At 40.2% G+C, this 267,975-nt stretch overlaps 6 protein-coding genes across 8 annotated transcripts; 3 read left to right on the top strand and 3 right to left on the bottom strand.

The window, feature by feature from the left end:
• Positions 1-16,413: 16,413 nt before the first annotated feature.
• Positions 16,414-27,935, bottom strand: ADCK2 (aarF domain containing kinase 2). Its single transcript, XM_070947243.1, has 8 exons — positions 26,739-27,935; positions 25,204-25,350; positions 23,402-23,530; positions 21,842-21,937; positions 20,921-21,172; positions 20,037-20,165; positions 18,148-18,201; positions 16,414-17,121 (listed from the first exon to the last, which is right to left on the bottom strand). Exons 1-8 carry the CDS (start codon positions 27,687-27,689, stop codon positions 16,990-16,992), a joined length of 1,890 nt encoding a protein of 629 aa, XP_070803344.1. The 5' UTR covers positions 27,690-27,935; the 3' UTR covers positions 16,414-16,989.
• A 12,024-nt stretch (positions 27,936-39,959) lies between these two features.
• Positions 39,960-117,920, top strand: DENND2A (DENN domain containing 2A). The gene is made up of 20 exons (XM_070946651.1): positions 39,960-39,979; positions 75,778-75,876; positions 78,346-79,545; positions 80,094-80,221; positions 83,300-83,418; positions 88,410-88,607; positions 89,601-89,697; positions 90,604-90,654; positions 91,729-91,916; positions 93,756-93,865; positions 96,387-96,456; positions 97,620-97,697; positions 98,793-98,933; positions 99,880-100,028; positions 110,150-110,327; positions 111,705-111,746; positions 114,345-114,462; positions 115,570-115,809; positions 116,544-116,630; positions 117,882-117,920. Exons 2-20 carry the CDS (start codon positions 75,791-75,793, stop codon positions 117,911-117,913), a joined length of 3,312 nt encoding a protein of 1,103 aa, XP_070802752.1. The 5' UTR covers positions 39,960-39,979; positions 75,778-75,790; the 3' UTR covers positions 117,914-117,920.
• A 2,326-nt stretch (positions 117,921-120,246) lies between these two features.
• Positions 120,247-176,458, bottom strand: LOC139319518 (uncharacterized). The gene is made up of 21 exons (XM_070947412.1): positions 176,426-176,458; positions 174,837-174,958; positions 171,857-171,971; positions 169,391-169,565; positions 167,606-167,717; positions 166,350-166,456; positions 159,058-159,184; positions 155,280-155,400; positions 153,414-153,499; positions 152,789-152,919; positions 151,813-151,872; positions 146,612-146,678; positions 143,181-143,275; positions 142,219-142,347; positions 135,580-135,694; positions 134,430-134,567; positions 132,672-132,838; positions 131,123-131,214; positions 128,165-128,297; positions 124,323-124,449; positions 120,247-120,329 (listed from the first exon to the last, which is right to left on the bottom strand). Exons 1-21 carry the CDS (start codon positions 176,449-176,451, stop codon positions 120,298-120,300), a joined length of 2,277 nt encoding a protein of 758 aa, XP_070803513.1. The 5' UTR covers positions 176,452-176,458; the 3' UTR covers positions 120,247-120,297.
• Positions 176,459-179,083: 2,625 nt separating this feature from the next.
• On the top strand, positions 179,084-202,011 carry MKRN1 (makorin ring finger protein 1). 3 transcript variants are annotated; one of them, XM_070947200.1, is made up of 8 exons: positions 179,084-179,310; positions 189,910-190,038; positions 191,430-191,650; positions 193,948-194,174; positions 197,420-197,634; positions 198,347-198,457; positions 198,887-199,025; positions 200,281-202,011. In XM_070947200.1, the coding sequence occupies exons 1-8, from the start codon at positions 179,105-179,107 to the stop codon at positions 200,491-200,493; spliced, it is 1,461 nt and encodes a 486-aa protein (XP_070803301.1). In that variant the 5' UTR covers positions 179,084-179,104; the 3' UTR covers positions 200,494-202,011. The 3 variants fall into 3 exon arrangements, with proteins under 3 accessions (XP_070803301.1, XP_070803303.1, XP_070803302.1); XM_070947202.1 differs by having other exon boundaries at positions 198,347-198,390; positions 200,281-200,461; XM_070947201.1 differs by lacking the exon at positions 198,347-198,457.
• A 3,866-nt stretch (positions 202,012-205,877) lies between these two features.
• Positions 205,878-209,853, bottom strand: RAB19 (RAB19, member RAS oncogene family). The gene is made up of 3 exons (XM_070946586.1): positions 209,659-209,853; positions 208,165-208,348; positions 205,878-206,143 (listed from the first exon to the last, which is right to left on the bottom strand). Exons 1-3 carry the CDS (start codon positions 209,851-209,853, stop codon positions 205,878-205,880), a joined length of 645 nt encoding a protein of 214 aa, XP_070802687.1.
• Positions 209,854-218,665: 8,812 nt separating this feature from the next.
• SLC37A3 (solute carrier family 37 member 3) lies at positions 218,666-256,379 on the top strand. The gene is made up of 16 exons (XM_070947105.1): positions 218,666-218,712; positions 223,938-224,118; positions 227,164-227,278; positions 229,203-229,295; positions 231,395-231,478; positions 232,989-233,134; positions 235,576-235,672; positions 235,915-235,999; positions 239,566-239,765; positions 242,106-242,247; positions 243,123-243,224; positions 244,902-244,949; positions 246,658-246,809; positions 253,054-253,119; positions 255,947-256,026; positions 256,158-256,379. The coding sequence occupies exons 2-16, from the start codon at positions 224,024-224,026 to the stop codon at positions 256,288-256,290; spliced, it is 1,638 nt and encodes a 545-aa protein (XP_070803206.1). The 5' UTR covers positions 218,666-218,712; positions 223,938-224,023; the 3' UTR covers positions 256,291-256,379.
• The last annotated feature ends 11,596 nt before the right edge of the window (positions 256,380-267,975 follow it).

The raw sequence follows: 267,975 nt of genomic DNA, 5'->3' as shown, positions 1-267,975 counted from the left end.
TAAATACCACCTCTGGCTGGTCCCACCCCCATCTATTCTCTGCATCCCGAGTCCCAGCTGATCGGGAGGAAATGGGGATTTTGCAGTAACCTTCCCCTGGAGTGGGGAGGGAATGGAGATTTTACAGTATCCTTCCACTGCCATGCCCACCAAGCCACACCCACAGAACCAGTAGTAAAAAATTTTGAAACCCACCACTGGTGTAGAGGTGCATAGATCTGGTCTCCCTCCCAGTAGATTCAAGGCTGACTTCATCCATGGTTCAGCATTTATCAATGGCAAGAAGCTTTATATCTGTGCTGCATGAATGCACCAGACTTAAACCAATAGAATTCTGTTCTTGCTCCCTAACTTGAAAATAAATCAGTACATAAAATCTGACTGTCTTGTGGAAACGAATTTCAAGTTTATTTTATCATTCCACGATTCCATAATTTATTTAGATTAATTCAAAAGAGACCATTGTTTATCACTATTGGTATTACATGTTACCTAACTTTTTTGGTATTCGAAATGATTTGCAGGAATTCTCTTTTTTGGAAGAAGAGAAAAAAAGGATGTGAATGCTATTTAAATTTATAGAGAAATTATTAGGGGAAATTGGGAGACTTTACAATAATATAAATAGGCAGGAAATTTAGAGAGTAAGGGATTAGATTTAATCTTAAATTGAGCAGAGAGAAATCAATAGAATCTAAATTACATTTATATTAAATTCTACAAATTTCAACACATCTTGATTAAGCCTGGATTGGTCCCATTCTTGGAAGCAAAAACATTGTGCAAATATTTGAAAAATTGATGAAGTGTTTATGTATTTACAAATTTGTCATTAATTTTTATTTTCTGTAATTAACGTTTGTGATCTAGGATGCCTCATCTCTGTCACACGGCTGTACCATTATTGGCCGGCATTCATGAACACAATGTGGTTTTTGTCGTATATACTTCAGAATGTAATCCTTGCAATCCATATATCATGAAAGAACTTCTTATAAGAACTCTATATTCACTGGGTAGCAGACGAATGGATTCCATGTTCAATATCATCTGGTGTTCCAGCAAGGTAATGTAAAAGTTATGAAGTGGAACAAAAGAGCTATTTCACTCTAGAGCAGGGGTCCCCAACCCTGGGCCGCGGACCACTACTGGGCCTTGAGTCGTTCACAACTGGGCCATGGAACTAGGGGCGAGCGCATGTGAGCACATCCCCACTTGCTCAAGCAGTGTGGGGAGAACATGTGTGCGGCTGCTACCGCTCGTGCAGAACTATCCCCTCTCTCCTCCCCTCCCCGCCGGTCCACAAGAATGGAAAGGATGAGGAACTCTGCTATTTTTCAATGTATATAAGAACAGGTTGATAAAGTGGGCTGAAAATCTCAACCCCTTCCTAAGCATACTGTACCAATGTGCTGCGAATTCATTGGCGACATCCAGCGGTGGGTTTCCAATATTCTTACCACAGGTTCGCCCCCCGCGCGCAGGCTCACTTTGTGCACGTGCGTGCCTTCCGTGCATGCGCTTTGCTTGCACGCCTTCCTGTCAGGTTTTCAGGCCATCTTCAAATAAATTGCATCTCAAACAAAGTCTTTTTTTAAACAAACTTCCATTTTATTTAGCACGGCAACTTTTACACTGACTCCATGCAGCCAGCACTGACATGCTGACCCAAAATCCCTCCTCTTCCTTCCCCCACTCCTCTGCATTCATTGGCCATCTTCCCAATCATTCACCCCTAATCTATTGCTCTAATTCAAAGAATTTTCCCCCTCCCATCCATCTCCTAGGGGACATTATCTCCAGCTAAAATAAGTAGGTGAAAGGCAACCGTCCCGTTGCAGACACTTGCGTTCTCCTTCTTATGTCAGCACTAGGATAAATGCATCTTGACGTGCTGACACTTCCATGCATTCACCCGGCCTCGAAAATGTGCCTAAATAGGATGGCATAGAACCTGGGCGGGTGGGCGGCCCCACCCGCAATCTCCCCTACCGGTTCACCTAAACCAGTACGAACCATCTGAATACCACCTCTGGCAACATCGATTTTCCTCTCCCGGTTCATGGGGACCTAACCCTAACCCTAAGTGGGTTTACCCTCCAATGGGATTTTGTCATGTATATAACTTGAACCTGTAGAAAAACTGAGCGCCCTTCTAAGCATACCGATGTGCTGCAAATTCATTTGCTACATAACCATAACTCTAAGTGGGTTTATACTGCAATAACAGTAGCACTTAGACTTATATACCGCTTCACAGTGCTTTACAGCCCTCTCTAAGTGGTCTACAGAGTCAGCCTATTGCCCCCAACAATCTGGGTTCTCATTTTACCCACCTCGGAAGGATGGAAGGTTGAGTCAACCTTGAGCCTAGTGAGATTCGAACTGCCAAATTGCAGACAGCCGGCAGTCAGCAGAAGTAGCCTACAGTACTGCATTCTAACCACTGCACCACCGCAGCTCTTGTTAGGGCAGGGAAGGGGGGCCTTGCTTAAAAAATGTTTTCAAAATATAGCAACATTTATTTAAGGGAGTAATGTTTGAAAGATGCAACTTGGTAATAGCATTTCTGTTTTGATCCATTGAAAAGGCAACTGATTTCTTCTCCAGGTATTGAAGTGGCAGAATGAATTGGTAGAATGTTCCCTCACCAACATCATAGATGCAGCTTCTTGGATCAGAACTCTGCTGATGAAAAGCGAGGGGAAAGCCAGTGCTTGGAATGCCATTGAAGAAGCAATAGAAGATCCCAGCTGCCAAGCAATATATCTGTTCACCAGCGGATTGCCTGAAGGCTCTGTGGAAGAAATCTGTAGCCACCTTAAAGAGACAAAGCAATCGTGTCCAGTGCATATTGTGCAGTTGATAGAAAATAGAGACAGCAATATAATTAGCTGTCAAAAGCTATTGGAGAAAGTAGCCACGACGTCTGGTGGTACTTTCCAAGCTATTGATGGAGCTTCCTCTGAGGTAAAATGATAAATGTGGTCATTTTGAATCTGACCACTTGATTTGGGGGAACTGTGATAATATTGTTACTCTTTGGTTAGCCAAAAAAAAAAAAATAGTCTGACTTGTTAAAACTACATTCATTTGATAACATGAAAATTCAGTCTGTTGAGTTACTTCTACAAAGGCACTTTTTTCCCCTTTCCTTGATTTATTTTGATGCTTTTCTGAGGTATCCCTCTCACAGGAGTTATAAAGAACAAAAATAATCACTAAAGTAGAAAATAAAACCATAATTAATGAAAAATGGTAAAAGCTATAAAATTCATATTTAATATAAAACAGAAATATAAAGATAGTGTGTGTATAGTAAAGGTGGAAAGAAAAGAGGACAACAGTGGCAATACAATAGGAAGCTCTGGTTGAAGAAGTAAGCCTTTAGTAGGCACCTATGAATCATGATAGAAAATTCTTCATAAGCATCAGGGAGTCAAAGGAGAGCATTCAGACATATTGCAGAGAAGAATTGTCTTGCCATTCATAGTATGACCCTTTGATATTCTTAGTCACGAAGAGATGAACACATGAAATCAAATAGTTGGAAAGGACCCAAATACTGTGTATTCCCAGAAGAATGCAAAATTATTGCTCTCTTATTTCTTCCACCCTTGTAGGATAAGACTGGCTGTAATTTAGGTTTTCATCATCCTGGTAGCATCAGCAATCATCTCAGCTTCCCTCCGCTGGCAGATCACTGCACAAAACTGTAAGTTTAGGCACCAATGGATTTTAATGTTATTATTAATCATTTTACCAATGTTAGAATTTTAGAGCTGTAAGTGCCAATAGGGTTGATACTTATTATTAATCCATTCATATCAGTAATCCCAATTCTCTGGTGAGCGATCTTGCACTTCCTAATGCCTGTTGCTTTCCTCTGTCACAGGTTTCCTTTGGGTGCATGGGGTCCAGATACTTGTAACACAGGTCTAAGAAGTCCCATACAAGAGAATTTAGGAGACTGTTCCACAAACAGCCATCATGTGCTGAGGGGGATACGAGTTCTTGCCAGAAAACAGACAGATGGCTATTACTATCTCAGTCATATTGTCCAAAAGGTGAAGGTAAGCTGGAAAAATTAGTATTTTTCAGTAATCATCTCAATACATAATTGGTTTTCTGTTGAGGACTTATAGATGCTGCTGCACTGACTTCTTCCACTTCCTCCTGACTTGATGATTCATTTGGCTTGTGTCTTATACAAGAGTACCATTTTTAAAGCTGTCTCTTTGAACCAGGATGGTATAATTTTAAAAGGTGCTGGATTAGCCATTGTTTTACAGCACAACTTTCTTCATACGGCTGTCACTGTGGAAATCAAATTGGAAATGGGAGCTCCTGGGATACCAACCTAATGAATAAAACACAAACACATATCATAAAAGCTTTGGGGGATGACGACTGTATTTGTATTAAAGGCCAGGCTAGACAAAGCTTCTGCTACTATTGAGGAAGATGAAACAGGAAAGTTACACATTTTCACTTCCTTGAGCTGCCATGGGCCATTCAAGAGAAATAATCTTTCTGAAAAAACTACAGGATAAAGTTATTTGCCAAGGCTCTGGTGAAATGTCACCTACTTTGTTTACATTTATTCAGTTTGATGGTTCTGTTGTGCTGTGCAAACCACTTTAATATTAATATACTGTAAAGAACAAGACATAAACTTAGTGTGTGCTTTGCTTTGAAATTGAAATTGAAATATCTATTTTATATATTGGAGACTTGTGCTTCAAAATGAAGATGGTCAGTATAAAATGGCTCTATACAGGTTTAAGGGGCACGATGGCTCAGCAGTTAAAGTTGCTGGAAAGCTGACAGCCTGGGTTAGAGACCCGAGTGCCATATGACAAGGTGAGCTCCCATTACTTGCCCCACCTCCTATCCACCTAGCAGTTCGAAAGCATGCCAAATGCAACTAAATGAATAGGTACTACTTTGGTGGGAAGGTAATAATGTTCGCCATGATGTAAAAAAGATGTTGAGACTCTAGAAAGATTGCAGAGAAGAGCAACAAAGATGATTAGGGGACTGGAGGCTAAAACATATGAGGAACGGTTGCAGGAACAGGGCATGGCTAGTTTAATGAAAAGAAGGACTAGGGGAGACATGATAGCAGTGTTCCAATATCTCAGGGGTTGCCACAAAGAAGAGGGAGTCAAACTATTCTCCAAAGCACCTGAGGGTAGGACAAGAAGTAATGGGTGGAAACTAATCAAGAAGAGAAGCAACTTAGAACTAAGGAGAAATTTCCTGACAGTTAGAACAATTAATCAGTGGAACAACTTGCCTCCAGAAGTTGTAAATGCTCCAACACTGGAAGTTTTTAAGAAGAGATTGGACAACCATTTGTCTGAAGTGGTGTAGGGTACCCTGCCTAAGCAGGGGGTTGGACTAGAAGACCTCCAAGATCCCTTCCAAATCTGTTATTCTATTCTATTCTATTCTATTCTATTCTATTCTATTCTATTCTATTCTATTCTATTCTATTCTATTCTATTCTATTGTACTCTACTCTACTCTACTCTACTCTACTCTACTCTACTCTACTCTACTCTACTCTGTATGCTTCAGCTTATAGTCATGCTGGCCACATGACCTTGGAAGTGTCTTTGGACAATGCTCACTCCCTTGGCTAAGAAAAGAGATGAGCATTGCCCCCTATGGTGGGACATGACTGGACAGGGGAAACATTTACCTTTACCTTTATACAGGTTTACAGGGTGAGATTTCTGGCTTCATTTCACAGGATTCCAATGAACATGTTCTAGTTGAGTTTGAAAGATGGCAGCGATCACGGAAAGGTAAGGCTCCATTTCGAAGGCAAGAAACGCCTCTCTATGACATCATCCATTATGATGATGCCAGGTGGCTGCCATTATCTGCAGGAGATGGGACCCTTGCTCCATGGGACAAGAACGGCAAACGATACGGCCCAGGCATTGTTCTCCAAGTAGCAGAAACCAGGTCAGATTATTCAGGTATGGCTTAAATTTGCCTTCTTTCCATTAAATATCTATTGCATTTTTTTTTTTTTACAATCCATGCTCAGAAGACAAAGGGATACTACACTTGCCTCCTTTCCAAAAGGGGAGGGGTATGCTTGGAAAAAGAAAGTAAGAGGAAGGAGGGGAAATGGGGCTGCAACTGCTACTTTCTTTCCTGTTTCTCTTCCTCGCAGGCATCCAAAACGCATAAGTTTTACAAGGGCATTCAGAGAAGGACAGTGGCGTTTCTTTGAAAATGTTACGTGGATTTTAGAATAGCCAACTATAGAATAGCTGACTTTTCTTCTTCTTATAATTATAATATAATTTAATTATAAAGAAAATACATCCTTGGGTAGGAAATACCAATGTTAACAACAATTATGCTTTAATTGTTGGTCTCTCCCACCAGAGCCAAAATACTGAGCCTGTTTCTTGCTGGGGAGAAGCAGTTGGCAAGTCAAGGATTGAAAAGGTTAACTTAAAACTTGTGAAAACTTAAACAATCAATTCTGAAGACCCCCTTTCTCCCAAATTGCCCATTTATTCCGGTGACATGATTTTGGGTGGGAAAAAAATGTTACAATACAACACGGTTGTATATAAGTCATCTAGTCCCCCGCTCAAGGGTCTCCTGCTTGAGCGGGGGGTTGGACTAGATGACCTATAAGGTCCCTTCCAACTCTGCTAATCTGTAATCCCTGGTTGCCTATCCCTGCTTTAAAAGACTTCCATAGGGAACCTGCCAACTGAAAGAAGGATCCACAGAGGAGCAATATCTACTGATGGGGGTAGTTGGAGCCACCCCTAACTTAGCAATGAGACAGATGTCGATTCCTTCTAAAATATGGCTCCCTCTGTGTTTCCCTTTACAGCTTTCCAAAATAGCAAAGTGCTGATTAGCTTCTGGAATGGCCGGACCAAGACAATATCAGCAGATGTTGCTGTGAGAATCCCTCTTCCATTGTACGAGCGCATCGTTCTTGAGCTTCAGATGCCATTGACAGCCAGGCAGCTGTTGGTGGAACAGAATCCAGATTATCCTTCTATTGTGCCACCTGGATATCGGGCTTCGGGACCTTGCATGTGTAACCATTTACCTTGGATGCCTTGGCCTCAGACTTTAAAAATCCATTGTATTGGAGTCTGTGGGAGCAATGTCCATTTTTCTCCTTGGTCTTTTTGCTGCCCAGTACAGAATCATAGTACATCTCCAGTAAGTTCAACATGGGCAGATGATATTTTGATACCAAGAGTCAGCCCATCAAAAGAGGAGCTGAGCAAGAAGTTAGAAGACCAATTTTCAATAGGCAGGCCTCCCACTTTGGAAAATGATAAGGATGCCAAAGGAGATAGCAGCAAACTAAAGAAGGAAACAAATTTAGCAGATGCAAAATCTTGGGAAGAGAAAGAAATCAAAGTTGCAGAACCCAGCAAGGTACAAGATTATGTTGATTAGCTTATAGCTTATAGCTCACATCAGGGGTGGGTTCTACTTACCTTTACTACTGGTTTGCAACAGGATCGCCTGCACGCACTCGCTTTGCTTGCATGTGAAACTTGTTTCTGCGAATGCACAGAAGCTTCTGCGCATGCGCAGATCACCGATGATGACATCCGGGGCGGTGGGCAGGGCCTCCTGCCGGTTTTACTACCGGTTCTTGCGAACCGGTCCGAACCAGGGACAACCCACCACTGGCTCACATCTCTGGCAAGAAGTCTCCCCACTTCTCCATTCCCCAAAGCAATTATAAGCTATTGCCAGATATTGTTAACAAAATTTCTAAGATGAACATCCTAGAATAGTTAAGTATTTCCATCCTTATCATCTTTACTGTTTTCAATGGGGCTTTTTTCTTGATTTTTGGTAGGATCAGAAAGTGATGGATTCAGAAGATGCGACAAACAATACTAGCACCGTGGTTGATATAGCGACCAATGCAGGCAAACGGACGACTCAACAAAACCAGAAATGTGTGCAACTATATTAAAAGAGCTGTGGGGAGTTTTGGTGACTTACTGATAGACATTGAAACTAATGTATCAGCATATTTTACTCTAATCTTTTGGGCACATTCAGCATTTTTCTGCTAATAATAAAGAGGAGGTCAGGAGATCTGGTGATCTCACTGATCAGCAGAAGGGCTTCTATTGCCCTCTCTCAGGGGGAACAATATTTCTGTGTATCTACTAGATACTATACTATAGTATGAATGAGGCTCCAGGGATGCTAGCCTGAGCATCCCTCTGTCTTTGGATTTGTACACTTAACAATATTGTCATGGTTACATTCGCATATATGGGACGCAGTGGCTCAGTGGCTAAGATGCTGAGTTTGTCGATCGAAAGGTCGGCAGTTCAGCGGTTCGAATCCTAGTGCCGTGTAACGGGGTGAGCTCCCGTTACTTGTCCCAGCTTCTGCCAACCTAGCAGTTCAAAAGCATGTAAAAATACAAGTAGAAAAATACTTGTATTTTTCTTTGGTGGGAAGGTAACAACGTTCTGTGCACCTTTGGCATTTAGTTACGCTAGCCACATGACCACGGAGACATCTTCAGACAGCACTGGCTCTTCAGCTTTTAAACAGAGATGAGCACCGCCCCCTAGAGTCGGGAACGACTAGCACATATGTGCAAGGGGAACCTTTACCTTTTACCTTTACATCGCATATTGTGTTATGATACAAATGTGATTCTTTGTACTCATTTTCCTTTCTGATGAATTATCAGATACGATTGTTCCTGAGAAAAAGGTTATTGTTGAATCAGTCCTTAACCTCAAAGTTTTTTTTAGAAACATCAGGGGAGGGAGGTTACATTAAAAAAATACAATACATTCAAGAATAACCAATACCGTAGAAGCACTCTCGTTTTTTTAAAAAGGAGAAACTACAGATTACTGTAAGCAAGAGTAGGAGACACACAATCTTCAATTATCAACTAAATTAAGAGCCTTGGTGGTGCAGCGGACTAAAGTGCTGTTAAGTAGCACTTAGCGGCCAGCTGCCTGCAATTACTGCGAGTTCAAATCTCACCAGGCTCAAGGTTGACTCAGCCTTCCATCCTTCCAAGGTAGGTAAAATGAGGACCCGGATTGTGGGGGCAATAAGCTGACTTTGTATAAAAAAGAACACTGCTTAGGGGGGCCCGAAAGCCCTACTAAGCAGGTATATACAAAAGTATGAAGGTTATTGCTTAACGCATTGTAAGCTGCCCTGAGTCTCTGGAAAAGGGCGGCATATAAATCGAACCAATAAATAAATAAATAAATACATACATACATACATACATACATACATACATACATACATAAATCCTGAGATAGCAAAACCAAAGAGGAGGAATACCTCCTATACCAGAGTAATATCTAAGGAGCCAAATTTTTCATCTCTTCAGAGACATCAACCTCATAAAAGGAACATAATTAAGGCCAATAGCCATCTATAGCTCTGTGATGTTTCCCCTTTGCAGATCAATGTCTTCATCATATCTACACCATTATTGTTATTTACCTATGCAATGAATGCAATTATTTTCTATGACAGGTTTTTTACAGCCCAACTTGAATGGATCTTCAACCCAGCTTTCCCAAAGAAATGCTTCTCAGAAAACTTACTTGGCTAACAGTTCCAAACTCCAGGCAAAGCTTGACTGGGTGGACAGATCCCTGAAAAAAGATCGTGTCGCTATTGAATCTGTTTTGCACATGAGAAGGAGCTACAGTGCACCACCTTCTGGACAGGTGAGAATACTCCTCCTCTCATCTATATAATATTGCAGGGAAGGGCGACTTTTGAAAACCACAATTGTGTACAGTTCATTTATGAAATACTAGGCCTAAAGTGTCTGAGGGACACCTCAGCTTTTCTTGGAGGTGAAGACTAACAGACAGACTTGGAAAAAACTTAAAGGTTCCCCTTGCACATATGTGCTAGTCATTCCCGACCCTAGGGGGTGGTGCTCATCTCCGTTTCAAAGCTGAAGAGCCAGCGGTGTCCGAAGATGTCTCCGTGCTCATGTGGCCGGCATGACTAAACACAAAAGGCGCATGGAACGCTGTTACCTTCCCATCCCAAAGGTGGCCCCTATTTTTCTACTTGCATTTTTTACGTGCTTTGAAACTGCTAGGTTGGCAGAAGCTGAGACCAGTAACGGGAGCTCACCCCGTTACACAGCACTAGGGATTTGAACCACTGAACTGCCGACCTTTCGATCGACAAGCTCAGCATCTTAGCTGGGTCTTTTTTTCAGAAATTACTGGAGAAGGAAACCCCTTGGGATAGTCCCAGAGAAATGGATGCCAACCCAGCTAAGATAGACTTCAAACGGCAGAAGTGGGAGCAGAGACATCTTAGGAAAGAGCAACAACAACAGGAAATCCATCTCAAAAGAGAGACGCGGCTTGAAAATAAGAGGTAATGGAGCGGTATAACCCCAAATTGGGTAGAAGAGAATAATCTAAAGCCAGATAGATGTTCTGTGACTTTTGTTTTCAGTTCTTGTGACTTGTGGGAGATATTCTTTGCAAATGGAATGTTCTTGCTTCAGCCACAGAATGGGAGATTAAGTTCTACCTATGTCAAGGACTTGAGATATCTTAGTCCTCATTGTAAAAATTGAAATAGTATTTATCACACATTATTTCATATCCTGGTAAAAATCAGAGATGGGTTTCAGCAAGTTCTGACCAGTTCTGGAGAACCAATAGCAGAAATTCTGAGTAGTTCGGAGAACCGTTAGTAAAAATTCTGACTGGCCCCGCCCCCATCTATTCTCTGCCTCCCAAGTCCCAGCTGTTCGGGAGGAAATGGGGATTTTGCAGTAACTTTCCCCTGGATTGGGGAGGGAATGGAGATTTTACAGTATCCTTCCCCTGCCACGCCTACCAAGCCATGCCACGCCCACCAAGCTACACCCACAGAACCGGTAGTAAAAAATTTTGAAACCCACCACTGGTAAAAATATATGAAAATGAAGCATAATTGTTAAAAGGAATAGTAGCAATTCCTTTTTTTCAATTGCTGTCCCTGAACAAGTTTATTATGATTCTGATGGTGTTAGATTTCATCTGTTCCTATTTAGTATTTTCCGATGTATGTATAATGCTTTCCTGGGATTGCATGAATCCTGATCCTGTAAAAAATTAAACATAATGTTCTCTGAAATGATCTCACGTGAGCCTAACTCTACAAAGGCTTGTAAACTTAAAATGTGAATTCAGGAGTAAAGTTTTGCAGCTCATTGTTTTATTTAGCATGCTAGGATGTGTTTAAAGAAGCAGGATCTATATATCTATATCTATATCTATATCTATATCTATATCTATATCTATATCTATATCTATATCTATATCTATATCTATATCTATATCTATCTATCTATCTATCTATCTATCTATCTATCTATCTATCTATATATCTATATATCTTAAACAGGCAGCAGTCTCTCCAACGGACATTGCAAGTCTCACAAAGGCTTCAGGAGCAGAGTGACAGAGCTGAGCAGCATCTGGAGCAGCTCCGAGAGGCAAGGACAGCAAGAAGAAAGCAGGAATCCCATTTGCGGGAAGAAGAAGGAAAGAAAGAGAACCAAAGGAAGGAATTCTTAAAGGCACAGCACAAGCAGAGGGAGAAGCAGCTGGAAAAACATAATCAAATGATTGATGGTCAGGAAAAAGAGAGGCTGGTGAGAGCACAAGTCTGTTTCCTCTTTTCCAAATTTCTGAAAATTTTCTTCTTGGGGGCGTGGATGGGAATAAATTAGAGATCAGGCATTATCAGGAACAGTTGCCACCTCCGCCAAAGAAAATGTAACACTCTGCTCAGATAAATGTTATGATATGGAGTATCTGCTTCATTTGTATAGATCAGGGCTCCACAACCTTGGCAACTTTAAGCCTGGCGGACTTCAATTCCCAGAATTCCCCAGCCAGCTGGCTGTGGTATTCTGGGAGTTGAAGTCCACCAGGCTTAAAGTTGCCAAGGTTGGAGACCCCTGGTTATAGATTAATCTGAGTGCATTGGAGGGTTCAGAAGCTGAAAGTGGGATGGATTTGAAATGTAGGAAAGAAATTAAATGACATGAATATTTAAAGAAGCAAGTGACTTTCTTCATTTCTAATCAGAAATTCTGCTCAGAACCCTATGCTTGAAAATGTTGAGGGTTAATTATTCAGAACTAAGCAAATTTTGTTTGTATGTGTTTGTGTGTGTGTGTACCGACAGATGCACATATATACAACTACAAATATGTATACAAATATCTATAAACTCTCATTCTCATGACCTTTAACTGGGCAAAAGGGTGTGTCATAGGTTAACAATCTTTGAACCAAGCTACCTAAATTTAACCAAGACTCATTTAAAGAATGCATCCAAAATCCAGGACCCATGACTCCCAAAGGATTGAAATTTGAGGAAGTTGTGGCTATTTCAGTGCTACAGGTTGCTGCTGGAGTCATGTGATCTTTATTTTCAAACTTCTGTGACAGTTTCCCAGCCCAGGGGTCACCAACCTTTCGGACCTCAGGAACCACTAAATTCATAATTTTAAATCCCGCGGACCACTAATATGATCTGCCTAATGACCAGCTGGGTGGGCGTGGCTAGGTGACTGGGTGGGCATGGCCAACTTGATGTCACTTATGTCAAGGGGCACCTCGCCAGCCTCTACTCGCCCTTTCCCTCCCATCCACTCCTCCCCTGCCCGCCTGGGCTCCTTAGGGCCCCAGCAGGAAGCAGTTGTTGGAGCTAAGCAGCCACCATGAGAAAGAGTTGGCAAGAGTGGATCTGACCGAGAAAGAGGCTCAGCAGAAGCACCTCACTGAGGACTATGAGCATAGGCTTTCCAAGCAGAGGGAAGACCTGCGGGAGTGCAAGGCCTGGTGTCAGTGCCTGGAGGCTCAGCAGGCTGGGATGATCAGCCAGTTCCAGGCCATGATGCAGTCCCACTGGAACAAGACCCTCCAGCTCTTCGCCACTGGTGGCATTTCCCCCCAGTCTTCCCCAAAGCCCCACAACAGGAGGTTGAAGCAGACCCCAAGTCGGAATTTCTGTCCCTCTCCGACCCACACAAAAAGACCCCGAAGTGGGAGACTCTCTGCAGCAACACAAACATTCATTGCACATATCTGTCCCAGGGGCCATAGTTTGAGGACCCCTGATTTAGTGCAATATAAAAAATGCAAATAATTTTTCTGCGGACCATCAAAATTTTCTGGTAGACCACCAGTGGTCCATGGACCACCAGTTGGTGACCGCTGTCCCAGCCAGTCTCATAATCCCTACTGGGGATAAACGACTTCCCTGTGGGATAGGAAAGGGAAAAGAAGGGAGAAGGAAGGGAGGAACAGCAAGGAAAGCGTAACCAAAATTGTGTGTAATTACTACTCCAAAGCATACTTTATTACTGAAATTTGCTACTCTATATGCTCTAGCAGCATTTGAATTAGTTGGAATTTGAAACAGCTTGGCCAATTTGGGAGGTGTTGTCTTCTTCACAAGTTAAACTTCCATGCTATGTTTTTTTTTTTAATTTATTTTTTTTTAGATTTTTATCCTGTCTTTTTTCATATACAAATCAATGTAATAAGCATACCAATATTCCTTCCTCTTTTCCACAACAACAGTAGGGATTATCTGAGATTAGTTAGACCAGTGGTTCTCAACCTGTGGGTCGGGACCCCTTTGGGGGTCGAACGACCCTTTCACAGGGGTCGGAAAACACATATTTTCAATGGTTTTAAGAATAATTTTGTGGTTGGGGGTCACCACAACATGAGGAACTGTATTAAAGGGTCATGGTATTAGGAAGGTTGAGAACCACTGAGTTAGACTAAGAGAGAGACTAGCCGAAGCCACTCAGTCAGGTTTACTGGTTTCTAGACTATATACTAGCTCTCATGAAATTGCATTATTTTGTTAACAAGTTCGATGCAATAAAATGTTTTTGAAAAGAAAATGTGATAGAAGAGCTGTAAGTATGCAGAATAATCAAGTAATCTTATGTTCTTTTTTGTAGGCGCTTCTCAGGAATAGAAAAGAAGTCATGCAAAAGAATGCAGAAATTGCCCTGAAGGAACAGGATGCAGAAAATAAGAAGAAGGAAGCTGTCAAATGCCAGTTGTCCCATAAGCGAGAGCAGATTTTACAGAATAAAGAAAAGGAGATGCAGATGCAGAAAGGACTTCTACAGTATCTCAGGGAACATGACCTCTTATTGCTCCGTGCATCTATGCTACCATAGAACAAACCAATTTCTGCAACCAAGGTACTAAAAGTGTTCACAGACAATACATTATGAAATGGTTCTTCTGTGTCTGAAGCTGAGCACTTACTGTACTTGAGAACTGGAGATTATGTAGCAAACGATCATTGCTTATCAATCCAATTTTCATTTTGTTTCATCTTAGTTATCTTCAAGCCATTTTTTCTGATTTTCATATTTCATCTCAGTTTTGCTTCAGCTTATTTCTTGAGAAACTGCAAAACTTCCTGGTCTTTCCAATACTACCTGAAGCACCTTTGAAATACATGTTAAATTTAGGAAGTGGGATAGCACCATCCTCTTGAAATTTAGTCTTGAACCACAAATGTATCCCAATATAAAAACCAATCCTTCAGATTTATTTGACTAGAATGTATCCCATTATAAAAATAAATCCTTCAGATTTATTTGGCTAGATTTATTTGCTGTCAATATAGTTCAGCTGTTTTCCCCTTTTCAAAATTCTTTGGGAAGGATGATCATATATGCATGTGCAGGTAGAGTTTTTTAAAAAAATCCTTTTCCCTTCTCACACTACATTAAAGTTCTTTCTCCCCTTCAGATTATCCTTTTAATCATCAAGATATTTTAAAACAACTTGCCTGGAATAAAACCGGGTGATTAAAAATGATATTCCCTTCCAATCGCTCAGTGCATTAAGCAGCCTTAAGCCTGTTTCACCCTCTCTCAGCCAAACAGCAGATAAAAGAGAAGGATAAACTTAAAATGTACTAAAATTAACAGGGTATGCCAGGCCATATGCTTGATGTTAACCTGCAAAGTTCTTAATGGTTTGGGATTAGAAGCACCTAATGGACTAATTTCATCACCTGTCAAGACATTAGTCTAATGCTCCTGCACCTTGGAGATTACTCAAGCTTGTTATTGGCAACAAAGCTTTATGCTGCCTTCTGAGATGGAATTGTCTTCGTTGTTACAGATATCTAATGGTGTTCATCTTTTTCTCTATTTTGTAGGCTAAAAGTAAAAATCTTCTCTGCTGCAATGTCAGGGGAGAGCATGCTATACTTGTGAGCAGGATCACCTGGCACACAGAATTCTACACAAATAGGATCGACTGTGAGAAAAAAGACATAGCCCTATATCCCTAATTCTATAGGCCAGTGTTTCTCAGTATCAGTAACTTTACAGAATTCCCCAGCCAGCATTGAGTTTCCTAGCAATTAGGTGAAATTGTGCTGCTCTGGTTGTCGATTGTCTCTCTTAAGGGTAGTGGTGAAATCCTACCGGTTCGCATCAGTTCGGGCGAACCGGTAGTAAAAAAAAAGCTACCAGTTGGTCCGAACCAGTATTTCCGATGATCAGCTGTGCCACGCGATTTATATTCGCTAGAAAACAGGACATCCTGCTTTCTAGCAAATATAAATCGCGTGGCACAGCTGTTCCCCTCCCCCTCGCTGTTCTACTTACCTTCAAATGGCTTTTTCCACACGCAGTGTACGTTTGGTGCGCACTGTACATGCGCGTGCAATGTGCATTTGGTGCGCACCGTGCATGCGCGGGCAGCGAACCGGTAGTAACCCGCGGACGATTTTACCACTACTTAATGGTAATATTGGTTTGGACTTATCAATGGGTCCTTTGGGCCTTTGAGTAGTTTCGTGAAAGCCAAAATTCAGATTAAGGATCTGTAATGTGATATATAATATATTGGTGCCATCCCTGAACTTTGACTGCACGTCCCCAAGAGTGGTTCATAAAATTTCATTAACCTGCTTTCATTGTTCATTTGTGTCCATTTTTGTGTTTGGCTTTTTAGGGGAGAGGCAATAGGAAAGAAAGTGTAGGAATCCCTGTTCTAGGGCCTATAAGCTGTGTATCTGTGTTATAACTGTTTGCATTGCAATTTACTATATTAATCATATTTTTATGGGTGCACATTTATAGGTTTCTGTTGTCTACCTGAAATGCACATTTGGTCAGAAAGGTGGAATATTCATTTTTAAAATATATACTTAAATGTATCAGACTAACTTCCCCAACCTCTTGCCATTCACATGTCTGGGACTTGTTTGTAATGTCATGCTTTTTCATGACCTGAAAAAGCAAAATTCAAAAGGAAACATTTAGAAAGTCTGGGTTTTTTTTTTTTACTTACACAAAACCAGAAGCACCATGAAAAACCATTTCTTGCCAAAAAAAAATTTATTAGTTCATCCAACTTTCCCAACATCAGTAGGTAGAAGTATATTCTTCTAAAAATATGTCTATTAGTAAAAATAAATTTAGCTAATAATATTTTCGAACATAAATGACTGCATACTAATTCACTGGAAATTACAATAATCATTTGAACCATGTTAAATCTTTGATGCTTTTCATACCACTCTCTCTACAGCTAAGAAAGTTGTATGCTGATAGAAATGATACGGAGATAGATAGATGGAGGGAGAAAGAGAGAGAGAGAGGGAGAGAGAGAGAGAGAGAGAGAGAGAAGGACACAGAACAAATCATCTGTTGGCAGAAGAATTAGAGTGCATCGACAGATGCATTTAATATCAGCATCCTGAATCAAACTCTTGCAGTTCTTTCTTATCAGATGACCAAAATAGTCCCATTCCTTCGAACTGAAGCAGATGTGTACTCTTTAAAGGATTAGACCTTAATTTCCAAATTCAAAGGTCAAAGTGCTTAGCATCTGAAGAGGTTCTCAATTTTCAAGTGTAAACACTGAAAGCAGCTTCTCACGAAGGGGAGGGGTCTTCTTCCTAATTTGGTGGGTTGATGAGAAGAGGTTTAGCTGCCTTCAGAACATCCAGATCAGGGTCTAAGGACCGACCAAGACCTTCCAACACCATTATGGCAAAAACAACACAAGCAAAGTTGCTTTCCAGCTTTACCTAAAAGCGCAAAGATAATAAACAGGTGAAAAAAATGCAACTGTTTGTTATAAATTTATTTATTTATTAGTTAGACTTCTATACCGCTTCAAAGTGCTTTACAGCCCTCTCTAAGCGGTTTACAAAGTTAGCATATAGCATATTGCATATTAACATATTGCATTAGCATATTGCCCCCAATAATCTGGGTCCTCATTTTACCCACCTCGGAAGGATGGAAGGCTGAGTCAACCTTGAGCCGGTGAGATTTGATCTGCTGATCTGCTGAACTAGCAGTCAGCTGAAGTAACTGCAGTACTGCACTCTAACCACTGCACCACCATGTAGTGGTTAGAGTGCACCAGAATTGTGCACCACTGTGTCACCTCAGCTCAAATAAAAGTTATATTCACATTTCCAGACTGCTTTTTGTAAAAATGTTTACAGTAGGAATAAAAATAAATACAGTAGTTTGTAGTTGACTTTCTGGAGAAACTGGTAGAGAAGACTGCAAATAGCGAATATATGATTGTGGGACTTTTAGTAACTTGTCATAGACGCAAACAGGTTAACAGGTTCCCAAGTACACAGACTGCAATCACATGACGATGGGAAGGCGGCTGTATAGCAGGGGTGTCAAACTCAGGGTGTCATGGCAGCGTCACATAACGTATCACGACTTTTTCCCCCTTCGCTAAACAGGGCATGGGCGTGGCCTGTGCATGATACATCCGGCCCGCGGGCCACGAGTTTGACACCACTACTGTATAGTGACATTTCATGTCAATCACAACTGCTTTATGGCCCCTAACACACCATTTTCCAGGCCCTCATAACTGTGAATAGTCATTAAATGACCAGTCATAACTTGAAGACTACCTGCATTGACTATTTTCAACAGTCAAAATTTTCCAGAACTTTCAGATTTTGATCTACAATATCCAGAAATGCTGGATACACAGTGCTTTACAAAAGAGAGATACACATCCTGTTTGTTATACAGGTTTAAGCCACTGTGAAAAAGTTCTTACACGTAAATGACCTCACCTGATGGATCATAAGTAACTTGAAAACACTGGACAATAAGCTTCCAACTTGAAACTGTAATAGGAAAAAAAATATATATATATATAATTCAGTTAAGCAGGGCACCATAACAAGGAATCACCAATTCAAATATAGCTTAGAATCACGCCAAGGACTGAACAATAGATTTTCAACATTACTGAAGTGTGTTTAGATGAAGTATGTGTAATTTCTGTCATCTGATGAGCCAAATAAGGCTTTCTGCGTCATTCTGAACAACTGAACTCAACTCCCAGAGTTGAGGCCCAAGGTAGGCCTGATTTTCTTTGGGGGGGGAGTGTGCTAAGCTTGCCCCTTAAATCCAACTCAAATGCAAAAAAAAATAAAAATTGGACAATTGTCTGACTCTGAAGCTCTGTAGTGGCAGCCCCTGGCATGTACCGTATGTTTTGGAGTATAAGACGCACCGGAGTATAAGACGCATCTTAGTTTTTGGGGAGGAAAATAAGAAAAAAGTTGACTGGCAGGTGGATCAGCCTCCTGGAATACCTCCAATCAGCTGTTCCCAGAGGTAAATTTTAGCAACCGGTTCCTTGGTTGTGAGCTTTGTGCCTTGCTTCTTTTTCTGCCTCTGAAACTTCTGAAACTTGGTTTCAGAAAAAACCTTTTTTCCTGCCTCTGAAAGCCTCTGAAACAGAGCTTCACAAAAAAAGCCTCTGAAGCTCTGTTTAGGGGTTTCTTTTCTGAAGCTCTGTTTGGGAGCTTCTTTTCTGAAGCTTCTTTTCTGATGTTTTTCAGCCTCTGAAATCTCTGTTTAAGAAGCTGAGTGGGGCTACATTCAGAATATAAGACACACCCAGATTTTCAGCCTCTTTTTGTGGGGGGGGGGGGAAAGATGCGTCTTATACTCCGGAAAATATGGTATTTTGTATCCCTGACTTAGATTATTGGAAGCTGCAGTATACTCTTATCAGATCATGTTCTGTGTACTCCTGGCATGACTGGAAATGACATATTCTTTATTGAAGTTTAAAATTATGAAGATAAAAAAAATAATGCAAACTAAGAAGATTATAAACAAGACAAAATAGGAAGTGCCAAAAGGGGGAAAAGATAGAGAGGAGGAAAATATGATAAATAATAATAAAAAAATGAAATTAAATTTACCAACCCTAGGCAAAATGAGGATAAGGATTGGCACCTAGCATTGGAGCCACCTGAGCTTATCTTTGGTTCCCTGGGAAGCCCAAGCCTAATTATATAACCAGGTGTTGAGGGACTTTCAGAATATCAAAAGAAATGGACCTAATTAATTTGGGAGAGGGGTGGGTGGGAAATGTTCCATAAGAAAGTTGCCACAGCAGAAAAGGCATGTCCCCTGGGAATCACCAAATATACTGTAGGTGTCAGGGTTCCCATGGATGCCCTAATTAATTCATGAGCCTCGAGCCAAGTTTCAAAAGAAATCCAGTTATTTATTAGGAGCAACATGTCGGCACATACCCAAGTGGAGTCAGCTCTGTAATTTATGTTCCAACTATGACCCTGTTTCCCCCCTCCTCCCATGGTGTGTCATAAATCACATTCTCCAATGGAGCACTTTCGCAGGCTGTAGAGAACACGCCTCTCCAGCTGGCTCTGGTAACCTAGGATGCATCTGGTAACCTAGGATGCAGCCTTGAGAAAGATATGCATGGAATGTGCTTCTGGTTGCTGCTGTGTTGTTCCGTCAGTTTTCCCCCCTCCTGCCTATGGCAACTCAAGAGCAGGCGAAGAATGCTTTACGAGTTGACAGTAGGTTTCTGGCTAATTGTACCCACAGCATGTCTTCTGTGGCAGATATAATGGGGCAGGCCCACTGTGCTCAGAGATACATTCAACAAAAGACCACACTGAAATAGACAGCTGACCTTCCCCAGTGCAACAGCATTGTTTCTGGCCCTTGTCACCAACTCTGCCATGTCAGCCTTGAATTTCTCCACATCTTTGCACTGGTTAGCTCTGGAGTGATGAAGAATCAATTCAGCCACTTTTTCCCCCTATGGAATAAATCAGATTTTATGGAGGTGGATTCAAGACATGATGTTTGCCAAGCAAAACTCCCCACTTTCAAGGAATTTCTCTCCCAGCCCTTGCTGGTCTCCAATATTTGCCTTTATTGGAGTTCTGATTCCAGCATAGTCAAGATCAAAATATAACAGGCCAAGTAGAGCTGAAGAATCTTCTTGGATGAGAAGCAAAACGTCTTCAAAGAAAAACCAAAAAGTCCAGTTGCCTCTTGAAAAAGTACCTTTAGAACCTAAAGAGTTTTGGTATAAACATAGCTACCCCTGGTATATTTTTTTTTAACCGTGGAGTAAATCCTGATCCAAAATTCATGATTTCTAACTCTAGTTAAAGGATTTCAGGTTAGTTTAACCATAATTAATAATCATTTAAATACTTGTTGGATCCTCATCTTTTAGTAAATTATAACATGCATTTGTTTGCTTGATTTTCATCAAGCAAGATGAAAGATGATGATGCAAGATGCAAGATGCAAGATGCGAATGTTGTGGAAATCCAACCAATAATTCTGGAATTCAGGATTTATCAACCCTGCAAAATATATTCAAAAACCTGGGTCTCAATACAATCTGTGAACCCTGCTTCTAACTCAACATAATAAGCTTTTTTTATGAGGTACAACAGTGGAGAGGTGAATCATGAAAACCATGCTGTACTTTTCAAAGACTAGATATTTTCTTCTGAACTTTTGAAACTATGTAAGTCACAGCTTAAACTCAGGACTCACCTGCCCTAATACAACAGCCGTGAACACTGCCCGGAAGTTCTCCAAATCTGCACTCTGCAACTCAGCCACAATCCCTGCATCCAGAAGCACTAGTCGGAGTGGTGAGGGAGAAGGTTGTAATTCTACAATTAGTGTATCCAACAGATCCACTGTGACCACCCCATCTTCAGGATGGTCATCAAAGTGTTCTGCTCCCTGGACCAGGATATTTCCAGGATGCAGATCAGCATGGACAAAGTTATCAACAAACACCTGAAGGATTGAAAAACACATCTTATTAAAAATAGTTATAACTTCTCATGGCAAGTAAATAATATTAAGAAGCCATTATCTAGCATAGAATCACTGTTTTCAACAGCTTCCATTGCCACTGAATGCTGGGGTTTTTTTTAGCTGAATTGGTGAGTCCCCTCTTAAGGATTTTTGCTAAGTATTTAATGTATTTAAGCAAATTTCCTAAGGGAAATTAATTTCCCCCAGGTCTCTGACCTCTGAATGTGGAGTTGTAATAGCAACATAAGAGTAGCAGAGGAAATAAATGGGAGCAACAAAAATATCTATTTTCATTTTAGATTCCAAATGCTCTTTTAGTCCCTGCCCTTTCAGTTTCTATCCCCATCCAGCAACATGTTCCATTGTCACTCGGCTGTTTCTTTAGGAAGGCTCTTCCATTTAGAGCTTTCCTCCCCAAGTAGGGAATTATTGCTTTCTCATTCCAACTCCCAGTCAAGATATATCATGCCTGGTCTGCACTCGCCAGCAATTTTAAGAGAAGAATTCATTATGGAGTATAATTTATTCAGATTGCATCATTGGGATGACTTGATTTTAAAAAAATAATACACCGTATGACTTTATTACAGTATAAACTAAATTGAAAAAAAAAACCTGGCCAAGTTCAACTTAACAATATTCTCTTACCATCTTTAGAAGCATATCCATTCCCATCTGGGCTATTTTTTGCCTTAGTTCCATTTTGGTTTCTATGTGCAGATATTGGGATATGGGTTTGCTCTCCTTAAATAAAGATCAGGAAAATCAGGAAAAACCGTACACACTTGCCAACAAATCTTTCAAGAATATGTCCTATGATGCAACATAAGCTCTAAAACTCTCGTCTAGTATAAAAATAATTTACTATGGGCTGCAGGCTTCTCCATCAAAATGTAAGTCATTAATTGTCAGCATTGCTAAGATGCTGCCTCTCAGCACTAGACATATACAGTCATAATGGGTTTCATTTTCAGTGTGGAAACACACTGTGGTTTTGTAACCTTTAAAAGCTACATTTAAGAACCTTAAATGAATGCAGTTGTCTATATATCTATATATGTTTTTCTTTCATGTACCCCTAATCTTGTGATCCTCTTTCAAGGAGCTAAACAATTATTTATTTCCTCCTGAGAGCCTAATGCTGAGAAAGATTGAGGGCAAAAGAAGAAGGGGACAACAGAGAATGAGGTGGCTGGATGGAGTCATTGAAGCAGTAGGCGTGACCTTAAATGGACTCCAGAGGATGGTAGAGGACAGGAAGGCCTGGAGGAACGTTGTCCATGGGGTCACGATGGGTTGGACATGACTTCGCAACTAACAACAACAACGACACCCAACCCCCAAATCCCAAATAATGAAAAATCTGTGTAAACCAAGGATGTACCAATGTCTGTGGAGATTATCAATCATCCAGGTCATGGTTGTCCCAAATCTGCTTTTTTCCCAAAAGGAAATTGGACTTTCCTGGTTGTTTTCTTTGAAAACATTTCGCTTCTCTTCCAAAAAGCTTCTTCAGCTCTTTAGAGAAAGCTTCTAGGATGAGAAGTTAAACGTTTTTAAAGAAAATACCAAGACAGTCCAGTTTGGAAGAAAAAAAAACGTTTGGACCAAGGGTATACCCTTTGAGGCCGAGAATAACTTGCTTCCTTCAAAAGCTTAGATACAACACTGGTTTATCTTTGAAAAGGTTGCCACTGAATAGCCATCAAAGTGACAGAAGAGGAAAAAGTATTAAATAATGGGAGATAATATTCATATTTAATTAAACTTAATTTAAATTAAATTTTTTCTCTGTCCTTTTTACTGTTTTGCTGTTATTTTTCTGGTTCTGTCTCTCTCTCTTTTTTTTTTTTTGCAATAGTCTCTAGCTTAAAGAGATCTTCCATTAAAATTGGTTGCAGAAATAGTTAAACATTTAATCAGCACTCCTGCCAAACTTTACTACCTCAGGCAGGTAACAAAATTTGGGGGGAAGGGAAGTGAGAATCTATTGATACCAATGCAGTGACAAGCTTTCCTGACTCATGAGATTAACAGTTTCTAACTATTCATAAAATCAGTGAACACATATTTTTGTTAACTGACAGAGATCGGAAAGATCACCCAAAGTCTCAGTGGAAATTACAGATGTTGTTGAACCACAACTCCCAGCATCTCTATTAGACTGAGTAGAGGCCTTTCCCTGCTTCATCTAACAATTATTCTTACCTCAAACGTTTCCACTAGGACATTTTTTGTCACAAATGGGTGAAGAGGAATGGGAAACCTCACATAATCTGTACCCTTGAAATTCAGGTGGAAGTGTTCTAGGTTTTTCGCTTCATAGCGCAAGTCAATCTAAAAGAAGTGGAGAAAAAAGGATATGTACAAGGACCACACATTCTTATTACACTAAGATAAAGATAAAGGTAAAGATTCCCCTCGCACATATGTGCTTGTCGTTCCTGACTTTAGGGGGCGGTGCTCATCTCCGTTTCAAAGCTAAAGAGCCAGCGCTGTCCAAAGACATTTCCGTGGTCATGTGGCCGGCATGACTAAACGCCAAAGGCACACGGAACCTTCCCACCAAAGGTGGTCCCTATTTTTCTACTTGCATTTTTTACGTGCTTTGAAACTGCTAGGTTGGCAGAAGCTGGGACAAGTAACGGGAGCTCACCCCGTTACGCGGCACTAGGGATTCGAACCGCTGAACTGCCGATCTTTCAATCGACAAGCTCAACGTCTTAGCCACTGAGCCACTAAGATAACCATATACAAATCCTCATTTAATCATAAAACTATGCAGGAGCTGTGGGCCAATGTCTATCTAATAAACTAAACTTCTTTAGAATATTGTTGGGTTTCATACTTAATAAAAATAACACAATAAATAAAACAATCTTATGAACAAGCATTCTCTTGGGCTATCATCAGTAATAATATGTATGACAAAGCTGAATTATCTTACAGACTGCTGAACTGAATGCATCTTGACAAAAGGTTACACCTGGAATAAATTAGCTGGATTCATAAGCTTCTGTTTCCATCTACAGAAGAACAAAAATGACTCGATGTGACCATGATGTCACGACAAAAAAATCTGCCTTGTGAGACATCAGGATTACAAGTGTCAAATTGTCCAAATGTCTTCCCTTCTCCGTTCTAGAGACATTTATAGTTGTTTTTGGACTCACAAAACACAATGTTTGATCATATTTTCTCACTGAAATCCTTTTTTTAAAAAAAATATGACTAAGGACATGGAAAGTTCAAAACACAATAATTACATGAAATAAAATGTTCAGTAATAAAATCAGTCTGGGGGAAGTTATAGGTTTGCAGGAGGCCAAATTTGTATTTATTTATTTATTTATTTATTTATGAAAATCCCAATAAATAGGGATGGAAAGAACAGTCAAAAAGTTGATACTATGCAAGGTACTAGTTGATGGGGAAGATGCAGAAAACCAAAATTAAGGAGCACAGAGATTGGAATACTAAACATAAAATTATTCTAAAACTTTATAGGCACTACTAATTGTTTACAAATATTAATCCTATGTCAGTTGCAATAACATGAAATGAAATTCCACAAATTGAAGGCTGTGAAGTATAAATAATTCTTCACTTAGAGCAGTGTTTTTCAACCTCAGCAACTTTAACACAGGTTGAAATTCATATACCTTAAAGTTCCGGCAAATGAGAAACATTGGCGTATCAAACTGGATTTCTTCAAGGACTGGATCAGCATTGTAGTCTTATTCTGTGAGCCAGCTGGGTGGGGGGGATGGGACGGATGCCTCCTGCAGCACCCTGCCTGCCAAAACGGAGCACGGGTGGGTCACATGTGCCCCCCCCAGTGCCCCCTTTTGGCTGCCAGAGGCACCGCAGGCTGGTCCTTTGCTATTTCCAGGCCAGCCCCGCAGACCAGATTTATGCACCCTGCGCTTGAGTTTGATCTTCCTGGCCTAGAGAGACATAAGATAATAAAACAGAACTATAAGCTAAAGTTCAAGTTCAGCTGTTTCTACCTGCTGAATCATGAGTTTCTCAAACTCTTCCACAATCTCAGTCACACTGAGCCACTTAATTCCAGGGAAAAGCTCAAGAAATCGGCTGCCAATTTTCATGAGAAATAAATCCATCTGGACCTGCTGAACTAATCCAGGATGCAGCACCTAAGCAAGACACAAGACAAACAAGCTCTTATGAACAAACATCCACTCATTGTCAACAATTCAGGTATTGTGATGATATAGCCCCTATTTCCATATGTTATTATTTATTGTTTGGGGATATAATTGTAATACTTCCAGGAAGCGTCTCTGTTCTTACGAATTCTAGTCTTTATTATTTGTGGGACAAAGTCTCTCACCCTTGGGTATTTGCAGATGAGTGGATTTCCAACTCATCAGCCAATTGAAGGTTGAGAAACATTGCTATTGCTATTGAAATAGATTTATAATTTTAAAATGAGCTAAAAATATCTTATTTAAAAGGTGCCTCTGAATATCTTATTTAAAATCAACACCACTACCAATGCTCACAAACATTTTAGAATAAAACAACCTGCACAAATACAGTTGCTTTGCTGGCTGGGCATTCAGAAAACAGTGAAAAAAATATTGCTGGAGTGATCAAATTTGGAGGGAAAAAATGAAACATACGAGAGGGACAAATATATTCTCTCTGTTCCTCAGCCATCTTCTCCTATTTACTCATATGCATATTTAATTGATCCACAAGTCTAAGTACTATAGCTATTATACTGGGATAATAAACTTAAGGCTTTATTCCTATTACAACCATTGATCTGAGCATATAAACTCCTGAATTCAACAGAACATAGTTCTGAGTACAGACACATAGTATCAAATCATAACTTATTTTGAGATAGGTATTTGGAATTGCACCATTCACTAAATACTTTATTACAGCTCTAAAACTGTAACATTTAATTTAGTTACCAAAGTATTACATTATTCAGGAAAGCTCAAAAGTATCTGTGATTCATAATGGAGAAAGTAATGGCAGTCAAGGAGCAAGTTATAACAGTTCTATACAAGTTTATGTTAACATTAGGTCACTTATATTCAATGAAACTTACTCCTTGGTTCTGCCTATATGTACTCCACAGACATTTTATTGCATTTTAATGTTTGCTTTAAATGCTTACAACTTATTTTAAAAGTAGTAGTAAAATTCAAAAATTAAAAAAAAAATCTTTTGAGTGATCCGGTGAACACATGAACACATCCATGTAGTTTTCTTGGTAACAACAATTGTTGCCAATTGCCGTTTCTGGAGACTTCCCAATCCAATATCACTCTGGGGTTATGTGATAGCCCCACTAACAACTAAGCCCCACCAGACACCAAACAGGGCCCGAGCCCATTTAGATCTTCATGTTCTGCTAAACTAGTTACTACAACTTGCATTTCACGGGGGGGGGGGGGGGGGGGGGGATTAGCAAATTGTTTTTAGGCTTTAAATCTTAACCGAATCCAATCTATCCATTTTGTTACGTGTTGCTAAGTAGGAAAGAATAGTTCTGCAGCCTTATTACCTTAATGGCCACTGGGAAAATATGATTCCTCTTGGAAAATAAGGGTGGGCTTAGACTTCCAGAGCTGGAATTCTGTACAACGCTTTCATAGAAATCATATTTGTGAAGCCGTTGACGGTCACTTTCCAAAACATCTTTGTGCTTCCTCCACCAGAACCATCTGAAAAGTCCTTTAAGACCCGAGATCTTCCAGGCCTCCAGAGCAGAATCCAACACAGAAATCTTTGCGTGTTGACTCAGCACTGGGTCTCTTAGCAAGGAATTATCTACATAAGCTTTGTATACTTGAGCCACACACCCAGATCCTATAGGTTCTCTGCTTTCAAACACGAATATCTTCTCCCAGACTTCTCCAAAGGCTTTATCTAAAGAGTGTTTGGTGTAATGCCATGGGTGAGGAATCACTTTGATGTGAAGCTTGGAGAACTTGACGCAAAACTCTTCAGAAAAGAGGTCCCGCCTGGTGCTTGCCCACTGTCCCAGTTTGATGAACGTGGGACCAGAGGACTCTGTAAACTTAAGAAGTAGGTGGAGCCAGAGTGTAGCAAAGCTAGGAGAAAAATAGGTAAAAGGATAAAACCAGATCAAAGGGCTAAACTTCAACAAGAGGATGAAACCTCGGATAATTACAGAGAAGGCAAATCCAAGATCCCGAAGGAAACTCACTGAAGAAAGCCTTGCTTGACTGAGAAGACCCCCAACGTTGGTGTTGATAACTTGACTAGCTACACCTTCACACTTCGTCTTCCGAGACAATCCTTCAATCCCCCAGCATACAAATAGGATCTTTGCCACCGCTTGGCATCCAGACCAGTTCTGAATATTAACACCAGTGAATCGAGTCGCCCGCGTTTTCCTCCATTTTCTTACAAAACACAGAGTTTTCTTCACAGTGAGGATTCTGACACTGGGAAAGAAATTCCGGGCAGTCCAGTAACAAAAAATACTCATCCTTCCTGAAGTGGAGATATTAAGGATCTGGGAAAGAAGACGGATTCATCTCCTGGCCTTGAGGAAACCATCTAAGAAGGGAAAGGTGGACCACTCAAGCTTTCCAAGAGAGGCAGGCAAGGCCCTCTAACACGGGAGGATTAGAAGAATCGCCTTTCCCCTCGGAGAGCCTACGACTTTTGCTGGAAGGGGCATCATCATCAACCCTCGACTCTCCTGCATCCTTGCATCACAGCCAAGCAGAGCAAGGCAGCATATTCAGAGGTGCAATCTGCTTCCGTGGGTTTGCCAGGGAACGCAGCGGAAATCCTAGCCAGCTGTGGCTTAACGTGAATTCGCCTGCCTCCGATTGCTCACCTAAGGTGGGGTTTTTTTTCCTTCCCGATCGTTGTTTCCTTTTGGCTTTACATTAATTTGCAAAGCGCTCCTGTTTTCATCTCTGGCTTCTTTCGAAGAAAAAAAAAAGATTCATCAGCTAGGCGGATTTCCCCGCACAGTTGCTACCCGGATGGGTTGGGGACGCCGCCTGCAGAAGCTCAGGTATCCTTCAATGGAGCGGGCGTTCCATCGAATCTGGCGGGAGGGCAGTTTGGAACGAAAACAAGCGGCAACGTTCCAATTCCAAAGGCTTCCGGGATCCCATCCCGTCCCCGCCCCTCGATCCCCGCCTCTTAAAGAGACAGGCCGCGAATAATCAGCTCGCCGAGCTTCTGTTTTCAAGCCACAGTAACATCCTTCGAGGTGCGATAAAACGCCTTCGTTGATCGCCACCACGCGTGGGAAAGAGGAGAACGTTTGGGAAAGGTCTAGAAAAGGTAGAAATCTTTTTTTTTTAAATAAAAAGTTTTTTTTTTTAAAAAAAAACATAAACATAAAATACATCTTTTAGAACGAAGCATTGATCCGGTTATAAATTGGTACAATCGCTAATTCATCTTTAACTATATTTCATCTCCACTAATTATCATCTTGTAAAAATAATAATAATAAAAAGAAATAAAACAGAAAAAAAAAACCCAGCTCACAATAACTCACTCAAAAAGGTACCTAGAAAAGGTAGAAATCTTGAGCTTGGCCCTGGGTTTTCGTTTTAAAAATCAAATGCGTATCAGGCCATCTTATGAACAGGCGATAAATCCTCCCAGAGGATGAAAAGCTGAGGAGGGTGGAAATAGGTCATTTAAGGATATCATAAAATGTAAGTTCAAGTATAGATCAGGTATTGCAACAATGCTGAGGCTGGTTTTCTTTTTTCACATAGTACGGGCACATGGAACGAATTAACGAGTTTTAGCCTCATCTTTTCTTGACAAAACCTAACCTCTCCTACACTTAGGGTTCCATGTGTTCCAAGAACTCAGAAAATAGGGCTGAAGGAACCACCGTCCATGATTTCAGATAAGCCTATCAGAGGAGATCAGGCTAAGAAAGTTGAGGCCACCATAATAAGAGGATTATTAACCAAGGCAGATCGCTCACTGGAATTTGTGCTTAGTGTTTTTTAAGTACAATTTCTCATGTAGAAATGTACAAAAATTCTGCATATAGTCCTTGCCTTACAACAGTTCATTTAGTGTCCACTTATGACCACTTTTCACACTTACAACTGTTTCAGCCTCCCCATGGTCATGTGATCAGAATTTAGACACTTGCCAACTGACTCTTATTTATGACGGTTGCAGTGTCCCAAGGTCATGTGATCACCTTTTGCAGTCTTCTGACAAGCAAAGTCAACGGGGAAGCCAGATTCATTTAACAGCCATGTTAGTAAGGGAATCAACTGCAGTGATTCACTTAATTGTGGCAAGAAAGGTCGTAAAATGGAGCAAAAGTCACTTAACTGTCTCACTTAGCAACACAAAGTTTTTTGGCTCAATTGTGGTGATAAATCGAGGACTATCTGTATTGACTTCACTGGGAGTTATCCAAAACCCATCCTTAGCCTTTGAATGTAATCCAGGAACGAGCCCTTTTTATTTCAGTAATAGTAACTTTTAATTTTTAAAAAGACCCCTTCAAATTCAGCTTAGTTCTTACATGGATCCATACTTCATGTCTTTTGTTGGTAGTGCTCATTCAAGCACATCTGTAATTATTTCTCTGAGATCAGTCAAGATTAACATTTAATAGTAACAGAGTTGGAAGGGACCATCTGACTCAATTTAGTAATACATTCCCCAAATTACAGTTTGAAGGGCTGCCCTCTGTATTTATTTATTAGATTTAGAAGGCTGATCAACTCCAGAATGACTCTGGGCAGCCTACTGAATTAAAAGACAAAACAATTTAAAAATGCAAAAAGCACATAAGTCTGGATTTATTTGTTTTTTTTAATCAAATATCTAAAATGCTACACCAAGAACCTTGGTGGCGCAGCAGACTAAAGCACTGTTAAGTAACACCAGCTGCCTGCAATTACTGCAAGTTCAAATCTCACCAGGCTCAAGGTTGACTCAGCCTTCCATCCTTTCGAGGTAGGTAAAATGAGGACCTGGTTTGTGGGGGCAATAAGCTGACTTTGTATAAAAAAGAACACTGCTTGGGGGGGCCGAAAGCCCTACTAAGCAGGTATATACAAAAGTATGAAGGCTATTGCTTAACGCATTGTAAGCCGCCCTGAGTCTCTGGAAAAGGGCGGCATATAAATCAAACCAATAAATAAATAAATAAATAAACTTTGCCAGGGGCTCACAACCTAATCCAGGCCTGGGAGCAAAGGCATGTTTTTAAAGACCTGCAGGACACTAGCAGGATGGAGGACACACATACCTTGAGGAGAGAGTGATGTTCCAGAAGGCAAGTGCTGCAACAGAGAAAATGCGCTTCTGGGGTCCCACTGTATGACACTGTTTAATAGAAGAAACAACCCTGCCCCTCCCCATTCTGCCTATGTAGAGCACATTGCAACAATTCAGTTGTGAGGTGACTGGGACATGAATAACCATCTGAGGAAATTCAGAGGGACTGCAATTGGTACCCAAGATGGACCTGTGCAAAGGCTGTCCCAGCCAAAGCTGCCATTCTTCTTTGAGCAGTAGCTGTGTGTCCAGGAGAATATTCAGGTTGTACACTAACCTCAAATGGGGAAATGCAACATCCTCCCTTTTAAGCCAACTCAGATTTAGGTTACACATGCCAGCTCAGCACTCTCATCCATAATGCAATCAAGGACAAGGGCAGGCAAATTTCCAACCAACCTGGCATTCACAAGTAGCAGACTCAAAGATCCATTCCCTTGGAACCAAGGCTGAATACTGAGGACTAGATCTCCAGATCAATACTTTGCAAAACAAGCACAAAACAGAACATTAGACTATGTCCCGCTGAATTCAAAGTAATTTACTTCTGAATAAGCCGATAAAGAATTATACTCCTGTTCCCATGTACTTAACTGCAGATAAAGTGTAATTATCTGGATTAACCTGCTCTGCTTCTTAAAGTTTAATTACAATGATTTCTCATTATGCCTCTTTTCTTTATTAAGAAAATGCCACATAGTGTGGTTGCCTAATGCACTGTTTTTGGATATATTTATAATATAATCTCTTGATTCTCTTTTTTATCTGCATGAGTGAATTAAGTTTGTTAAAGGAGACGTTTTTCTTATCAGTTAAATATAAAAATTAGCTGCTGCAGCTTGGAGAGAAGGTTTTTTTTTTTAGCTTCAGCTGATTTTTCTATTTGGGTAACTGCAATAATTACCATTTAAAAGCTTTTTTTAAATGTTCAGTGTCTGAAGAAAATTATTGTTTTAGAATTCTTTAAAATATGTAAAATTTTAGAATTTTAAAATATGGAAAAGGAGAGCTAGTATGGTCTAGTGGTTAAGGACCCAGGCTAAAAACCAGGAGACTATGAATTCTACTCCTGCCTTAGGCATGACAGCCAGCTGGGTGACTTTGGGCCAGTCATAGTCTCTCAGCCCAATCCACCTCAAGGGTTGTTCATGTGGGGAAAAATAGGAGGAAAAAGTATTATGTATGTTTCCTGCCTTGAGTTGCTTATAAAATAATAAAGGTGGTATAAAACTGTTGTTGTTGTTGTTAGTTGCGAAGTCGTGTCCGACCCATCGCGACCCCATGGACAACGTTCCTCCAGGCCTCCCTGTCCTCTACCATCCTCTGGAGTCCATTTAAGCTCACACCTACTGCTTTAGTGACTCCATCCAGCCACCTCATTCCAGCCACCTCATTCTCTGTCGTCCCCTTCTTCTTTTGCCCTCAATCTTTCCCAGCATTAGGCTCTTCTCCAGTGAGTCCTTCTTTCTCATTAGGTGGCCAAAGTTTTTGATATAAAACTCTAATAAATAATAAATAAAATTATCCTTCTGTAAAGTAAATGTTCTGTTTCTCTATACTCTGTTGCTAAAATAACCTCTTATCTGGTTGTATGACTGACATAAATCAAATTGTTTTCAAATTCTCAGATTGTTCTTGTTTGAAAACTACTGTATTGCATGAATGTAACCATTTGGACTTAATCGCAGAACTGGATTGTGTAAAATCATAGTTTAGGGCAATGTGCAAATCCACTCTAGTAAAACATTTGTACAGTTCAGAAATCCAACTCATGTTGTTGTTGTTGTTGTTGTTGTTGTTGTTGTTGTTGTTGTTGTTATTATTATTATTATTATTATTATTATTATTATTATTATTATTATTATTATTTATTGAATTTGTATATCGCCCTATTCCCCAAGGACTCAGGGCGGTGAACAGCCAGATAAAATACATATAATACAAATGTTAAAAAGCATTAAAATACAATTAAATAATTTGGCCCGGAAAACGAAATTTAAAACACCCCAAATTCTTAAGACAAATTTAAAATTTAAAATTTTTAAAAGTTTAAAAGTTTAAAAGAGAGGTTAGGACAGGCCGGCCTGCTGAAAAAGAAATGTTTTGATGGCACGGCAAAAAGCGCGCAGGTGCGGGATCCTCCGTATCTCCGGGGGGAGCTCGTTCCAGATGGCAGGTGCCCCCACAGAGAAGGCTCTCCCCCTGGGGGCCGCCAGTCGACATTGTTTGGCCGACGGCACCCTGAGGAGCCCCTCTCTATGGGAGCATACTGGTCGGTGAGAGGCTACTGGTGGCAGAAGGCGGTCTTGTAAATACTCCGGTCCTAAGCCATGGAGCGCTCTAAAGGTGGTAACCAAAACCTGTTAAACTTGCACCTGGTAGCAATTTTAAAAAGACAAGTCAAAAATTGTAGGACTCTTCTAGAACCAAAGCCTATTATTAAGGCTTTCCATATCAGTTGTATAATAGATCTACGGAAGGGTTGAAATTTTGGCTTTGCATCATGATATTGCCAATTTGATCACTTGTCATTGTTGCAGTTTGTGCCAGATTTCTACACAAGCTAAACGCGATGGAAATAACTCTGTGATACTATTCTTCTCGACCAACTGTTAGTTGGCACTGAAGTCTAAATATTGCATATATCTAGCATATTTAGCATATTGTAGGAATTTAGCTATTGTGGGTGTACAAGCTATGTTTCTTGGCTTAGCATGTAACAAGACCCCAATTATTGTGCTTATTTTTAAAGAATTTCCGTTTTTTTATGAAAGGCTAGTTAGTTTTATGTTTTGTAAAGCTCCAAGGTCCTGGAATAAAAATATGCAAGTATCTGACACAATGAGTTTTTGTCTATGCTGTTTAATGTTGTATCCTAAAATATATCTGAAATGTTGTCAGGCTGAGTTTAAAAGTCACCTAGGGATAAAGGAATGTGATAATGTTCCAAAAACAGGATAGCCACAATCAAAGAAACATTTTCCAATCCAGCCCTTGCTAGTGTAGTACCATCCAGATAACCTGGATCTATTATCTAATGAAATTTGACTGTGCAAATTAGGGATGGCGGCAGCTCTCCTTTGTTTGACATGCATTTTTTAAATTAACACCTAGACAAGAGGCTTAGACAACCTAACTCTATTTACTATTGTAAATTGTGATAACAAATTTTCTACTCTAACCCCAGCAGGGTAATTATTTCTCTCTTTTGTTTTAGGAGGCGCCCGATGCCTGCTAGACACTTAATCCTCTGGAATATGTAACCTTCCCTTGTTGATGTCTCAACTGAGCAACTTCGGGGATGGAGGGGAAAACAGAGGTTAAAGGGCTATAAATCTTGCCCAGCAAAAGTGTCAGGGAATTTGTTCAGCCAGTGTCCAAATGAAGTCATAGATGCTGACACGAACTTGTAGTTTTATATAAATAAATATATTTACATAAAACAAGATAGTCAAGCAAACAGGAGCATCGTCAGGTAAATTAACAAAGCAGGAACATCTTGAGGTAAATTACAGGACACACAGAAGAAAAAGATAAGGGGAAAAAAAGGGGAACCCTCCATACCACAGTAACCAATCAATGCAGATTGCCTCAAGTAGGAGCCAACCCCCTCCAACAAACCACAACTGTGTGTTGTGGCTCATTGCACAACTCACTGTTCCAGCTACTAAATATTTTAGCAAAAAGCAATCCCTTTGTGAGTTGAATTCCAAACTGTCCCCATTGCTCAGGCCTACTGCAGAAGATCGGGGAAAGACCTCTGGTGCTGTTAGGAAATGGGACAATTTTAATAAACATGATTCAGTTTTATGGTTTCTGGAAGCTCCTTTCGTGGCCTTCTGCTTCAGTTTGCACCCTGAATATTCTGAATTAGCTGGCAACCCAAGAATTTTAGAAAAGAGCAGTTGTAGTCCAACTAGCAGCCTCCAATTTGAGAAAGCTGTCCTGGACTTATGTCAGAAATACAGAATCCACAGGTTTGCTATGAGTTCAGGGGAGTCTGTGCAAAAAATAATTGTTAATCATACTTCTACTCTCCAACATTTCCCAGACTTGAAATTAGGAACATCTCACGGAACAAAGGAGGGGATTTTATAGTCCTCCTCCATCAGCCCTAAATGAAACTTCTGCTCAACCTATTTTAGGTTGAAATTGTTTCCTCCACAGTTAATTTAAAAACAAGTCATCAGGAGTCAAGCTTAATCTGCTGGAAACTTTGCCTTTTTATTCTTGCCGATCCAATGGTATGTAGGAAATTGTGTAAAACATTACATTTTGCAATATATAACATCTTGTATACTACTGTAACGCTCTCTACATGGGGCTCCCCTTGAGGAGCACCCGGAGGCTCCAACTGGCGCAGAGTGCGGCCGCGCGGGTGGTTATGGGAGCGATGTGGCGCTCCCATGTAACACCTCTCCTGCGCGAGCTGCACTGGCTCCCGGTGGTCTTCCGGGTGCGCTTCAAGGTTTTGGTTATCACCTTTAGAGCGCTCCATGGTTTAGGGCCTGGTTATTTATGGGACCGCAAACGGCCTCCCACCGGCCGGGACTCCTCTGGGTGCTGTCAGCCAAACAATGTCGGCTGGCGGCCCCCAGGGGGAGAGCCTTCTCTGTGGGGGCACCTACTATCTGGAACAAGCTCCCCCCAGAGATACAGAGGATCCCGGATCTATGCACCTTCCGCCGCGCTCTCAAGACCTTTTTATTTCATCAGGCTGGTCTGGCCTAACCTCTCCCATTCTCTTTTTAATGTAAATTTTAATGTAAATTTTAATTTGTTCTTAACCTGGGGTTTTAAATTTGTCTTGGGCTAAATTGATTTAATCCGATTTTACTTCTGCTCTTAAATTTTTGTATTCTATGTGTTTTATCTTGTGCCTGTTCACCGCCCTGAGTCCTTCGGGAGTAGGGCGGTATATAAATTAAATAAAATGAAAATGAAATGAAATTGTATTGATGTATTTTTATGTGTCAGATGTTAGAGGTGATGTTACTCATTCCCCAGTAAGAGATTCATTGTGATATTCTATGTGTGTTACCTTAGATACAATGCAAATGCAATGTAATTTTGTGCAGTTCAAACTCTGATGTCCTTGGGAAAAGATTGTAGACACTTGCAATAAATGTTTAACTTTACTATTGTATTCTTTTATCACCTATATGCAAGGGTGGCCTTTCTGGATTTTGGTGACTGAAGTTGTTGGATGCTTCATGCCATAGGAATAAAATAATTTTCTATTTTTCTTGAGAAAGAGGCCAGTTGGTCAGCCCAAATGGGAAGATACAGGCCCTGATTATGTAATTTATTCCTTACTCAGTAGGTGGCAGTCATAGAATTTACATGGAGATTCTTCAAGCATACGCTCTTCTCATTGAATAGAAGTAACCTATAATGCTCCTTTGGGTCAGGATTTCTCACTCTTAAGGAACAGATTCTACTTAGTTGTCCCCTGGTAATTGAAAGAGGCAATATGTAAAAAAATGGAAGTTTTATGACCATTTTTGCCATGGTTAAGTGAACCATATCAGTTAAGTCAGAGGTGTCAAACTCACGTCGTCACGTTGTCATCATGTGATGCATTGTGAGTTTTCCCACTTCGCTAAACCGGGAGTGGGCGTGGCCAGTGCATCACGGGCCGCGAGTTTGACACCCCTGGGTTAAGTGAATCACATGGTGTTAAGCAAATCTGGCTTCTCCCATTGACTTTGATTTTCAGAAGCTGGCGGAAAAGATTACAAATGGCAATCACATAACCCTGGGATGCTGCAAATGTCACAAAGCAAGCCAATTGTGAAGCACTTGAATTTTGATCACATGACCATGAAGGTGCTGCAATGATTGTGTGAGTAGTGATTGTAAGTCACTTTTTCAGTGTAGTTGTAACTTTGAATGTCACTAAATGATCGGTTGTAAATTGAGGTCTACCTGTATATATATATATTTTAGTCTGGGTGAATTGGATGGGATTAAGTCATATACCTTTAGATGGGTGATTATATGAATAAACTGTGGTAATTAAAATAGAAAGCAGTGAAGGTTAAAACATTATACCTAGTGATAATGAGGGTGAAAAATGTGCTTGATGTATTTGTACCAGTAGTGGGTTGCCCCCGGTTCGGACCAGTTCTATAGAACCAGTAGTAAAACCAGCGGGAGGCTCCACCAACCGACCCGACGTCATCAGAATGCTTCTGCGCATGCGTAGAAGCTTCTGCGCGAGCGAAGCAAGCACACACACGCGGCCCCATTGCGAACCGGTAGTAAAGGTAAGTAGAACCCATCCCTGATTTGTACAAACATTTACAATCGACAGATCTCTTCTTTTGCTCCCACAATAAGTGATAGAGAAGAGAAACAGTAAATCTGGTGATTCCTTGAAATTATTAAAGCAAAAATTTTGAATCCATAGACATGCAAAATGTTATTTGACATATGGATAACATCATCATTATGTATATTCACAAATTTGTCTAGAAAAGAAAACTATGAGGTCACCTGGAAACGAATTGCAAATATACACACTGTCTGTAATATCTACATATGTTAAATCTTAAACCTGCAAATTGACAACTCTACATAGATTCTAGTCCTGTTATATTAACTAACACTTGTACTTGGACTTTTTATTTTGTCTAGAGGCACAGATGTTAGAAATGAACTGAAATTGATGTTTCCATATGAAAGTGTCTCTATGAAATCCTGTATTTAAGAATGCAGAAGTGGCTTGAAATATTTCCTTAGTTCAGAAAATTCCTCTCCAAATATTTCTAAAATAAACAGCTTAAAATAATACAGTCAATTATGGTGAAGAAAATTGGGGGAACCATAAAAACCTCATTCTTTATTCTCTGAAAGACCATAGACAAAGTTACTCCACTCAAAAATATAGTAGGAAGGTAGATACAAATCAGTGGTGGGATTCAAATTTTTTACTAAGGGTTCTGTGGACGTGGCATGGCTTGTGGGTGTGGGAGTGGCAGGGGAAGGTTACTACAAAATCCCCATTTCCTCCCGATCAGCTGGGACTCAGGAGGCAGAGAATACTGTAGATGGGGTCGGGGTCAGTCAGAGGTGGTATTTACCGGTTCTCCGAACTATTCAAAATTTCCTCTACCGGTTCTCCAGAACTGGTCAGAACCTGCTGAATACCACCTCTGATACAAATGTGTACTATGGAAAATAAAAAAATATTGAGGATTATCACTTACCAAGTGGTTATGTCCCACAGAAAGCCAGTGATTAAGGCATCAGGATTAAGGCATGGGCCTAGAAACTGGGAGATGGTGAGTTCTAGTGAGTTTATGCCTTAGGCATAAAGCCAGCTGGTCACCTTGGGCCAGTCACTTTTTCAGCCTTAGGAAGAAAGCAAGTCACCTCTCAAATATAGCCAAGAAAATTGCAGGAATTAGATCAGGCAGTTGCCAGAACAGTTGTCAGAAGTCAAAAACTAACTCAAAGGCACCCCCCCCCCAATATTTTGATAGGATGTATGCAATTACACTGTAAATGTGTATCTCTTTTTTATTAAATATTTTTGCTCTGAACATACATCACCATTGCCAACTGCAACAGGGTAACATTCAAGCAGTTTTTTATAAAAGGACTGTTATAAACCTCTAGAAAACAAAACAAAAAGAACCTAAGATAATTCAGACATACCACCTGGTAAATTAAGCGTTCTGCAAGACAATTTGAATGAGTACCCTCCTTGTATCCACCAATAGGGCTCTTTATTTATTTATTAAACGTATTTCTATGCAGCCACAATCAAAACAAGTCTTGGCAGCTCCCAAAGAAAACAACACAGTATAAAATACAGAAATAAAAACATAAAAATGTCTACCACATTACAAAGAGAAGAAAAAGATGACAACATCAAATCAAATCAAAATAAATCAAGAGAAGGGTCCCTGAAATAGCTTCAAAAACTTTTGGGAACAAAGAGAGAAGTGGGCCTCATGAATCCAAGGAAAAAACTCCCATTCCCTCTCCTCCGTTTCCCCCAAAGTAGGCATGGCTCTTTTTTGGTAGAAATTAGTCATTATTTTGTATAGTTACTGAAAAAAATTACTTTAAAACTTCCTTGTACAGGTGGTTACAGCATTTTGAAAATAAATGATCTGAGGAGCAATTATTTGGTGCTTAACCTTGCTAAACTTTGATAAAAAATCACTGACTACGGTTGTAATGCTATATGTACATGTATCTCTAGCAGTTAAGCTGAATTCCTATGTTCTTTTAAGGGATGATTTATTTAGCTATGGTTTGTTGCCTTAGTTGTAACTGGTTAACATATTGTGCTTGTTGACAAGCCATGGTTTGCCACTCTCAGAAGCACTGAAGGCACTATACTCACATTTCAAATAAGACATAATGTGGTTGATTTTGTAATGTCATCTCAGTCACTCGAATTTATAAATTTGGGTTTGTGTGTGCTTTGTAACTGTACTAATTGTATTTTGTCAACAAACCAGTTAGATAAACTATCTTAATACAGTAACTCAGTTAATAGGGGTGCAATTGTGTAACATTCATTTGGAAAGGATTCACACAGCACACTAAGCCAAACTGCAGAATGAATTCGGCAATGTGATTCCTGTAAACATGATTTATGACTAGGCATGTTGTGTGAACCAAGCCAGTTATGGTTTATTCAGCAAACTGTAGTGAAGCTAACTTAGCCTATTGTACTATTTTAATTCTTCTGCTTTCAGTCCCACAAGGCACTCACCATAAACACACCTCCTTTAATAGCAAAATCAGTGAGAACTTTTTTAAAAAAAATATATTTCTTTCTTTCTTTCTTTTTTTTTAAAAGAGCCAAAGCCAGCGGAACTGACAAGCTTCCCCTTTTCAGCGCATCCTCACTTTTTCACTCAGGGACCCCAAAGGTCTCCGAAGCCCCAACAGTGCCCCCACCCCAAATCCTCCCGTATCCGGGGTTTCCATAGAAACAAGGCCTGTTTTTCAGCCAGCAGTAGATTAGCTCACTGGAAGGGAGTCAAGATGGGTCAGGCCGGGGAGGGGTGGGAAGAAAAGGCTTCGGGGGGGGCGGGGGAGGGAAGAGGCGGAGGGGAAAGAAAGAGTGGTATTAACATCCTAAGCTTTGCAAGGGAGCGAGAGCGCGCCGCACGCTCGGGGGTTGGGGGCGGGGAGCCAAAGCGCCGATGCTCGCGGGGAGGAAACAGCCGCCGAAAGACGAGAGAAATCCGGGCAAGGAAGCAGCTGCGAGAGACGGAAAACGGAGCGGGATCCTCGCAGAGCGCCCAAGCGGACACAAGGGCCAGAGAACCGAAGCGGGAGGGAGAGGCGCGTCTTTCGGAGCCGCGAAGGGCTAACAAAAGGGAGAGGGGAAAAAAGGGAGGAGGAGGAGGAGGGCGGGGGGCGAGCGAGCTATGCTACCCGAGGCTGCCGCAGCCGCGGCCCCGCTACGATTGGAGCGCCCCAAGATGAGGACGGAGAGCAGCCCGCGGACCCTCGTGGAGCAAAGTAGGTCGGCACCGGGGCTGCAACCTCGCGCCCTTCTGCGCTCGCTGGCCGCGTCGAGGGAGGCGGGAAGCGCGGTGGGGGGGGGGGCGGAGGAATTCCCCACGGACTTTTGGGGAAGAAGGAAGGTGTGGGGGGGGGGAATTTTGTGATTTTTCTCCGCGCGGGGAAGTTTGGCTGGTGGGATTGATGCGGCGCGCGCGGGGTGTGTGTGTGTGCGTGTGTGTTTTGCTGGGTGAAGCCGCGCTGGAGAAGCGGGGCGAGCGAGGTTTTTTAACGCGCGGGGTTGGCGCGAACGGAGAAGCTGGAATAACGGGGGGGAAAAGGTCGCGCGGGTGGAAGGAGGAAAAGGTCCGCTCGTAAGGTTTGCCGGGGGGCGGGTGTGATCTTTGGGCGCCACATTCGGGGACTGATGGGGGGGTCCGTCCCGGCCTCTCCGGAGATGGAAGGGCGGGACGTGGGATAGAGAGAGGATGGTTTGATGCATTGGGGTTCCCCAGAGGCGAGAGAAAAAAGTGACTGGCTGCGAAAAGATGCGGGCGCTCCTGCTGGAAATGGTTAGTTTTACTACTACTACGAGGTACATGGAAAGGATTTGCTTGATCGGGCGGGGGAGGGGGGTGTCTTTGGGTCTCTAAATTCCGTGTTTCTCCAAACAGCTCCCTCACAGATGCTACAGCTTTCTAGGGCTCTCTTTAAAAAAGCAATCCCAGAGTTTGGCTGGTTTGCTACAGGCCTGTTTGATTTAACTCTATTGGGAGTCCATTTGTACTTTGCTATGGTACCTCTCCGGGTGTCAAAACAAGCCCCCCCCCTTCTCATGGAATGGGACTTGCTTCGGAGCCACATCTGTCGAGCTACTCTATGCTTTTCTGTAACACTTTTCCCTTCCCCTGCCTGCATTAAATAATCCGTTTGGCCTTTGTGATGCTTTCAAGAAGACCAAGGGAGGAGTGATGGTGTATCTAAATTTAAAAGGAGAAAAGTTTCACAAAGATCTGAAGAGGGGTGTAGTGAAAGAATCAGAGATAATTCTTTAAGGTGGATAAAGCCTTGGTTTGAAAAGAGTAATAAGTGCAGTAAGTGGAAAGGGGTGGAAAATTATCGATTACAGATTCCTAGGCTTTTTCTTGTTGATGAAGGTGGTTGGATAATCCTCCATTTCTTAAGGAAAATGATTTCATAGAAGGGAATGTAAGCTCCGGGCTGAATGGTGGAGCCCTTGCTACTCTCAGAGCTTGGTTGCTTGCAGACATTTCATTACCTGACTAAGGAACATCATCAGTATTAGTGTGGGTGGGGGTCAATAGACACATAGAAATAAACCACATTTACATATCATTCAAGTGAGATAATTTAAAAAGCTAAGAAAGAAACATCCGCTCCAGCAGCTAGCACCTAGATAAGCAGAGATTAACACCAGACAAACAAGCAAAAAAAAATAATAATACCCTAGTCAGGGAACTTTTTTTTTGCTTTGTTGAGCCAATAAAGCAGGGATTAAACACCAGACAAACAAGCAGAAAACAATACTTCAATCAAGGAATTTTTTCCTTCTTTCAGTCCTTCATGTGTGTCTGATTCTGAGAGACTTCCTGTGCAAGTCCCTGCAGTTTTCTTAGGAAGGTTTTCAAAGTGGCTTGCCATTGCCTCTTTTCTAGGGACGAGAGAAAGTGATTAGTCCAAGGTCACCCAGCTGATTTTGTGGCCAAAGTGGGACTAGAACTCATGGCCTCTGAGTTTCTAGCCTGATGCCTGAGCCACATCCTCACCAATAATGACAATGTAAACTACTGTATATAAACAAGGAGCAAACCTCACATCAGCAGTGCTGATGTTATCTAGTTGGAGGGGATGAAATATCTGCAAGCAAGGTGGATTTGATTTAAATTGAGTTGATTTAAATCACAATTTAAATCATGATTTAAATCACTAGTAAAAAGGCTTGATTTAAATCAACTCGATTTAAATCATAATTTTTAAAGAGCAACTGTCATCTCTGCTACTCCTTTGACCCACTGTTGACTCACCGATAGTCCCAGTGTTGCAGAATATACAGCCTCATGCTATATAACTAAGCTCCATTTCATGCTGAATAAGCTAAATTATTTATGTATCTTAAACAGAAAACTATCTTACGATAGATTTTTACCCCAAAAGTTTTTTATTAAAATAAATTCGATAAAAATCAAAAAAATCCGATTTAAATTAAAAAAATCTGGTTTTTTTGATTTTTTTAAAAAATCATTGATTTTTATCTACCCTGTCTGCAAGTAACCAAGCTCAGAGACCACTAAGGACTCCACACACACACAAAATGCAATCCTGGGAAAAGATGGAGAAATAAGTTTTGTGGTGACAGTTTTATTCCCTCATCAGCCACCTGTACATTCTTGTGTATGTTTCTGTGTCGCACATGCAGGTATTCTGACACACCCATTCTTGCTCACAAGCTCATCAGGCCTGTCTGTTGGTAGGTAAGGATAAATCTAGATTCCAATCATACTTCCATAGTGAAATGGAGAATCACTGAATAGTTAGGAGATGGTGCATTTCAGGTAATGATTATTAGGCTGGTGTTTGTAAAATAGTTGCCATCTGGCAATTACCATTTACCTTTTAAGCAATGGAAATACAGCAGTGTTTGATTTGAGACACCCTTCCAATCTTTTGTGCCCCCCCCCCCTGCAATATTGTGTGTATTTGGAAATGACAGATTTTCTTAAATTTGTGATATTTGTTGCATTGTGTCAGAGCTTCTTGAATGTAACTATGAAACGTTCCATAACTTTGTGCAATGTTTTAAATTTCTAGCACCAGATGCCTAAGTAGAACAACAGAGACACACATTTTTCCACTAAATTATAATATTATAGGAAAGAATGTGTGTGTGTGTGTGTGAATGGGGTGAAGTGGGATGCGATAGAGTGAACAGGAAGAAGCCAACACATTTCTGAGACCTGTAGCAATGGCTCATTTTTAAAAAAATTTTGATTTATATGCCGTCCTTCTCTGGAGACTCAGGGCAGCTTACAAGGCATTAAGCAATAGCCTTCATACTTTTGTATATTTTATACAAAGTCAGCTTATTGCCCCCACAAACCGGGTCCTCATTTTACCTACTTTAGAAAGGATGGAAGGCTGAGTCAACCTTGAGCCTGGTGAGAATTGAACTCGCAGTAACTGCAGGCAGCTGGAAGCTAAATGCTACTTTTAACAGTAGCATTAGTCTGCTGCGCCACTCAGGCTCTATCTTTATCGTCTCACAGGTCTCAGTTGCTTCATTTTTTTCATCTTCAGATACATGCCTTGTGCTTTTTTTGATATCCTGGAATATAATTTTAATCCTCCCTGTCAACGTTAGACAATTTAGGGGCAGAAGTATTTAAGTGTATTTAAGATGGAGGCATTGCTATTTTAAAAATACACGGTGAGGATGTTAAGTCCATTAGATGCTTGAACTGAAGAAAAGATGGCACTCTTGCAGCAGATGCCGTCTTTGATTAGCCTTCAATATTTGCTTCTAATGTATACTTTTTAAGAGGAAGTCTACCATAGAAATACACAACCCAGATGCCGAATGAGCCACACACCCCTTCCCCAAGGACTGGATCCTCAAATAGTTGCCAACAAATTGCAATAATGTGACAGAAGGGGAAATTATTAAATACACAGAATCATATTTTCAAGCATATTTTATGAATGTAATGTAAATTACATATGTTTTGGTTTCTTCCTCCTATTTTTATGTCCCAGTCTGTCCTCCTCTTTAGTGAATACCTCTGCGCTGGTATGTCATCAAAAAGATAAATTCAACTCATTGTCCCAAACAAGTTGGTATACTATATTGTACTAGGTTGGATGTATGTGATTTATCTCCTGAAGGTAGGGTTTGCCTGCAGTGTGAGGAAGCTTTTTGCAACCTATAGTAAGTAGCTCCTTCTACCGGTAGATGTGTAGGGATGCTATTCTGGAAGTTCTGTTCTAAGAGTTTTGCGAGCTGCAATCCCAAATCTATGTGGGGAAATTGATCTAGAGCAGGGGTGTCAAACTCGATTTCATTGAGGGCTGCATCAGGGTTGTGTTTGACGTCGGGAATTGTGGCCACGGTGGGCGTGGCCAGTTCAACATCACTCGTGACGGGGCCGCCTGTGATGGCCCGAGCACTCTGCCAGTGAAAATGGAGCTCGGGAGGGCAATGTGCTGCCTTCCCGAGCTCAGTTTTTGCTGGCAGAGGGTTGCAGGAGGCCGTCGCAGCTGAAAATCAAGGTCAGGAGAGCTGCACATGACCCTCCTGACCTCTGTTTTTGCTGAAAGAGGCACTGTGGGCCGGTCCTTTGCTGTTTCCAGGGTGGTCCCTGGGCCAGATCTAAGCACCCCGCAGGGCGAATTGACACTCCTGATCTAGAGAATCTTTCTCTTGCTTAGTATTCTTGGTATAACCAAGTTGTATCTGCAGTAAGATGCTGTATTCTGCTCATGTAATACAGGTAGTCCTTGACTTACAACAGTTCATTTAGTGACCATTTGAAGTTACAATACACTGAAAAAGTGACTTGTGACTGTTTTTCATATTTACGACAGTTGCAGCATTCCCAATGGTCACATGATCAAAATTTGGATGCTTGGCAACCAGGGTGGATTTGATTTAAATCGAGTTGATTTAAATCATAATTTAAATCACTAGTAAAAAGACTTGATTTAAATCAACTCAATTTAAATCATAATTTTTAAAGAGCAACTGTCATCTCTGCTACTCCTTTGACCCGCTGTTGACTCACCGATAGTCCCAGTGTTGCAGAATATACAGCCTTGTGCTACATAACTAAGCTCCATTTCATGCTGAATAAACTAAATTATTTATGTATCTTAAATAGAAAACTATCTTACGATAGATTTTTACCCCAAAAGTTTTTATTAAAATAAATTCAATAAAAATCAAAAAAATCTGATTTAAATCAAAAAAATCCGATTTAAATAAAAAAAAATCTGATTTTTTTTATTTTTTTTAAAAAATCATTGATTTTTATCCACCCTGTTGGCAACGGATTCATATTTATATTTATCACATATTTATGTGATTCCCCTTTTGCGACCTTCTGATAAGCAAAGTCAATGGGGAAGCCAGATTCATTTAACAACCATGTTACTAACTTAACTGCAGTGGTTCAGTTAACAACTGTGACAAAGGTTGTAAAATGGGGCAACATTCACTTAAGAACTTTTCACTTAACAATAGAAATTTTGGGCTCAATTGTGATCATAAATCAAGGACTACCTGTACATTTATAATACATATGGAGAAGAAATATAGTTGCAGAGATTGTCATTAAAGAGAGCAAGGAATGGTTAAAATTAAATGGTATGGAAAATGCAAGGGCACTTTTGGTGGCGACAAAAAGAATTTAGGAAGTGGGTGAAGACAGCTAAACAAGGAACTCCAGCAGTGTGAAATTAATAATGAAAATGAAATGCTTCACAAAATTTCTTCCGATCAAGTACATATTTTCATCCGTTGCCTTCCCTATCTAGTAATCTGGGTGTAACTGTGCAATTACAAACAGTTGTACAGCCAATCCCTCTTCTTCTTGCCACTCCTGCTTACAAACTAAAACCTCACTAGCATTTTGAGAATGCATCTTGAAGTGTTTAGGGAAAAGGTTAGTGAAAAAGCTTCTTCCCTTCCTCCCACCTCGATAGACATTCCACATAACAGTCAGTAGCATCTGGTTTGTTCCAAAGGCAAGTTAAATTACCAGCTTTCTGGGTCTTCCATAAGCTCAACCTCAAAATACTTTTTGAAGGTTGTAATTTCTTTAAGATGAAATAGTAGTGGGACGGTTAAATGATTTGAGCGACATAACTATTGTGCAAGTTAGTGTGTCTTCTACTTGCTCCCTTTTCCCTCTATTCTTCTCTTCCCCTCTCCTAATTCCTGAGAGTTACTTGATGGGTGTATTAAAGGCCTTGGTTCAAAAAAAAAAAACAAAAACACCCGCTACTGTTTTCAATGTTTGGGAGGAGCAGATGTGGCTACTTTAGTCTGTTTACATTTGTGATGTTCTAGATACATCTTGAAAATCCCGTGTTAAGAGTGATAAACCACAGAAAAGTATTGCAGGTTGCACCTGGACAATGGCAACTTAACTTAATGTTCGTTGACACTTTCGTGGTTATCTCGTGTGACTCTTTTGCTCCCTGGTGGTTATGAATCTACTTCGGGAGAATTATGTGTTACTGTCTTAACAAAACATGCATGACTGTTTTTGTAGGGTTAGGATTGCAGTAACTGATGCGGAATTGAATTTGTGCGAGTTCTCCTGCAAAGGCTAGAATTATTTTTCATAAAGCCCCAGAACTGTATCCTTTTTAGAGGGCATTTCAGGGGACAACCCCCCCAAACCCCCCAAGATGATGGCCACAATCATGTGGTGATCCTTGCAGACACCCCTGATTCAAAATCTGTCACGTGTGAGAAAACTCACTCCTACAGAGCATATTTACAAAGCATCTCCAAGCCCTGATTTCTATTGGTGATGCTTTAGATAATTTAATGGCCACATCAGGGTTGTGTTTGACTTCGGGGACCAGGGTGGGCGTGGCCAGCTCGACGTTATTTGTGTTGGGGGTGCCTGAATGTTCTGCTAACGAAAATGGGCTCCCAAACTCCGTTTTCAGCTGTGACAGCCTCCTGAAACCCACTGCCAGAGAAAATGGAACTCAGTACATGTGTTGGGATAATGATCCCCGTGAATGATTCCTTCTGCTCTTAGAGATGATTCCTTTTTCTCTACAATGAAGTTTGAGAGCACTTGTCTCACTCTCTGAAACCTCATCCAACCAACATCCTCATCCATGTGGAAGGCTGCCAAAAAGCTTAAGACAAGCCTCCTGCCACTAATATTTAGCTCTTCTGTTGAGAAAATGGTGTTGATAAAGAATTCAGTTTAATCCCATTGGTCTTCCCACAAAAGTATTACTGAGGGCTTCCCTCCTTCCTATACCTCTCCCTTTATTACTTTACATTGTAAGTTTAAATTGGCAATGAATACTTCTGGACCATATTTGTAGACTTTTGTGGAGAGTAATGCTTTTTTACATTGGCTGTTCCTTGAGTGACCAAGAGTAGCCAGTCTTTTGCAATTTGTTTAGACTAGCTTTATTTAATAGAAATGCTAGATACAGACTTCGTTCACCTGGAAAAAAAAAATCATGGTTTCCTTTTAGGTTATTTACAGAGATGAGAAACTGATGGCTTTCCAGGCATTGCTGAACTGTAACTTTGGCTCATGCTCTTTTTTATTCTTCTAGGCAACTGAAGCCATAATTAACATTCATGCATCATCCTTAACTTGACTAAATGATTCAAAGCAGTTCCTTCATTGTACCTATTAATAGAAACCAGTTATTAGAAGCAGGCATCTTCATGGCTTATTCAAAAGCTTAGGAAAACGATGTCTTATTCTTGATTGGGATTACTAGCCAAATGTCATAGGTGGAATCCAATCACCAAATGTTAATTGGTTTACATGTTAGGGTAGTGGTAGAAATAGAAATGAGAGACATGGTGAGCAGACATCTTTAGCAAATGCAAAAGGAGGAGTTAAACATTTGTAACAGTTAACAGTTAAACAGTTCACAAATTGATGAGGTCATGCAGGAATAGACAAAGCAAAGTCATAAATCACGGGTGTCAAAGTTGATCATGTCACGTGATGAATCACAATGTTTTTGGCCTTTGTTGAGCTGGAGGGGGCGTGGCCTATGTGTGACGCATCCGGCCTGCGGGCTGCCAGTTTGACAGGCCTGACATATATGATGCTCTTGTACTAGTTTGTTCCTAATAAGATACTGTATGTCTTCTATACAGTATTTCTGATTGAGCTGCTATTTCTATTCAGGAGTAAAGATCTTGCTGGCTTCTTTTTCCTGAGCCGTTAGGCATCTTATTCCATTCCATCAAACACTTTTCTATCTTTAGTTCTCTGTCTCTTGACTTGAAATAAGTATGCCTCTTGAGATCTCAGAACCTGATGAGATCTCTGTCGATATGATTATAATTGGTTGTCAGCACTCAAAGTGTTATTGGAGATATTCTTGTCACACCATCATCATATATCCTCACACAGGATTTAGTGGGTTCCATCTTGGACGAGAACTGTCCTACAATGATTGGGCCAAAATGTGATACGTAATCTTTGAATCTTCTTGCATTTATATTGCTTTGTCTTTTCATTCTTTTTTGAAAGCAGTGGGCTTATTGCTGTCCTTCGTTTGAGTGATGAAGACTTAAGTGGAACAAACAAACCTTTTTCTGTGCATAACTTTTTTCCGTGCAAATATGCCAGTAGTGGATATTTTGGATGTTCAAGAGTGGGTTGTATCTTAAATAAGGTGTCCAGAGTATTAGAGAAATTCATTGATTGTAGAATGTAGAAGCAATCCTTTAGATTATAATGAGGCTGTAAACTGTGTTGTGTAGACTTCTCAGATTAGAATTTAAAGATGGGATGAAGTTTTATATGCTGAGAAGAATTGGTAAAAGCAAGTTTGGATTGAAAATTGAGCTGTATGTGGTTGGGTGTTGCAGAGAAGAAAGATCCCCCAATATATCCCAGTGGTTAATGGCACTGATTCAGAAAGTTGCTGACTCCTCCATTCTAAGTTTCCCTTCTTATTTTCTCCTGGTCCCATGATTCAAGCTGATCTCTTATACAGCATTTGGAAAGAATTTCATATTTATGTCGTGCATGCTTTCCCTACCTCATTTGAAAGGAAATTTTTTTAAAAAATTAACTAAAATGTGGTCTTCCCGCATGATCTTCTAAACATGCATGCTGCAGAATTGCAAGTGGCACAAGAAATGCACTTCCGATTTAAAAATGGAATTGGAAAAGCAGGAAGATACTTTCGAAAGGGAGATAGAGGTTTGGGCAGACACTCTGGAGGCCCGGCAGCATAAGATGGTAGAGATGGGAGAAATATTTAGACTAAATAGTAAAGAGGTAGATGTAGATAGAGACAAAGATCCAAGAGAGGAATATGGGAAGCAAGCCAAAAAATGAATAAGAGTTGAAGTATTAAAACGGGCAAGAGATGATGAATAGAAAGGAAATGCCTTTTAATATAATGGTGGCTTGACTAAAAGTTAGAATAGAGATAGAAATAAGAAAACACATTTTTATATAATAGAATAAAAGAAATGCACTTCCATAACTTGATGCATAAGGGCTCGTCTTGCTCAGTGATAGGACTTCATGTATGTGAATTCCATTGGATTCATTGGCATAGCCCGTAAAAAGGAGAGGGTATCGTGGCTGGGAAAGATGATTACAGCTGGGGAGGGTGGGTCTATTTTTAATTTAAGAGCTTCTAACAAAATATTTCCATACTATATAGACTGGTGTTGGAAATTCCTTCCTGTTTTGATATGGCACCATAGTGCCCTTAAAGCTGTAAAATCTCCATTCCCTCCCCACTCCAGGGGAAGGTTACTGCAAAATCCCCATTTCCTCCCTATCAGCTGGGACTTGGGAGGCAGAGAATAGATGGGGGCAGGACCAGTGGTGGGTTGCTCCTGGTTTTGTCCGGTTCTATAGAACTGGTAGTAAAACCGGCGGGAAGCTCCACCCACCTGCCCTGACATCATCAAGGGTGATCTGCACATGTGCAGAAGCGCGCATGCGCACTCCCATTGTGAACCAGTAGTAAAGGTAAGTAAAACCCACCCCTGGGCGGGACCAGTCAGAAGTGGTATTTACCAGTTCTCTGAACTATCAAAATTTCCGCTAACGGTTCTCCAGAACTGGTCAGAACCTGCTGAAACCCACCTCTGGATCAGACTTTAGTTCTCATTATTCCCAATAAGTTCTTTCTAAAGTTTATAGAAAATACATTTCAATACATGTTGACAGTCAGCATGTATGGTCAGCATGATAAAATCATGGTTGCAGATTCAATTTCTTTGTTGAAGTCTTCAATGGCAGCCTTCATTAGTGCAAGCTGTTAAGAGTGAGCGTGATAGTTTCTTTGCCAGCACTGTATAGGAACAGCAATGATTACATCAGCTGGTTAGTATGTTGGACTAAAAGAGGCAGGGGTGGGGTCTGCATTACCTCCCTTTCTACTACTATTCCAGCCCATTTGGGAGATTTTTCATGTCTTTTGATGATTCCCGCTTACATTCTTATTCCACCTTTGCTGTCTACAGATGGGGCAGGCAACACTTTTAGCTATTCTAAGATTTTACCCTCAATCCGAGCAGCTGTTGTAATTTTTTGCACTGGTGCTTATACAGGGAAATACCATCTTATCTTGGCCGAGTCGGTGGTGGCTGATAAGCAAGAGAATGGATTCTGCAGTGAAATTGTAATGTTTTGTCTGGAGGGGAATACACTATCAGTTTTCCCAGAATTGAGGTGCTAATCACATTAATTAAAGCAAAAAGACAGCTATTAAATAAAAATTCAACTGAAAACATACAATTCATGACTGGGAGGGGAAAAATGGACTTGAATGTTTCACATTTGCCATTAATGTTTTACAGGGTGCATTACTCAGAACTTGCGAGTTTTCACGAGATCCCCCCAAATTCATTTCTATCCCCCTCAATAATTTGAAATTGTACTGGCCAAATTTGGCATCATAATTTTTGAAAATGTAAAGATAAAAATGAAGCAGGGGGCAGAAGCCGTTTATCTCCTCCCTTTAACCCCCCCCCCAACATGGGAGAGGCGAGAGAAGAAGCACAAAATGGTGGCCAGAGTTCAGCTTGTTTTGTTGTCAGTAACCACCCACGGGGCAGAGGGAGTTAAAGGGGGGGAGGGGAAACAACAGTCTCTCTTCCTTCCTCTTTGCCATTCCTACCTTTAAAATCCCCTCCCAACCCCCCCCCCCCGGAAAAAAATAAGTTAAATTAGTCATTCCTCATGGCCTTCTGCAGCCCTGTGAAAAATGAGGAGACTGAATTGCAGTCTTCACTGCTCAGATGTTGGCCTGATGCCTTACAAGGCTTAAAAAAAAATCCATTCTCCCTCTTAAATTGAAAATAAAAAGGGTCAAATTCCACCCACTCTGGAGGACACAAGGATGGTGGTTTGTGCATAGAATGGTCACTTAAAATCCTAAACAACCTTCCCAAACCTGTTGGTTGTCTGATGAGTTGTCTTATATCCAGGGGTGGGCTGCTGGGGGTTCGCAGGGGTTTGGGAGAACCTCTAGCTAAGATTCTGTGCAGTTCAGAGAACCCCCAAATCCCACTCCTGGCTAACCTCGCCCACCCCTCCCGTCCCCTCCCAGGAGTCCCCATGCGGCCCATTTTGGATGCAGGTAAGTGCAGGGCACACACAGAGCCTCAGGGAGGGCAAAAAATGGCTCTACTGGAAGATCTAGACCAGTTTCCGGCCTCCAGAGGGCCTCTGGAGCCTGGGGAGGCTGTTTTCGCTCTCCTGGAGGCTTGAGGAAAGCCTCCGGAGCCCGGGGAAGGCAAAAACACTCCCCCCTGCCGTGATGCAGGAGGCCACACTAGGCCACATCCACCATGGCCACGCCAACCCAGCAACTGGGCAGAGAACCCCTTGCTAAAATTTTTGAAGCCCACCCCTGCTTATAACCCACTGGATGCCTAGCCAGGTTGCCACGTCTGGAGTTGTAGACTGACACATCTGGGGGAAGCTTGGTTGGGGGTTGGCTGGTCTAAGGACCGGCTCCTGTGCCAAAGGAGAAACAAGCCTTTCTAGCATTCAAGGACTAAAGCCAATCCAGAAAAGAACCTTTCCTCCCTCCCCCCTTCTATTTTGCAGATGTTCTGTTGTTTCCTTGCCAAGGATTTTTTTTTAATTCAGCAGTAATAAAGAGAGGAGTATATGATGCATACATCTGTGAATAGCATAGGAGAACTGAGGAAGAAGGGTGGAAGTCCTTTGAGTAATGCTTTAGAATGCTTTATTGTTTCTGCTGCATTTTGAACATAGCAACATTTCTATTTATTGTTTGCCATGAAGCAGAGCAGAATTTCATGGAGCAGAGTTGTAGGGGTTGGGGTTTTTTTGAGGGAGGTGTCCAAACATTTTCTTCAATGGCCAGCCTCAACTGCATATTATGTCTTAGGACAACACTGTGCAGAAAGCAGTGTTGAACAAGGACCAGGAAGATAGTGGGGTACTATCATGTCACAGGGTAATTGTGAATATATAATATATATCTCTATCTCTACTTCTATATCTACATCTTTATATCTATCTATCATCTGTCTGTCTGTCTGTCTCTATATCTATCTCTTATCTATATCTATCTATCTATCTATCTATCTATCTATCTATCTATCTATCTATCTATCTATCTATCTATATCATCTATATCTATCTCATCTATCTATATCTCTATCATCTATATATCATCTCTATCTACCTATCTATCTATCTATCTATCTATCTATCTATCTATCTATCTATCTATCTATCTATCTACATGCAGGTACATGCCATGGGAGTGGGGGGGGGAGGAACTTAGATATTATCATTTTCTGAAATTTTTAAAACTATCTCAGCACATTTTTTATAAAGTCCACCAGAATGAAATGGAATTGCATCATTCTTGCTCCCTTGCTCTACTGAGCTATTGTGACTCAGAAATGTCACAATAGAACATACATCCCATCAATTTAGCAGAGCCAAACGCCCTAGAAGTGATAGGATTTGTAGTCTGATATAATTGGAGAGAGCTGGGCTGGGGAAAAAATGTGGTCAGCCCTCGGATAGAGTCAGAGAACATGTTTATGCTATGTCACCTTTTCAAACTCTGAGGATCAGTTTAGGATGGCTTTGTTTTTAAAGCGATGCTTGTAAGTAACAGCAAAGCCCTTCTTCCTTCTCCTGTCTTTGGAATTGTTTCCAAGTGTTTATCAAGGGGATGTCTCTCTCTGGGTTATGATCTGGAATCAGCTACAAAGCAAATTCTCTGCTAGTGCTAAAGATCAGCTGGCTAGGATTACATGACTAGGTTCAATTCTTTAATATGAAAGTCTTGGTTTCTCTCTTGCATTGGTATGTTTACTGAGTTTTTATATGCATACATATTTTTGGGAAGCCAAATACTTTGTGGAATATCAAATATTTTACATTCCTGGATAAAAAAAATCTATTTTGCAATCTGTATGTTTTCCTAACCCTTCGAACTGATTTCATTTTGATCATCTAGACCAGAGGTGGGGCACTATGGCCCCTTTATGACCTGCTGACCTTAATTCCCAGAATTCCTGAGCTACTGTAGCATGATTGGCTCAGGAATTCTGGGAGTTGAAGTCCATAAGTCATAAAAGGGGCCATAACCCCCCCCCCCCACACACACACCCCTGATCTAGACCAGTGTTTCTCAAACTTAGCAACTCTAAGATGTATAGCTTCAAGTTCCAGATTGGTTGGCTGGGGCACCCTGGTTCCTCACAGGATAAAAAGTCACAATACATCACAATAAGTCACATGACATGATCGTGTTTGACACCCGTGATTTAGACCCTGAGTTGCCAACGTTGAGAAACACTAATCCAATCCTTTGTCAATGTGGATTCAGTTCCATATTTCGCTGAAGATTGTTCTGGTCACCCAGAGTTCTGGAGGAGAGTCTGTTGATATTCTTAGATATTTTAGTGACATTTGTTACCATTGCTTTAGAGCACTTGAATGTTAGAGACAGGAAGTCCTACTTGCACTGCTTCTATTATTTATTTGGTTGCTGTCAGAAGGTGACACTGAGATATATGCACATGAAATCTTGGGAATTGGGAGTGATTCTATTTCTCTTCCATATTATTTAATGCTTATGAAGCCACGGTGTTAAGGATATTGGTGTTGTGTTACCAACCAGCAGAGTAAATGCACAAGGAAACGTTGCTGAGAGCAATGAATAAGAGATATGCAAACTGGTTTATCAAAAGTTTACTTTATAGTAGAAAAACAGTCTCATAGTCTTTAAACAAATTCCAAGTCTTTGCCAGTTAAATCAGTCCAGTAGTTACAGATATCTTCTTACCAAACAAACATTAGTTGGTTAGAATAACAAACTCACTCTGGTTCACAAACCACGATGGTAACAGATAGCAACTCCTCACTATGGCAGCATATCATACTCTAGTAGCATATCACATCAGCTTCATACACAATGGCAGCATATCATAGCAGCAACTGAACACGTTACAATACCTTGCTTAAATACTCTCACAACCAGTCATTACCTAATTACAGCATGACTCAGCATTAAAGCCTTAAAGTTACAGTACACATATATTGCCTGGACAACTTGTTAGGTTCAAACCATATCCTAACACACGGGAAGATTCATTCACAGGTTTGTCATTTAGCATCTCTAGTTGCTATTTAGCTGTACTTCTTTTCTGCTAGCTGAAGATTAGTTTTTTTGAGAATCTCCACTTATCTAGATGTTCACGGACTGGATGTTGGGAGAACAACGTAAAAATAACAAGATGGAATTGGTTCTGATTCTGAAGATGGAAATCCAGTGTTGAGGTGATATGGTTGTGTTGAATGTATCTGCTTTTCTACTTAAGGTTTGCAATTTAGGTGTTCTGTGAATGGAGAACTGATGCAGATAGCCCTTGGATTATGTCCATCCACTCAACAACTGTTCAAAGTTACGATGGTGCTGAATGGAGTGGTGTTTATGACTGGTCCTCAGAATTCTGGCCATTGCACTGTCCCTGTGGTCATGTGATTCCATTGTAAGAGTTTGGCACCCACCTCCTAACTATGATGTTGCAGCCAGCCAAGATCATGTGATCACAATTTCTGATGTTTCCTGCCAGCTTCCCATAAGCAAAGTTAGTGGGAAAACTGGCAGGAAGTCTGAAGTAGTAATCACACGAGTCCCACACAGTCCTTACTCTATGCTCAGCAACTATAATTCCAGTCCCAACTGCTATTGTTTGCCAAAGATTACCTAGATAATTCTAGATAAGAAAAGTAACAAGTGACTGTTACCAGCTCAAATGATTAATTAAATATAAATAAAATTATTTATATTTAATTGTTATGTTGTTCATGTTATTTAAGACTTTCTTTATTGTTTTTTTTACTACCATGTTTCTCTGAAAATAAGACCTAACTGGAAAATAGCCATAGCAATAGCACTTAGACTTATATACTGCTTCATAGTGCTTTTACAGCAGGGGTGAAATGCTCCCGGTTCAGACCAGATCGCCTGATCCAGTAGCAATGGCGGCAGGTGGTTCGGAGAACTGGTAGCAAAAATCCCTGCGCTCCCCCCACCATGCCCAGCTGAGCCGCACGATCATCAGAGGCTTTTTTTTTTTACTTTTAAAAGCATTTTTTCTACCACCTCTTCTGAGGAAAAAATGCTTTTAAAAGTAAAAAAAAAAAAAGCCTCTGATGATCGTGTGGCTCAGCTGGGATCGTCAGAGGCTTTTCAAAGCATTTTTTTCTGCAACCTCTTGGCAGAAGAGGTGGTAAAAAAAATGCTTTGAAAAGTCTCTGACGATCCCAGCTGAGTTTCCTGAGCGGCAGAGGCTTTTCAAAGAATTAGAAAAAATGCTTTGAAAAGTTAAAAAAAAAAAAGTTGGCCATGCCCACCCAGTCACATTACCCCCCCCCCACCAAGCCACGCCCACAGAACCGGTAGTAACACATTTTACATTTCACTCCTGCTTTACAGCCCTCTCTAAGTGGTTTACAGAGTCAGCCTATTGCCCCCAACAATCTGGCTCCTCATTATACCTGCCTTGGAAGGATGGAAGGCTGAGTCAACCCTGAGTCAATAAGCCCTAGCATGATTTTTCAGGATGCTAGTAATATAAGCCCTACCCCCAAAATAAGCCCCAGTTAAGATCGTCAGTCAGACAGATGCATTTAGTACCATATTTTCCCCAAAATAAGACCTAACCAGAAAATAAGCCTTAATGTGTCTTTTGGACGCATTAAGCAGGCTACCTAAGCAGGCTACTGCTGGCTGCCTGCAATTTGGCAGTTCGAATCTCACCAAGCTCGAGGTTGACTCAGCCTTCCATCCTTCCAGGGTCAGTAAAATGAGGACCCAAATTGTTGGGGGCAATAGGCTGACTCCGTAAACCACTTAGGGCTGTAAAATACTATGAAGCGACATATAAACCTAAGTACTATTACTATATACTGCCTAGGGTCATGTTTGTGAGATAGGCAGCTTTGTAAACTTGATAAATGAATAATTTAGTTGCACTCCTGCCTTGAAATCAAATGTAAAAGATAACATACTGAACAGGCATATATCACTGGGCAGATCCCAGCTATTTGCTGCTCTATTATTAATCATATTTATGATTACAAAATGTGGCAGGAAGGGTACAGGTGAATTATATATATATATATTGCATAACCATTGATTTCCCTATATTGATTTACAGTCATGTGGGAAAGAGTGATTTCTTCTTTTGTCTTGCGGGGGACATACTACCTTAACAGTGTTTCAAGCTAAAAGGAAAAATTTAAACTTCAAAATCAGATATATATATATATATATATATATATATATATATAGCAAAGGTGTTTTTTCAAAAGGTAACTGGTTTTTTCCTAGTTTGTGTCTGTATGTGTACATCCATTCCTCTCTATTTTCCCTATATAGGTAGCCCTTGACTTACGATTCCAATTAAGGCCAAAGAAAATTATGTTAGATGTATTGGATGCATTTTTGTAAGTCATTTGGATCCATTGGAGTGGGTGGAATGTAAACAAAAATGGATTCAGGTGAGATAGTTGTTAAGTGAATTTTGCCACATTTTAAGACCTTTTTTTGCCGCAGTTGATAAGTGAATCATTGCAGTTGTTAAATTAATGACAGGATGGTTAAGTGAATCTGGTTTCCCCATGACTTTGCTTGTCAGAAAGTCGCAAAAGGTGATGGGAAAAATTCCAGGACACTGAAACTGTCAAAAAGATGAGGCAGTTGCTAAGCATCTGAATTTTGATCACGTGATCATGAGGATGCCACAATGGTCATAAGTGTGAAAAATGGTCATAAGTCACTTTTTTCAATGTCGTTGTAACTTTGAACAGTCACTAAATGAACTGTTGTAAATCGAGGATTACCTGTAATATGTTAGTATGAATGTACTCTATATTTATCCATAAAATTCCAGGTACCTAAGCAATCTAAGCAATCAGTTGATCCAGTTAATTTTCTACCTTCAGCAAAGTGGCTGCATAGGTCCTTTTAGACTAGGGGTGTCAAGCTGGTGGCCCATGGGCCGTGTGCATCATGCACAGGACACTCCCAGCCTGGCTCCGCAAAGGCAAAAAACGTGATACGTCACGTGACACAATCAGATTTGACATCCATGTTTGAGATGTGATGTCCTGGGCTAGGGGAGAGTTATAATGATCAGCTGAGACAAGATAAAAATATTGTTTAAACCAAGAATTTCCTGTGCTTGGAGATTTTTGTGTCTCTTAGCTGCTACTACTTCTTAATTTGCAATCGCTGCCTTCCTTTCTACAGTTAGAAATTGCAGAGTAAAAAGCTAAATTGATCATACTGTAGAGCAGGGGTGTCAAACTCGATTTTATTGAGGGCCGCATCAGGGTTGTGTTTGACCTTAGGAGGCCGGGGGGCGTGGCCAGCTCAATGTCATTTGTGTCAGATGCGCCTGTGGTGGCCTGAGCGCTCTGCCAGTGAAAATGGGCTCCTGAGCTCTGTTTTCAGCTGTGACGGCCTTCTGCAACCTTCTGCAGAAGCTCCATTTTTGCTGGCAGAGGCACCGTGGGTTGGTCCTTTGCTGTTTCCAGGATGGTCCTGCGGGCCAGATCTAAGCACCCCATGAGCCACATCTGGCCCCTGGGCCTTGAGTTTAACACCCCTGCTGTAAAGAATACCGGGCATTATGTAGCCATTTAACCAGGCCTGTCAAACTGGTGGCCCGAGGGCCAGATGCGGTCATGTGCAGGCCACACCCACCCCAGCTCCTCAAAGGAAAAAAAGTCACAATACATGATAAGTCACATGACACGATCGAGTTTGACACCCGTGATTTAGACTGTGCTATAGTGATCAATATGCATGATGTCACATTTAGTGGTTTGTATTTCAGCCCTCTGAATTTGGAGGCCTGGCACACCTTCAGATTGTATAACTGCCGTAATGGGTATCATGAAATAGTTAGGGCCAAATAGTGCTTGGACGTCTTTTGTCTCTTCCCATTTTATCTAAATACACAATCAGATAAATCCATAGATTAAAATTCTAATCCTCCCTGTGGTTGAAGAAAAATTTGCTGCACATACATATTTTTGCTTTTCTTTTCTTTGTTTCCTAAAACCAACAGCTTTCGTTACACCATCCGCAAGAATATTTGTTCATCTGGGAAACTTTGGGTCTGGCCCCTTCTGATTCTATACAATGCAGGTCAAGTCTTTTTTGTTGTGACAATAGAGGAAATGGATATTTTGACCTATGTGAGTGCTTCCTAAGGGGAAGCCCCCACTTTCTGCACGCTGAACATAGTAATATTTTGTGTATGTTTCCCTGCCACAGGAAGTGCTGAAAATAGAGAAAAGGATGAGATGGAAGGAGTTTGGGCTTACGTTTTCCCTGATGGGAATCCAGGGTTACTCCTGGTTTTCCTGTTAGCGTTTTGTCTTCTGGACATCCGTCCTGTTCATTGATGCTTATTGTTGTCTCGTAACACTCGTTTGTCACTTTTTAAAAAGTTTCATTGTTCATTAATCTTGAGGTTGAAAACAAATCTGTTTCTGTAGGATTTAAGTGATGATGCGATGAAATGGCTTAACTAATATTTCATCATGGTTGTAACCAGGGTGGATTTGATTTAAATCGAGTTGATTTAAATCATAATTTAAATCATGATTTAAATCACTAGTAAAAAGGCTTGATTTAAATCAACTCGATTTAAATCATAATTTTTAAAGAGCAACTGTCATCTCTGCTACTCCTTTGACCCACTGTTGACTCACTGATAGTCCCAGTGTTGCAGAATATACAGCCTCATGCTACATAACTAAGCTCCATTTCATGCTGAATAAACTAAATTATTTATGTATCTTAAATAGAAAACTATCTTAAGATAGATTTTTACCCCAAAAGTTTTTTATTAAAATAAATTCGATAAAAATCAAAAAAATCCGATTTAAATCAAAAAAATCTGATTTTTTTGATTTTTTTTTTAAAAAATCATTGATTTTTATCCACCCTGGTTGTAACTGAACGATTGCTAAACAAGGCGGTCGCTAAACAAGGACTACCTGTATTTCATGAACTTTTGAATTTTAACCGCCATTTTCCTAAGTTATCTGAAATTTTTCCCCCATTTTTTTCCCTGAAAAGCACCATACATTTTTAGTAGACATGAAATTAATACTTGGATAGATTAATTGCAATTTTAAATCTACAGAAATACAGCGTGGATGCCAAAATTGACTTACACTGACATTCATCTACGGGAACACTTCTATGTTTTGTTCCCTGCCTCTGTATACTCCTAAATCTGTAGTCGTGGTGCACACACACATTAATATACTGTTTTTTAGGGGATTCTGGTACCGTAAAGTTTGAGAAACCTTGGTTGTTGGTAAATACAAATGCTAGAATAAATATCTTTTGAAACTGATAGATATTTGGAATGCTGAGAGCGTGTTATGGGCTGTTCTCGCAATATAGCAGTCCTCTTGGGTTCAGTAACAGCTGGAAATAGTCACTCATAAAACATCCACTTATTAAAAGAAAAGCCAATGAGGTTCTACCAGCAACTGTTTTTAGCCCCCCCTCCCCTATCTGCTTCCCTCAACCCCCAAAGGCTGCCTACCACACCTGTTCTGTCCTCACTACACGTTAGTCTCTGTGCAGCTCGACATACAGCTAAACCCACCTATCCTCCAATAAAACAGACCGTGTTTGTAGAACTGAATGCTTTATTGAAAGAACAGGATATGGTGAAACGGGGGAAAATGGGGATACATACAATGAGAACCAAATACAAGATAAACAGTATTAAGTTACTGCTGAACATAACAATTAATAAATTTCACCAGCGATGCTCTGTGTGTGGGATGTGGATTTGTCCTTGGATGACCATGTGCCACAGATTAAGATGGATTCTTCTTTGTGCTTCTGCCTTCTCCAAATGCTAAAGGAAATGGAGTCTGGCTTCCCAGCATGCACTTGTTTTGAGAGTGTGGGCTGATGGGTAAAAGAGGCGGGGTCAGCTTCAAACAATATGCTTGGTATTTGTTTCTCCGGCCACTAGATGGTGCTAGAGAGCAACCACAATATATAAAGATTGTATGTTGGGGCATATTTGTCCCTCCGGCCACTAGATGAGGCTAGAGAGCAACAACAGTATATAAAAGTTATATGCTGGGGCATGATAACACCAACTAATTTTGTCTTGATTGCTAGTGAGAAGAACCAACTTTCAACTAAGTATTTTCATTCAGGCGGTCTTCAATTTACAACAGTTCATTTAGTAACCATCCAAAGTCACCACAGCACTGAAAAAAGTGACTTATGACCATTTTTCACACTTGCAGCATCCTTATGATCACATGATCAAAATTCAGATGCTTGGCAACTGACTCATATTTATGATGGTTGCAGTGTCCTGGGGTCATGTGATCAGTTTTTGTAGCCTTCTGACAAGCAAAGATAATGGGGAAGCCAGATTCACTTAACAGACATCTTACTAATTTAACAACTGCAGTGATTCACTTAACAACTGTGGCAAGAAAGGTCGTAAAATAGGGCAAAACTCACTTAACAAGTGTCTTACTTGGCAACAGAAATTTTGGGCTCTATTGTGGTCATAAATCGAGGATTACCTGTACTGTCTCCAGATTGTACTTTCTGATATTATCCATGAGAGTCTTCAATACAAATTAGTCTGAATGCTGATTTTGTTTTCTGGCATGCCAGGTTTCCGTTTTATATTTTTAAAAGGGATGGGAAATCTGATGGAAGCCAACAGATCAACTGGTGTATTGGTTCTAAGGATAGAATATTGCGAAGCCGTACCTGAACAAAGATATTCTGTTCTCCATGAATAAAAATAAAAAACAGGCATCCTAAAACATTGGTTAGAATTGGAGCTAAGGTGATGGAGTGGACAGAGATGGCAAAATTTGACTGCTTTAATTAAATAGAAGAATTTATCAAGTTTTGTTTATAATTGATAACTGCTTCTGGACTTTGTGCTCGACATTGAAAAAGTGAAACTTTGATTTTAGATTTTGATGACTAGATTGACTTTGTTATAGAAACAGTTTGAAATAGAAATGTAAAGCAAAAGGTAGAGGTTGTAGCTTTTTTGGTATTTTACTGCACTGAAAAAGTCAGAACTCACAATTTTTTTCTTTGTTTTTCTTTGCACATCTTTCTTCTTTATCTTTCCTGACTTTAAATATTAAATGGAGCTAATATTTTTGACTGAACTACTCCTTGATATTCTTCTGCCTTCTGTATTTTTATAGTTCAATTATAGTTTTATAAGAATTGATTGAAACTATTTACACTACTAACCTACCAATAATATGGGTTGCAATTATGCAGGAAGAGATAATTTAGAATTTGCCCTTTCAGATCCACAACATGTCCTTAATGCTTTTTCTGTAGCACTTAATTTTCTTGAGTTCTGTCTGTTAGAACAGGCTCGGGAGTCGGGGTCACAACAAGTTCTGAGACATTGTACGTGCCTATCTTCCAGAATACTTCAAGAATTTTTAGTAATTTTTAGTAGTTATGGAAAACACACATGCACAGGCATACATGAGTGATTGCTATATTCATCGTAAATAGAAAAAGAGGATGCAGGTCAAATGATGGGGGATTTTAGATTGCTCAAATGAATTATCCATAGTTTCCACTGGAAAAGACTCCAGGATGTGGAGTCCTGAGAAGCCACAGAGTCATTGTGGATCTAGATTAAAACTTGAAAGCAAAGCAGGGTTAGGCATAGGAGATCACCACAAAATACCAGTAGAGTAGGAAGATTGTAAAAGGGAGATACAAAGAATTTTCTTGCAATTGCCAAGAAAACGACATGGATAACTCAAAGGAGACCTTAACATTTAATTGTGAATTATATCTTACACGTATGTTATTTTTCACCTGAAACTCCTGTTTCACATTGCCTATATATTGTTGTTTTGAAATGCTGTTATCAGCCGTTATGGGAAGCGGTGGCTCAGGGGCTAAGACGCTAAGCTTGTCGATCGAAAGTTCGGCAGTTCAGTGGTTTGAATCTCTAGTGCCGTGTAACGGAGTGAGCTCCTATTATTTGTCCCAGCTTCTGCCAAACTAGCAGTTCAAAAGCACGTAAAAAATGCAAGTAGAAAAATAGGGACCACCTTTGGTGGGAAGGTAACAGCGTTCTGTGCGCCTTTGGTGTTTAGTCATGCCGGCCACATGACCCCGGAGACGTCTTCTTCGGACAGCGCTGGCTCTTTGGCTTTGAAACAGAGATGAGCATCACCCCCTACAGTCGGGAACGACGAGCACATATGTGCGAGGGGAACCTTTACCTTTTATCAGCCCTTCCCCAGATGGGTATCCACTTGTTTTGTGATACAGCTCCACATGTCCTGTTGGCTTAATTGTCAGTTTAAGTGGACTATTAATGTTTGATAAGGAGTATATTATTTCTGTTCAGTACTACTTTGGATTTGTACCAATGGAAAACAAAATGCATTCATTTCTGGACCATCAAGTATCATCTGATTTCTATGAAAACTGATGCAATGTCGTGCATAGTTTCATTATATTTAGAATATCTTTGAATTTCCTGCCTGTTTAATTATGCCACTTGCCAAGGATCTTTAATTTGTCTTTGGTGAGTTGTTTTTGGTAACATGAACAGCTACATAAATTTGATTAACAAATCATAAATAAATTGCCTTTATTTTTGAGGTGGAGGGGGAATGAAGGAAAGATTGGCAGTAACTGAGATAGATACCAGTTTTGTTTCTTAAAATAAGTTTGGGCAATTTTACAGAAGTATGATTTTTCTTTTAGGTAAATATATATTTTTAAACTGTGAAAGATTGTGTATCTTTATTCTGCTCTATGTTTTCTCATAACAAAATGCAGCTGAAATGGTTTGAATAAAGTTTTGCGTTGGAGCATAAATTAGATAGTTGCTTCTCAACCACAAACACATAGCAAGCAACAGAATAAGGAGATGCTGCCTGGGTTGCACATTTTCTTGGCCACACTTGCTGAAAAATTATACTATTTTGTTTTGTTTTTAAACATACAGTACTTGAATATTTTTTTTTCTTAGTTAAAAAAACTTGAGCTGGTGGGAAAATAAAGCTGTCTTCAAAGAATCTCAGCTTTGTTGTCTGAACACTTTATATAGCCTTCCCCTATAGTTGGTGTTTTCCTGATACGTTGTACTGCAGTTCCCACTAAAAAAAATGTTTACCGGAGGTAATGGGCTTGAAGTTTAATCCAGGGACCAAAATCCCATATTGGGAGAGTAGAGAAAAATATATAATAACCTAAACCTGAAGCCAGGAGCTGTTACATGCGCACCAAGAGCCTCATCAGGAAGCATCCAAAGTAATTTTTCCCTTTGAAAGAGAAGTAATCCATCCAAGATTTGGTTCCTCAGGATAAGAAAGAACTGAAATTAGAAAAGCAGTCACAAAGAGCAGCTGCTGGTGAAAGGTGATTACAGCTTATTTCAAGGCCATTTCCTGCATGCCAGCGATAGGACAGTAAACAAACGCCTCTTCAGAAGGACAAAAAAACCAGGCAGGAGCTGATGTGTGGAAGGAAAGGGTCATCACAGGGCCTTCTTCTGCCTGGCAAGAGGAAGCGCTTGATCACGGGGCCCTGGGAATCCAGAGCAGGCATGCCTGTGAGGGGCTGTGCTCAGCCACTTGCTGTTCTGAAGTTTTCTTCTTTTTTTATCTAATCAGAGAGCTTCTTTGCTTCTTTTTGTGTTCCTTCTGGATAGCAATAGCACTTATATAACACTTTCACGGTGCTTTACAGCCCTCTCTAAGCGGTTTACAGAGTCAGCATCTTGCCCCCAAACAATCTGGGTTCTCATTTTACCTGCCTTAGAAGGATGGAAGGCTGAGTCAACCTTGAGCCATTGAGAATCGAACTGCCGAAGAACAGTTGGCGGTCAACAGAATTAGCCTGTAGTACTGCATTCTAACCACTGCGCCGCCATGGCTCTTCACCAGGGATGGTTGTGCTTTGTGTCCCTACTCTTTTGCAAGGTGGAACTGACGTTCCTAAGGCTATTGTGCTGCTCAGGGGAGCCAGCTGTGGCTTGACCCCTTCCCTTCTTGCCAGTTGATATACAAGGCTAAGTTGATATGCCAGGCTAACTACAAGACCATTCAAAAGTGGTAGCAATAGCAATAGCAGACTTATATACCACTTCACAGTGCTTTACAGCCCTCTCTCAGCAGTTTACAGAGTCAGCATATTGGGTCCTCATTTTACTGACCTCAGAAGGATGGAAGGCTGAGTCAACCTTGAGCCAGTGTGAATCAAAATCCTGGCAGTGGGCAGTGAGTTAGCCTACAGTACTGCATTCTAATCACTGTGCCATCATGGCTCTTTGCTACCTTTCTGCTCTTTCTCTGAGTTCCCATCTGTTTTTGCCTTTGTAAATTAAAAACTTTGCAGGCATTCTGAAATAGTAGTAGGCACAACACTAAAAAGCATTTAGAAGTAGTAAACTTGCATAGAACAAATCTGTTCGTGTATTAAGATTTTGTAGAGACCAAGTAAGAAAAGAGAATTTGAAACAGTTAGGTCTCTTATGAGTCTTCCATGAATGTTCTTCATCATATCTTTCTATAGTGCTCTCTTGGTCACTATAGACCACTATAGACCAATGCAGTGGTGAAATCCAATTTTTTTTTTTTACTACTGGTTCTGTGGGCATGGCTTGGTGGGCATGGCAGGGGAAGGATACTGCAAAATCCCCATTTCCTCCCGATCAGCTGGGATTTGGGAGGTAGAGAATAGATGGGAGCGGGGCCAGTCAGAGGTGGTATTTGCCGGTTCTCCAAACTACTCAAAATTTCCGCTACAGGTTCTCCAGAACCTGTTGGATTTCACCCCTGGACCAATGGATCTGTAGGGGGAGGTGGGTCCATCTCATTGCCAATTCGAAGATTCGGTTGTTCTCCGGAGTTCAGAGTGCAGGCTGGCAAAGACAATTGGGACTGGGTTGAGGTGGCTGTGGCTTCCCCGCTTTATGGAAAACAGCCTCAGAGCCATGTGGTCCTGGGATTACTTACCATCCCATAGGGTAAGGCAGGATGAAGGATAGCCAAAAGGACAGAGGTGGGGAAGAGATAGTTGGCTAGGGGCAGTTGGAGGCAGTCCTTTGACTTACTGAGGCTTGGATTGAGTGGGTCCATGGCTAATGACCAGTAAAATTTGCATAATGATAGTTACTTCGTCTGCCGGGATTGCAATTGCTAAACAATAAGATGACCTGCTTTGCAATCCCATCGGTTAACTAACGAAATTCTGATCCCAATTGTGATCATAAGTCAAAGGTTACCTGCATGAAGCCATGATTTGTTTTACTTATGGTTTGCTAAGATGCAGTAGCTAGGGTTTCACAAAAGGCTTTTAAACCATAAACAATTACCTGCAGTCCATAGCGGCGGGATTCATTCAGTTTGCCTAGCCAAAACCAAATAAACCACACTAGGGCTTAGAGAGTAGAACAGCCATATTGAGTGTTGTTGGATGGAATAGTAAATAATAGTAGAGGGAAGTGTAAGAAAGAAACTACATTTACAAACCTTTCCACGCCACAATGTAGTTTGGCTCGTTGTGCTGTGCCGTCAACCATCACACTTAGCTTAGTGCAACTGATAAGCAATCAGTTATAAACTATAAATTATAAATTATAAATAAGTTATAAACTTATAAATAAATAATAATAATATATATTTATAAATAAATTATAAATATAAATAAGTTATAAACTGATAAACAATCACCTAGCCTGACTAGGTGGCTCAGTGGCTAAGTGAGTTTGTCGATCAGAAAGGTCGACAGTTCGGCAGTTCGAATCCCTAGAACAGGTCTCCTGCGTGAGCAGCGGGTTGGACTAGATCAGGGGTCGGCAACCTTAAACACTCAAAGAGCCATTTGGATCTGTTTCCCACAGAAAAGAAAACACCGGGAGCCACAAAACCCTTTTGACATCTAAAATGAAGATAACACTGCATATATCATTTTTTACTTCTATGCTATATATAAAAAAACTATAATGTGTTGCATTTATGAAATCAATGAACTGCTGCAGAGTTTTATTTCTACATGCAACAAAAACATTTTGAACTAAAAAAAAGGATGGGTAAAAAAGCTCAATAAATCGCGTGCCAATGGGTGTCATACATTGGCAATTGTGACACATATTTTGAGCAACTGGGAGCCACACCAGAGGGATGAAAGAGTCACATGCAGCTCCAGAGCCATGGGTTGCAAACCCCTGGACTAGATGACCTCCAAGGTCCCTTCTGTTACTGTTACTGTTAGCAAAGTGGCTAAACTGAGTCTGGTTCAAAATGGGGTTAAATATGCTGAGTTCTCCATCCCTTAGCCTTCCATCTGTAACAAGAGAGGAGCTACTGACTTACTTTGTATGATTTTTGTCAGAAATAACATGAGATCATAGATGAGAAGCTTTCTGGTTACAGGGGGAAAAGCAGGGGTGAAATGCTCCCGGTTAGGACCGGATCACATGATCCAGTAGCGATGGAGGCGGGTGATTCAGAGAACCGGTAGCAAAAATCCCTGCCCCCCCTCCCGCATTGCCCAACTGAGCCACACAATCATCAGAGGCTTTTTTTTATTTTTAAAAGCATTTTTTCTACAACCTCTTCGGCCGAAGAGGTTATAGAAAAAATGCTTTTAAAAGTAAAAAGAAAGCCTCTGCCGATCAGGCAAGTCAGCTGGGATCGTCAGAGGCTTTAAAAGCATTTTTTTAAACAACCTCTTCAGCCGAAGAGGTTGTAGAAAAATGGTTTTAAAAGTTAAAAAAAAAAAAAGTTGGCCATGCCCACTCCGTCATATTACCCCCCACCAAGCCACGCCCACAGAACCGGTAGTAACAAAATTTACATTTCACCACTGGGGGAAAGTATAGTTAGAAGGGCTTGATCATCAGTCTCTTGATTTGTAAGCATCACTTAGGAGTGTGTGAGGTATCTTGGGAGATGGAGCCCCAAGAAAGCTCACCCTTATCCCCATTTCTCCTCCCTTTCAGATCTTGGGCTCCTATTTCTTTTTGTGTCCAAACATGCCTGAAGAAGTACTTTCTGCACTCTTTTATTTCCTTCCTGTCTTTCAGATTGGTAGGATTGGTTCTGCAATATCTCATGGGCTTCAGGGTCATTCCCCCCCCCTTTCCAAAGGGATTGTGTAAGAGACAATGAACTTTTTTTCTTACCATGGAAAAGTCCCTCCCTCCCTTTCTCTCTCCCCCACCCCCAATTTTGGCTTGTGGGCCTTAGCATAATGCCCTCTTAAGAAGCAGTGGAAGGGGAGAGGCCGAGAGCTGCTTTTTCAAAGCAAAGTGTGGGCAGCAGGAACCTTTTCTCTTCGTTTGCAGTGAATGTGGAGCAGAAGCCCTTTTCCACTGTAGCTGTAGAATAGAACTTACTTTAGCAAAAACAACTGTGACCTCAGCTAGCACCAATTATTCCTTAGAAAATCTTTAGAGACCCTATTCATCCTTGGCCTTTGCAGCAACACAGATTGCCTGCTGTTTGTCCTGGGAATGAGCTGAGCTTTTTTTTCTGTTGATCAAACAATATCACAAAATAGGCTTTCTGATTAATGTCCACTGCTGTGTCATCATCATAAAATCTCTCCACTGTCTCTTGTGCCTCCAAGAGATCGCACTGTATGTTTTGATAATCTCAAAAGAGGGGTTTGCTGATTTCCCCTGATAACTTTGATAATTCATTTTTACTGCTTTTGTTTGCTTGCTTGCTTGCTTTTTTTTAATATATATATAAAATGAAAGAAAAAAGAGAAGCAAATGTAACAAAACAAAATAGCACACGGATCAAATGTGGTATGTTTCAATTACTATATATAACTGTATGGTCTAGATTACTGTTCTTCTGTTTTAATGTTTGTGGAAGATATGGCATGGAATGGATAAATACATGCAGAGAAGTGAAGTGGTGGTGTAATTAGGAATGAAAGGGTTTACCATCGAAGGAAATTCCCTGACTTGTGGGATACCAAGGAAACCAATTTCTGGAGGAGCCAAGGATGGATCCCACCATGATAGTGGTAAGATAAAATCAATAAAATAGAGCTAGTTCTTCTGGATTTGCTTTTTGTATGAACTACCTTGAAAAGCTGACATCAGTTTGGTGAGTTTGAAATCTTACTAATCCAGTGTTTTCTTGAGATAAGGAGGGCTAAAGTGAGAAGACAATGCTTTTATGTTATAGCACTAATGCTAGAATATATTCCATGTTTTCCCCCAAATAAGACCGGGTTTTATATTAATTTTTGCTCCAAAAGATGCATTATGGCTTATTTTCCGGTTAGGTCTTAGTTTGGGGAAAATACAGTACTAAACACTTCCATCTGGTTGACAAACTTAACTGGGGCTTATTTTTGGGGTACGGCTTATATTACAAGCATCCTGAAAAATCATGCTAGGGTTTATATTCCGGTTGGGTCTTATTTTGGGGGAAACAGAATATATATTAGAGTACACCCTATCTTGTTGGCCTTCCATAAGGCAGTTAAAATAAAATTATTCCTGAACAATTTTTGTAACAGTCATCTTACCGTTACATTATTTAATCTGAGTTGTGTTTTGTTGTTGAACTGGTTGTTCATTCATTCATTCATTCATTTATTCATTCATTCATTCAGTTTCTATAGCTACCCATCTCAACTAATGACTCTGGCCATTTATTATGAATTGGTGGCATATAAATGAAATTGATGGCATATAAATTTCAGAATAAATGTGTCAGAGTATGAATTGTTGCAATGTAACTTGTGAATGCATATGAAAGTAGGAGTCTGAAGCCTCTTGATAATTTTGTTATTCTCCAGTGAATGGTGATAAAGAACAAATCAGGGATGAGTTTGGAGAAAATTGTACAATATTGTGAATGAATGAGGGAACATGTCCCATTACATGACATGAAAGGATATATGGGGATGATGTAGGAGAGCTAGAAAAGAAAAATTGGTTGTTTAGAATCACAATGTTTTGTGGTTTGTTCAGAATACATGATTTGAGTATGAATCTTGTGTGCTCACATCAAGGAAGAATGATACAAAAATAATACAATTAAGAGAATTAGTATAGGATACAAGTGTAAGAGAGGTTTTGAATGTTAGATAGACTATTATTTGGGGGAAGAAAAAGTGAATCATTGGGATAAAAAAGTAGGCAGGAAATAAAAGTGAAAAAGTAGATGAATTTATAATGAAAGTATAAATGTAATAGTCTACCAGAATGAATTAAAAAGTCAAACATTGTGAATATGTTGAAAAATTGTAGGTCTACAGATGATATACCAGAGAAATGTTATGAGAGTAAAATAGAGTACAAAAGGTATAACTGCCTGACTTTATTATTTGTGTGAATTGTGCATCTGTGTCTTGACAATTGGAAGAATGCTGTTATTGTTCTCCTATCCAAAAGGAAAGGTAGCAAGCAGGGCTGTTTTAACGCATGATGGGCACTTGCCCGTGGGCCAGTGGTCCGGCTCACACGAGCCGGTAGTGCCAGTGGCATGTGGTTTAGCAAACCGGTAGTGGCAGCAGTGCGAGGCTCCGCCCACCCATCCGGACATCATTACTTCCTGATTGTAACCCATTTTTGACCCTCTGGGCATGCGCAGAAGGCTTTGCGCATGCCCAGAGGCTCAAAAATCGGACATGACGATGGCGTGTGCACTTCCGAACTGGTAGGGAAGGTAAGTAGATTTCACTTCTTTCGTGGGCCCCACGAGCATACTAATCTGTGTATGTTAACCCTTTCCTGCACCTTGTATCATACAAATACAGCAACTGTATGGCTTACTGAGTATTATTGTGTTTTTCACGCCTCGTGTATTGTTCAAATGTTTATCATGTTGATTAGTTGTTGCTGCACAGCATGTTTTTAATGTTTCAACACCAATTTTGTTGGAAGGGCCAATAAAATAAATACATGTTTAATTTTATTGACCATTTACATTTTTATTCCTGTGAGTAGTTGTTGCAGGGGCCCCAGTACACTGCTTTGCCCATAATGCTGTTAAGACGGACCTGGTAGCAAGTGTGAATGCAAATGTTACAAGAGACTCACTTTGCTAAGTATACCTGGGAAACTGCCAAAATTCTGACCGAAGCTGTTGAAAGATTTTCCAGCTCTGATTCGATTATGTCTTTTAAAGTATTCTCTGGAGTCTGTCAATCTCCCTCCTGTGCTATTGGAGATTTCAAAAGAAGTTAGTGCAACATTTTCTCCCAATCAACAAACAGTATGCCCATCATTCAATGGCTAAAAGACATCCATTTCACACTTTCAGCAACCAGGAAGAAAATCTACAAAAATCAAATTAACCCTTCGAGCAACGTTTGGCTCTGTAAAAGATGCTGTGCTATGAATTGTATTGTTGCTTGGACAGAAAGTATTCCTTCAATCTATGGCAGGAGTCTGCAACCTTAAAAACTCAAAGAGCCATTTGGACCTGTTTTCCACAGAAAAGAAAAGACCGGGAACCACAAAACCTGGGTGGGCGTGGCCAACTCGATGTTACTCACTTCGACCAGTCACATGACCCCCTAGCCACACCTACCCAGTAGGTCTTTAGGACAGAGAACCAGTTGTTAAAAAACACCGGGAGCCACAAAACCCTTTTGACATCTCTCTCTCCCTCCCTCTCTCCCCCACTCTCTTTCCCCCTCTCTCTGTATTTCACTATGTCTCTCTCTCACCCCCTTTCTCTGTATCTCTCTGTCTCTGCCCTGGCCGCTTCTCCATCCCCTGCAGTCACCCTTACTTTCTCAGGCCAGGCGAGGAGTGACTGGGAAGGGAGGGCGAGGGGCAGGGCCAGCCAGTGGTGGGATCACCTGACAGGGAGCCACAGCAGAGAGCCCAAAGAGCCGCATGTGGCTCCAGAACCGCAGGTTGCTGACACCCGATCTATGGTATTTTAATAGGTTTGCCTGCCAGGTTCAGCTCTCCAAACACTGACAAAATAGGAAGACATATGTAGCCTCTTCAGAGTAGCAAATTACGAGTTCACAACATTGACTGTTACTACATTACAGCCCTGTTCATTCATACAGCATACTTAGCCAGGTCTTGGAGCTGAGGGGTAAAGCAGGATTTCAAAACTCAAGTTATCTGAGGCAGTCATCTAACCTTGAGAGATTAATGTTAGCTTCAAGAACATCTAGGCTTGTTTGAGCTAAATTAACTCCCCCATGTTCTCTCCAATTACTTATCTGAAGAGTAACTGATCCTTATAATAACCACGAGTGAGATGAAATTCTGTCAAGGTCCTGCAAAGATCCTTCAGTTTCCTAGGCTCTCTGTCTCAGTGGACATTTGGATTTACACACAAAAACATCTCTGCAGCCCTTCAGGGAGAAAAAAATAGGTATAAATGGGTGTTGAAAGGTTGGTACAATTATCATTCCTCTATTGTTATAATAGTCTGGAAGATTCCCCTCCCTACTTACAGTAAACAGACTCAAGACAAGGCAATCTTGAGGTTCTTTCTCACTTTCTCACCTCTTTCTGGGCTAAGCCATATGAAGAACGGCTGCAGATTTTGGATCTAGCTTAGGGGTCTCCAACCTTGGCAACTTTAAGACTTGTGGACTTCCAACTCCCAGAATTCCTCAGCCAGTTGCCAAGGTTGGAGACCCCTGAGCTAGCTAGTCTAAAGAAAAGAAGAATTAGGGGTAACATGATAGTATTTCAGTATTTGAGGGGCTGCCGCAAAGAAGAGGGGGTCAAATTATTCTCCAAAGCACTCCAAAGAGGGCAGGACAAGAAATAATGGTTGGAAACTGATCAAAGAGAGAGGCAACCTGGAATTAGGGAGAAACTTCCTAACTCTGAGAACAATTAACCAGTGGAACAGCTGGCCTTCAGAAATCATGGTTGCTCCATCACTGGAGGTTTTTAAGAAGAAACTGGACAGTCACTTGTCTGAGATTGTATAGGTTCTCCTGCCTGAGCAGGAGGTTGGATTAGAAGACCTCCAAGGTCCCTTCCAGCTCTATTCTATTCTAATTCTTATTCTTATTCTAATCCAATGTTTTCATAATAGCTTCTCTGGCATTTTCCCCCCTGAAGTTTACATTTATACTTCTCTATGACCCCCTCCCCCTAAAGGATGCCTGGAAAGAAGCCATTCTCTTTAGCGAGGAAAATAGAAAAACCCCACCGAGATACATCTAGCACTGATTAATATGATGTCATTTATTGTGTTAGTGAATAGATGCAATCTGATCTTTTCACATAAAAGAAGGGAGGGCCCAACTCTCTGCATAGAAAATGTGGGAAAAACAGGCAAGAACATTGCTGCCTTAAAATTGCCTATATGTCACAACTGATGCTGGAACGGTTGTGTTTTTTACATTTATTTTCCTTCTAACAAATCCAGATAGTTCTTAACACCGATTCATTCAGCAACTCAATGTTATGACATCACTAACCAAAGGATCCTCATATTTTCAGCATCCCTGTGATCACGTGTTTGTGATTCAGGTGATTGGTGATTGATTTGCAATTATAACATCACAACATCCTGTGGCCACATGATCACCAATTTGCAACTTTCCCTGCTTTCTCTCAGAAACAAAGTCAATGGGAAAGCCATCAGGAGGTTGCAAATGGTAATCGCTTTACTGTGGAATGCTGCAACCACATAGAATTCATCTAATAATGGCAACTGGGACTCTCAGAACTGTTACCATGCCTTATGATTACATTGCTTAGAAAGAAAGTGTTTGGTTCCAATTACCATCAATGAGCAAGGACTACCTGTACTTTTAATGGGAGCTCTAAGCATCATTTTGTTTGGATTCACAGCTCCCAATCCAAATTGCAAAGAGGAAATTCTGGCAAGATGCAGTCATTGCTTCCAAGCATTTTTAGAAGGAATTCTTGAGTGCAGTTGGTTTACAGGGCAACTACCGCCTATGGAATTATGGGGTGATAACATACTGTAGGTAGCCTAGGCCTTTGTATATGCCCAGACAGCTTCGACTGTAACCTAGAGCAGGGCTGTCAAACTCAAGTCCTGGGGGCTGGATCCGGCCCATGGGGTGCTTAGAGCTGGCCCATAGGGCCACCCTGGAAATAGCAAAGGACTGGTCTGCAGTGCCTCTGCCAGCGAAAATGGAGCTTGGAACTCTGGCAGAGGGTTGCAGGAAGCTGTCGCAGCCAAAACAGAGCTAGGGAGCCTGTTTTTGCTGGCAGAGTTTTTGCTCGGGCCATCACAGGCACTCCTGACACGAGTGACATCAAGCTGGCCATGCCCCCGCCCCCAGGTCAAGCAACCTTGATGCAGCCCTCAATGAAATAAAGTTTGACACCCCTGACCTAGAGGTATTAACTGACTGTTGTGGTCCGCCAGCAGCCTGTGGACCTGGCAGCAGAGTCAGACAGTGAGGAGGCTGGGGAGAACAATAGGCTAGTCCTGGAGTCAGGGGAAGGCCCGGACGAGGGCTCTGCATCGGAGATGGGGCCAGGGTCATCTGGGAGTGATGCGCGGACTCCAGAGCCTCCAGAGGCAGACAGCAGAGAGGCAGAGGAACAGGAGGAACCTGTTCCTAGTGCACGCATGTGAAGAGCTGCCAGAAGGCAAGAGCAGCTGAAGCAAAAAGGACGACTTGGGAGTAAGGCCAGAAGATGATTGGCCCCTCCCATAAGGCTTAAAAGAGCAGCAACTAGTTCTTGGGTTCTTTGTAGAAAAGCAACGTTGATTCCAGTGCTTCTTGTCAGTGTCTCTTGAACTTTGTGGGGGTTTTGCCAAGAAAAGCCTTTGGCAGGTTGCCAAAGACATCAAAGGTTGGTTATAAGGCTGTAGGACTGATTATGAAGAATTTGTTTTGGACTAAGCTGAAAATGAATTAATTCTCAGCTGTTTTAATAAAATAAGTTTGTTGAGGACTGAATTGTGTTTGCTAATCACTACGTGGGCCTCGGTCACAACATTGACTCAAAGAATCACCTTTAACCACAAGATGGATGACAGATAAATCAGCTAAATAAAATGCAAATTAAATTTCTGCTTGAAACATATAGAAAAACAAAGACATAAGACCTAAATTTTTCGAAAGCCAAAGCCCAGAGAGGTAAATACCGTAACAGATTCAGTGTTGTGGCCTGCCGGCAGCCAGCAGAGCTGCAGCAGAGTCAGACAATGAGGAGGTTGGGGAGGAACCTGGGCCAGTCCTGGGGGCTGGGGAAAGCTTGGACGAGGACTCTGCATTGAAGGCAGAGAGGGAGCTAGACAGCAGTGAGGCAGAGGAACAGCTGGAGCCCATTCCCAGTGTGCATGCGCTGGACTGCCAGAAGACAAGAACAACTCAGAAAGCAGGGTCGACTCGGGAGTAAAGCCACACTTTGGAGTGATTGTCCCCTCCCATAGGAAATAAAAGAGGAGCGAACAGGGAGTGGGCTTTTGTTCATTCCGTGACTCTGAGAGACTCTGTGCCAAGTTTTGCCTTGTACTGTGGTTGGAAACAAGTTACGTGGCAGCTTACCAAACGAGATAAGGTGTGTTGAGAAATATACCTTTGAAAAACTGGTTTGGACAAACCTTGCTGACTGCGAATGAATGTAATTCACAGTCGTGTAAATAAAAGAGATTTTGCCGGGATCTATTCCTGCCGCCTGCTTGTTAAGGGAGCCTCGGTCAGAACATTCAAGAAGAATCCATGAATATAGTACAGTAGTGAATTTTCCATCCAGAGTTCAGCCAGGTAATTCAAGGAGAGTTCAGACAGAGTGATGGATTCCTGCTTAACCTAGACTCTGGGTCAACTGGCCCAGCCTGCACCAATATCTCTTTGAGTGCCCCTTTTCTCAAAGCACCCTCTTCTGTAAACTCCCAAAGTACAGGCTGAGAATCTGTTTAGTTTCTGAGTCTGAAGAATCAGACTGAACTCATTAACATAGTTTTACAACTATAATTGAAATGGGAGCACTTTATGTCAGCGTTGGCAGCAAACTTTCCTACCCTCCCCAGAAGGGGAATAGGATTCAAAAGCAATGGGGAGAAGGGAGGCTGGATTTTTTTTAAAAAAACTCAAAGATTACATGATCCTAATCAAATGTTGATTACTGTCTTATCTTCATTGTTTTAAATGGCACTCTGTTTCCTAAAAACAATTTCTACATGGGTAACAGGGCAGTTAAAAAATCTGTTTCTAACATTCCTTCTGAGCCTAATCGCTATCCCTGGCTTTTAATTAACATAGCTCTTTTTCCAGTCTGTGGGCCCCAGATATGATTGTGCTAAGGATGATGGGACTGAAACAGTCGACCACCCAGAACAAATCGAGTTGGGGAAAAAGTGTTTTCATAGAAAGCAGCATAAATAACTACTGAATAATTATAGCTTCTCAAAAGCTGGTCTTCGAAGAAGGGTATTCATACCCTTGGTATGAATTTAGGGATCTTATTTTCACCCTATTTTATTGAATAAATCACAATTGTCTGAACATATAGATATGTAAAAAAAAGTATCCACTGCAAATTGCAGGACAAAGCACCCAGCTTTTTACATGCTGTTCTATGTATTTCCTCCTAGGTGGCCTGCAGCTATGCCAGTTGCTAACACGATGACGGGGAGCAGTGTCCCCAATGTGGAGAATAAGCCTGAAGACATTATTTGCAAAACAATTGAGAGGTAAATATTCTTAATATTCTGTTTGTGCTGATTTCCAAGTGAGGGAAGGGTTTAATGCCCAGTCACTTACAACTGCTTGAAGTTACGACAGACTCCCTGATAGTTACTTACAACCTTTCTTCGAAGTTATGACTGACACAACACACACACACACACACACACACACACACACACACACACACATACACACACACACACACACACCCTGCAGTCATGTAGTCATATTTTGGGTGCTTGACAATTGGCTCACATTTCCAGTCATTTATGTTACCTCATGGTCACACGATAGCATTTATGATGTTTTTTTGCTGGCAAAAAATGACCATTTGAGAACATGGATTCCCCTTAACTATCATGGTTTTCTTAACAGCTGCAGGGATTCAAGTTACAACCATTGTAAAAATAGTCATAAAACTGAGTCAGGGCACATGAGTCACTTAATGACTACCATGACTTACAACCAAAGATTCTAGCTCAATTGTGGTTCTAAGTCAAGGGCTACTATACTTACTTCCTCCCTCCACTTTTTTTGTTCAAAGATACTTTGAACATATTTTCAACTTTGTCAGAAACAGGCACAGATAATTGAATAGGTTCCTGCACTTTACAAGTGCATTCTTGACCTCACTTTCACTAAGGCGCTAGTGGGGGATTTATTTTATTGTTTTGCATGGGGATAGGGGATATCTGATCTCCATATTTATTTCTGCTTTACTGTCATTAAATTTAAAAGAGAGTCAAATTTATTCATTTTTTTTTTAACCAAGAGCCTGATCTAGATTTTGGAAGCTTTTCTAGAAATACAAGCCCTCGTATTTCAGTACTAGACAAACACATGTCTGTCTCGGGCCTTTTGTTACATTAATATGTTTTAACTACATGTGCTAAATTGATCTTTTTCTGTTATTCTGAAGCAGCTTTTATTGTTCATATTTAGGTGTGAAACAAACCCCTTATATATTCTAAGCTGTAAAAATAGTCATTTTGCATATAATTTTGTATGTTATAAATAGGACATAAATCTTAAAAATGTAATAATAGGTAAAATAAATTGCCATTTTAAAATCTCTCTTGTTTAATATTCCCTCCTTTCAATATATTAACTTGAGGATAAGATTTTAAGAAACTCTCAGCACTGTATTCATCTCTGGAGCTACATATCATTAGTTTAGCCTCAGGTAATAAACTGTTAAGCAGAAAGGTTTTCAGTCTAGCTTAAACATACATTTGAAGTCCCTGTGCTCTAGTTATTATGTGTAAAAGCATGAGTAGTGTCCATACAAATATTTTTTTAAAAGAGATAACCCATTTAGGATAGTAGTGGGTTTCAAAAATTTTGGTACCGTTTTGGTGGGTGTGGCTAGGTGGGGAGCATGTGACTGAGTGGGCATGGCCAACTTGACATCACTCACACACACACCCATTCAGTCACATGACACACACACACCCCCACCTAGCACGCCCACAGGAAAAGATAGGAAAATTTTTGGAATTTCCACCTATCTACCCCCGCCCTGCCTTCACCAGTCACCCGTTTTCCCTCCTTTAGCAGCCCTGGCCCTAGCCCCACTTCCTCCACATCCACCGCCTCTTTGTTCGGGCTGCTTACTTTCCGCGGCGGCTGGTCCAGAGTCTGGAAGGCAAGCTGACCGGAGTTTTCAGCAGCCCCCATCCAGCCACCACAAAGCGGCTGGCAAAGAAGCCTCCCACAGGCTGCCGAAAAGTACCGGAGTCATGGAAAAAGCTGCTGCTGTGCCATCACCGCCATGTTCTTCACCCATGAGCATCCCATTTGACTTGCAAGGCAATGAGATGCGCATGCTCAAAAGAATATGGCAGTGATGAACATGGTGTGCGACCAGGGGTCTGGTTCAGGGACATGGCCAGCCGGCCATTGCTACCAATTCGGCGACCTTGGCCAAATTTCCGCCAGCGGTTCACATGAACCGGTGCAAATTGACTGAATACCACCTCTGATCTAGTGCCTCAAAACTAAGATGTTACCTAGGATGGCTTTTCAGAAAGGAGGGTTTTTTGAGTAGTTTCCAGATGCACTCAGGTTAATCAGCTAATATAGGGAAGGGGGGAAAATACCAAATAGTTTTATGTTGACAAATGAGAAATGTATTTATATTGGTGTGAGCTTTGGTGTGTTCAAACAAATGGATTTATGCAAGAATATTGCTTTAAGGTGTTACTGAACACTTTGGTAAATAAATGACGTGTGCTTGATGTTCATGTTTTACTGAAAAGATAGAAAAGCACTCCTCTTTGCAGATAAATTTAGATCAGTGGGAAGACACTAAAAAAAATTGCAGGAAAAACGAATAATTTTACACTCCTGTATCTTTTAAGTTAAAGTGTTATACATTTAATATTGAACTAACTATTAAATCCAGCTCATGACATTGTACTGAATGATGAATGCCAACCTGTACAATTCTTCTGACCCTTGCCCTTTTTGCCTAGGATCAGGTTTGCAAGTCTAAATAATCCAGCTGCAAAAACAACATTTTGGGGTGGGCTTTCAAAGCATAATTGGTCGAAGAGTGTTGCCTTCCCAGCCAAGCTACTGCCGAAAGCAGAACTAGATTCCGTGGCAGAGAGCTCACTGAAAACCATAGAGAAATTGATGCTGGATCCAAGACTGGACTGTTTTCAGCAGAATATGCTAAGCCCCAAGATGATCATCGGAGATCCCTCAGTAGATCTCAACGTGCGGGAAAGCAGCAGGATTCTAAGGAAGCAAATGGGTGGCTTTCAGAATCTTCGGTCCGTTGGGAAAGTCAGCTTGAAAAACAAGCCTTTAAGTATCAAGGACAAGATTTCAGAATGGGAAGGAAAAAAGGAAATTCCAGCTCCGGTGTCCCTGTGGAAGGAGGAGGACCAAAGTATTAAAGAGGAACCCAGTCCAATTTTGGGTGTAATGGAGAAGATGGCTAGGAATAGTGTTGCAATGAGAGATGTGGATAATAAGAGGCTCCCAAATTACAAGGGGCCAAGCAAGGAGGATGAGAGGCAAGTTGGAACTTTTAAAAACGCTGGGCAGCATGTTGTAAGGAAAGCTGATGTGAAATCAAGGGAGGAAGAATGTAATTTCAATGTGGGTAAATGTACTGAGTTGAAGGACAGTAAGAAGGAAATCCAGAAGGAGAACTTGTCTGTCTTGAGTCAAGTCAAGAAGCTGGAGCAGGCCTTGAAGTGTGGGTCAGCTGAAGCCCAACCCCAGCTACCAGGTACTTACTATTCTCCACATTGTCTGCAAGAGAAGACAGGTGAGGATCAGGAGCCCTCTGAAGGCCAGGAAAGTACCAATCGCCTAGAAGTAAGTAAGTGGCTCCTTGGCTTGGATACTGAAGCCAGAGAACCAATCTTTGGGACTTTGGAAGAGGTGAAAGCATCGTGTGTGAAATGCAGATCTCGCAATGAAGAAAATGTGTACATGGAGCCTGGCTTGCCAGAGAAGAAACCTTTTATCAATCCGCTTCCTAAGCCTCGACGGACTTTCAAACATGAAGGTGAAGAGGGGTGGATTCTGCCTGCTCGGAATAAGAGACTCCTACCCCCTCTCCCTTCTATTCCACCCCCTCCTCTGCCTTCTTCACCTCCCCCCTCAGCCATTAGTAGAAGGCTGAGGAACGGAAAGCTTAAGGCTAACGCAGATCACAGGTATTACTGTATATTTATTTTATCTGTTTCTCTTGATTCTTTTTAATGAACAATATAATCTTGTATGTATTCTGCTACATAAAATGGGGATATACTTCTATTAAATTTATTTATACCATGCTAGTGGGACTAAGAGAATGAATCAAAAACTTCATGAACAGATAGATTTTGAGGAGGGATTTGGAAGGAATGAGAGGTGGATTCATGCAGATATTCTGGGAATCGATCCAAGGCTAAAGAACAGGGGAGAAGGGGGTGGGGGTGGGGGGAGTCTCAGAAGCAGCCAGAAATTTTCAGATAGCCAGAGACAAAGTGAAAGCCCTGTGTAAGAATCTGTTGACATATTGGAGAAAGGCAACCCATAGCTTGGGAGATTTAAGATCTGAAGCAAAACTTTTTGAGGGTTGCTTACGGTGACATAAAGCTATAAAAATACATGTTTTTTTCCTCCAATAATACTTTGAGTGATTTGCTTTATTGTATTCTTTTGCGATATCCACCTTTTTTCCCCCACCACTTCTTCTGCTCTTTTTAAATGAATGCCCTAGGAAGTCCTATGAATTTGAAGATTTGTTGCAGTCCTCTTCTGAGAATGGCCGAGTGGATTGGTATGCTCAAAGCAAGATGGCCCTAACCCGCACTTTATCAGAGGAAAACGTCTATGAAGATATTCTAGGTAGGCATTCTGGAGATGAAAAGCAACTATGGTGACCTCACTGCTTGTACGTTAACTCTGTGGATGAGTGAATATTTAGTGCAAGTGTATGCAGCATTTTTCAAACCAAAGGTTTTAGTATCGAGTAGTATGGACTAGTTTTCTAGAAGATAAGAAGGGTAGAAATTACAATACTGCTGTGTAAGAGTAAGAATAGGCAACCAACAGTTTTCCTGGTATTGTTGAATTCTTAATTTCTGCAAACCTGAATGTTGCCATGCTATTTGGGTCTGATCAGAATTCGACATCTGGAAAGCTGGGAGTTGTTAGCTTGCATGTTTAAAATAACATCTCCTTGGTGTATTAGGGCATGTAAATACATAATTTTTGAGGTTACAACCGATTTTTATGGCATGCAATATTGTCTTATTTGTAGGAATAATATAAAGTGCATGACAGAACTGTAACCCTGGCAAGTCAACAGCAAACAGTAGATGAAACCAACATAAGCTAATATGAGAAAAGGACAAAGTACATTATTTCAGTGGTGTGTGTATTTGTCAAAGCAAGGCAGACATTAGCATGTATATGTATGCTGCTTCCTTGAGTAAAACCTGATCCAAATGTGATCCATCACTTTGCTCGTATGTAGTAATTAACGAGTTCTAAACAAGTTGTTAATACTCACCTTAAACTAAAGTAATAGACACAATCCAACATAGAACAAAATGTGAAAATCAATAGGCAAAAAAGCAGTTTACTGATTGACTCATAATACTAAATAAAGATTTTTTTAAAAAATTACTCTTTGATGAATAAGTATTGCTGAACGCATTGTAAGCCGCCCTGAGTCTCTGGAGAAGGGCGGCATATAAATCAAATTAAAATAAAAATAAAAATAAAAAAATAAAAAAAAAGTTGGAATAGGCTAAGCAGTAAACCGTATGCTAAGCCCAAAATAAAGAAATTGCATTATAGATTTAATATGATATGTGAATCCAACTTCTATGTTGAATTGTGCCTGTGAGAAGTTGAACATTTCCAGCTTTAGAACACATCTTTAGCACATTCTCCTGCTTTCAGCACATTTCAGCACTTTATTTTTAATATTTTCTTTTCTTCCAAAACTATTCTTCAATTTTCCTTTCCTTTTCCCCTCATGCCATCCAGTCATGATGTTGGCATTGGCTACTGATGTTCAGGTATGACAATCACTCTTTTTTAAAAAAAAAAAATGAATGAAGAATAATTGTTGGATCCTGGTTTAAAAGCTTATTTTGGACCAGTCATTCTCTTTCAGAGGTTTTTTAGGAGGGATGGATAAAATTGCTTTCTCATAGTGTAGCATTAAAACCAACTTTCTGCAAAGTTGAATGCATATTCATTCGTTAGATGCAGCTGTTTACAAATTCAGAATAAGAAACTACTGTAATGAATGTGGTATAAAAGTTTGAATAGCTTTCTAGTTGAATTATTGTTACTTTTTTAATGTATAATTATCAGTAAGATCCACAGAGATATGACTCCTTAAAGGTGCAGGTGGAAACAATTCCACAAGTGAACAAATACCCTGATTATTCTAACACTCAGGTTGTGACCTTCAATCACCTTAGGCTTCCCTAAGTAGCCATCTGAATATCTATCTGAAAATGAAGAGAATTCACTTTTACAAAGCATGATAAGGTATTTAAAATCTGTATATGCTTCCAGCTAGCGAATTTACTTGGGAGGAAATACTGTCAAGGAATGGAACATATATGGAAGTCAAGGCACATCATGGAAGACCGCAAAAGAGTAAAATATCAGGAAATGGTCACAGCTGCAAAACAGAATCCACAGATCAGTGCAAATAACTTGCTGAAAAGATTAGGTGATACTGGAGTAGCTCCTCAGGTGCACAATGCAGTGTTGCTTACATAATAAGTACCTGCACAAAAACATTCTCAGAAGGAAACCTTTGTCTCCGAGTTCAGGTTTGTCTAAAAATGTAAAGAAAACCTTGATAAGTCTGAAATGTTTGGGAACAAAGTACTTGGAGACCAGTGCCACAAAAACCACACAATTGTTTAGACAAAAAAGGACGAAGCCTTTATGGAAAAGAATACTTTGCCAGCTGTTAAGCATAGAGGTGGTCTGATTATGTTTTGGGATTGGGTGATAACAGTGGCACAGGAAATACTGTGTTGACAAAAAGAAGAAAGAATTCAATTAACTGCTAACATATCCTTCACATTTGTATTATGTGGAGATTGTTTTGATTTAGGGATATATTGGTGTAGGGTTTCCTGCCTAAGCAGAGGGTTGGACTAGAAGACCTCCAAGGTTCCTTCCAACTCTGTTGTTCTGTTCTGTTCTGTTCTGTTCTGTTCTGTTCTGTTCTGTTCTGTTCTGAAACATAATTAACCAGGGGGTGCCTGACTTTTTCATCCAATTGTATGTACACTGCTTTTAGCGCCTGGAAGAAGAACAAGTTTCAGTCTAATAAATATATTAGTCAGTCCTTCCCATCCTGATGCACCCTAAATAGATTGATTTGCAGATCATCTACTCATAGAGCTGAATTTATAGTTCCATGTACAGGTAGTCCTTGACTTACAATGGTTTGTTTAGTGACCATTCAAAGTTACAACGGCACTGAAAAAAGTGATTTATGAACATTTTTTCACATGACTGTTGATGTGTGATCATCTCCATCCCTGTGATCAAAATTCAGACACTTGGCAACTTAACTCATAGTTATGATGATTGTAGTATCCTGGGGTCATGTGGTTACCTTTTGCCACCTTTTGACAAGCTAAGTCAATGGGAAAGCCAAATTCACTCAACAACGGTGTCACTAACTTAACCACTGCAGTGGTTCACTTAACAACTACTGAAAACAAAGTCGTAAAATGGGGCAAAATTCACTTAACAAATGTTTCACTTAGCAACAAAAGTTTTGGGCTCAATTGTAGTTGTAAGCGAGGACTCTTGCATATGCTGGTGGTAGTTTATGAATGATACGGAATCTCATTCTGCCCACAAATGTCATTTCCAAATTCCTAGGAAAAAGTTGCATTTTGTTTTATGTGCATTTATTGCCTTGGTTTTCAATTCCAGATTTACCAGCAAAAGAAAACCCCTATGAAGATATCGAGACAAATAGTCATTGCCTAGGGAAGAAATGTGGCCTGAACTTTCCAGCATCTCCTTCTTCTATTCCTGGCACACCCACAAAGGTAACCTGGTCTAATCTGAACAGCCACTGCCCCCAAGCTATACATTTTGACTGTTATTATGGAGATTCAGTGGTCAGAAATTGATACCTTCAGGGAAGAAAATGACTAATCCTTTGTTCAGCTTGGTTTCCCATCTTGGATTAACTCCCTAAGGGAGTTTATCTCTCCCCCCCCCCAACTGAATTTGGTGACTTTAAAGGAGTAAAACTAAGCTTTCTGAATCATAATGGTTTTCTGGATTTAGAAATAGGGCACTCTAGACTTGTTCTTACTGTAGATATTTATTGATAGGTAAGGTAAAGGTTCTCCTCGCACATATATGCTAGTCGTTCCCAACTCTAGGGGATGGTGCTCATCTCCGTTTCAAAGTCAAAGAGCCGGCGCTGTACGACAACGTCTCCGTGGTCATGTGGCCGGCATGACTAAACGTCAAAGGCACACGGAATGCTATTACCTTCCCACCAAAGATGGTCCCTATTTTTCTACTTGCATTTTTTACATGCTTTCAAACTGCTAGGTTGGCAGAAGTTGGAACAAGTAACGGGAGCTCACCCCATTATGCGGCACTAGGGATTCGAACCGCTGAACTGCCGACCTTTCGATCGACAAACTCAGAGTCTTAGTCACATTTATTGATAGTGCTTGCCAATTCGTAACCATAAAGAAATTCTGTAAAACCATATACCACATTTCTAGGGTTGGCTGGAAAGTGGAAGTTTGGAAAAAACAGGAGACTTTGTTACCTGTGAAATCATTCTTTCTGACTATGAGCTGCTGAGGGATCTTGTTGAATATTTGTGGGCAAAGTCAGGGGCCACAACTCAGCCTTGCAGCTTTCTGGAGGACTGTAGGTAGCCTTCTGTTGACCTCATAAGAAGAGGTGGAATTCATTTCTCAATCCTTTTTATGGAGATTAAGAATGGGAATAGGGAGACAGCTGGGCAACCAACTCATTCTCAACTTTAATACCGCTTGCCCTCCAAATAGTCTAAAATTCAGGTTGCCAAGCAGTACTTCAAAATATGATGGTTGAGCAGCTGGATTATAGTAGTGAGATTTTAGGTTTATTTATGAGAAGGATTGACAGCAATCTTCTATTTCCAGTTCAAACTCAAAGCCACTGTTGTAAATCCCGATTTTTTTCCTTCACATTTTGGGAGCTGTATCTTGGATTACTGGGAGGTATGCATATGGCTTGTGTGCCATGGAATTTTACACTTCCATTCTTTGAAGAGTTTTGGGGATTTTCAGTACTTGGTGGTAGCAAAAATACTGTCCTGTTCACTACCACCACTATCTATATTCAGGCATAGCGGAGGAGAGGTTAGATCAGAAGTTGAAATTCCCTATATAAAAATAAGATGAATGGCCATCAATAGAGCAAAAGACAGAGAATACTGATTAATATATAAAGTACAAGGGGCTCCATTAATGAAGAATTGTATGCTTAAACAGAAATGCTCTTGCAAATATTTATGCATATATATGTATTTGATAATTTAGTTACCACCTTTAGAGCGCTCCATGGCTTAGGACCGGGGTACTTACGAGACCGCCTTCTGCCACCAATAGCCTCTCACCGCCCAGTACGCTCCCATAGAGAGGGGCTTCTCAGGGTGCCGTCAGCCAAACAATGTCGACTGGCGGCCCCCAGGGGGAGAGCCTTTTCTGTGAGGGCACCCACCATCTGGAACGAGCTCCCCCCAGAGATACAGAAGATTCCGGATCTGCGCACTTTCCGCCGTGCCCTCAAAACATTCCTGTTTCAGCAGGCCGGCCTGGCCTAACTTTCCCTTTATATTGCTTTTTGATTTTATTTTAAACTGGGATGTCTTGAATTATCTAGGACCAGAATGTTTAGTATATTTTAATTGGTTTTTTATTATTAACGTTTGTATTACATGTATTTTTATCGTTCGCTGTTCACCGCCCTGAGTCCCTTAGGAATAGGGCGGTATATAAATTTAATAAATAAATAAATAAATAAATAAATAACCTATTTGGGATTTTTATTTAAATCCGCCCTATCTCCATAGGACTCAGGTGTGCAAAGGTTAAGTTGCTGTAGTATAGAGACAGAAAACTCTGTGTTACTACTGTCTACTAATCCCTAACTGTTTTCCAGATAATATAGGAATAAATCGGGAAAAATATTAGTCTTTTTGGATGTACAGAGGAGTTTTGGGCAGGGAGGGATCTGTGGAGGGAGTTCATTTTGGCAACTGCACACTGTACTTTTGATATTCAGTCTGGAGATAAGATTCAGTGTAGCTGGCAGCTGATATTATCTTCCAAGTGATGGGGGATTATTTTTTGTTTTGTTTCCTATCTTAATACATCCTGCTTTCCTTTTAATGCCTTTAACAGAATGAGAATGTGGTCTGAGGGGCGTTTGGTGCTCTCTGAGCTTGGTTGTTTTCTTGCAGATGTTTCATTACCCAAACTAGGTAACATAATCAGCGCTGATTATTTCAACCCTGAGCTAGAAATACTGTCCTTAGAATGTGGTCTGTTGGAGAGAGTGATGATGGTGATGAAAATACTGAAGGCATTAGCTGAGTTACCTTTATTCGGGCAGCTCCATATCCAATTCTAGCAGTTTAGGTCTAAGGCTGGTCTAGACTCAATCCATTAGAAGAGTTAAGCACACACAAGAGATATGCAAAGGAAGAATCTGCTGTGCAAATGAGTTTCAGTCAAAATAGAGCAGAAAGGGACCTTGGAGGTCTTCTAATCCAGCCCCTGCTCAAGCAGGAACCCTTTCAGACTGTCCAGTCTCTTCTTAAAAACCTTCAGTGATGAAGCACCCACAACTTCTGAAGGCAAGCTATTCCACTGGTTAATTGTCCTCACTGTTGGGAAGTTTCTCCTTAATTCCAGGTTGTTTTCTCCTTGATTAGCTTCCATCCATTGTTTCTTCTCCTGCCCTCTGGTTTATTTGGTTTAAATAGAAGTTTACCTTTAAGCACTAAATTGTACTAGAAACGGTAGTGACTACAAAAGTCATAGGCACCTAGTGTATTGTAACTGAAATTTTGTTTGAAGCTGGAGTGAGGAGAAAGATTGAGAACTTGGCCAATATTTCTGGTCTGAATAAACTGGAAGAAATTTTGCAGTTCTGCGAAATTAGTAACTTTGCAGTTATTAATCCTTGAGTTCATTTGTATGTATTTTGTAGATGGGTGTTTGAAAAAGGGAAAAATAGAGACAATTCCTCACAAACTTCATTGTATAGATACTTCCATCAAATCATAACTCTGAAGTATTTTAAAAAAGCATCTAGGGATAGAATAGACATATGATGATGTATATATATGATGGCAAATATGTATGTATAAAGGAATGATTTTATACTTATGGACAATGTAATCATATTATACCATGGTGGCAGGATTGTATATTTTATTTGTGTATTAGTGTATAGAATATATTAATAAAAATTATATATATAATAAAAAAGCATCTAGAACTACAACTGGGTCATTACAAGGAGTTTTTTTTTTTTAATTATCTCACAAAGATGGTGTTGGAAGAAATTTCCTTCTGGGTTGAGTTCCAAAAGGGGGAAAAGACACTGGAAACATGGAGACTGTTTGGAAAGATGGTTTTAATGGTGGACGGATCACATGCCTTGAAGATGCTGGGTGAAGAAAAAAAAAAGGGCCGAGATGCTGAGAGTGGCCTGGTTTTATGCCCTCTCTGGGCCCCACCCTAGACCGTCTTGTTCCTGTGTAAGAAATGCACTCTGATTGGTGGTCAGACTCCCAGGGGGCCATGCAGGGGCAACTCTGTAGGCTCTGAGTCCCAAGCTTAGCTGAGCCTTGCTAGGTGATATAATCTTTCCAGGTGTCATGTGGTGAGTTTCTGTTGCTAGATGGGTCCTATTATGTCCTGGAGGCCATGTCTTTTGTGTTGCGGATGAGCTGGCTCAGGCCTTAATGGCCCATTGACAAAGATGTGTGTGGGGGGGCTGAGTTTCTGCCTCCCTTTTAGGGGAAATATTCTGCCCTTTTAATATTTCCTAAAATGTTTCATTTTTCTATGAGAGGGATCGGTGCTAACTTCCTACAATGGAAAAATTATTTTATTTATTGCTTGCATTCTGTAAGAAATAATGCAAACAGGAACCAACTAATTAGTAGTCTGATTTGTTATGTAGTTAGCACTTAATAAGTTTTCTACTACTGCTCATTGAAGAGAGAAGAATTTCATTCAGTTGTGAACTTATTTCACCATATTGGTCTTTTGTAAATTAAAAAAGAAAGTCACAATTGCTGTAATTGCAATCAATACCTGGAGTTGCTTTAGTAACCCCGATTTTGCTTTGTTATGCTCTCACAACAACTTTATTCCAGCGTTTCCAGGAGCCAGAATTTGAAATTGGTTTTCTTGTGCCCAAAGCTAAGATTTGACCTACTGTGTCCTAAGAAGCTCATGAACCAGTGCCAGACCATCCTGTTGTTTTACTGGATAAAATCGATAGCTAAATAACAGGGTCAGGGAATGCACGGTCCATAAATATGCAATTGTATGGTTGCTTAAACTTGCTTCTGAAGCCACTGGTGATGAGCATTGGCTGAGAGGCTATTGGACTATATAACATCTGGGTCTGATGTGGTACAACAGCTCCTTATTTTTCCTATCCAAGTGTCTGTGGTTGCTTCGCTGGTTAGTTTTGTTGGCTCAGTTCCATAGAGCTCCTGAAAGCTTGTTGTGCAAGCTGTAAGAGCTGTTTCTGTCATGCTAATGAGACTTCTCAGCAAACTGGTGGAAAATATATCATTTCCCCCCTCCCCCCTTCTATTGACCAGCTAGATAATCCTGTGGGGGAAAAAGTCTAAGCAAGTGTTAAAAGTTTTTTGGGCGCTAATAATCAGCCAAGTATTCTTGCAACTAATGTTTTGATGTTTCTTATTTTGATTTTTTTTAAATCATGGAGAAATGCAGTGTCTGATGCTCCCCATTTCCCCCATTGTGGTCTATCTCCTTAGGTCCTCTCTAAGCCCATCTTCTTTAGGCAGAACTCAGAACGCAGAAGTTTCAAATTGTTAGACATACGGAAACCCAATCGGGATGGGACTTATTCTCCTTCCAAAATCAGCCCTCCTTCCACTCCTAGCAGTCCTGACGATACTTTCTTCTCCTTGGGTGATTCTCAAAATGGCAAGAAAAGAAGGAAAATTTCCAAGGTATTTTGTTTTCTTTAAAGATTTTATTTGCTGACTTAGAAAGGACTGTGAAAGATTAGAAGCAGTGTTCAGAAATTGTTATTTTAAGTCTTGTCTAGGGAATTAAGTATTAATTTCACGTTTGTGATCCTGAAAATTCTCTGAATCTTGAGAGTCTTTTAAAATTAAGCTTATACATTACCCTCCACAATTGAGCAATGTAAATAGTAAATGATTAAAATTAATAAAACAATAACATTAATCATCATCTGAAGGTTATAGGGCAGTGATGAGTAACCTTTTCCAGACCGAGTGCCCAAAGCGCACACCCAGACCCCCAAAATGCAATGCGTGCTGGCCCCCCGTGCATGCTCCCCACGTATGCATGCACAGCCCCCTGCAGTGCCCCACCTTGCGCATGCGGGCATCCCCACACGTGCTCCACCCCCCTATGCATGTCCAACAGAAGTCTGTCACAGTCCTTCGGGATAAGGCTGATAAGCACCCACCTTTATCTCCCTTGACACGCTGCCAAAGACCTAATTGGCAATTAGCTTTGCAAGGTCACATGGAGCACAGAGTCAAAACGGAGCTTCAGAATTTAAACTGACCAGAACGAACAAAGTTGCTTCCTGCAAAAGCTCATTTCCCTTTGCTCCATCTTTATGTCTTATGGGTGGGGCCAATCATCTACAAGCCTTACTCCCGAGTCACCCCTTTTGTCTTAACTGTTCTTGCCTTCTCTCAGCTCTGCGCATGTGCGCACTGGGAACAGGTTCCCCCTGTTCCTCTGCCTCGCTGATGTGAGACTCTGGAGGCTCCGGAGTCAGCACATAACTCCCAGATAGCCCTGGCCCATCTCTGCCTCCATCGCAGAGCCTTCGTCTGAGCCTTTCCCAGACTCCAGGACTGGCCATGTTCCTCCCCAGCCTCCTTACTGTCCGACTCTGCTGCCAGCTCCATAGGCTGCCGACAGACCACAACAAGCATTTACTTTTTCTTCTTTACGTTAAGCAGCTGGTGTTAAAAATCAATGCTATTTATGAGGCTCGAAGAGGGAAGAAGCGAGTCAAAAGACTGTCACAATCTACGGAGTCTAGCTCAGGGAGAGGTAAGGAAAGACTGTTGCTGGACCACTGGTTTTGCGGGCAGCTTGACCTGGACCTGGCTTTTGTGCCTTCTCAGTATAGTCCGATATTAAAGGGATCACTTTAATAACAGCCAGTTATAAAGGACATGATGCTACTGCCTCAGTTGCCTCTTTTCTATATTGAGCCGTGGTGGCACAGTGGTTAGAATGCAGTACTGCAGGCTACTTCTGCTGATTGCTGACTGCCAGGAGTTTGGCAGATCGGATCTCACCAGGCTCAAGGTTGACTCAGCCTTCCATCCATCCAAGGTCGGTAAAATGAGGACCCAGATTTTGGGGGGCAATATGTTGACTCTCTAAACTGCTTAGAAAGGGCTGTAAAGCACTATGAAGCAGTATATAAGTCTAAGTGCTATTGCTATTTAGAACTACTTGCCCTATATCCTAGTACTGTTACAGGGTACATTTGAGTTGGCAGACTTCAGACTTAACTGTTCTACTTGGTCTTTTACAGTAGGAGCCATCATTCGTTAACCAAAGCAAGGTTCAAAAAGCATTGCTTTTTGGCTGCTCCCTGAGCATCTTTCAATTAGGAACTGAGCTCATTGTCCTTTTGTACAAAATTCCTCCCTTCATTTTCCAATCTTTCTTCATTTTCACAACCTAATTTTAGTGATGTTTGGGGTTGCTCCCAGTAAGCAAAAATCTGAATGGTTTACTGTGGTTTTCTAGAAATTTTTTTGTAATTCCTGACTTATCTTCTGGCTACCCCAACTAAGACAGCCTATATTTTGGGGTATAAGAGATCTTGTGAGAACTGATTCCGTGATCCATTCTAGGTTTTGCTTATTGCTTATTGCTATTCAGAAAACAATAAGTATTTTTTTAGAAAAGCGATGTTTACTGTTCTTTTCTATTTCCTCCTAGTTACAGATGAAAATAGTGAATCAGACAGTGACACAGAAGAAAAACAAAGAGGTATCAATTGGGAGATAAACTTTAAAGAAGGTTATTGATTCTTGGATTGAAAGTTGTGGATTTTCCCCTTCTAGTTTTTTTTTCCCTGCCCAAAATAACAGGATATGTTTTATGCCTGTAGTGGCCTTCAATTATTGCAAAAGTGAATTATTGATTATTTGTCTGTTATGATGGCTACATGAACATTCATATCCCTAAAAAAAGTTCATTATCCAACATACAGCCCAATCTTTAAAATGTGTACTTAGAAGTCAATATTTAATGAGTTTTATATCCTAATGCAGCTTTTCCAGACCTGGAGCCTTTCAGATGGTGTCAGACCACAAATCCTACAATTCCCAGTCAGTTTAGCCAGTGCCCATGGTAGCTGGGAATTCTGGGATTTGTAGTCCAAACATAAGTTCCAGCTTGGGGAAAATGCTCCAATAAATGTGTTTAGGACTATAGATGTTATAGGTAAAAATAAAGCTCTGTGTTAAAAGTGTTTCAGTTGTATGGATGAACTGCAATTGCAATCAGTTGGTGAAGTTCAATATCCTTATATTTAATAATTGATATATGCTACCACTCTAGAACATATCACTTATTTTCCAGACTATGCTGTTTCTACTGAAGGTTGTTCAAGTCTGGCCATTTCAGGAGTGAGCCAGCATATTTCCAACTCTTGGGCTATGTGCTCTCTCCTTTCATTTTCCGCAAAAAAAATAAAAAATAAATGTCATATCCACCAACTAACAACATTACATTTTTTTCTTGATTCTCTCTGTATAATGTTTCAGAATGTTTTGATATCCTGGTTACAACACAACATAATTCCAGAATATTTAGGTTGACCTTTCTGAACTCTGGTGCCCTTCAGTTGGGTGGATTTCAGCACTTACGATTATCACCTTACAAGGTCCTTCCTTGGGAATGCTTCATATTGACGTTCACACATCTGGAGGATGACCAGGTTAAGAAAGGCTGGCTGAGTTCATGGTGAATATGTAGTTTGAAGTAAGACAGAACTTCTAATTGCTGTGGGAACCACACCCAATCAGTTGTGTTGATTTTGTTGGCTTACCTTTTGTGTAGCTCACAGTCAACGCCTTGTTCATGTAAAATCTCGCCTGAAGCAAGCCCCCAAGTATCACACCTTGGAGAGAGATCTGATCGAGTATCAAGAGAGGCAGCTCTTTGAATATTTTGTTGTAGTGTCATTACACAAGAAACAAGCTTGCGCGCCATACGTCCCTGAAGTTACCCAGCAGTTTCCATTAAAGGTAGGACATATGATGGAGATAGCCTGTTCAGAGAGAAGCAAAGGAAAGATTGCTCTGCTCTGTTGGCTTAAGATTCTAGAAGTTGAGACTCCACACATCTTGGGGGATGCCAGATTAAGGAGGTTGACCTACCCGGAGGTGGGCAGCCAAGGGTCCACAACATTTTTTGGGAGAGTGATAGTCACAAAAGACAGGGCAGTGAAGCAAGTGAATGGGCTAGAACAGTGATGGCGAACCTTTTCGGCACTGAGTGCCCAAACCGGAACGCCGGAAACCCAAAGACCAGCTGGCCGTTGCACATGCATATGCCAGCCACTTGGTCTTCACGCGTGCCAGAGCGCCGGAAACCCAAAGACCAGCTGGCTGGTGCGCATGCATGTGCCACTTGGATTTTGCGCACGCTGGAGCAGCAGAAACCCAAAAACCACTGGCCTGCGTGCACATGCGCACCGGCCAGCTGGCCTTTGGGTTTCCGGTGTTCCTGCACACACGAAGAACAGCTGGCATGTGCACTGGAAACCAGAAGACCAGCTGGTGATGGCGCTCGTGCCCACAGAGAGGGCCACCAGAGAGCGCTGGTGATGGCGCTCGTGCCGACAGAGAGGGCTCTGCGTGCCACCTCTGGCATGCATGCCATAGGTTCGCCATCACGGGGCTAGAACTTTCCAATGTATCCCTATCAGTGGTAGGTTTCTCCCGGTTCGGTCCGGTTCGGCAGAGCCGGTAGCGGTGACAATATGACGTCAACGAACAGGTTCTCCCCTCCCCCCCACCCACGTTATTCTTACCTTTTATTTGGCCCAACCCCCAATCTATTGCTGCCTCCTGAGTCCCAGCTGATGACTAGAGGGAAAAAAACTGTTTAAACTCTTGCCGGGGGGCTTCAAAGGGCCGTCCTACAGCTGATCAGTGTTAAAAGCAAACAAATGAGTCGGGTCGTAAGTGCAAGGACTGGTTGTAAGTGCGAGGACCTTCCAGAAACGACTCTGACCAGTTAGCCACGCCCACCTAGTCACATGACCTCCAAGCCACACCCACAAAATAAGCCACGCCCACAGAACCGGTAGTAAAAAAAATTAGAACCCACCCCTGATCCCTACGTTTTAAGGTGAAGCTTGTTGCTGTCTACTTTCTTAAAACAATGCTGAGTCTATTTCTGGATTTCAATTACAGGTTTTGTGTCCCTTTCCTGAGGCGGATGCAAATCTGTGCTGCTGATTTAAGCAGTTGTGCTCATAACTAAACACTGGGGACTGTATGCAGCCTATTATTTTACATGGCTCGCTCCCTACCAGACCTGAGGCAGTTTTCTTTGTCTGTTGATAACTCTTAACAGAATGAAAATTCTAAAAATAAGGACATCAGCATTGGTGAGGCAAGTAGCTAAAAGATAGAGGAAATCTGCAATATAAAGGAATTCTCAAGATGTGGCTGTAAATGGGAAGGAGGAGGGAGGGAGACTGGTTGGTTGAGTGACACACACACACACACACACACACACACACACATTTGTTAGACAAAGATCAGGTGAGCTAGGCAAACAACTATGTTAATACCCTCCAGACCAGAGGTCTTCAAACTTGGCAGCTTTAAGACTTGTGGACTTCAACTCCCAGAATTCTCCAGCCAGCTATGCTGGCTGGAGAATTCTGGGAGTTGAAGTCCACAAGTCTTAAAGCTGCTAAGTTTGAGGACCTCTGCTCCAGACGGATGTATATTTTCTGTCATCACTTCTCTATTTATTTAGGAAGCCAGGTAGATGGAAAGGGGAGGAAAAAAAGTCATGCAATTTTACTTTACCTAAACAATTAAAAACATCTCCTCCTTTTCTTCTGCTAGCTTGAACGCTCCTTCAAATTCATGAGGGAGGCCGAGGACCAGCTGAAGGCCATTCCGCAGTTTTGCTTCCCTGATGCAAAAGACTGGACTCCTGTTTCTCAGTTTAGCAGGCACGTTAAAGGATGGTCCCTTTCTTCCCTTCTTGCCAGCTCCTACAACCTGCCATTATGCATAGCCAATTGGATTTAATTCTGTTTTAAATTATTTTAAATTTTGTATTGTATGTATTTTAATTTGGCTGTGCACCGCCCTGAGTCCTTCGGGAGAAGGGCGGTATACAAATTTAAATAATAATAATAATAATAATAATAATAATAATAATAATAATAATAATAATAATAATAATAATAACAACAACAACGCTAGCTTTATTTGTACCAGATTGTTTTTTTTATGATAACAGTTGAAACAGGGGTGGGCTTTAAAAATTTTAGCAAGATGTTCTCTGCTCAGTTGCTGGGTGGGCGTGGCCATGGTGGGTGTGGCCTAGTTGGCCTCCTGCACCATGGCAGGGGGGGCGTTTTTGCCCTCCCCAGGTTCTGGAGGCTTTCCTTGAGCCTCCAGGAGGGCGAAAACAGCCTCCCCAAGCTCCAGAGGCCCTCTGGAGGCCAGCCTTCCCGAAATTCCAGTAGGCCTGTTTTTCGCCCTCCCTGAGCCTCCGTGCACACCCTGCACTTACCTGCATCCAAAATGGGCCACGTGGGGACTCCTGGGAGGGGAGGGGTGGGCGTGGCCAGCTAGGAGTGGGATTTGGAGGTTCTCCGAACTGCACAGAATCTTAGCTAGAGGTTCTCCCGAACCCCAAGCAGCCCATCCCTGAGTCAAAATCAATTTTGACTTCAGCGTGAACAACTGAAGAACAAACACAAAATTTGTGGTTGGAAATATTTAGGGAATCAATGCATTTATTCAGCCATCCAATCCATTCTTGTTTTGTCTTTGACTGAAGCAAGGTGTGTAACATGAAAGCTACAGAATTAGTCACAAAATTAGCGTAATTTTAAAGTAGTCCTTATGTATAATCTGTACAAAGAACTACAATGTTAAATAGGTATAACTGCACACATCTATCTAAACATTGCCAAGAAAATTGCATGGACTTGTCCAGGTAGTTGCCAGTGGTCAAGATTGATTTGAAAGCACACATGACCTCCAACAAAAGAATAGTGGTGCAACGGTTAAAAGAAATGGGTGAGAAATCAGGAAGCCATGAGTTCTAATCCTACCTTAGGCCTAGAAGCCAGCTGGGTGTCTTTGGGACAGTCACTATGTCTCAGCCCTAAAAAGAAGGCAAGAGTAGACAAATATATCATAAAGTTCATATAAAATATAAGTATCCAAAATACTTTAAAGGTATGACTTTTAAAAACTATACATCTGGCCATCTCCACCCCAAATCTGGATTCATTAAGTGGCAATTCAGGGTTAACAGCAGCACTGCAGAAATGGTACTTACACCCAGTCCCCAAAGTAATGGCTGTTGTAGCAGTCCTGTGGCCGTGTGATCAAATTTGAGTGCTTGGTACAGATAAAGACAACTTAATCTGGTCTCATTCATGGCCTGGAAATGAGATGAAAGCAAAAACAGCCAGCTAGAGATGCCCCCAAACAGTGAGATAGGTGGTATAAAAATGTAACATAGGGGAATGACAGAAAAATGATATTGTCAAGGTAATTTTATGCTGCGACTAAGTAGTAGCTTAGTAGGGAAAGGCAATTAGTAGGGATGCACAATGGAATTAGTATTCCTCTAATAAAAAACCATTTTGAGTTATTGGGGGAAAAGGCAGAATGTAATCATAATAGAGAAATAAATAATAAAAATGAAAGAATCCCTAAAACAAAAACAACTATTTTGATCCAAAAGATATACAAATAGAGAGCCATGTAATTACCTTGATCCTATTTAGAAGAATGGAATGCAATGCAATGGAATGGAATGGAATAGAATAGAGCTGGAAGGTACCTTGGAGGTCTTCTAGTCCAGTCACCTGCTCAAGCAGGAGACCCTATACCAGTGTTTCTCAACCTTGGAAGCTTGAAGATGGGTGGACTTCAACTCCCAGAATCCCCCAGCCAGCAGCAGAGTTGAAGTCCACCCATCTTCAAGCTTCCAAGGTTGAGAAACACTGCCCTATACCATTTCAGACAAGTGGCTGTCCAGTCTCTTCTTAAAAACCTCCAGTGATGAAGCACCCACGATTTCTGAAGGCCAGCTGTTCCACTGGTTAATTGTTCTCACTGTTAGGAAGTTCCTCCTTAATTCCAGATTGCTTCTCTCTTTGATTAGTTTCCAACCATTGTTTCTTGTCCTGCCCTCTGGTGCTTTGGGGAATAATTTGATCCCCTCTTCTTTCTAGCATGAATGAATGACGATTATTTTCCTTTGTCTTTTCCTTTGCCATATGAGATCTTAATTAGGATGATGGCATATATATCATGCATGTTTGCTGTGAAGTGTAAGGGCATCACAGAAATTTATATTGTTCTATTTAGGCTCGTAAAAAGAAAAAGATGTATGTATACTTAAAAAAATACATAAGTTATTTTTAATATCTATATGCATATTTTCTAGAACTGAAGATAACCTTGTCATTGAAAAAAGTTTCTTTAAAACTTTTTCTTTTTCAGTGAGACATTTTCATTTGTCTTGACTAGTGAAGATGGCAGCCGAAGATTTGGGTACTGCAGAAGAATACTGGTAACTATCTAGTTTCGTCTTCAGAAATTGAGTTGGATGGTCTCACAGGCCTCCTTTGCAGCGAGGGTGGGAAAGGTTTTGACCCACGCTTTGTGGCTGTTCTTGCTGAATCATAATTTTCTCTTTGTAGCCAAATCCAAGAATTTCTTCTTTGTCTCGTCGCTGTTATGGAATATCTGAAATCATGTAGCTAGAAAATTAATGGTATTTTTGTTTCTGTTTTAATGGAATGCAGTGCTTTATTCTGTAACTCCGTCAATCTTCTGCAATTTGCTGCTTTTTAGAGAAATTAGCCTTGGATTAGGATTATGGGAAACAATCTAGCACAGAGGTCTTCAAACTTGGCAGCATAGCTAGCTGGAGAATTCTGGGAGTTGAAGTCCACAAGTCTTAAAGCTGCCAAGTTTGAAGACCTCTGATAAAAGGATGGTAACTGTAAGTCAGAAAAAAGGTGCCTCGGAAGTGTATAGATAGTGCTTGACTTGCAAGCATTCGTTTAGTGATGGTTTGAAGTTACAACATCACTCAAAAAAGTGATTTATGATGGTTTTTCATACTTAATGACTGTTGCAGCATATCTGTGGTCATGTGATCAAAATTTGGTTCCTTGGCAATTGGCTTGTATTTATGACGGTTGCACTATCCGGGGGGGGGGGGGAATCATATGATCACACTTTTGTAACATTTCCAGCTGGCTTCTAATAATCAAAGTCAGTGGGGGAAGCCAGGTTCACTTAACCACCATGATTTAAAAAGTCATAAAATGAGACGTAACTAGAGGTGGTATTCAGCCAGTTCGGATCAGTTCGCCCGAACTGGTAGCGGAGATCGCGGGTGGGCCTGCCTACCTGCCCCGGCGCTATGCTGTCCTATTTAGCCACATTTTCAAGGCCGGGTGCATGGACAGAAGGCGCGTGCGCGGGGCGAACCATTGGTAACAATATCTGAAACCGACTGCTGGGCGTAACTCACTTAACAACTGCACTTAGTAATGGGAATTTTGGCCTCAGTTGTGGTCCTAAGTTGAGGACTATCTGTAGTAATAGGTTAAGTTGGAAGAACTGCTTTGTGCGTGGAATAGAAGGTTACTGTGATTTTTGGTTTCTTCTTGTTCATCACTGTCTGTTTATGTATATCTGTGTTGTGTCTGTCTCTCTTGAAAGCCCAGTGGGAAAGGGAAACGTCTTCCAGAAGTTTACTGCATTGTGAGCCGCTTGGGGTGTTTCAACCTCTTCTCAAAGGTGAGGGAGAAAGACCATGCAAACCGTCTCCAAAGCGAGTAGGGACGGAGGAGGAGAGAAAAGCCTTCTCTGGCCAGTTCCGGTCCATACTGACCATTGGAAGTGCAACTCAAACCAAGGATGAACACCTGGTCCCGACTAATAATTCAGTACAGTCGTTTCCTGTTGTCAGATAAGAATCTCACCCAAGTGCTTTTTAAAAAGGCCAGTTGTTTCTGCTTTGGAGGATGTTAAATGCATTTTTCTTCTTTTGCCAGAGAAAGTAGATATTACAAGAGATATGTGATTAACATTTCCTTCTGTTTGTTTGTTTTTTAAAGAAAGAAGAAAAAAGAAAATAGTCACCTAGAGCAGGGCTGTCCAACCTTGGCAACTTTAAGCCTGGAGGACTTCAACTCCCAGAATTCCCCAGCCAGCTGGCTGGGGAATTCTGGGAGTTGAAGTCCTCCAGGCTTAAAAGTTGCTGGCTGGGGAATTCTGGGAGTTGAAGTCCTCCAGGCTTAAAAGTTGCTGGCTGGGGAATTCTGGGAGTTGAAGTCCTCCAGGCTTAAAGTTGCTGGCTGGGGAATTCTGGGAGTTGAAGTCCTCCAGGCTTAAAGTTGCCAAGGTTGGACATCCCTGACCTAGAGAAGACAGGCAATTTGGATCAGAAAAGTATCCTCTCGGAGACGGAGACCATCATCTCCTCATTTTTTATTTGTACAATTTCCAATTTTTAAAATGGCTCCCAGACCTGCTAGGTACTTCCCACAGATAGTTAAATAAGTTTCAAAAGCAGTTTGGGAAGGGGACATATTGTCCAAGAATACATTTTCTGGACAGAAACGCATGGCACTGTCTACCCGCCAGCTATTCACTTAACTTGGAAGAAGAAGCAGTAACCCAACAACAGCACTAGGCACCTAAATGAAAGAGAAGGCTCTTCCCACCAGTAACTGTTTCATTCAAGTGGGATTCTGATGCTTGATTGTTTTGCGTGGCATCAAACAACGATATGACAACAACGAAAAGCTAGCAAGAGGAGAAAAATGAACAGATTCCTGAAGCAGAATACACAGTGTCCTCCTTTCTCTTTCTTTTTTCTCTGTTGTTCAGATCTTGGATGAGGTTGAGAAAAGACGTGGCATTTCTCCTGCCTTGGTCCAGCCGCTCATGAGGAGTGTCATGGAAGCCCCTTTTCCAGCCCTGGGTCGGACTATCTCCATCAAGAACTTCCTGCCTGGTTCTGGAACAGAAGTAATGCTGGCTGGGGAATTCTGGGAGTTGAAGTCCACTGAGGGCAAAAGCCACTGATCTAGACAGAACCACCCTTCAAAAGTAGATGAAGTAGCTAAACTTGCATGCTCGCAAGTTCTCATGTATATGTGTCAATGGTGGGATTCAGCCAGTTCAGGCCGGTTCAAGCGAACTGGTAGTTAAATTGTTGGCTGGCCCCGCCCCTTCTCACCCTGCCCCTTCCAGGAGTCCCCACACACTCCATTTTGGCTCCCAGGTAAGTGCAGGAAGGCCTCCTAGGCCTAAAATGGAGTGTGGGGAGCGGTGCACCCCCCCGGCCCATTTTTGCTCCCAAGGGGTACAGAAGGCCAAGTGCTGCCTGTCACACCCCTGGCCACGCCCACCATGGCCACGCCCACCCATCCATTCATTAAGGCAGAGAACCATTGTTAAATTATTTGAATCCCACCACGTTTCCTTTTGAGTCCTTCAATTAACTGCTTTCTGCAGATTTTTTTTTCCCAAAAAGAAAAAGAAAGATGCTTGGTGCGTAGCAAAGTGCCAATCTCAATCTTGCAAGACACATTTAAAAATTAAAAATAGTAATTGCAGTCAAGTGTTTTTCTTTCAAGTCTAATTGTACTTGAAGGAGGTGGGGGGGAAAGGCAAGGTCAATGGGCAGGAGACATTCGTTGGAGGATATGGAGATCATAATTAGGAATCAGCATATTTGTTTCTTCCTGGTAGAAGATTCCAATGTGGAAATACATAGAATGGGGGAGGGGCTTTTGAATAAGGCAAATTTATGAAACAAATTTCCACTGGTCTGAAAAGGCTGCAGTTGGTATTCTCAGAGTCTTACTCCCCTTATTTACACATTTAATAATAGGGCTTATAGGTTGCTCAGGTCAGAACTGACTTGGAGTTGATTTTACATCTTGTATTGCTCCTGCATTCTTTGTTTCAGGTTATAGAGCTGTGTCGACCACTTGATTCAAGACTTGAACATGTTGATTTTGAGTCCTTGTTCTCCTCGCTTAGCATTCGGCACTTAAGCAGAGTCTTTGCTTCCTTGCTGTTGGAGAGACGGGTGATATTTATAGCAGACAAGCTCAGGTAACAGTTTGCCTCCTATTTCTCTGCCTTACCTGGCGGACAAACTATTATCTAGTCTATCTGTCCTTAAAGTCAGTTTTCAGTGGTCGGCTACGTCCTAGAGTGGTGGTTGTGTCTCTTTTCCTAGGTTCAAAAAGGCAGAAATGTATCTTCTGCACAATTAGAGTTCTGGAGCTGAGACATCTGTGATGTATATTTCTCCTTTCTTGGCTCCCACTTGAAATTGGCTTCAAACGTTAATGCTTTCCATGTAAAAAATTGCAGTTATCCCTAAATAATAGGAGTGTCTGGCTCATCTTGGTTGATCTCCAGCTATGGATATCGCTTTGGGACAGTGGGGAGTGGCTGCTACAGTCAGTCTAGATTCCTGGGGACAAATTTGTGCAAGATATAATGATAGCTGGGGCTTTGTGGACGAACTCCAGAGCTGAATAACCCAGAAAAGACCCATATGAATAGCAGAATATATCAGAGTAAGGGTCTCCAACCTTGACAACTTTAAGCCTGGCGGACTTCAACTCCCAGAATTCCCCAGACAGCTTTGCAAAGCTGGCTGGGGAATTCTGGGAGTTGAAGTCTGCCAGGCTTAAAGTTGTCAAGGTTGGAGACCCCTATATCAGAGGATGGAGACAGCAGGAACAGCTGGGCCTCCATATTCTTTCTGTTTCATGGTTAAAAACCTCTAGCTAGGAGCTAGATAGATGATCATATATGTTGTTATAGATGCTTGTTCCTTTGCCTGGATAAATAAACAGAAAAGCATGGCTTTGTAAAGTCAGATACACTGCATCTACTGCACCATAAAACCATGGTCCATTGTTTAATTTTATCTGTCTATACCAGGGGTCAGCAATCTGCAGCTTTGGAGCCGCATGTGGCTCTTTCACCCCTCTGCTGCGGCTCCCTGTCAGTCAAAATATGCATCACAACTGCCAATGTGTGTTACTCGCCGGCACACAATTTATTGAGCTTTTCAACCCCAATAGGCCAGCCATGGAGAACTCCAAGAAAATAAAAGTTTCAGAAGAAAACAGAACGTTTAATTCAACTACATATGCTAGTTTTGTGGCCGCTCAAGAAATAGTCAAGCATGGGAAGGGTTTTGTGGCTCCCGGTGTTTTCTTTTCTGTGGGAAACGGGTCCAAATGGCTCTTTGAGTGTTTAAGGTTGCAGACCCCTGGTCTATACTACTGGGTTCATTTGGAGGAAAATGTTGCTGTTGGGAACTCACGGTGAATGCATGTCCAATATGTGTTAAAGTGTATGGTTTCATATTACTTATAATAAAAGGACTTAAGATGAACACGAGTGTTTCTACATTAGTTGTTTACACTGGAACGGATATCATTTTGAACTTCTAAAAGATCCAGATCACGGGATGTCAAAGTCAAAGATCGTGTCACGGGCCGGATTGTGATGTATCGTGATGTTTTTTGCCTTTGCGGAGCCGGGGTGGGCGTGGCTTGCGGGTGACATATCCTTCTTGTGGGCTGCCAGTTTGACAGACCTGATCCAAGATGATGCAGCTGCTGAACAGCTGAATGGAAGTGTTTGCAGGATTGCCCTTCCATCTTTTTCACTCTAAGGATTTGCGTGACTTAAGTATTTCTAACTTAAAAAGTACTTGAGCGTATGTTTTACGTGTTCTGCACTATTTCAAAATGGGTCTCATCATTTTGAAACAGAAAACACATATAAATAGTACTGGAACCTGTTGATAAGCAGAAAGTAGATTTCACTTTAAAACCAAAACAAAATCCTGACCATTGTCAAAACCTAATTATTGTTGTTTCCAGCCATTCAAAGGTAACCAGATCCTTGATTCTTTCCCAGTCAGTTGTACATAATCTGCATACAGAGCACCTAAGTATTCTCTTTCTACCTTTACTAGGTCTTCCTTAGTAGGCTTATATACACTGTAGTGGCTAAAATATGCTCACAATGTGCTTTGAATGAAAATATGCAAAGGTTTAGGTGACTTTGGGGCCCTTAATAAGCTTAAATGGCACAGTTAAAAGGGTTAGGAAGGCTAACTGTTTTGCCAACCAAAAACTATTGGCTTTGAAGCCTCAGGATACTTATATATCTGCATATATGCAGCTTACAGCATGCTCCTTAATGCCAGACCTATGCCATGTGCTTTGTCCTTATGCCTATAAGGTTTCAGGTTTTTCTGTGGGTATCAGAAGTTGAGCAAGCAGTTTGCAAACTTTCTGATCCCCCTGCATAGATAGCCTTTGTTTTTCCGCTCACCAATTATTTGGACAAAAACTTCTTCCTCCCACACCTTGGGAAAAAGGGGGCCCAGATCTCTTTAAGATTTTCTGCAGCTGGTGCCTGGCCTTCATCCATTTTTAAAAAGGGATGGGGAGAGCAAGTTTTTTCCTCCCAACCAGAAAAGGCAAAATTTAACAGATGAGTAATGATGCTTATTCAAGTTTCAGCAGCCTGCCTGTTTTCACAATTCCCAGTAAATCCCGCTGCATCCACGGGACTAGGAGAAGGAATGGTGAGGCTGCCAAAAAAAGAAAGAGGAAAAAATCATTCATTCATTGTGTTGCTGTTTTTTTAAAATGGACAAGAGCAGCCCAAATTGATACAGTAGACCTGCTGCATAAAATGTGAACTGAAGTCTTAAAATTCTTTATAAGTCAGTTATGCAGTCTGCTGCCTTCTAGATATTTTGGACTTCAATTCTGCAAAGGTTGACAGAAGGGGAAGCCAGATTCACTTAACAACCATGTTACTAACATTTCAATTAAAATAACCTTGCTCAGTTTCAGTTCTAGAATTTTTGGCAGACGACTAACAAATCTTCAAAAAAGACAATCCTTGTTGAAGCTGATGAGATTTGAAGAATATAATCCCTAGATGATCTAAGTTGGGGAAAACTTCACTAGAAAATTGTCTTTAATGCCCTTAACGTAACAACTGCAGCAATTTACTTAATAACTGACGAGAAAGGTCATAAAATGGGGCAAATTCACTTAACAATGTCTTGCTTAGCAACAAACGTTTTGGTCATAAATTAAGGACTACCTGTATAGTCAAGGTTTGTGGGAGCTGAAGTTCCAAATACCTAGAAGGTATCAGGCTACCCTGCTTTTAAATCTCTTAAACAAGATTAGAAAACAGAGTAGAAGTGTTTGCAAAATTGTAAATAATGTGTTTAGAATCTGGGTTTTATATATACCATATTTTTTGGAGTATAAGACGCACTTTTTTCCCTCCTAAAATAGGCTGAAAATTTGGGTGCATTTTATATGCCGAATGTAACCCCATGCGCAGTGCCCAAAATGGCTACCCAGAACAACTTCTGCCTTCTCTTATTCCTTCGCACTTCGCCTGCTTTAGCCACTGGAGCTCCCTCCGACGATCAGCTGTGTTTTTGAAGCTGTTTTTCAGCCCCAACTCAGCGAAGCTGATCTTCCTGCTTTGCCTGCTTTTCTAATTGCTGCTCCCTCCGACAATCAGCTGTGCTTTAGAGTTTTTTTTTAGCCCCAACCAGCCCCAACCTCAAAACCAGCCAGCGAACTAATGTGCTGAAGCTGACCAGGATAAGGACTAACCAGATGAATACCTGGTAGGCAGAATTGTTTTCCCCCTATTTTCCTCCCCCAAAATTAAGCTGCTTCTTATACTCCAAAAAATACGGTACTTCAAAAGCAATTTGAAGGAAGTACTTCCTGCAAGTTTTGCACAGCTCTGCAATAGAGCACCCCCCTTTTTTTGCAAGCTTGTTTGTGAACTCAAGAAAAAGAGCTGCTTTAAAAGCCATGTTGAAAATATGCAACCTTGATGATTCAGTTTGTGAAAACAGCAGCATTCTCCAGCTAAAAAAAGTTACATTGCTAAATGAATAAGTATACACAAGTAAAGTATACACAACTTTAGTTAGAGCAGTGGTTAGAGCAGTGATCTGCAAGAAAATTTTGGTGGTCTGCAGAAAAATTATTTGCATTTTTTATATTGCACTAAATGCTATTTATCTTTTTAAAAAATTCATATTAGTGGTCCACGAGATTTAAAATTATGAATTTTGTGGTCCCTGAGGTCCGAAAAGTTGATGGCCCCTGAGTTAGAGTAATTGTGCAGATTTTCTTGAGTAATAGGTGTAACATTTGGCAGAATCACGGAAAGTAACAGCCATGGAATCATCATTTCTGTGATTCCAAGGAAACATGTACACTTGAGGCCTGAACTTGATTTTATTTATTTAATGGAGCATATTAAAGTTCAATCCCTAATTTATGTGGTTCTAAAATTTGAAAAGGTGCTCAAATTCTCTTACCTGGAAAGTTTCATTTTTAACATGTGAAAGATACAATATAAAAAAAATATGTTCTGTGTTGGAATCTAAATATTTCTATTGCAAGTTTTTCTTCTGACAAATTAAGGTTATGGTTTTGTTAAACTTACTAGATTGAGAGGTTTAAGCAAAAACTGTGGAAGGCCAATCAAAGGATGGGTTATATTCATAGAGCCATGGAGATTTGCATGTTCCAGCTGGAATTCAGAAGGAGATGTTTGCTCAGATACTGTATATACAAATCGCATCATTCCATTACACAGATCATGATTACTTGGACACGAACCAAGTGGTGATATCATAGTCACTACTTTAGTTTGTCAGAACCATGTTTTATTAAGTGGGTGGAGAAATCATTTTCTCTTGCAACCTGTCACTCTGCATTTTTCATCCTTTTTTCCTCTGACGGTATCCTATTTGGCAACTGTGGTCATCCTTAGGAGGTGTATAATTACTCCGGAATCATCATAAAAAGAAACTCTACTTGCCTTAAGGATCTTTTTTCTGCCTTTTGTGTTATTTTCATGCTTCTTTTATAAATGTGCAATGAAGACCGCTTTTTAGTATTGTGGTACACAGTTTAGGAATTGGGCTGAAGGAGAAATCCTCAAGTTCAATACATAAACAATAATGTTTGCTTGGGGAAATGGGAATTATTTTATGTTTCTGAAGGGAGATTTGATTTCTGTTTAGTTTCTCATTTGGTTTCCCTCTTCCCTCACTTTCTTCATTAAAAACCAGCCCTCAAGCAGCTGTTTGAGATTGTTCAATGGTTTGGAATGTTTCAAGTAATTCAACAGAAGATATTTAATGAGTACATGCTGATTTTAAAAAAGCATAGGAGAATTTGGATTTATCACAGTCTTACTCCAGCCGGTCATATTGATATATGTCTCACTTGTTCACTGAGAGAACTATTTACTAACTATACATACCTTGGGCATCTTAGGAGTGACCTTACATTTGGGGTAGTGGACTTAGGCAGGGTTGGGCTTCAAAAATTTTAGCAAGGGGTTCTCTGCCCAGTTGCTGGGTGGCTGTGGCCATGGTGGGCATGGCCTAGTCGGCCTCCTGCACCACGGGGGGGGGGGGATTTTTCCTCTCCCTGGGCTCCGGTGGCTTTGTTCGAGCCTCCGGGAGGGTGAAAATGGCCTCCCCAGGCTCCAGAGGCCCTCTTCCCGAACTTCCGGTAGGCCCATTTTTCGCCCTCCCCGAGTCTCCACGCACACCCTGCACTTACCTGCATCCAAAATGGGCCGCGTGTGGACTCCTGGGAGGGGTGGGGGTGGGGGCTAGCCAGGAGTGGGAGTTAGGGGTTTTCCAAACTGCACAGAATCTTAGCTAGAGCTTCTCCTGAACCCCTGCAAACTCCCAGCAGCCCACCCCTGGACTTAGGATCTTATGAAATGGCAACCAATTCTGTTGGTTGTTTATTTTAACTATAAGGGAGAGGTACTATGCTCTTTGATGGAAAGGAGAACATTAACTTTGGAAAAATATCTTGAGCCAGTTTTGGTACATGTGGTTTCTTCCATATTTCTGTAGCTTTCGGTGAAAGGGAAAAAGGCTTTGAGTGTACGTGTTGTGGAGCATTTTTGAACAAAGCCCAAACCAGGTTTAATAAGCGCATTTATTCATAAATAAATTACTGAGTTGCCTTTTGATCCAAATAAGATCATTTTGCAGGCGACTTCACAATAGAAAACTTTAAATCAATGTAAAAACCTGGGATACCAACCAAAGCAAAACAATAGGAAAAAGTTCCGTTGAAGCAAAGAGAATACATTTGAAGTTATTTAAAAGGCATGCGGAATAGGAAAAAAAAGTTTTAACAGCCCATCTACAACTGAACAAAGATGCCAATTTAAGCTACGTGCAGAAAGTGCATATCTTGTTATTTTTCTTTCCCTTCTCAAAATCCTTTCTGTTATTATGAACCTTGAGAGTGGAAAGGGAAAAAAAAACTTATTTCTTCCTCCCACCTTCCCATAATAACTCTAGTAATTGATCTTGTCAGCTAAAAAAAAAACTTGGATGTGCATGCTTCCATTTTTTTAAAAAAAACAAAACCCCAAGCTTTAATTTGAGCTGCTCAACTCTTTTGCACAAAGCTTATCATTGAGATAGGAAGAATCCAATAATTGGTAATTCAAAAGAACTCTAAAAGCCAAAATGCCTTTCTATTTTTATTTTTTATTTAGAATTTCTTTTTTTCTGGAGTGAAAATGACAGATTTTGACTGTCATTTTACAAAGAGAAGCCAGCAGCTCGTTTAGAGTTTCGTGGTTTCATTTTAATGATTAATGTTTTACTTAGGATCCAATTTTACCAACATGTCATTCCATATTTTAATTAATTATATATATAAACATGGATGGGGATAAATCCCACAAAATAATTTGAAATTATTGCTTTAATACAGCAGTGACATTTAATCTTTCATTGCATTGTTTGAAAGTTTTTTTTTTTTAAAAAAAGATGTTTTAAAAGTTTCTGAAAGCTTGCAGTGGCAGGATCCCAAGAGAAGTGTAAAATAGTAGTGGGCACTAGTTTGAAGACGATTGCTCCAAAGTATTTGGTGATGAGAATAGGGCTCCATTATTCATGATGTCCCAACTCCTTTCTTCTTTCTCCCAAAAAGTCAGTTTAGCAACAATGGACTCTGAGAAAGATTTTGGGCATTGACAGATGTGCTGCGATTCACTTTCCTAAAAGCAAGTTAGACTTGCTGTTTTGGTGGCAGGTTGATAGCAAGGGCAACTTAAAAACCCATGTTGTCTTCTACAAGCAATCTAGATCCAGGTTGCTGGAATGGAGGGGAAGCAGTGCTGATCATGATGTGCATTTCTGTGTAGTTAAGAAGACCAGAAAGATAAGGGGAGGAGAGAAGGAATGAGTTTAGAATTCAACACTTCACATCCCATAGAAATTTTAGTTTTTATAATCATGAGGGATAGAAACTTTATTCTGTTAAAAAAAAAAAGATTCTTAGCCAGCCAGAATTGCTGCATAGCACTTCAGTCCTCCTCCTCCTCCTCTTCCTCCTCCTCCTTTGCAAATTCTTTCATTTTCTGTCACATAACTGCAGAAATTGTTGTCAGGCGTGGAATATTCTTCCTCCACCAAGCCTTCCCCTTTTCCCTCCTGCTCAGCACACATTCTCTCATGGTGCTTAACTCAAGCCAGCTGTAAGTAGTTTCCTGGCCATATGATTCCTTTAGGCAGCACAATATATCTCCCTCCTCCTTCTCTTCCTCCCATCTCCATCCATTCAAGACCTGGCTTATAAACCGAATGACGTTATGGCTCTGTTTGAGTTACATACGCTGCTTCCAGATGCTCAAGATTTCGGGCCTACACTGATGAGTGGCTTGTTCTCTTGCCTATCTCGGAGGGTGGGGTTTGAAAACTGTTGGTTTTGATTATGAAAATAGCATTACCATATTCTCCTTCTGCAAAAAGACAGTTTTTTGGCAGTTCCTTTCCTAAAATCTGAAAAACCCAAAATCTCTTCTAATCTGGGGGCTCTATTTGAGTGTAAGCTGCATGTCACCCATATCCAAATTGCATGTCCTCCAAACATATCTAGAAAACCTGCCATGGTGGCATTAGTTCTCTGCCTATCTATTCATTTTTCTGGATGCATTTTTTTTCAAAGTACAAGGCAGCTTACAAGATTCTTTAAAAATCATAAAAATATCACATCATCATCATTGAGGCTTCACTATTCAAATGCACACTGATGAATTTTGCCAAATAGAAATAGCAAAGTTCTTTTTATGCCATCTGTTCTCAACCCAATACGTTTAATATGTTTGGACTTCAGCTCTTGTTTCTATAACCTTGCTGTTCATTCCATGCTTTTCCTTATATTTCTCCTTTGATTAGCAGTATTTCAATTTGATCAACAGGAGGAATTTGTATCGGCGCAATCTTGGTGTTTTAGAATCCAGGCAATTTGAGAGAATGATAGGTTGTGATAGATCGGTGGAAGAGTTGCCCATCAGTGGCTATTGGTTTAGATCAGGAGTCTCCATCCTTGGCAACTTTAAGACTTGTGGATTTCAACTCCCAGAACTCTGGGAGTTGAAATCCGCAAGTCTTAAAGTTGCCAAGGTTGGAGACCCCTGGTTTAGATAACTGGGTTCTGCCTCCAGAATCAAAAGCGGGAGTGTGTGTGTGTGTCTCAAAAACCATCTTTTAAGGCAGAGGTCTTCAAACATGGCAGCTTTAAAAGACTTGTGGACTTCAACTCCCAGCTATGCTGGCTGGAGAATTCTGGGAGTTGAAGTCCACAAGTCTTAAAGCTGCCATGTTTGAAGACCTTTGTTTTAAGGAATGGCAATAAAAGACCCTGCTCATGAGAACCTTTTGGGCTCACCTGTCATGCCACTATGACTCAGAAGTTAACTTAGATGGGCTTTGAAGCTGATCCCACAAGGCTTTTTAAATACCAAAATGCTCTCAGTTGTATGTACGTCAGAGGGTTCCATGGGATTTTTTTGTTTATGCCAACTTCCCACAAATGGCTGATTTCAGCAGAAATGCAGGCTCGGTTTTGATAGCAATTCCATTAGCTGGCAGGAAAAAGTATTAGGAATTTGGGACGGCTCCATGCCTTGCCACGTGTAAAAGGCAACAGTGTGAAATCTGAGCGTTTACTTAATGCTTTATTTCCAGGAATCCTTGTACTCAGGGGGAAAATGGGCCTGAAACTGAGATGTGAACCCCAGGATGTAATTTTGAGATGTCAGCTTGTCTGCACTGTAGTTGCTGGAAGAACTCAGCTACTTCTGATTAAATTGGTCAGGTGTGTTTTACGGATGCAACGGAATTCCAGGTTTCTGTTGGGCCTTCTATTCCTAGAAGCATGAATGAGAATGCAGACACTAGCATTGAACAAAAGCATTGTCTCTTTCTATGATCCGAAAAAGGTGTGGATACTTGTGTGCAGAAACTTTTAGCTCGCAATTATTTTAAAAGCTAATTTAAAAAACACCAGAGAGATTTATGTTTTAAAAATCTCCCTAGGAGAAATATTAGTTTCAAAGAAAAAAATGGTTTTTAAAAACTATTTGCATTTTTTAAAAATGGAATATATATGTATGTATGTTACTATGAATGTAAATGATTTTTTTTCTTTTTCTAAAAAAAACCTCTTTAAAAAGACACCTAGAATACTGTAGTATTTATTTTATTTATTAAATTTATATGCCTCCCCTCTCCGGAGACTCAGGGCGGCTCACAATACATTTAAAAAAACCATTCTAAAAACATTTAAAAGATTAAAAAACATTAAAAACCTTAGAACGCATTCACACCATTCATGACCGGATCTCGCCAGATCGCAAAGCGAGATCAACGGCCCCAGGCCTGCCGGAAAAGCCAGGTCTTCACAGCTTTTCGGAAGGGAATGGTCCGGACCTCAGGAGGTAACTGGGTCCAGAGAGCTGGGGCAGCCACAGAGAAGGCCCTCCCCCGCGGGCCCGCCAGCCGGCATTGTTTAGCTGACGGGACCCGGAGGAGACCAACTCTGTGGGATCTTACCGGTCGCTGGGAGCTATGCGGTAGAAGGCAGTCTCGAAGATACCCTGGCCCTGAGCCATGTAGGGCTTTAAAGGTAATAACCAACACAATATAAACACAATAAAACAGACTAGATTTTTACAAGTCCGTTTTTGGATTAGACTTCATAGCATCAGAAAGCCGGTTGTGTTTGTTAAGGAGTGTTTGTGTTGTGTTCATTGACTTTAAATGCTTTGAAGAACTACTACAAGGAACCTTGATTGCTTCTTTCATTTCTTCCTTCTAGTACCTTGTCCAAATGCTGCCATGCCACAGTGGCCCTTCTTTACCCCTTTGCCTGGCAGCACACCTACATCCCGGTACTTCCCCCTTCAATGATTGACATTGTCTGCTCGCCAACCCCCTTTCTGATTGGCCTGCTCTCCAGTTCCTTGCCCCGCCTCAAGGAGCTGCCAGTGGAAGAGGTGAGATCAGAAAAGCTAAAGGTTGTGTTAAACCCCAAATTGGCTTTTAAGTTGCATGTGGGAAGTCAGATAATGTCCCAGATATGGGACATTTCAATATCTTACTAGCCACATAACTTTAACAATCTGTGTGGTGCATGTTTTCAGCTGGAAACATTATTGTTGCTCAGAGGGAGACCTTTTTAAAGCAACGCTTTTCAAACTTGACATTGTTAAGATGTGACCTCAACTCCCCAAATTCCCAGTATACTGGCTGGGGAATTCTGGAGTTGAAATCTGCACATCTTAACGTTGCCAAGTTTGAAAAACATTGATTTAAAACATGTATTAAAATTGCTTGCAGAAGTAAATAAGAGTGCAGTGGTTTGGGCTACAGGAAACTGGGGTATACGCTGTAGAAATTATTTCTTTGAGAAGTTACCCTAATGCCTGCCACCTCTATTTGTCCAGCCCTTGTAGTCTATTTTTTTTTTTAAATCTAGGTGGTTTTAAAGGTTATCTGCTTTTTTTTTAAAAAAAAAGCCTATATTTATACTTGCTTTATCTTCTTGTTCCAGAGTGAGATGTAGATTTTTCAGTGTTGTTTTCAAAATGTTTACATAGAGATGCCTTTGGGGGGGGGGAAATTGCTTTGAGAAGCAGCAGATCCGTTTTTAAAACAAATAACCAAATTAAACACACATTGACAGTTTTGTGCTTCCATCATTTAAATGCAAGCAGCTATCTCTCATTTTAATTCAGCCTATTGCTGCTGTCTGTTGTGTGGCAGCTCAGGCAGGAAGAATTCCTGAGAGACAGACAGACAGACACAGAGAGAGAGACAGACAGAGAGGGAGAGAGGGAGAGAGACAGAGATAGAGACAGGGAGAGATACAGGGAGAGGGAGAGAGAAGTGAAGAATAGCTTCCATGTGTTTCAGTTGTCAGCTTGTGGTTTTGTGGAGAAATACATAAAACCACCCTATGATCAGACTGGGTTTCATATCTTTTTGTGGCTCATGGGATTCCATTGATGAGATGCAGCCTTTTCTCCTGAAAGCTGCAAAGCAGGCAGTCCTTTTCTCAAGGACATCAGTCCACTTCTTCCTGTCTCTCTGGAGTGCAGAAACCTGGATCAAAGCCTGAAGATGTCCTTTAACTGGTGCATTGAGAATGTCTCTCCCAAAGATGTTAGGGCCAGGACAAAAAAGTAAATTCAATTTCTCTTCTATTTACTTGGAAGAAACTTAGCTGTACTTAAGGGAATTATTCAAGGATTTCCTTCTTTACTTACCGGTAACAATATTTGAGGCATTTTGAGTTCTGTATGCAAGACTTAGAAAGCTCATCTGCTCTAATGTTCTCTCTCTCTTTTTTATGTGTATGTATTGATGGCCAGGTCCTTGTGGTTGACCTTGTTAATAACCGGTTCCTTAGACAGGTAAGCATAACTTATTTTTCAGTCTTTCCTTTTTAATTTGTTCAGGGAGAATGGAAGGATGGAGAAATCTTTTGCTGAAAATCATCTGATACTGACAGTGATGGCGAACCTTTTCGGTACCGAGTGCCAAAAAGGGAGCGCGTGTGTGCATGCCTGGGCCGCAACCTGGAAGAGGAGCTTCCCAGGGCACATGCGCGCACTCAAAAATGAACTTCCGGTTTCAGCCAGCTACTCTTCCGGGTTTCTGGTGCAGATGCACACGCGACGATCAGCTGGCTGGCACTCATGCCCACGCAGGAAAACGGAAGACCAGCTCTTCTAGTTTCTGGCACTGCCACATGCAAAAAGGCCAGCTGATCGTCGCGTGTGCATATGTGCCAGAAACCCGGAAGAGGAACGGGCGACGCCGCACATGCCAGGCGACATGGCTCCACATGCCACTTCGGGCACGCGTGCCATAGGTTCGCCATCACAGGAATATAACCTATCCCTTTCTTAATTCCTGCAAATCCAAAGAGAGTGATGGGAAATCTAAACCAGAAACAGATAGCCACCAAAAGCTGAGAATTTAGCTTTTGAGGTGGCATTGCTTCTCCCAGTCTGCATGCACATTGTCTTATCCTGACATCTCCTCTGACCAGCGGTTTCAGAAGCATCAAACCATCCTTAAGCCTGCCAGAGTTACTGGCTGCCGATGAAAGTATAGAAAGGAAAATAATTGAAACGGTGACCTTTGGCTTTGAGAGAGAAAGAAAGATTGACTACATGTCTACTCTTCCAGCCAGAATTCATGTACTTTCAGAATATTTTCAAGAGTGCTGTCCTTTTCTTTTTGGATCGGTAGTATAGTATTAGAAACCCGGGGAAATCATTTAGAAACAAAAGTTATAAAATAGACAAAGAAAATCCCACGTCAGAACCAGCCGAAACATCTTCAGAGAACTGCCAAGGCCCTTGCAGTGTTGAATATTCTTGGTTTCTGAATATACTTTTTACCAACTGTATGCTGGAAGTTAGTTTTTGAATTTACCTATAATTCTTTAGAGCAGTGTTTCTCAACCTTGACAGTTTGAAGATATGTGGACTTCAACTTCCAGAATTCCCTAGCCAGCTATGTTATGCTATGTTGGCTGGGGAATTCTGGGAGTTGAAGTCCACACAATTTCAAACTGCTAAGGTTGAGAAACACTGCTTTAGAGTGTGGTGTATCCTAGGGCATTGTGGGAGATTAAAAATGGCTCCTCCCTTTTGTTAATTAAGTTGCTATTCCCCAGGTGGCATTTTTTCCTCAGCCCTACTCTTACCTTGAAGCTGGCCTTCTCCTGTAAAACAGGTCAGTATTGGATGGTGCCAACTGCTCAACCATCTTGTCTAGCTTTCATGTTTTACAGCCAAGAAATGGTGTGAATTGGAGTGTGCATGGCATGTGCTGGTTAGCTACGCTCATGTGGTGCATTGAAAGAAAAATATCTTTTTTCCGGGGGGGGGGGGAAACGTTTCCTTCTGGATCTTCTGGCAAAAGTTCATGTTGAAGAATCAACCTCTGTAGTCAGTGTCTTCTCCTTCTTTTAGTGTAACACTCCTAGAGTGTGTTAATTTGCCCCGAGTTCAACTTTCTGACGTCTTGACATCTGGAGACAATAGTTCCCAGAATATTCCATTAGCTTGGCTGGGAGTTAAAAACCCAATACACCGCTAGGCTCATAATCTGCTCATAATTTGGTGTAGTGGTTAAGGCACTAGCCAGGAGTCTGTGTGTTCCAGTCCTGGCTTAGGTATGAAAGCCAGCTGGGTGACTTTGGGCCAGTCACTCTCTCTCAGCCAAACTCACCTCACATCATGGTTGTTATGGGGAAAATAGGAAGAAGAAGCATTGGTATTTTGCAATTGAGTTGTATGTGTATATACACTCACACACACACACAGTGAAGAACAGGGGCCGCCAAAAGCCCTACTCAGGATATCAGAAAAAGAGATATATACTGTGTTATAATTGCCAATGGAAAATTGCAAAGGTAGTTTGCAACTGCCAGGAGTATGCTGCGTTGTCTTTCATTGGCAATTTCCCTGTGTGTTCTATTGCTCCTTTTTCCCTGACAAAAGGAAACCAATTAAGGAGAAAGGATGGAATATCTTCTCAGTAGCATTAGGATCTACTGGTAGCATTAGGATCTGTCCAATTAGAAGCTATTTTCATCCTCAGGGTTGAGTCTGGAGCTCATGACAGGGAAGCCATGGCCCAAGATGGAATCTATTATAATTGTGTCCTTCAGCACTCCTAGGCGCCAAATGCCATTTAATGCCTATCCTTTTAACATGACCATATGCACAAGAGGGAAAGACACTCCATGCATTTAATAGAAAGTGGGGATTTTGCAGATGCCTATGAAGGATCAAACAGACCAAATCTCCAAGAAGGTTTGGTCATTTTTTTCTCAGCCTGTCCGAAGCTCAAACAGCTTTGAGTATGTAAAAAATGTATGCTTTGTCACAAAAAAAGCATGCTTCTGGAACAAGAGCGGTATTGTCAGATGGGTCTCCCTGCATGCAGGATCGGGTTTCATGCACGTTTTTTTGAATGCATGCTTTTCTTTTTAGATGGAAGATGAAGACTCCATTTTGCCCCGAAAGTTGCAAGGAGCTCTGGAACATATACTAGAGCAGAGAAATGAACTGGCAAATGACAAGGAGGAAGTCACACTCAACGGCAAACAGGGTTCGGGTTTTGTTTTGTTTTTAATTTAACATTTGGTAGTTGTTGTTTTTTTTGACAATGATTATTTATCAGTTCGGGACTTTTGTATTTAGCATAGCAGTGCTTTTCAACCTTTTCACAGATTGTACCACTTTTAGGACATGACAATATTTGAATACCACCCAGTGGCTTAGCAAGGTGTCAAAAACTTGATAACCAAAAGAAAGGGGGGGAGGGAGTGATAAAAGTACACACACTTAGGTAAAGGTTCCCCTCGCACATATGTGCTAGTCGTTCCTGAGGAATCACTGTGTTTAACCTAGAGAAGAGTACAGGAAGACACATTAGTTGTCTTCAAGCATTTGAAGGTCCATCATGTAGAAGTCAAGACAGTACTGCTCATCATTCCAGAATATGGACTAGGAAGCAATGGCTTTAAATTACAGTATAATGAGTTATAAGATAGGATCAAAAAAAATACCTTAACAATATCTTAACAATAATTGTTCTATAATGATGGCAGATTCTATATGGTTGTAGAGGGGTGTTTAAACACAGATTGAATGGCTATTTGTTGGGGTTGCTGTAGTAATGGAATCTTGCTCTGGGCAGGAGTTTGGCTAGATAATATCCCCTATCCTTTCTAGCTCTTATGTTTTGTGATTCTGTGTTGAAGATAGTACTAAAAACCCGGGGTGAAATCTACTTACCTTCCTTACCAGGTACGGCAGTGTCACATGCATGTGCAGACCTTCTGCACATGTGCAAAACCTTCTGCGCATGCAGAGAAGGTAACACATTACCTCCTGGTTAAAACCAGGAAGTAATGACACCCAGATGGGTGGGCGGAGCTTTGCTCCGCAATCACTACCGGATTGCCGAACCACCCGGCACGATTGCTACTGGATCACCCGAACCGGGAGGATTTCACCCCTGCTAAAAACCTTTTGAATGCAAAGCAGAATCGTTGTCCATGAGAGAGCTTGGTCCTCCTTGATGTAGTGGAATAGATCTGGAGGCTAGCCAAAAACAGTTAAGGAAGATCATTAAACCCTAGTATATTTTCCTTCTGATTTTATTTCATTCTTTGTTTTGCCTTTCCTCAATTTCCCTACAATGTCCCCTCAGAGGCCAGCCCTTTGAATGAAGTGGTGTCAGAAGCTTTTGTCCGCTTCTTTGTGGAGATTGTAGGACACTACTCTCTTTTCATGATTCCTGCTGAGAAGGAAGAAAAAGCTCTCCAGCGGGAAGCTTTCCGGAAGTCCGTTTCTTCAAAGAGCCTTCGGAGGTTCCTGGAAGTTTTTATGGAGACTCAGATGTTTGGAGGCTTCATTCAAGAACGAGAATTACGAAAACAGGGAGCCAAAGGTGAGCTGGTTCTTTTGACAAGAGGATAGTGCAAAGAATCCAGCAGATTCTTTATACTAAGTCAAATTAACTGTCTCTTTAGCATTATCATCACTGATAGCAGTTCTTCAGGATGTTGGAATAGAAGTTTCCAATCCTTTTTGAAGATGCCCAGGATAGAACCCAAGATCTTTTATCTACAAGGCATGAGTTGTCCTACTGAGTTACAATGGATTCCTGATAATTGGTGGATCTAAGTACAGCCTTACTTGTGTAGATTTCTGCTTTGCTTTTTTAAGCATAATAAAGGCAAAGGTTCCCCTCGCACATATGTGCTAGTCATTCCTGACTCTAGGGGGCGGTGCTCATCTCCATTTCAAAGCCGAAGAGCCAGTGCTGTCCGAAGACGTCTCTGTGGTCATATGGCCAGCATGACTAAACGCCAAAGGCGCACGGAACGCTGTTACTTTCCCACCAAAGGTGGTCCCTATTTTTCTACTTGCATTTTTTATGTGCTTTCGAATTGCTAGGTTGGCAGAAGCTGGGACAAGTAACGGGAGCTCACCCCATTACACAGCACTAGGGATTCAAACCGCTGAACTGCCGACCTTTCAATCGACAAGCTCAGCATCTTCCACTGAGCCACCATGTCCCTTTAAGCATAATAATGTTCCCCGATTGGTAGTAGCAACTGAAACCAATAAACCTAATGGTTAGTCCTTTTTCATTATTGTACTTGTTCTTGATCTCTCTAGGTTTGTTTGAGGTACGTGCCCAGGAATATCTGGAGACCCTTCCCAGTGAAGAACAGAGTGGAGTTAATAAATTCTTGAAAGGATTAGGTACGGAATTCAAGCAAGTGCGGCTGCTGCAGTGATCCTGATTTTAATTTTTTTTTTTTTTACTTTACCATGTTTAAATCACACAATTGTGCACCCGTTACCTATGTTTTAGATCAGTGGTCCCCAACCTTTTGAGCACCGTGGACCAGTTCTGGGGAAAACAATTTTTCCATGGGCTGGGGAAGTGGGGGATGGTTTCACATGCTACCCAGATCCCGCCCATGTGATGAAGCTTTGCTTGCTTGTGTGGCTTGGTTCCTAACAGGCCGTGGTCCGGTACTGGTCTGAAGCCTGAGGATTGGGGACCCCTGTTTTAGATAATGTAACATAAAAAAAAGCATTTTTTAAACCTGAAAGGTTTTCCAATATTAACTATAGTAAACATTTGCTTCTTGCCTTCCAAAATATTTCCTATCCCATCACATCCCTGCTTAATAAGAAAAGAGACTTTGCACATAATTTGATAGTGAACATATAAATTTAATAATCTGTATAGAATCACCTCTAACTTCTGTCGTTACAGAATCATGACATTTCTAAAGCAATCTAAAATTCTCAGGGCATAATTTCTGCAATTGCAGGAGATTTCAGGTGACATTGTAGGGCAGAGGTGTCAAACTCAATTTCATTGAGGGCCACATCAGAATTGTGTTTGCCCTGGGAGGGGGGGGGCAGGTTGTGTGGCCAAGGTGGGTGTGGCCAGCTAGATGTCACTCATCGAGGCTCATTTTTGGCCACAACGGCTTCCTGCAGCCCTCTTCCAGCGAAAACGGAACTCGGGCACCATCCCAGTTTCCATCCCATCCACCAGCCCTGTTTTCGGCCGTGACTGCCTTCTGTAGTCCTCTGCCAGTGAAAACAGAGGCACCCCAAGCTCCATTTTGCTGGCAGAGGGCTGCAGGAGGCCATCATGGTTGAAAATAGAGCCTGGGAGGGCCATGTGAGCTCCATTTTCACTGGCAGAGGCACCTCGAGTTGTCCTTCATTGTTTCCATGGGCCGGATCTGGCCGGCAGGCCTTGAGTTTGACACCCTTGTTGTAGGGGGTCATTTTCCAATCTCCTATCAAGGCATCCTGAAAAATTGCAGAGCTCTCTGCTGTTTGGCCTCAGCTCCACAGAGGTGCCACCTTACTCTCACCTGGAAAGTTGGAGACTCAAAACTTAAGTCTTTTCTGCAGGTAAAGGAGTTGTCTTTTTCCCCCCATAAATATTGTCTCTCTCTTTCTTTCCCCACCATTCATCCTCTCTAGGTAGCAGAATGAAATTTCTTCATAAGAAATAAGTATTTGGAGCACCACCAGGAGTGGCGAGAAGGATATCTTTTTCTAAGCATTTCAGCAGACACAACATGGATTCCGTTTGTTTTTCCCATTTTAAAACCCAAGTCCAGCTTAGCCTGCTCCAGTGGTGGAGAAATCTCCAGAGAAGCAGCGTTTAAAAGCTGCACCTGGATGGACAGCCGACCTTGTGGCCTACTGTACAGCATGGTGCAGAAGGGGCCTCCAGGTTTGGCTCGATGAAGATCATGCACTGGACAAAGCACTCCTGAACCTCTCTGTTCACTGACCCTTTGCAGACTTTGTGGTGTTTTTGAGACCTTATCTATTACTTTTTTTTTTTGAAAATATTTCTTATTTATACTGAGGTTAGGAAGACTATTAGGCAGAGACATTTGTTCCATTTACTCTCCCAAGGGATGACAGCAAGGATAGGCGCTGCCTTAACTTGGATAGTATGATTGTAAAATGACATGATGATGTGATACAGAAATAACTAGAAGAGAAAGAAAGGGTCACGTACAAATGGGAAAAGAAGAACCTGTATACACCAGTAGCTATGGTGGTGGTAGGGGACTACTAAATCCATTCAGAATTTTATCCAACTGACCACTATGTGATGACTTACTGCCTCTTCCTGGAGTTTGGGATATATGTCCACACCCTTCTTCGGAGTAAGTCTGATCTGTTGCCATTGGAAGTATGTGTTTATTAAAACAAAACAAAACAAAAAGCATGTGCTTAGTTTCAAGTATTGCATATAGTTTGTTTTGTTTGTGTGTATCTTCTGGAGTAAAATTCAGAGGATGATTTGAAGGGCAGAAGCAGTCCTTTGAAAAACCTTCCTACCCACCCACTTCCCCCAAGCCACAGAAAAATGACTGAAGGCTTTTAAACAGTGGTTCCCAACCTTTTTGTTTTGGCCATGCCCCATCTAAGCATCTCTAAAATCCTGATCCCACACCCTGTGACATATAATTCTTACTATTCGAAAAGTGAACTCCTATTCACGCGGAGGAAGCCTAAAATAGGCCATTAACTTGGTTTAAACAAGGTTCCAAATTGCCCCCATTAAAAATCAAATTGCCCCTCTGTGGGGCATGGGCCCCACATTGGGAACCACTGCTTTTAAAGGATGGATCGGATGGTTTTGATGATGGGATTGTATGCACCCCTTAGTGGCCAGGACAGTTGTGAAACAGTTGCCTTCTGCCCTTGCGTTCCTCTTGGGTTATTCAGTGTTCGTTACAACTGCACGGCGATTCATACATGCAAGCATATCATTTCATTTTGTTACATTTATTGACACAAAAAGCAATACGTGTGGAGTGACATTATAAGTACCATACCTGACACACAGATCACACCCGTGATGTGGAATTTGTGGGCAACTTGTTTGTACCTTCCAAGTCAACAAAGCATAAAGGCGCAGGGACAGAGTTATGCTTTCATCCACACCTTTCTCTTTCTGTAAATCTCAATAAAAAGAACTGTTTGTGCTCTTGCCGAGAGTAAGAGGTGACCTTGAAATCTCAACTTCAGGGAAGGCTGTTCATTGTGATGTCACCAGGTGTGGGGGCTTCATTTTTAGGTGTGACAACTAATAAGAATGCACTGAAGGTATTCTAGACCAGGGGTCTCCAACCTTGGCAACTTTAAGACTTGTGGACTTCAACTCTTAGAGTTCCTCAGCCAGCAAAGCTGGCTGAGGAACTCTGGGAGTTGAAGTCCACAAGTCTTAAAGTTGCCAAGGTTGGAGACCCCTGGCTGAGGAACTCTGGGAGTTGAAGTCCACAAGTCTTAAAGTTGCCAAGGTTGGAGACCCCTGGTCTAGGCCAGGGAGAAAAGGGGATGCTGACCACGGGTGTGTCTCTTGCTTAAAATATTACATGTGTACAAACTCCGCTCCCACTTCCAATAAACTTTAGCCTAGTGATAAAAAAGAGAAAAGCAAAATCGTAGCTAAGGAATAGGGCACACAGTTTGGTATAGTCAACTCCAGTGTCTAAGAGCTGGGAAAGCTTATTTTTAGAAATTCTGGCGAGTCCCTGAAACACATATATGCACAGCCCCTACCATGTTACTCCCTTTTAGAATAAACGGTGTTATGCAAAATGAAGAACAAGAAGTAATAAGCAAAATAAATAAAAGGAAGATGGTAGGGGGGGAAAGGAATTCTGTTTGAGGGATTTACTGCTCCTCCAAAGTGAAATCATCAAGATAAAGGCCATCTTCCTTTATGACACCTTGAATAATGCAAGCAAGCTATAGCTTGGAAAGGTTGCTTATTCAGCAGCAATTTTCATGTTCAAGATAATTTATTTAATTCATCTCCATCCCCAAATATACTGAAATGTCTTGGATCAGCTTTTCACCGAGACGGTATATTTTATCTTTCCTGGATATTCCGGAGAAAGCCACCTGGGAAGGAAAAATGCAGAACATGAAGAAAATATTCCTGGTTGAATTATCAGCAGCCACATCTCCCTGAATGAACCTATCAGTTATATGGATATAGGAAAAACTTGGCTGGAATATGCCCAAGGATTGTAGTATTGCAATGGTGATTGTAGTATTGCAGGTCATTGCATATGTTAAAACCACCCCTTGAAGATAAGAGTAAGGCTGGGGACAGTGGCACATGTGAGCATTCCTTTTCCTTCCATCCTTCCCTCAGAAAGTTGGACTTTCTCCAGTCAAAAGATAGGAACACCACTGGAGCAACACAGAAGAATTACAAGTGGATGTCAATGACAGAAGCTAAAGATAAGTGAGAATGTTGCAACAAGTCCCCGATTTGAAGCAGCCCTAAGCACTTGAATCTCTTTGTCAGACATACAAGGTGAGGATTTGCCTCAGACTCCTGGGGATGCGGTGGCTTAGTGGCTAAGATGCTGAGCTTGTCGATCAAAGGTTGGCAGTTCAGCAGTTCGAATCCCTAGAAGTCCGAAAGCACGTAAAAAATGCAAGTAGAAAAATAGGGACCACCTTTGGTGGGAAAGTAACAGCGTTCCGTGCCCCTTTGGTGTTTAGTCATGCCGGCCACATGACCACGGAGATGTCTTCAGACAGTGCTTGAAATGGGGATGAGCACCGCCCCCTAGAGTCAGGAACGACTAGCACAGATGTGTGAGGGGAACCTTTACTTTTACCTAGGGATGCAGCCAGTTGTGTGGACTGCAGGCCGAATTCATATAACCACATTTTCACAATAGCAAAACAGCATTGTAAGCAGTGAGAACATGCAACACCAAAGTGACTATAGTATCATGCAAATAATAGCACGTGGCTTCCCGTATGATCCAATACAATTGGGAAATTAGTTCTTCCAAACTATTTTTATTATTATAATAAAATTCATTTGCCACCCATTTTATAGTTTGGGGTGACATTGAGTACCATAGACTTGCTGCAAGCAAGTCTTCCAAAAATGAAGTGTAATGGCAACCTTGCTAATAGTGCATCACTTAAAAAGTTTTGCATGATGGATTGTATGGGGCAGTGGTGGGTTCCTCCCAGTTCGGTCCAGTTCGGCCGAGCCGGTAGCGGACACCGAACCGGTTCTCCCCCCCCGCCCACGTTATTCTTACCTTTTATTTGGTCCCACCCCCAATCTATTGCTTCCTCCTGAGTCCCAGCTGATGATTAGAGGGAAATAAAACTGTTTAAACTCTTGCTGCAGGGCTTCAAAGGGCCGTCCTACAGCTGATCAGTGTTAAAAGCAAACAAATGAGTCGGGTCGTAAGTGCGATGACTGGTCGTAAGTGCGAGGACCTTCCAGAAATGACTGACCAGCTAGCCACGCCCATCTAGTCACATGACCTCCAAGCCACACCCACAAAATAAGCCACACCCACAGAACCGGTAGTAAAAAAATTTAGAACCCACCCCTGGTATGGGGGGAAAAAACATGTCAGTGCCTTACATGGTAGAAACTAGAATGCCAGCTTATCAATATCTCTTCCCCTTGTCATCATCAACTCTGGAGCATTTCTATGCCAGGAAAACCTTGTCAATTTTAATCAAATTTGAGATAACTACAACTACTTGTCTTTGCTTAATATTTTAAGGTATAAACCATAGTTTAAAAACAACCACATTTTGTGGTCCATGGCAAGTTAAAATTGTCTACAGAAAGTTTTGTAGGCTGTGTGAACTCAGATTTGGGGCTGAGTAGAGAAAGCCAACAATGAGTAGTGGCATGCTAATTATGGGTAGAACATGGATAGCTCTTGCATGGTGCAAAGGTGCTTTTCCAAAAAGGCAACTGTACTTCCCTGGGTTTTTTTTTTCCCCTTGAAAATGTTTTGCTTCTCAGTCAAGAATTCCCATTTTGATGGTCTCCAATTATGTTGAAATTCAGGTCCTAGAAAGCATGACAAAAGCTCACAGGGAATTTCGAAGTCCAGAAAATCTTGAGGTCAATGATTTAAGGAAACTTTTTCCTTGTATTTTTCCTTTTTTTTTTTTTTTCTTCCTTTGTGGTCCCAAGGCTAAGGTTTTGCATTTTACCCTCAAAACAAGAAGCTGGAATAGGAAAGATACTCAAACTGTCAATGAACAGTGTTCATAGCTATGATGCCATTCTTTCCTAGAGTGGCCTTCTGATTTTACATTTTGGGACTAGGTTAAAACTGATTTAATAGCTTTTTCTTCTCTTTGGATTTTTTAAAATCCCGGTACACATTTTTAATGTGCAAATTACAACTCTGACTTTGCTTTTTTTTTTTCAATATAGTGATAAGTCTAAAAAAACCCAGGAACCTAATAAAATGTTCTTATTGGTAAAGGAGAGAAATATTGACTCTATTACTTGACTCTATTATTTGATCCAAACTTAGCTAATGGCATGTATTTTCCTTCCTAATGGGCAACTCCTGCCTAGTCACATGATGCAGAACTACTATGCAGAAATACAATTTATAAAATTTATACACAGTGACTTTGCCTTGAATTAAACAGGATTTTTTTTAAAAATAGGAATAGGGCAGTGGTGAAATCCAAATTTTTTTACTACCGGTTCTGTGGGTGTGGCTTGGTGGGCGTGTCAGGGGAAGGATACTGCAAAACCTCCATTCCCACCCCACTCCAGGGGAAGGATACTTCAAAATCTCCATTCCTACCCCACTCTGGGGCCAGCCAGAGGTGGTATTTGCCAGTTCTCCGAACTACTCAAAATTTCTGCTGCTGGTTCTCCAAACTGCTCAAAATGTCCACTACCAGTTCTCCAGAACCTGTCAGAACCTGCTGGATTTCACCCCTGGAATAGGGCCACCACGAGATCAAACATGAGCTAGACTATTAAGATCCAGGCTGGAAGGAGGGACATCATGGGTGCATTTTTAAAGGACCAGTCCTCGGTTTTGTTCTGTTTTTTAATCATTGCAGGAGAAATTAATGCCAAAGTCAATGGCAAAACCTTTCACATGTAGTTTTTTTAAAATATATGATATATTTAAATATACTGTACAAAGATTGCAAGAGCATTCTAAATCTTATCAGATTTTCATTTCTTGTGACCTTACAGCGCCCTCTATTGCCTATTGCTTGAAGACAGCATTTGAAACCGTTCAGCAGGTTTTTTACTGTGCACGATGTCAAATCTAGTTCTAGACATCACTATGACAGACTATATATTTATACATATCTGAAAAGCGTTCACTGATCTCTAATTTCCTGTGGGAAATTTAATTTTCTTTTTGTATTAAGGATCATAATGTGTAATTTTCTTCTATGGAACTACCCAGATGTAAAGGCATTTATTTAGACATTCAGATTAGTCACTACTCTTCCTTCAAAAGTTGGAAGTAATCTAATTTGCTCTCTTTCAGTGTTTCTCCGTAACACAATCTTGCAAGGAAGGTTGGGTTGAGTGATAGAGAGAGTGAATATCCTATTGGGGGTCCTTTGGTATTCTCTGAGCTTGGGTGTTTTCTTGCAGACATTTCATTCCGAAATTAGAAACATCTGCAAGAAAACAGCCAAAAGCCCACAGTTCAACCCTGAGCTTCAAATATTCTCTTATGTTGATAACCCTCTGAACTTTATTGCTGAGGTTGAATTTTATTTTGGTTCTTCCCCCGAACATCAATCCTAGTCAGGGATGGGTTCTACTTACCTTTACTACCAGTTCGCAAAGAGATCGCTCGCACGCATGCCTTGCTTCTGCGCATGCGCAGATCGCTTCTGATGATGTCAGGGTCAGTGGGTGGAGCCTCCCGCTGGTTATACTACCGGTTCTATAGAACCGGTCTGAACCGGGAGCAACCCACCACTGGTCCTAGTTCAATATTTTAGCCATTACATCACACTAGTGAGAACAAGCACTGTATTGATCTTTGTAAGAAATATTTGAAAGCGGGAGAAGAATCTCATTCACTTGTATTTTGACGTTCTGCTTAGTTTCTGTGGTACCTGTTTGTCGGGAAACTGCTTTGAAGTCACACCTTCCTTTTGGAAGTTTGCAAGTATAGAGGCCCAAGCAGCCATCGCAATCAGACGGTTTTCGGCAGGCTTTCAACTGGATCCCAGGGCAGGAATACTGAGAAGGAAATAAAAGAAACTGCAGATAAGAAGCATTGTTTGAAAGTAAAAAATGCTTTCTCAGTAATTCATTAACTTGTATTGTGTTTCTTGCTAGACTTATATTTTTATGGTGATCGTGAACCAATATAACTAATTGGTTATAATTAACTAATTAGTTATACATTAACTAATTATAACTAATTAAGGAAGTTGATGTTGCTAGACAAACTCTGTCGCCAAGGTGACAAGAGATAAAACTTTTCCCTAAGTCTACAATGTTTAGATAGTATTCAGAAGCATCTCAGACAGATGTCTCCCTAATTCACTAGTCCTCAACTTGTGACCACAACTAAGGCCAAAATTTGTTTTTCTAAGCAAAACATTTGTTAGGTGAATTTTGCCCCATTTTATGACCTTCCTTTCAGCAGTTGTTAAGTGAACCCCTGCAGTTGGTAAGTTAGTAACATGGCTGTTAAGTGAATCTTACTGCAACTGGGACACTGCAACCGTCATAAATATGAGTCAGTTGCCAACTGTCTGAATTTTGATCACATGGCCATGGGATGCCACAACGGTCATAAGTATGAAAAATGGTCATAAAAGTCACTGTTTTCAGTGCCGTTGTAAACCTCGAACAGTCACCAAGCTGTTGTAAAGTGAGGACTACGTGTATAAGAACGTTCCCTCCTAATAAGAGAATTAGAATTGCAAATTTCAGTTATGGCCAATCTCAATAAAAGTAGTTTTACTTTTCCTGTAGCAATGATTTCTTGGTCTGGTCTACTAGTGGGGTTGATAGTAACTTTTGTTAGCTAAACCTTATTAAATTGGCTTTTGTCGAAGGAGGAGGTGTAATTCCTCATCTATTGGCTTTTTGGTTGCCATTATCTGCTTCAAGGAATCCGGATTAATTTAATTTGGTTGCCAGTTTGCAAGTACAAGTAGTTTGCAACTTGCAACAGTTCATTTAGTGACCGTTCAAAGTTACGACGGCACCAGAAAAAGTGACTTAGGACCGCTTTTCAGTTACGACCTTTGCAGCGTCTATCATGATCATGTGATCAAAATTAAGATGCTTGGCAGCTGACTCGTATTTATGACCTTTACTGTGTCTCAGGATCATGTGATCATCCCCTTTTGTGACCTTCTGACAAGCAAAGTCAATGGGGAAAACCAGATTCACTTAACAACTGGGTTACTAACTTATCAACAGCATCGATTCACTCAACAACTGCGGCAAGAAAGGTCATAAAATGGAGCAAAACTCACTTAAACATCTCACTTAACAACAGAAATTTTGGGCTCCGTTATGGTCAAACGTCGAGGACTATCTGTATTTCCTGAATACTGCGGCTTGATGAAATAAAAAATAAAAAATTCTGTATAATCTTCTAACTGCAATTCGACCCTTCGTCACATTTAAGTGACACAACACCATTCCCCTGCTAATCCGACAAAAACCCAACTACAAAGTAAAATTTTATTTACAGCAAAAATTGGAAGAGCATTTCAGGATCAGACCAAAATTAATTAAATGTATATATATTACTCACCGTATCTGTATTAAAGTTCCCATGGCCTTCTAAGTGGTCTTCATGCCCTTGACTCTTGCTCTTTGGAGGGGACTGTGGGAGAAACGGCCTTTTGCCATTTGGCTTCTGCTTACTGGTTCCCAGTTGCAAATTGCTTGCTGCTTTGTCATACGCTCCATCACCTAGTTGGGCTTCTCCTTCTGCAGCCTTCCACAATCTAGGGGAAGGCTGTTTCCTCCCTTCTACCTCTTTGTCTCTGTGACTGGGATGGAGATTCTTCCTAAATTTTGCAGCTCCAGCCGGGTTGACTTCTTCAGCAGCCAGCCCTTTCCCAGTTTGAATCAGAAAACAAAACGGCATGGAAAGCATGAGGATGGTCATTCTAGATACCTTCATACTGTTGTCTTGACTGTTCTTGCCCAACTATCTAAAGACTTGAAGCCTGTTGGAGCAATTTAAAACAGCCACATGCACTGGAGTGTTTCTCTCTTCTTTTCCATGCATGGATGGTGGAAGCCTTTTATACCTTCAGTGTCCCAGCTCGTCCCCTCCCCCACCCCATCCTCTCTTACACAAATACTCATCTCCCCCCCTCCTTTGTTATGATAATCAATTTTATGGCTTGTATGGTCTCCTTGGAAATTTTCTTCCTCTTTCCTCCCCCCTTCTCCATCCCAGTAACACCCAACTTCTTTGCAAAGCATGTATCCCCATTCAGACATGTGCCTAATGCCATCTTTCTCCTCCATTGTGATAATGGAACATTTCCTACTCCTCCCTTTTTGAGGGATGAGCAGGTGCTCGAAGGCTCTTTGTGAACTTTGCTGGTGAAAGAAAGAAAGAAAACATTCTGCCTAAGAGCAAGTTATGAGTACATCATTTTTTCCCCTCTCTGTTCTTCTGTAGAAGTATTGATCGTTCCCGATTTTGTTGTTGTTCCTTAACTGTTACAACTAGAAACAAACAGATCAATCCATCTCGGTGGCAGTGATAATCCGTTCTGTCCCATTGTTTTTACTAAAACTATTATTTCTTCCTTTAAAGCATGAATTTTTATGTCTTTTTGAGACCACCTCTAAATTCAAAAAGTATGAACTTTGAGGAATATTTGAGTTTCAATTTACGCATTAATTTAGGGAGATTGCTTAAACGCTTGTTTAAAAATACAGCCTAAATCAAGTTCTCCAACGTTATTGAATCAGTTTTGTTCTGTTAGAATTATGACTACAGGCATTTTAGATATACCTCATCAAAGGTATCTTGCAATACTATGCTATCCAATACTGTACTAATATATCCAATACTGTACCATTTTAAATAAGCAAATAAATCAGATTTCCAGAGTGGGATGCAAGCTCCATTTAGGTAGAGCTTTGGAAAGTCTGCACAAAAATGAGAATATTTTTCCTGATTAACAGCCTCTCCAACTGGAAGCTGCACTTCTTTACCTAATATAATGCTTATTCCCATAACAATTAGAAGTAGAAACCATGCAGATTAAAGAAATACTTGCAAATGCGCATGATCAAGTGTAAATTTATTTATTTATTTATTTATTTATTTATTTTTGGTGTGTGTGTACAAAGTTTAGGATGAGCTTTTCTGTAGAATTTAAAAAAAACTTTTATTAGTACATCGTGTTCTGTCTTCACTACACGTTAGTCTGTGTGCATCTCAACCTGCAGCTAAACCCACCTATCCTCCAACAAAACAGACTGTGTGCGCAGAGCTGGATGCTTTATTGAAAGAACAGGATATGGTGAAACAGCGATGCTCTGTGTGTGGGATGTGGGTTTGTCCTTGGATGAACATGTGCCACAGATTAAGATGGACTTTTCTTTGTGTTTCTGCATTCTCCAAATGCTAAAGGAAAATGGAGTCTGGCTTCCCAATGTGCACTTGCTTTGAGAGTGCGGGCTGATAGGTAAAGGGGTTGGGTCAGCTTCAGAACAATATAGATTGGTATTTGTCCTCCGGCCACTAGATGGAGCTAGAGAGCAACAGCAGCATATATAAAAATTATATGCTGGGGCATGACACATAGTAAACAGAGTTAGAATAATATAGAATGCAGCATAGGCACTCTTTTTCCCCCTCTACCTATGAAGACTGGAGGAGAAACGGAAGAAACTCCAGCTAAGACAACTTCCATATCTTGGCCACAGGCCATCTCTGAGCCTTGAGCCTTGCCAAGCTCACACTGGTGCTGTTGATCAATGGAGAAACAGGCTCATAAGAGCAGAGGGAAAGACTGGCTGAGAGGAGGCCCATCCGGACGCAGTTATCTGTGTCTTCCCCAGCAAGCAGCCCAGCGATGATTCCAGCCATTAAGCTGCAAAGAGAAGAGACATTGTGAGCTGAACTAGATCATAAACTAGGTTAGGGGATAAGCATGGAATATGAGCATTAAGAACATTTTCACCACCCTTATCCCTCCCTACTCTCTGAAGTAACTTCACAGCATATACCAGCAGCACCCCAAAAAAATTGTACCCAGAAAGAACTATGCATGCTCCTACTGTCCCATTTCCTGACCAATAATTCTGGTGGAATGGGGAAGGAGATGGCAAAATTTCCCCTTGGGACAACAATGGAGGATGTGGACTTTTGACTTGCAAAGGGGAAAACTCATGTTGGCAAGCAAAGGCAGGAGTTTCTATCTGTTAGAAGCCAACTGGTCCACAGATTTGGAACACTGCAAAATCTTTTTTTGCAAAACACTACAAGAGGAACTGAGCTGCTTCTTCATCAACTCAATTTCTCAAGGAGTCCAGAGGGGCATTGACCATATCACAGCTACATATGGAAGGTGTCTCTGCTCACTGAGCAACTAAGTGCATGCCGGGAATTACAATTTAGGAAGATGTGGAGGACCACTGCTTTTCAATGCCTTCCAAGTAACAAGATGACACCCTTATTCTCAACCATAGTCAGACATTAGGAGCAGGGCATGTGAGCTCCTGCAGCCAGCAATAAAATTGCAGAGTGGAAAATGCCAGCTGGTTACCAATTTCAATTCTTTTCTGGGTAAAAATCCAAAACAAAGCATTGCAGACCAAAGCCTGATGAAATTTTGCTTGAACGGATCCAATGGAAGACATGATAGCAGTGTTCCAATATCTCAGGGGCTGCCACAAAGAAGAGGGAGTCAAACTATTCTCCAAAGCACCTGAGGGCAGGACAAGAAGCAATGGGTGGAAACTAATCAAGGAGAGAAGCAACCTAGAACTAAGGAGAAATTTCCTGACAGTTAGAACAATTAATCAGTGGAACAACTTGCTTCCAGAAGTTGTAAATGCTCCAACATTGGAAGTTTTTAAGAAGATGTTGGATAGCCATTTGTCTGAAGTGGTGTAGGGTTTCCTGCCTGGCCAGGGGGTTGGACTAGAAGACCTCCAAGGTCCCTTCCAACTCTGTTATTCTATTCTACTCTATTCAATGTAGACCCTTATCCACCAATCGTTAAGGAAGTTGATAGGAAGTTCTGCTGCTAGTTATTAACAGATTTTTTTTAAAAAAAGCAATTTGATACTCTACTATCAGAAACACAACGAACACAAAAATTTACCCAGAGTTTTCACACAGTGAGAAAGAATTCCCTTGTGCTTTATCATGTGTCCCTCTTCTACCCCACCAACCAGTCAGCCAGAATATTTTTTTAATGGGATTGTCTCACAATTATTCCCAAAACAAAAGGAACAGGGGAAAAAAATCTCCCTGATTGGTCCACTCTGAACAAGTCAGTTGATGGTTTTGAAATGGAGACAGAGGAGAGATATGGTGGCACAATGGTTAGAATGCAATATTCCAGGCTAATTCTGCCTACAGCCAGGAGTTCGATCCTGATGGAGCTCGAGGTTGACTTAACTTCCATTCTTTCAAGGTTGATAAAATGAGGACCCAGATTGTTGGGGGCAATATGCTTACCAGTAGTGGGGTTTAACATTTTTTTACTACCGGTTCTGTGGGCGTGGCTTGGTAGGCATGGCATGGCTTGGTGGGCGTGGCAGGGGAAGGATACTGTAAAATCTCCATTCCCTCCTCACTCCAGGGGAAGGTTTCTGCAAAATCTCCATTTCCTCCCAATCAGCTGAGATTCGGGAGGCAGAGAATAGTTGGGGGCTGGGCCAGTCAGAGGTGGTATTTACTGGTTCTCCGAACTACTCAAAATTTCTGTTACCAGTTCTCCAGAACTGGTCAGAACCTGCTGAATATCACCTCTGATCCTGACTCTGTAAACTGCTTAGAGAGGGCTGTAGTGCTAACTCAGAGCATTGCCCAAATATAATTAAGCAAATAAGTTGTCAATTGCAGCTGGACAATTCCCAAACCTTGAGCATGTCATCAACCATTTCAGTAAGGTTGTGGACATGATTTGTCATAGCAAAAGAGAAAATTAGTTTAACAATAAGGCAGCTTCAGATTCTCTTTACCATGGGCTGAGGATGAGATGGAGGCAATGTAGCAAGGAGATGTACCTTTAAAATATTTCTCAAGGCATCTTCATGTCACAGTAAATGGGACATATAACAGATGGTTGTTTCTGTCACTAGTGGACAAGGAAGAAATGTACAGAGCCAGGAGTACTTTCTTACGTGGTCTCTATTGGCTTTTCTTGCAATGAGATATATTACATTTTCTAGCAATTTGGGTAACTTAGTGCCAAAAATATGAATAGGTTAATACAAAATATATACATAACTTGTGTACTGAAGTCACATTATCAATAATAAGAATATTCAGTACATGAAATGGACTTGAATTGGGCAGCCCAGAATTGCCCTCTACATTAATAAAAATACCTGATGCTCTTGGGGAACACATCCTAAAAAGTTTTGTGGTCTTTTTACAACAGTTGTGTCTCCAGGCATCTGGAGCAAAGCTTCAATTATCTTCCCACAATGTAACCATAAAATATAACTCCATGTATTTTTCTTTCACAACAATACAGAAAAGTGACAGCTTACAACAAGCTTTCTGTCTCTCATCATGTCCAAATAAATATTTGGGCTAAGGACTTTCCTTAGCAATGTGGCATACCTGCGTGCACTGTTATGTTGTCATAGCAACCTAAGTTTCAAAGATCTAACAGAGGGAGGTGGAACACTGTACAGCCATGGCACACATTCAATGAACAATTAGCAATATATACAGTACCTATCACCAGCTCCAGAGACATTCACTATCTCTTCGGTCGGGACAGGGAGCGCTGGGTAATGAACAGCACGTAATTCCTCTGTAGTAGCATTCTGTAAAATTAAATGGGAGAATTCAAGGAGCTGGGCCTGGAGACAACTATAAGGTGCCTTCCTCCTACTCTTCTCTATAAATACTAACGTTCTGGATAGCTAAAGGTGAACATGACACAAGAGGAGAATTTCCTTACTCACTTAATCAGGCCTGATTGGAGAAAAGTGATTGTGATATGAATTGAACTCATAGCCCTCAAGTATTACAGGGGAACTGAGCAGGAAAATTGACTATAATCAACAGTTGAAAAGGAAGGACCCATGAGAAGAGGCACTATTCCCCATAATCGAGTCTCTGTTTTTATGTTTACAAGCACAAATCCATAATTTAAAAATGATGAGAATGGACTTTTTCATTTTCAGAAATTTATTATTATTATTTATTTATTTATTTGTCAAGCATATATAACAGGTAAAAGTATAAACATAATTTGAATACGTGAAAAGAGTAAGAGTAAAAAGGAATATTAGGACAGGGACGGTAGGCACGCTGGTGCGCTTATGCACATCCCTTACAGACCTCTTAGGAATGGGGTGAGGTCAACAGTAGACAGTTTAAGGTTAAAGTTGTGGGGTTTGGCGAAGAAACCACAGAGTCAGGTAGTGCATTCCAGGCATTGACCACTCTGTTACTGAAGTCATATTTTCTGCAATCGAGTTTGGAGTGGTTTACCTTGAGTTTGTATCTATTATTTGCTCGTGTATTGTTGTGGTTGAAGCTGAAGTAGTTATTGACAGGTAGGATATTGTGGCAGATAATTTTATGTACTATGCTTAGGTTGGACCAAAGTCGGTGTATTCTAAATTGTCTAAGCCCAAATTTGAAGTCTGGTGGCATAAGTTATTTTATTGCGGGTAGAGGAATGGAGGACTCTTCTCATAAAATATCTCTGGACTCTCTCAATTGTATTTATGTCCAATATGCAGTGCGGGTTCCAGACAGATGAACTGTATTCAAGAATTGGTCTAGCAAATGTTTTGTATGCTTTAGTTAGTAGTACAATATCACCAGAGAAGAAGAATTCTTACATGTCTGGTCTTTCAAAGGCAAGTCCTCACTATTAAAGGGAAGATTTCTGCATGGTCTTCTGAACTCTCAACTCGAAAGAGGGACTAGTGTTCTAAAAAACTTTCTTTGCCTTTGTAGTTTCATTTCTTTATCCATAACAAGTACCTATAGGCATTTCCATATTGCCATTCTATCAGTTACCCTTTCTACTATCCAATCCCTCAAAAGCAGCTAGCAGATGATCTATAATTACCTTCACCAGTGTCAAATGCACAATGCTAAGAAGAAGAAAGAATCATAGTCACATTCCAACCCATCACAGGGCATTATCCCAATTATTCTATATATTGGGAAACTAATCATCTATAAGTCCCTATAGCTGTAGCATTTCAAAGAAAATGCTAGTTTCACCATTTTCCCATCTGTTTTTCCCATATATTTTTTTTACCTCATAGCATGTTTCAGGGTGCAGAGAGACACTTCCACCCTTGCTTCGGCCACACAGGAGGACTCCATGTTGACCAAGAGTTACAACCACACAATGTAGTCCTCTCAATAAAGGATAAGCCAGAGCAATAGCGGTCTTGATAATGTCTTCCATCTTTGATGGCATATCTGTAGGTTCCATTTCAGAAATGTTAAAGAGTGAAACCCAGTCAGATAGGATTGAATTCATAATCAGACCATTCACTTGTGGTTTTTCAATATCACTAAGAGGAACTAGAAATTAGAATTAATTATTTACTAAATTTCCATTTCAAAAGAAATATGGGAATGAATGGTAGAAGGAAGTATATCAATAACTATATCTGAATGGTGCTATTGGCAATAATTATCTTCACAATAACAAATCTTTGAGATAAATTGGAGTGCAAATATATGACTGGCTCCAAATAATCTATGGACAAAGGGTATTAAGGTTAATTTGTAGTTGCTATAGTAATCCCCCCCCCGCCAAGAACTGTCCTATTAGAGCTTTCTATGTGCTGTGTTTAAATCCTTTGGAAGTTCAAATCCTGTCATGATGGAATTTTTTCAGAGGTCTGAACACAATAAAAGGAAGGAAATTGTCTTGGAATACAATGGCAAAAAAAATCAATGATATTTCCAGATTGACTCCCAGGAGAGGTAAAAAGGAGTAAATTGTTTAACTGAATTCATCTATTGGGATAGACTTTTTATCCCCCATATCATGCATTTTAGTTAAGCCCTGGATAGAGACATGAAGACATTCTAATATCAGAGAGTGGCTGCCAGTTATCTCAAACAAAAGAAGGCTGATATCAGATTACAATGGAAAATTTACAATAGACCACTGAAAAATAATTTACTAGCCTGGTTGGTCACTTTGGTATATTTCAAACATAGGTAATCCATGAAAGTTGAAATATTTTTTTTATTCCCTTTTCTTCCTCTTTCCTTGTGTTAACAGTTTAAGAAGGCAGGAAAATAAGGAATCTGTGGCTTTGACTAATTGAGAGCATTAGTTTTTCTTTAACTTTTTCTTTTTGTTTTGTTTTGTTTATTCATTTATTTAAGTAGAATATTTTATAGTTAAGATTATGATTGCTGTGATTACCAGAAATTGTAATTACAACTCCGAAACCCCCACAAAAGAGGAATGGCTGATGAAGATGACAGAACTAGCAGAAATGTAGTATTAACTTGTTTGATTAGATCAGCAACTATCAGTGAAAGGAAAATCCCTTATAAACTTTTTGCTGAAAAAAATATGAACTTGTGATTTATGGGTTTGAAGACTTATATACCGCTTCACAGTGCTTTACAGCCCTCTCTAAGCGGTTTACAGAGTCAGTATATTGCCCCCAACAATCTCAGTCCTCATTTTCCGACCTTGGAAGGATGGAAGGCTGAGTCAACCTTGAGCCTAGTGAGATTGCAGGCAGCCGGCAGTCAGCAGAAATAGCCTGCAGTACTGCATTCTAACCACTGCACCACCACGGCTCAAAGGGGAACATAGCTCAATGATAGACTCCATGTTTTAAAGATTTAAAGTTCCAGAAACCATCTTCGTTATCTCTAAAATTTTCTCACTAGCTTCAAAGACTTTGGGGAGCCCCTCTCAAGCAGAAAGATGGTATTGAATTGTTAACCAGGAGCTGATAATGAGTAATATAAATTTAATATTTCCAAGCTGTAAATTAGAAATACTTCTTTGTTACTGTCATTCCCAAGTGTGCCTCACCTGTTGGCACAGGATTTCCCAGGGTCTGACTGATGGCTATGAGTTCCCGAAGGTTGGGAGATATGCAGGTCAGATTTCTCCAACTTTCTGAAAGAAAAGGCTTTGGAGCTTTGTTCACATCTGTAGGTTCATAGTACACTTGAAAAAAACATTGCATTTGGTCAGTGATTCTGACAAATATAAAGCATCCTATTTAGTCAAAACGCTTCTATCTTTGCTTTTTTGTTAAAATGTCAACAGTGCAAAAAAAAAAGAAAAGAAAAGAAAGATAATCTGGTTGGCCACTGGATTAAACACAACTTTGAAGTTTAAGTCAGAGATGCTTCTTATGTTCTGATCATTCAAAAGGATTAGGCTGAAATCAATTTGCCTGGATAAGATGCACCTATCTTGCTAATTGTCCGATTAGCACAAAACTACTTTCTTCTCTGTTGAGTTCTGTTTTGGATGTTAAGTTTGATCCAAACATTTCTCCCTTCATCTGTGAACAAACTAATATATTTCTTAGCTGTCTAATACTGGCTGAATATTAGAATAAAAAAAAAGACAGATTACAGGTAATGATAATATATATGCTATAGATACATTTCACAATAAAAATGAAAGCTCAGACACTGTGACCAAAATTGTTGGAACCACATCCAACTCTACTTCAAGCACTGGGTTATCCAATGCCAAAATGCCTTGGACAGATTCTGAAGCTTCTTCCTGTAAAAGCAGGTTTAACAAGCATGAAAGTCTCAAATGCAGAGCAAATAATTATCAAAATCCACCAATCAATAGTAAGGGCAAAAAGGAATACTATTGTCTAGAACAGGGCTGTCAAACTCACGGCCCCTGGGCTGGTTGTGTCACACACTGGCCACACCCATGCCCAGTTTAGCGAAGGGGAAAATATCGCAATACGTCATGTGATGATACCATGAAGATGGGAGTTTGACACCCCTGTTCTAGAAGGATGTAACAATATAGTTCAGATGGGAGATTAATTATGTCAGCCTCCATGAAATGACATTTTAAATAGCGATATTTGGGGGGCTCTGGAAGCTGCATTGGAGCACCCAGATTCTGCTCCTTTGTAATGATAACTGTTAAAAAAGTAGAGGGACGAGACTATGTTTCATGCCTGTCCCATCATGTTTCTTCTTACCTGCTAAGTGATGTTCTCTGGCAATCTGACAGATGTACTCAATGGTAGAAACTGGCACATTCCCATCAAGGCATATTATTGGAGCCAAGCACAGGTTCTCCTTGAACTGTGACACCTGAAGGGAATAGCAGGAGACAGTTGGCAATGGGAAAACCAGGTAGAATCTATGAATGTGACAAAAGCAGGATATGAATTTTGTAGATTGGCCATGTCCCATTTGGGCAAGATAATCTATCTAGTAGGTCCTTTGGAGAGAGTGTTATCCTAAATCAATATTGTCACTTGCATTAAGGCGAAGAAATGAAGGTGAAGTCTCCTTTGCATTGAGCTCAATTTAGAGTTTTCACAATAATATAGAATTAGTTTGCTGCTGTCTTCTAGGACAGGGGTCTCCAACCTTGGCAACTTTAAGACTTGTAGACTTCAGCAAAGCTGGCTGAGGAATTCTGGGAGTTGAAGTCCACAAGTCTTAACGTTGCCAAGATTGGAGACCCCTGTTCTAGGATGTTGCTTAACATCTTCATCTAACCTACAGCCCTGGGATCTCCCATACTGTTTAGCTCATATAATACCATATTCTCATGTTTACATTTTTCCTCTCCATGTGCTAGTATTTTTTATTATCCCACAAATTTACTACTGTCTGAATGAATTAAAGTTGGCAATCAGAGTGTGCAACTCTCTTCCTTGTGGCCAAATTAATATGCATTCCTCAAGTCCTTGAAGGGGTCTGAAAAGTATGCCTGAATAATTTGTACCAGGAATCTGAATTGATCTCCCTTGGTAATGAAGCTTACAAGAAGTTTGTGGATTACACTGTCTTTGTTTCTGCTTTCACTCAGCATCACCAATTGATGAAGACAAAAATTGCATACTTCTTAAAAGTATATCAGAGAAGACTTGAGTGAATCTGGACTAGTATCTGGAACAGAGGTTTTAGATAACTTTCAAATTGTTAGATCACTAGTGACAGATTACTAATTTAGAGTTGCTCCATATTGGTAACCTGCCATTTGAGCTCTTTCTGAATAGGGTCCCATGGGTCTTCTGAAAAACCAATATTGTGTGCCCCCCAATAGTTTGACTGACAGGCAACAGGGCAAAGAAAGAATACAGGAAGAAATGCGGGGGAGGCAATCCTCAGAGTACATCCAGAGACCTTCTTCTTGCTTCATCTCAGACCTATCCTCTCTCACATCTACCTATCAGATGGGCTCTCTTTGCTTACAGGTCTCTTTGCTTACTGGGCTCTCTTTGCTTACAGGTTTGTTCTTGCTACCACTTTGGCTACAAAGATAAGCTGACAGAACTCAAATCAATTTCACCAGTTGCCAAATAACTAATTAAATATTGCAGGGAAATACAATAGTAACAACTAATTGCATAGTAGTAAGACAACAAACTTTGTATAGACCAGTGTTGCCCAATCTTGGCAGCTCTAAAATGTGTGGACTTCAACTCCCAGACGTAGCTGATTGGAGAATTCTGGGAGTTGAAGTCCACACATCTTAGAGTTGCCAAGATTTTAAAACACTGGCATAGATACATATTCTTTCAGTTTTGCTGGGTTATTGGTTGGTTGATGTTACAACTCACCTTGTGAACATAGCTACTACACTTCTGCTGTTTCAGTATAGGAGGATGTACATACTGTATTTTTCGGAGTATAAGACGCTCTGGACTATAAGACGCACCTACCTTTTTTGGTGAGGAAAACAAGAAAAATAAATCTGCCTCTGCCTCCCAGCAATTTTGCCTCATTGCAGCAAACAGCCTGCTTTACTTTCATTTTCATTTTCAGCATAGCTTGATTAGCACAAGAAAAAAAAATCTGCTCCCAGCAATTTATCTCCTTGCAGCAAGCAGCAGAGGCCTGCGCAAAACAGCTGAGATAAAAACAGCTGAGAGTCGGGAGGCCATCCAATCAACTTGTGCTAATTAGGCTGTGCTGAAGCTGAAATGAGCTGTTTCTTCTTGCTGCTTGCTGCAAGGAGGTAAACTGCTGGGAGGCAGAGGCCAAAGGGTGAGGGCCAGTGGGTGGGCGGGGCTACATTCGGTGTATAAATACCTAAATTTTCACCCCCTTTTAGGGGGAAAAAGGTGCGTTTTATACTCCGAAAAATATGGTATGTCTCTTATCTCTCAGACAGAATGTTCTAGGATTGGCAAAACAATCTCCAGGCATAAAAAAAAAAAGTCACCTGCAAAGCAGCTTTCAAGTAGGCTATATTTAAGTTGAAAAGTAGCAGCTTTCATTGCAATGGAAAATCTACTTCACATGGAATAAAAATAAGTACAAAGGTTTCAAGCTAACAAGATGTATGTTTTTCTGGTATGTAACAGCAACACCTACCCATCTGTCAATGTTCACCATGTAAGAACTGGAAGCAAGCAAGCACACCAGAATCCTAAAATTCCCAATCAGTAGTTCTTATTATCGAAAAGCTAGAATCTTAATGAAAGAGTTTGGGCAACTAGTGTTTCAAGCACAAATCCTACGGATGGAATTACTACCAAGCCCGTTTGTGCCCTCTTCTTTGGCTTCCTTGTGCACTTGGCTTTCACTTTGGGAAGAGGAAAACTGCATCTGTTCCTTCAACAGAAAATAGTCTGATCTATCATTGTGTTGTCTTTCTCTGACTGCTTGAGAATTAACTCCCACACCATCTGTCTGTCAGAAGCGTGTTAGGAAGAAAAAGAAGCGTGTGTGTGAAATTGCCTTACATCAGATGTCATTCTATGTTTACACTTGACATTCAGACTCTGGGATTTGTAGTCCAAAACCAAGTGGCCTAACTCGTCCTTTCTAATGCCAATTTCCATCTCCTTCAATGTGATCTAGCCAAAGAGCAGTGCTTCTTCGCAGCATTTCTACAATCCAGGGGTGGGTTTCACATATTGTTGCCACCGGTTCACCCCGTACACCTTCTGAACATGCACTCGGCCTTCTGCGCGTGTGCTTTGCTCACACGCGCGCCTTCCATGGATGTGCCCCACCTTGAAAACGTGGCTAAATAGGACAGCATTACATCTGGGCAGTCGCCGCTACCAGTTCGCTTGAACCGGTCTGAACTGGCTAAATACCACATATGCTACAATCCATATCTGCGTAACATAACCTGTGCACTGGAATCACTTTGTATGTTTGCTCAGATGTAAACTTTGCTGGCTTCCATACAGTCTAAAACAGGCATTCTCAAATTACAGCAAAGGCCCACCAATGCAAAGTATCTGGCCCACGGACTGGTGTGATTAAGCCCCGCCCCTCACCGTGGGCTTTATCTTCCAGTGAGCCAGCTGAAAGGCCAGCTGAGGGCCAGCTGAGAGGTGATCTCGCTGGTGCTGCCTTGAAAAGCAGTTCTGGGCTTGTAAAATACTGCTTTAAATTAGAAGTCTTTTTCACAGCCATGTGAATCAGGGCTGGTGCTTGAATGGGGGGGGGGTGCTGACTTGAAAAGCAGCTCTAGGCTTGTAAAGTACTGCTTTAAATTAAAAGTCTTTGAAAACAATTTAAACAGGATCTTAGGAAGGAGAAAGGCAAAAAATTGGACTGTTAAATTGGCCACGCCCACCCAGCCACATGACCACCTAGCCACGCCCCCACAACCATCTGAGGGACTGTGAATCGGCCCCCTGTTTAAAAAGTTTGAGGATCCCTGGTCTAAAACATGCAAATGAGTGAGCTAAGGCCGCAAATCAAGCTGCACATTTTGCTCGATATATTGCATTAGTCATGTTTGAGTAAGCAGCTGGTGACAGAGGTCTAACCTTGATCAAGGAGAGTCTTAACTAACTGAGCAATGTGACAGTGTAAAAATAGACAAGGCTCTGTTATGCACTGCCAGTCTTACAGCTGGGGTGGGGTGGGGGGTTCCCTTTCTTTTTTTTTTTCTTTTTAATGACTTAAGTTTCGTTTAGCGATCATCTAACAGCCTTTGTTTCTGTGTTAAAATTTGAGAAAACTGAGGTGTTGATTCTCAGAAAACATCCTGTCAAAACTGGCAGCTCATGTCAGAGTGGAATTCACTGGGACAAAATTGCATTACACAGACACAAACCCACTTTTGAGGTAGGTTTTCCTGCCTGCCTTGCAACTCACTTGTATTTCAAATCTTGGCTTAAAGGAACAAAAGGTAACACAGCCTAGTGCTTGTGTGGTTGAGGATGACAAAACTTTTGAGGAATTTTTTTTGTTATTGTATAAGAAAAAATATATCACTTAATGGTTATTCCTCTCTCCCCACCTTCATTTCTTTGGTTTAATGCTTTTGTACTCTGGTATTGGAGAAGACTCTGGAAAATAATGAAAAACCAATAAATCATCGAACAATTCTATGTTTTCTTGATGTTTTCACTCAAGGCACAAACGATCAAGTTCAAATTATCCTACTTCAGATATATGATGAAGATCAGCTCTATGGGGAAAGGCTGGAAAACTGGAAGGGGGAAAAAAAGGAATAGGATGACTAGGAGCAAGTCAAATGTCTATGGAGATTCTTAATCATCCAGGTCATGGTTGTCCCAAAGGTGTTTTTTCAAAAGGCATCTGGACTTTGTTTTTCCTTGAAGATGTTTCGCTTCCTGAATGAGAAGTGAAATGTCTTCAAGAAAAGCAAAGTCCAGTTGGCTTTGGAAAAAACACCTTTGGGATAGCAGCAAAGTAGATAGGTATAATTGTGATGGGAGCACTATTGGAAGAACTTAAGGACCAGGTTAGCGACAGATCATCATGAAGAAAAAAAAATCTATGTGGTTGCTAAGAGTCAACAATAATCTGTTGGCATATAATCAAAACAACCATTTCTTTGGGGTAAAGCAAATGGGAATCTCAAGAGTGTGGTGATGCGGTGAGAAGAATGATCGCTGTTTTTCCTTTCCAAAATGAATTTTCAGTTTCTTAAAGGTCTAGCAATAAGTGATTTACTGACATGCATAATGCTTTCTTAAGAAAATATGATCAGCTGTTAAGGGCAGGGTCTTAACAATTTTTTCCCAACTGTTTTCATTCATGGGGGAAAAGGGTGGAGTTGCATCTGAATCGCTCTTAATTGCCTCTTCCATTAGAGTCCTAAAATATGCCTCACTCATCAAGCGAAGTCATGATTACTTGTATCTCCACAGGTAGGCACGTATTAGAAATCAACATCTGGAAGGAATTGCGGGTGGAGGCCTCAGAATTGAAAAAGTGGCTTTCAACAGTCCATCATAAGCTCAGAAGAACAAATCCACTCTAGGCAAAAATGCCTAGAATTACAGATTACCTGGGCCAGCCTTGAGGGTAATGATTCACAGGGGCACAGCATGGGAATTTTCCAGAAGGAAAACAAACCTGGAACTAGGAAACATCATTTCTACCACCCTAAAATCTTTGAATGAGACAGAAATAAATAAAAATGTAGCTAATGATAAAATGTAGATGTGATTCAATCTCCAGGGTAACACAATGCACAATATATCTTTTCAACTCTTTGTTTATTTAGAAGAAGGGAACACAAGAAAGACTAGAGGCCAGGGGTGGAAATGCTCCCGGTTAGGACCGGATCACCCAATCCGATAGCGATGGCAGCGGGTGGTTCGGAGAACAGGTAGCAAAAATCCCTGCCCCCCCCATGCCCAGCTGAGCTGCGCAATCATCAGAGGCTTTTTTTTTTATTTTTAAAAGCATTTTTTCTAAACCTCTTCAGCCGAAAAAATGCTTTTAAAAGTTAAAAAAAAAAAAGCCTTTGATGATCGCGCAGCTCTTCCGCCGAAGAGATTGTAGAAAAAATGTTTTTTTTAAAAAAAGAAGCCTTTTATGATTGCGCAACTCAGCTGGGATCGTCAGATGCTTTTAAAAGCATTTTTTAACAACCTCTTCCGACGAAGAGGTTGTAGAAAAAATGGTTTTAAAAGTTTTTTAAAAAAAAGTTGGCCATACCCACTCAGTCTCATTCCCCCCCCCTCAAGCCATGCCCACAGAACCGGTAGTAACAAATTTTACATTTCACCACTGCTAGAGGCTGCATGTGCTCTACCCCAACATCTGTCAGAGTTAGCAGGGCCAATATTTGCTGGATCTTTTTGTTTTGGGAAGAAATTAAAGCAGGCTAAAATTGGATGACACAAGTGCCTTCAGCCTCCATATTTCATCTGCCAAAACCCTAATGCAACAAACTGAAAAAATGGCTTCTGCTTATTTCATAGCTGTTATGTCATCGTCAATCACGTTCTCTGTGGTCATTGAAAGCTCCTGGCTGCAAAATACTAGAAATAGAAGCTTCACTCTATGAACTGCAAGACAGATTGTACTTCAGTTTAGTAAAACATCCAAAATATATGATATCCATGAAAGTGATGACGCAGTAATAGGATAATAACAGACTAAGGGAATTAGGGGGAAGGAGAAACTACTTTTACGCTTAGTGATGACTGTAGGCTGTCCAGTCAGACTGTAGGTTGTCCAAGTGAGGACGATACTGTGTGACTGAAGGAGACAACTGATATGGTCAGCACATGACTGCACTATGATAAAGTGTAAATGGGGACAGGATCTACGATGAATATCAAAAAGCTGCCCTTAAGAAAGCAAACAATGACAATGATAAAAAAAATCCAATCAATACCAGACACTGTAATCAGAAGACCACAGGAAGACCTTACATGTTGCTGTGTTATCTCCTGATGGATTTCCATGTCTCCCAAACCAAAGGTAAGTTCTCCGGTGCCTGTGATTACAGCACAGTAAGTTGCTGTGTTGCATCCTTTCAGTTGTAAGACTCCTCTCATATCCTTAAAGCAAACCAAGAGAGACAAAGTCAGCAACATTTATTTCATTCTCAGAAATTGCTTTTCTACTCTTCACTTTTTGAGCTCTGTATAGCAGTTGAGTTGCAGGACTGCGTACTCCAATAGACTCCTTCCTGGACATCCCAAAAGTGATGTTCTGAAGAAGCTTCTTGGAGGAGAAGCAAAACAAAGAAAAAACAAAGAAAGTTCAGTTGCCTTTCGAAAAAGCATCTTTGGGACAACCATGACCTGGAGGACTGAGAATCTCCATGAACGTCCTTCCTGGACACTTAGGACTTCACTGAGATACCTTCTGCAAGTCTGCTTCTCTATGGCACAATCTATACCACTTAACAATTTCATTTATTGATCTTTACATACCACGTCTCACCATTATTTTAAGTGGTTTACAATGAAATTAATAAACAGTAACAAAAGTAATATTTTTTAAATATTAAAAACAAAACATGGACATAATTTGCAGTTTAGATACTGTCCATGCAGAGGGTAAATATTTAAGCTTCACGTTCACCATGTCCCATTTGAAAATTAAGCCATGCAGCCTATGATTGAATATAACAGCTTCCATGGTATTGCTCATGTAAGTCTGTTACTTAAAAGAAGATGCTGGTTTGATCAATATTGGGCAAACAAACAAAAATTAAAAGTTATAAAATTGAAAGAAAGGGAAACGAAGAATGAAAGCAAATAAAAGGCTTTATAGGAGTTTTGTTATTCACTGCCCAGAGTTAGTTGTTTTGTAAGATGGAAGTACATCTATTGTACTAAAATGTTGTAAGATCATAAGTTAACAATTGTCAAATGCTGTAAGCTACCATATGCCTGCAGTGTCGCAGAACAGATTCTGAATGCTCATCTTTCCCCATGACTGAGATAAAAACGGGCATCTTCCCAAGACGACTTAAGCAATCTAAAAAAGAAAAAGAAGTAAAATTAAGCTAAACTTGGTTGAATATTTGAACTAGAATATCAAAGTCAAAGGCTCTTGGGATTTCCTGGTCTTTATCTGCTGTGTCCTATCATTTAGTGAGCTGACATCAAGGAGGAAGAAGAGCTGTAACTATTGGCATCTTGTCTTGTGCCATTGTAATATAGAGAAATTAGCATATGGTATACTTAAGGGCAGGGACACAGTGGCCTCAGTGGCTAAGACTGCCGAAAGGTCGGCAGTTCAGCGGTTCGAATCCCTAGTGCCGCGTAATGGGGTGAGCTCCTGTTACTTGTCTCAACTTCTGCCAACCTAGCAGTTCAAAACATGTAAAAAATGCAAGTAGAAAAATAGGGACCACCTTTGGTGGGAAGGTAACAGCATTCCGTGTGCTTTTGGCATTTAGTCATGCCGGCCACATGACCACAGAGACGTCTTCGGACAGCGCTGGCTCTTCAGCTTTAAAACGGAGATGAGCACCGTCCCCTAGAGTCAGGAACAACTAGCACATATGTGCAAGGGGAACCTTTACCTTTACCTTATACTTAAGGGAAGTTGCTGTGCATTATGGACAATTATGTCATTGTCCCATGGTTTCTGTCCGCCATTAGGCTAGGTGGATGCTTCACCATTTTTCCAAACAATAGATTAGCAGATGGACAGATAGATGGATGGATGATCTGCATTTATAAGGTTATCCAATTCAGCAGTCACTCTGGACTGATTAAAAACAGATACACCAGCAAAAAGCCAAGGAAATAATAACACAACATCAGACATAATAGGGAGAAAATACATAATTTAACCAAAACCGACACTGCACACCTTGACCTATGATTTTCAAGGATTGTTTACATGTTCGTAGGATTGAGTGTGCCTGTACCTCTGGAGAGGATGTTCTTTCAAAGGAAGGTGCTAGGACAGATGCTGGAGATGGAATCTGAAACCACCGGGATGCAAAGCGTATGGCCTAGCCTTGAATTACAATTCTCCCCCATTTAGGGTTTAGTTTGTTTGGGAGGATCAGAGTGGAATAGAACCAAGCCACTCAGGAGTAATTTGAACAGGGAAATGATACGTGTTTTACAGCTGAATTAATAAGGGAGAGAAGATGACTGCCCATTCTGCTAACCAACTAATTCCCACAATACTGCCAAACTATTTAGTAAGTCTGCATTACTATTCTTCTTCTCATCTTTCCTATTACCTACGGTATTTCCTTTTCTACTTACGACTATAACTTTGTTGCTTGTCTCTTTATGATTTATATTGTTTTATTTAGTTTCCTTGTATGATTTATGTTGATTGCTTATTTAGTATCCTATGACTTATCACGAGATGTTGTATCTTAATATTGTATGATGAATGTATTTTTATGATGACTATGATCATGATTTATCACTTACAGCTTTTATATACACTGAGAGTTTATGCACCAAAGACAAATTTCTTGTGTGTCCAATCACACTTGGACAATAAAGAATTCTATTCTATAAAGAATTCTATGAAACCTATTTTCTTATCCCAGTAATTTTGTTTCCTGTGACTCAAGAATAGAGTTTGGGAGAATAGAGTGAGTATCGTAATTTACGGTTAGAGCAGGAGTGAAATTCACTTACCTTCCCTACCGGTTTGCCAAGGTGTGTGCATTGCACACGTGCTCGTTCTGCTCATGCGCGTAGTCTTCCACGCATGCACAAAGCCTGCGCATACGCAGAGACTTAAAATGTTGCAAAAAAGCAACGTCATGATGTCTGCGCAGGTGGGCGGAGCCTCCCACAGCTGCCGCTACCGGTTCGCCTGAGCCGGATAGAACCGGCAGGATTTCACTCCTGGGTTAGGGGCTAGGGTTAGGGTTGAAACTAAACTACAACGCTACTATGAAGAGAGAGAAAGCACAGTACAGTGTATGTGTGGAGACTGAGAGTAAAGCGGCTGACTCTTGAACAGCATATTTTGAATTATATTATTATTTGTAGAACTTCCATTCTTAGAGCACATCATAGCTATCTCTCCCATCATTTTGAGCCACGGTGGTGCAGTGGTTAATGTGCAGTACTGCAGGCTACTTCTGCTGACTGCATGACTGCAGGATGACACGCAAATTCGTGAAGCATTCCATATTTTTAAAACAGAGCCTGTAGTACAGTGGACTAAAGCACTGTTATTAACAGATTAACATCTGCTGCTTGCAATTACTGCAAGTTCAAATCTCACCAGGCTCAAGGTTGACTCAGCCTTCCATCCTTTCAAAGGTAGGTGAAATGAGGACTCAGATTGTGGGGGCAATAAGCTGACTTTGTATAAATATACAAAAGTATGAAGGCTATTGCTTAACGCATTGTAAGCCGCCCTGAGTCTCTGGAGAAGGGCGGCATAAAAATTAAAGAAAAAAAAAAACCTACCAGCTGACTGCAATTTTGCAGTTCGAATCTCACCAGGCTTAAAGTTGACTCAGCCTTCCATCCTTCTCAAGGTTGGTAAAATGAGGACCCAGATTGTTGGGAGCAATATGCTGACTCTGTAAACCGCTTAGAGAGGGCTGTAAAGCACTGTGAAGTGGTATATAAGTCTAAGTACTATTGCTATTGCTATTGCTATTTTTCTTCCAACCATACCCAGTGCCCTGGATACTTGCAGGTTGTGGGTACACCATTATACTAACTGTATATATCATGAAGATGAAACAAACTGAATATGATCTGTATTTTTATAATGGTAAGCTTTAAAGTGAATTATACAATGAAACTGCTTTCCCTAGTCCAGGGGTCAGCAACCCGTGGCTCTGGAGCCGCATGTGGCTCTTTCATCCCTCTGCTGTGGCTCTTTGTTGCTGGTTGGCTCCACAATTGATAGGGCTTTCGGTTAGGACAGGTAGAGGAAAAAGGATCCCGCGCTAGGAGGAGACTCTATGGTGGCGGAACTGGACTTCCGGTCAGCAGAGGAAACAGGACGCCATGTTAGGAGGAGACTCTATGGTGGTGGAACCAGACTTCTGGTCAGCAGAGGAAAAAGGATGCTGTGCTAGGAGGAGACTCTATGGTGGGGGAGCCAGACTTCTGGTCAGCAGAGGAAAAAGGGAGTTAGGAGGAGACTATGATGGGGGAACTGGACTTCTGATTGGCTCCAGAATTGAACGGGGGCTTCCGGTTAGGACCTTTGTGGCTCTTTGAGTGTTTAAGGTTGCTGACCCCTGCCCTAATCTGATGCCGTGCTAACAGAGGGATGAGAGAGGTAGTCCAACAGATCTGGATTGGTCAGAGGGAACTACGCTAGAAATTGTATATACTCACTATGGAAACAATTGGAATGAATTACCTGCTAGATTTTTGCCAACACCGCCAAAAGATTGTCTCACTGTAGACGGATTTGTCTGCCCCCCGTTCTGAAAGTACAGAAGATAAATCAATAAAGCAAAGCAGAAACTGGGATCTTGATTGGGTGGATTACAATCCTTTATCCTCGACATACAACCGTTCATTTAGCATTGAAAAAAGTGACTTATGACGGTTTTTCACACGACCATTACAGCATCCCCAATTAGGGTGTGTCAAATTTTTCAACTTTCAATTTCCAAACATGAGGGGTGCTCAAAAGTTGTGACAGGCCTTGGGGATTGTAAAGATATTTTGGTTACTTTAATATAATTTAGATGTGCTTGGTAAGTAGCTACATAATTATCGTAACTTTTTAACATTTTGTTTCATTTTGTGATCAAACTTCAAACGCTTTGCAACTGACTCATATTTATGACAGTTGCAGTGCCCCGGGGTCATGTGATCACTTTTTGTGACCTTCTGACGAGCAAAGTCAACCGGGAAACCCAATTCACTTAACCACCATGATACTAAGTTAAGAATTGCAATGATTCACTTAACAACTGTGGCAGAAAAAAGTCATAAAACGAGGTAAAACTCACTTAACAAATGTCTTGCTTAGCCACAAGACATTTGGGGCTCAATTGTGGTCGTATGACAAGGACTACCTGTATACCCCATTGAATCCAATAGAAACTTAACTCATACCAATATAGATGTGATGTTAATTTCTCTGTATTATCTCAGATTATAGAATAATATTAGTGGCATCCAACACACACTACTTATTATTAGCCATTTCTAACTGGATATTTCACTTCTATATGCAATCAAAAGTATAAGAGCTAGTAAATACTGTGATCAATGATCATTGTTAAATGAAGGAAAACATTGTTGGAGATACTTTGGCTCCATCTGTATCTACTTAACTAATTCATCAGTGCTCATTTGGAACTGGTTTAAGCAATGGGGAAGGTGAGCTTTGTGAACAGGCTCGACTAGGATATCTATATAACAATTGGCAAGCAATGCAGCAGAGGCAGAAGACAAAATTTTATGTAAAGGTAACAAACAAGCCTTGGTATTTGTTAAAGGTAAAGGTAAAGGTTCCCCTCACACATATGTGCTAGTAGTTTCCGACTCTAGGGGGCAGTGCTCATCTCCGTTTCAAAGCTGAAGAGCCAGCGCTGTCCGAAGATGTCTCCGTGGCCAGCATGACTAAATGCCAAAGGCGCACAGAACATTGTTACCTTCCCACCAAAGGTGGTCCCTATTTTTCTACTTGCATTTTTTACGTGCTTTCGAACTGCTAGGTTGGCAGAAGCTGGGACAAGTAACGGAAGCTCACCCCGTTACGCAGCACTAGGGATTCGAACCGCTGAACCTTTCGATCGACAAGCTCAGTGTCTTAGCCACTGAGCCACTGCATCCCTATTGGTATTTGTTTGCATCTAGCATAAATGGATTGAAGCAGGACTCGGGAATCTGCCACTCTCCAGATGTTGAGAAGGAGGCTGGATCTGATATAGTATGAATTATAATCCACCATCTGGACAGCCATATGCTTCTGCTTATGTGTTAGATCAACTAATGCAGGAGATGGCGACTTTGCAAAAAAGTTATCAAGTTGCATGCAACAGCATCTGAATTTATTTCCCCATTTTGATAGAAGATAGATAGAATTCTTTATTGGCCAAGGAATTTGTTTTTGGTGCATATGCTCTCAGTGTACATAAAAGAAAAAAAAACATTCATCAAGAATCATAAGATACAACACTTAGTGATAGTCATAGCTTACTAATAAGCAATCAAATCATACTAGGAAACAAATAAAACAATATAAATAATAAAGATACAAGCAACATAGTTATAGTCATAAGTGGGAGGAGATAGGTAATAGGAAGGATGAGAAGAATAATAGTAATACAGTCTTAGTAAATAGTTTGACAGTGTTGTGGGAATTAGTTGTTTAGCAGAGTTTTTAAAAAGCCCAATCAAAACTCTTTTAAAAATATAGTGTATAATAAGCTAAAATGAAACAAGCCATACTGCTTTTTACCATGTTAGATAAACCCAGTTTTAAAATAAATAAGGGAATTTAAAAAGAAAGTCAGTGCCACAAATCAAAGCGAAGCAGCAAGTGGATTTCAAATTATTTCTATAGACCAATACATTTCAATTAATACATCTAATGTAGGAATGTCACTTTTTGGTCCTATCACAATATGTGTCTGTCTCCTGGACTGATACCAGGAATTCCTACAGCTGTTTTTTATTACATTGATTCATTTACCTGCATTGGTCCTTGCAAGTCTTCTAAACTACAGGTTGTCCACGGCTTACGATGATTAAACCCAAAATTTCTGTTGCTAAGTGAAACATTTGTTAAGTGAATTTTGCCCCATTTTACAATCTTTCTTGCAGATCAATCACTGCAGACGTTACATTAGGAACACGGTTCTTAAGTGAATCTGGCTTCCCCATTGACTTTGCTTGTCAGAAGGTCACAAAACAGGTTCACATGACTCTGGGACACTGCAACCGTCATAAATATGAGTCAGTTGCCAAGTGTCTGAATTTTGATCGGATGACCATGGGGTTGCTGCAATGGTGTGAAAAATCATTGTCATGTTTTTCAGAGCCATTGTAACTTCAAATGGTCACTAAATGAACTGTTGTATTACCTGTATAATAAAACATTTCATCTGGACCAGTGGCCCGGTTCTCCCGAGCTGGTAGCAGTGATGATATGACGTCACCGAACCGGTTCTGCCCCCCCCACCCCCTGTGCCTCCCGACCCCCCGCGTCCCCCCACTCCCCCGTTATTCTTACCTTTTATTTGGCCCCACCCCCAATCTATTGCTGCCTCCTGAGTCCCAGCTGATGGCTAGAGGGAAAAAAACTGTTTAAACTCTTGCTGCAGGGCTTCAAAGGGCCGCCCTACAGTTGATCAGTGTTAAAACAAATGAGTAGACCAATGCCTGCAAAAATACATGAGTAGATCAGTGCCTGCAAAAATACGTGAATAAATCAGTGCCTGCAAAAATAAATGGGTAGGTTGGTACAGCTCTGCAAGCAGTTAAAAGCCTGGTAGACCAGTACCTCTGCTAAATCCTAAATAATTGTCACATGACCATCAAGCCACGCCCACAAAATAAGCCACGGCCACAGAACTGGTAGTAAAAAAATTTAGAACCCACTCCTGATCTGGACGTACGGTATTTATCATAGTGTATATTTTCTTTCTGTCTCTCAGCATTAGGAAGGTTTTTCTTAGTTCATGTTAATGAAATCTCATTAACTGCACCTTCTTTTATTCTTCTGTTGAGCCATCTGTCAGATAAATCACTGACAGTTGGAAATGCAACAAAGGTTGGTTTTTCTTTATATCACCTGGCACCAAATGTTCCATCTAGGCACAGAACAAAGCAAACATCTCTATTCAAGTCATTGCTTAGGCAAGCAATATCCTCTATAAAACATCTCCACTGCTTTTGATTCATGGTATTAGCAATATATTCCCACTGGATGGGATTTCTGGACAGCTATTATTTTTGAACCAATAGTATCTGTAACCCACAATCAACCTGCCCAATACATTACAATGCGGCAGCATTAACTTAATGCTGCCATCTGTTGTAAAAGACAGGCCTACCATTTGTTTTTCTTCATAAGAGGCCAGGATGGCAGAAGTCACAGGAATTACTCTCTGCATCTCAGTGGTGAAACACCATCACAACAAATGGATAAAGAGTGGCCAGGAGATAAAATGGACCAATAGGCTGCAACCTACTCTGTTTCCCCAAAAATAAGACATCCCCTGATAATAAACCCAATTGGGCCTTTGAGCGCATGCGCTAAAATAAGTCTCCCCCCCCCAAAATAAGCCCTCCCTGAAAATATTTAAACGCAGAGCTGGAAATCAGGTAAGACGGCAAGAGGAGCCCCTTGCTCCATGCGCCCCAAAATAATAAGACCTCCCCGAAAATAAGGCCAAGCACCTATTTCGGGGTTCAAAAAATATAAGACAGGGTCTTATTTTTGGGGAAACATGGTAGGTTTCATCTTGTGATGGCCCCCTAGTTATTCAGGCTCAGATACTGATTGCTGAAATCCTGAGCAATCTGCATTTAGAATTGCATAGAGATTTATGTGTCAAGCCTGAATTTGATTGGGGGGTGGAATTGTTTGCATCCTTGGACATCCTAGCATGAATTCAGTTTGACACAGCTTGGAACTGGAGGGGGATGGAGCCATCAGTCAAAACACTTTTGAGAAAATGGAATGCCTCGGAGTTCAGTTTATGATGATACCATTACAGTGGTGGGATTATTTTTTTTTTTACTACCAGTTCTGTGGGCATGGCTTGGTGGGCATGGCAGGGGAAGGTTACTGCCCAGAGTCCCTTGGGAGTTGGGCGGCATAGAAATGCAATAAATTAAATTAAATTAAATTAAATTAAATTAAATTAAATTAAATTAAATTAAATTAAATTAAATTAAATTAAATTAAATTAAATTAAATTAAATTAAATTCCCCATTTCCCCCCGATCAGCTGGGACTTGGGAAGCAGAGAATAGATGGGGGCGGGGCCAGTCAGAATTTTTACTACCAGTTCTCCGAACTACTCAAAATTTCCGCTACCAGTTCTCCAGAACTGGTCAGAACCTGCTGAATACCACCTCTGCATTACTTGGAACCTGACATTCTGCTTTTGTTTGTCTAACAACAAAAAGGCTGCTTTTGCATCAAAAGTTAAGTGTCTCAACCTTTTGACTTCTGGTGCTGTATTGCTGGTTTGTTGTTCTGTGATTTTTTTTTTTTAAAAAAATCTCTCTGAAAATATGAGCAATCAGCTTCATGATTGATATAAGGAGGAAGTGCTCAACCCTCTCTATATACGTCTTTTTTTCAGAATAGATGGCCTTAGTGATCAGAATGAGGGTAGTCAGCAATGTGCACATTTAGTGTTGACTGAAGACTCTAGAGAATGTTTTTTTCTTGACTTAAGCTGGCTGTGGGCGATCTTTGCTGCATTTCAAACTTACTTGCAATTCTACAGGCAGTTTGAATTTGACCTGGTCTCTGCAGTCTATTATTGCTTGAGTCCAGCCTGCATACCTCTTATTCAGAAAAGAAGCTAGCAAGTTCTGAAGTCACAGACCAAATGTTAAATCTGAATATTATTAAATGCAATTTACTTTTATTGTTGCAGCTTTTGCCTTGGCTATGATGTCAATGTTGATGCCACCAACGACTACCTGAAAAGGAAACAGAAATGCAAAAATGTTATTAAACATCCAGTTGGACTTTGATTTGACTTTTACAGTTTTTCCACTTTAAAGTATAAGTTGAACATTCAAATAAGCAGATAAATTGCTCCAAGAATGCAGAGCAACTAGCTGCTCAGGGCCTCCCATTACCTAAAATTGTTTTCCTATCAGATCTTATGCTTTTCTATGGCCTATAATCCAGTGAATAGTGCTGGTTGACAGTAGAAATATCCATTGTCTAAGACATCTACTCAGTGAACATTGACCTAAATCAGGGGTGTCAAACACAAGGCCCATGGGCAGCATCCGGCTCACGATGTAGCTGTCCTGGAAAATGTAACGGGCCATCCAGGGGTGAAATACTACCATTTCTCTCCGGTTCGGGTGAATCGGTAGTGATAAAAACTACTGGATCCAGTGAATAGGTAGTAAAAATGTTTTTAAAAAATAAAAAAAAAGTTGCCCATGCCCACCCAGTCACATGACCCCACCAACAAGTCACGCCCACCAAGCCACGCCCACAGAACCGGTAACAACAAATTTTACATTTCACCACTGGGACCGTCCCACATCACTTCAGCCTGGTCTACCCAATGCAAAGAGGAAACATTGGGCCAGTGTGGCTTTGGCCTGGTCTACCCAATGCGAAGAGGAAACATGCCAGCAGTTTGGGGAGTGGCGTCAAGCTGACAACACCCACCCAGTTGGCCACACCCCTCCAGTCAGCCCCATCCCCCACCCCTCGAGGCCAACCACAGCCCTGATGTGGCCCTCAATGAAATTGAGTTTGATACCCCTGACCTAAATAATTCAGACACTATCTCTTGTGGTAACAATTAGAATGGTCCAGCTCAGCCAATCATTCATGCACCAAAACTCTTGAAAAACAGGGATAAGTACTCACTGGTCTTGGCACACCAGGTGTGTTTTCATTTTGTGACAAGCTGCCTCTCCCGCCCTGACCTCTTTGGAGCCTGTTCAGGGCTACAGCAATGCGACTGCCCACTATGGCATTATTCTTGATCAATGCAATATCTGATACCAATTGATAAAGGAAAGAAAAATGTAACAACCCAAGAATTGGTACAGTCAGCAAGGTATGGTAGTTAGGATGCCAAACGTGGAACATTGAGGTATTGAATCCTACCTCACTGGGTAATTGTTACAGGGATAAAATTAGAAGGAATGTTTCACCACAACAATACACGAGTACACAATAGATACAAACTCTATTGCAGAAAATACGACTTCAGTAACAGACTGGTCAATGCCTGGAATGCACTACCTGACTCTGTGGTTACTTTCCCAAACCACCACAACTTTAACTTTAGACTGTTGACTTCACCCCATTCCTAAGAGGTCTGTAAGAGGCGTGCATAAGTGCACCAATGTGCCTACCGTCCCTATCCTACCGTCCCCATTTATTCATATCATTTCCTGTATTCATAATCATGTTTATACTTATATCTGTTATCTTATACATGATTGACAAATAAATAAAATAAATAAAATAAAATAGGAAAGGATACTGGACTTCAGTGACTCTCCACCAGATAACTCATTCACCCTCTGCAGCAAAAAGGGTGTAAGCTCCTTTCCTGTGATCCTTTCCCCCCTGTAAGTGGAACAACAAGCATAGCCTTGCATGATTGACAGTTAATCCATTTACAGAATCAGCAATTTTTGCAAAAAGAAAAGAAAAACCCCTTATCAAAACGCTTCTGATTGGGAGGAACCTTGAAGAAAGCTTCCCCAAGGATGATACATTTTTGACGAGAAACAGAGTAGGGGATCTGTGATTGCATCTGCTCAAACTGTAAAAAAGGTGAATATTGGGGAAAGCAACCTGAAATGGGATCTCCCAGCATTATTTCCCTAGTTCGTCCTGTCCCTGAAGCTGAAATGTTCAATGAATGAAAACAACGCAAGTGTCTCTTCCTTTGAATCATGGCAAGTTTTGAATTGTGCGAAAATGTCCCAGGGAAAAAGATTTAGCCATCTATCAGCTTTAAGGTAAAGGTAAAGGTTCCCCTCACACATATGTGCTAGTCGTTCCCGACTCTAGGGGGCAGTGCTCATCTCTGTTTCAAAGCCAAAGAGCCAGCGCTGTCCGAAGACATCTCCGTGGTCATGTGGCCGGCATGACTAAATGCTGAAAGTGCATGGAACGCTGTTACCTTCCCACCAAAATGGTCCCTATTTTTCTACTTGCATTTTACATGCTTTCGAACTGCTAGGTTGGCAGAAGCTGGGACAAGTTAACTTTGCCTTCTGTTGCAGACGTTGGAAAATATTCCTAGGTGTGTACAAAGGTAAACACCCAAAAACAATCTTCCTTGGAGGCAGTGGTGTCCATGGGGGTAGGGTGGGGGTATTGAATTTGTAGGATAGATGACACAATGTTGCAATCCAACCCCCTTCCTTTTTTTGGACCCTTTTTTGAATCATAATCCTCCATTGTACAGATTTGGTGTTTAGTTAAAATTTAACATTCCTAGAATTTACGTTGCTATGATGCTGAATACTCAGCATCAAAACCATACCTATACAAAACCACTACAGTATATACTTAACTTGAAATATCAGAATGATCAAGTCCATGTTACACTTGGGAGATTGGGTTGAGAAAAAATGATGACAGATACAATGTAAAGGTATTTCATGAGCTTATCAACCAACCAGAATAGTGCAAAATGAGTTTCAATCAGAATAGAGCTGAAGGGACCTTGGAGGTCCTACTCCAGCCCCCTACTGAAGCAGAAGACCTTATACCATTTCAGACAAGTGCTTGTCCAATCTCTTCTTTAAAATCTCCAGGGATGAAGCAGTCAACCCTTCTGAAGGCAAGTTGTTCTACTGGTTAATTGTCCTCACTGTTAGGAAGTTTCTCCTTAAAGAAAGTTGCTTCTCTCCTTGATTAGTTTCCATCCATTGTTTCTTGTCCTGCCCTCTGATGCTTTGGAAAATAAATTGAGCCCCTCTTCTTTGTTTATTTATTTTTATTTTATTTATTTTGTCAAGCATATATTTGATAACAGATACAAGTGTAAACTTGTTTGTGGCAGTCTCTCTAAATACTGCAATATTGCTATCATGTCCGCCCTAGTCCTTCTTTTCTCTAGACTAGCCAAACCCAAATCCTGCAACCGTTCTTCATACGTTTTAGTCTCCAGGCCTTTAATCATCTTAGTTGCTCTTCTTTGCACTTTTTCCAAAATCTCAACATCTTTTTTATAATATGGTGAAAACTGGATACAGTATTCCAGGTGTGGCCTTACAAAGGCTTTATAAAACAGTATTATGCTTGAATAGATTTGAACAGGAGATTTTGCACACCTATTACAGTGCTGTTAAACTATTATGTGAATTGATGATGTATTAAAAAATAGCCTTACCGAGCCTCATCCAAAGCTTGCTGGATTGCTTCTTCAATAAACTGCCCAGAAGCAGCTTCATCTGGAGGGCAGGGAACTGCAATCAGGACTCCACTGCCCAGCTTCAAAGTTAATGACCTGGCTGAGAAAAAAAAGTTTCATTGTTGGACCATGGCCCTACCTTTGTTAGCAAATAGCACTTAGACTTATATACCATTTTACAATGCTTTTACAACCCTCTCTAAGCAGTTTACAGAATCAGCATATTGCCCCCAACAATCTGGGTCCTCATTTTATCAACCTCAAAAGAATGGAAGGCTGAGTCAACCTTGAACCTGGTGAAATTCGAACTGCCAAATTGCAAGCAGCCGGCAGTCAGCAGAAGTAGCCTGCAGTACTGCACTCTAACCACTGCGCCACCGAGGCTAAAAATGGCGGGAGAGATAGCTATGATGTGCTCTAAGAAGGGAAGTTTTACAAATATTAATATAGTTCAAAGTATGATGTTCAAGAGTCAGCTGCTTCACTCTCAATCTCCATACGTACACTGTACTGTGCTTCCTCTTTCTTCATAGTAGTATTGTAGTTTAGTTTCAACCCTAATCCAGCCTAGCCCCTAACCGTAATTTACGATACCCACTCTATTCTCCCAAACTCTATTCTTGAGTCACAGCAAGCAAAATTACTGGGATAAGAAAATAGGCTTCATAGAATTTGTTATTTATTTATTTTATTATTATTCCAATTTATATAGAATAGAATTCTTTATTGGCCAAGTGTGATTGGACACACAAGGAATTTGTCTTCGGTGCATAAGCTCTCAGTGTATATAAAAGCTGTAAGTGATAAATCATGATCATAGTCATCATAAAAATACATTCATCATACAATATTAAGATACAACACTTAGTGATAGTCATAGGATACCAAATAATCAATCAACATAAATCAATTGCAGGCAGTCAGCAGAAATATTGCATTCTAACCATTGCGCCACCTCGGCTATTAAACAATTAAATGAAGTTAATTCAATCAATGGTTAATGTTCCATGTACAATATATGAAGCCATTCAGAATTATTTGTTGAGATGGGTAACCCTACAAAATGAATGAATAAACAAAAAAGCAAACAAACATACATGGCACAAAAGTGTCTCATGCATAACTCAACGAACAAAAGTTTTAGATAGATAGATAGATAGATAGATAGATAGATAGATAGATAGATAGATAGATAGAGGTAGGAAGGAAGGAAGGAAGGAAGGAAGGAAGGAAGGAAGGAAGGAAGGAAGGAAGGAAGGATGAACTGGGGCTGAAGGTGAAGACAACATAGGTCTCCCCATTCTGCCTCCATCGTGCTGCATTGTTTCTCACTACTGATTACAACACTTTATAGTGTCACTAAGTCATAGTGATATAAAGCCTATCTTCATAACTGATATATTGGTGATGGTTGGATACGGCAGTAGATCAATAGTGAACAAAAAGCAGAGACTAAAGAGTGCAAAACAAATATTGCAGAAAGTACAGTTGGTACAAAATGTGGTGTTTACCAGTGTAAGATAAAGTGGATCATAGAATTCTGTACTGAAAAATCTGCAATGACTACAAACTAATTACCAGGAATTATTTAAAGTTCTTGTGTTATATTTTAAAGTTCTAAACTATTCAGGGTCTGACTATTATTTTCCCCCCCAACTTGTACCTAACCAAGACATAAATATGTCTTACCAGTGTGTTTTTTCTGTCATGCACCTATTAAATTGCCTTCATCTCACCTCCTACCTCCCAGGCAAACGAATGAGATAGCTTTAAGTTCCTTAGATGTATCAATAATTTTTAATTTTGGGACAAAGGGAAATCTCCAGCATGTATTTGTGTCTCTCTACTTTGGGGAAAAGACAAGTAGTTACAGCAGGTTGAGGTAGGATGGGGATGACCCATGGGATTAGCAAATTTCATGCTAATTTTCTACTAAATCAAGCAGTGTCTGAGTTCAGAAGAAGGGAAGAACCCTCTGTAAGAGATTGTCTATCCCATGATAAACCTGACAGATGTGAAGAGTACCAGGAGAGACCTTTTAAAGAACGAAGATGTCATAGGCTCTTCTTTGTGGAACATGAAAGGAATATTCTTCTGCATTTCTCTTGTGCTAAGGAATACATTCTCTTCAAAACTGAACTCCCTCCCAACTCATAGATCTGAACTTATTTATTTTGTCATCTTTTTAATTGTATTTGTTAATTGAATCTGTATTGTTATTTTTTTAATATTCTGTTTGTTTTAAACTTTATTAACATCTTTGCCAGACCAGAAGGGTGGAATATAAATAAAATGAAAAGAGAAGCCCTAACCGGGACAAGGAGTAGTGAATAAATATGGGGATCTTGTAAAATACATAAAATTGGAATATATAATGGTATTCTAACAATGGGTTAGAGCAGCGGTCCCCAACTGGTGGTCCGTGGACCACTGATGATCCGTGAGAAAATTTTGGTGGTCCTCAGAAAAATGATTTGCATTTTTTTATATTGCACTAAATTAGGGGTCCTCAAACTACGGTCCCTGGGCTGGGTACATGCAATGAACATTTGTGTTGCTGCAGAGAGTCTCCCACCTTGGGGTCTTTTTGTGTGGGTCGAAGGGGAGCAGAAATTCCTACTCGGGGTCTGCTTCAGCCTCCTGGTACCTGGCAGCCTGGCAGTACCTGGCCCGGTCTTCCCTCTGCTTGGAAAGACTATGCTCGTAGTCCTCAGTGAGGTGTTTCTGCTGAGCCCCCTTCTCGGCCAGATCCAATTTGAACTGAGCCAGCTGTTTTGCCAACTCTTTCTCCTGGCGGCTGCTTAGCTCCAACAACTGCTTCCTGTTGGGGCCCTAAGGAGCCCAGGCGGGCAGGCGAGGAGTCACTGGGAGGGAAGGGACAATTAGAGGTTGGCAAGGCATCCCTTGACATGAGTGACATTGAGTTGGCCATACCCAACCAGTCACATGACCACCTAGCCACGCCCACCCAGCCGGTTGTTAGGCAGATCATATTAATGGTCCACAAGATTTTAAATTATGAATTTAGTGGTCCCTGAGGTCCAAAAGGTTGGTGACCCCTGGGTTAGAGAACTGCAAAGATAAAAGCAGTAGATGCAAGAGACCTTGATGTCTGTAGAAAGACAACACATGCAGTAACTGAGTGTTCGAAGGCTGCAGTTCAGTAGAATCAACATGCTCTACATGTTCTATAGTACTTAAGATTTCATATAGGAATTTGTATGCTTCAATACCTGCATCAGAAACAAAATGCATATTGAAAATCAGTAAAACAAGAAATCAACTGGACCCATCTTCAGTGGGTTTTTGGTGGTGGGCATTGGATGGGTTTTGGTTGTGGGGGGGGGGACAGGGACAGCAGTCAACATGTCAGCTTCCACTGCAATAGTGTGGTATAGTTAGTGTGGTAAAGAAAAATCTTTAGCACTTAATTTTGTGGCATGTACAAATTGGGCCTCGGGAATTGCTGAAAAATGGCAGATGTGGGTAGGATTTGAAGCCTGTAGAAGGATAGAGCAGAAGACGTCAAGGAGAAAGAGAGAGAAAACTGCTGAAGATAGAAAGGGGAATTTTGGGATGTCTTTAACTTGATGCTACATGTACTAATGTAGAAGAAAACCTTCTTGACGTCAGTGAGCTTTTGACTTCCACCAGGCATGTAAAGCTTGGCAGTTTTTGACAGAGAAATTGACAGAGAAACTTCTCAGCTGAAGATTCCACTCATCCAAGATGCATCTTATTCTTACTAACAGCTCACCAATCAGTTGAGCAGCAGCTTTCTCATCCTGCACCCGATATGGTGCCTGGAAGCCACTTCGGTGAGAGAAGAAGGCTGGGAATTCTCTTGATTTTCCAAAGGTGGCCACACAGACTCCTTGAGTTTCCTACAGAGGTAAGACAAGAAAGATGGATTGAAAAGACAAAATGCCATGTAGAAGGAAAAGGTCAGACCCAGTGGAGGTTTCTTCTTTTAAAAATTGGATAACAATCTCTTAATGTTGGGAGGATTACTTCTATTATGTGCACAACATTGTTTATCGTGGGCTAGAAATTACAATGTGATTGAACTGCAGTGTACTGTATTTATTATTTAGTTCAATTACTAACATTCAATTAGAACATATCTCCCCTGCTCCCTGGGATTCCATAGATCCAGATCAGAGGTGAGCTTCAGCAGGTTCTGACCAGTTCTGGAAAACTGGTAGCGGAAATTTTGAGTAGTTCGGAGAACCGGTAGTAAAAATTCTGACTGGCCCCATCCCCAACTATTCTCTGACTCCCGAGTCCCAGCTGATTAGGAGGAAATGGGGATTTTGCAGTAACCTTCCCCTGGATTGGGGAGGGAATGGAGATTTTACAGTATCCTTCCCCTGCCATGCCCACCAAGCCATGCCTACCAAGCCACACCCACAGAACCGGTAGTAAAACTTTTTGAAACCCACCCCTGATCCAGATGCCTGATATATCTTGGAACTATACAGTGAAAGGCCTTGCAAGTAATAGCAAGCATTTTCAGTTAGGCCAGACGTGTCTTGGCAACCAATTCAAAAACTTCAGAATTAATACGTATCCTGCAATGGTGGGATTAATATGCCAGTGGCCTAAACACTGCATTCTGGAACAGTTCCCATAACCAAATCATTTCGTAAACCAGCTGCATGCAAACAATTTTAATTGCATCTCTAGCTGCTAGGAAATACAGGGATATTGATTTTATTTTGATCCTTTAATACATTATTTTAGTAACAGTATTTATTTGTCCCCTTTAAAGCCAAAGTATTACCAATGAAGATCAATAAAATATCAAATTAAACAAATAAAATAGGGAAACATCTCATTTAAAAACACAGACTTGTAAATTGCTTAACATCATTCAGCAAAAATGTTTGACAATCTTCTAAAACTAAACAAGAGGATTCCACAATCAGAAGTTGCCACAGAAAAAGTACCCAGCATTTTATGCATTTTAAAATATATCCACTTCCGGTTTCCTTGTCTTCGGCGACGGCGGCGCTCTTTGAAGCTCCGCCAGCCCCGCCGCCTGTAGAGCCGCTTCGAGACGAAGAAGCGGCTCGAAAACTTCTAAATCCACAGGATTGAAGAAGGAGAGATCGCAGGGCACAGGTTGAGCCCCTGTAACCCCCCAGGGAAGTTTCTGGGGAGAGAACAAGCGTGGCTCCCTCCCAACCTGCTGAAACTCCGGGCGACGTGGGACGAATCTGCTTTTGCAGAACAAGCCGGCTGCAGGAAACTTAAAGCGAAAGAACCAGCTTTAATAAACAGCGAAACTACTGAATCCTGAAATTTGGAAACGCAAGTATTAGCACTTTGTTGACTTTTCAATTTGAGAAAATGCGAGTGAGTGAAAGTGCTTTGAAAAAACATGGCGCCTAGCCTCAGAGTTAACGAGCCGGCGAGTGTGGATTGGTGAAGTTACTTTGCTTTGTTACAAAGTTTCCAAGTTGCTACAAAGTTGCCTTGCTTGTTATAAGAGAAACAACTGGGAAATTTTTCCCTTTTCAATATTGGACTTTGCTTTATTTTAACCCTTATTTGATCAAATCTGGGGGACTTTTTTAGAAGTCTTTGTGCAGGAGGGAAAGGAAAAGGAACTTCCCTCTTTAGAAAAACTAGATCACGAGCCAGGATGGCTTCAAAGAAGCAGGAAGGGAAGGCATTAGGGGGGGGATCCCCCACACACAAACATGAGACGCAACTTCCCCCTGCTCAACAGCTACAAACTCAGAAAAAAGAATTTGATGTGGGAGATTTAAAAGAATTTATTTCTAAAACTTTGGATGATAAATTTCAAAAATCTCAACAGGAGATAGATGATAAACTTCAAAAATCACATCAGGAATTTATGCAGGAAATTAATGAAGTTAAAGACATGGTGAAACAGAATCAAAATAAGGTGACCAAAAAAATATCAGAAGTGGCGTCTGGCCTGGCAGAATTTATTGGGAAAGTTGATTTTAAAGTTGAAGAATTTAAATCAGAAGTTAATGTTAAGATGAAAGACAATGATTATAAAACTGATGAAGTTGACAATAAAATGCAGAGAATTGAAGATGAGATTGTTATGATACAATTCCGGGCGATGGAATTCGCCATACGGCTTCGGGGAATTCGAGAGGAGGAGAGACAGGATTTGAGACAAGTTTGCTCTGAAGCCTTGGCTAAGATTTTACAAGCTAATCCTGATTTGGTATTTCATAAAATAGATAAAATTTACAGAGTGAACTCTTGGGTGGCCAGACAAAGACAACTGCCCAGAGATGTGGTCATATACTTTACTGACAGAGAAATTAGAAATGATATCCTGCAAAAATCTTTTCATACTTCTGTACAAGTGGGGGGTTCACGACTTGAAATTTTTAAAGAATTACCTCCTAAAATGTTGAAAGCTAGAAAAGAATTTGGTTTTCTTGTTAAGGAATTGAAAAATTTACAGATACCCTTCCGGTGGGACGCACCAGCTGGGATAATTTTTAGATATAAGGGAGAAGGATATCGGTTGAATACCGTGGAGAAGGCACAACACTTTTACAGTACTATTCTTAAGGAAAGAACACCATCTCCACGTACATCTACAGTTTTGGAGATTAAGGAGAGTGAAGAGAGGCAATTGAAAGAACAGTCTAAGCAGGAATTAGAAATAGTGCAAGGTGCAGAAGGAGGTTTTCTGAGTGAGCCCTTGTTGGATTCTTCTCCAATTTTGGATTTGATTCAGTTGACTGAAGTTAAAGATCAACGTATAACTAGAGCTCAATCCAAGCTACTTAAACAAAAGCAACAACAACAACAGGAAAGACAAGACAAGAAGGCAGTTAAGAGTACCGTACAAGAGAGTGGCGCTATGGGAGGAGCGAGATCGAAGCTCTTGGATGAACTTCAAATATTTTGCTCTGCGCTCCAGAAAGAGGCTGATGACCTTTAAGTGTCTATCTTGGAATGTTAATGGGTTGAATTCAGCACAGAAAAGGAAGAAATTATTTACATATTTGAAACAATTTAATAATGATATAATATGTTTACAAGAAACGCATATCACAACTCAAGATCAAAAATATTTGATAAACCCAAAACTAGGAGCACATTATATATCTTCAACTTCGCAGAAAAAGAATGGTGTGGTTATTTATGTAAATAAAAAATTAACAGCGAAAGTTATAGAAGCAGATCAAGATGGTAGGTTTGTAGCAATTGAATTGCTCACAGCAAATGGCCAAATTCTTTTGATTGGAATTTATGCTCCCAACCAACAACAGGACTATTTTTATAAGATGTTACATACTAAAATATTGCAATGGGACTATAGATCTATTTTAATTATGGGAGACTGGAATGGAGTAATTGATTCTAAACTAGATAAAAAGAGCTTGGCAAAGTCTAGAATTAGACTACCACAGACTTTTTTTGATATGAAAGAAGATATGGAACTAAAAGATGTTTGGAGAATACATAATCCAAATGAATTGGATTACGCTTTCTTTTCTGATAGACATAGATCCTTTTCTAGGATTGATTTTATCCTGTTGTCAAATGATCTACTTGTTAAGACAAAAAGAACAAAGATTTTTCCAAGAACTTTGACTGACCATAGCCCTGTATGGATAGAAATTGAGATGGATAAGGTTGAGAGACGTTCTTGGAGATTAAATGAGAACTTGTTTAGATATGAAAAAAATACAATAGAACTTAAAAAGCATTTGAAAGAATTTTTTGAAATAAATTTGAATAAAGGTACCCCAATTGAAATTGTTTGGGACGCAAGTAAAGCTTATATGAGAGGGGTACTTACCTATATGAATTCTAAACATAGACTGCTCCGACAAAAGAAAAGATCTGAGTTGGAAATGGAAATAAAGAATAAAGAACAGTTACTTATTAAAAACCCAACAGATGAAAGAATACGAAGTGCTATAAAACTTTTGAAAGACCAATTTCAAATGCTTATGGCGGAACAAGTTGCAACAAGCCTACAATACGCGAAGCATAACACATTTTGCAACGCTAATAAACCGGGCAGATGGTTGGCTTACACATTGAGGAAAAAACAAAGTGCACGGATTATCGATAGTATTGATATTGGAGGGAAAGAAATCTTTCAACAAAAATTAATTAAAGAAGCTTTTGTGGACTATTATACTAAACTATATGCCAAAGAAGAGGTGCAGAATGGACTTATAGAAAAATATTTAAATGATAAGAGAGTTACAAAAATTACTGATCAACAAAAGGAAAGAATGAATTATCCTATAACAGAGGAGGAGATAACAGCAGCAATTAAACAGCTAAAAACAGCCAAAGCTCCTGGCACGGATGGTTTGACTGCAGTGTATTACAAAACTTTACAAGCTGAAATGGTGGGACAACTTAGAGATTTATTTTGCAATATTCAACAAGGGGGTAAAATACCCCCATCTTGGACAACTGCTTATATATCTTTGATACCAAAAGAACAAGTTGGTCCTAAAAAACCAGAGAATTATAGACCAATATCTCTTTTGAACACAGACTATAAAATTTATGCGAAGGTATTAGCCAACAGGTTGATGCCAGTAATCCAAAAGGTGATTCATGAGGACCAAGCGGGATTTATTGAGGGCAGATATATGAAGGACAATGTAAGGCAAGTAATAGACTTATTGGAATATCTTGATAAGAATAAACAGATTCCTGCAGTGCTGGTTTTTTTGGATGCAGAGAAGGCCTTTGATAGAGTGGATTGGAATTTTCTACTAAAGACTTTAAAAAAGATGGGCTTTGGGGACCAATTTATACAGGCGATCTCAGCAATTTATCAAGAGCAAAAAGCACAGATTATTATTAATGGAAGTTTGACGACAGAGTTTAAAATTGAAAAAGGAACAAGACAGGGATGTCCGTTGTCCCCACTTTTATTTATTTTAACATTGGAAGTCTTGCTAAATACAATACGGGACTCTAAAATTTTGAAAGGCATAATGATAAGGCAAGAGGATTATAGAATAAAGGCATTTGCAGATGATCTGGTTGTTACCCTATCACAACCAATGGAATCAACAATCCTGATGAACAACATTATACAAGACTATGGTAGAGTTTCAGGTTTTAGACTGAATTCAAAAAATACTAAAATGATAGTTAAAAATATGACACAAGATCGTAAACATGAGCTTGAAAGGAGGGCAGGTTTTGAAATTGTACCTAAGGTAAAATATCTTGGAGTTCAGGTTGCAGAATCAAACATGAAATTGTTTCAAAATAATTATGAGGTGTTGTGGCGAGAGGTCCAGAAAGACATGGAGACTTGGAAAAAGCTGCAACTGTCTTTACTTGGAAGAATAGCAGCAGTTAAGATGAACATTTTGCCAAGATTTCTGTTTTTGTTTCAAATGATTCCGGTGCTTAAAAGTGATAAACAACTGAAAGTTTGGCAGTCGGGTGTGAATAAGTTTGTCTGGAACGAGAAGAAGCCGAGAGTGAAATTGAAAATTATGCAAGATGTTCCAGAAAGAGGAGGCCTTAAACTCCCAAACCTACAGTTATATTATGATGCAGCAGCTTTAACTTTAACAAGTGATTGGTTTGGAAGTAAAAAGACTGGAATACTGAATGCAGAAAGTTTTGATCTTGAATTTGGATGGCATGCTTATTTATTTTATGACGACAAAGTAGATAAAGTATTTAAAAGTCATATACTTAGAGACTCTTTGATGAGAGTTTGGAAGAAGCACCGACTCAAATGGGATTACAAAATACCGTTATGGTTGGATCTTGGTCATACTATGTGGAATACAAATATAATGTCACTCGGGGGGTTTTTATATAAAGAGGTTCTTTTCACAGATGCGGGCAGATGGCAGTTGAAGACACTACAGATACTGTTGGATGAAGGAATTAATTTAACTTGGCTACAATATAATCAATTACAATTGAGATGGAAAGAGGACCAAAAAACTGGTATTATGTTGCATGAGGAAGAATTGGTTAGACATATAAGAGAGAAAGGTCCAATGCATATTAAAAGGCTTTATAATGTTTTGCTAGAAAGGGATTCAGAAACTGAATTAGTTAAAGATTGTATGATTAAGTGGGCACAAAATTTTGAAGAACCAGTGATGTTGGAAACATGGGAAAAAATTTGGGTTCAGAATGTTAAATTTACACAGTCGCAGAACCTGAGGGAAAATTTTTATAAAATGTTTTATAGATGGCATTTAGATCCTAAAAAGTTGTCATGTATGTACCCTAATGTTCAGCCAAAATGTTGGAGATGCGAATGTTTGGATGCTACGTATTATCATGTTTGGTGGACCTGTAGGAAAGTTAAGGCTTTTTGGATAAAAATATGGTGGGTCATGCAGAATGTTTTGAAGAAAAAAATTCAATTCTCTCCACAACTGTTTTTATTGGGTATAGTTAAGGGTTTTACACGGGGTGAAATAAAACTAATATTGCATATGATAACAGCAGCAAGATTGTTGATAGGTAAATATTGGAAGAATGAAGCTTTGCCTACTATCGAGGAATGGACTTTGAAGATGGCTAGTTTTGCAGAGATGGCGAAGATTTCAGCATATTTAAAGGATTGTTCACAAGAGACTTATGAATGGGAATGGAAAAGGTGGATAGAATATGTTCAGAACAAATATCAAACTAGAAAGTATCAAATAGCTTTTATTTGAAAATAATGTATTAGAAATATCTTAATGTAAAGAGACAAAGAGGAAAAATTATATAAGGGGAGGGATGGGTTCAAGTTTATATATCAGTGTTATTAGTTATGAGTACATAATAAGGAAGTCTGGGGGGGGAGGGTTAGGGAGGGTTAGGGAGGATGGGAAGTTTGGGGAGGGAGGTGGGGGGGGTGAAAAAAAAGGGGTGAAAATGTAATTGTAAAACTTTTGCAATAAAAAAAAAAATCTAAACTCCAATTACCCACAGATCCCTTCCATCTCTCCTTCAAACGGGCAAAGATCCCACTTCTTAGCATACCAAGGCCTGACATTTTGAGACATTGAGCCAATGAGTATGTTGACATTCTATAATTTTATAGCTTACCAGATACTCCAGTGTTCTGCCAATATCAAGTATAGACTTAACACCTGCAGAAATTACAGCAACTGGAGTACGACTTAACTCAGTCAGATCAGCACTCACATCCAAAGCTGAAAAAGATAAAATATCAGTACAAATTCTGGAGGAACCTCTCACGTATTACTCAACTTCTTTCATGCTCTTCAGGAAAAAAATATTAAAATCCTATAATGAAATAACATATGACATTGCCCCAAAGATACTTTTACAAAAGGCAATTTAACTTTTTTTTTTTTACTTGAAAACATTTTGCTTCTCATCCAAGAAGCTTCTTTCGTTCTAGCTAAATGATTGGGAATGGAAGGAATCCATTCATCCTTCCATATGAAGTTGCCTTATGCTATTAATGATCCATCTCCCCTGGTCAGAACTCACTCCAGGATAAGATTGAATAGGCACTGGCCTGGGATGCCAACATTGAAAACTTCCAAAAAAACACAACAAAAAAATTGAAAAACAGTTAATGGTCCACATTGTGAGCCAATGTGCCCTCTCAAGGATTAAATAATACTTTGTACTACAAACAGGGTGAAAATGGTGGCTCAGTGGCTAAGACACAGAGCTTGTCGATTAGAAAGGTCGGCAGTTTGGCAGTTCGAGTCCCTAGTACAGATCTCCTGCGTGAGCAGGGGGTTGGACTCGATGACCTCCAAGGTCCCTTCCAACTCTGTTACTGTTAAAAGGAAGGTAAAATGGTCTGGGCTTGAAAATGTCAACCTCAACAACTCAAAGAAAACAAAATAAGAGGGTGCCTTTTGGGGATTGATATACCTATCGCTAAAATTCTGATTGTGTTTATCTATTCTGATAATCATTGAATCATTGTTTAGTTTGGTTCTTAGGTAGAAATGGATTTTTTTCCCCTGCTCGGTCAGAAGTCTTTTTTAGCATCCATTATTTGAGAACTCGTAACTGGAAATCTTTATAAATATTATATGCAAGGCTCAGTGAAAAAAATGCATTACACAGAAATACGAAAAAAGGAAAACTATATTAAATATTTTGCACAAATGAAGTTTATTTCTCTTTATGTATTTACTTTGTATCAGTTACTTAGCCGGCTGTAGAAGAGAATATATGCTGAAACAGCACAACAACAAATAAGTATTGAGTCCCTATTGGGGCTCCGTCAATAGGAGATAACAAAAAGGTGGATGGTTTTGTACACAACGTTTGGGAATTAAGGGTTTGATTTGTAATTAAAATGATGTTTGTCTTACTCTTTTCTCCTCCCCGGTGGACCCCTCCAATTCCTCCAGTTACAAATACTGGAATTCTTGCTTTGTGTGCCACAATCATGGTTCCTGCCACAGTAGTTCCCCCAGACAATCCCTGTCATGGAACAATCAATAATTATTCAGATTTCATATTTTTCAAATAAGCAATAAGTAATATTTGTGAAAGGCTGAAATGTTTTCATAGATAAAGTTAAGCTGGGGATTTTTAAAATCATGATTTGTTGAACAATCCATAATGGCTTTCACCTACAATGCTAAGCTAAAATATTAGATTCCTATATTCTTCTGAAGAGAAAAATATAAGATTATGGTTTAGTGCAATGTGTGAATCAATCGTATGCCAATTCAGTCTGAAAATTCAGTTAAACTCCAACACATCTATAGAGATTTTCAGTCATAGTTGTCTCAAAAGTGCTTTATTTAAAAAGGCGACTGGACTGTTTTTTGAGGAGGAAGTGAAACATCTTATTCTTCCTCAAAAGGCAGCCCAGCTCCCTTTTTTTAAGTAAAGCATTTTTAAACCCTAATACTTCGTATTTGGCTTATGGCATTATCTTTGATAACAAGGAACTGCCTTTATTCCCAAATGTTTTTCTCCTAGACATTCAGGCAACGGTGATTATAAGTAGTGTGGGAGGAATAGCTGAGGAAAAATTACAGGGTGTCATAATGAAGACTTCAAATATTTGAAGAGCTCTTGTACAAATGACATGTTCTCTGTTGCCTTGGACACTGAGATTAAAACTTATAAATAATATTTGCAGAAAAAGCCCTGTCTGGTGGAACATTAGGAGAAACCTTTGAATAGTAAGAACTACTCAGCAGTGAAAAGAACTCCTTCATCGCCAGTCAGATTCAAGATGCTGAATGGGTATCTGAGCCCTTTCTCCAACTTTTAAGGTATTGTGATTCTATGAATTGAAAACCAAACATGAGGTTACCGGATGTGTGCTAACTTCTAAGCATAAACAAAACAAATAGACTGAGAACTACTGTTCCTTTTCATACTCACATGGAGTCAAACAGCCTTTTGCCTCCTTTTTATAGGCTGGATGAAAATCAGGGTGGCAATGCCAATGTTGCTGACTCCAGTGTGAAAAGCTTGCTCTTGGGCTGCTTAGATTCCCTAGAAAATGAAGGCACTCTTTGAAAACACTATGCTGAATGTAAGAAGGATGGAACAGTTTGGGGCTGGTGGATACATCTCGAATGTTGAGAGCACATTCATAAGGCATGTCATCAAATAGCTTCTATAAGTGGCTTACCTATTTCCAAAAAAATGCCAAGATGTCTGGTCACAAAACAACTAAAAAAAATCAATCTGGCTTATGGTATAAAAGAGACTTCAATCTCTTTGTAGACAGAGACCACTCTAAACTAAGAAACAAATTCTACTGATTATTTTCAACTTTTCTGTAGACATTATGGCTTGTCTGTGTCTGATTGCACTTCAGATAATTAGTTTCCCTAAGCAGCAGAGAGTAGCAAAGTCCATAAATGAAATTCAAGTGTATCTCAACGTGAAATGACAAATATTTGTTTGGAAATAGCATCTCCAAAGTTTCAAAGGTCTAAGGAAACTTCACCAAACTCTAGCTGCCAACTGGAGTTAATTTTGCTTAATCCTAATCCCCTGTCAAAAAACATTCACTCAGCTGTTTGAGAACTGGTTTTGCAGATTCACTCACAGGAAAACTTCCACCAACTGACCCTTATCCCTGATTTATGTAACACAAGCAAAATAGAATGAGGAATTCCATCAAGTACCTGGCTGAGAACATAGGGGAAGTCTCTGCGAGAGACCTTCATTACGTCCTTGGCTGTTGCAAGAAAGTCCAGTTCTTCATCTTGAAGGCCCACATGGATGTGGCCATTCAATATGCCAATAGTTGCTGGCACACACCCATTTGTTCTGACAATTTCTTCCACTTCTCTGGCCATGCTGGAAAATTCAATATATGGCAACACAGACAGTGAAAGAAAAATGAAGAGGGTAAAAACCAAAATATTTAAGTTAACACATGACGTCATTTCCATCTTCCTAGTTAGTACTGCTTGCATAAATGTTACACTGTTAGCATCTGGTCCCTTATAAAACATACAAAAGACTGGTTAGCTTTCAGTTAACGTAGTTTATTGGCGAAAGCACAACCAAGTGGTTGCAGTGACTTGAAACAGGCAAACCTCAAAAAGGAAAAAAAAAAGTCTTATTTGCAGTTAAGAAAGGACAGTTGCTCCTCTGTTCATAAAATTGCTTCAAGGATAGTTATGTGCTGGGAAAAATACCTATCAGTCATAGCACTCCAGCATGAAAAGGGAGGTCTGACTATAGATGTCTTCCTGTATTTTTCCTCTAACATTTTACTCTGTTATAAACAAAGCTGAGCAAAGTCTAAAAAGTAAAAAATAGAAAAGATCAGCATCACAAAGCTGGCTGAGTCACAGACAACTGTTATTTAGGATTTCTCTCTGCTTTCTCTCTTTTCTTTATATAACAACGACAAATGATAACTTTCAGATCCATCTATGCTCCCTGTTTGAGAGATAATTGCAATAACAATAGCACTTAGACTTATATATCACTTCACAGTGCTTTACAGGCCTCTCTAAGCAGTTTATAGAGTCAGCATATTACCCCCAACAATCTGGGTCCTCATTTTACTGACTTTGGAAGGATGGAAGTCTGAGTCAACCTTGAGCTGGTGAGAATTGAACTGCCAAACTGCAAGCAGCCGGCAGTCAGCAGACATAGACTGCATTCTGCATTCTAACCACTGTGCCACCACGGCTCTTGGGGAGAGGTCTGATTCTGTCATTCTACTGTTACCCCCTTTGAGTCCTGTGCTAAAACTATAAGTTATGTTGGGGGAAGATCAGGTAATCAGTCTCATATGCCATCCCTTTTGTACATGCATTGTATCATTCACATATCCAGAAAAAGTAGAGCTTGCAGTGCGATTTTGACAAAAGGAGATGGAGCTCAAAATGGCCAGTCCTGTAAGGTTGACATCTGCCTTACTACGGGTAGTCCTTAGTCTTTTGATGACTGTTTGAAGTTATGGAAGCCAAAGCACCCCTGGCCATTGTAAATGGTTATGTTGCTCCTCCATGGTCATATGACAGCATGTCAGGCTGGTCAGCTCTATGACTTGTCATGGCTTTCTTTGTTCAGATGACTGTTATTAGTGATTTGAATTTGCTTAATTAACATAATGTTCAGTTAATGTCCGCCACGAAAAAGGGCTAGAAAATTACTTCCAGTCACATGGGTACCTTGACTTATTACTGTAATGACTTATTACTGTAATTCTGGGCTCAATTACAGTAATAATTTGAGAACTACATGTATTGAACTGGCAGATTCCAACACAAGATTTTAGAAAGGTGTCCTTAATGCTAACCTTGGATAAAAAAATTAATCTTGAAAACTATTAAAAATACAACTGAGGCAAATCTATAGGAAACCAATAAAAATTGGGTCTCTTTGAAACTCTTTATTTCCAGGGCCCCCATATTTGGACTGTGCTTTTTTTTTCATACTCCAACTGAATTTCTCCCCTCCACCTGCTCCCCAGTTTTTCACAGGGCTTGTGGGAAGAGGACACATGTCTGCATCAACTTGAAACTGTCAATAAGTAATTATAAAGGTAACAATAAACGTTCCCCTCGCACATATGTGCTAGTCATTCCTGACTCTAGGGGGTGGTGCAGATCTCCGTTTCAAAGCCGAAGAGCCAGAACTGTCAGAAGACATCTCCGTGGTCATGTGGCCGGCATGACTAAACGCCAAAGGCGCACGGAACGCTGTTACCTTCCTACCAAAGGTGGTCCCTATTTTTCTACTTGCATTTTTACGTGCTTTTGAACTGCTAAGTTGGCAGAAGCTGAGACAACTAATGGGAGCTCACCCCACCATTTTGGGCACCAGGGACTGGTTCTGTGGAGAGAGGTTTTCCATAGACTGGAGGGGGCATGGTTTCATGTGCTGCCTTCATCCCATGGATGGGGCTTTGCTTGTTTATGTTGCCTGGTTTCTGGCATACCGCAGCCCAGTGCCAGTCCACAAACTGGGGGTTGGGGACCCCTGTCCTAGAGAACATAGCAGAAAAAGAAAAATTTCCAGAGCATGTTTTTACTTGGCTAGGTGCAAGTAGGAGAATGTCCAAGATTATCTAGAAAGCCCATCCACCTAATATAAATTGAAGCATCAGATAAAAGCTTGAAGTAGCCCACCTCAGATTCTGTGGATATGGCATGCCATGTGTGACTATGGTGCTTTCCAAGGCAACAACTGGTTTTCTACTCTCCATAGCTTCTTTTACCAAGGGATGAATGTTGAAGTCACCATCTAAAATAAAATATATTTAACTGCTCATTATTAATGATTCAAGAATGAACTAACCTGCATTTCTTTCTTTCATCCACTTAATGAAGCAAAATGTCACGTTTATGACATGCAGTTGATAGGGTTTTATTTTCTTATGCCCAGACAGGGCTTAGATGTTATTGCCAGAATAATATGGTAACATTTAATTGTGATAAATATAAAGTAGACATGTTTAGAGTTAGGCAGAAACACCCCCATACCCCCACACAAATGACATATTGGACAAACAGAAATTGATTTCGTTTTCTCTTAATACTAACCTGAAATATTTCTTTTTTTATATAAACCTTTATTAACATTTAAAATCCAAAAATACAAGTTAAAATACATCTATAACAAAAATACATCCCTAATAATTATACAATTCAAAGTCTTTCTGACAGTACGTAATTCTTAACTTTGCTCATCTATTCCCGCATAGTCCTACTTAATCAACATATTTAAACACATTTTGTATCTTATTTTATTCTATACATTCCTTATTTTTAATTTCTATCCATTGATACCAATTTTCCCAAGTTAAGTAGTATTCCGAGTCTTCCTTATTATTTAATTCTAAAGTAAGTTTGTCCATTTCTGCACATTTGAAAATTTTCCGGATTATTGCACAGTCTGTTGGTATAGTGGATATTTTCCAGGTTGCGTGAGTACAATTCTTGCTGGTGTAGTTATATGAATAATTAAATATTTAATCCTTTTAGGGTAGTTTCCTTTAATAATCCCCAGAAGAAACAGTTCAGGTTTCAATTCTATTTTATAATGTGTCTGAAATTTAATATTTCAAGCTGAAGGAATTTTTAAATAAAAATATTAAGATGAAAGGCTGGTTCAAACAAGAATGGTTCCCTAAGATTCTGGACCAAGTCTGGCAGCAGACAGGTGTGCCTTATTCTCAGGTTATTAAAGCACAAATTACAATACCAGATATTATATGGGATGAAAATATAATGCTTATATTAACTTGATCAATTATATACCTTCCAATAATAATCTTAAAAATTGTTTTATGGGTCCTAAAAAGTACTCAAACTATTTAAGGATGGAAATAAGGACATAACCATTGTTTTTTCCAGCACATCAACATGTTAGCTGTTAGCTAAAACTGACTCCTATGGCTACATAATATACAGAATATAGGGCTACATAAATTATGATCCATGATTTATGTAAGCCCATAAAATAATTCTGGTCAGTAAAAATCACAATCCTACTTCAAAAAGCATGGATAAATATAATGAAACTCATTTATACAAAATATAGTAGGTTAGAAAATAGTTACATAAACATTGGAAATGAAATTGCATAATATTTACATTAAATAATTATATATAGAATTGTAACTGTTTATTGTGTTACATTTTACATTTTTTCTGTTGTATTTTTTCACTCATGTTTAAGCACTTATAGAGGTTTTTTACTGTGCATGTGTTTGTGTTTTGTTCCTTTTTTGTCATTATTTTAAGAGCAATTCAAAATTATTTTAAAACTTGTAATTCAAAAATTACATATTTAAGTCCTATTTCTTACAATGTGAACGAATCAGGCAAATGTACAATTTGAATAGAGAATCAGAGATGGGTCCTTAAGGTGTGATTTTTTCTCGTTGAGTAAGATAAATACACCTTCCTGGTATAATAATTAAAACAGAAACCCTAGACTGAGACATAGTTTTTTATATTAGACAAATATTTTATGAAAAGTGGATATTATTGTGTAATATTGTATAATATCTCCATCTGCTGCATTATAGGGGAGATATAAGCCACTTTATTTTCATTAGGTTTCTGTTATAACAATCAGTTAGAAAATCTCTAACCTCTACTATCTACAGAATATGATTGTCTACTTATTCAAAAGATCAGAGATTATTTGTTTAGATTTATATGACTACCCATCTGGCTATAGTCATTCTTGTTAGAACAAAGTTTAAAAATAAAGAAGCACAATATAGGTCACTGTTAAAACATACAAAATACAACCCAAAGAAGAAACAATAGCTGACAAAACAAAACCCACAAAATAGTATCAAACCATCCAGATATCACCAAATTGAGTTTAAAACAGAAATATTTTCTTTTTTTTAAGTTATTTAAGAATGTTTACATAGAATGAAAAAAGAAATGCAAGGAATTAAAAAGAGAAAAGGAAAGAACTTGTTTAGAATATATGAATAACTTCAATCTTTTTAACAATTACAATCTTATTATCCCCACTCCCTCTTAGATATCATACAAATCCCTTCGGCCCCTAATTTAATCACATCTTTCTTCAATCTTTAAATCCACAAATCATCATTTCTTTCAAAAACAGAGGCATTTTCATGATAGCCTGAAGCCCTTATAATCTACACAGTCTATAAAATTGTTTATTTTTCATTAGAAAATCTAGAATTAAGATAATGGCATTTCTTTTTGCCCTCTCTCAGTTTTACTCTGTGACTTAACTAAAATATACATAATGATTTTGCATGGCTTAATTTGGCTTAATATTATATATTTTATTCTTTATTGCACTGATGTCTTATCAATATGTAAAATTGAAAGAAATGTTTGTGAAAAGCAGGAGTCTGGTAGCAACTTTCCTGATTAGCAAATGTTGCTCAAAAGGCATACACTCTGTGATGATTACAGCTGGAACTTTAATAAAGAAAATAGAATTTGGTCCATTCACTTAAAATGGAAAGCAAACCAAATCCTGTGAATCTTCAATCCAGACACAAAATTCCATTTTTAACAGTTGCACACAAGTTAAATTATGCCTGCCTCTTTTACATCTGATCACCTCAGCCTCCATAATAAAGGAGTAACCTTTTCAGGGTACACTCACTATGCAAAGATCTTCTCAAACAGGGTAGATAATGAGCCAATGCAGCATTGCTATTCCACAATACAAAGGTGGCCTTCCAATAATTTTTTGCCACAACAGAAAACCAATTCATGAGTGCAGATCTGCAAAAAATGAAATGGTGGTAAATGCGATACACAAAATAAAAATATTTGTGTTATAGAAGAATGTGTAAAAATCCAGACAGGGTTCAGGCTGACAGATTTAAGCAATAACTTACAAGCAAACAACTTGTTTGATTGTCACTTTGATTGCAAACCCAGCCACAAGATGTTTTATAACCACGATAAATTCAAATCGTGGTTTTGTGGAATGTGTGAACCCAAAGTAGTAAGCTATTATTATCTCCATTCAGATCTGTAATAGAACTGAAAAAATTCTAGTGGCATTGGACTGAAACTGATTTATTATTTTAGTTCTACTTAGACCCAATTCTATTTAACCACATGATTTGAGTAATATGTGAATACATCTATTATTACATTGCAACCTGAAATGAATCACTGTAAAAATGGGAACACATTAAAGGAATCTGTGAAATTTGTCTACTATATTTATATACCAATTCTCATGAATGAAGGCAAATAAATATATGTGTCCCAGGATAATGTTTCAGGATCCAATCCTGGTTCACCAGGCCCAGAGGTTTATTCTTCAGATTTGTGCTGGAGCCCAATTCCCAGGGAATTTCTCTCTACCGGAATGTGTGCGTACAGACTGAATTCTGCAATATACTAAATTCTTTTCACTAGGCTAAAAAGTCCTTTGGATAAATTATTTGTACATGGTTCAAAGATAAGTAGAATAGTTGGATATTTAACTGTAGCAGAGTACTTTAAACTGCCGCTTTGTGCAGCAAAGGAGCAAGTGAGTTGTGTCCTTCCATACTTAAAAAGATTGATGTAGACAAAAAACTAAACATCTGTGTTGTGCTATGTTGTATTTTAAAAGCATAATTCCAAACCCTTTCAGAAGTGCAACCCCACTTCAGTCTCTGTTAGTTGGGATCTCAACTAACATAGCAAAAACTATTTTAGCAGACTATACAAAATAGCAAACAGCTCTGCAGGTTGGGGAGGGGGAAACAGCTTTTCTTTTTATCTTGTAACATTTTTGTTTCTGCTGCTATTAAAAATAATTTAAAACATTTTGTAGGATTATTTCTTGTAATCAGTTTTAACCACATCAGTTTGAATTACAGCCTTGTATCTATTCCTCCACTTCAACATTGCAAAAAGTATCTTTGGCCTCGCAGATTAAAGACTTGTGACTCTAGTTCAGATGCCAAGGAAGGTTAAATTAATATGCCTCTCAATCAAATGCTGTTTGGTTTAATTTCAAATCAGCTTAAACCTCTGTCCATGCTTACTTTAAAAATTAAGCAAGTTTCACCAGTGTGTTTTTAAACCTTCCCATCTATCTCAGCCAATACCGTACAGCATTCTCAGTAAAATATTTTAAATTTTCATGGTGAGAAATTTTTGTTTCCACCGGTGTGGTGATCTAACATTTAAAGATCTAACATTAATCTCTGTTCTGAGAAAAAGATGGTCATATAGCCAACTCCTTACCTCTGGCATCTGTTTCTTGCGATCATACTCTGACTGAAATTTTAATGGGGGCTGGGTGGAATTGCAACAGAAGAATCTTGGTGGCTTCAGCTGTGCTGCATTTCAGCTCCAGAGTAGTGTTGACCAACTCCATTTATCATTAACATTAACAGAAAAAAACAGGTGGCAGGCTGGAACCATTCAACGCTCTGAAGAAAGGGGAGTCTAAAATATCAAATTTCCAGCATCAATTGAGAAATTTCCTTTTGAGAAATTAAAAGCAGATTTGAATAAATCTGAGGCACTATATTTTCAGAAAAGTTAAATGGAAGTTCAAAAGATAACAGTATTGCAAAAAGTAGTTTTTGTCAATTTATCATCCAAAATAAGATTAACATGCCTCTGTCTAGACACCTAACTTGCATCCTTCCTGGCTATTCATTATTCTTTGAAACTTCTATCACTATTAGCTGTGAGGGTTTAAATTTTAGTTGATTGAAATAAGACCCTCATCAAGGGGCTATGATGGAATGTTTAGAAATATTCTTACTTTTCAGATATAAACTAATAAAAATAACTCTCCATGGACAGATGAAGTTATATTTCTGCTGATGATATGTGTCTATTGATATGTTGATCAACTGATTCATGTATTATCCTAAATTGTAATTTAATCATTTTATCAAATAAGTCATAGTTGGGTTTACACAACATGCTAAGTTATAATGTTTAAAAACGAAAATATCTGAATTCACAGAATATGTTCAAAACCAATCATTTAATAAACAAATTAATAATAATGTATTAATCCAGTTTCCTGAGTTTATATTTTCATTAACCCATACATCAACATTGAGTTAACACAATGAGTCACAAATTGGTGAAACATATTTTAGCTTAAGAATTGTACGTCATTCCTTAGTACAAAAATCCTAGTTTTTTTCAATATTACTTAAAATAGCAAATTACTCATTTTAACTGAAAATATAGATTGAATTCATTAAAGTGGAACAGATGTCATGTTTCTTGTACCATTTATTTTGCATTTAATGATTTTATCCCAAATGTGCTTTTTCAAGAGGCAACTGGACTTTAAACGTTTCGCTTCTCATCCAAGAGGCTTCAGCTCAGTTTCATCCAAGAGGTTTCAGTTTTGCTTCTCATCCAAGAGGCTTCAGCTCTGGTCAGAGCTGAAGAAGCTTCTTGGATGAAAAGAATAGAATAGAATAGAATTTTTATTGGCCAAGTGTGATTGGACACACAAGGAATTTGTCTGGTGCATATGCTCTGGGTGTACATAAAATAAAAGTGAAACGTCTTCAAAGAAAAACCAGAAAGTCCAGTTGCCTCTTGAAAAACCACCTTTGCGACAACCATGACCTGGATGACTGAGAATCTCCACGGACATTTCATGATTTAGTTTTTAATGTGTTAGAAGAAACATCCTTCTGGGTTCAGCTCCAAGTGGGGAAAAAGACACTGGAAACATGGAGACTGCTTGGAAAGATGGTTTAATGGTGGACAGGATCACATGGTTTGAGTTCCTGAACAGAAAAAGGGCTGAGACGCAGTGAGTCCCCGGGTTTTATGCCCTTTCTGGCTTTGAACTTCCTGGGGCCCAGAAAGAGTATCCCAGGGGGTGGGGGTCTTAGCTAGCCTTGCTGGCTGATGTAATCTTCCTAGGTGCCATGTGGTGAGTTTCTGTTGCTAGATGGGTCCTATTGTGTTAGTTTCTGTTGCTAGATGGGTCCTATTGTGTTAGTTTCTGTTGCTAGATGGGTGCTATTGTGTTTCAGATGGTGGTCCATTGACAAAGATTGAGTTTCTGCCTCTGGCCCATTGACAAAGGGTGGGGGCAGGAAGATGGGAGCTGCTTCCTCTTTAAAACATGCTTCTCCATTTCTCATACAGGGAAACATAATATTCTGTCTTTTTAGTATTTCCTAAAATATTTCATTCTTCCAGGAAAGGGGTGGGTGCAAACTTCCTACAAATGTTCTTAGAAGTTTTTAATAGAACTCTTAACGGTATTCCGTTAAAGGGGAAACGAAAAACACTTTTTCCCTGCACTTTAGGATGGTCCTTGCGTGCCGTGACAAGCAGCGGCAACATAAATCACCTTGCGTGAGAAGTCACCCCGAGTCAAGAATGACCGAAGATCTGAATTTGTATTTGTATCCTGAAATATGCATATACAGGCGCTGCATACACAGAACCTGCGTAAGTGCATTGCCGAAGCTGAAAATAAACACCGGCTTTGACATGTTTGTTTCTATTGCCTGAACGAGAACCCTTCCCCACATGTGTACATGCAGCGCACAACGCGAAAGGCTACAGAAAAACAACACACCAAATGCGATTTAATTTCAGCAGGTCAAGCCGCCCGCCACGTGCAGACCCGTGACGGTTTTCCAATGTTTCCTCCCCCCCCCACTCCCAATTCCCGCCTCCTCCTCCTCCTCCTCCTCCAATCGCCTAACCGCAGATCCTCCTCCATCGCAGTGGGCGGGGCTTATCGAAGAAGAGCGCCAGGGAGCAGAACGCTCGCCTCATTTCCCTCCCCCCCAAAGGGAAAGCCAAACCCGCCTCCTGTCCTTTTTGAACTCCGCCCCTCGAACTTTGCCCCGCCCCGTGCAACCAGCCGGAAGGATGCGTTCCCGGAAGTTCCGGTGGGGCCGTCGCTGTGTGGGGTAAACAATAATGGCGGAGGCTGCGGTGGCCCCCGGTGGTGGCGGAGTAGCGGGAGCGACAGCCACGGCAGCGGTTGTCACGGCTTCCAGCGCTGGCGACTCCGCCACCACCCTCACCACCACGGCCTCCAGCCTCCCCACAGCCGAGCCTCAGCCACCGTCCGCCGGAGCCGGAGGGGGAAGCATCAGCGGTTGGACTAAGCAAGTCGCCTGCAGGTAACGTGCTGAGACGAGGGCGGCTGATGGCGCCTCCGGTTCCTCTTTCATGCCAACCATTCCCGGTCCTCGCCTGACTCGCCTTTCTGGGATCAGACCCGCCGACGGCTTCCTTTCCTTTCCTTTCCTTTCTCTCGCCCTGAAGGCAAAACCAGACTTCGGCCTCCGCTTAAGGTCGTCTCCGACCTGCCTGCCTGCCTGGCTGCCTTTCTTCCCTGGCATATTTTGCATATAAGAAGCTGCTTTAAATCGCTATTGCGCTCCCTTCCCTGCAAGTCTTTGGCTGGCTTGACTTTTTTTAAAATTGATTGATTGATTGATTGATTGATTGATTTTGAGTGAATGAAGCCAAGCTGACACCCGCAAAAAGCCCAGGCAAAAAGGGGCTGCGATTGCGGTGGAGACTGGATGGGGAAGCTGGGTCTGGCCTCTTTTGTTTCTCTCGGTGCCTTTTTCCCCCATTTGGAGCTGGCTGGGTTCGTTTCTTTGATTTTTCTTTATTATTATTATCACTTTGGCCTCCGCCACGTTTTGTTTTGGTTACTACTTCCCTACAGCAAATATTCCCTGCCCTCCTCTGGAGTCCTTTGTATTTCTCTTTCTTTTCTCATCTCAGCCCTTCTTAAAAGTACCGCTGTGGATTCGTAACCATCACTCTGGGCAGTTTAAAGATTGCAAAGTGTGATCTTTACTTGTGCCCTTGTTGGTGTCTCTGCCAGCAATCTACAGTACTACACCGCCTTTTGAGTTTTAGAATTAAGGTCCCCTGGTTTCTTCTTCTTCTTCTTCTTCTTCTTCTTCTTCTTCTTCTTCTTCTTCTTCTTCTTCTTCTTCTTCTTCTTCTTCTTCTTCTCCTTCTCCTTCTCCTTCTCCTTCTCCTTCTCCTTCTCCTTCTCCTTTTCCTTCTCCTCCCCCCCCCCTTGATGCTGCTTCTCTTTGATAAGGCAACTGCAATCAGGATGTTTGTTTATTTATTTATTTATTTATTTATTTATTTATTTATTTATTAATTAATTAGTTCAATTTATATGCCGCCCTTTTCCAGAGACTCAGGGCGGCTTACAATGCATTAAGCAATAGCCTCATACTTTTGTATATACCTGCTTAGTAGGGCTTTCAGTCCCCCCTAAGCGGTGTTCTTTTTTTTACAAAGTCAGTTTATTGCCCCCACAAACCGGGTCCTCATTACATGGAAACTTTTAAACATTATAGTAATCTGGTTGTGCAAGCCGCTTTGTGATGGGCAAAGTTAAAAAAGAATTGCCCAGTGTGTTTGAAACTTCAAATTGGAATGCATTCAAATTGCTATCGTACACAGGAAAGTATTAAAAATGAGCTAAGTTCGTTTTTAGGGTTGGTTCTTGTATAGAAATGGTGTACTTCTGACTTGTTGCGTAGTGTAGTGTATTTTGCTCCCCAGTTTGATATTATTCAGAACTCTTTATGGTTGCAACATAGCCTTCATTTTTTCTATTATTATTTTTTTTTACTGAAACCATATATCTTAATTTTATTTTTTTCTGTTTTGTGCAAAAAGTCCAAAAGGGGCTAACTATTGAAAGAAAATCAGTCATTTTTTACTTTTCTCCACTCCTTCCTTCCTTCCACCCATTTTCTGTCACATTTTCTTGTTTCATAATCTAATAAAATTACCAAAAAGTCCCAAAAGCCTGTTCTATGAATGTATATTATTAGCCTTGAATAAATGTTCATTATCTGTTGCTTTTTATTGTTTATTTTAGCTTTGGATCGTATATTTTTCTTCCTTGATTTTGATTTTTTAATTACTTGCCACCAAAGTTACAAATTATGAGAGAGGCAGCTTTATAAATCTCTTAAATAAATGCATAATCTATTTTATTAGTTTATAGTTTGAACTAGCAGTAAGATTTGAAAGCTGTAATTAGATATTTTAAGTGATGTTCTGGAATATATTTGAACTTGTTTATCATCAGTTACTAAATGGCATTTGTCCTATGAAGGTCATCTGAAAATGTTATGAATGTGTAACTGCAAAATATATGAAACTTTGTTGCTAGGCTCACTGTTGATGTGCCAAGTTAAAAAATCTAAATGTAAGGAGTATATGCACATACTGTGTCAGAGGGAAGAAATTTAATCTGGGTTCCGTTTTGTTCTTTGATAATGTGATGATGAATACTGCAAGTGCTTTTCTCTTTTTTAGAATATAATATCAATTCAGTGCTGTATATGGCTAGAAAACTTCATTTCATAGGAAATCTGGATAATGAGACAGAATTTTCAGTTTTTCTTATTCATAAATTATAGGTTTAAACATGCGTTTAGAGATTTTCCTCCCCGCTTCTGTCCAAACTGAATAAGCTAAGGATGGATTATTTTGGAATAATATATGGTTCTTTTATTAACATAGTTTTGGCTCTAATGAATTTTGGAAAGTATCTCTTTTGATGCTGATCCTGAATCTTTTAGCTAAAAGTTTGTATTTAAATTTATATTGAGTAGGCATTCTAAAATTTAGCAGACTTAATTCATTTTTTCTGTCTCTTAAATTATTAGGTTAAGTTCTCAGTGGTCTCTCAGTTTTTAGTGGCTTGTATAACATGTTGGTTTATGATTTAAAGTAGTCACCCAGTGTGAATCTGAATAAAGAACAATATGTAATAATTAAGTCAGGAAATAATATAATTTCAATACCTTAAGCATAATTTCCTATGGGTGTTTATTACAGACTGAATTGGATACAATTCCCTGATGTAAATAGCAGGGCAGCTTTTCCATGCTCCAATGAATGCATAATAGTCAGGTAGCTAAAATGGGTCACAGCTAATTAAAGGGTATAGAAACAATCTATTTCACTACTCTTCGAAATTGCTTTTTTTAGAAACATAAAATCAGATGCAATTGATTTAAAATGACTACATCTAATGAACAGAGGATAATTATAATCAGGTTAATTATGCTGTGTCACCTCAGGCTAAAGATCTCCTATCAGTGAAATTGTTAAAAAAAAAGAGAGATTTTGCTATGTTATGGGTTCACTTGAGGCTGTTGTTAAAATGAAGTGGATTTAACCAGCTGGCCTAAAGCATCTGTACTGAATACATGATCAGGTTTGGAGTAGGCGTTGTTGAAACTCAATCTGTACAGGTCAAATTGTACTGCACAAAAGATTATTTAAATGATTCACTGTTCACTTCATATTTGACAATTGTAACATTTACTGAGTCTGGCCTTGTGTGGATTTGTCTCGTGGTACTCAAACACTATATGAAAGATGCTGGGAAAGCCCATCTTCAAAGAATGTGAGGTGAAAATAATTAAAACTATTTACATTTTTTTCAGTTTTATATTCATAATTAGTGTGTTTTTATTACAAATTATTTGCACTACTACCATCTATCTCATCTTATTTCTAACTTTCCCCTTCCCAAGAACGTCTATTCCCCCATTGCTTATCTGTTAAGAAAAGAGCTTTACTGTACATTATTGAGGTCATTGTAGAATCTAGCAGCAAATGTACATGTGCATGATCAGATTAAAGTAATGAAATCTCTGCAGGCAGCACATAATCCAAGTTAATGTTTCAATTAAATACTAATTAGAAACAATGGAGTGCCTTTCACTCTTGGATGTATTGTGTGTTTTAAAATCCCAGACTGGTTATTGCTACAATTGTTTTGATACTTGTTTCTACAGAGGAATGTGATTTAATAATAATGTAGCAAGTTTGACATAATGTGTTGATTCATTGAAAGGAACGTCCTAGTTTTTTATGGGCTGGAGATTGCCGTTGCAAATTTGCAAATTAGGCAGCTGCTCTTTTTATAAATGACCTTTGGGTTCGTAGTACATGAAGAGGTAAAATAGGTATTTTGTGCACTGTCTAAATCCATATCAGATTATTTCATTGTACTGATGTGTGAAAATAGCATACTGTCTTTATGGATCTTTTTAAAATGGATGACTAGGATGGGTTTAAGTGACACATCCATGTGTAATACATTTTTAACTGCTAGTATTCCACTTTATTTCATTTGGACCTTGCACTTCACAACTCCTAACATTCCCTTCATGCCTTTCTGGATAGGAGCATAGAAAATGTTATGGTGAGCTGTTGCAAATCTTTTTTTTTTTTTAAATGATTATATGCCATCATAGAGCTGCGGTGGCGCAGTGGTTAGAATGTAGTATTGCAGGCTACTTCTACTGACTGCTGGCTGCCTGCAATTTGGTAATTCGAATCTTACCAGGCTCAAGGTTGACTCTGCCTTCCATCCTTCTAGATGGGTAAAATGAGGATCCAGATTGTTGGGGACAATAGGCTGACTCTGTAAACCAATTAAAGAGGGCTGTAAAGCACTGTGAAGTGGTATATAAGTCTAATTGCTATTGCTATCAAGTCATTCTTGACTTTCAGTGACCACATAGACAGATTTTTCTCCAGGATAGTCTATCCTTAACGTGGTCTTTTACGCCTTTCATTGCTCTTGCCGCTGAGTCCATCTACCTTGCTGCTGATTGTTCTGCTTCTTTTATTTCCTTCCACTTGTTTTAGAATTAAAACCTTTTCCAGGGACCTAAGTCTTCACATAATGAGTCTGAAGTAGGATAAATTTTATTATTATCTCTGAATTTTCATTGAAGAGATTTTTTAGAGAGCAAAACCAATACAAATTTAAAGATAAAAAAGTAAAGAAATCTGGTAAGCGAATAATAAGCAAACAAGAAAAAGAAAAGAAAGATATAGAGAAGCAGCTTTTGATCCTCTTTACAGAAGTTATAAATGCATTTATGTTACCCTATCTGTCTCTATAGTTATACCATGGTTCTTTTCTATATGCCACCCTTTCTGACATCAAAACTATCTTTTTTTGTGTGTTCGGCAAAAAGTCTGTAAAATAACTGATAAATGTAGTTGTTGTCCTTTCCCTAATTGGGCAAGTCAATTTTGCCCTCTCTGCAAATTCTGTCATTTTCACCAACCATTCCTCTGTTGTGGGTATTTCAGAGTTTTTCCATCTTTGTGCATATAATAATCTCACTGCAGATACTACCAGTATATACAAAAACAATCTTCCATAGGCCTTTTCTAGTCTGTTCATTAGTCGCAACAAAAATACCCCTCTTTTTTGAATATTTAATATTAATCTTTAAAATTATTTCTATATGTGTATTTGAATTAAAATTCTCTAGCTTGTTACAAGTCCACCAGACATGCTACAGTGACCCTTCATGTTTTCCACATTTCCATCATAAGTTTGAAGAACCTTTCTACAATCTATAAAATGTTTCTGGAGTGATTTTACGGTAGTTTTAATGAAATTTATTTAATACATATTCTGAATTCAAATAATAATAGTAAACAATGGAAGAGCCTGAAATTTTATTACTAGTAATTGTGGAGAATCTGACAGGCGTATGTGAAATACTGTCAAGATGTAATCATTAGTTAGGTGTGCTGTACAAAATGCATTTTTAGCAATGGCCAATGTATTGATTTAATTAAGAAACACATTTTTCCCCTTTAGAGGATTAATGCAACTCTATTAAGCAGTGGCTTTTAAAACATCCTAGCTTAATGGAATATTTGGAATATTGCATCCTAGCAATTCAACTGCTAAAGAAGGAGTAAGAAATTCTGTACATGGGCCACAATCTCAAAGAGTGCACATGTAGGTGACAAAAGTAGTATTATTCCAGCAGACACTGTATCCTCAATACTAGGTAGGCAAACTAGCTTTTGGGGGAATTTGTCTGATTCCTTAATTTATTTATTTTTATTTACACAATTCACAATAAATTTCCAATGGAACTGAGTTCTCCTGATGGGACTGACTCAGGCCCTCATCATTTCAAGCTTAGACTATTGCAGTGTGTGGGGATGCCTTTGAAGGCAGCGTAGAAACTTCAATTGGTATAAAATTTATCTTTATGATTTCAGAATATCCCATTAAATGGCACTTTTTACAAGTTTATTACATAAATTTATATACTGTCTAATCTCAACTCATTTGAGATGCATGAAACATAATCCCCTAAAATTCAAAATATGCATCTTCTATAATTCAAAATATGCCAGTTAAAAGATTCACAATAAATTTAAACCGTCCCTGAAAAAAAAATCAACAAAAGGGCATTCAAGCATTTTATTTTTAAATAGGGCTTTATATATAAACACTAGCACATTAAATTTGAGTGGACCATCATTTAGCAAGTGATGAAGCACCCATAAAAGAAGTGTCATATTTTTAAAGTGGTTCTTACTCACCAGGAAGTGGGCAGCTAACATTCTCAGTTAAATTAAGTCTCATAAAATTAAGGTGTCATTTGATTAGCAATCTGAAATGAATCTTTTTTCCCCATTTCCTTTCTCTCATTTTTTCATGATTGTTAAGTTTGATTTAAATACTGGGGATACTGTTTTTATAACTGGTTAATTTTAGGTATGCAATCAAATTATTCTTTGGGTAACATTGATAAAAGTGAGTTAAATATTGATATATTAAAATTCTGTCTCAAATTTAGCTCTTTGTGCATTTCTTCAAATTGCAGTTAGATGTTTCAGGATACTAGTAGATTCAGGAGTTTTGGAAAAAAAAGTGCTCTAATATCTGCTTTTAGGAAGAGATTTACTGCTTTGAGCAAATGTATTTTTAATTGATAGCAAAATTTGTTTTGCTTTATGAAAGACGAGGATATTTTACTATTCATAGGTCTGGATTTTATAGTTTTCCCACTTTAATTAAGAGTTTTTGGCTTTCTATAAGATAGGCCATTTTTAAAAAATAAAGAATATTTTTCATACTTGGGAAATTGTCTTTCAACTGATCTTTAGGGACTGAAGCTGTATTTATTTTCTATTATATAATATTGACACTGCTGTGAACAGCTGTCTGACATATTTTAAATTCAAAATATGCTGTTTCAACCTGACAAGTATTCCTGTACTGTGCAATCTTAGTAGAAGTATTTCAAGCTCAAATATAGGATTGGATGTGTCAAAATGCTTCTGATAAGTTTGGGAAAATGTGTGTCAAGCTTGAAATATTTTGCACATCTGTGCTATTCCACGGTTTTCTTTTTCTGGCTGGATTAAAAGAATGATATATCCATTTCTTTTAGCTTTTCATTTACTGATTTTGCAAGTAGCTGTATTTTAACAAAATGATGACTGTTAAGACAGACTGTGCATGACATGAATGACTTTAATAAAATGCAAACCTGCATTTAAAAGCATACAAATTGCAGTTTAGGGTGGAAGGGCAAAATTGCCAGAAGAATAAAAAACAAGAATCAGACTATGTAGACATAGGCTTGATTGATCAATTATAGCTTCAGTTCACTTATTAACAAGATTTCTGGTGAACTGTTCATTTAAAGCACCCATAAGCAGCCAAAAACAAAAATAAGTAGCATAATACAAAAAATATTAAAATCTTAATTACTCCATAATTCAAATATCTTAACATTTTGAAATCATGGAATGTCCTACTCAGGATTATAGTAGGACAGATTATAGATTATAGCTTTCTTGAGAGAATATTCTGTAAGCGTTGGATATTCCACACCTCTGCCTGATAGATACCTGCCTCTGGATTCCATATGTGAGATTTTTTTTTCAATATAGGTTTATTTTCTACAGAGAAAAGGAAATGCAGACAATTTGATACTAAATAGACTTCATTGATTGTCCATTATTAATGCTATCATGAGCAGTAACATAGATTACCTTAGTTTTTGTTTCTGGTCAGGGGCGTGTTCTAAAAAGGGGTGTTTTCTAATAAAGAGTCGCTTTTCAGAGTGAGATGGGTATCCTATAAATTTAATAAATAAACACAAAATTAGACAACGTCCAGTTCCAGCATTCTCTTTCTTCTCCCCACTCCCTAGCATAGAAGATCACTCATAATGCTTATTCCATCTTTACAGGTAGTCCTCAACTTATAACCACAATTGGTTCTGGTATTTTGTCATAAATCGTTGCATTCATAAGTCAAATCATCCCATGACCAGACCCAATTTTATGGCCACTTTTTCCATAGTGTGAGTTGAGTCACACAGTTGTAAACACAAATCCAGATTAACAATTTTTAATGGCAATTAAAAATTGTTTAATTGCCATGGCAATTTTTTTTGCCAGAAATTAGCACAAAACATAGCAAATCCCAATCATGTAACTGTGTGATGCCACAACCCAGGCCTGTCAAACTGGCAGCCCATGGGCCAGATATGATCCGCGCAGGCCACTCCCATCTTGGCTCCGCAAAGGCAAAAAAGGGCCCGATACGGCTGGCGATGCAATCGGGTTTGACACCCATGCCACAACCGGTTATAAATGTGAGCCAGTTGCCCAGTGCCCAAATTATGATCCCATGACCATGCGGTAGGGCAGAGGTTGTAAATTCAAATTTAGGTCGCAGCTGACTTTTTTGGGAGGTTGTCTTAATTTGAATAATTATTAAGCAAAAACGTATTGAGGAATACCTGCTACCCTCCTTGCGACTCCACAATTAAGTGTAAGAGAGGACTACAAACTCTTTTGCAAATGCTTCCACTTGCATCGGCACTTAATAAAAATATTGTTGCATAATGTACTGGCGTCCTGTCACAAACCTTCTTATTTTTTTTTTGCAAATGGTGGAGGATGCTCAGGATCAGCAGCAAGATTCAAAGCGATTTTCCTCAGGAAGCCCACAAAAAAGTTTAACAACTAATTTGCATAGAGGAAGCTAGATCAGCTAAGTAACAGCTCTGTTACCAACAGGGTTGGTCTATATATATTTTGGCAGCTAATGCCAGCCAAACTGCCTTTCACTTCTTAATCTGTAACAAATCACATTTAAAAGATACCAAATATTTGAGTGACTGATGAAAAATTTAATTTTTCTTGTTCTCTGAAACCACTCCTTTACTCATCAATGTCATTTTCTTTGTCTGGAACCTTGAAAATGAATCTGTCATTAGAGTGGATCATGACCTTAACACCCTACCATCAACTTCAAACTTTGATTTTAAAAAATTAAAGAAACTAAAAACACCACTTCCTTTGTGTTATGGTAAAACTACATAGTGGACACCTAATACCATGTTATTCAGGAAACCCTGTAGATTGCCTTGCATACCTAAATGTTTCCCACTTCCACTCGGGAAACACGATCAACTCTTAAATCAATGGTCATGTTCTACACTATAATTAGATTTGGTTTGACAAAGATGCTTAACTGACGGAAAATTTACTTGCTAGTATTCTAGAATTTTTATTACGGTATTCGTAATATCTTTGCTTTGCAAAAATAATTGGAGATATTTTATCTGTCTCAATCATCTTTCTCATTTTATTTAGTCTTTAGTCTCATATATGTGGGTATATGCATAATTTTGTATTTATTTATTTGTTTTGTCATGTTTAGTGTATATTGGATGTGGAGACCCTTTGAGAGCTGTATGCAACAAAATTTCATTTAATGTATGCCGATTAGTGAACATTCAAAGGGACAATAAAGTTATTCTACTCTACTCTACTCTACTCTACTCTTCTGTTCATTCTAGTCTAGTCTAGTCTTTGACTTACAAACACAGTTGGGACTGGAACGTCCATCGCTAAGCAATATGGTTGTTAAGTCATCATGTGACCATGCTCAATTTTCTGACCTTTTTTGCTACAGTCATTAAGTGTATCTGGCTTTCCCAATTGACTTTGCTTGTTGGAAGCTGGTTGGGAAGGAACCCTAACCCTGTTATATTTTGCTCTTAGACTATTAATTTCTGAATAAAGCTTGTTGCCTTTTGTGATAGTTTTTTTTTATAATTTGACCATGCTCATCTGGTTTACACGCTTTCTTTTTAATTCTGTGTGGCACCCCACCTTATTCTTATTGATGCTTATTCTTTATAATTTTCTTTGAAAATGATTTTCAAAGTTTGAATTTAGTGCTGCTTTGACGCTTCATTTTATAATAATATGAATTCTGCAACAAAAGGGCATGCATTTTATTCAGGGATTAAATATAAATCCCTGTCTAGGTCAAAATGTTTATATCTTAAACTACAGGTAGTCCTTGAGTTACAACAGCAACTGAGGCTGGAATTTCTATCGCTAAGTGATTGTAAACTGTGACATCATGTACACTCATTACTTAGCAACGGCAATCCCAGCAGTTCCAGGGAGGAACTGAGAAGCACAAGCAATTCTACAGGCAGGAGAATCCTGTCAGCATGCCACTATTAAGTGGAGGCAGGTGAACAAGCAGTGGGAGAGGAAGCAGCTTCCAACTTCCTGCTGGCTTCCCAATTGCCTTTGCTTGTGGAAAGCCAGCAAGGAACATTGGAAACCACGTTCGCATGATTACAGTATGTGTTTATGATATTTTCAGTCACACGCTGCAGTGGTGGCAATTGGTTTAGGTAGCTGTAAAATGTAGTTAGAAAAATCCACGATACACTAATTATCAATACTAGAGCCCATAATGACTAAAGTGTTGAGTTTAGCACTCCAGAACATTAGGATTATTATTCAGGAGTGTTTGTAATTTATTTTCATCAGGCATGATGGAATCCCATTAAAACTACATAATATTCTTTCCGGTTCAGCCTTATTTACAAATTTATGTCTTTCAGATATTTCATGCATGGTGTTTGCAAGGAAGGGGACAACTGCCGTTATTCCCATGACCTCTACACTACCCACTCTGGCATGGTGTGTAGGTATTTTCAGCGAGGATGCTGTGCTTATGGAGATCGTTGCAGGTATAGAAATGCTCTATGTTTTTACAAGGAGCAAATTCCCTATATTTATGGCTAGTTATCTTCAGTGGCTTTAAAGAGATAAACAAGTTTTAGTTCAATGAATGTGATAAAACGTGGGCAAGCCTGATCATGGAAGCTGCACATTACCCGTTACCACCAATGCTGATGTAGTAGCAGCGTTACTCAGTATAGTGGAAGCCGCCAGTACTATTATATTTGTAAGAACAGGATTTGTGATTTGTGGTCACATCACTGGGAATCTTCATGTAGTGTGTTATACAGATACATTTTGTATTCTAGAGAAGCTTGTGCAGATAGTGAGAAAAAGGACTGTTACACAGAATTTTAATTATAAACTGAACTTGGAAATATTATGTCAATGTGAGACAGTAATAGCTACTGTGTTTATAATTGCCATTTTCTGTACACCACAAAACTTTTATAGAAGCCATTTAGGAAGCAGGATCACAACAAAATAAATATTTTACCTCTGTGTCCCATTTCATTGTAGCTTTGCCTAACCTGATACCTTCCATCTGGAATGCTTCTCTAAAGTCACTCTAATCCCCATCATCCACAAATGTAAACCATACTCTGGGCTGCAAAATATGTGGAGATCAACAGGAGAGACAAAATTGACCATCTCTCAAAAGTTGTTGTCTAATTCAACAACCATATTAAAGCCCATAAAACATTGAAGTTATTTTGTTTTTGTTTCCAGATGATTGGTGAACAGTCTACATGTAGAGTAATAAAGTATATATTCTTTAATGCAAATGCAGTCATTGCAAAGGGGCTCAGGAAGAATGATATATAGTACTCCTGCATACATGCAGTTTAATTTCTTCCTCCTGTTTTTTTATCTTCTGATGTAAAAATATATATCAAAACACTGGATGCGGAAATGTACTTAAGAGGAAATAATTGGAAGCAGAGAAGACAGATAATTCCTAGGGTAGAATCCAGTACTGTAATGAGTGGAAGTCCACAAATATGATGGGAATGCAGATTCCTTTTCTCTCACTGACCTTCAAAATCTGCTTTAGAGACCTTTTCGAACAGATTTTGATTTCCCAATAATTGCTTTCTCTTACTGATAAAAAAAGTTGATAAGTGGGTTATATCTCTCACATATTTCCCTCCAAGGGCACTTATATCTGATGGCTCTTCCAGCAGTACAGAGTGCTAGAGAAAATATTTATCTCAGTGAAGCTTAACCAAGTCACTTCAAAATACATTGTCAAGTAACTAAGGCCACTTCAAGTATCTTAACGGGGCTCTCTTTTCCATCCCCCTGCCATATAATGCATTTCTGATTCCTTGAAGCAATTTCTTTTAACTGGAGTTCACATAGGGTTATTTTTGCAATTTCTGTCTTTGCTCCTTATCAGATATGAACATACTAAGCCATCGAAAAGAGAAGACACAACTACTGTGAGTCCAGTTGCAAAAACCTATTCTTCGGCTTCAACGGATGTGACCCCATCTCCTGGAACACTTGAAGTGAGCAGCGGTGAGACTGAAGACAAAGAGCTGGCAGCTGCAGGAGCTGGGGCTGAAGATTGGGTGAATGCTGTGGAGTTTATTCCTGGGCAGCCGTATTTTGGTCGTGGTAAGTTGATTCGTTGTAATAGTGATAAATGTTCATTGCCAACCATGGAATTTTTTTTTTTTTTTTTTTTGGTCTCCCTAGACTTAGTATCTAAGCAAGAGCTGTATTCATTTGAACAGTTGTTCTGCTTTGTGTTATAAACTGCCTTATAATAAATCAAACACTGATTTATGGAGTTCCTTCCCAGTTTTGCCACTGAGGGCACTTCCTCCCTATGGTCCATTTAGTTGAGCTCAATTGGCCAGCCATATGTTATAGTCTGAAGGTGCCAAATATTCTAGGGAGGCTTTTAAATTGCATATTCATTGAAGGAAGGTCCACTGAACTCACCTAAAAAAATGTACTTAATATAATAACAAATGAGTGTGGGCAGCAAGAGGAAGTAATATATGCAAAATGCTGCTGCAGTCTCCAGATTTTATCAGATAGGAAATATTTGATTTGCCTTTCCATATAATTTGCCTTTCTATAGTTTAGAGTTAAATAAGAGAATACAAATTTATCCATCCTTCTATTAGGAATATTTTCCTTATCCAAGTGATAGTTGTTCTTTTTCAGACTGAAATTGGTTCTTTTTGTGTGTGAAGTGAAAAACATTGTAGCTTCTGAGGATCACAGGGACTGGAACCATAATGTCTTTTTATCTTTAGCAAACCACAGTTTCTTCTCCTTTGAAGATTAAGTGTAATCTGATTCCAGCAATATCTGATACAATTTATGGACTGAATGCAGAATTATTCATTTGTATTTCAAATTGTATCACTTAAAATATCTGTTCTGATGCTTAGGCTTCCTTGATTCTTCCCTACTCCCTTTGTAGTGCTTTACTTGATTAAAAATAAGGCAAACGCACAAGCTTGCACTTTGTATTATTTTAGTTCTAAATATTTTAGTTGGTTCTAATAAATTATCACCATTCAGGTGTAACTTTTGGAATTTTTGCCACATGTATAGCAAAAGCAATAGCACTTAGATTTATATACCACTTCACAGTGCTTTATAGCCCCTCCCTAAGCAGTTTACAGAGTCAGCATATTGCCCCCAACAATCTGGGTCCTCATTTTACCCAGCTCAGAAGGCTGGGAGGCTGAGTCAACCTTGAGCTGTGAGAACCGAACTGCTGGCAGTCGGCAGTCAGCAGAATTAGCCTGCAATACTGCATTCCAGCTACTGCGCCACCACGACTCCTAAACCTAGCTGTGATTGTTTTTCACGTTATTTTAAACTTTCAGTACAAGTTGTCCTTGATTTACAACCGTTAGCTTAACAAGGGCTTGAATTCAACAATAGCCTCTGAAAACATCAGTTAAAACCCAAATTTGAACTTACAACTGTTGACTTATCCCTGTGGTCATGTGATTGCAATTTGGGCACTTGGAACTGGTTCACATTTAAAATCAGTTGCAACATCCCATGTTCATGTGGTCACAATTTGTTAGATTTTTTGCCAGTTTCTGACAAAACAAAAAACCTGGACAGATATACTATTGGTTAATACTTATGTCCTTATTTTATTTCCATATGACTTGACTTATGACATCAAATCGGGTCTGATCACAACAATTTATGATGGAAATCCCAATTGTGCTTGTATGTTGAAGACTATGTGTATTACGTTTACATTGTTCAGATGATTATAGCATTACTCAGAGATTCTAATAAGAGCACATGGCCTAAATTGTTCAGCTTGCATCTTGTGACTCAGCTTTTTGTTTTTGGTATGCAGATCTTGTTGAATGGTCTTTGTTCAAGTAATTTCTCTTCTAATCCAGTCAAGCTGTTAATTAATAACTCTCTCTATTGCCCTGTATACATTTCCAGTTGTCAGCACTTCTTTAATAATATGTTTACTTCTCTAATGACATGTTTAGGGAGGAACCTAGCCATAATTTGTTACATATTACTACTCAAGCCACCTAGTAGTTGGCTAAACCTTTAGAAGGTGGTTCTTTTACATGTCAGTCTGCATGCATGCAAAATCTGCACATTAGCATATCTCCATGCTTTTCATATGCAGTACAGTGTGTATGCTCTTAAATGTTTCACTTGGAATGGACCATTGAACTGTGTTTTCATGTCCTTCATGTTTTTGAAATACATTAAAAAGATGTTTCATGTTGTTTCAAATAATTTATAAGATGGTAATATTTTTGTGTAGAAAATGAGAAAGAGTGATAGAGGACTAACCTCTTTTCCTTAAATAAAATAATTTGTATGTTTACATAAAAAAAAAAGGGCTATTCAGGCTTTACTATTCAGGAATCAAATGCTCTGTGTCTTTCTTTTGACTGCTCCAGCTGCTCCTCCCTGCACTGAAACTCCTCTGCAGGGAATGGTAATTGAAGAGGAATATGAAAAACAGCAAACCAGCTTAGAGATGAAGAAACAGCTATGTCCCTATGCTGCAGTAGGAGAATGCCGTTACGGAGAAAACTGCGTATATATTCATGGGGATATCTGCGACATGTGTGGCTTGCAAGTCCTCCATCCTGCTGATGCTGCACAGAGATCATTACACATAAAGGTAAGTGGGGAAAATGAGTGAAATAGCTAGTTAACTATTAGCTACTTAATAAATAACCACAGAAACATTTGAGTTATTGCAAAGGGTTTCTCAGGTCCAGAGAAGAGCAACAAAAATGATTGGGGGGCTGGAGGCTAAAACATTTGAAGAATGGTTGCAGGAATTGCATTAGTCTAATGAATAGAAGGACATGGGGGGACATGATAGCACTGTTCCAATATTTGAGGGGCTCCTACAAAGACGAGGGGGACAAACTATTTTCCAAAGCACCAAAAGAAACAATGATTGGAAACTAACTAAGGAGAAAAGCAACCTAGAACTAAGGAGAAATTTCCTAATGGTGAGGGCAATTAACTAACGGAATAGCTTGCCTTCAAAAGTTGTGGGTTTGAAGGCTTTCAAAAAGGGACTGAACAACCATTTGTCCGAAATGATATAGGGTCTCCTGCTCGAGCAGGGGGCTAGACTAGAAGACCTACAAGGTTCCTTCCAGTTCTTATTATTCTATGTTTTATTCTATGTTCTAAATCTTTGTTATCATAGGTGCAAGCAAGTGGCTGATGGCCTTGGGTATGCCGCTATGCAGAGTTTGGGCAGAATGCTTTAGTGTTAACTGGGGCCAGCACAAAGAAAACTAGACAAGGGTGATACTGTTCTGTTCAGCACATAAATGCCTTAAAAAGATGTCCCTTCTCCAATCTAATCCAATATGCTGTAATGTGAATTGGACCTAATCTGACATTGGGTTGTTCTACAGCAAGATGTTTTATAGTAAGAGGGCTATTGCAAAATAAGTAACCCCCAAGTCTCCATCCCCTCCCTTCCCCCAGAGCATCTCCTCTTAGAGCAAATATTAAGGAAATTCTAACAGAGTCTAAGACATAATAACTAGCATTTTGAATTGGGTCTGGAAGCTACTGGCACCCAGTACTGTCTCCCTGAAGGATAGGGATCTTTCAACTAAACTTGCTAATGCTGGTTAGCAAATGGACAGACAATGGCAGTTTGTGGATCTTCCTCAACAAGAGCCCCATGTAAAGCAAACTGGAAGATGACAAGGGTGCAGGTCCGTTTTCAAGGCATTCTGATTTAGGTAAGATCATAACTGACAGGCCAGACAAAGCTGATCAAAGGTGCTTCTGGTTGTAACAATAGCACTTAGACTTATATATTGCTTCATATGCTTTATAGCCCCTCTCTAAGCGGTTTACAGAGTCAGCATATTTCCTCCAACAACCTGGGTCCTCATTTTACTGACCTTAGAAGGATGGAAGGCTGAGTCAACCTTGAGCCGGTCAGGATCAAACTCCTGGCAGTCAGCAGAATTTGCCTGCAATACTGCATTCTAACTACTGCACCACCATGGCTCATAACTGCCACCTGCTGCTAGAGTAGGAGTGATTGGTCCAAGAACGCTCACAGATTGTGTGCCTGCTCTTTTGGGGAACAAACTCTGTCCCGAAAAATATTCACGGATCCCAAATGTTTCTGTACTAACAGTATTTCTGTCCCCTGGGATTCAGTCTTAGTCTGTCCATAGACTGGGGTCAGTTTGAGTGCCATCACTATATTGATGATATGGAACCACAAACCAATGGATTGTGTTTCCCTATAACTTCAGGTAAATATTAAGCAAGATGGGGGAGAGGTACAGTCCTGGGGTGTTCTGCAGTGAAATGCCAAAGGCTTGATCTGTCTTTCCCCTCCAAAAAATTGGACCTGGCCACTAAGGCAGAAGAAGAACTGCTGCCAAAGTGTGCTCCTTGTCGTCAACCTTCAGAGAAGATCCAAAAGGATGCGATGGTCCATGAGATTAAATGCCACTAAGAGGTCTAACAGGACCAAGAGAGAAGCACCCTTTACATCTGTTGCAGAGCGATTAAGATTGCTTCTGTGCTGTATACAGACCTGAATCCAACTGAAAGAATTCCAGATAAACCATCTGATCCATAATATCCAAGCAGCAAGATGGTTTCTGCACTTGATAATACTCGTTTTCTTTACTGTTCCTTTGAGGAGGTGAGATAAATTACTTGGTGGTATTTTGCTTTCTAAGATACAGATTCTTAGAAAATAAGATATTTTCATAACCTGCCATCCATGTGGGATACATAATGCTATGTTTCCCCTTTGAAATACATTGGAGCAATAATTGGGAAAATACGTATTTTAAGTTAACCACAGACTTTAAAATATGAGAAACTCTTTACAGCCGACAGTGTGTTTTGTCATTATTGCATTTTAAACTTTAGTGAGAAACTTATATAAAGTGAATTTCAATGATATTAGGAAGGACCAACTTTAAAAATAAAAAATGGAAGAACTACAGATAAAGCAAATCAATAATAAATGTTTGTGAGAAATGATAGGATTCTGAATATCCTTCTGAAATGTGCTAATAGCACATTTTATCCAGTTTCTACCTATAACTATATGTCATTATATTGTTATGGTCAGTAAATGTTAAATGTGATTATCCAGTTCAGGTTAGTTCATACCTAGAGGGATGAAATACATGATTATATCTTTTACAGTACTGGGCTTAAATGGGAACGAACGAACGAACGAACGATTGAATGAATGAATGAATGAATGAATGAATGAAATTTCAAGATTTATATTAAAATCACTGTCCTCAATTAAAATCAAATAGAAGACACAACACAGAAAGAAGATACAATATTCTTGTACACAAGATGTATATTTTCAGCTTACTCACTGCAATTGGGTAGTTATGTTTCATTTCCATGGATTTGGAGGGGTAAAGGAATAAATAGCTCAACTATTTCTGAATATGAGATAGTTTGACTGCTTGTTGCCATTTTTCACATTTACAGTTGCTTCTAGTAGATACAAATGGAACTTAATTATGGTTAGATACCATGGGGTTACGTGCATTTTATTTATATATTACCAGTCTTGTTTCTGCTGAAAAATAGCCCACTTATAGTAAAACTGTATTTTATTTCAGTACTTTAGTTCTTTCTGTCAGAAGAATTTTAAAAAAGCAAAACAAAGACAAGGTGCCAAGAAAATAGTATAAAAAGTAAAACATCACTCATTCTCATTCTTTCCATACCCAGGGGGGCATTTTATAATCTGAAACACTTAAGGAAAAAAATGACATTTGAAATTGACACATTGTAGAAGTTGTAGACCTCTCAAATGCTTTCATGATGTCCCCCCCCCCCCCTCAATTTGACTTTATGATCAATAGTGTCAGTTTCTTCTCCTTTCCTTCACAGTCATGCATCGAAGCTCATGAGAAAGACATGGAGCTCTCCTTTGCGGTTCAGCGTAGTAAAGACATGGTGTGTGGCATCTGCATGGAGGTGGTATATGAAAAAGCCAATCCCAGCGAGCGTCGATTTGGGATTCTATCCAACTGCAATCATACTTACTGTCTCAAGTGCATTCGCAAGTGGAGGAGTGCTAAACAATTTGAGAGCAAGATCATAAAGTGAGGCACTTCCCCATGTCCGTTGTGCTTTGTTTCTTGGGGAGAATTAGTATTTTGTGTGAACTGGCAACTTCGTCCCTCTTTCATCCCAAGACTGCATTTAATACATAAGTAATGTTATCATTCAGCATTGAGGGGTTTTTTTTTTTTTTTTGGATCAATTTTCTGACCTCAGTACTCTTGACTGGTCAGCAAGATCCACTGAGTTTGAATGTTAAGTCATACTTTTTTGTTGTTGTTAAATGGAAGCAACCTGCTGTTCTGTTGGTTGGTTGCTGTACAAAATCACTTGGGTTCAAATGGTGCAAGAGACAGAAACTCCAAACATGTGTTTCTTAAGTCTTTTCTTGTTCATTACTGAGCCAGTGGCCCATTCCTTTTTAAAATCTGCTTGGAAAAAAACCCAAACCAAACCAATATGGACATCCAAGAAAGCAAAGTTACAAAAATAAATTTATTTATATCTAAAGAAAAATGAGTCTGTGTGTGAAATGTTTTTCCCCTTCATGTTCTTTGAAAAACCTCAATAAATTCCTTGGGTTGGGGGTGGGGGGCTTTTGGGGTGGGGGTGGGGAGTTTTAAATTGTTTTAAAGAAATGCAATAGACCGGACAGAGATACGATAGACTGCTTGTAAAGGTGGTTGTATGTCTGTGCTGGGAATGGCGCCCCTGTCATGTAGAATTTTGCAGTGCAGTCTGTTCGTTTCCCAGGTCCTGCCCAGAATGTCGGATCACATCTAACTTTGTCATTCCAAGTGAGTACTGGGTGGAGGAGAAGGAAGAGAAGCAGAAACTCATTCAGAAATACAAGGAGGCAATGAGGTATGAGCATTGCAGCCTCGAACCAAGTTTGACTGCAGAGGTTAAAGGGCGTACATGGAGAAAAGTGTTACCTGAAGTCCTCTCATGCCTTCTTCCCACCCTACCCCATGAGATGCATCTTTAACCACGAGCAGATGCATGCTGCGTACACAAGTAACCTTTGTGCCAAATAGCCTCATGTGCTGTTCCCTTGTCCACCCGGTTTACAATTTAGTCATAAATAATAGCACATTTTATTCTGGAGTGTTTCCTCTGCATGCACCTATCCATACGCACACCTTTTCAGTATGCACATCCACGTAATCCACTGTGTTACATATGTTAATTAATTTAACATAGTTTCTGCAACACCTGGCTTATAAAGCAAATACAGTACTGAAATCTGATTGGCTATGCTGTGAGTAAGGGTTGCGATATTTTCCTTTCCAGCAACAAGCCATGCAGGTATTTTGATGAAGGCCGTGGGAGCTGCCCATTTGGAGGGAACTGTTTTTACAAACACGCATATCCTGATGGCCGCCGAGAGGAGCCCCAAAGGCAGAAAGTGGGAACTTCAAGTAGATACAGAGTAAGTCCCCACTGCTTTTGTTGACTTTTTTTTTTCCTTTGCAATAGAAAAATAAGTTTTGAATTAGACATTTGAAGATAGCTGAATAAAAACTATTTTGACCTACAGGATGGGGAGGGGGCATCAAAAGGGTAATTTCATATCCTCTTGTAATTTTTTTTCCTGCACCGTTTTTTTTGACATTTTTTAATCATGAAGGGGTAATCAACCTAAAGTCCGGGATCATGTAAGGGGCATGATTATATGTAGCTTAGCCAAATCAGAGCAATGCCGATACTATATTTTTATGTTGAATGAATAAAAGTTTCTTGTAGGCTGACTTGAAAGAATAGTTATTATTTTTGTGAAACGTGCATTGTTCTACCTAAATGTTAGGCTTAGTGCTACTTAGAATAATGTATCTAGTCTCCTTTGCCAAATGCCTACTTTAATTATAAAATGGTGGATAACAATGTAACTTTAATATTTTTTTTATTTTAAGAACTATCAAGTACTCCTCCCTTGAATGAAATTGTATCAGAATTAGCAAGCGAGATTTCCCACCAACTCTAAATTAGTAAGAAATATTGATGAAGGCCTGAGTGTAGCCCATCCACAAGCCTGCAACTTATTAGGCCTCTATTGTGGTCAGCTAAGAGCTTAATTATCCCCTTCCATCATCTCTTGTTTGGTGTTTCTTGAAAGTGCAGAAAATTCAAAGGTACCTCCTATTAGGTAGATTGCAATTTGCAGGCTTGTTATAATGCTCTGGTGTTTGTCTGTTTTCAGGCTTTGTCTTTGACCCAGAGTACACCTTGCATGCAAGTATGCAAAATGTCTGCCCAACAGAAAAAAAAAAAGTTGTAAAAAATATCAGGATCATGGTTATATTTTTCATGATCCTAATTCCTTGCATGGGTATCTGCAGAGATTTTCTTTGACTTTCAGATACTGGTTGCATTAGAGAGGCAATCTTGACACCCTAAATCAGGGGTCTCCAACCTTGACAACTTTAAGACTTGTGGACTTCAACTCCCAGAGTTCCTCAGCCAGCTGGCTGATGAATTCTGGGAGTTGAAGTCCACAAGTCTTAGAAGTTGCCAAGGTTGGAGACCCCTCCCCTAAATAATCCCCCTTTGACCAAGCTTTCTCAGTTTTATTCAGTGTTTGATGAGGAAGGAGGAGTATTGGAACACTAGCTGTAGGAAACATCTAGGTCTAGGTTCGTTTGGGGAATGGCACTCACGTGAGGCCAGTAATTCTGCTCTACTTGTAGGCTCAGCGGAGAAACCGGTTCTGGGAATTCATTGAAGAGAGGGAGAGCAGCGATCCCTTTGAGAATGATGAGGATGAGGTGGTGACCTTTGAGCTGGGTGAAATGCTTCTCATGTTGCTGGCGGCAGGAGGCGATGATGACCTAACAGACTCCGAGGATGAATGGGACTTGTTTCATGATGAGCTGGAAGACTATTATGACTTGGACCTATAGCACATCTTTGTGGTGTTTGGACTGTCTGCTCCATTTTTTTCCCCCTCCCAGGCAGTAGCTCTTTTTCCTGTGGTGTTGTGGCAGTGCCTGTGTTTTTCTCCTAGGCAGGCCTATCAATTCCAGGTGCTGCTGTTGTAATAACTCCCCCACCCCACCCCAAAATCTGTCTCCTTTTCCCTGCCTTCCCCCCTCTTCCAAGCCCTAGGAGTGTGTTTCTTTTTCTGTTAAAACAAATGACATGAAATAAACCTTTAAAGCGTTAGGGTTTTTTTTTTTTTGTAAAAATGAATTTAACTGTCAGACAGTTAGATTAGATTTGTTGCTTTATATCTGTTCCTGACAGGATTCACCCAGTTCCAGGGTTCAAATGTTTACAGGACTTCCACTCTCATCTTTAAGAGCCCAGATACAAACCTGAGAACACTGGCTGTACAGCGGGGGGGATGGGCAGATGTTGGCCAACTGCCTTGTTCCACAATAAGAGACTCTGAAAACCAATTTTCCTACTTCAGATTTCAGGCCAGCACATATTTTCTTGGCTGGCATTAGCTCCATTCCAACCTCCCCTCATGTACATGTGTTCATTTGTGGTTTTGGTCTCTTGTTTACTTGCACATTTACTATTTACTACTGTGTAACCAGAACCAGGTGTGAATGTTCCGGTTTTTACTGTTCGGCATGAAAGGCAAAATGTGTTTGTGTGTGAAAGGAGAACTTTCTATGTATGTATATACAAATAAAATACAGAGTTGTATCCCAAGGGCTGGGCAACTTGGTATATGTGTGTATTAAACCCTTTCCCTCTATTCTTCTCATCCCCTTCTTTACACAAACCTTTTGGTGCATGATATCTTAACATTCAACTGGATTTTGAAATGAATGTTGTGGTCTCAGCAAATTCTGTGGAAATGGTCTTTAAAACAACTAATAGAGTAGACACTTCCTTATTGACACCAGCACTCCATTCTCTTCCTAGTTATCCTTCTACTCCTTTTGGGTGTTTCTGAGTCACACAGGTGTAGGAATATTGTTAGCCAGAATTTGGACCAAATTATCCACTTAGGGTACCACCATATTGGGGTTCTTGTGCTCTCTTCATCTTTGCAAAGTTGTAGAACAGTGTGATAATCAGTTAAAACCATGAAATCTCTTGTCTCTCTTAGAAGGATCCTTGTTGCCTTGCAGAACACCTGAGTTGGCTAAGTAGCTGTACAACATGCATGTTGCTACTTTATCCATAGAAAAAAAGCATCCAGGCACCAGTTCTGCTAGGAAGAACTCCTGAGGTCATCAAAATCTTTCTCCCTCTTTTCCTCTCCCCTCTTCAAGGGAATTTTAACTTTCATTACATTTAATGCTGCTGGGTTGTCCTTGAATTGTTCTGCTTGTGTCCTTTTAGATTGCATTTCCTTTCACTTTTAAATGGAATCAAAATATGTTGCTGAAGTCTGTGTTACTTTGCAGCTGCCTTTTGTAAGAAGCACTTTTCCCAAATAAAAAAGCAAAAAAAAAAAAAAAAAAAAGGTATGGTCTTTGTATTCTTGAGATTTTATTGGGATGCGGGGGAGATCCGTTCGGGAGGAGAAAATGGCATTTTTAAAAAATTTTGCAGCAACTTGAGTATCAGCTTCAATTTCTATTTAAACGCTGTAATAATTGCAGTGATCTAAGGTAACCTACCATAAATCTGCCTGAATTATTAGATTAGGACAATTTTACCTATGGATCTTCCAAATTGTCACTGTGAGACATCAGCCTTTTCTCTGAATAAATCAGATGCCTTGTTTAATGGATCTCATTTATTTTGTTCAAAACAATTAGCAGCTGTTGGGACACCTATTTTAAGTAGAGACAAAACTGGCAGAAAACGCAGTATTGTTCTCTCAAGTGAATTAAAATAAATGATTGTGCCCAGTAAATTTGTGCTCAGTGTAAGATCTGATCCTTGTAAGCTATTAAGATGAATTGACCCAGTAATATCTAGTGTATTCTAAACCTTATTTCTTTTAGCCTTTTACCGTGCTTCGGTTAATATAAATAACCATTAAAGACATTACTTTCTCATTCAACCTTTCATCATTTTAGAGTTGAATAACCTCCTTGGATTAAAGATTTTGGCTTTAGATATGGACGTCTAACAAGATAATGGGCTTTATGGCTAGGAATTATAGAAAGTTACTCCAACAATGAGTAAATTTGACCATACAAGTCTTGAGTCACCAGAGGGCTTTCTCTACTCACATGCTCTGCTTGTGGTTGTAGTTGTAGTAGAAGGGGGGAGGGAAATGTAACACCCCTATTTGGGAATAAATACTGCCACGTGGATTTCAAGAAAGCAAGTGTCTGGCTCACACACTTGTATGTTGTTCTATGTAGTTCCATGCTCTGATTTAATAATGCATCGTTAATGTAATGTGTCTGATAGAAATAGCTGATAGCCGATAGGATTACAGCTATCTCATCATATCAGACCAAAGCACTCAGAGAACATTTGCAAAATCCCTATCGCTATTTGAACTATCTGAAGTTGAAATAAAATAGTAATAGAGGTATGCAGGGTTGAAAAACTCTGATGAGAGCTATGAAACGATTTCTGAGCTGTGAGATTACATAAAACTTTCTAAACCTATATTGGGTGTTATTTGTATTTAGAGCTAGATGTAATGAATTTTGGAAGCAGCATCCTTGGTTCTAGAAAAGATTACAGGAGTGACTCCCTATATATTTGGAAACCCTAAATATGTCCTGTCTTCTCATGATTGGGAAGTAAATATATTAAATAAGAAAGGGTAGGCACTATACCTCTGCAAATCCTTTGAAGAGATATTTTGTACAGAGCACCTATTTTTGAGTTCATAAAGCAGCTGTTTGTTTTTTTTTCTTGGTTAATATAATGGCTCTGGAAGCTGTTCCCAACCGTTTTCTTTCCTATCTGACCAAGAATAGGATCTCAACCTAGATACAATTCATAACCATATTTTTTTACATATTCAGGTGGCCTGGTTCCCACATATGTGAAAACACTATTGATTTATTATATTAGGACCTTGCAGAATGCTCTAATTCATCAATTGAGCTGATTAAACCCAGTTAGCTGAGCTCACACTGCATACTCAATCATAAACTAACCAAACTGGCTAGTTTTATACAAAACATTGTGGCCCAGAGGTGTCAAACTCAAGGCCCGGCTCCGGCCCATGGGATGCTTACGTCTGGGAACAGTGAAAGATTGGCCCGTGGTGCCTCTGCCAGCAAAAATAGAGCGGCCCTCCCGAACTCCATTTTTGCTGGCAGAGGGTTGCAGAAGGCCGTTGCAACCGAAAACAGAGGTCAGGAGCCCATTTTCTCTGGCAGAGCACTCAGGCCACCACAGGCGCCCCCAACATGATTGACGTCAAGCTGGCTACGCCCACCCCGGCCCCTCAAGGTCAAACACAACCCTGATGCGGCCTCAATGAAATCGAGTTTGACATCCCTGCACTAGCCAATTATATTTTTGTTTAGCTCATTTAATAGCCCAATCAATTATGTCTTATTTTAACAAATCATGCAATAAAAACCATCACTTGGCATAATGCGTAAATCCACGCAAGTACCATGTATTTGAGTATCTGATCCATGTTAGTTTTTAAAAAACAAATGTTAAATTTCATTCTGTCTAGTTTATTTCCATAACGATACATTACTTCAGTAATAATGGAAAAGTCCCTTATTTATTAGAATCTTCATTTTACCTTAAAATCATGTAAAAAGGAAAGGCTTTTAAATATATATCAATAATAGTTATTCAGTGCTAGTTAGAGAACCAACCTTTCCCTTTAAAACTAGGCAATTCAGCAACAAACTCTTGGGCATGGATAATAGGAAATAAAACATCAATAAATACATACTAAATTTTCTTATATTATAAAAATGTAAATCTGAGGAATTTGACTTTAAACCAAAGATTAAAGCATCAACACTGTACTGAGCCGGGTCTTCCCCAAACCCATACCTTCCAGATGCATTGGGACTACAAGTCCCAGAATGCCTAGGGTATTTGGAGAGCCGGTTTAGTGATTATTTCATTTCTTCCCCCAATGTTTTTTTATCAAGTTGGCAAGCACAAAAAGCACTTAATCAAAATAGAAAACTCACAGACTCTCTCTAATTAAAGAAATAAATAAAATGCTCTGCTTGGCAAGACAAAGGAATCACAAATACCTAAAAAAGAGAACTCAGTTCTTTGATTATTAATACCATGGTCAGTGACATCAGCCTTCCCATAATCAAGTAGTAAAAAATTTACCACTAAGCTATTACGACATGAACGTTGACAAATGCCTTCCAGTAATTTTGAAATGTTGCTATATTGACTTCTGACTTACTGAAAACATACTAGCAATAAATTATGATAAATATTAAAGGCTGTTAAGTGCTATTATTTTAAAAAAGCTACAGTACGTTATATAGTTTACTATATTTATGGTAACTGATTAAAAACACACTACTTTAGTCCTTGTAGTTTCAGTATATTTTTGGAATGGTTTGTATCAGTGGTGGGTTGCTACCGGTTCACCCCGGATCAGGCGAACCGGTAGTGGTGGCGGTGGGAGGCTCCGCCCACCCGCCCGGACGCTTCTGCGCATGCAAACCGGTAGCAAACTAAATTGAAACCCACTACTGGTCTGTATAAGTCTTTGTTTTGTGAAACCATCTCTTGTTACACACGCTAGAAAAAATGACATAACTGAAATCAACATTTAATTTCACTACAGGATATTCTCCATGCACTCTTTTAGGTATATCGCTTGACCATCACAATCATTCCCTGGTAATCTGTGGGCTGCACAAAGTCAAACAGTTAAGGACGCCAAAATACACACTAAATAAGATTACCTTGTTAATCTTCAATTTAAACAGACAGTGTTATAGTAATCCGAGATAGGAAACTGATTAGACAGAGGCATTTCTTAGACAGGCAGAAAAACCCTGCAGAACTTGTTTTGTACTTGCTTAGATTTCTATTTCTTAAAAAAAAAAAAGATTCAGTATTTATTCACAATAATTTGACTCAATCAACAACTCTATCATCCCTGTACTAAACATAGTATATACAGTACAAGAAACCCACCATTTTTTTCATAGCCACCAGGGAAAAGCAGCCAAGGACTGATAGAAAGTGGCTTATCAGAAGTATTCACAGACAATCTTCTCTGTATCAGCTCATGTCTGCCAGAAAAAGTCCTTCATCTAGTGTTTGTTGCTGATCAGTTGGAAACAAGAAACCGCCTATTTCCAAAGAACGAAATTCAGCAATGATGGCATGGCATCAGGATGATACAGTGGAATTATACATGGAAATTCTTTTAATGGAAGAGAGCCTTGGGATACGTAGCCTTTGCTCAACATGAGCAGCCGGATGTCTCAGTCTGTGAAACCATCACTGGCCTAGCGTCCAGATGGATGTTGAGTGAAGATCCATTCTCCCCATGAAGTTGTAAGGTGTTCCTAGCCATGAGTTCCTTAGCCATCAAGATAAAAACCTCATCAATATTTTGGGCCTCCTTGGCTGAGGTTTCCAGTACAGCCAGAAGACCGTGTTTCTCTGCCAATGTGCAAGCGTCTTCAAACAGGACTTGCCGTTTCTCTGATTCGTCTGATTTGTTCCCTTTAAATTGGATTAAAACCATGTTTAGATTCCCAATGGATAGTTGGGGCAAATAAAAGGAAGGGGGGAGGACTATGAAGCAAACCCAGGAAGCAAAGCATTCTTATGCCATCACCTCCTTCCACATTGGTCCTACTCCTCACATTTTCTCTCCTGTTGCCCTGGCAGCTGTAAAAGCATTACTCTGAGGATCATAGGTGGCACAAACCTCGATGACATGTTGTAGAATTATTGCATGAACGATGCACATTTGATAAGCCGTTGTGTGTGCAGCTGATGCAAATTTACAGAGTGTGCATCATTGTAGCATGACACACATACTGTCATTTAAAGTTCCCAGTCCCAGAGATATCTATGTTGAATTCTCAAGAGGATACATCCTGAACAGCCATGGCAATAGCCAGCCATATGCTGAGGACCACTTCAGAGCCAACAAAAATGGGTGGCCGTATAAAAGCAATACGATACAGGTACAATAGTCTTCGACTTAACGACCACAATTGAGCCCACAATTTCTGTTGCTAAACAAGACATTTGGTAAGTGAATTTTGCCCCATTTTACTACCTTTCCTGCCACAGTTGTCACTTCAGTTGTTAACTTAATAGCAATAGCAACAGCACTGTGTAAAAGCACAGTGCTTTTACAGCCCTCTCTAAGCGGTTTACAGAGTCAGCGTATTGCCCCCAACAATCTGAGTCCTCATTTTACCCACCTCGGAAGGATGGAAGGCTGAGTCAACCTTGAGCCTGGTGAGAATTGAACTGCCGAACAGCTGGCAGCCGGCAGTCAGCAGAAGTAGCCTGCAGTACTGCATTCTAACCACTGTGCCATCACGGCTCTAGTAACATGATTGTTATGTGAATCTGGCTTCCCCATTGACTTTGCTTGTCAGAAGGATGCAAAAGGTGATCACATGATCCCAGGACACTGTAACTGTCATAAATATGAGTTGCAAAGCGTCTGAATTTTAGTCATGTGACCATGGGGATGCTGCAATGGTTGTAATTATTAAAAACAGTCATAAATCACTTTTCATCACTAAATGAACAGTTGTAAGTCTAGGACTTCCTGTACTTCAGAGACCTGTACATTTTTAAAAATGCAATACACTTCTCTAGAGGCTAGTTGAAAGAACAGAGGGTAGAGATTTGCTCCAATTCATTAGCCATCTCAGCTGATCAATTCAAACAGCTGCTTACTCCATAAAATGGAAGGGTAGCCCTGTGTGTTTCATACAGCAACATTTGGTCCCTTAGTTATCTAGCCCAATGATCCCCAAACTTTTGGGTACCAGAGAGCGGTTCCATGGAGAGAGACTTTTCCGCAGACCGGAGAGGGCATGGTTTCACATGCTGCCTGCATCCTGTGGATGGAATTTGGCTTGTTTCCACGGACCAGTTTCTGGCATGCCAGTCCATGGACCAGGGGTTGAGCACCCCTGATCTAGCCACAAGACAAGTTTAGTATATAATGCATTGAAGAAAGTTTTATTCTCTTCCTTGAAGATTTCTGGTTTCAGATTAACAATATTTTATTTTACTGTCCCGATTCATCTAGCAAAATGACCTCATTCTATCTAATATTAGGGCTGCCCCCAGGGCAATTCATATAATAATTATTGATCATTTAATTGTCTAGCCCTATGATATTCATATTTTACCACAAAAGATGCTGTTTTTTTTCTCGATTGTCTAGATTGAACAAGAGACTCATTATAATTCTAATGTTTTGACACATAATACATCATTTTGATTTTAGTATTTTACCTAGAATTCATTACTACGTAGCTAAGAGGATTCATGTGCTAATAAGGTAAACTTAGAATTGCATCTCTTACAACACGAAGTCAATAACTGGGAAATAAATTTTCTCTTTAGATATTTATACAAGATCTTCTATATTTCTTGCCCACTAATTCTGTCTCAGTAAAATAAGTACTATTTCCCCCCCTTCATTTTAAAAGTAACTCTCAAACTTTTGAACTAAGAGGGGCAGAGATGAGATAGACTTCAGAACTTACCAATCAACATTAAGACCAGGTTTGCTGCACCATATTTTTCAATTTCATAAATCCAATGAGGAATAGACTCAAATGTAGATCTTTTGGTTATATCGTAGGCAAGAATAGCACCATGGGCACTGCGATAATAACTTTGAGTTATTGTCCGGAAGCGTTCTTGGCCTGCCGTATCCCACACTTGTATCTGAAATTGGAAGGAAATTAAATAGAGGCAGAAACAGAAATGGTCTCTCCAAACACCTAAATGCTAGAAATTGTTGCTCAGCCACAACTCCTCTATCTTAGTCTTGTGTGACTATATTTACTGTAAAATCCCTAACAGCTATTCTCAGGCAAGTGATGTATAACTGTATTCAAAGCTTTTTGTGACTTGGGTACTCCAGATCTTTGGGAATAACCAAATATTATCCCAACTGTTGCTGTAGAAAAGATGCTGCCAAATATTTTTGTATATAGGGCATACAAAACCTTTGCCAAACCAATTCTCGAATATAGCTCATCTGCCTGGAATCTACACTGTATATCGGACATTAATACAATTGAGCAGGTCCAGAGGTATTTCACGAGAAGAGTCCTCCACTCCTCTGCTCACAATAGAATACCTTATGCCACCAGGCTTGAAATTTTGGGCTTGGACAACCTGGAACTATGCTGCCTACGATCTGACCTAAGCATAGTATACAAAATTTTCTGCTACAACGTCCTACCTGTCAACCACCACTTCAGTTTCAACCCCAATAATACACAGGCAAACAATAGATACAAACTCAAGGTAAACTGTTCCAAACTCGACTGCAGAAAATACAACTTCAGCAACAGAGTGGTCAATGCCTGGAAAGCTCTACCTGACTCCGTTGTTACATCCTCAAACCCCCACAGCTTCAACCTTAAACTGTCTACCGTGGATCTCACCCCATTCCTAAGCGGTCCATAAAGGGGGCGTATATAAGCGCACCAGCGTGCATACCGTCCTGTCCTACTGTCCCCATTTATTTGTACTCATTTCCTGTGTTCATGTCCATGTTTATACTTATACTTCTTATCTTGTACATGCTTGCCAAACTAAATTTTAAAAAATTATTTTTATACTAGCCTTCTCTGGATCTGGAAAGCTTGCCTGAATCTCCTGCCTCATGTGATTTCCTAACTTCCGGGATTTTCCCCATTCCAAGACATGATGAAGTCAGGACTTATTCCCTTCCCCTATCTTTAGAAATGCTTGGACGTACACTTTACTGTTTTCTTGGCCCAGTTATTGAAGTTATAAGGTTATAATAAGGATGAGGAAGGGGCTAGAATTCAAGTTTTACCTCTCCTCTGCTGCCCAGTTAAACTGCCTCCTTTCCTTTCTCATTACCAAAAGCCCAAAGAGCAACTATAGAGATATTCATACAATGGCATGAAAGTGCAGGAAAGATTAGAAGCGTGAGGCTAATGGCTGGGTGGAAAACTCCTATTAATCATGAAAAGACACAGTAGAAATATATCACTCACCTTCACCTTCTTGCCATCAATTTCCAGGGAACGCACTGTAAAGTCAACCCCAATAGTGTTCTGCTGCTTTGTATGGTATTGTCCAGACTTGAAGCGATGGACCACACACGTCTTCCCCACATTTGAGTCTCCAATCAGAATGATCTTGAACAGGTAGTCAAACGCATCATCCATCTCTGTATTGGTGAAAGCCATGATATTCTAGAGTTTTGAGAACTTTGGCCCTAGATTAATGGGGAAAGGGTGGGGGGGAGAATGAATGCAAAAATACAAACCAGTGTACATTTAAAAACCTAATTAAATTACAAGTCACTTAAATAGTTTTGATAATTTGGTGGTGCACACAAGTGATGTATTCCACTTCTGATTTAGCAAATTCATCAGTGCTTTTGTAAACAAATAGACTTCTTAGCTACTAGAGATGGTCCTTGTTTAACAACCCCTTGTTCAACGACACTTCAAACTTTTGAGGATGATGAACAAGTGATAGTTATGACTAGTCCTCGAAGTTCCAGTCACTGCAACACCCTTGTGGTTACATGACTTTGATCCAGGTGCCCAGCAACCAGCTCAGATTTCTCTCAGTCATGTGAATGCTATTTGCAACCTTCCTTGACAGCTTCCCACAAGCAAATTCAATGGGGAAGCTGGCAGAAACATGGAAGTCATCATCACATGAGGTCTTCACTTAACAACGGTAACCAGGCACTGCTGGAACTGCCATTGCTAAGTAGCATGGCTATGTCAAATTCTCCCCGGTTTGCCACCAGTTTGCTGCCTGCACATGCGCGGTACGTGCCAAGCGCGTGCTGCATGCATGCATGCATGCATGCCAAATGCATACTGCGTGCACAAATGCACTTTGTGCACACGCTGTGCACACGCTGTGCACACGCGTAATATGCACCAAACACGCACTGCACGTGGAAAAAGGAAACTTGGGAAGGTAAGTAGAACAGCGAGGATGGGGAACAGCTGTCCTGCACGATTTAGATTCACTAGAAAGCAGGATTTCCTGCTTTTTAACTATTTTAAATCGTGTGGCACAGCTGATCGTCGAAAATACTGGTTGGGACCAACTGGTAGCTTTTTTTTACTACCGGTTCACCAAACTGGTAGCTTTTATCACTACCGGTTCACCCGAACAGGTACAAACCGGTAGGATTTCACCACTAGGCTATGTTGATATCACGCTCTATGACTGCATCACGTAACAACAGAAATTCTGGTTATAATTATCATCATTAACCAAGGACTTATTGGTATTCCTAAAGTCAATAGAAAAATTCACTACCCCAGAAGCACCTGTAGCAAAAAATGAGGTTTGCCAGAGAGTGTTCCACCATTCTTCCAGTGTGGCTGCTTTCCTAGCTACAAAATTGTGTGGTAATTCAACTCTTTTGTTGAAATCCATCTTCTTTAGAAAGAGGCCATACAGGCTATTGCAGTGGTATGTTGAAGAAGCTGAATCTTTTAGCCTTTTAGCCTACTAAGCATTGAAACCAATGCTTGCGAAATCTAAAGCTTATCAAGTTTTAACCTTTTCTTTAATAAGAACCTTTAAATAAGATTGCAGCGTTTCCCATTTAAGCTAAATGAAATAATACAATTGGACAAACTCCCCATCCCCATCATATATTAAATACATCATAATTTTTCTTTTGTCTTGTGTCTTCAAATCAGTGTTGAACTGGACTACTCTCCAAAATCTCTTCAGTTTGTACGTATCTTGACAAGATTTTGGAAGTGGTTCACCTTCCTTCCTAGGTCTGAGAGAGAGCAACTGGACCAAGGTCACCTAGATGGCTTTGTGCCTAAAGACAGAATTAGAACTCACAGGTTTCAAGCCTGGTGCCTTAACATCACATTGGTTCTCTATCAAATGTATCTCACGTTAATATTAAAATCTTGTACTAACAGGAAGGGAGGGAGGAAGGAAAGAAGGAAGGGAGGGAAGGAGGGAGGGAGGAAGGAAAAGAGAGAAAGAGAGAAAGAAAGAAAGAAAGAAAGAAAGAAAGAAAGAAAGAAAGAAAGAAAGAAAGAAGAAGAAAGATAATTTTGGGGAGAAATTAAAAATTTCAGTATTTATTTTTCAAATTCATCACCAGAAATGCAGCTAGACAAGGAGAAATAATCCTTTTCTTAACATGTAGTTGAAAAAAACCACCCTCAACCAATCAGCTTTGCTTGGGAATATTTTTAGAAGACAGACATGTTAACAGAAAAATAAAATTATTAGATGAGAATATTGTACTATACTGGTGCCATCACTTAAGAGGCCCTGCTCCTTATTCTCTTTCATAGTGGAAACTGAAGCAGGACTCATTTTAAAGGGTTTTTTTTTAAAAAACACTCAGATTTATTTATTTATTTTTGCATGTGATATTCCACAGAATTCTCCTTATCAACACACTACCCCACCACAAACTAGTTCTAGGATAGGTGAACACCATTTCACCTCAGCAATGGGGAAAGTTCTTTGAGAAAGTTAACTCAAAAACACTTTACTTGGAGGGTGATAGCAAGACAATGAAAAGTTTAAAAGGGCCTAGCGCTGCTCTTATTGTTACTTCTTGTTCTTATTATTATTGGTCAATACAATTAACCAGTCAGAAAAGTCATCCCAGGGATTCTTTTATCGTCTGTTTCTCTGTAGAAGAGAAAAGTGGTATAGCAGCAGAACTACAGTTGCTCTCCTGTAATTTTTTTTTTTAAAAGAAAACAGATTTTGGCCTGCATTATAATCATAAAAACTTAAAAGAGAAGGTGAAAAGTAACACTGTTGACTGATCCAGGGTGACTGAACAAGATCGAAGTGACAGAGTGCATCCAAAGAGATACCGTGCAACCAGTTTACCTCAGGTATTTAGAAAGCTGAGATATTATTCACTTGTTAACTCTGTAAACAACCTCTGATTTTGCACAACTGCTTCCCTTTTTCTTTCCCTGTCTACATATCAGAATCAACGGAACAGATGCTGTTCCTTAAAAGTTTCCTATAGCACTATGGACACTGTTTAAAAACACTTATATACAGCCAGACCCTGGTAACCATCCAGCAATGCTATTTGGGACCGACTAATACTGTGGTCCTACTTAAAACATATTACAAGAAACCTGTCTACAAACTATGGGCCGCTATTGTGAGGATTCCAGGCAGTTGCTCTCGATACCTCCATTTCAACATGTAATAGAAGAGTGGTAAACCACTTTCAGTCAGATGTCGCACCAGTACTGCAGAATTAGGGGTCAACCTAGTCTCCAAAGCACCTGAAGGCAGGACAAGAAACAACGGATGGAAACTAATCAAGGATAGAACCAATCTAGAACTAAGGAGAAATTTCCTGACAGGACAATTAATTGGTGGAACCACTTATCTCCAGAAGCTGTGGGTATTCCATCGCTAGAGATTAGACAACCATTTGTCTGAAATGACAAATGACATGGGCAAGGGGTTGGACTAGAATACCTCCAAGATCTCTTCCAACTCTATTGAGTTGGAAGACCTTTTCAATTGATCGCCACAGTGGGCAAGTTGAGGCCATCAAAATAAATGCTCAAAAAATGGTAGCCAAATGAGATAGAAAAATGGCCTGGTTAGGAAAAACGTATTGACTAGAAAGCTAATGGGTAAAGTTGTTTCCCTGTCACATTCTCTGTGCTCCAGAGTCTCTATCCTCTTAGCCGACACTTGGGTCTACTTTGGCACACTGTGAATTAAAAGTATTTAACCTAAACGGGCCTGGTAGCTCAGCAGACTAAAAGCATTGTGATTAACACCAGCTGTCTGCAATTACTGTAAGTTCGAATCTCACCAGGCTCAAGGTTAACTCAGCCTTCCATCCTTTCTAAGGTAGGTTAAATGAGGACCCAGTTTGTGGGGGCAATAAGCTGACTTTGTATAAATATACAAAAGTATGAAGGCTATTGCTTAACACATTGTAAGCCGCCCTGAGTCTCCGGAGAAGGGCGGCATATAAATCAAATTTAAACCCCCCCCCCAAAAAAAAACCACTGTGACTCATCATTTTTAATTGATGAATATGAGGTATTCTTGGAAAGGCATTCTGAGAAGAAAACCAATGATACTACACCAAAGTTGGTTGTGGGTCCTAAGCTGCCTATACCTGTCTGAGTTGATTGTGGTTAGATGCTTGGATATAAGAAGAAGCTTATTAAAAGAATATTAGGAAACCACAAGTGGTTAAAATGGGGAAATCAGACAGAAAGTTTCACAAAAATGCCTGTATTTCCTCTAATCATTTGAGCTCTGAATGTAAGAGTAGATTGTCTCTTACCCAAGCTTTTGACGGCGATACAGCAAGCAATTTAACTATTTAATTATCAGATACAATTATGTACTCAGCTGCAACTGCTTGCTCTTGAGCTTCTAGAACTTTTAAAAAGATACTCTTCCCACGCTGAAATAAATAGAACATTAAACCAAATAAAAAGCAAAGCATGCTGGCCTCTGAATAATAACAATTACTGCATAGCTGCAATACCTATCCAAACAGATAATTTTTTCTTCAAAGTTTTGGAAAATAGAGATTGTTTTCTTGCTACTCCATACTTCAGTAAAACCTCTGCATGTGTAAAAGGCAGCTGGTTAAAAGGGCACAAACATAAATCACCATTAAGGGCAGAAAGAGAGAATATGTTTTTTACTTCTTTCCTTCCTTCCGGCATCTTTCCTCTGTAAGTTTGTCACATCCTGATATATATACTTACTGACTTCAGTTTCTAGCCAGCCAAAAATAAACACAGCAGACCATTTCCCATTATCAACATCTTAACCATCGAACTATCCTTGTTTCGTTTTTCTACCTCTCCTGTTTTCAGCAACCTGTTTTCACGAAAAAATTTCCCCCGCAAAAGCCAACAAATACCAACAACAAAGTAAAACTTTAAGTACTCAACATAAATTATATGATATCCCAAAGCACCAGAATCCTTGCTTCTTTAAGCGCCAATTCACCCCTTATTCACCCTTTTGTCTTACCTGCATGAACAGGTACAGCTTTCTCTCTATTCTCCTCCCACCTTTTCTAGTTTTCTTACCGCCTGATGGGAAATGTAGTTCATAAATTCAGCGTCTTTCAGTCTCCTGCTGGTGATCCACTCAAACCTTGTTTTTAAAAAAGAAACACCACATATAAAAGATACGTTACCAGATTTAGAAGTTTAATGGGGAAAAAAAATAACTTCCTCATTTAAACTTTACTATGTCCGCAAAGGAAATGTCGCATTATTGCATGTTTATTATGTGTATATCCTCAGGTGACACAAGGCAGTAAATATTACAAACTGTCCTTGCATATGAATGCACCCTCCTGAATTGCATGGGGTTTCTTGTAAGTAAATATACAAAGAACTGTATTACATAATGATATAGGAGAGCACACACTTTTGAAAGAGAATAAGCCTAGAGAAGACAAAAGAGCTGCTGCATTAATTTAACTGTGGTAGTTTCTTTAAACCTGCCTTTTTTTTAAAAAAAAAAAAAGCTTAACATTCTATGTGATAATTTTGAATATATATTTGAAATTCTACATGGAAAAGGAGAAACAAACTTCAAGTCAAATATCCTAAAAGCAAAATCTTGATGCCAACCTTTATTTAAATAATCCAGTTCAACTTTTATCAGATTTGCCTGATCCACCAGTTGCGGCCCTTCCTAGATTGGGATTCCTTGTGCACAGTCACTCATGCCCTCGTCACCTCTCGCCTGGACTATGGAAATGCTCTCTACATGGGGCTCCCCTTGAAGAGCACCTGGAGGCTCCAACTGGTCCAGAATGCGGCCGTGCGGGTAGTTACGGGAGCCGCATGGTGCTCCCACATAACACCTCTCCTGCATGAGCTGCACTGGCTTCCAGTGGTCTTCCGGGTGCGCTTCAAGGTGTTGGTTATCACCTTTAAAGCGCTCCATGGCATAGGACCTGGATATCTTCGAGACCGCCTGCTGCTACCAATGGTCTCCCACCGACCTGTGCGCTCCCACAGGAGCGCTCCCTCCTCCACTGAGGAGAGGGCCTCCTCAGGGTGCCATTGGCCAAGCAATGTAGACTGGTGGCTCCCAGGGGGAGGGCCTTTTCTGTGGGGCACCTGCCCTCTGGAATCAGCTGCCCCCAGAGATACGAAGAATCCAAGACCTCGGTGCCTTCCGCCGTGCCCTTAAGACCTTTCTTTTTCAGCAAGCCGGGCTGGCTTAACACATTTTTTAAAATGTTTTTAATGGGTTTGTTACTGTTTTTTAACTTTGGGGCCAAACGCATATATATCTTTTTAACTGTATTTTAGTGTTTGTATTTATGTTTTTTACTTTGGCTGTGCACCACCCTGAGTCCTTTGGGAGAAGGGCGGTATATAAATTTGATAATAAATAAATAAAATAAACTGTTTCTAAATTTATTTACTAATTATAATAAAAATGTCAGCAGCTGTATGGTATCTTTTCCAGCTAATAAATTTTATTAAAAGGCATAAGCATGAACAACTGATTAAGTGAGTTGCAATTCACGAAAGCTTATGCCTTTAAATAAAATGTATGAGTTGTAAAAGATGCTACCAGAATCGGTAATTTTTGTTTTTTGTTTGTTTTATTTTGTTTTTGCTACCATAGAGTAACAGGACTGTGCTCTTACAATCAGATCTGCCTGTAGGATCCCATAATATGTGATATGTGGATAGCTATTGGTTGCAAGGAAGGTAAGACTAGTATATAGTATTTGCATTCACATAGTTGCAAATAGTACATACAGTTACAAATGTAAAACTTGAAATATTGAATTTCTGTAAACCATTCTATATTTTTTTCCCTTTTATGGAAAAATAAAGTTCTTCAGGTTTCTAAAAAGAGCCAACTATCAATCATTTTGTTCTATTGGCTCTAAGAAATCCATTGTTCAAACTTTGCAACAAAACCTGTTTATTTATTTCCATTTCCTCCACACATTTGAGGGTTTTTCTGTTGTCAATATTTTATGCATTAAGGATGTAGGCTTACAGCTATTCATTTGTAATGCCTTGGTGCTGTAATCCCTTAAATGACTTGACAAGCAGAAGTTCAACAGGCGTTCTTTTGCTATCTATTTCCTTCCTGTCTTGTAGCTGTTGAAAATACATGGGGAAAGAGCACTTTAAAAGATGACATGGTAAAACCAGGATTTAGCTTTTAAATAAATAAGAGATGTAATTTGGCAATTAGAATTGTCTGATGGCAGGAGAAGCTATTCCCATCACTGCATCTCTTTGGCAGGAAAAGCTACAGTATACCTGTGAAACTTCTGCCATTTTACCCCTTTTAGAAACATAGAACCTCCCACAACTCTCTGGAAATGAACAAGTAATGACGATATCCCCTCTAGTGTATGACGCTTTTACTTATACAGATTAAAATTCTCTCATACAAATAGATTTCAGTTAGTGGTCGGTAGGAATTGATAGCTATTTCCCAACAATGATCTATTTAGTCATTATTTTCCTTTTCTTCTTGGTAAAGATCTAAGGGATCCATAGCTTGCCTTTCCTCATTACACGACTACAGTATTATAGCTCTTACGAGAGCCAGTTTGGTGTGGTAGTTAAGGCACTAGGCTAGTAAAGGGAGACCATGAGTTCTAGTCCAGCCTTAGGCACAAGGTCATTAGGCAACCTTGGCTTAGTTATTCTCTCAGCCCTAGGAAGAAGGCGGCAATTGCAAATCACTTCCAAAAACCTTGCCAAGAAAACTGCAGGAACTTGGCAAGGGAATGTATGCACTCAAAGAGATCCTATAGGACATGTATCGGGTTAGAAAGAATACACCTTAAGTATTTTCAGAGGATGGTTTACACACACACACACACACACACACACACACACACAATCCAAGAACCTCCAGATACAAAAAAAATATGAATTGTGCTTCAAACTAGAAAACTTGCTGCTGGCCAGTGAGAACAATACAGGGCAAAAACGGTTGACCTGCATTGTGATAAGTTCTGATAAGAGGTATCTTACCGAACTGCCTTCAGCAACTACTTCAGCAGACACGGAGGTGTAGCGATGATTGAAATGACTTTTGAAGGGTTTTTCGACACCACACCTCAGTTCAAATGTGTCAGAGGTTAGTTTGGGAGGACCAGGCTAATAATGTGGTGTAAAGTCAGTGAAACCAAAGCCCAATTTATTTCTGTTTACTCTCGGCCTATGCGTGATTTAAATATGAATTACTTCCCAATAAGCTGGGAAGGGGTCTCCAACCTTGGTAACTTTAAGTCTGGTGGACTTTAACTTTGCTGGCTGGGGAATTCTGGGAGTTAAAGTCCACCAGGCTTAAAGTTACCAAGGTTGGAGACCCCTGAACTAGAGCCAGTTTGGTGAAGAGGTTAAAGTGCCTTGGAGTGATCTTGGGCCAATCCCCCTCTCTCTCTCAGCCATAGTAACAGTAACAAGAGTTGGAAGGGACCTTGGAGGTCATCTAGTCCAACCCCCTGCTCACGTAGGAGACCTATACTAGGGATTCGAACCGCCGACCTTTCTGAGCGACAAGCTCAGCGTTTTAGCAAACCACTTATGAAATCTTGCCGAGAAAATTGCGGGGACTGGAAGGCACAAACTGGAACCAGCACTCAAGTCATCGCCTGCGTTAACTTTGCAATGCAACTCAGTGGACTGCAAGTCTGAAAAACAGCCCCCATCCGTATTATTCACGTTCACTCCGAAGCCAAGAACCTATCGCTCGGTAGCCCTCCTGTCGAATAAGCAGGCAGAGCCTGCGTCCTATGGCCACCCCACAACCAGCCGGTCGCGCCACCGAAAGCCACGAGAGCTCCCTTCCAGCCTGGTTTTGTAAGCCACTTCCTTCGGGCTCCGGGGCAGGGCTAGTTGGGAAGGTGCCTTGAGAATTCCAGGGGACTGCAATTCCCAGAGTGCACCACGAGGAAGGGAGACGAAACGGAGTGGGGGGTGTGGGGGGTGGAGAGAGGGAGGGAAGGAGAAGCGGAGCGCGAGCTCGGAAGAGGCGCTGGTCATGTGACTTCCAGGAAGTTGCCTTGGAAATGCGGACAGGTGAGCGGTGTTTACGTGGAGGTTCCGCGGAGGGGAGGGGGGGTAATTAAGGCGGCGGTGGTTGTGGGGGGGGGGGGGGAGCGCGGGGCGGCTTGGTCGGCGTGGGATGAGGAGCGGCTGCCCCGTGAGAGATGGGGCGATCGGAGCGCGAGTGGGCGGCCGTCTCGCAGTCTGCTGGAGACCGTGTTCACCGGGTTGGTTTGCAGTATTGGCATGCCAAATCAGCTCCCATGCTGCTCTCCCGGTTACTTTTCAGGGGATGGCCTGAGATTCCCTCCGCGGTTCGCCCGCTGGTTCCGCGGGCTTGCGCTTTCTGCTGTTGTCTGTGACAGCGGTTGCCTTGAACGGCAACTTTCTGCCACGTAGCAGTTGAACTAGGGACATCTTCCTCGTCGTTGCAAAACCTTTATCAAGGGCTCGCTGCATACCTTTCTTCCTTCCTTCCTTTCTTTTTTTAAATGAGTGTGTGTGGAGGGTGCATGCGTGGTTTAAAGCCTGTCTTTTTCTATATATGGATATGCACACACGTATACATAGAATAGAATAGAATTCTTTATTGGCCAAGTGTGATTGGTCACACAAGCATAATTTGCCTTATGCTCTCAGTGTGCATAAGGAGAATAAAATAACAGTCATCAAGAATAAAAAGATTACAACACTTAGTGATAGTCAAGGTTACTAATAAGCTCTCAAATCGTACTAGGAAACAAAAACAATATAAATTGAAAGATATAAGCAACATGGTTATAGTCATAAGTGGGAAGAGATAGATACTAGTAAGGAAGAGAAGAATAACAGTAATACGTTCTTAGTAAATAATTTGACAGTGTTATGGGAATTATAGCGTTGTTTTGAGGGTAGAAGTTGAAACAATTTATGCAGTTCAGTGTATGTGTGTATGCGTGGTTTAAAACCTTGGGGATTTTTCTTTTTCTCTATATATGAATATGCGCACACATACATGCGTGGTTTAAAACTTTGGGGATTTTCTTTTTATAGACATACGTACACTCACACATAAATATAAGATCTCTCCCCAATCTGACTTAACACAGTTCAAGAATGCCTTCTCCAAATGATCTGCATCGGATTAATTTAAAATTGTAGCCAGCAATTTATTATTTATTTTACCTTGCCTGTGGATGTAATCCTAATTTCATCACTTGCTGATGATCTAGGACTGACTTGTTTCCCACCCTTATTATTTTAGAGCTCATTTGTTTAAGTTTTATCAACATATGGGTTAACAGTGCTTGAGGCTAAATTAAAACTGCCCCCACAGCAAGCCACAATTGTAAATCCATATCAAGCCAAGATTTCAAATGCTTGTTTGGAAGAATCTCGAGATTAGCTTTATTCTAATCCTAAAGAGGAGGTAATGTGAAAATATGATATTGAAAACAATGGAATGATTACTACTGGGGTTCATAAAATAAATCCATTTAGAAATCATACACTCGTCAAACTGCAGTGGACAGTACCTTTCTGTCCTTTGAAATTCCTTTGGGAATGTGGTTGTGGCTGAGAACTCCTGGAATTAAGAGACTTCGTACCTGCAATACATTGATCTGTTTAAGAGATTCTGATAATTTTCTCTCTCTCTCTCTTTTTTTTTTTTTTTTGTCCTTGGACCATGGAATTCTACATTGCAGTAGAATGTGTTGATCAATTTGATCAGGGATGTTGTACATAGTACCTTTACAGATAATTATTGTGGGCTTTATATGCTGCAAAAATATAGTTCTCTCAATAACTGGACACAAAAATATCTCTATAATCAGTGGTTTTTTGTTCCTTAGTTGCATGGTACTTAATCAGAAAATGTCAGAAGTGACTATATAATTGATGCTATCTGATTAAAATTCTTGTCCATGATTAAATTAGTTCTAATGGTATAGCGGGAAGTACAGAATATAGAAATTTGTGATAGAAGCTGCCATCCAAAAGGTTAACTTCAATTGAATATTAATGATTTTCTTTCTCACTAACAAGACATGCCCTTATATATTTACTGACAAAGATTTGAAAATTATTTGTTACTCCTGTGTTTTTTTAAAAGAAACTTTCCAGTCTAACTTTTTCAGCCTTGGGATTTTGTGATAGACTTCAACCTGAGTACTAATCAGGTCAAGTACCAATCATTTACTTACCATTTTGAGGTTCTCTAAAACAGGGGTGTCAACCTTGGCAACTTGTGGACTTCAACTCCCAGAGTTCTGGGAGAATTCTCAGAATTCTGGGAATTGAAGTCCACAAGTCTTAAAGTTGCCAAGGTTGGAGACCACTGCTCTTAAGGTTTCCTTTTTTTCGCCCCTCCCTCCTTAGTCTCCAATCTCATGGTTGTTGTCGAGGAAATATTTGGATCAGGGAGCATTATATATGCTAGTTTGAGATACTGGAGGAAAGGTTAAGATCTAATAATAATTTAACGTATGCAAAGCCCCCAACATACATAACGTTAGGCTATCTTTACAAGCATAAGGTACAATGTGGCTTTCTATTCTTTTTAAAGATGGGACATGCTGAAGGAATACTGATTTGTTATGATACCAGATAAATTCCTTGGATTGCATACTTCCTTGATTACATCTCATTATCTTCTCTGTAGAATTCTGAAAAAAAAGATGGCAAAAGTAACATAGATAGTCCTTATTTAGCAATCACCTTGTTTGGTGCCTTTTTTTGGTGTTAAAACAGTGATGAAAAAGTTAAAAGTAATATAAAAATAACTTTATGACCAATCTTCGCATACGTGAACTTTGCAGGTCTGTAAAGCAAAGGAAAACTGAAATAAGATCATACATACAGTCACAGTTTCACTTAGCAACTGTTGCACTTAACAATTGAGTTGTGGGTCCCAATTGTTGCTAAAGGAAAATTACATGTATGCCAGTGAGAATTTAAAACTTTCACGTTTTCAGGGAATAGAGTTTGGACCATTTTCTAATGCCGAATGTACAGTTATAGGAAAAATAGCCACCAGAGAAGCTTACTCAACTTCTCGGTTCATTACGCACATGTGAATGTGTACCCTTGGAAGGAGAGTTGCTACTGATGATTTCCATCTTGTGACAACAGTTCTGAACGTCTTTGGACGTCTGGTTCAGACATCCAAAACTTCCTATTCATAAACAACAGGAGTTTACAAATTAAAGTACGCATACAAGAGGACCCTCTTTACCTGTAGACTACTACTTACCTTTTATCTTATCTTTCTACTTAGCAGTTAATTTTCTTTGCCCCTTCCCCCTCCTGGTTCCTAAGAGAATTAGCCAGATAAAGGATAGATAAGATAAATACTGATAAACCATAGGAAGAATAGTAGTCAGCATATTGCCATTCCTTAGGTGTCTATCTACTCTTACCTCCAGAGTATCTAACAAGCTGTAGCAGACCCTTTAAAGTTCTCCAATAGTGAATTCCTGTCTTAGAAATGATCGGGTTTCATGCAGTTACTGAAACCTGTAACAAGAGACACATATGCTGTAACCTGGAAAACATAACAGTATGCTCTAATTAATGTGCTATGCTTGAAGAAGTGAACAACATCTAGCAGCTAAGTGCTTCTTTTATTCTCTGTAGATGACCAACTGAGTGAATATTGTAAAGTTGAGAGGGAGGCTCATCTTTTTATATCATGGACCATAATCGTACTTATGATGCAAAACTAGCATTATGTACATAAGGGGAGAAGTCATAGCTTCCTTCTAGAACACAGACTTAGTTTAATTTATTATATTTGTATACCGCCCTTCTCCCGAGGGACTCAGGGCGGTGAACAGCCATGGTAAAAACAATGTACAACAAAAATTAAAAGCTTATTAAAATAATTCAATCATTCGGCCAAATTTAAAACATCCAACTAACATCATTTTAAAACCCCTATCAAAACCCAATTTAAAAAACCTTTATCCTGTCAGTCCAGCTTGCTGGAATAATAGGGTCTTCAGAGCGCGACGGAAGGCACGGAGGTCGGGGATCCTTCGTATGTCCGGGAGCAGTTCATTCCATAGGGCCGGGGCCCCCACAGAGAAGGCTCTCCCCCTGGGGGTCGCCAGCCTACACTGTTTGGCTGACAGCACCCTGAGGAGGCCCTCTGTGGGAGCGTATTGGTCGGTGGGAGGCAATCGGTGGCAGAATGCGGTCCTGTAGATAATCACTGCATATTCAGGAAAGGTTTTTGGAAGTGTGGCAGTCAGGATAAGACTAAGCAAGAAGATCTGAGGAACTATAATCTATAAGCAGGATGTATGTGATCTCCTAGAGCAGGGGTGTCAAACTCGCGACGACACATTGTCGTCATATGATGTATCACAACTTTCCCCCCCTTTGCTAAACCGGGCATGGGCATGGCCTATGGGCTGCGAGTTTGACAGCAGAGCTGAAAATATGGGACTCTTTTCAGTTTGAGGAGATTAAAGTCTCCTGCGTGTTGCTCCTTAGCAGTGTTTAATTCCCCCCCCATACACACACACTCAGAAAACTAAAAGGAAACAAGCTACCTTTGTTCAATAACTTTTAAGTTGCTGTAAGAATTTTGCATTTTTAGTCCCACCAAAAAGATATGTATAACATTTTTTATTATTATTTATTTATTAGTCATATTTCTATGCTGCCCACTCTCTGAGGACTCTGGGCGGCTTACACCAAAGACAGTATACTAAATAGCATATTTCCCCCAACAATCTGGGTTCTCATTTTACCCACCTCGGAAGGATGGAAGGCTGAGTCAATCTTGAGCCGGTGAGATTTGATCCGCTGATCTGCTGAATTAGCAGTCAGCTGAAGTAGCTGAAGTACTGCACTCTTAACCACTGCGCCACCTCGGCTCTTTTTTATAAGGGATCGTGTATGTTTGATCATCAGCATTTGCTGCAAAATCATGTTAATATTTTTTATGAACTTCAGTCTAAGTTCATAAACTCAGTCTATTAGCAGTAGTAAAACAAACCCAAACCATATGAGTTAATGTACCAATTCCCCAAATGTGTATCTCCAGTCATACAGACACCTAATCATTCCTTATTAAATTTCCTTCTGATTTGTCAGGAAATGTGAAACATTATTTCCCTGATATTTCAATTGATCTATGATATTATATGTGCACATAGATGTGATTGAATACATTTGCTTAAAAGTAGGACTTAAAATGTTTATGCTTTGCTGTTGCTGCCTCTGTTTCAATATTCCTTGATCTTATTTTGCTTTTATTTTATTTTTAAAAGGTGAAGAGAAATGACATAATTTACATTCCAGCCTTCGGGGGCAAAGAAAGCTGGGGGGAGAAGTTGGGGAAACCTGAAAAGGAGCTATGCCTATTACTCAGAGGAGGCAGTCTACCAACAAAAGCCTTGTGCCACAGTTCACACATCATCATGTTGCTGTGTTCCTCCTCACTTTCTTCAGGTAGGTGGTTGTAGCTGAACCTGCAGGGATTCATCTGAATTCTTGAGCAACTGGATGAAAATAGAGCAGGGGTCTCCAACCTTGGCAACTTTAAGCCTGAAGGACTTCAACTCCCAGAATTCCCCAGCCAGCATTGAAGTCCTTCAGGCTTAAAGTTGCCAAGGTTGAAGACCCTGAAATAGAGCACTGAACGGTTCCTTTTATATGGTAGAATCAATATGTTGATGCAGAATAAATGTTACATACAAGCTTCTCATCAACTATGGTTGTATCTCACCCGTTTTTTAAGCCATGAACATTAAATCTACCAATTATAACTATCCATAGCTATCTGGTTGCTGAGGAAAATTGGATGCTGGATTTGGATAGGTATTCGGTCTGATCCCTCAGACTCTTTGTGAGTGTCCATCGTACCATAGTATCCATTAGTCCCAACAGCATAGCTAATGTCAACGATAGTTTCTTATTAAAGTATTTCTGGCATGGGCTATATTAATAAGGTAGGCAATGCCATTCAGCAGAGACCATAAAGAAGAAAATTCACAATGCACTATGATTAGAATACTTCATTGACCAATTGTGATTGGACACACAAGGAATTTGTCTCCTGTGCATACAGTGGGGCAAAAAAGTATTTAGTCAGCCACCAATTGTGCAAGTTCTCCCACTTAAAAAGATGAGAGGGGCCTGTAATTGACATCATAGGTAGACCTCAACTATGAGAGACAAAATGAGAAAACAAATCCGGACAATCACATTGTCTGATTTGGAAAGAATTTATTTGCAAATTATGGTGGAAAATAAGTATTTGGTCACCTACAAGCAAGCAAGATTTCTGGCTCTCACAGACCTGTAACTTCTTCTTTAAGAGGCTCCTCTGTCCTCCACTCATGGCACCTGTTTGAACTTGTCATCAGTATAAAAGACACCTGTCCACAACCTCAAACAGTCACACTCCAAACTCCACTATGGTGAAGACCAAAGAGCTGTCGAAGGACACCAGAAACAAAATTGTAGACCTGCACCAGGCTGGGAAGACTGAATCTGCAATAGGCAAGCAGCTTGGTGTGAAGAAATCAACTGTGGGAGCAATAATTAGAAAATGGAAGACATACAAGACCACTGATAATCTCCCTCGATCTGGGGCTCCACGCAAGATCTCACCCCATGGGGTCAAAATGATCACAAGAACGGTGAGCAAAAATCCCAGAACCACACGGGGGGACCTAGTGAATGACCTGCAGAGAGCTGGGACCAACGTAACAAAGGCTACCATCAGTAACACACTAGGCCACCAGGGACTGCCAGACGTGTCCTGCTGTTTAAGCCAGTACATGTCTGGGCCCATCTGAAGTTTGCTAGAGAGCATTTGGATGATCCAGAAGAGGATTGGGAGAATGTCATATGGTCAGATGAAACCAAAGTAGAACTGTTTGGTAGAAACACAACTCAATATAACAAAGTATTGAGATGAACTTTTGATATTGACCAAATATTTATTTTCCACCATAATTTGCAAATAAATTCTTTCCAAATCAGACAATGTGATTGTCTGGATTTGTTTTCTCATTTTGTCTCTCATAGTTGAGGTCTACCTATGATGTCAATTACAGCCTCTCTCATCTTTTTAAGTGGGAGAACTTGCACAATTGGTGGCTGACTAAATACTTTTTTGCCCCACTGTATGATCTCAGTGTACATACTAACAACTAAGTAATATAATCATAAGATACCAATAGGAGAATATAATAGAAAAAAATGAGAAGGATAATAGTGATATAGCTCTAGTATATGGGCAAATATACTGCTCAAAAAAATAAAGGGAACACAAGCAGAAGACATCCGACATCTGAATGAATGAAATAGCCTTATTAAATACTTTGTCCTTTACATACAGTAGTTTATATACTGCTCAAACAACTAAAGGGAACACAAAACTACTGTATGTAACGAACAAAGTATTTAATAAGGCTATTTCATTCATTCAGATCTCAGATGTCTTCTGCTTGTGTTCCCTTTATTTTTTTGAGCAGTGTATTTTTAGACATAAGACAGTGCTGTGATAATTAGATAATTCACAATGCACGGTGATAGCATGTTCCCTGCTTGTAACCACATCTCCAGCACTCAGGCGATCGGTTTGAGAACATCTTGGCCAATCTGGCTGGTGGTAAGTGCCAGCGATAGAACATTTTATAAAGGTTCTCCTTATAAGCAGCTGACATTGTTAGTTTGTAGTTTCTCTCCCATTATTTATCCCAATGATCTAATTGAATACTATGTCCAAAATTTCTCGCCCAACTAATCATTGTCTCCTTCACATTTTCTTCTTCCATTTTAAATCTTAGTAATAGATCATATGTTTTAGTAATCATTTTCCCCCCTGTTCCTAATAATATTTTGTCAAATTCCAATTGATCTCCATAAATGCCGTATTGTTCTCGATCTTTTTTATATTTTGTTCTAATTTGCAGGTATGGCCACCAGTCAATTTTTATTCCTTGATTTTTTAAAATCTTGCTCCGATTTTAAATTTCCTTGTTCGTCTAATAATTCCGAATACCTTACCACTTTGTTTATATCTAATACATTTGGATAAATTATTGCCTCCATTGTTGATATCCAAATTGGAACTTTCATATAATGCTTTTTCTTAATTTTGTCCCAACTATTTATCAAAGCATTTCGCACTAGATGTGTCTGGAAGTATGTATGTGTTTTATTTTTTCCTTCCCACAGGAACGCATGCCACCCCAATTGGAGATTGTGACCCTCTAGAGCAGTGTTTCCCAAACTTGGCTATTTTAAGATGTATGGACTTCAATTCCCAGAATTCCCCAACCAGTATGCCTGGTTGAGGAATTCTGGGAGTTGAAGTCCATACATCTTCAAAGGGTCAAGTTTGGGAAACACTGCTCTAGAGTTAATACCCTCATGTTATTTAATTGGACCCAGTCTGACTGCTTGTATATTTATTTATTGAGGTAATAACATATGTTTAATTTTTCTTTCTTGTTTTGTAATTCTTCTTTTTAAAATTCCTAGCTACTCTCTTCTCCATGCCTCCCGAAAGGCCTTTAGCAACGTCAAGGTCAGCATCTCCAGCCAATGGACCCCCTCTTGCTTTAATGACTCTGCCTTCATTCTTCAACCGTACGAGGTAAGGGTGTTTATGTTTACTGATTTTTCAAAGCCCCGCAAAAGTTAACATCTCTCCGGAGGGTTGACCTACAGAACAAGCAAGCCAACAAGAGTTGGGTGAGGGATATCAAGGTAGGAAGATTTTTTTTAATTGTTTCTTCTTCTCCGGAACCGGTAGTAAAGAAATGCTAAACAAAGTTTTTAAAAAGTTCCGAAGATCAGCTGTGTGACAATCAGCTGTGCCGCGCGATTTATATTGCTAGAAAGCAGGAAATCCTGCTTTCTAGCGAATCTAGCAGCACAGCTGTTTTCCCCCTCCCCCCTCAGAAAAGCATACTCAGAAAAGGCTTCATAGCGCCTGCGATGCGCATACGTGCAAAGCGCGCAAAGCAAACCGGTAGCAGACTTCAGAGCATTTCACCCCTGGTGGACTTCAACCCCCAGAATTCCCCAGCCAGCATTCTGGGAGTTGAAGTCCTCTCCCGCCATCTTCATGTGGCCAAGATTGAGAAACATTGAGGTAAAGTATAAGTAGGCTTATACGATTCTGTTATCTTAATGTGGAGCTCGTTTCTTGGTCTGATCTACATTCCAGACACATGGTACCTGCAAATTTCTAGATATTACATTGGCTCAAGAGAACAGAAATCAAAAGCAGGAGAACGAATCTATGGGTTTTTTTTAATCTGGGGCTTCTAGGAATTGTAGTGCAGCAGGATCTGGAAAGTCATTAATTCTCTTTCTCACATCTCTAATGCGAAGAACTGGCTTTCGAAATCCAGTCTTGTTAGACCAGTATGATGCCATTTATATTTATATATATATATATATATATATATATATATATATATATATATATATATACACACACACACACACACACACACACACACACACACACACACACACATATATATATACATATATACATATACATATATATATACACTTATATATATATATATATATATATTTGTCTATGTAAGTGTAACTATACACACACACACACACACACACACACACACACACACACATACACATATATAGACAAGTGTTCAGAGGTAACCTTGTCTCCATTAAATATTTACTGAGGATTGATGCTGGATAGATTAAGTATAGCTAAGTTTTGGCAAACCAGGGGAAAGGGAATTGTGTGATGTCTTCTTTTTCTAGTGATATGCTTTCTAGGAGTGTTCTTTACTCTGTAAACACTGGCGTTTTCCATTAACAAGAAGTAGCAGGGCAAGCTGCTATGTTCCCTGATTAGGAGGTGATCCTATGAGAATTAAAGGAAGCATTTACGATATATTGTAAATTAGATATTCCAGTTTCAGGCTTTCTTCTTTTCACTTTGCAACATACCCTGACTCATTCACGAGAAATGGTCAAGTTCTGTCTAGCAAGCTAATTAATGATGATACTTTCTACAGAAACCCAGATGGACGCAGTTCTTACCGAAGGAACTTCTCTGTCTCAGAAACTGGAAATCTTTCTTTTTTGTAGAAGTGAAACTGGAAAGGAATCTTTTTAAAAATTCTGTTTTACCAGAAAGTACTATGAATATGATCAGTCAGGATTGCTGTGTTTCTGTGTGTCTTAAATAGCTTGAGTGGGATGATAAATTTAACACAGAGGTCTTCAAACTTGGCAGCTTTAAGACTTGTGGACTTCAACTCCCAGAATTCTCCAGCATGCTGGCTGGAGAATTCTGGGAGTTGAAGTCCACAAGTCTTAAAGCTGCCAAGTTTGAAGACTTCTGATTTAACACTTTATCTTCTAGCCTTTAGTGCGGCGATTTGGATTACATGGTTTCAGAAATAACTATGGCTGGAATCTAAGGACTAAAGACATTAAGTGGGGTGTTGTTTAATATTTATGGGGCTATGTTGTATTATCTACCTATCTGCCATCTCATTTTATGGTAATCTGACTTTTCTTCGTAGCTTTGGAACAGCAGTCATCTATTTCCTAATGCTGAAGAAGCTACATTATTTCTTGGAACATTGGATACCATCTTCCTGTTTTCTTATGCTGTGGTGAGCAAATTCTCCTTCTTCGAACAGTTCTTGAGTTTTGAAGAAAGGGGAAGATTAAATCCATCAGATTCAACCTAGCTTTTAATTTTATAGGGTAACTTGGTGTAGATTAGCATTGATCTATGCAGCTCAGTATCATTTACCAAGGTCTCCAAGTGTTTTTCCACCGCAGCCTCCATAACCCTTCACTATGAGACACTCTGGAGTTCACCTTGGAAGATTTTGCATTGCTAGAATTGATGGGAGTTGGATGACAGGTTGCCTATAATTACAGGACTCTCTTAAATCTTTCTTAGCTTTACAAAGAAATAATTGAAAATGGGATCTTTTGCATGCTTTCACCACTGAGCAAAGATTCCATGCCTGCTTTATTGGAAAGCTATAGATGTCACAAATGAAGGCAAATATATGTGTCCCAGAATAATATTGCAGGAACCAATCTGGGTCAGTCACCGGGACCAGAGATTTAGTCTTCTGAACTTTTGGACTCATGTTGGAGCCCATCCTCAGGGAACTTCCCTCTCACATATTCTGGTGAGAGAGAAGTTCCCTGACGATGGGCTCCAGCACAAGTCCAAAAGCTGATAGGGCTAAACCTCTAGTCTCAGTGACTAACCCAAATTGGATCCTGCTATATTGATTGTCTCTTATTAGCTCGTGGTGTTAAACACCAGGTTGTTTCATCATAGTTTGCTCAATAAACTGCAACGGATTAGCTTTGTCTAACACATTAAGCTACAAAACATGGCTCATGCAGTTGTTAGGTTTCCATCACACAATATGCCAGAGCCAAAGAAACCATTTTATAGCATAATACCATATGTGAATCCAGCCAAAGTCTAGTTAATATTGCAGTTTTTGAGTATAACAAAATGGTACAGCATTGATTACTTATGCTGTGCCAAAAAAAAAAAAAAAAAAACCAGACATGAAAAGAAAGCATCAATCTCCAGGCTACCTGCTGCAGCCTTCCCTGATCCATTCCTTCTAGATGAGCTTATTTATTTGCTAGTTTATATCCCACTTTTTATTCAGGAACTCAAGGAAGCATACCCAGTGCTCTCTGTCCTATTGTTCCCACAATAACAGTCCCAGCAAGTTTTCACAACTGAACATGAATTTGAAGTTAAGTCTCACTTGTTCAATCCAACAACCAAACCAGTGGTTGCTTGCTCCCGTTTCGCACTGGGTTGGGCGAACCAGTAGCGGCAGTGGCAGGGACGCTCCGCCCACCCTCAGAAACGCCCCGCGCACGAACCAGTGGCAATGGGATTTGGAACCCGCCCCTGAACCAAACCATACACCAAATTGGTTACAATTCCATCATTTGCTGCTAGGAGGACAGGCAGACCCCTACACTGGATAGGTATCCGTTTTGAAAAATCTATGGTAATCTACAGGAACAGTAATTTTTGAGTGCTCTCATTTTCTTGTATAAAAATCTTGATGAATCTTTCAAGTGGGCAGAATCGTATACTAATCGTATACTTGTCTCATTCCCCTCCCCTCCCCCACCGCCAAATACTTTACAGTAATGAGTTATTTTCCATTTTTTGTGCTGGAGATCATGTTCTCAGAACACATGGAATGTGAAAAGTTGTTCCTTGAGCATTTCTTTTTTTTTTCCTGCTGTTTTTCTCTCAGATTTTAGCATCCTTCACTCAGAGATGACAGGATCTGTGTCATTCCAATAGCAATAGCACTTATACTTATATACCACTTCATAGTGTTTTACACTTCTCTCTAAGCAGTTTACAGAGTCAGCGTATTTCCCCCAACAATCTGGGTTCTTGTTTTACCCACCTCGGAAGGATGGAAGGCTGAGTCAACCTTGAGCCGATGAGAATCGAACTGCAAACTGCAGGCAGCCGGCAGGCAGCAGAAGTAGCTTGCAGTACTGCATTCTAATACTGGCTCAATGGCAGACAATATTTTGCATAGTTTAATTATTAATTTTACAGGGCTTGAAATCAACCTCATCTGAAGTGTATGACTTTATGACAAATATGACCTTAAAAAAGAATAATAGTTTTATTGACTATCACAACTTTCTTCAGCTGATTCTTACTGAATAACCATTTTTAAAACTATTATTTTAGGGCCTGTTTGTTAGTGGTATTATTGGAGATCGCTTGAACATGCGCTGGGTTCTGGCATTTGGGATGTGCTCCTCTGCCTTAGTGGTAAGTTGGAAAATCAAAGTTGGGAAAATATGCTATCCTGGATAGTATTTGACTTTGAATATCTGTAACATTTCCTCAGAAATCACTTCTAAGTAAATGAAGATATTACGTTCAAGAAATTCAGTAGGATCTTCAGGATCTTATAAAAGAATGCATGGACTGAACATTTTGATGTGTCTGTCCTGGGGATTGCACCTTATAGCCAAATGATTCATTCTTCTTCTTCCTAGCATATTCCTGCAAGTGCAGGATCTGCTTTTCGGATCATTGAACGCCACTTTGCATGGTCAGCTGCGTCTTCAGGGCGCAGGCCCGCAGCTTGCATGTCTTTGTTGGTAGTGTCTTGCCATCTCTGTTTTGGACACCCATGAGGTCACCGGCCATTGACTTCTAGTTGGTAGGCAGTCTTGGCAATGGTGGAAGGTGCTGCTCTCAGGACATGTCCATACCAGCGGAGCCGCCCTTCTCTAAACTTCTCTATAATTGATGCTACACCAAAATGTTGTAGAATGATGTCATTTGTGATGTCCAGGTCAAGAAGGAGATGCCCGATATCCAACAGAGCATTCACATTTCCATGGCATGGAGATAGCTTTCAGTCCCTGTTGTTGCTGCCCAGCATTCAGTGCCATACAGTGCAACAGGGTGGATCAAAGGTGGGATTCACTTACCTTCCCTACCGGTTCGCAAATGTGAGCATCCTCTCCTTCTGCGCGTGCACAGTGGTCGCACATTACATTCAGGTGGGTGGGCGGAGCCTTCCGCAGTCACCGCTACCAGTTCGCGCGATCCGGACAGAACCGGCTGAATCCCACCACCACACCAATGGATGCGTTCTTGTCAACGCATCCAGGCTGCATTCACCCTTGTTCGCCATTGATGTCGCCATTGCCTTGGTAGCATATAGCCAAATGATATGAAGGCATATAGCCAAATGATTCATTCATTTGATAAAATATTTTTAAGATTTCAGCTTGTTAAAATATTTTTGAGAGCAGAACAAGAAATGGACTAGGATACTTGTTGCTGAAACCATTTTATTGCAAGTTATAGTTGTTATTGTGTTTTAAAAAGTTAATGATGTGCAAGTTCTGTATACTGAAGCTTGTGCTTGGAAAAATGCAGTTTTCTGTTTGGTAACAGACATAGAAAAAAACATTACTAAAAGAAGTTTTCTTGCCGTAGTAATTAAAGATGTTGTTTTGAATGTTTAAATCATTAGCGAATACCATGTGAGTGAAATTCCTTCTTTTTTTTAAGCCAGGCCTTATTTAAATTATGGACAATTTTCCCTTCTGCCTTACATTCTCAGAAAGCATTTGGCACCTATCTCCTGAATTGTGAATAGCTATTTCCTGTGATGAACTAAAATCATTTCAAGGTGCCCAGATAGATCTTAACTTGTAGCCTATAAATAATATAGAGCATGGCCAGAAAGCATTGTGGATTTATTTGCCAGTCTAATTTGGGATCGACACTTCATTTTCTTCTTCTTGTCGTTTCTTTTTAGGTGTTTGTGTTTGGCACTGTCACCGAATGGCTGCATTTCTACAACAAGTGGTTCTACTGCTGCCTGTGGATTGTGAATGGCTTGCTGCAGTCCACGGGCTGGCCCTGTGTGGTTGCTGTCATGGGAAACTGGTTTGGCAAAGCTGGGTATGCAAAAGTTGGTTCTTCCCCTTGTACATATTTTTTGTAGTGGCTTTCCTCTCCACTGTGCGGTTATTGTGCAAGGCTCCTCTTCCTGTTAAACATGTGTTGCTTGTGTGTCCACATTGTTTTGTTTGCTGAACTCACTCGCCCCGGCCATGTGATCATAGTTGGTCGGGCTGCATTCCTGCCAAGATGAAAATGTAAAATTGTATCCTTTATCCTATTTATAAGGACAAAGGCTGGTTGTCCTTTTAGAAAAGAATCAGTAGATTTAACAAGGTTTTGCCTGCTAGTGTTCAATTATTTAAGGTGTATTAGTGCCTCTATTCTCATGGACTCTAGGTTTATAGATGTTAAGATAGCAGCAACAAATAGCCTACTATGAAGAATATAAAGGATTATAACAGAAGTCTGTCTTGCATGTTGATGTGATAAATATGCAAGGAAACATCTCTATGAATATGTGTGAGGCAGGGGTGGGTTCTACTTACCTTTACTACCGGTCCGCATTGTGCCCGCGCGTGTGCGCTAGCTTTGCTCTCGTGTGTGTGCTTTTCTGCGCATGCGCAGAAGCTTCTGATGACGTCCGGGTCAGTTGGCGGAGCCTCCCACCGGTTTTACTACCGGTTCTATAGAACCGGTCCGAACCAGGGGCAACCCACCACTGGTGTGAGGACCATCCTTATGTCCGGGGACAAGCTATTCCTCAGGAGGGGAAATGCCGCTGAGAAGGTTAACTGTTGAGCCCATTCTCCTCCGCTTCTCTTAGATAAAGCCCCTCTGGCCACCAATGTTGAATGGAAGGAATCTATATGAGAAGGGTGGTATCTTCAATGCTCAGGCTCTGAACCATTTCGGATTTTAAAAGTATCAGCCAGCATCTTGAATTGCATTCAGAAACACTCAAGCACCTCTCGCAGGAGTGGTACAACTTGGCAGTACCAAAGCTGGCCATTGAACATGAGGACTGCTATTCTAGATCAGTGGAAGTTTCTGGATGGTTGAATCTGACTGGGAGATAACAAGAGCATGAGCAACACAGAAGGAGTCTTAGTGGCACAGCGGACTAAAGTGCTGTTAAGTAGCACTTAGCTGCCAGCTGCCTGCAATTACTGCAAGTTCAAATCTCTCCAGGCTCAAGGTTGACTCAGCCTTCCATCCTTCCGAGGTAGGTAAAATGAGGACCCGGATTGTGGGGGCAATAAGCTGACTTTGTATAAAAAGAACACCGCTTAGGGGGCCCAGAAAGCCCTACTAAGCAGGTATATACAAAAGTATGAAGGCTGTTGCTTAACACATTGTAAACTGCCCTGAGTGTCCAGAGAAGGGCGGCATATAAATCGAACCAATAAATAAATAAATACCCCCACCCCACCCCACCCCCCACCCCACCCCGGTAAATTCTGCTGCTCCAGAATGTTTAGAAGTAGCTGCCTGAAGAGCAATTAAATGCAGGGTCTATCTATGACTTCAAAGCCATCGTGTCTCATATCTCTTCTTATTTTCTTAATCGCTTACCTCCAGGATCATGAGCGATCAGAAAAACGTATCTGTATATTCTTGTTATGCATAGGCTATGTCTGTACATTAAGATCTAGCTACAGGCTGCGCAACATCCTCAGGTTATCCCACCTCTTAATTTTTGGGTAGAACTTTTTTTTTTCCCCATACAGCATATGCTATTTTACACATTAACTTTTTAAATCAAATAAATGCACTTCAGTTATTCAAGTTTTTTTTTTTTTATCCAAATGATGGCTTCTCATTCTTCTGCAATTCTTAAATCCATTATTTTCAGTTGTCCCTTTCTGGGTCTGAAAATTATGTTTGCTCAAACAAACAAGACATGTAGGCATGATAACACACTTGCTGTACCATCCTGCCCAGAGTACTTCGAAAGGCTTGGTATCAGAAACTTTCCATTAGAAAGTTCTTCACTTTTTATGGTGTAACTTTTTATAGCAATAGCAGTAGCACTTAGAGTTATATACCGCTTCACCGTTCTTTACAGCCCTCTCTAAGCAGTTTACAGAATCAGCATATTTCCCCCAACAATCTGGATCCTCATTTTACCAACCTTGGAAGGATGGAAGGCTGAGTCAACCTTGAGCCGGTGAGGATCGAACTGTCAGCAGTTGTCAGTCAGCAGAATTAGCCTGCAATATTGTATTTAACCACTGCGCCACCATGGCTCCTTTATAGTAACAATGCTGTCATAGTCCTAATAAGTCAACTTGTAAGACTGAACTCGTGCATGCAATGTTGTTTGAGGGAAGTGAATTTTAAAATAGTTTTTTTTGACGAGTCAATACTAAATGCTTGCATCTACCGCCATTCATCTTTTAACTGCCTTGTTCAAATTGTTAAAGGAGACTAACTGCTTTAGATTTTTTTTTTTTTGCCCAACTTAATCTTTTTTTTTTTTTTTTTAATTTCACATTCAGGAGAGGATTTGTTTTCGGACTCTGGAGTGCTTGTGCATCAGTGGGTAATATCCTTGGAGCGTTTCTTGCCTCATCGGTTCTGCAGTATGGCTACGAGGTGGGTGAGGCTTCCTGCCATTGTCCTACCTGGATTGGAGCCAGTCATATTTGAGCATGAATTGTGTGTTTTATTTATTAAGCTTATCAGCGTTTCTCTGTGCCTTCCAATAAAATATTTTGGGACTTTCTATACAAGCAAAAATAAAATACCGGAAGAACTAATTGCTTGACTTAAAATAAGAAAATCCAAGAGATACCCATGTAATATCTTAATTGTGTTTTTTCGCCCTTCCCTTTCAGTATGCCTTCTTGGTGACGGCATCAGTACAGTTTGCTGGAGGAGTTATTGTCTTTTTTGGCCTTGTGATTTCTCCCAAAGAAGTAGGTAAGTAGAAGCACTTTTTGACTTGTTTGGTCTTTGCTGCTCGCAAACCCAAATTGCAAATGGTGCATAGTTAATTTTTGACTTGGCACGCCACTCAAAATCCATATTAAATATTTAATTAAATTAAATATTAAAAACCTCATTAGATACTGGCATTACGGGCAAGATTTTTTTTCAGTTTTAAACATTAACAGGTAGTCCTCGATTTACAAGAGTTCGTTTAGTGACTGTTCAAAGGTACAGCGGCACTGAAAAATGTGACTTATGACCGTTTTTCAAAATTATGACCTTTGCAGCATCCCCATAATGACGCTTGGCAACTGGTTCATACTTATGACAGTTGCTGTGTTGCAGGGTCATGTGTGATCACCTTTTGCGACCTTCTGACAAGCAAAGTCAATGGGGAAGCCAGATTCATTTAACAACTGGGTTGCTAACTTATGAGCTGCAATGATTCACTTAACAACTGAGGCAAGAAAGGTTATAAAACAGGGCAAAGTTCACTTCACAAATGTCTCATTTAACCACATAACTTTTGGGCTCGATTGTGGTCATATGTCGAGGACTACCTGTACTGTATATCCCTGCCTTTATAACAAGTCTAAATTGGTCAACAGAAGAACAAAATGGTATGCACATAGAAGGACTTTTTTGAACTTCATAACTAAAAAGGCAACTGCAACAACACTAATATGGCAGTAATAAAACCATACCAACATTTCGCTTGACAAAACACCTGCAATGCCGCATCTGGAAACCAGGCTGATGACTCGCACTACAGAATTAACTTTTAATGGAACTGTTGTGGCCTGGTAGATTCACATTTTATTACACTTGAGTTCTTCAGAGCAACTTCCTTAGAGTTCATTTTTGGTCATCATACCTCCAAGAGGCAGATGAGGTTGCAAAGTTCTTCAAAGTGGGCTCTATGTCTTTGACTCCAAAGCCTAAAAATGTTTTGGCAAGTGCTGCATATGGAGAAAAAAAACAACAGGAAACCTTGGATGCATCTGATAAAATGGGATTTCTATCCTGATGTAAGGCAGCCTCAATGGATTCGTGAGTGTGCAGATCTCTGCGATGAATCCAAAGCGTGGCTGTTATATATACCATCTTCTGTATACCTAAAAAAGGTGGCTTAGATCAGCGGTCACCAACTGGTGGTCTATGGACCACTGGTGATCCGTGAAAAAATTTTGGTGGTCCGCAGAAAAATTATTTGCATTTTTTATATTGCACTAAATACTATCTGTCTTTTAAAAAATTCTTATTAGTGGTCCGCGGGATTTACAATTATGAATTTAGTGGTCCCTGAGGTCCGAAAGGTTTGTGACCCCTGGTTTAGATGTTCTAGATAGGAAGGGAAGAACCAAAGAGCAACTGATTTCCTCGTAAGCTTGGGAAAGGGGCTTTATTGTTCACCTCTTGCCACTTAGGGGGAGTGGCTGCTAGTGGGGTATAAGACTGGGATGTTTATTTTATTGCAATCTATTCATTCTTGTGATTACCAAAATGCTTTCATTGTTAGGACCTGGCAAGTTCAGTGATGGCATCTGTAAAGGAACACAGTATCTGCATCCTTACATTTTTATGTTTGCAGAGGAAGAGTTAATTTGTTCAGATGTTGAAACTGGATTGTAAACACCTATTGTAGGGCAGTGGGACACGATGGCTCAGTGGCTAAGATGCTGAGCTTGTCGATCGAAAGGTAGGCAGTTCAGCAGTTCAAATGCCTAGTGCCGCATAATGGGTTGAGCTCCCGTTACTTGTCCCAACTGCCAACCTAGCAGTTCGAAAGCACGTAAAAAATGTAAGTAGAAAAATAGGGACCACTTTTGGTGGGGAGGTAACAGCGTTCCGTGCGTCTTTGGTGGTTAGTCATGCCGGCCACATGACCACGGAGACGTCTTCGGACAGTGCTGGCTCTTTGGCTTTGAAACGGAGATGAGCACCGCCCCCTAGAGTCGGGGAACGATTAGCACATATGTGTGAGGGGAACCTTTACCTTTATCTATTGTAGGGCATCTTTCTTCAAGTCTTATCTCCCCCTTAGAACTGCGGCTGGTAGAGTCAGGCATCCGAATTTTGAAACGGTATCTATTTATCAAATTAAATAATGCCACCCATCTAACAAACAAGTGATTCTAGTGTACAGCAAAACTAAACATTAATTTGGTTACCAATACAGCTTGTGGATGAGAGGTGAAATATGTGTTCTAGTAACACTCATAACTTAGAGTAACTTTATTGTCACATTGAATGTACACTAATCGGCATACATTAAAATGAAATTTCGTTGCATGCAGTTCTCAAAGGGTCACCATCTCCAATATACACTAAAAAACATGACAAATAAATATGCATATATCCACATACCCACACATATTATTCTATGACACAGAGAAACAACACGGTCTAGTTCGGGTGTATACATGTACATGGCGAGAAAAACAAATCTTGCGAGTTTACCAGATGGATGGCATAGGGAACAAAGCTGTTACAGAATCTGTAACCACCCACAATGCTGCATTCTAATATCAGATGACGCTTCTAGTTATTTTTCGAGGGCAGCCCCATGTGCAGTGCATTACAGTAGTCCAAGAGGACTACGAGTAGTAGTAATACTGTAAATTTATTCACACTACAAGTTTATTTGCAGTGCAAATTTATTCACTACTACTACTGTAAGTAGTAGTACCGGTCTTGCAGTTGGAGAAGTCTGCCTCTTGCCCTAAAGGGAATGCACTAATTCAGGGGTCCTCAAACTACGTCCTGCGGGCCATACACGGCCTGCTGAAGCCATTGATCCAGCCCATGTGGGACCACAAGGCTGCCCCGTCCACATCACCCCACCTACCTGCTGGCCTCCATTCACCTTCTGGAAGCCGAAGCAGCCAAAAACAGGACACACAGAGGCCTCGGGAGGCCAAAAATGGGCCTGTTTTTGGGCAGCAGAGCGGTATTTGAGGCTGAGGAGGCCAAAAATGGGCCCGTTTTTGGCCTCCCCAGCCTCCAGAGAGAGAGAGAGAACACAGAAAGACACACAAACAGAAGTCCCTCAACACACCTCAAGGCAGCCACATCCCTTCACTAACCTGCTTTCCGCTCCCAGGAGCATAACAAATTAAAGTGTAATTTGTGTGTATTGTTTAATGGACTGCTAAATTGGCCACACCCACCCAGTCACATGACCACCTAGCCACGCCCACCCAGCTGGTCTGGTCCCCCAATAGTCCGAGGGACTGTGAATTGGCCCCTTGTTTAAAAAGTTTGAGGACCCCTGCACTAATTTGTTAGGTCTTGCAAGTAACGGCCAGACACATACAGCAGAGACGCCGTCAGGATCAGACAGGATTCTTTGGAGAGTGTTAGAAGACCAGGGATACAAATTGGATGTTTCTGCAGAGCACCATCCAGAAGCACTTCTAAGCCAAAGGAAGAGGGAGAGAGAGAGTGCAAGGGAGCCGATTCAGAAGGGAGGAACCATAGCTCAAAAGAGCAGGCATGAGCAGAGGGGATTCTCCTTTCCTTTGTTTTTTAAGTTGCCTTTCTGTGATTTCTCCTAGGCCTCCCTGAAATTGGCAAAGAAGGGGAGGGTGAAGCTGCTGAGGAAGATGCCACTGAGCCATTAATTAGCAGCCACGAGAACGAAGATTTCGATGAGCAGAATTACACCATTCAGGCATCAAACCTAAGCAGTGGTACAAATGCTCCATCCCAGGCCATTGGATTTTTTCAGGCGTGTTGTCTACCCGGCGTATTATTGGTAAGGTGGTTGTTGTTATCCCCTTATAGTGATTTTTTTTTTTATTAAGAAACAAGATCCCATTGTATCTATGGGCACAAGTTTTTTTAAGGACACTGTCTTGGTTCTCTCCTCCTCCTCCCCCCCCCCCCGATCTCCTTTTCCCCTCTGATATCAAGAAAGTTTTACTTAAATAAAAACAGAAGCTGGCATGCTGCAAAGCATCGTTTTTATTTCTAGGAATATCTTTAGAGCTCACATAGGGCAAGAGGAAATCGAAGGAAAGGAACAGTGGATAGCTGCAGCCCAGTTCTTAGCTTAGCAATATGTCAACCTGTCTCCCCCCCAACCCCTAAAAAAAGGACAGAAGTAAGTGAAGTGATAGACAATATCTTGGAGTGTTGAGGAGCAACCAGGGGTGATATTCACTTACCTTCGCTACCAGTTCGCAAATGTGTGCACACGCGCAGGGGCCACTTTTGCGCATGCACATTCTGCAAATTTGCAGAGCGTCAAAAACGGGATGTGATGACGTCTGGGTGGGTGGGCGGAGCCTCCCGCAGCTGCCGCTACTGGTTCACCCGAACCGGATAGAACCGGCTGAATACCTCCAACCTAATTAAGTTTGCTGCCTTGTCAATGTGTGGTTTGTGACTGGCTGTGTGCCACATTACCCTTGAGAATCCCGTTACATACTGTCGGCTTCCAAAAGTGTCCCATCTGCCCCTAAAGTTTACCTATTGCAGTATTTCTCAATCTTGGCAATTTTAAGATGTGTGGGTCTCTAACTCCCAGAATTCCTCAGCTAGAACTCTGGGGAGTTGTCCACCTATCTTAAAGTTGAGATTGAGACTCACCGACCTAGTCACTGTTAAATAATGCTGCGTAGACCTTGTGACAAGAGACAGTGTCACTCATTTGCATTTTTAAGAAAGCTGGACAGTGCTTCCCTTTTTTTTTTTCTCCTCATACTGGTGCACTGAGTTATACTGACAGGCAATGACTGATTCCGGTTCATCCAACGTGTTTCCTAATGGATCAGGGTCAGATTTTTCTATTCAAGATGTGACAGTCTATGCCAGGCATCCCTGAGATAGAGTGTCAGATCTTGAATAGAAAAATCTGAACCTGATTCACTTTAAGTTGGCCAACTTTGGCAACTTAAAATATATATATATATATGTTTTTCTTCTAGCCAGGTTTTCCCTACGTAGCCAAGGTTTTTTTGTAGCTCCAGCTCAGTAGAATCTCATCTACTCGGTTCTGGGCTTTTTTCTTTTCTAACACCTACAAGCTCTCACTGCTAGGTGGGAGACCTAAATAGATCCATTTCTACCTCGTTAGCTGTCATCAGTAGGCCACACCCATCTCCTCCCTGTAAAGGCATAGTATCAATTTTCTTACTTCTTACTTTCTTACTTCATATATATATGAAATGGAAATGGAAGATAGGTTTATGATTTGATATGATGATAAGGGGTTTATTTAGAAGGTGAAATGGAAATTTGAATGAAATTGAAATGAAATAAGATAGTTTTATTTTAAAAAAAGATGGTGTGGAAAATAAATTTGAAGAAATATATTGATAAAATGGTAAAATGATTAATATAGAAATAAAACATGATAATCTGGTCCATCTTTAGAAAACAATGGAGATTAAGAAATAAGTGTGAAATATTAAAAAAATTTGTGTAAATTAAAGGGTTTCAATAGAACAAAGAAATATTGAAAAATATATGTGATAAAGAGAGAAATATTTATTTATTTCTTTATTTTATTAATTTTTATTTTTATACCGCCCTTCTCCCGCAGGACTCAAAGGAGTCCTAAAAGAAGGAAATGAAATAAGATTAAGATTAGGAGGTTAGGGCGGATGGTAATATTGATTATATATTAAATATAAAATAGAGATGAAAAAGGGAAAAGTAGAAAAGGAATACAATGGCAGAAATTGAAATCTATAAATCAAATTTGGGGAAAATAAGCTGTATGAATTTTGACTCTGTCAATACTCTATTCAGAAAAAAACGTATTATATGTTTGTTTGTCTTTAAAAAAATAAAAAACTTGGGAAAAAAGAAATAAATCAAGAGAAAAAGGACAGAAGCAAGGAATTTGAACTAAAGCTTATGATACTTCAAAGTCATAATTATCCTAAGAACTGAATGGTAGCAATATCACACCCATCCTATAGCTTTAATAAAGGTATAATCTGCTGGCTGGGGAATTCTTAAGCCTTAAAGTTGCCAAGACTGGAGACCTCTGCTCTATGCATTATAGAATTACAAAGCCACGCTGGCTCAGCTTGGATTGTTTTGATTCTAATAGTTTTTCTTTTGGGATGGTATTTATTTGTTTCAGTATTCCTTGGCCTATGCTTGCCTGAAGCTAGTGAACTACTCCTTCTTCTTCTGGCTGCCCTTCTACCTCAGCAACAATTTTGGTTGGAAGGAGGCAGAAGCCGACCAGCTCTCAATCTGGTATGATGTTGGAGGCATTATAGGTATGACTATGGAGCAAAAGACAAATTCTTTTTGTTGTTACATTTCATTTTCTGTTCATTGTGGGATTAGAACAGGGTGTGGGTGAGAATTCTAGTTTGAAACTAAGTAGACACCGCTTGTCTTACCAATTAGTGACTGACAGGCAAAGTGATGATGGATGTAGTAGGCCAAAGGATCTGGCAGATGTCAAATGTATTTATTTATTAGAGTTTATCCTGCCTTTGTTATTTTATAAGTAACTCAAAGCGGTGAATTTACATAATACTCCTTCCTCACACCTCATAACAACAATCCTATAAGGTGGGTGGACTGAGAGAAAGTGACTAGCCCAAAGCCGCCTAGCTGGTTTTCATGCCTAAGGCAGGACTAGAACTCACAGTCTTCTGGTGATCAGCCCAAAGACCCCCAGTGGGCTTTCATGACTAAGTTTCACAGTTTCCTGGTTTCTAGGCCACACCTTAATCACTATATCAAACTGGCATTATACCAATCTAATTGCCTACAGCAGCTTCCCCACACTTGGGCATCCCCCATCTTCAACTCCCATAATTCTTAGCAGTAGTGTTGCTGTCTGTAAAAACGTCTCATTTTGGAGAAAACCAAAATGGGGAAAAAATGGTTTAGAACAGTAGCTGAAGAATCTTCCAGTCAACACAATGTATGAAAGACAGACAGCTAAATTTGTAGCCAATTGTGCTTTAAAAAAAAAAAATCGATTAAATTTATACTGCCTCCCATCTCACTATCCATTGATTCTGGGTAGCTTCCAACATTGTAAAAACAGTAAAGTAATAAATGCTGGTTCTGGGTGTGCATTTTTGCTTATAATGATTACAATCTATTCTGATAGTCTTTATTCCTATTATTTCTACAGGTGGTACCATCCAAGGTTTTATCTCTGATGTGCTACAAAAAAGAGCTCCTGTATTAGCTATTAGCCTCATCTTGGCTATTGGATCTCTCTTTGGATACAGCCGTGAGTACTTTCCTGCACAATAGGTTTTGTGGGATGAGCTTTAGCCTCCTTATCTTATGCACTAAACATAGGGAGGGCCTGTTTTCTTTACCGTATTAAGTCAGCAATTGAAATGGATTAGAATAGAATAGAATAGAATAGAATAGAGTAGAATAGAATAGAATAGAATAGAATAGAATAGAATAGAATAGAACAGAACAGAACAGAACAGAACAGAACAGAACAGAATTCTTTATTGGCCAAATGTGATTGGACACACAAGAAATTTGTCTCAGGTGTATATGCTCTCAGTGTACATAAGGAGAATAAAATACATTCATCAAGAATGAAAAACTATCAGAGAGCATTTCACCAAGGCTGCCGTCTGTGGCGCCATCTTGGCAAATCAACTCTGCTTTTGAGTTTAATAAGAGATAGTATTCTCAGCAATCTTCAAAAAAAAATTACAAGAAACCTGCTGAATAAGCTGGGCAGGTAAAACTCTTCTGCTTTCCTGCTTTCATTAGTGGTGAGCCAGGTGCTTCTGGGAGACCCACAAGCTGAGTGTTCCATTGTGTGCTGGAATGAAAGGAAAAGGAGAATATTCTTTTCCAGTAGAGGGCACTGTCTGCACTTGTGCAGATGTACCTTTATTGGAGCATTGCCTGTGTTCAGGCCAGGGGCACAAGTGAGAGTAGTGGTATTGCTACTGCTCATTTGTTAGGATAATTATAGCTTTGAAGTATCATAAGCTTTAATTGAAATCCATTGCTTCTATCATTTTGCTGGAAACCCTATAATTTCCAGAATTGAGCTCCTGTAGACTGCCCCCTTTTGATTTCTCCTTTCTGGGTGAAATCAAAAGATTTCAAAATCTTTAAAATTTGATTTTTCAAAATTTCAAAATCTGGGTGAGAGCAGTGAGCAAAAGGAAAGCTTGTTATTATTTTGGAATAATGTATCTCAGGTTTCATAGAGACTCCCCAAGTCGGCTCTTCCTGATATAGATATTGAAATATTGCACTACAAGCTTCCTTCACTCACCCTTGGCCATATCGCTTGATTAGATCAGTGCTTGGCAAAAACCCTTTTGCTGAATTCTTGCTTTCAGTAAGGTTGGGAACAAGCAGTTCCCTTCAGTTTTGTAGGTTCATCTATGAGAGGCTAAGGTCCTTTCAGTCCAGTGTTCTTGGCTGCCTTGCTAAGTGATGTTCTATTCCAGTTCAGGGAGATTCAAACAAATCAACGTTTTATTGATCCAAAATTACTCCAGCAATTCAACTATGGACCAAACCAAATACAGCCAGAATACAACCAACCTCTTGGCTTCCTCATCTTTCTCCCCTGTTTTTTTTTTTTTTTTTAATTTGACTTATATGCCGCCCTTCTCCGGAGACTCAGGGCGGCTTACAATGTGTTAAGCAATAGCCTTCATACTTTTGTATATTGATACAAAGTCAGTTTATTGCCCCCACAAACTGGGTCCTGGGTTTTGAGAGGGAAGCATATTTAACCATCAGTGAAGGCAAAATTAAAGAAACACTCTATTGCAGCAGAAGATTAAGGCACTGTTAACATGCCATGCCAATGCATAATCTTGAAAAGGGTCTTTTATAATCAGCTTTTCATTTCATCCTGAGCTTTTTATCTGTTGTGGCCAAAAGAATGATGACCTTTTTCTTTTCTTTGTTTTCATAGGTTCCCCAAATAACAAACCTATCAATGCAGTCATCATGGCAATTACAGGTAAAAGATCAACATATTTTCAAAGACAGTAAAGAACATCTGTTTTCATCATGTCATATCTCGGCTTGTTTCAATGTTTTGTTCCAGCCAGGGGTGGGCTGCTGGGGGTTCGCAGGGGTTCAGGAGAACCTCTAGCTAAGATTCTGTGCAGTTCGGAGAACCCCCAAATCCCACTCCTGGCTGGACCTGCCCATCCTGACCCCCCCCCCCTCCCAAGAGTTCCCACGTGGCTCATTTTGGATGCAGGTAAGTGCAGGGTGCGCGCAAGGCTCAGGGAGGGGGCAATAAGCTGACTTTGTATAAATATACAAAAGGATGAAGGCTATTGCTGAGCACATTGTAAGTCGCCCTGAGTCTCCGGAGAAAGGCGGCATATAAATCAAATTAAAAACAAAAACGGGCCTACCGGAAGTTCGGGAAGGCCAGAAACGACCTTCCCAGCAACCAGGCAGACCCAGCCCACCCAGCAACCAGGCAGAGAACCCCTTGCTAAAATTTTTGAAGCCCCCCGCTGGTTCCAGCCATAGTCTGTCTGGTTTTGTTGGTCTTTGCCTAGTGTGATAGGCGAACCCAACCACTATTATTTGCAAGCCAGCAGATTTCTAACAGCATGTTCTGTAACCAAATGGGTTATTCAATGTTAAAATCATGGTTTACTGCAACATATGAAGCAATCATTTAAAGTCTAGTCTGTTACAAGATTCTACTGCCATAGCATTCAGGGAATACTGTAAATTTTGTTTTTCCTTCTTCCAGAAGTTCACAATCAGCAGCTTTGAGAGAAGGAAGCAAACACATATGCGGTTATATAATTCCCATCTACTAGTGGGACACTAGACCAGCGACCACCAGTCCCTGGTGCTTTTGAGCACCAGGGACTGGTTCCGCAGACCATGGTTTTGTGTGCCGCCTGCATCCCGCAGATGGGGCTTCATTTATTTGTGTGGCCCGGTTGCTGGCATGCTGCAGACTGGTGCCGGTCCACAGATTGGGGGTTGGGAACCCCTGCATTAGACCATGAAAACTTAATGATGAGAAAAGCACGGGCAAGATTTGCGAATGGGCAATAGTCTAGACCAGGGGTCTGCAACCTTAAACACTCAAAGAGCCATTTGGACCCATTTCCCACAGAAAAGAAAACACCGGGAGCCACAAAACCCTTCCCGTGCCTGACTATTTCTTGAGCGGCCACAAAACTAGCATATGTCGTTGAATTAAATGTTCTGTTTTCTTCTGAAACTTTTCTTTTCTTGGATTTACCCATGGTTGGCCTACCAAGGGTTGAAAAGCTTAATAAATCGCATGCCAGTGGGTGTCGCACATTGGTGGTTGTGACACATATTTTGAGTGACAGGGAGCCACAACAGAGGAGTGAAAGAGCCACATGCGGCTCCAGAGGCACAGGTTTCTCCAGTGTTTCTCAATCTTGGCAGCTTGAAGATGTGTAGATTTCAAGTCCGAGAATTCCCCAGCCAACGGGGAATGATTGTGTGATTGCAAACTAACCATGACTCTAAACTAAATCATCACACTTTAATATTTCCACTGATGTTTGGATGCATGGCTGGTCTGACTTTTTATAGTTTTCTTTGGTTAAGGGGCAAGGTGGCAGGTTCAGATGAAGACAACCTTGCTTTGTATTGGAAACAGAGCCCACCTCCTCCATCTTCTCATTCTTAGTTGTATTTTTCTTTTGATCGTTTCGCAGGCTTTTTTATTGGAGGCCCTTCCAACATGATTGGCTCTGCCATTTCTGCAGACCTGGGACATCAGGACGCGATCAAAGGAAGTAGCGAGGCTCTTGCAACTGTGACAGGGATTGTGGATGGCACCGGCAGTATTGGGGCCGCTGTGGGTCAGGTGAGACAGATCCGAGAAGCAATCAGGATTGTTATAGCAATGAAAGAACTCGTACAGCTGGTCCTTGACTTACAACCATAATGAAGCCTGCTCATGATGAAGCAATCATCACGCGACAGACTCAATTTTACAGTCTATTTTTTGCAGCACTCATTAACCAAATCAGTACCGTCATTAAGTGAATCTGCAGTAGTTAAGCAAACGTGGCGACCATTAAATATACATATTGTTTACTATGGGCCATTTTTGCTGAAATAAAGTACCGTATTTTTCGGAGTATAAGACGGTCTGGACTATAAGATGGACCTACCTTTTTTGGTGAGGAAAACAAGAAAAAGAAATCTGCCGCTGCCTCCCAGCAATTTTGCCTCGTTGCAGCAAATAGCCTGCTTTACATTCATTTTTGTTTTCAGAATAGCTTGATTAGCACAAGGAAAAAAAAAATCTGCTGCCAGCAATTTACCTCCTTGCAGCAAGCAATAGAGGCTTGCGCAAAACAGCTGAGAGTTGGTAGGCCGATCCAATCAATTTGTGCTAATTAGGCTGTGCTGAAGCTGAAACAAGCTGTTTCTTCTTGCTGCTTGCTGCAAGGAGGTGAACTGCTGGGAGGCACGAGGCCAAAGGATGGAGGCCAGTGGGTGGGCAGGGCAACATTCGGTGTATAAGACCCACCTAAATTTTCACCTCCTTTTAGGAGGCAAAAAGGTGCATCTTATACTCTGAAAAATACGGTAAGTAAATGCCAGTTTTGCTAAAACAGATTGTGGTCACATGATCATGAGATGTTGCAAACGACCATAAATTTGGGCGGTTGCTCAGCACTCAAAATGCAGTCATGTGACCGTGAGGGAGGTAGCAGTCCAAACTTTGGAATTGGGTTGCCAGTGCCTTTGTGTATGTGTGTGTGTGTGTTGCAATCTGTTGTAACTTCAGTCACTAAGCAACCGGTGGAGAACGATGTGTACCGAGGTAAAGATTTGGTTTATTGAAAATTTAAGATCTGACAGGTTTTTCTTTTCAGCATCGTTTCACTAAGGGATGTATTAATAGTAATATTCGTTACATCTCAAAGAAAAAAAGGTTAACTCTCAGAGAAAACATAACTTATTGGGGACTTTTGGTTTAGAAAAATATGCTTTCAGCATATCCAAAGGACATTCAAACCGCTGCAGTCAAATTCCAATCCTGAGCCTCCTGCTAACTTTTTCATACAAACCGGGTCTTTTGTGGTGCTGCTAACTTATATGTTTGAAAGCCTGCTGTTTCGGCAGATCTTCCCTATGGCAAATTGCATTATTTTTTAAAAGATGGGGTTTTTTTATCCTGCCTTTATTACTTTTATAAATAACTCTGATATTGGTAAATAGCCAATATTATTTCTTCCTCCTATTTTCCCCACAACAACAACCTTCAGAAGTGAGGTGGGCTGAGAGAGAGAGAGAGAGTGACTTGTTGTGGGGAAAATAGGAGGAAGAAGAAATGTTAGGTATGTTTGGCACCTTAAGTTATTTATTAAAAAAAAAGTAGTAAAGGCAGGATATAAATACATAAATAAATCTAGCAGAAATAGCAAAAGCAGAACTAAAAAAACCCCCCAGGATACAGAGAACAAAAGAACTATTAGTAGCTATTTTGGTAAAGTAGGAAAAAGGAAGACTAACCCTTTATGGAGAAAGGAGAGAAAGATGGCAGGGAAGGATGCCGTATTTAAATATTATAAATAGAATTAAAATCAACCAGCCTCTCTCAAAAAATAAAGGTATCAATTTTTCAGCAGTCATGTCTTCAGCCAGTTCCAACTCCTGCTTGTTTTTTTTTTTAACAGCATCTTAGCAAATGTAAGGTGACACAATTCACAAGCCATATTTCTGTTACACAGATAGGACATGAAGCTTTTTTTTTTTTTTTTTTTTTTAAAAAGAATCTTATGGTCTGTTGAATAAGCAACCGGCTTCATGCAAAATATAAAGCCGTAATGCATGAGTTCACGCATGACATGAAACCAAGGACAAGCAAGTCCCACTGTGATTTCGTGCTTTGTGAAGAAGGTCAGAATGTGTAGAATTATAGCCCAATGCAGTAGGGCACGTCCAGTTGCCGGGCCCACTTTGGATGTCATTTCCTGCAATGGCCAAGCAAGTCTTGAGAATGGGGTGGGCTGTAAAGAGCAGGACATGGATAAAAATGTAAATGCATGAATAAAAATGTAAATACAAGTTGTTCTTACTTATTTTTATTTATTGCCTTATAATATTTGCTATATGCTATATGAAAATGCGTTGTCACGTCAGCTTTGTTTTGTTTTTTTTACTGTATACCTTCAGAGAACCCACATGGGTTGATTGTAGGAACTATTTACCTGCTTTACTAGCCTGCTGCATTGCTCACCTGCAAAATGGCTCATAAGAACTGTTGTCTGAGTTGCTTCTTCCATTGGCTCCTTTTATGTGTAAACAACAAATATGCATTAATGTTTACAAGTGAGTCTCTTCTGGGGGGCTTTTAGACTAAGCAAAGTTCATTATGTTTGTCCCAAAGATACTTTTTCTGGAGGCAACTGGACTTTCTTGTTTGTTTGTTTGTTTTCTTTGAAGACGTTTCGCTTCTCATCCAAGAAGCTTTTTCAGCTCTTGACAGGATAGTGGGAAATGGAAGGATTTATATTCCTTGCAGACAGCTGGTCATTTGCATCCTTTTAGATGGTCGTTAAGAGGGAAGCAGTGGCTCAGTGGCTAAGACGCTGAGCTTGTCGATCAAAAGGTCAGCAGTTCAGCAGTTCGAATCCCTAGTGCTGCGTAATGGGGTGAGCTCCCGTTACTTGTCCCAGCTTCTGCCAACCTAGCAGTTCAAAAGCACGTAAAAAAATGCAAGGAGAAAAATAAGGACCACCTTTGGTGGGAAGGTAACAGCGTTCTGTGCGGCTTTGGCGTTTAGTCATGTCAGCCACATGACCATGGAGACGTCTTCAGACAGCGCTGGCTCTTCGGCTTTGAAACGGAGATGAGCATTGCCCCCTAGAGTCGGGAACGACTAGCACATATGTGCGAGGGGAACCTTTACCTTTATCTTAGAAGCACTTGGAGGTTTATCTGTGTCCTCAGGGTCACCTGAGGACACAGATAAACTCCTGGTTCCTGTTCCTGCAATCCCCCCCCCTTTTCTGGAAATCCATTCCTACTCCCACACTATTCAAAGGGTGTTCATCCCAAATTGTATAGCTAAAATTTTGTAGAGATCCTCAGTCCTCCAGGTCATGGTTGGATGACCTGGATGACTGAGAATCTCTACAGATGTCTACGCTGGCTTGGGCATGTCGTGAGAATGGCTGATGGTCAGATTCCGAAAGATCTCCTGTATGGAGAATTAGTGCAGGGAAAGCGCCTCAGAGGGAGACCACAGCTGTGTTATAAGGATATCTGCAAGAGGGACCTAAAGGCCCTGGGAATGGACATGAACAACTGGGAAAACTTGACCTCCGATCGTTCAGCTTGGAGGCTAAAGACACCGCATGGCCTTCTCCAATTCGAAGAGACACTTGTTCGGCAGGCTGAGGCAAAGAGGCAGTCCCGGAACCAGCGAAATCTGGGGGCTGGGCAGGGGACAGAATGTATCTGCCCTCAGTGTGGAGAGATTGCCACTCTCGAATTGGCCTTTTTAGTCACACTAGATGCTGTTTTAGGACCTCTTTCCAGAACACAATACCATAGTCTCTTGAGACTGAAGGATGCCAATGGTCTACAGATGTCCATTATGTTTGTTTCTCTTGCCCAGTGTCAGAGCTGCAAGGCAGCATCCCTTCTGTTGTAGGGTTTTCAGGTAGGTCCGCAGAGGTGTTCACCCAAGGAAATACAGGGCTAATTTTGAAGCGATGTGAGTGCAATGCAGGAATGCATTCCATGATTTGGCAAAGGTGTTGGCTACTATAGAAAAGTGCTGGTGTTGGAAAGGGTATCTTTTTAAAAACTTGGCTTTGGGGGAATGTTGCCATAATGCATTGGCCAGTCTGATTTGAGGGAGCATAAGCAGTGTGGAATTCCTCTCGGCTTTCTTGTGACTCTGGAGTGGTTTTGCTCTAAGAAATTACTAATCCTTTACCTCATGATCTCAGGAAGCAACACAGTGCTTTTCAAAGCTATAAGACCGGCCATTGTGTGAAGATAACAATGGCGTACCTTCTGTAGAATTCATTATTCCTAGCCATTGCCATTCTCCAATTTTTTTCGAACTTCCTTTATTCACGAGGGCTTTTGTGTCTGACAAATTGTATCCTCTACTTCCTTCTCTACCTAAGATTGCTGTTATCTGTGACAGTACATCACCATAGCAACCAGCTGAGATTCCACAAACTGGGCTGTCTCCCCTAGTGGGAAGTCAGCATCAGAAATACGTTGAAGTTGTCAGAAAAAGGAGACCCTTAAAGAATACAACATATGAAACATAAATACGCCAAGGTTTACGCCAGCAGTTGAAACGAGTGCACTTTGGACCAAATCTCTCCAGAACCATTTGAAGTGATTTACGGGATAAAAAGCAGAAACATTATTTATTGATGCATAAAATATCCCAAGTGAAAAAGGATGTAATTTCCATGCAAAAGTAAACATGGCTATGTTTTGAGCTAGTTTGTCTACTGTGCCTAAACTGTCTAGCCTGTTTAGCTTTCAAGCCCTATTTAAGTTTGTCGTTTTTAACTCTTGGATTCCCAGCATCTATCTTTCAGCCAGTCAGATTTAGAGCACCAAACTATTTATATAATTTAGAGGCTGCCTGATTCCCAGTCAGCAGTTATGTGAAGTGGTGGGAGGTCCGTTCCCCCCCCCCCATTTAATTTGTGCTATTTTATGTTGCCCCTCTTTTCTCTCTTTTTTTTATAAGTAAAAAAGAAATTTGAAGGAATGTGGAGATAGTAGAGGAAGAGAGCGGCACTTTGCCAGAGTGGCAATGTCGGTTTCTCATTAGAGGCGGAGATGGCATTTGGAAAAGATTTCCAGTGTGAGATCATTGCTCTGATCTTGTGGAAGTCAAAGAAGGCAGTTGTGAACTTAGACCAAACATTTTATTGGTTGTTTTTTTGCTAAGCCACCTTTGAAGGGCAGAAGCTGTCCCACAGGAGGTTTGCCATAATAAAGACCCAACAAAAACATAATGTAATAGAATAATACACCTTATGAAATGTGCAGACCTCAGCAGCAGAACATTTATCCATCAGAATTTAAAATCAAAGCAGTGTTGCTGTGCTGCAATTCAAGCCCAATTGCTTTTCCATTTAGAAATCTCATCCGCTCCTAGCTGGGGCATCTTAAGGACCATTTTCTTTCTTAGGCTTCCTTATCAATCTCTGTCCTGCTTCTCTCACTGATAGGTTCAGGTGCGAGGAAGAGAAACGTGGGTTTCTTTTGTAACTTCTACCTCCGGAGAAGTTTGCATAGCTCTGCCGCTATATCATTTTTGATGCTTAGATTTGCAAAGGGACTTTCAGGAGAAGGGGAACCTTTCCCCTGCTTCGGTGATTATAAGACGGCATTTTCAAGCATGCTATTTTGATACTCTCATAAAGATTTAGATTTGCGTGCCAGCTTTCTCCTACCTGCTGTGCTTCAGATACGATGGTGCAGAGCTTGCGTTGGTCCATTTCTGAAAAGAACCGTGTGTGAAGTTTTGTTTAATATTGAAAAACTACTTAGAGAGACAAAGAGAAGGGCAAAGGAGCCTCCACGGGTGTCCTTGTATAAGTTTATATTTCCTTGTACATACAGTATACTTGCATATGCATAAGGTAAAGGTAAAGATTCCCCTCGCACATATGTGTTAGTTGTTCCTGACTCTAGGAGGCAGTGCTCATCTCCATTTCAAAGCCAAAGGGCCAGTGTTGTCCGAAGACGTCTCCGTGGTCATGTGGCCAGCATGACTAAATGCCAAAGGTGCACGGAATGCTGTTACCTACCCACCAAAGGTGGTCCCTGTTTTTCTACTTGCATTATTTACATGCTTTCAAACTGCTAGGTTGGCAGAAGCTGGGACAAGTAATGGGAGCTCACCCCATTATGCGGCGCTAGGTTTCGAACTGCTGAACTGCCAACCTTTAGATCGACAAGCATATGCATAGACATGTATATATATAGACTATGCATATGCATAGACATATATACATATATAGAGAGATCTGTATGCATAAACAAAGTAATAGAAAAATAAAACTCATATGCATTCCTTTAAGGATTCATTGTGTTTCCTTTCCTTCCAGTACTTAGTATCTTTGATCCAGGAGAGGTTGGGATGGATGCAAGTTTTCTATTTCTTCATTCTGATGGTAAGAAAACATTTTAAAAAAATTTTTTTTAGATTATACCCTTCCCCACCAAGCAGCAAGAAAAAGAAATGTTGTTCTGTTCTTTTCTCTCTTTCTCTTTTCCTTTTTTTTTCTTCTTTTTTTAGGTAGGTGACATGATTAGAAGTTAGATAGGAAAGAAAGAAAGAAAAAGTCTTTTAATAAAGGATGATATGATCAAAAGCTAGAATAAGTGATAGAAATAAGAGAAGGGGGGATATTGGTGTATACATTTTTATTTCATAAAATGAAAGTAATAACGAGAGAAAATGGGGAATAATTGAACAATGATAGACTATAACTTAATACAAGTGTGTATTATTATTAGAAATATATAAACGGATTGAATGTAATAGTTATGATTAATCTGAATAATTTTATTTGTATTAGAATGTATGACACCCAGGTGCCACACACGCATTAATTTGATATCTTTATAAAAAATAAAAAAATAAAAAACTTTGGGGGGAAAAAGAAACAAAATCCAGATATGAAATTGTTAAGCGAGCAGATTAAAAGTCCTGGTTTAGCATTATGTTAAACTGCAGTGCTAGAGTGCAAGACTAAACATTATCCAGTTTAGATCAATGGGAGTTTCTTCTCAGTTTAAAAAAACTGGCCCCAATGAGATAAAGGCAGAAGTTAGAGTCAAATAAAGGATGTCTTGATTGATGGCTCAATCTTTTCACTATTGAATTGCTAATAGCTGGCTGGTGTCCAGCCCCTTGGTCCCCTTTCTGATGGCATCTCTCTATGGAAACAGTTGTAGGTGAATATTTAAACATTTTAAATAAAATGAACGAAACACATAAGTTTACATTCTTAGCTAAGATGTCTTTCATCTTCCAAAGAAGATGAAGGACAGTCAAACCTTATAGAGGTTTTCAATATATTTTCAATTTATTATAACTTTCTTGCCTTTTTATCCTGCAAGGATTACATTTCCTCAATTTCACAGGAGATGGCATTTGTATGAATCATCTGATTGACAACTGTAACCCATTGAATATAATTTCTTCATGGGTTGCATGACATTCAATACGAAACAGCCCTCATACGTGAAATTGAGATTGTTAGGGTCTGATCTGTATCATTGATAATGGGTGTAATTTTCAGTCTGTAATTGGTCTGCCATCTCAACAGTCTATATTTGAAGAATGTACCTCATAGGAAAGCTGCAATCCTGAACACATTTAGAGCAAGTAGGTTAGTTAGAACTCTTAAGTAAATGCGTATGGGACTATACAATAACATCTCTTAAGATTTAAAACCATGATGGCAAACCTATGGCACGCGTGCCACAGATGGCACACAGAGCCATATCTGTGGGCACGTGAGCGTTGCCCTACCTCATCTCCAGTGCGCATGCGCACGTTGGCCAGTTGATTTTCAGGCCTTTCCTAGAAAGCCTCTGGAGCCTGGGGAGAACGAAAAATGGGCCTTCCGGTCCCACTGAAAGTCAGGAAAGGGGCTGTTTCTGGCCTCTGGAGGGCCTCTGGGGAGGTGGGGAAGGCTATTTTCACCCTCCCCAGTCTCTAAGAAAGCCTCTGGAGCCTGGGAAGGGCGAAAAATGGGCCTACGAGGTCCACCGTGCCAAAAGTGGGGAAAGGCCATCAGTTAAAGTAAGGGTGGGGAATTGAATCTAGACTGGAGTCGGAGGCAGTTCTCACTTGTCCTGTCATTCAACAAACACACATGAGGATTTTAATTGGAGAGCCCTCTTTTTCCTTTTGTTAACTATTTCTTCCATGCCTGGGATGATAAGTGCATGCCTTCCATCATCAGGGGCAAATTGCAGAAACTAGAGGGATCTTGGAGTCCTAGTGGACAATCGTTTAAATATGAGCCAGGAGTGTGCTGCAGCTGCCAAAAAAGCCAACACAGTTCTAGGCTGCATTAACAGAGGGATAGAATCAAGATCACGTGAAGTGCCGATACCGCTTTATAATGCTTTCGTAAGACCACGCTTGGAATACTGCATCCAATTTTGGTCGCCACAATGTAAAAAGAATGTTGAGACTCTAGAAAAAGTGCAGAGAAGAGCAACAAAGATGATTAAGGGACTGGAGATTAAAACTAAAGAACGGTTGCTGGAATTGGGTATGTCTAGTTTAATGAAAAGAAGGACTAGGGGTTGACATGATAACAGTCTTCCAATATCTTAACGGGCTGCCACAAAGGGAATCAAGCTATTTTTCAAAGCACCTGAAGGCAGGACAAGAAGCAATAGATGGAAACTAAAGAGAGAAAACCTAGAACTAAGGAGAAATTTCATGATAGTTAGAACAATTAATCAGTGAAACGATTTGCCTCCAGAAGCTGTGAATGCTCCAACACTGGAAGTTTTAAAGAAGAGATTGGACAACCATTTGTTTGAAATTGTATAGGGTTTTCTGCCTGAGAAGGTGGTTGGACTAGATCTCCAAGGTCCTTTCCAACTCTGTTATTCTGTACTCAGGTATGCTTTGTCTTGCCAAATAGGGGACAGGATAGGATGGTTTCTAGGCACTTCATCTTCACTTCTTATAGATCACCTATAAGGCATGATTGAAGCAGAACTGGTTTTGGCTCCTCTTCCAGTAGAAAATGGATCAGATACAGTAGATGCTGCTTCCATCAAAATAAGCAATATTGGGCCATTTGGGCAAATGGACCGATCAGATACAAAGTCCTTCTAAGTGTTCGTGGGATGGCAAATCTGGATCTGCCTCTGTATAGTGTTTGATATCCTCTAGAGTTAGTGCCATAATTGCATTGAACCACATTGTGCCTCTGCCTTCAAAGCTATTCCTGTCTTTTCTTTTTGCAGACCAGTTTAACGGTGGTCTTCATCATGCCTTTGATAGTGAAGGAAACCAATATGCTCCTTAACCAGAGGCGCTTGCACAGGTTGGCTGGCTGACCCTCTTCTCTCTTCTGTTCAGCGGACTGCTTCCCCCCCACCCCCCCACCCCGCTTCCCAAGGGGGAACTTGGCATTTCAGGCCTTTTGCATTCATTTCTTGATTTATATCCACCAAGATCAGATTTGCTGAGAAATGGCCACCGACACGTTCACCGCGGAAAGACTGTCATCCGAATCCCGTCTGAAGATCATGCTGTGGAAACCCACAACTGGGAAAGAGCTGACTGTGTGCTTGGAAGGCTTAGTTGAGTGTAAGAGCGAGATATGTTTCCTCTTTTGATTTTGACCTCTTGTTTCCAAGGCTTGTTGATGCGATTATCCAGATCAGGGGTCTCCAACCTTGGCAACTTTCAGACTTGCGGACTTCAACTCCCAGAGTTCCTCAGCCAGCAAAGCTGGCTGAGGAACTTTGGGAATTGAAGTCCACAAGTCTGAAAGTTGCCACGGTCGGAGACCCCTGATCCAGATCAAATGATAAAACCTTGGGCTTGTGTGTGGGAGAAAGGTTTCTTGAAAGCAGAACGTGATTGTGCCTAGAAAAAGCTTTTGTATAGTAAAACCTTGATTTAATGGATAGGGGCCCCGGGGAAAGGGGAAAGGGGTGTCTATTAAAGCTGAATGAGATTGTTTGAGGCCAAAATGTACCTATACATGAAATTACTTTAATAATTATAAGTGTTCGGTGTCGCCTTTACCTATGAAGCCGCAGGTAAAAGCTATACCTGAAAGTACAAAACATTCATACCTTTTCTTACAAAATATAGTCACCAACTCTTGTAAAAGAGTTTGAGATAGCCACTAACGGACCATAATTATTTATTAAATATTATTTAAAAAAAAAACAAATAAATTATGGAAATTATGGATGTGCAGCAGCAGAAAACATTGCCTGACCTGACTTGATCCATTGTTTGGGATGGAATTCTGATACTGCCTGAAATGCAGACAAAAATCCAGATCCAACCTATTTCGTCCGCTGCATTCGAGATCCATTAAACAGAGGATTTACTATACTTGCTTTCTTCCTATTGTGCTCATTTATTGGTGGCAATCTGGAGGTCTTCCAGATGTTTTAAAACTTTAGGTTCCTTTGTGTCTCCCCATTGAGCTCTGCTGGCTAGGGCTGATGGGAATCGGAGTTCAGCAGCAAGAAGGGAGCCACTTTACCAGTCCTGATGCCAAAGGAAGATAATGTTATTTACAAAGGGAGAAATCCTTCAGATATGTGGTCTTTCTCCCACACCTCCCACTTGCAAACCGGAGTGGAATCATGAAGAAAAAAAAAAAAAGCTTGGCCAGCTGATAGCTGGTGTCTTTACACAAACCGGCCCTTGCATATTTCTTTGTACTGTAATAAGTTTGGATCTTTGTGTTGTAATCCAGGCGCCAAAAAAAGCTGCCAAACAGATGAAACGGACAGCGCTCTTTGCATTTTTACTGTGGTGAAAAGGAAAGGCATTTCCAACTATTTAGTTATCAAAAGAGCGTTTCAGAGTAGCCTGGGCCAATCCACTGCTGGTTTTTGCAAGTTTTTTGGTAGCTCCCTAACGACATATATATTTTTTTTTATTAAAAAAAAATATACAACAGGGTACTATTAAAGCAGCTGAAATCCTTGGTGTCCTTATATAAAAAGAACATTTGTAGGGTGTTTGTTTGATCTCCAAATATTTGTCCTATCCAGATGTTCATGTTAATTTAACCTTCTCTCTCTCTCTAGCAGAGCAACTGCATTCCGTACTTGATTTTTTTTATCTTCTCTTAACTGTCTAATATGTGAAAACAAGCTGAGTCTCTGGAGAAGTACAGAGCCAACTATTTTATACGGAGGGGTAGTAATCACAGTTTTACCAGGATCTTTACATTTTTGTTAATTTTTTTAAATAGGTTTGAGAAAATGGGAATAAAAGGGAATAATGATCATGATTATTTACTATGTCTCCTTTACTGGAGATCACTGTCGCTTACAGGTAGGCAGAGACCTCTTGATTTCTTTTTAAGGGCTCCACCAAGCCTGAACCGTCCTTCCTTAAGACCCTATAACTACAATCTATGATCCTCACCAAAGGCACTCTGTGGGCAGAGCTGGCCATTGCATAAGGTGCATAGCTACTCCCTCCACCCCACCCCCCAAAAAAGCAAAGCTGCATTGGTTACTTTCCCCCTTGTCTTTAGCCTCTAGATCACGGGTGTCAAACTTGATTTCATTGAGGGCCGCATCAGGGTTGTGTTTAACCTTGGGGGGCCAGGGTGGGCATGGCTTGGGTGGGCATGGCCAGCGTGTTGGGGGGCATCTGTGGTGGCTCAAGCGCTCTGCCAGCAAAACCAGGCTCCTGAGCTCTGATGGCCTCCTGCAACCCTCTGCCAGCAAAAATGGAGCTCGGGAGGGGGCACGCGCAGCTCTCGCGAGCTCCATTTTCGCTGGCAGAGGCACCACGGGCCGGTCCTTCGCTGTTTCCAGGGCAGCCCCGTGGGCCAGATCTAAGCACCCCATGGGCCGAATCCGGCCCCCTGGCCTTGAATTTGACACCCCTGCTCTAGATCACCTTAATCCAAATTGAGGAATCATTATGCCATGAATAAATGCCTAGAAATATTTGGTATAATGGGGCAATTTGAACTAGAAGATGATCTTGCGAAAGCAAGACTTAAATTTAGGGCTGCAGTTTCGAGCACTTGTCTTACATATTAGTGCATAGGTCTGCCTTACAAGTTCAGGGATGTTGAGTTGGATCAGATAGCATCTGTCTTCTCCTCATCTTTCTTTAGTACCAGATGCATTTTCACATATTTTGGAAATTTCCAGACAGGAATGTATGAACAAGTGCTGTACTCAGTGGCATCTATGGATACCCTAAAATTAAATGCAAAACATTTTATTTTAAATAGCCCAAATCTAGAGAAATCCATCAAATGGTATAAGATCTTGGTCTTTTTTGCTCAAATTATGTAAGATTCTGGGCATTTTAAAAATATTGTTTTTAGCACCTCTGACGCAGTACTTGTTCTTGGGATAATATCTCCTGCCAGAAAGCTTGCTAACTCTGTTGTAGAGTGTACACTCGTGCAAACTGATGTGCATCAAGCAGTCAGACCACAGTTTTTTTAATGTGGAATAACCATGGTGTTATCCTGTGTTTTATGTATTCCTCAATTGCGTACCCGCAGGCCTTATTCCTTATGCCCCCACTTGAATGTTTAATAAACAGAGCATGCTCTGGATTCCCACTGTACAGAAGGGATGGATTTTTGCAGCATTATTGTCCGATCTAGCCGGTGACTCTGTAGTTCAAAACAGTGGAAAAAATTGGGCATGTAATCTTCAGCAGAGGCTCAGAGACCATACCGTAGTAACTAGGTTCAAACAGCACACTTATCCAGATTCAAACATGTCTGCGAACGATGAAAGCATCCCAATGTTATACTTTTTCTGAAAGTGCACTGTGCCATTGCATGCATGCAACTTCATTTTTCTGAGTCAATGTGTTGTGCAAACGTAGCCCTTTGAGTTAGTTCGCGGTTCAGTATATTGTGGGAACTCAGAAAACCGGTTAATTTAAAAACGAAGTAAAGTTTTTTTTTTCTCATGCAAATCCCGCCTTCAAGAACCGAAAACCAGATTAAAACCACAAAATGAGTTTCTTTAAGGTGCTGGGATCCTCAACTCAGTGTTCAAAAACTGCTTTTTAACCTGCTGACTTCAATGTCATCTTGACCCTAAATTTCTAATGTTTCGTTGTTATTGAGATTGAGATAAAAAGAACACTAAGCGAATTGTGAATTTGAGGGGAAGAAATTCTTGTTTTTGTTTTTTTAAAAAAATATTTTATATGTGCTTAATGGTTTCTTTTTAAAGAAATGTATATGTTCATGTAGATTTTTTAAATCGTTGTGGCTGCTGTAAGTGAAAATTTTTGATAACTTAAGAGCCTCTTAATTGTGTTGGTTTACTGTTTCGTGTGTTCTTTTCCTGTCATGCTGCTCTATTCTACTGTTCACAATACACAATAGCCTAATTTATGAGCATTAAAAAAGTAAGAACATTTCCCAACATCTTTACTTTTAAATTAGAAATCTATTCCAAGAGCAGGGAAAAAAAATTACAGTAAAAGCAAATTTTACTATCTTTTTTTTTCTTTCTTGCTCCTTTCTACTAAGTTGTGGCATCAACTCTTTCGTGATTTACCTTGAAAGGAGATGCTCTCAATCGTTGACTTTTGTTTTTTAATCATTAAAAGTACTTTCTTAAATATTATGCTTAAATGTTTTGAATTAAGCAGCAAAGCATGGTGTTGAATTCTAGCCCTGCCCTAGTTAAAGAAGCTTTTCCAGATTTGGGGACATAATCACTTTTCTCACTTCTGGTTGGCTTGATGGGAGGCAGCCAGAAAGACCACCCTTCCTGCATATTTTCACCATGAGAGAAGAACAGGAAACCTTATAATCACATCCTTGAATCGAAATGTGAGAGCTCAGTCAATGGATTTCTTGGCTGGCTGAAGGTGAAGACGAGCCAACACTCTGAAGCAGCGATCACCCGATCTGGCACCTTTGAATTATTAGACTATGTCTCCCATTGTCTCCAGCCAGCATAGCTGAAAGTTATGTGAGCTGCAGTTCAATACATAACAGTATGGAAGGTTCCAGGTTTGCCAAAGTCTGTTCCAGGGTATGGTAGAATTGGTTATAATGCAGATTGCCTTCGTTTGAAATACTGTTATGTGCATGGAATGGCAACTCATGTATTTTCAAACCATTTCTACTACCATTGGGAATGCTTGTTTGCCTTTTGCCTGGGTAGCTGTTAACTTTAATAGAAATTGTTCAACTTAGCAAACACAATAAAAACATATACAGAATTTTCCTTGCAAAGAGCCAATTTCGCTGCCCAGACTCATGTATTTGAGATGGGCAGCCAGAATGAATTGAATGAATGAATGAATGAATGAATGAATGAATGAATGAATGAATGAAAATTAAAGGCTGTCAGTAACAAATTATTCTTCATGGGGTGCTATGGAACGTTCTGTTCTTGGTAATACTTTCTATTGTATATATTTCCACTTAAATTCTCTGTGAAAGTAAATAGGGGGAAAAGACATGCTGTCAACTGTCCAATTGAGTTTGATTTTATTAAATTATTTTTGGCAACAGAAAGATTCTGTACATGCTTTTTATTTTTGACTTATAATGAATGTTGCGTTTCCTCATCTCGGGAGTTGTGTTAAGTTGACTATAAAGCAAAGCCAGTGGTGGGTTGCTGCTGGTTCGGACCGGTTCTAGTGAACCAGTAGTTCCGACCATCAGCTGGCATCGCCCATCCACCCCTGCCCTATCCTGTCCTATATTTCCCTCTTTCTGGCTCAGCTGATTCGCGTGGCGCAGCTGATTTCCACACCTCTGCTGTTCCACTGACTGGGGCTGCCTTAGAAGGTAAGCAGCTGAGCTTCAAATTGCTGTATTTTGAATGCTGCGCGTAAATGTGTTAGGCGCGCATGCACGCAAAGCACACGCTCACAGAACCAGTTGTTAAACTGGTTGCAGCCCACCACTGAGCAAAGCATATTTTAAAAGTTGTAAAAGAGCACTTTCCATAAATAGACATTTTTCTACCTAGGATGGGTGAGAGATTGGGATCATTCTATGTAATAGTTTATGCTCAGTGTCCCTAAATATTGAAGGAGCATATATACAGTAGAATGTATTAAAAAGAGGGTATCTGAGGAGATGATCAGGAACTAAAAATTAAGTCCTGTGAAGAGACATGGAAGGAACTGGGTATATATATATATATATACCCAGTTATATATATATAATCTTGAGAAAAGATGATCCACAGGGACATGATAGCACCTCCTCAGATATCAGAGACTCAGAAAGAAGCAGCTCAAAACCATTTTTTTCTCCCTTTAGAGAATGCAGGATATAGAAGAATGGATTTAAGTTACAGGAAGCCAAACACCAACGGAAAGCCAGTATCTTATCTGGGGGATGTTTTTATTTAGACTTTTTTTTTTTTACTGAGCAAATATTTGGATTCAACCGCCCCTTTTAGCTTTACTATTATAAGACGGTAATGTCCCTGACCACAGAGAATAATCCGTTTTTCAACATTCCTACTTTTTTTTTTATTGCTGTAGCAATCAAAGAGGAGGAGGAAGAGGAACAGAATGATGATTTCTATTTACAGTGTAGCTTATCTAATCTTGCATTTAAGGAATCTTTCATCTACAGAACTGCCAAATGTAATTCCCCATCTGTTGTTCTGACAATATACTGGCAGCCAGTGAAATATAGTATCAAGAGGATGAATCTTCTCACCTCCCCCTCATGCCTCTGGTGGAACCCCTTTCCTTTTCACCTGCTAATGGGAGAAGTTGATCTAATTTGTGAGTCTTTAAGAACATCAGACAGTTCTTTTTCACAGCAACTATACTTTACAGCTGATAATACACTTCTTTGCAGAGCTTAATCCAGATGAGTTCAGAATACTGGAACAAAGAGTACAAGGCTCTTATTAAATAATAAGCATAATGCTCACCAATTTTCAGTCGTCTGCAAAGGGGTGATCTTGGCCAGTCATTACCCTTCATACTACCTTACTTCACAGAATTAGTGTAAAGGATGAAAAATGAACAGCAATGGGGGCTGTTAGAGCAAGGATGGGGAAGCCTGTTCAGTTTTCCAAGCACTGTAAAATGTGCCAGGATTAAAGAAAGACACGCCACACTCTTTCCCTCCTGAATATTACTTGTTCTCATACGCATCACATTCAGTCCCTTTCTTATAATCTTCATCAGATCAGTGAAAGGGAGCAATGAAATTGACTTGCTGTAAAAAAAAATTTAGAAGGATGCGGTGGCTCAGCGGCTAAGACGCTGAGCTTGTCAATTGAAAGGTCGGCACTTCAGCGGTTCGAATCCCTAGTGCTGCGTAATGGGGTGAGCTCCCGTTACTTGTCCCAGCTTCTGCCAACCTAGCAGTTCAAAAGCATGTAAAAAATGCAAGTAGAAAAATAGGGACCACCTTTGGTGGGAAGGTAACAGCGTTCCATGCACCTTTGGCATTTAGTCATGCCAGCCACATGACCATGGAGATATCTTCAGACAGCGCTGGCTCTTCGGCTTTGAAACGGAGATGAGCACCGCTACCTAGAGTCAGGAACAACTAGCACACATGTGCAAGGGGAACCTTTACCCTTACCTTTTTAAAAAAATGAGTCTCTCAAGCAGTCACTGGGACACCATGAGATCAGTTTCAGCTCTTCCCAGTAATTTTCAGCAAGGTTAGAAAAAAGGAAGGCAGGAGAAAAATGTATAACTCTTGTCTTTCATCCTTTCCCTAGCAAGACACTTGTAGGTTATTCATTTTAATCCAGTAATTTAAAACAAAGTCACTAGAACAGGAATGGGAAGCCTTTTTGGTTCGTCTCTCTCCCCACAATAACCAAAGGTTTCTTGATGCTACTGCTTTGGCAATAGGAAGGCAGGCGCTGAGCAACTGCCAATAGGAAAGGAAAACTGAGATCTAGCTTTCAGTGCTCTTGAGACAAAGGACTGCATGCAGCTGTGGATCACTGGTCTTAGAAGAAACAAGGGAGACTAAGGGATAACATTAAATAATCTGGTGGAGTGGAGTAACTTTGAAAGAGCCTGTTATGTTTCCTTCTGCTCTAAGCTCTTCCTCAACATATGTTATTTAACCTGGATCCTTCTGGGTCCAACAAGAAATGACATTGATTCCAATACATAGATAAAATACCTTCATTTTGTAAATCCATCAACATTTATTAGAAAATACTTGATTGTTAGGAAAACCTGGCATAGAATTGGACCAGGGAATAATGTAACTAGGAGTATTATTACAAGAGCAAATTCTTAGCCAGAGTTTACTTTTGTTCCATCTCCTAGATACTTTGAATGACAAGACATACTACACTGCAAATTGAAGAAGCATTAATTTGACCTTGGCATAGATGAAAATATTTATTTCAAACTGTTAATGGGTAATAAAAGATCCTTTCTCTTTCCATTACCAGCTTAGGCCATCTGTGTTAGGGGAAAAGAAAAGTGGAGAAATATATGCTTACTGATGGAATGATTGAGTTTGCACGTTATAAGCCATGCTTTGCTTGATCTTTCTTTGTTGAATAAACCACAATTGGCTAGATTTATACCACACATTAAGATGAAACCAAGCAAACCACATTGTGATTTATCATACAGAATCTTTTGGTCATATCTATACTTCATCTCTGCACTTATTTTATGTCTGGAGATCTTCAAAAGATTCCAGAGCAAAATCTCAACATTTTGGGAAGATGTATGGTAATTTCCAGAATTCTTTGTTATATTTATATTTCTTAATCCCTAATTTATTAACACTAGTTTCAAACTGCATTTCTATAAAACACTTATGGAGATTTTCAGTTAAAAAACAAGGCTACAAACAATGTAAACCATCTTCCAAGAGAATTGGAGACTACAATTCCCAGAATTCCTACTACTGTAGCAAATTTACTGATTTGGACTTTTAGTTCTAATCCCTGTGCAGAATATCAAGTTGGTGAAGACTGGCTTTAACTTTCAAATACCAAGTGTGGGAAGTGAGAAGAAAATACATTCAGGTATTCTTTGACTCTTTACATAATGAGTACTTTGAAAAATTAACACAGAAGGTGTGGGCAGGAAGAATGGCCATTAATGGTCAATAAATTCAACTTGGCTGGAGTTACCAAACAGAAAGTTGTTGAATCCAGTTTCATCTTAAAGAGTAATAGTTTCTATCTCAATTGTGTCTTTCTGTTTCTGCCAAAATGTGGAAGTCGTTATTGCTTCATTCCAGTCTCTCCACCTTTTGGGTTTCAACATACTATAAAGCCTCTGCAATTAGCTATAGTTAGATAATTAAGCTTTGCAGTCAGCTTACAGAGTATGACTTACACATTAGAGATGAATAGATGCCCTGAAATGCATAGCCGAAAGTTCCATTGCAAATGGAGATTATGTAGACGTGGGCTCTACAAATTTTGGAATTAGCCCTGGTCTCTTCCTTTCATCCATTCATTGGTACTTTGGGTTTGGTACAATATAATTATTCTTTTTGAATAGGATAACAAACAGGAGACAAGATGAAATTTGCTATAGTTTGCAGAAAAAGCATTGTTGTGCTTCTGGGAGGAATAAATCTGAGTAATGTTTGCTAACATACATAGTTAGCTTAACACAGAATCTGATACTCTGAGGCAGTATTTCTCAACCTTGACAACTTTAAGATGTTTGGACTCTAACTCCTAGAATTCCCCAGCCAGCATGGGAATTGAAGTCCACACGTCTTAAAGTTGTCAAAATTGAGAAACACTGCTGTAGTGGCTCATCCAGGCAGCTGGTTTAACATGCTTTCCTCCGGTGAGAGGAAAATATGCTACCATACTGTACATTGCTTGGCCCTGACAGATGGCCTCTATTCTGCATCAATACTGTGTTGCCTTTCAAGTTGCCCAAGTAATAGGCTAATTCTAAACCTGTATGTGGCATTTATTTGGGAATGCAGTGAACACATGTCAACCTATCTCCCGGCATGCCAGTTAGAGAACCTGGTGGAGCAGAGGATGAGCGCAGGATGAAATGATAAATACAGGGAGAATACCAGCTGGGGTTTCTTCTGCTTCGACCTGTAGGGTGCCATTTTTGACAGACTGTCAAAGATTTGCAGGCCACATTATTATAAAAGACCAATGTCCATCAGTGCTCACACTGCAGAAAACAAGGGTGATCAGCAAAGAGTGATCTCATTGATGACCGTGCTGGCAATCTTCATACTAATATTGCCACTCTGTTCTCGTTCAGCTCTATGGTAAGGAAGCCAGGTGTTGGTTACCATAGAGGTTGAAGGGGAAGAGACCATTGGAGAGAGAGGTAAGTAGGGGGAAAAAAACTACAGAAGCTCTCCCCCCCTCCAAGTAATACAAATAGCCAGATATAGTGGGTGGAAAGCCACAGAAGATATATAATTGTGATTAGCAACTGATCAGACAAAAGTTTCACTTTTCCAGTGAAACTGACTGACTGTGTAGACAATCTTGTTTTTAAAAACAGATTTTAACATGCCTTTTGAAAATATCCTGATGCTGTTTCACAAGAGTGATGAATGTGAAGTTGTCCTCATTTCTTATCAGGACTAATCTTGCGTTTCTTCCAAATACCATTAAATCAATGGCATTTGAGGGGAAAAAATCAATGATGATTGAAAGAAGAGAAGAATAGCTCATTTTGAATTGTTAATTGTGATATTGTCACAAAACAAGCTGAGCTAAACTGTGATCAAACTGCTTAGAAACATAGGTTACTCTCAGAATATCAGTATGATGTTGCAAGAACCAAGCTGCCTGGGGTCTGACCCAGCTCAGTGTTGACCATTTCAAAGTCTCTGTTAACACAGTGCTTTTGTTTTGCCTAAAACATTCATCAGCTAGTTTGGCAATGTCAACCTGACCCAAACTGCTGTAGCATTGTCAGTAAAATTGTTGTTTCACAAGCAGTTGTTTGTGCCAAATTCTTAGAAAATGCCTTAAAAGGCACAACAGAACTGTTGCGATTTGGAATGAAAGGCAGCAGACAAAGCCATGGTTCATTTAATAAGCCACCATCAACTAATTGCACACAACATGCTAAGCCATAACCACGAATTAGAAAATATAATGGTTGGTTTTGCAGAACATCAAAACTAATATGCCAGGCTTGTTAGGATATCGTTGCATTCTGTTTGTTCAGCTCCAGCTCCATATTTTGATGTTGCATGCCTGGATCTTTGGGACTTTATTTCTTCCTCATACACTCTGCTGTTGCTGAGCTGCTATCTAAATTTTGGGGCTTCTGTCTCTCTGTCTCTCTCTTTTTTAAATCTCTAAAGAACTTTTTCTTGTCACTATGGAATGTCTTGGTATTTGTTGCTTGGCCTTGCTTCTCTTTGCTCCTTGAATGCCTACCAGGCAATCCTATCACATCTGAGGAAGCCACATTTTATTTTAAGCATTGTTTCACAGAATCTTACTCATTCTATGTTCCTTAACCTAGATTGGAGAGTTTGTGCTCCACTGATTAGAAAACCCAAGAACAGAGCAAGCAAACACAGAAATAAATGCAAGATGGAGGACCATGACATGAATTCTCAAGTTACAACTATCGTTGGGATGGGCATTGCCATCACTAGGTGATGCAGTTGTAAGGGGTGATGTCGTGTGACCTCATTGCTTTGCGACAACAATCCAAGTTGGTTGGTTGTCATCATAACTCAAGATATACAGGTTGTTAAGCAGGAAGTGGAGGGAGTCCCAGGTAAAGTGTATGCGGTGCTGCAGGGAGTGTGGGAGAGGCCTTAGAGGACTAGCACTGAGTGCTTGCAACTCGGGGGGTGTACTGCAGTGGGGTACACAAGGTGGATGTGAGTACAGGGGAACTGGGGAAAGGGGGAGGTGAAGGTGTGTGTGCGTAAGTAAAATGAGCCAGCGTAAGAGTGTGGGTGGGTGGGTGGGTGGGTGGGTGTTAGTGTGTGAGTCCAGAGAGGCCAACGAAAGAAGGCAAAGGATGTGTGTCAGTGAAGAAAGGTTGGTGGGGAAGACTTAGTCAACTTGCAATTTTTCCTGCCAGCTTCCCCATTGACATTGGTTGTGAGAAGATGGCAGAAAAAGCCGTCAATGGTGATCACATGACCACAGGTAGCTGGGTAATAACTTTGGTTGCCAAGTCCCCAAATGTTGTCCGCATGACTGCAGGGGCAGTGCAATGGCTAGAAGTCCAAACACAAGTCATACATCCCTTCGCTCAGTGCCATTGTAACTTTGAACCGTCACTGAACAAATCTTTGTAACTCAAGGACTACCCGAATGACAGTCATTGGGAAAGGTAGCATCAGGAGGGGTTTCTCTGAGTGCTT

Source organism: Pituophis catenifer, unplaced genomic scaffold (genome assembly GCF_029215685.1).
Source record: "Pituophis catenifer annectens isolate HBS135680 unplaced genomic scaffold, rPitCat1.0.hap2 SCAF_7, whole genome shotgun sequence".
In the NCBI taxonomy this organism is placed as follows: domain Eukaryota; kingdom Metazoa; phylum Chordata; class Lepidosauria; order Squamata; family Colubridae; genus Pituophis; species Pituophis catenifer.
This window is presented reverse-complemented; position numbering and strand designations above follow the sequence as displayed.

Bases quoted from the DNA above. Each gene is read 5' to 3' on its own strand.
- MKRN1 (XM_070947200.1), top strand. From the start codon at position 179,105: ATGGCGGAGGCTGCGGTGGCCCCCGGTGGTGGCGGAGTAGCGGGAGCG. The intron at 191,651-193,947 runs GTAAGTTGATTC...TGACTGCTCCAG, and splicing joins GCAGCCGTATTTTGGTCGTG to CTGCTCCTCCCTGCACTGAA. The intron at 198,458-198,886 runs GTATGAGCATTG...TTTCCTTTCCAG, and splicing joins AAATACAAGGAGGCAATGAG to CAACAAGCCATGCAGGTATT.
- RAB19 (XM_070946586.1), bottom strand. From the start codon at position 209,853: ATGGCTTTCACCAATACAGAGATGGATGATGCGTTTGACTACCTGTTC. The intron at 208,349-209,658 runs GTGAGTGATATA...TTCCAATTTCAG, and splicing joins TTGATGGCAAGAAGGTGAAG to ATACAAGTGTGGGATACGGC. The intron at 206,144-208,164 runs GTAAGTTCTGAA...TCCAATTTAAAG, and splicing joins CCTGGTCTTAATGTTGATTG to GGAACAAATCAGACGAATCA.
- LOC139319518 (XM_070947412.1), bottom strand. From the start codon at position 176,451: ATGATCGCAAGAAACAGATGCCAGAG. The intron at 159,185-166,349 runs GTAAGCTATAAA...TTACCTCTGTAG, and splicing joins GCAGAACACTGGAGTATCTG to GAAACTCAAGGAGTCTGTGT. The intron at 152,920-153,413 runs GTATCCTTTCCT...AATTGGTATCAG, and splicing joins TGGAGAGTCACTGAAGTCCA to ATATTGCATTGATCAAGAAT.
- SLC37A3 (XM_070947105.1), top strand. From the start codon at position 224,024: ATGCCTATTACTCAGAGGAGGCAGTCTACCAACAAAAGCCTTGTGCCA. The intron at 231,479-232,988 runs GTAAGTTGGAAA...GTTTCTTTTTAG, and splicing joins TGTGCTCCTCTGCCTTAGTG to GTGTTTGTGTTTGGCACTGT. The intron at 256,027-256,157 runs GTTGGCTGGCTG...ATATCCACCAAG, and splicing joins AACCAGAGGCGCTTGCACAG to ATCAGATTTGCTGAGAAATG.
- ADCK2 (XM_070947243.1), bottom strand. From the start codon at position 27,689: ATGAGTATTTTTTGTTACTGGACTGCCCGGAATTTCTTTCCCAGTGTC. The intron at 18,202-20,036 runs GTCAGCTGTCTA...TTCCTATTACAG, and splicing joins ATGCTGTTGCACTGGGGAAG to TTTCAAGTTGGAAGCTTATT. The intron at 17,122-18,147 runs GTGAGGTCATTT...TTGCGCTTTTAG, and splicing joins AGTTACTTATGATCCATCAG to GTAAAGCTGGAAAGCAACTT.
- DENND2A (XM_070946651.1), top strand. From the start codon at position 75,791: ATGCCAGTTGCTAACACGATGACGGGGAGCAGTGTCCCCAATGTGGAG. The intron at 91,917-93,755 runs GTAGGACATATG...TTCTTCTGCTAG, and splicing joins CCCAGCAGTTTCCATTAAAG to CTTGAACGCTCCTTCAAATT. The intron at 98,934-99,879 runs GTAATGCTGGCT...TCTTTGTTTCAG, and splicing joins TGCCTGGTTCTGGAACAGAA to GTTATAGAGCTGTGTCGACC.